General features: G+C 35.3%; 6 protein-coding genes and 2 long non-coding RNA genes across 18 annotated transcripts; 4 read left to right on the forward strand and 4 right to left on the reverse strand.

Moving 5' to 3' along the window:
• Positions 1 to 38,188: 38,188 nt before the first annotated feature.
• LOC127958768 (uncharacterized) lies at positions 38,189 to 40,784 on the reverse strand. The gene is made up of 4 exons (XR_008154151.1): positions 40,624 to 40,784; positions 40,227 to 40,294; positions 40,076 to 40,119; positions 38,189 to 38,612 (listed from the first exon to the last, which is right to left on the reverse strand). It is a non-coding gene; the product is annotated as an uncharacterized LOC127958768 (long non-coding RNA).
• A 22,482-nt stretch (positions 40,785 to 63,266) lies between these two features.
• Positions 63,267 to 120,375, forward strand: tnca (tenascin Ca). 3 transcript variants are annotated; one of them, XM_052556376.1, is made up of 29 exons: positions 63,304 to 63,608; positions 74,505 to 75,051; positions 76,023 to 77,336; positions 78,972 to 79,235; positions 81,000 to 81,115; positions 83,524 to 83,677; positions 85,566 to 85,835; positions 85,921 to 86,106; positions 86,470 to 86,559; positions 87,593 to 87,859; positions 89,581 to 89,973; positions 92,102 to 92,533; positions 93,584 to 93,859; positions 101,400 to 101,672; positions 102,726 to 102,998; positions 103,590 to 103,862; positions 104,717 to 104,995; positions 106,848 to 107,120; positions 107,923 to 108,045; positions 108,155 to 108,298; positions 109,591 to 109,710; positions 109,959 to 110,102; positions 111,537 to 111,667; positions 111,917 to 112,049; positions 114,014 to 114,165; positions 115,053 to 115,149; positions 115,238 to 115,399; positions 115,825 to 115,988; positions 119,623 to 120,375. In XM_052556376.1, the coding sequence occupies exons 2-29, from the start codon at positions 74,577 to 74,579 to the stop codon at positions 119,731 to 119,733; spliced, it is 7,089 nt and encodes a 2,362-aa protein (XP_052412336.1). In that variant the 5' UTR covers positions 63,304 to 63,608; positions 74,505 to 74,576; the 3' UTR covers positions 119,734 to 120,375. The 3 variants fall into 3 exon arrangements, with proteins under 3 accessions (XP_052412338.1, XP_052412336.1, XP_052412337.1); XM_052556377.1 differs by lacking the exons at positions 101,400 to 101,672; positions 102,726 to 102,998; positions 103,590 to 103,862; positions 104,717 to 104,995 and having other exon boundaries at positions 63,305 to 63,608; XM_052556378.1 differs by lacking the exons at positions 89,581 to 89,973; positions 92,102 to 92,533; positions 93,584 to 93,859; ... (3 more) ...; positions 104,717 to 104,995; positions 106,848 to 107,120 and having other exon boundaries at positions 63,267 to 63,608.
• An 813-nt stretch (positions 120,376 to 121,188) lies between these two features.
• LOC127957102 (TNF receptor-associated factor 2-like) lies at positions 121,189 to 133,233 on the reverse strand. Its single transcript, XM_052555484.1, has 11 exons — positions 133,118 to 133,233; positions 128,706 to 128,916; positions 128,044 to 128,122; positions 127,853 to 127,951; positions 127,593 to 127,754; positions 127,442 to 127,516; positions 127,276 to 127,350; positions 125,925 to 126,452; positions 124,590 to 124,767; positions 124,347 to 124,495; positions 121,189 to 123,302 (listed from the first exon to the last, which is right to left on the reverse strand). The coding sequence occupies exons 2-11, from the start codon at positions 128,891 to 128,893 to the stop codon at positions 123,084 to 123,086; spliced, it is 1,752 nt and encodes a 583-aa protein (XP_052411444.1). The 5' UTR covers positions 128,894 to 128,916; positions 133,118 to 133,233; the 3' UTR covers positions 121,189 to 123,083.
• A 1,033-nt stretch (positions 133,234 to 134,266) lies between these two features.
• Positions 134,267 to 175,733, forward strand: LOC127958805 (rab-like protein 6). 3 transcript variants are annotated; one of them, XM_052557789.1, is made up of 17 exons: positions 134,267 to 134,618; positions 135,920 to 136,299; positions 137,394 to 137,528; positions 139,452 to 139,498; positions 142,269 to 142,325; positions 143,323 to 143,414; positions 144,363 to 144,503; positions 145,317 to 145,422; positions 147,971 to 148,074; positions 149,165 to 149,478; positions 151,365 to 151,512; positions 151,733 to 151,936; positions 152,347 to 152,548; positions 152,986 to 153,172; positions 154,265 to 154,323; positions 157,315 to 157,555; positions 173,334 to 175,733. In XM_052557789.1, the coding sequence occupies exons 2-16, from the start codon at positions 136,170 to 136,172 to the stop codon at positions 157,513 to 157,515; spliced, it is 2,127 nt and encodes a 708-aa protein (XP_052413749.1). In that variant the 5' UTR covers positions 134,267 to 134,618; positions 135,920 to 136,169; the 3' UTR covers positions 157,516 to 157,555; positions 173,334 to 175,733. The 3 variants fall into 3 exon arrangements, with proteins under 3 accessions (XP_052413749.1, XP_052413750.1, XP_052413748.1); XM_052557790.1 differs by lacking the exon at positions 173,334 to 175,733 and having other exon boundaries at positions 134,268 to 134,618; positions 139,452 to 139,499; positions 142,273 to 142,325; positions 157,315 to 161,514; XM_052557788.1 differs by lacking the exon at positions 173,334 to 175,733 and having other exon boundaries at positions 134,268 to 134,618; positions 157,315 to 161,514.
• Positions 165,434 to 168,511, reverse strand: LOC127958806 (uncharacterized). 5 transcript variants are annotated; one of them, XR_008154156.1, is made up of 5 exons: positions 168,213 to 168,511; positions 166,787 to 166,847; positions 166,384 to 166,571; positions 166,200 to 166,292; positions 165,434 to 165,646 (listed from the first exon to the last, which is right to left on the reverse strand). It is a non-coding gene; the product is annotated as an uncharacterized LOC127958806 (long non-coding RNA). The 5 variants fall into 5 exon arrangements; XR_008154154.1 differs by having other exon boundaries at positions 166,384 to 166,541; positions 168,213 to 168,503; XR_008154155.1 differs by lacking the exon at positions 168,213 to 168,511 and adding an exon at positions 167,444 to 167,524 and having other exon boundaries at positions 166,384 to 166,541.
• Positions 175,734 to 184,662: 8,929 nt separating the features above from the next.
• Positions 184,663 to 200,294, forward strand: ajm1 (apical junction component 1 homolog). The gene is made up of 2 exons (XM_052555573.1): positions 184,663 to 184,832; positions 194,815 to 200,294. The coding sequence occupies exon 2, from the start codon at positions 194,868 to 194,870 to the stop codon at positions 198,162 to 198,164; it is 3,297 nt and encodes a 1,098-aa protein (XP_052411533.1). The 5' UTR covers positions 184,663 to 184,832; positions 194,815 to 194,867; the 3' UTR covers positions 198,165 to 200,294.
• A 4,580-nt stretch (positions 200,295 to 204,874) lies between these two features.
• On the reverse strand, positions 204,875 to 238,539 carry LOC127958052 (target of rapamycin complex 2 subunit MAPKAP1). 2 transcript variants are annotated; one of them, XM_052556833.1, is made up of 13 exons: positions 238,346 to 238,539; positions 236,682 to 237,127; positions 233,991 to 234,026; positions 231,989 to 232,078; positions 231,743 to 231,891; positions 230,136 to 230,308; positions 225,104 to 225,280; positions 221,588 to 221,697; positions 210,075 to 210,182; positions 209,811 to 209,951; positions 208,294 to 208,431; positions 206,433 to 206,530; positions 204,875 to 206,347 (listed from the first exon to the last, which is right to left on the reverse strand). In XM_052556833.1, exons 2-13 carry the CDS (start codon positions 236,953 to 236,955, stop codon positions 206,225 to 206,227), a joined length of 1,617 nt encoding a protein of 538 aa, XP_052412793.1. In that variant the 5' UTR covers positions 236,956 to 237,127; positions 238,346 to 238,539; the 3' UTR covers positions 204,875 to 206,224. The 2 variants fall into 2 exon arrangements, with proteins under 2 accessions (XP_052412793.1, XP_052412794.1); XM_052556834.1 differs by lacking the exon at positions 233,991 to 234,026 and having other exon boundaries at positions 238,346 to 238,538.
• A 2,214-nt stretch (positions 238,540 to 240,753) lies between these two features.
• On the forward strand, positions 240,754 to 284,546 carry pbx3a (pre-B-cell leukemia homeobox 3a). Of its 2 annotated transcripts, XM_052555532.1 has the most exons (11): positions 241,096 to 241,386; positions 242,613 to 242,686; positions 273,109 to 273,350; positions 274,096 to 274,286; positions 278,082 to 278,217; positions 279,652 to 279,681; positions 280,633 to 280,798; positions 281,171 to 281,248; positions 281,721 to 281,830; positions 281,958 to 282,047; positions 283,544 to 284,546. In XM_052555532.1, exons 1-11 carry the CDS (start codon positions 241,211 to 241,213, stop codon positions 283,634 to 283,636), a joined length of 1,386 nt encoding a protein of 461 aa, XP_052411492.1. In that variant the 5' UTR covers positions 241,096 to 241,210; the 3' UTR covers positions 283,637 to 284,546. The 2 variants fall into 2 exon arrangements, with proteins under 2 accessions (XP_052411491.1, XP_052411492.1); XM_052555531.1 differs by lacking the exon at positions 279,652 to 279,681 and having other exon boundaries at positions 240,754 to 241,386.
• Positions 284,547 to 288,358: the final 3,812 nt, after the last annotated feature.

A 288,358-nucleotide genomic window follows, 5' to 3' on the forward strand; every position in this document is an offset into this window, starting at 1 on the left:
TTTTGTATTGCATATCATAGGCTCCGCCCAACAGGAAGTTGGCTATTTAGGGTTTAGTATTCAAATTTTTCGTCAAAGTTGTGGGGGCTTTTGGGGTCCTTAACATACTCAAAAACTCTTGAAAATTTGCGCACACTTTGGAATCTGTGGCCTTTAGGAGCCTGCAGAGGCTGGGACCCGGGCGTGGCACAGGGGCTCTACGGCGCCCCCTGGAACACAGTCAGAAATGTTGATGTATAGCTCACACATACTTGCACATATTCATATGAAACTCAGTACACATATAGATCTCATCGTGCCGAACAACTTTCGTATTGCATGTCATAGGCTCCACCCAACAGGAAGTCAGCTATTTAGAGTTATGTAAAAAGCGCATGCTCTGGAATTTGAAATACTTGTCATAGGTTTTTTTCTCGATTGCCGCCAAACTTGGTCAACATGATCTCAAGACACTGGGGATGAAAAATTGCCAGGGGATTTTTGATATCTCGAACGGTTTGCTCGTGGCGAGGCGTTGAAATTATGGCGAGAAATGAGAAACAGGAAGTGTCTAATACCGTCCACATACATTTCCTGATTTTAATCAAACTTCATCAGATTATTCGTTGTATGATGTCGATCGCATATATGTGACTATTAGGAGTCAAAGTTATAGCGCCACCAACTGGCAGAAGGAAGTGTGTCATTTTCAAAATGATTTGAATTCAGCATCTTATTATTACTCGATTTGCTTCAAACTTCATCAGAATAATGTTAAAACACAGCTGATATAAATCTGCAAGGGGGATATTGATATCTAAAAAATTGTTGCCGTGGCAACATGTCAAACTGGAATACTTCTCAGGTGATTTTGAGGCAAATAACATACTTAGAATTTCACAAAACTCTGAACACACATCAGTATTTCTGATAGGAACTTAAATTGTGAATGGATTTTGGATAGCTTGAATGGTTTTGCCGTGGTGATTTTTTTAAATGACCTTACAAAGGGAATCATTATTGTATTTTTAAATTGCAGCTTCCAAACACGTCAAAGAATTTTTTCATACAGATGAAAAAGTCATTCTGAGGAAATATGCATAGTTTCACGACTTTACAACACTGTATGGATAACAGAAAATTAAAAAAACTGTCAGACATCTCATCTCACTCTGTCCCTCTGTTTGAGTATATGTGCTTCAGACTTCCATTGTCTGAGAGAAATAGCGCCCCTACAGGTGCAATTCCCGGACTTTTACTTTCACTTTTAAATCGGTTAAAAATACAAACAAATACTTAGATTTAATTCACACTGACAAGCTAAACCAACATATCTGATTATTACCGGTTCAGGGCTCATGGATAAATTATTTCTGGCCAGAGATACGTGAGAAATAGGAGAGATGAATCACCGCTGTGATCACGAGCGTCTGGAGTAAAGAGCTCAGAGAAAACGAATTTATTCCTGTTTTAAAGCTTTTAAAAATAAATTATTACAGCGATATCACACAATCAACCAATTAGAACACACCAAGAGCTAAATTAAGATGTTTTTGAACTGTTTGTGTGAAAATGAAATATTTGCAGCTGCCTATCTGAAATCACCGCCTCCGATCAGCGCGTACAGTGTCCAGCTCAAAACAAACGAATTTATTCTTGTTTAAGAGCTTTTTTAAATAAAATATTACCACAAATGCACACAATAAACCCATTGTAACACAACAAGAGCTAAATGCAGGTGTTTGTGACCTGTTTAAGTGTGCAAGACTATTTGAAAGCGCGACTGGCAGAATAACATATCTCTCGAGCTGCAGGATTCTGGCTTTCGTCGTACGAACGAACACATAACGGACAAGATTATTTCAAAACACATAATAGCTTGGCGACTATAAACGAAAACAGCCACGTGAACATAAACTGGATCTACTGGATTTGAATATTAAAGTGACCACATTTACCACTTGCTTCTGTCTTCAATTTTAATCTATATAAAAAAGGAAACTCATTCGACTTGGCTGCTTTTTTAATGTGTGCGTATTTATTTATTTATCTTTTTATACATTTTGTATAATTTCATAGTTTGTGTATTACAATTATAAAAACAAAAATAAAATTAGCCACTCACATAGAAATAGCTTAGGCCTTAACCTTTTTCTGACAGTTTTAGGGATTTTTAAAAATCCTAAAAAAACCTTATTTGTGCTGCAAATGATAATTTCAAACTCATTTGATACTGACCTATGACATCCTGTGACATTATATTTATTTTAATTTACATAATCTCATGGATGTAACAGTAAATCTGTTCAGCTCACAGATCAATACTAAGCTGTAATACAAGCAGAACTTTCACAAATGCTTATGAGTCATTTAAGGATTTGATAACACTGTAAAATAATGTCTAATTTGTTAACATTAGCAAATTCATTGATAACACTTTATAATAACTGCACTCATTATTAAATAGTCAGTTCATGCTTTATAAAGCCTTGTCCCAATATTAATAGTCAGTAGTAAGCAGTTTATAAATACAGCTATAAATAGCTTGTCCTTGGTTTATAAGCACATTTATTAAAAATGAGAGTAAGTTATCTTCCTATGAAAAATAAAAGATAAAAATAAACAAACAACAACACAGATTGATACAGAACTCAGAAATTTTATTGTGGATTTATGATAAAATCAGCCTGCAAATGAATTCATACTCCTACTCATACTACTCCATACTCCTTTTTCAACATGATGCCAATATACTGAGATGTTAAATTGTGAATGGGTTTAGGATAGCTTAAATGGTGTTGCCATAGAGATTTATTAAAGTAACATAAAAAAATACAATAGTTATTTTACTATATCTTTACAATTTTTCATTCTAAATCTTCATAATTTTTTATATAAGTAGAAGTCCTCATTTGAAGGAAGCACAGTAAGTTTCATAGCTTTATCACTTTCAAGAGCCAGCATAAAATTTAAACTATCATAACTTATAAATCAAGCTTGCAATTCTTAGTACCTATAATGGCCACCAGAGGGAGCTATAGGATTACTTTTAAATAATTATTGTAGAAACGAGTATGATTTAAATCATTTATAGAAATCTTTCAAAAAAAAATGAATTGTATATATTTTACTGATAAAATGACCCTCACTTAATTAGAATAACAAGCTGAAGTATTTTGAACTGTATATTAAGAATAATTCTTTATAGGCTTTATGGACAGATACGTTTTGAGTGACTCTTGAAGGATCAGCACCACATCCTCTTTTACCACTGTTTAAAGAATTAATCTTACAGAATAGGTGTGAATGAATTTTGGATAGCTTGAATGGTTTTGCCGTGATGTTTTTTGAAATAATAGTAAAAAAGGAACCAGTAAATGACTTTTTATTTTTTTAAAGTGCAGCTTCTAAACACTTTAAAAAAAAAAAAAAATGTACACATAGAAGACCAGTCATTCTGAGGCATATTTCCTCAGAATGACTGGTCTCATGACCATAGTTTCATGACTATACAACACTATATGGATGATAGAAAATTAAAAAAAAACTATCATACATCTGATGTCACTCAGTCCCACTGTCACTGTGGGTAATGTGTGTGTGTGTGTGTGTTAAGTGAATTAGGTGTGAAACTATCAGGGTGCATTTAGTCTCCAGCGCCAACATTTTACAGAACTGCCACTTTCCTGGAGTCTCCAGAATTACTCGGTGTCGGACTCTGAGAGACTTAAGATTCCAAAAAATGATTTAATTAGAATACCATGAAGTATTGTGAAATACTATATATTAAGTCTTTATATATAGGCTTTATGCACAGATTAGAGTGACTCGTGAAGGACCAGCACCACCTCCTCTTGTTCGATGGTTTGAGGAATATATCTTCCAGAATCCAGGATTAAGATTTAGGAGCTCATTTTTATTCCACCTCCTTTCCTGAAAAGTCTGTCTTGCAGAATTGACTAAAAATTAATCTTCACATTAATTACTAATTATTTTGCAATTCTTTTTGTCAGTTCTTCTTGACCTGCTTTTTTCTTCTTCTTTTCTGACCTCATGACCCAGTCAGTATTTTTTGTACAATGGTCAAGTCTTAACTTATCCATTTCTGTATTGCATTTGTGTTTGATATTTCTCATGGGTATTTCATAATTTTCGACCTTACAGTTTGAGTTAAAAGTCTATTTTAGCGCATTTCATCTGTAAAAGAAAACATGCCTAATAATTCTGCACACATGAATATAAGGAGTTTTTCTCTTCCAGCTTTCCTGGACTATTGTATAGCACTCATAAATGATTAAATAAAAAATAATGGTAGTTATTAAGATTTATATGGTTTGGAATTGGTAAAATGTACTTGGAAAAAAATCACAATAAAACAATGTTTTCATGTTTAAGTTTGGAATATTAACTGACATGAATGAATGCTATATAAATATTGTTCATGTTAACATAATGTTTATAAATGAAATCTTATTGTACAGTGTTACTAATATATATATTGTTCTGTGAATGTGATTTTAAAGTCTAGATGATTCGGATTAACCCTTTAACTGCCGTATCCTTTAAAACCTCACTGCCAGAGGGATATTGTGAATGCATGTGCCCGCTGGGCACAGTTTACCTGATGCCACCGGGGGTGGCGATGGCATTGGTGGCTTGAGCCCGCCATCGCTGCTTGCAGCTATATTCTTGTTATTATTTTTATTTTTTATTAAACCTTCCGGGGGGTTTTGGGGGCCTTAACATGCTCAAAAACTCTTGAAAATTGGCACACACATTGGAATCTGCGGCCATCAGGACGCTGCAGAGGCTGGGACCCGGGCGTGGCACAGGGGCTCTACAGCGCCCCCTGGAACACAGTCAGAAATCTTGAACCATAGCTCACACACACTTGCATGTATTTATATGAAACTCGGTACACTTATAGATCTCATTGAGCCGAACAACTTTCCCACTTTATGTCATAGGCTCCGCCCAACAGGAAGTCAGCTATTCAGGGCTGTTTAAAAAAAGCATGCTCTGGAATTTGAAATACTCCTCTGAGGTTTTCAACCCGTTCACCACGAAACTCTGTGAACATGATCTCAAGACATTGGGGATGAAAAATTGCGAGGGGATTTTTGATATCTCGAACGGTTTGCCCGTGGCGAGGCGTGGAAATTATGGCTAGAAATGAGAAACAGGAAATGTCTAATAACATCCACATACATTTCCTGAATTTGATCAAACTTCATTGGTTTGTTCGTTGTATGATACCGATCGTATATATGTGACTATTAAGAGTCAACATTATAGCGCCACCAACTGGCAGCAGGAAGTGTGTCATTTTCCAAATGCTTTGAATTCAGCATCTTATTTTTACTCTATTTACTTAAAACTTCATCAGAATAATGACAAAACACGGCCGATGAAAATCTGTTGTGGGGATATTGATATCTGATATAGTGTTGCCATGGCAACGTGTCAAACTTGAATGTTCTGTTATGGTGAGTTTGAGGCAGACAACAACCTCAGATTTACATGAAACTCAAAACACTTATCAGTATTAGTGATAGCTAGACAATGGCAAAAGCTTTAAAAAGGGCGTGAAGGAGGCACTCTATAGCGCCACCTTTTGTCAAAAGTGGGGGGGTTAGTTTTAGCTACAGACACCAAACTTGGTACATAAATTGTTCTTTTCAAGACGGACAACTTTCTAACTCACAGTCATCAGCTACGACCAACAGGAAGTCGGCTATTTTGATTTGAATATTTCAATTGAGCTCTGATTTAATGCATACTCCTCACAGGAAATGTTCACTATACTCACCAAACTTTGTCTACATGTTGAAAAAACATTGAGGAACTTAAATTGCGAACAGATTTTGGTTAGGTTGAACGGTTTTGTTGTGGTGATTTTTTGAAATGACAGTAAAAAGGGAATCATTAATTGTCTTGTATTTTTAAATTGCAGCTTCCAAACACTTAAACAAAATTCATACAGAGAGCAAATCATTCTGAGGACATATGCATAGTTTCATGACTTTACAACACTGTATGATTAAAAGAAAATTAAAAAACTGTCAGACATCTCAACTCACTCTGTCCCTCTGTTTGAGGAATGTATGTGTGCTGACTGAGTGTGTGTGTGTGTGTGTGTCTGTGAGTGGGGGATGGGCATGAGCTGAGTGGCAGACACAATGAGAGAGAGAAAGAGAGAGAGAGAGAGAGAGAGAGAGAGAGAGAGAGAGAGAGAGAGAGACTTAATCATCTCTTTAATCACCAGAAAAAAAATGTATTTTAAATTGTTATTTTTTGTTGCTGTTGCTAACATTGCTGTTTTCATTACAGCTTAAGAAATCTCTTAGGCCTTATCCTTTTCTGACAGTTTCAGGAATTAAAAACAAAATTCTAAAAATACTTATTTGTGCCGCAAATAATAATTTCAAACTGATACTGACCTATTCCATCCTGTGACATGACATTTATCTTAATTTACATAATCTCATGGATGTAACAGTAAAACTGATCAGCTCACAGATGAAGACTAAGCTGTAATGCAAGCAGAACTTTCACAAATGCTTGTAAGTCATTAAAGGATTTTATAACACTGTAAAATAATGTCTAATTTGTTAACATTAGTAAATGCATTGGTAACACTTTATAATAACTGCACTCATTAGTAAATAGTCAGTTCATGCTTTATAAAGTCTTGTCCCAACTTAAATAGTCATTAATAAGCAGCTTATAAATACAGCTATAAATAGCTTGATCTTGGTTTATAAGCACATTTATTAAAAAGGAGAGTAAAGGGTCAGTTATCTTCCTATGAAAAATAAAAAAATGAAAATAAACAAACAACAACACAGATTGATACAGAACTCAGAAATTTTATTGTGGATTTATGACCAAATCAGCCTGTAAATGAATCATACTCTTCCAAGAAGACACAAGTAGTTCACACCAAACTTTTTCAACATGATGCCAATATACTGAAGATGTTAAATTGCAAATGGGTTTAAGATACCTTAAATGGTGTGGCCATACCAATTTATTAAAGTAACATAAAAAAATACAATAGTTATTTTACTATATCTTTAACATTCTTCATTCCAACTCTTCATAATTTTTTATATACGTAGAAGTCATCATTTGAAAGAACCACAGTAAGTTTCATGTCTTTATCATGTCCAGGAGCCACCATAAAATTAAAACTATCATAACATATAAATCAAGCTTGCAATTCTTAGTACCAATAATGGCCACCAGATGGAGCTATAGGATTACTTTTAAATAATTATTGTAGAAATGAATATGATTTAAATCATTTATAGAAATCTTTCAAAGAAAAATATGTATTTTACTGATAAAATGACCCTCACTTAATTAGAATAATATGCTGAAGTATTGTGAAATACTGTGTATTAAGAATAAATCTTTATAGGCTTTATGGACAGATAAGTTTGGACTGACTCTTGAAGGATCAGCACCACATCCTCTTTTACCACTGCTTAAAGAATTTATCTTACAGAACAGGTGCGAATGAATTTTGGATAGCTTGAATGGTTTTGTCGTGGTGATTTTTTGAAATAACAGTAAAAAAGGAACCAGTAAATGTCTTTTATTTTTTTAAGTGCAGCTTCTAAACACTTCAACAAAATGTACACATAGAAGACAAGTCATGCTGAGGAAATATGCATAGTTTCATGACTATACAACACTATATGGATGATAGAAAATTAAAAAACGACCATACATCTGATGTCACTCTGTCCCTCTGTCACTGTGGGTAATGTGTGTGTGTGTGTGTGTGTGTGTTTGTGTGTTAAGTGTGTGTGTGTTTAGTGTGTGTGCTGAGTTTGTGTGAATGTGTGGGAGAGGGGATGGACTTGGTGTCAGAGAGAGAGAGAGAGAGAGAGAGAGAGAGAGAGGGAGACTTAATCATCTCTTTAATCACCAGCAGAAAAAAATAAGCAATTTTGTGTTGTTGTTGTTGTTGTTTTTTCATCATTACAGCTTAAGAAATATCTTAGGCCTCAACATCAACTGTTGCTGCTTTATATAGCCTTCTCCCAAAATTAATAGTCATTAGTAAGCATTTTATAAATACAGCTATAATTAAATTGTTCATGGTTTATATGCACATTTATTTTGAGGAGATTAAAGGCCGTAATCTTCCTAAAAAAAAATAATAATAAAATAAAAAAATAAACAAACACAGAACTCAGAAACATTTATTTCAAGATGCAATAAAAGAAAATTGTACACTATATATATATATATATATATATATATATATATATATATATATATATATATATATATATACACAATTGCATAAGTTTATATTTAATTTTTTTTATCAAGTGTACAGCTAATAATAATAATAATAATAATAATGCATTTTATTTAAGGCGCCTTTCAAACCACTCAAGGTCACCGTACAACAAGTAACAACAGTAACAATATTAAAACAAAAAATAACAGCAAATAACAATGTCAATAAAAAAACGCAATAATATTAGAATAGCACAACATATTGTGGAATACTATATTAAGACTTTATATATAGGCTTTATGAACAGATAGGTTTTGAGAGATTCTTGAAGTACAAGCATCACCTCCTCTTGTACGACGGTTTGAGGAATATATCTTCCAGATAGCACCGCCGCTCCCTATATGCAGAATACGCAGTCTTCGTAGGGCACCAACTCCCAGAGGGGGCACCATCCCAGTAGCTCAAAAAAAATAAAACATGCACCATTTTCCCATCCGCGCTAGCGACCGCTCGGACATTTGATGAATGTTCGTAATTGATGGATGGACATCTATGCCTGGGTAAAAGACATCAGCAATCCGGCACAGAAAAAAGAAAAATAAAGTAAAAAACAAAACAAAAACAGGCATAAAGTTGGCTTGACATTGGACATTCGAGAGTCTCAAATTTAGGGACCGTCTCTAAAGTTACATGTGATACTGTTATACACTTTTCTAACGTCAGTAGCATTTGAAGAGAATGACTTACAGTCATAAAACAACTGTAATTGTTCATCTAGGCGACAGCTATAATGCACAATTAAATTGAATGTTTGATATTTATTAAAACAAACTGTAAGTCATATGTAAATTATGCCACTTTTTCACATGGGCTCAAACGCAAATTTGAAGCTCAATAGCATTTGAGGAAAAAGACTTGCAGTCATAAACCAATTGTAATGTGTTCATTTAGGTGTCAGCTACGATGCACACCTTATACATTTTTTATATATATTAAAATAAAGTGTTACTAAAGTTATATATATTGTTCTGTGTATGTGATTTCAAAGTCTAGATGGGTCGGATTAACCCTTTAACTGCCATATCCCTTAAAATTGGATTGCCAGAGGGTTACTGTAAATGCTTATGCCCGCTGGGCACAGTTTTCTCAATGCCACCGGGGTGGCGTTGCACTGATGGCTTGAGCCATTATTAGGGCTCAAGCCCGAAGGGGCGAAGAGCCCTATTGTTCTTCTAAGGATTATTAGGGCCCGAGCCAATGGGCGCAGGGCCCTATTGTTCCCCTAAGGATTATTCTTCTTATTATTATTTTTATTTTTTATGAACCTTCTGGGGGGTTTTGGGGGCCTTAACATACTCAAAAACTCTTGAAAATTGGCACACACATTGGAACCTGCGGCCATCAGGACGCCACAGAGGCTGGGACCCGGGCGTGGCACAGGGGCTCTACAGCGCCCCCTGGAACACAGTCAGAAACCTTGAACCATAGCTCACACACACTTGCATGTATTTATATGAAACTCAGTACACTTATAGATCTCATTGAGCTGAACAACTTTTGCGCTCTGTGTCATAGGCTCCGCCCAACAGGAAGTCAGCTATTCAGGGCTGTTTAAAAAAAGCATGCTCTGGAATTTGAAATACTCCTCTGAGGACTTTCAACCGTTTGCTTCAAAACTCGGTGAACATGATCTCAAGACATTGGGGATGAAAAATTGCGAGGGGATTTTTGATATCTCGAACGGTTTGCCCGTGGCGTGGCGTTGAATTTAGGGCAAAAAATTAGAAACAGGAAATGCCTAATAACATCCACATACATTACCTGAGTTTGATCAAACTTCATCGGTTTGTTTGAAGTATGATACCGATCGTATATATGTGACTATTAAGAGTCAACGTTATAGCGCCACCAACTGGCAGCAGGAAATTGAGTCATTTTCAAAATGCTTTGAATTCAGCATCTTATTTTTAATCGATTTGCTTCAAACTTCATCAGAATAATGACAAAACATGGCCGATGTAAACCTGTTGTGGGAATATTGATATCTTATATATTGTTGCCATGGCAACGTGTCAAACTTGAATATTCTGTTATGGTGATTTTGAGACAGATAACAACCTCAGATTTACATGAAACTCAAAACACATATCAGTATTATTGACAGCTAGACAATGGAAAAAGCTTTTACAAGGGCGTGGAAGAGGCACTCTATAGCGCCACCTTTTGTCAAAAGTGGGGGGAGTTAGTTTTAGCTACAGACACCAAACTCGGTACGTATATTGTTCTTATCAAGACGGACAACTTTCTAATTCACAGTTATCAGCTACGACCAACAGGAAGTCGGCTATTTTGATTTGAATATGGATTTTTGGAAAAAAAATTAGCTGTGATTTAATCCATACTCCTCAGAGGAAAAGTTCACTATACTCACCAAACTTTATCTACATATTGCAAAAACATTGAGGAACTTAAATTGCAAACGGATTTTGGTTAGCTTGAACGGTTTTGTCGTGGTGATTTTTTGAAATGACAGTCAAAAAAGGAATCATTAACTGTCTTGTATTTTTAAATTGCAGCTTCCAAACACTTAAAAGCATTTTCTCATACAGAGATCAAATCATTCTGAGGAAATATGCATAGTTTCATGACTTTACGACACTGTATGATTAAAAGAAAATTTAAAAACTGTCAGACATCTCATCTCACTCTGTCCCTCTGTTTGAGGAATGTATGTGTGCTGACTGAGTGTGAGTGTGAGTGTGAGTGGGGGATGGGCATGAGCTGAGTGGCAGACAGACAGGGAGAGAGAGAGGGACTTAAACATCTCTTTAATCACCAGAAAAAAATATATTATTTTAAATTGTTTTTTTGTTGTTGTTGTTGTTGCTAATTGTGCTGTTTTCATTACAGCTTAAGAAATCTCTTAGGCCTTATCCTTTTCTGACAGTTTCAGTGATTAAAAAAAAATTCTAAAAATACTTATTTGTGCTGCAAATAATAATTTCGGTCCCACTTTATATTAGGTGGCCTTAACTACTATGTACTTACATAAAAAAAAATAAGTACAATGTACTTATTGTGTTCATATTGTATTGTAAAAAACTTTTGCTGCTATTGAGGTGGGATAGGGGTAAGGTTAGGGAGAGGGTTGGAGGTATGGGTAAGTTTAAGGGTGGGTTAAGGTGTAAAGTATGGGTCAACAGTGTATTTATAAATGCAATTACAGAAATTAAATACAGATGTAATTACATGTAGTTTTTTAAAAAAATATATAAGTACAATGTAAAAACATGTATGTACACAATAAGTACATTGTACTAAATTATTAATTAAAATGTAAGTACATAGTAGTTAAGGCCACTTAATATAAAGTGGGTCCATAATTTCAAACTCATTTGATACTGACCTCTGACACCCTGTGATTGACATTAATCTGAATTTATATAATCTCATGGATGTAACAGTAAAACTGTTCAGCTCACAGATGACGACCAAGCTGTGATGCAAGCAGAACTATTTCACAAATGCTTATAGGTCAATCAATTTATAACAAAACACTTTTAATTACTTAACGATTTGGTAAAAAAATTAAAATAATGTCTCATTTTTAACATTAGTAAATGCATTGGTAGATACCTACAAAATACCTACCACAAAGTCTCTTGGTAGGAAATCCGAATCCCAACAGGAAGTCGGTTATTTAGAATTTTCTCTGCAAAATTGGCGTTGTTTTTGCCATTTTCTGGGGATGTACTTTAACAAACTCCTCCTGGAGATTTATTCAGATCACCACCAAACTTGGTCAGTTAAATCTAAAGGCCTTTGCGATGTTAAATTGCGAAGATCTTGAGGTTTCGTTAAAGGGCATGTCCATGGCGACCTGACAGATTTCGATGTTTCGCCATGAAAAAGGAAGTTGCTGTAACTCAGACATACAATGTCCAGTCTGCCCCAAACTTCACATGTTAGATAAGACTTCTGCCCTTAACAGAGCTACATGCCCATATTCAGTTATAGTCATAGCGCCACCTGCTGGCAACAGGAAGTGACATGTTTTACGCTGCGACAAACTACTCCTAGAAATCTTTTGACATTAATGTATTTTTTGTGGTCAGTCTAATCTTAAGGCCTGAGCAATGTTAAATTGTGGAGATCTTGAGTTTTTGTTAAAGGGCGTGTCCATGGCGCCATGACAAAATTTGATGTCTCGCCACAGCAAGAGAAGTTGTTGTAACTGAGGCATAAAATGTTCAATCTTCCCCAAACTTCACATGTTCGATAAGAGTCCTGCCCTGAACACATCTGAAGGCCAATATTCCATTATAATTATAGCGCCACCTGCTGGCAACAGGAAGATTGGCACATATATTGAATAAACATTGATATATTCTACTTATATTTATGAGTTTAAACGCATATTTCTCACCGTTCACCTATTTACTAAAGTCACTCGCTGCCGGTGAGCCCGGGTGCGAGGGCCCGTTCATCGCTGCTTGCAGCTTTAATTCTTCTTCTTATTATTATTTTTTTTATTTTTTATTAAACCTTCCGGGGGGTTTTGGAGGCCTTAACATGCTCAAAAACTCTTGAAAATTGGCACACACATTGGAATCTGCGGCCATCAGGACGCCACAGAGACTGGGACCCGGGCGTGGCACAGGGGCTCTACAGCGCCCCCTGGAACACAGTCAGAAATCTTGAACCATAGCTCACACACACTTTCATGTATTTATATGAAACTCAGTACACTTATAGATCTCATTGAGCCGAACAACTTTCGCACTCTATGTCATAGGCTCCGCCCAACAGGAAGTCAGCTATTTAGGGCTGTTTATAAAAAGCATGCTCTGGAATTTGATATACTTGTCATAGGTCTTTTACTTGATTGCCACCAAACTCGGTCAACATGATCTCAAGACATTGGGGATGGAAAATTGCGAGGGGATTTTTGATATCTCGAACGGTTTGCCCGTGGCGAGGCGTTGAAATTATGGCGAGAAATGAGAAACAGGAAATGTCTAATAACATCCACATACATTTCCTGAATTTGATCCAACTTCATTGGTTTGTTCGTTGTATGATACTGATCGTATATATGTGACTATTAAGAGTCAACATTATAGCGCCACCAACTGGCAGCAGGAAGTGTGTCATTTTCCAAATGCTTTGAATTCAGCATCTTATTTTTACTCTATTTACTTAAAACTTCATCAGAATAATGACAAAACACGGCCAATGTAAATCTGTTGTAGGGATATTGATATCTGATATAGTGTTGCCATGGCAACGTGTCAAACTTGAATGTTCTGTTATGGTGAGTTTGAGGCAGACAACAAGCTCAGATTTACATAAAACTCAAAACACATATCAGTATTAGTGATAACTAGACAATGGCAAAAGCTTTTAAAAGGGCGTGAAGGAGGCACTCTATAGCGCCACCTTTTGTCAAAAGTGGGGGGGTTAGTTTTAGCTACAGACACCAAACTTGGTACATAAATTGTTCTTTTCAAGACGGACAACTTTCTAATTCACAGTCATCAGCTACGACCAACAGGAAGTCGGCTATTTTGATTTGAATATTTAAATTGAGCTCTGATTTAATGCATACTCCTCACAGGGGAAGTACACTATACACACCAAACTTTGTCTACATGAAGAAAAACCATTGAGGAACTTAAATTGCGAACGGATTTTGGTTAGCTTGAACGGTTTTGTCGTGGTGAATTTTTGAAATGACAGTAAAAAGGGAAACATTAATTGTCTTGTATTTTTAAATTGCAGCTTCCAAACACTTCAAAGCATTTTTTTATACAAAGATCAAATCATTCTGAGGAAATATGCATAGTTTCACGACTTTACAACACTGTATGGATAAAAGAAAATTAAAAAACTGTCAGACTTCTCAACTGACATGATCTCACTCTGGCCACCCTGTCTGTGTGAGGGAAGGGAGGGGGAGAGGGAGGGGGAGTGTGAGGGGGTTGGTGACTGTGACAGTGTGTGTGGACTGTAGGGAGGGGCTGTCTGGCAGAGAGAGAGAGAGAGAGACCTAATCATCCCTTTAATAATCAGGAAAAAAAAAATCTGTATTTTAAATTGTTTTTGTTTTTGTTGTTGCTAATGGTGGTGTTTTTTCCTTTCATTACAGGTTAAGAAATCTCTTAGGCCTTATCCTTTTCTGACAGTTTTAGGGATTTAAAAACTCTTTTTTTTAAAAATCCTAAGAACCCTAATTTGTGCTGCAAATAATAATTTCAAACTCATTTGATACTGACCTATGACAACCTGTGACGTGACATGACATTTATTAATCTCATGTATGTAACAGTAAAACTCTTCAACTGACAGATAAAGCTGCAATGCAAGCAAAACTATTTCACAAATGCTTATAGGTCATTAAAATAATTACAAAACACTAATACATTATTTAAGGATTTGGTAACACTGTAAAATAATGTCTAATTTGTTAACATTATGCAGTATAACATAGAATGCAGTCTTCGTAGGGCACCAACTCCCAGAGGGGGCACCATCCCAGTTGCTCAAAAAAAAAAAAAACATGCGCCATTCTCCCATCCGCGCTCGCGACCGCTCACACCTCATGTTTGCGGCTGAATGTTCGTAATTGATGGATGGACATCTATGCCTGGGTATAGGACATCAGCAATCCGGCACAGAGAAAAGAAAACTAAAGAAAATAAAACAGGCATAAAGTTGTCTTGACATTGGACTTTCTAGAGTCTCAAATTTAGGGCCGGTCTCTAAAGTTACATGTGATATTGTTATACACTTTTCTAACGTCAGTAGCATTTGAAGAGAATGACTTACAGTCATAAAAACAACTGTAATTGTTCATCTAGGTGACAGCTATAATGCACAATTAAATTTAAATGTTTGATATTTATTACAACAAACTGTAAGTCATATGTAAATTATGCAACTTTTTCACATGGGCTCAAATGCAAATTTGAAGCTCAATAGCATTTGAGAAGAAAGACTTGCAGTCACAAAGCAATTGTAATGTGTTCATATAGGTGTAAGCTACAATGCACACCTTATACATTTTTTATAAATATTAAAATAAAGTGTTACTAAAGTTATATATATTGTTCTGTGTATGTGATTTCAAAGTCTAGATTGGTCGGATTAACCCTTTAACTGCCGCATCCCTTAAAACTGATTGTCAGAGGGTTACTGTAAATGCTGTAAATTTTATTGTGGATTTATGATCAAATCAGCCTGTAAATGAATCATACTCCTCCAAGAAGACACAAGTAGTTCACACCAAACTTTTTCAACATGATGCCAATATACTGAAGATGTTAAATTGCGAATGGGTTTAGGATACCTTAAATGGTGTGGCCATACCGATTTATTAAAGTAACATAAAAAAATACAATAGTTATTTTACTATATCTTTAACATTCTTTATTCCAACTCTTCATAATTTTTTATATACGTAGAAGTCATCATTTGAAAGAAGCACAGTAAGTTTCATAGCTTTATCATTTTCAAGAGCCAGCTTAAAATTAAAACTATCATAACATATAAATCAAGCTTGCAATTCTTAGTACCAATAATGGCCACCAGATGGCGCTATATGATTACTTTTAAATAATTATTGTAGAAACAAGTATGATTTAAATCATTTATAGAAATCTTTCAAAGAAAAATAATATGTATTTTACTGATAAAATGACCCTCACTTAATTAGAATAATATGCTGAAGTATTGTGAAATACTGTATATTAAGAATAATTCTTTATAGGCTTTATGGACAGATAAGTTTGGAGTGACTCTTGAAGGATCAGCACCACATCCTCTTTTACCAGTTTAAAGAATGTATCTTACAGAACAGGTGTGAATGAATTTTGGATAGCTTGAATGGTTTTGTCGTGGTGATTTTTTGAAATAACAGTAAAAAAGTAACCAGTAAATGTCTTTTATTTTTTTAAGTGCAGCTTCTAAACACTTCAACAAAATGTACACATAGAAGTCATGCTGAGGAAATATGCATAGTTTCATGACTATACAACACTATATGGATGATAGAAAATTAAAAAACTACCATACATCTGATGTCACTCTGTCCCTCTGTCACTGTGGGTAATGTGTGTGTGTGTGTGTGTGTGTGTTTGTGTGTTAAGTGTGTGTGTGTTAAGTGTGTGTGTGTTAAGTGTGTGTGCTGAGTTTGTGTGAATGTGTGGGAGAGGGGATGGGCTTGGTGTCAGAGAGAGAGAGAGAGAGAGAGAGAGAGGGAGGGAGACTTAATCATCTCTTTAATCACCAGCAGAAAAAAAAGCAATTTTGTGTTGTTGTTGTTTTTTCATCATTACAGCTTAAGAAATATCTTAGGCCTCAACATCAACTGTTGCTGCTTTATATAGCCTTCTCCCAAAATTTAAAGTCATTAGTAAGCATTTTATAAATACAGCTATAATTAAATTGTTCATGGTTTATATGCACATTTATTTTGAGGAGATTAAAGGCTGTAATCTTCCTAAAAAAAATAAAAAAATAAAAATAATAAAAATAAACAAACACAGAACTCAGAAACATTTATTTCAAGATGCAATAAAAGAAAACTGTACACTATATATACATATATATACAATTGCATAAATTTATATTTATTTTTTTTTATCAAGTGTACAGCTAATAATAATAATAATAATAATAATAATAATAATAATAATAATAATAATAATAATGCATTTAATTTAAGGCGCCTTTCAAACCACTCAAGGTCACCGTACAACAAGTAACAACAGTAACAATATTAAAACAAAAAATAACAGCAAATAACAATGTCAATAAAAAACCACAATAATATTAGAATAGCACAACATATTGTGGAATACTATATTAAGACTTTATATATAGGCTTTATGAACAGATAGGTTTTGAGAGATGCTTGAAGTACTAGCATCACCTCCTCTTGTACGACGGTTTGAGGAATATATCTTCCAGATAGTACCGCCGCTCCCTATATGCAGAATACGCAGTCTTCGTAGGGCACCAACTCCCAGAGGGGGCACCATCCCAGTAGCTCAAAAAAAATAAAACATGCGCCATTCTCCCATCCGCGCTCGCGACCGCTCGGACATTTGCGGATGAATGTTCGTAATTGATGGATGGACATCTATGCCCGGGTAAAAGACATCAGCAATCCGGCACAGAGAAAAGAAAAATAAAGTAAAAAACAAAACAAAAACAGGCATAAAGTTGGCTTGACATTGGACATTCGAGAGTCTCAAATTTAGGGACCGTCTCTAAAGTTACATGTGATATTGTTATACACTTTTCTAACGTCAGTAGCATTTGAAGAGAATGACTTACAGTCATAAAAACAACTGTAATTGTTCATCTAGGTGACAGCTATAATGCACCATTAAATTGAATGTTTGATATTTATTAAAACAAACTGTAAGTCATATGTAAATTATGCTACTTTTTCACATGGGCTCAAAAGCAAATTTGAAGCTCAATAGCATTTGAGGAGAAAGACTTGCAGTCATAAACCAATTGTAATGTGTTCATTTAGGTGTCAGCTACGATGCACAACTTATACATTTTTTATATATATTAAAATAAAGTGTTACTAAAGTTATATATATTGTTCTGTGTATGTGATTTCAAAGTGTAGATGGGTCGGATTAACCCTTTAACTGCCATATCCCTTAAAATTTGATTGCCAGAGGGTTACTGTAAATGCTTATGCCCGCTGGACACAGTTTTCCCGATGCCACCGGGGTGGCGTTGCACTGACGGCTTGAGCCCGCCATCGCTGCTTGCAGCTATATTTATTATTATTATTATTATTTTTTTCAACCTTCCGGGCATTTTTGGGGGCCTTAACATGCTCAAAAACTCTTGAAAATTGGCACACTCATTGGAAACTGCGGCCATCAGGAAGCCACAGAGACTGGGACCCGGGCGTGGCACAGGGGCTCTACAGCGCCCCCTGGAACACCGTCAGAAATCTTGAACCATAGCTCACACACGCTTGCATGTATTTATATGAAACTCACTACACTTATAGATCTCATTGAGCTGAACAACTTTCGCGCTCTATGTCATAGGCTCCGCCCAACAGGAAGTCAGCTATTCAGGGCTGTTTCAAAAAAGCATGCTCTGGAATTTGATATACTTGTCATAGGTTTTTTAATTGATTGCCACGAAACTCGGTCAACATGATCTCAAGACATTGGGGATGAAAAATTGCGAGAGGATTTTTGATATCTCGAACGGTTTGCTCGTGGCGAGGCGTTGAAATTATGGCGAGAAATGAGAAACAGGAAATGTCTAATAACATCCACATACATTTCCTGAATTTGATCAAACTTCATTGGTTTGTTCGTTGTATGATACTGATCGTATATATGTGACTATTAAGAGTCAACATTATAGCACCACCAACTGGCAGCAGGAAGTGTGTCATTTTCCAAATGCTTTGAATTCAGCATCTTATTTTTACTCTATTTACTTAAAACTTCATCAGAATAATGACAAAACACGGCCGATGTAAATCTGTTGTGGGGATATTGATATATGATATAGTGTTGCCATGGCAACGTGTCAAACTTGAATGTTCTGTTATGGTGAGTTTGAGGTAGACAACAAGCTCAGATTTACATGAAACTCAAAACACATATCAGTATTAGTGATAGCTAGACAATGGCAAAAGCTTTTAAAAGGGCGTGAAGGAGGCACTCTATAGCGCCACCTTTTGTCAAAAGTGGGGGGTTAGTTTTAGCTACAGACACCAAACTTGGTACATAAATTGTTCTTTTCAAGACGGACAACTTTCTAATTCACAGTCATCAGCTACGACCAACAGGAAGTCGGCTATTTTGATTTGAATATTTAAATTGAGCTCTGATTTAATGCATACTCCTCACAGGAAATGTTCACTATACTCACCAAACTTTGTCTACATGTTGAAAAAACATTGAGGAACTTAAATTGCGAGCGGATTTTGGTTAGCTTGAACGGTTTTGTCGTGGTGATTTTTTGAAATGACAGTAAAATGGGAATCATTAATTGTCTTGTATTTTTAAATTGCAGCTTCCAAACACTTAAAAAAAAAAATTCATACAGAGATCAAATCATTCTGAGGACATATGCATAGTTTCATGACTTTACAACACTGTATGATTAAAAGAATTAAAAAACTGTCAGACATCTCAACTCACTCTGTCCCTCTGTTTGAGGAATGTATGTGTGCTGACTGAGAGTGTGTGTGTGTGTGTGTGTGTGTGTGTGTGTCTGTGAGTGGGGGATGGGCATGAGCTGAGTGGCAGACAAAATGAGAGAGAGAAAGAGACTTAATCATCTCTTTAATCACCAGAAAAAAAAATGTATTTTAAATTGTTATTTTTTGTTGCTTTTGCTAACATTGCTGTTTTCATTACAGCTTAAGAAATCTCTTAGGCCTTATCCTTTTCTGACAGTTTCAGGAATTAAAAACAAAATTCTAAAAATACTTATTTGTGCTGCAAATAATAATTTCAATCTCATTTGATACTGACCTATTCCATCCTGTGACATGACATTTATCTTAATTTACATAATCTCATGGATGTAACAGTAAAACTGTTCAGCTCACAGATGAAGACTAAGCTGTAATGAAAGCAGAACTTTCACAAATGCTTATAAGTCATTAAAGGATTTTATAACACTGTAAAATAATGTCTAATTTGTTAACATTAGTAAATGCATTGGTAACACTTTATAATAACTGCACTCATTAGTAAATAGTCAGTTCATGCTTTATAAAGTCTTGTCCCAACTTAAATAGTCATTAATAAGCAGCTTATAAATACAGCTATAAATAGCTTGATCTTGGTTTATAAGCACATTTATTAAAAAGGAGAGTAAAGGGTCAGTTATCTTCCTATGAAAAATAAAAAAATGAAAATAAACAAACAACAACACAGATTGATACAGAACTCAGAAATGTTATTGTGGATTTATGATCAAATCAGCCTGTAAATGAATCATACTCCTCCAAGAAGACACAAGTAGTTCACACCAAACTTTTTCAACATGATGCCAATATACTGAAGATGTTAAATTGCGAATGGGTTTAGGATACCTTAAATGGTGTGGCCATACCGATTTATTAAAGTAACATAAAAAAATACAATCGTTATTTTACTATATCTTTAACATTCTTCATTCCAACTCTTCATAATTTTTTATATACGTAGAAGTCATCATTTGAAAGAAGCACAGTAAGTTTCATAGCTTTATCATTTTCAAGAGCCAGCTTAAAATTAAAACTATCATAACTTATAAATCAAGCTTGCAATTCTTAGTACCAATAATGGCCACCAGATGGAGCTATATGATTACTTTTAAATAATTATTGTAGAAACAAGTATGATTTAAATCATTTATAGAAATCTTTCAAAGAAAAATAATATGTATTTTACTGATAAAATGACCCTCACTTAACTAGAATAATATGCTGAAGTATTGTGAAATACTGTGTATTAAGAATAATTCTTTATAGGCTTTATGGACAGATAAGTTTGGAGTGACTCTTGAAGGATCAGCACCACATCCTCTTTTACCACTGTTTAAAGAATTTATCTTACAGAACAGGTGCAAATTAGTTTTGGATAGCTTGAATGGTTTGGTCATGGTGATTTTTTGAAATAACAGTAAAAAAGGAACCAGTAAATGTCTTTTATTTTTTTAAGTGCAGCTTCTAAACACTTCAACAAAATGTACACATAGAAGACAAGTCATGCTGAGGAAATATGCATAGTTTCATGACTATACAACACTATATGGATGATAGAAAATTAAAAAACTACCATACATCTGATGTCACTCTGTCCCTCTGGGTAATGTGTGTGTGTGTGTGTGTGTGTGTGTGTGTGTGTTTGTGTGTTAAGTGTGTGTGTGTTAAGTGTGTGTGCTGAGTTTGTGTGAATGTGTGGGAGAGGGGATGGGCTTGGTGTCAGAGAGAGAGAGAGAGAGAGAGAGAGAGAGGGAGGGAGACTTAATCATCTCTTTAATCACCAGCAGAAAAAAAAGCAATTTTGTGTTGTTGTTGTTTTTTCATCATTACAGCTTAAGAAATATCTTAGGACTCAACATCAACTTTTGCTAGCCTACTCCCAAAATTAATAGTCATTAGTAAGCATTTTATAAATACAGCTATAATTAAATTGTTCATGGTTTATATGCACATTTATTTTGAGGAGATTAAAGGCTGTAATCTTCCTAAAAAATAAAAAATAAAAATAAAAAATAAAACAAATAAACAAACACAGAACTCAGAAACATTTATTTCAAGATGCAATAAAAGAAAACTGTACACTATATATATATATATATATATATATATATATATATATATATATATATATATATATATATATATATATATATATATATACAATTGCATAAGTTTGTATTAATTTTTTTTATCAAGTGTACAGCTAATAATAATAATAATAATAATAATAATAATAATAATGCATTTTATTTAAGGCGCCTTTCAAACCACTCAAGGTCACCGTACAACAAGTAACAACAGTAACAATATTAAAACAAAAAATAACAGCAAATAACAATGTTAATAAAAAAAAACAATAATATTAGAATAGCACAACATATTGTGGAATACTATATTAAGACTTAATATATAGGCTTTATGAACAGATAGGTTCGTAGGGCACCAACTCCCAGAGGGGGCACCATCCCAGTAGTTCAAAAAAAATAAAACATGCGCCATTCTCCCATCCACGCTCGCGACCGCTCGGACATTTGCGGATGAATGTTCGTAATTGATGGATGGACATCTATGCCCAGGTAAAAGACATCAGCAATCCGGCACAGAGAAAAGAAAAATAAAGTAAAAAACAAAACAAAAACAGGCATAAAGTTGGCTTGACATTGGACATTCGAGAGTCTCAAATTTAGTCTAAAAAATTTGTCTCTAAAGTTACATGTGATATTGTTATACACTTTTCTAACGTCAGTAGCATTTGAAGAGAATGACTTACAGTCATAAAAACAACTGTAATTGTTCATCTAGGTGACAGCTATAATGCACCATTAAATTGAATGTTTGATATTTATTAAAACAAACTGTAAGTCATATGTAAATTATGCTACTTTTTCACATGGGCTCAAAAGCAAATTTGAAGCTCAATAGCATTTGAGGAGAAAGACTTGCAGTCATAAACCAATTGTAATGTGTTCATTTAGGTGTCAGCTACGATGCACAACTTATACATTTTTTATATATATTAAAATAAAGTGTTACTAAAGTTATATATATTGTTCTGTGTATGTGATTTCAAAGTCTAGACGGGTCGGATTAACCCTTTAACTGCCATATCCCTTAAAATTTGATTGCCAGAGGGTTACTGTAAATGCTTATGCCCGCTGGGCACAGTTTTCCCGATGCCACCGGGGTGGTGTTGCACTGACGGCTTGAGCCCGCCATCGCTGCTTGCAGCTATATTTTATTTTATTTTTATTTCCTTTGCATTTTAACACATTGGTTTTTTTTTTGTTTTGTTTTTTAAGAAGTGAGTGAAATCTCTTTAACAGACTAAAGACAGACTAAACATGTGTTTTCACAGCATACATGCAACCATAAAGGCCCTGATCCAACCATAAATCTTCCTTGATGCATGTCATAAATATTTACTTTAGCCAGCATTTGTATTTGGCATAATGACTTCAATTAAATTAAAACAGAATGTTAGTTAATTGCAGTATATTGCTATGTGATTTTACTGTGGAGGCTACGTCACATGAAAAAAAAAGAAAAAAGTTATTACTTGAAAAATGTGTGTGTGTTTGTGTGTACGAGTCAAGTCAAGTCAAGTTTCCTTTATTTATATAGTGCTTTAAACAAAAAAAGATTGCGTCAAAGCAACTGAATAACATTAGGAAAACAGTGTGTCAATATTGCAAAATGACAGTTACAGGCAGTTCATCATTGAATTCAGTGACGTCAACATCTCAGTTCAGGTTAAATAGTATCTGTGCAATCATTTGCAATCAAGTCAATGATATCGCTGTAAATGAAGTGACCCCAACTAAGCAAGCCAGAGGTGACAGCGGCAAGGAACCAAAACTCCATCGGTGAGAGAATGGAGAAAAAAACCTTGGGAGAAACCAGGCTCAGTTGGTTATCAATACATATATATAACATATCAGAATTACTAGAATTGTAGAATTATCAGAGAATTTATGCACTCTCTCTCTCTCTCTCTCTCTCTCTCTCTCTCTCTCTCTCTCTCTCTCTCTATATATATATATATATATATATAGATAGATAGATAGATAGATAGATAGATAGATAGATAGATAGACAGATAGATAGATAGATAGATAATGTCAAATAAATGGCGATTCTTAAAAAAAAAAGAATTTATCCCATGTTAAAACTAATTGGAACATGATTTTACATAGAAAAAAATCCCAAGTGCATACAGTACTTTGCTACAGTCATCTCAGAAGTCCTCCGCATTGCATTCAAACTGTTTGTTTGCAGATGTTTCTGTAGTGATTGAAACGTGGTGAGAATAACGCACTCACTGAAGTCTAATTCTGTTAGTGCATCTTGTTCCAGACTTTTGGTCGTTCCCAGGAAATCCCTGACTTCATTTGAGCTGCATTTCTTTCCAGACCATCGACTGACTTCACCTCACTGCCAGCACAATGTCGTCACTCAGCGGCATGCTTTAGTCATCAGATGGACCAATGTGAGCTGTGGCCTGGAGGCTAAACACAGACCATATGAATCTCCCGCTGCACTTACTGAGGCTGAAGTCACATTAGTTGCTGATAAATGTGAAATGCTAATCACTCTTCGGAACGCTGGTATAAAGATTTGTCTTGAGCAATCTCCATTAGTAGCACTAAAAGCAAACAGCCTATTCTGAAGGATTTTAAAACTCATTCTCAGACACAAGTGAATGTAAATGATTGTGTGTAGTCTGAAAATGCTGGTCATGTCAACTATTGGAAATGAAGCAGAACACTCCAGACTACTTACGTTTTCTAAATAAAATGTAATAGATGCATGATCATGAACTGCCATGATGGTAAACTGTTTTGCATGCTTTGTGACAATATATATATATATATATTTTTTTTTTGCATATATATAAATATATATTTCTGTTATATATCTGATATATATTTGGCTGAATGTTCATAAATGATGGATGGACATCTATGCCCGGGTAAGGAACATCAGCAATCCGGCGCAGAGAAAAGAAAACTAAAGAAAAAAATAATAATAATAAAATAAAACAGCCATAATGTTGGACGCTCGAGAGTCTCAAATTTAGGGACCGTCTATAAAGTTACATGCAATATTAGTATACACTTTTCTAAACTAAGCAGCATTTGAGGAGAATGACTTACAGTCATAAAAACAACTGTAATTGTTCATCTAGATGTCAGCTATAATGCACAATTGAATTGAATGTTTGATATTTATTAAAAGAAACTGTAAATCATATGTAAATTATGCTACTTTTACACATGGGCTCAAACGCAAATTTGAAGCTCAATAGCATTTGAGAGAGAGACTTGCAGGCATAAAACAGTTTTAATGTGTTCATTAAAGTGTCAGCTACAATACACACCTTATACATATTTTATATATAATAAAATAAATAAACATATCATTTAGGTAAAAACGAGGCTCATTTATCACTTTCAGGAACATTCCTGTGAACATTTTTTTTTTTATGTTCCCTTACGAAAATTACCCATGGTTTTTTAACAATAATATATATATACTGAATATACTGTACATATATGCACACACAAAGTTCTGTCAAGAAATTCTAGGTAGCACAGGTTGATAGGGTCTAACTCAGTTTGATATAATGATATAACAACATCAATATCCACATGGCTGTGCTGATTGGTTTCTTTCACATCAATGGCCAATGGGTTTCCTGCTCATTATTCAAATACTTGCCTAGAGCTTCCTGTAGCAGTTGCAGCGTGTCTTAGAACCCCTTCCCCTTCCCCAACTCCACACTAAAAGGGGAATGTCACGTAGGTTATATATAGGGTTAAATCAATTGATTTTAGCCCATGATTTTATGTGTGTATTAGGATCATATGACCATTAGGAATATGTGTTCTTTTACACTGTAGTCAGAGGGCCTTATGAACCCTGACAATTACAAGCCTGTTATTACCCGAAGACTCCATATGGAAGACATCGAGAAGAAGCAGTCATCACTTTCCCCAAGGTACTTTACACATCTGAACCATTACCAGCTTCATGCTGGGATCTTTAAAGACATACCTGTGAGTGGTAATAGACTCCATTTATCTTCCAAGAGCCCTGAGAACGTACAACCTAACAATACTACATAGCCACACGATTGCCTCTTGACCTGCATGTGTGGCCGCAGTAGCTTTAACTTTCTGTAACTGTTCTTTGACCTTGCACTGACTAATGAATTATTATCCATGGATTCATAGAGTTTGTTTTGGTCAGGCCGAAATTATTTTATGCTTTCTGTTTTCCCTCAGTTTGGGGGCTTCAAAATCAGGGGCTCCTTCACCGTGACTTTCTCAAGGACTGAATCCAGGGAGTGTTTTGTAAATCAAAAAGTAGAGTAATTCAGAATCCATAAGGAGCAAATCTCAGTTTGTTTGCATGTACCTTACATCATTTCCTGACCTCATTTGTTCAGGCCATTTCACTCCAGCAGTATATGGAAATGCAATTTGAATCAATTTGTTCTAAGAAAGCTGTGAGGGGTAACTGAAATTATTACTCGGCTCTCTGAAATATTTAATTATTCCAGTATCCTTCGTTTAAATGTATTTGTTTTATGATCAGTTGTTTTAGGATTTCCACTGAATCCAAAATACAAGAAAAAGGTCTAGAAACAGTTGCTAGTATAGTATAGCTAGTAGTAAACTGCCAGTAAATTTCACATACAGTGATAGGGAAAAAGCAAGCAACACATTGTATTAAACATGAAATCTTTAAAAACATCAATTTTGAAAACACTTGTGTTGTTTCAGATTTTTGTGGAAACAGTGATACTTTTTTCAGGTTTCTTTAATAAATAGAAAGTTAATAAAAATGGCATTAATTAAAAAATAATGAATTTCTGAAAAAACGGACCCCAAGCATTTAGACAATAGCTTATCTTTTCATTACATTTTCGGGCTCATGTTGTGTTTTATTTAAGATTTTTCATTTCTCTCTCAAGAACAGAGAGTCTCCTATAGCACATGTAAACATGCAGTGTTTATGTGCATAAGTTCAAACAGTAACTCTGCCACACTTTAAATGTTTATTGAGAAAATACATTGAACTGTTGAAATCATGTTTCTCTTTCAACCTTAATTTGAAAAAGCCTTTTAATGGAAGCCTCAGGCACTCTTGCGGCCTCCATATGTCAACGAATACTGAGCTAGTTTGCACATTTAAGTAAGATGTGAATTAGTAGGAAATGTATGTAAAGCAAAATGTGGTTGAAGGAAGCATTCGATGGGAAATTACAAAAAAAGGAAAGTCTGACATCACTTATTAACCAATTAAGATGCCAGGGAGGAACTTAATGAACATAAGGAGACGGGAAATATGAGTCAAGTTCTAAATGGAGATTTCCAAACATGTTTTCAATTAACTAGTCATCTAGTGCAGTGCGATTCCTGCTCAATAGTAGAAGCTCCATCATGCAAACGCACAAACACCCGCTTAGATGCAGCGGACTGCCAGGTTTTGGATTAGCGGGAGCTCTGGATTCATTAAAATGATTTTTCCAGATGTCTCTCACCCTTCCTCTGTGATCCGACCCAGGTGCGGTGCTAGTACTTTTTGCAGCACAAATTCTGCTGTTTGTATTGACATCAAACAGCCAAACTCGGTCAGATTTGACCCCCTGGGGTGTGGTCAATAAACAATTAAAAATACGGGACAGGAAATCAGGTCTGCCTTCCTTTGTGTGCTTTGCAGGGGATTTTTTGAGGCACACATTGATGATAATTAGGGGGAAGTTGATGTAGATCCCTGTGTTGGAGTGCTCGTTAATTTACAAGTGTAATTTTACACAATGTTCTGTAATGACTAGATGCTACTAACAGAGAAGAATCCTGTAAATGGTTTTAATATGTGAAAGCGAGCATGTGGACAGCAGCTGGATACATGTGGGAAAAGGAAATGCCTCTCTGTTGCCTCAGCATTTATAAATCACACACCTTTAACAGCTTTATTGCCAATAAAATAGATAATAAATCATATTAAACACATTTTCAGGAGTTTATTTCTTATCATTTATTAGTCCATTTGGGGTCACCAAGAATATATATATATATATATATATATATATATATATATATATATATATATATATATATATATATATATATATATATATATATATATATATATATATACTAAACATTGAAAAGTCACATTAAAGTTATTTAGAATATATATATAGCCAGTACAACTAATTATTTTCTTCATTAAAAATAATTTAAAAATATATTTCTTGAAGAGCATATTCATATAATTTCTGAAGGATCATGTGACTCTGCAGACAGGAGTAATGATGCTGAAAATTCAGTTTGCGACACCAGAATAAATTATATGTTAAACTGAAAACAGTTATTTCACAGTTGTATTTGCTGTTTTTTTTTTTGCATAAACACATCTGTTACTTGCCCAAAACGTAATATATTAGTATTAGTATTAGCATACCGTATATGCAGTGGTGGCCAAAATTATTAAAACACTAGTATTTTCACCAGTAAAGAAAAAAAAAAAAAGGTATTAAGTCAGTTATTTCTATCTTTTGCTGTAGAGTGTCAGTATAATTCCAGACAACAATTTTGTCATTAATTGTAATAATCCAGTGAGATTTTTGAAATGTAAATCGTTTGCCTGTTACAGTATCTAGCAGGTAGAGATGAACATTTCTTAAGGATGACGAAATGGAATCCTGGAATATCAGGGAAAAAACGTGTAAAGAACTTGTCAGACTGGGAATTTATCCAGCCAAAGGAAGTCTTACCTAAGGGACTGAGCTTTACGGTAACACCGCAGTGTGTCCCAGCAGTGGAATTAATAACAGCAACTGAAACAACAACACTACGCCAGATGATGAGGTGGAAGAAATCTGTTTGAAAACCTCAGCTGAATGTACAAAAACAGCTTTTGCTAACCACACAGAAAAAAGGCCCTCAAATCGTTAGGCAGGAACAGCAACACTACAATTCAGCTTATAGATGCAGATAGTGCTTTTTGGTTAATGCCCTAGTTTATCATGGTTAAATACAGCTGCAAATTAATATAGGCTGTTCAACCTGTTAGAAGAGATGGCATTTTTATATTTTCATATTTATATTTATAATTTATTTTTATAAAATAATACTTTTTGCAAACACGTATTTTACTGATCAAAAGAGACGGTAAAGACTTTTGTAATGTTTTGTAATGTCTCACGGTTTTTACAAAAATATGATGCAGGAGCAACTTCATATTTGAACAACACTGATAATAATCATAAAGGTTCTTTGAGCAGTAAATCAGAATGATTCTGAAGGATCACATGACATTAAAGACTTTGATCAAGGTTTGAACAGAGGAATAATATATATATATTTTTTTTTTTTGTGCAATATTACATATCTTGAATTTTTCACAATATTAATGTTTTATGATAAAAAGTAAATAAATAAAATAAGAACAATAATAATAAAAAATCCAGCCTCAATGTGAGCATAAATGTCTCTGGAATCCACACTACATTGTTGGTATTTTTTGCAGTCAAAAATACTGTTTTTCCATTGACAACCATTTGATTGTTATTGAAAACTTCTCATTTTGCATTGTGTACATTTTGACAAGAACAGTGATAAAAGCTTAACAGAAAATGAGATGTATGTCCAACAAAATTACATTTCCCATAATTCTCTGTGCAGCACAAACATGAGTAGGAGCTTGTCAGTAGGAAATGCCCAGGAGGCAGAATCTGACAGCAGCATCCAGGCCTCAGACTTCCAAGGCCTACAGTATGTGCCGGATGAGCTGCATATGAATGCATGGATAACTCCAGTTTGTACAGGGATTGTGATTGACATTATGATGTCACATGTGACATAATTTAAAAACAGACCAGACTGTTAAAAACTATTTCCATTGTCATGCAACTGAGCTGTCTTTGTAAATAGCAAAATCATAAACTTCTCTTGACACTACTTGAATGTGAACAACACGGTCTCACTCCCAACTCGTCACATATGGACGCTTGGTCAGGACCCCTTGGCGTCACATTTTAACGCACTGGGTATCCCTTTGGCGTTATTTTTCAACGAGCAGGGCAGTCCAATTGACTTCTATGGAACCCTGAACCCGAGCCTGAGGCGCCGAAATTTGACGTTTTGGGTAAGCACGCGCAGCCCTTTGTTTGCTGTGGATGAAAAAAAAAAAAAAGTTTGCTGTGGATGGATCTAGACTACAATAAATACGAATAGATAGGAATAGGCTACAATAAATGATCTATGCTGAGGCTGGTTAAATGGTGTCCCCCATATCATCTTTATCAGGCCACACAACTAGGTTTTAATGTTAAGAAATCCCTCGCAGTCTGATATCAAAGCGCCCTCTGAGAAATAGGGGGAGCGTTCGTCGTGCTGTTTAACAGCATTCAGCGGTGAGTTTAACAACGCTCTACTGCAGGTAGAACAGCATCCAGATGTGAGTTTAACCAAAACAACGATCAACTGCAGGTAAAACACTATTCAGAGGTGAGTTTAACAACGCTCTACTGCAGGTAGAATAGCCTCCAGATGTGAGTTTACCAAAACAACGCTCAACTGCAGGTAAAACACTATTCAGAGATGAGTTTAACAACGCTCCGCGGTGGGTGCAGGAAGCAGTTTAAGCGTTTTCTGCCAGGTCACAGGGTAAGTGACTAATTATAGGTGATGCATGCTGGATAATGTTTATTTTTATTTTTATAGGAGTCTGGTATTGATAAATAAATGCACATATGCTTGTGTTCGATTAATCAATGTCTTGTTGGTTTATTTATTTATTAAATATCCTCTAAATTAATAACTCTGACGTCATTGTATGGCGCGATCGTGATCCCGAGGTTCATTGCGTTTTTCCCTTTCCACTCGGTAAGTAGAAATTAGTTAATAGAGATCGAGACTATTCTTAAATTTACACAATAAAACTGTAGAATCAGGACAAGTTGTGTTTAGAACTTTTAGACGTGTAAGGCAGCAATTTATTAGGACGGTTAATGATAGAAAACGTATATATATATATATATATATATATATATATATATTTAAATTACTTGCTGCACCACATGTGCAGTAGGCTAGCAAAGTTAGCTAATTAAATTCAAAGTTAATTTTTTTTCGCATATAATCATGAAGGTGCAATCATGGGGAATACAAGATTTTCAGTACTGATGTGTTTCCAGTTACCTATTTTATATAGCTCAAACTATTAAGCCATTTTAGCTAACATTATAAATGGTCAGGCCAGTAATTGTTTAAAATCCACGGATAATTTGATAATAAATGCCTAAATATTATCTATAATAAACAGTAGAAACAAATTCATAACAACAACAGTATTGTGTCTCAGCACAATTTCTCACTATAGAATAAACCATGTGTATAATTAATGTAATAATAAATGATGTTGTCATAAGTTATTGATTGATTCATGTACTTTTTTACAGTGAGTTCTGCTGTGGTTTTGTTTGGAACTATTTTTGTTGGCGAAATAGAGCAAAACTTACATTATTAACAATCACAATCAATTAACAATTAATAAAATCAATTTTACATACATTCAAGCCCAATCTGACAACACAGGTGAAGAGAATACTGGTGTAAAATGTTAAATTCTGTTTTTTTTTTTTGTTTTGTTTGTCTGTTTGTATGTTTTTTCTTTATCTTTAGGTCCCTCAAATTTGCCAGCAAAAATTATTTTAATTCTAACACTCCACCACATACACACACACACACACACACACACACACAAATAAATAACAAAGGCACTTTTAAGAGCCACGTTCGTCTTGTTCACCTTTACCCATCACCTGTAGTCTCTTCAGCTCTCTTTCTCGCTCCCCTCTCCTCTCTTTGTCTCTCTTTGTCCCCCCTCCCTGTATATTTATTTATTTGTCCATCTCTTTGTTGCGAGTCTTTCTGTCTGTTTGTTTTTCTGTCCATCACTATGTCCATGAGTGATTCAGAAATCCAAGAAAATCTAATGGTCTTGGATAACTTGGTTGATCATCAAGAACTGAAGGATGAGCTCCAAAGTCTTGATGACTTTCTTGGTGAGCTGCAAGAAGAGGAGGCGGCAGCAGCACCATCAAAGACACCTGAGCCAAGGCAACCAAAGGTGCACTGGAGAAAAAGAGACGTGCATGGAAATATTGTCTATGCAAGAGATCAAGCAGGGATCAGTCAAAAAAGGGTCAGTATTGTTTTTCATTAAAGATGTTTTGAGAAATCACATTGTTTAGGACCTTAATTTTGTAATAAAGCAATTAAGAAAATGAAGGAATACATGTTTAGCTTGATATTTCAGGGAAACAATCAAACCAGAACTAGTGATTTGATTTCTGACATAAAAAGTAGATTTATTAAAGATGTCACTAGTCTTAAAGGGACAATAAGTAACTTTTTTTTAATTTAATTCAGAAAATATAACGAATAAATTAGACATAACTACTAATTACAATATTTCATGTTTTCCACAGTCAGTAATTCTTACTGTAACATTCGTTTGTTAGTTGTCATGTTGCAGTTTGTTTGAAATAACACACCTGTTCACCTGAAGGAAAACTCGACGAAGTGCTATTAGAAGACATCCTGTCAAAGCTTTTTGGTACATATCGCCTACCGTAGATGCAACGCGCATTTGAAAAAGCGAGGCGCTGGAGAGCAAAATTAGTTTGAATGCAAAATACAATTTCACCACTAGATGGGAGTAATTCCTACTTAGTGTCCCTTTAAGTGAAAGTGAAAAATTAAGTGAAAGTGGGGCATTAATGTTAATATTAAATATTTTTGTAAAGCAGTATGAACTACAAAATTAGCACATAAAAAATTGTTTATTTGTGGGCTGTTATGACATTTTAGGAAATCTTGTCAATATTATGGTTATGCAGTAAAATGTGCCTGCCTGGTTACCATCATAATAAATCGCTTGCAAGTTATTGGTCTTGGGAAGGCTGTATTTGAAACGACTTGTTCTTCTGAGTGTGTTGTCAATGGCCAACCAGCTTGTTTTATTTTAATTTGCTTCTATATTAGCATTCCTAAGAGAGGTGTTTGTGGAGGGGAGTGGTCAGCAGCCAGAGAGACCTCACAAAGATCTGCCAGCAAGGTAGACGAAGAGGGATTGGAGGTTGCGGTTTGTCGGCACGGAGTGCTTCTCTGTGCTTTAAATATGTACAGGGGTGACATTTTTGCCTATCCCCTGTACCTTCAAGAAAAGTTGGCCAGTAGGCAAGTCCCTTTTTTTGTATGGATGTGACCTGCAAATATTGGCCCTACCTGCAAAGAGTTACAAAAAGCTGCCCAGAGCTCCAGCACCTCCTTAACATGAGACCATTCCTTTCGGTATTTCATGCCAAAGCCCATGATTTTAAATGTGAGGTAAGAAAATGTTGCTATGTGACAGAACCACATTATCTTAAACCAAACATCTGCAAACATCTTGTTCTTTGTTTATTTATGTTTTCTTACTCAGGTGAAATGGAGTGGGTCGTATCAGGATGGGGCTGGACTAACACTAGGGGAGGAGGTGGAACAGTGCAATGCCTTCCTCTCTAGGATTGCAGTGACAACAAAACATAGGTCAAAAGCAGGTAAGATGACCACATAGTGCTCTAGTTACATAATCACATAATAACATATTTTATGCATCATATCTTTTGTGTTTGCAGGACGCACAGACATGCTGACTCTCATGGCCATGCGATGGAATCAGCAAAAGTTCCGAAATTTGGCAGTTTCACTGACTCGCCGATATCAGAAGGTAATGACAACTGTAGAATTTGTTTTACATGGTCAGTATTGTGTGTTTGCAGTGTATGAAGCTGTGCATTGAACATTTGGTTCTTGTTTCTTGGTTCTGTGATTGCTTGTCATTGTAGACCAGAAAAGCTCTGCAAAGCCAGTTACAAAACCTAGAGTCCTTGAAAGCCCAAGTGACAGAGAGACAACTGGAAGACTGGGTCAGTGATGTAAAGGAGTGGGCAGGCGGTGAGGAAATGATTACTGTTAAACCTCAAGTTCAGAATACTTAAAACATTTAGGTAAACTAATTTTTCAAGTTCAGAATCACAGACACCCCATCACTCCCACAGTTATCAGCCTTACCCCACTCGTCATAGTGTTAATTACAAACAGCTAATTTACATAAACATCACATTCAGATCTTGTTTCAATGTTTGATGGCAAATAACACATGCTAATATAACTATCGAAGAGACTGTCATTATATGTATATAATCAAACAACATACAGTACATGTGGTTTAAAAAGTTTAGCAGCCCATCCTCAACCAAAACACATGCTCTGCTCTTCACCACAGCCGTTTAATCCATAATAGCTGTCCGTGACTGTCTGATTATTACCAAGACCTATGGCTATGTTTGGTTGTGTTGTTTGCAGGAAAAACAATTATTTGTCCAACTATGGTCATTCTGACTGACTAACAATTCGTTGACTTTTTGGGGCAGCCCTAATAAATATACACAACAATGATGTATGTTTATAAAGTTTCTAAAGCATGCTTAATGTTATTTTGTTCCTCTTTTAAGATTCACCATGTGGCTTAAGTGAAGAGGGTTTGAAAGGTCTGCAGAGCATCATCCTGAGAAAGCAACATAAAGTCAGAGAAATGAAGGTGCAAGCAAGAGACTGTTACCTGCAAGTTTTGTCTGGAGAAGGCAACATCAACTTTTTGTACAGTGCTTCAGCTGATGAGTATGACAGTGACTGTGAAATGTCTGATGACGGACTGTAATCCACAAGACTGTGACACCTTTCATCGTTCTGGACAATGACCTTAACTCTGTATATAAAGAATGTAATAAAATCTGCTTTTCATCACCTTTATAAATGGAACCAAAAGTGTTGCCTCTTCTTTCACATACATAGAAATGTGTGCATGCATGCCTCTAGAACCAGTATGTGGTGGAAATTAAGTGCATTAATTGAAGTATTGTATGGTACTTAGAGATTTGAGGTAAGAGTTTCTTCTCATCCAAACTTTACTTATACTCCACTGCAATTCAGAGAGAGAAAAAATGCACTTGACAGCACATGGAGAGCTTTTAAATGACATTTTGTTGCAAAAGAAACTTCTCAACAGTACAATTAGTTGATTGGCAGAAAATGAATTGCCAAATAATTTTCACGCAAAAACATTTAATGGTTCCAGCATGTATTTTTTTTTTATTTGAGGTTTGAACTGTTCACAGCTTTTATCAATGCATCTTTTTGGGGTTTTGTGTAATTGTGTCTGTTTTTCTCATTTTCATACTTGCTCACAAACCATACTCTTCATTTGTTGAGAAATAAATAGCAGATTAATTTGTTATGAAAATAATCATTAGTGTACGTTGTGTACAAAATAATGAATAATAATCTTGCATGAGTAATAATAATCTAAGGTTATATGATTCACGGGGGGAATGAAATATTAGAACACAGCTTGTGGCTGTGGAAGTGTAGAGTGTATTTCAAATATAACACCTGAAACCTTTTTAGAGACAGAAGAAGCTAATTATGAGGAAGAAAAGCATTATGATAAGGAGGAATCATTATTTCCCAGTTTAATATTACATCTGCTTATGTGTCATCTAGTAAAAGTATTGGTCAACTGATTTGATTTTGTGGTGCTCAAAACATTTCACCACTTGTGTAGCTTCATCAGCTGTGACCTGATAAACAGCATGATGATAGCACTTTTTAAGTCTCTTTTTATTTCTAATGAATCCAATTTGTCTTTATACTATTTTATAAAGTATCTTTATTCTATTTTGTAGTCTACAATAAAATGATTTACATGGTGTATTGTATAGTACATTTTGTTAATTGTTTTGGAAATAAAAAATGCACTATATCATCTTATGAGTTTGTTAAATTTCATGATTTTGTAAAAAAATAAAATAAAACAACTGTAATTACTTACCATGCTTCTTTTACATACACATTTTTAGTCATATTAATGGAATTTGAGACAATAATGAACTATTGTTGTCTTTTATACCCTGATTCTTTTTATTGTGCACCATCCTGTGCCTATGTTACTGTATTCAGAGTCTCACAATATCAGCAAAACATAACACAAGCATGATGTAAATATAGAAAATGGGGAAAAGAATACAATATTCAGATATAAATGTGAATCAACAGTTTGTTGTTCATAATGAAGAGAGCATATCTGTGTAATTTTTACTGTCTTACCTCCCCCAGGGACCCGGTAGCGCCCCCTGGAAGAGCCAAAAAATGCACATTTCAAATGGCTGTAACTCAAAAGCTGGTAAGCATATCGAAGAGAAAATTGGTAGAAAAACTATTTATGCTATGTTTACTAAATGATGTTGAACAGAGATTTCTGACATGCATGGAAAAGCGTTATAAAAGCATTTTAAAAAGTGCTCACAGTATAATACCAAATTTCATTCTGACTCTCAAATATGTCATAGAGGTTTATACACTTAACATATTTTGATGCCCCTTTGCTCATTAAAGATTGTATTTATTTAATTTAATTACTAAATGTTTTTAAACTGCATTACCCATACGCCTCTGTAATTCTATCAATGGAACGGAAAACAATGGCGCAGTAAATTGTAGTTCATTGAAATTACACTAGGGTTAGGTTTAGGATCTCTGTAAAAGGGTAATTTCTTTTAACATAGCAATACCTCATTGATAAATGACAGTATGACTTACGTAATAAAGATATCAAAACATAGTTTGCAATAGAGTTGTGACGTTCGCGAACGAACCGATTCTTTTGAACGGCTCATAAACATGAACGATGGGAGCCGAGTCGCGACTGGAGAGGAGCCGTTCTTTCTATCGTTCTTTTTTCCTATGCGTGTTCATACAAATGAGCTCCTCCAGGAGACAGAACAGTTATAGGGGGAGGGGCGCACCCAGCGCAGGCCAACCCTTTATAGCGTGATGATATTAGTTATTAGTTGTGCATGCATTTACATTGCATTTTGTGTTCATTTAAAACTTATTTTAAAATCATTAAAAATGTTCTTTTGTGATACTGTACTTGTATAGAAATGTTTCACTAAAAGCTGTTTTCCACAGACATTCATTGCAGCCCACTTTGTTATTGTTCATTGACTTGAAGGGGCTGATATCCTATTTGCAAAGTTTACAGTAGTAATAGTATGTAGTATGTAGACATTTCCATTTTATTTATTCTAATTTTATCTACTTAAAAAAAAAATTAGTTTTCTATCAAAATGTTCTTGTGTGATAACAATGTTCTTGTGTGGAAGTGTTTGTAGTAAAAGCTGTTTTGCACAGAAATTCATTGCAGCCGGCTTTGTTTTTTATGTTTATTTGTGAGTAGGTATTGTATGAATAACATAAGTCAACGTAGTTTTACACACACACACACACACACACACACACACACTTTGTACTAAAGTTAAATCAAAATAATGATGTCACTGTCTAAGCAGAGGGATTTGTGCAACCCTATGGAATATAGTCCACACATGAGAAATGAGGTAATAATCAATATTTCAGAATAATTCAAACTCAGATATTGGTGTGTTATATCTGAGCTTTAATTATTTGACTACAAATCTCACCTCATAATACCTCCCAGTGATTATTTCCAGGATAAACTGAGATGCCCCCAAGCTGGCTTCTTAAAACCGACTAAATATTTAAAAAGAGCCAAAAGAGCCATTCTTTTGAACGGCTCTTTGAAAGGAACGGATCGCGAAGATCCGGATCCCCTCAAAGAGCCATAAATCCCATCACTAGTTTGCAACATTAATCGCTTTTTATTTTGGCCTTAAAGTTACTCCAATCACAGCGTGTCCTGTTAGAGCTGTGTCACGTCATACTTGTCCATATATGGTAATTACAGTACAGCTACGGCCGGAAGTGATGCAACGTTTCAGGGTAAATAACGGTGAAATAAACTTGTTACTTATCAAATTGTGTTTTATTAACACCAACCCCTACCCCAACCCTAAACTTACCATTACAATACTGCAAATACAGTTATTAAATTAATTAAATAAATATTAAATGACGCAATATTGATGTGCGCATGTCCAGTTGCCGTAGCTATATCCCATTCCGTTCTAGTCTTTCTCGTCGAGTTGACTTGCGGGTATCATGGAATTACGTGTGATTGGCAGGTCTACAGGGCCCTTTTGTTTCTTTACTATGTAGTAGAATATTAAAAATAATTATTATATAATTTATATATAAATATAAAATTCACTGAAACATATTACAGTGAAACATTTTTTCCAAGTCCATTGGTTTCCATAGCATGAAGCAGAGGGTAACTAATATTAAATAATTTTTTGCAGCTGTGCACTGTATGTGAATTAAATAATTCAATATATCAAAATATTTCATTTTTTATTACAAAATGAAAATTACTGTCATAGTTATTCTAGCATGCAGTAATTTTTATAAGAGGTATGTTAATCTATTAAACATAAAATACTTATGTAACATTTGCAGGTATGTGACCCAACAGGCTTTAAATAAAAAACTTTTTAAAGCCTTCCTCTCTTTTTTTTACAAACCAGGAGATGCAAGTCTGCCATCAGGAAACATATTATTTTCTTCCCTTTAAAGAAGCCTCCCCTCCAAAAAAAAAAAAAAAAACTAGACTAAATGCAAGGAAACTTATAATAAATTGGCAATTACAATTATGACTATAAATAATAAAGTAATTCATATCTATTATTGTAATCAAACACTTCAAACATGAATACAAAACTTGAGTGACAATTTAGTAGCTTTTGGAGTATTATTTGGTATTCATGAGCTTATGCTCACGGACAAGAAACTTAAGATCTCGCAAGGTACACTGTTAAGCAGTTCAAGACCAATGCAAAAAGTTTTTAAAAAGACAACTGTAAGAGACTAAACACTAAAAGAGACTGGGTAATGTGCAAAAACTTTACTGAAGAACAAACAGCAAGAAAAAACACTCAAAAATAAACTGCATTGAAGGGTGCTTGATGAGTCCAGGTGTCTATGGTGACTATGTTGTCATGCTGAAAGCTGGTTGGGATGTGGGGACTTTGGCACAATGTGTTGGAATTCACTCGCAGGCTCCCATGTGTCATCCCAGGTTTTGCCACTGTAAAACATCATAAGTGCACATAATGTTATTAGAACACAGAGCAAAAATCAAGATCACTGTCAGGTTTATGATTAATGTCTGGCATATTTTCATTTTACACAGTTTTATACTTCTATAACGTTACATCTCTTTTTTCTCAAGTACAAGGTCTGGCAGCTTTATTTACTAGTGTTACTAGTTACTTTTAATATTACAATTTTCCATACAGTTCTTGTACACTGAAAGCAATGTACTTAAAAATTTAGTGATTTCAAATTGTTTCTGATAAACTGAGGGATTAAGTTATATTAGTGGGTTGAGGAAAATCTCCTATTTGTTAGGAGAAAAAACACTCTTGGATTAGTTGAAAAGTGGCTACTTCTGACGTGTAGAGGCAGAATAAGTTTAGAAATTTCAACATGTTATCATATTGTGTTCCAAGCAGATTTGGCAGTTCTACCAACTCTGGATAAGGGTAGTGGTTTGTTTTTGTGAATTGTGGGGACATTTTATAGGCGTAATGTTTTTACACTGTACAAACTGTATATTCTACATTAGCAAACTGTATATTCTGCCTCTATAGCCAGGGACACACTTAACAACTAGCTGAAACATTCTGAGTTCAACACACAAAGACAGTTTTCTTTGACTAAAGCACATTTAACAAGTAATTTAAATGCGACAGTAAACACTGACTAAACGCAACTGGCTATGACTTGACACACTAGGGCATGATCAGTCGTAAGTATTAAATTACAGTCATAACAAGCCTTACAATCCTTAAATGTGTGCCTGGCTTAAACCTACCCATCACAGGAAACTGTCAGCATTTTTTAATAAAAAAAAAAAAAAAAAAACACTGTTAAGTGTGTCCTCATAAACCATGTTTATATTGTAATACCCATGTCATTACACACATTTGTGTCTTTGTATACAACCATGTATACAAGAACGCACACACAAACACACTTTACATACTATAACTCTTTTTTTATGTGAATGGCACCCGCACCAATCCCTTTATTTGTTTTTTCTGTCTGATCCTCAGGATTGCAGATCTAGCTCTTCCCAATGCCTCTAGCTCATCGCTATTTAAATCAGAGTACTGACCATCGACCTCACACCAGTTTTTCTACAGGCTACCTCAGAGGATTATTTACTGCCAAGATCTGGGAGCTTATAACAAAAAAATCGAAGTTACTTTTTCACATTTATTGACTGACAGCTCTCCTGTCCTAATGTTGAGAGAAATAAAGTGCTAAAGAGGTGTTGTGTGCGCTGTGTTAACATGATGGTTGTTGTAGCTCTCAGTCCTGCAGAGTTTAGCTCCAACCCTCATAAAAACTCACCTGCCTGTAGCTTTCTAGCAACCTTTCAGACCTTGATGATCTTGTTCAGGTGTGTTTGATTGTATTGGGTCATGGAATGGACTAATCCATTGCATTGAAATGGAATTAACTAGGAAATAAAACATGACTTACCACACAGTGCAAGGCAACCAGTGAACTTTCAATTCAGCTTTCCCCTACACAAACACAAACAAACACAAGTAATAATTTAACTTTAACTGTTTAAGCAATCACTGGATATTACCTTTGAAAGGCCAGCACATGGCCTAATAAGACATTTTACCTCATTTATTCGTTCCCCATTTATTTTATCAAAAAGGAAAACCTTCTGCCTACTACATTTTTGACAACCTGAAATAATGAAAAGACAAGTTTTTTAAGCCACGAATGCCATCATGCTTTATAGCTGAATCACACAAGCCCATATTTATAAATTCACATGTGAGGAGATATGCAGTCTTTTCCATTCGTGTCAAAGTGAATTTGTTCCTGTTTTTGTCAATCAAGCAAAATGTACAGGATTGGTTTCCCAACGCCCTTGGACATTGGCCACTAACACAGAGCTAAATAAATATGTAAATAACAAAATACTGTGAACTGGCTATCAATGATGAAGTCAGCTTTGACTGGGAGCAATTTTATTAATAGTGTGGAGTAAGTTGTACCATGCAAAAAGTTACCTTTTCTTCTGTTCTTTACCAGTGGCACCTCCTGACTCAAAGGCTTGGAAATGGAAGAGGCAGATGGATATGGAGGAGAGACAGGGGTGGTAGAGTTTGACGCGGTAAAGGTGTTTAACCTTCTTTTCCTCTGCCGCAGTGGAGGTGGAAGAGGGGAAGAAAGTGAGGGAAGAACAGTTGTAGAAGTGGCAGAAGGAGGTTGGAGAGAGCGAGCAAGACACAGGAACAAGATTGAGAACAAATACAGTTTCAGGCTGCTTGGTGAGGCTCTCCGGCCGCTCCGCGGCGACGTTCTCCGGCCGCTCCGCGGGGACGCTCTCCGGCCGCTCCGCAGGGACACTCTCCGGCTGCTCCGCGGCGACGCTCTCCGGCTGCTGGGCTGTGGAGGTTGCTAAAATACAAATTTAATATGTACATAGTAACAAAGAAATATACATGTATTATAAACAAAAACATTACTCTTACCTTTTGTTAAGATAAACTCATAAGCCCTCCGCATCTTCTCCAAAAACACTTTGGTGACAGGAGTGGGGTGCAGATGCGTGATAATATCTGCCACCCACTTATTTGAAGCCCTTTTGTCCTGTTTCCCAATAAATAAAATTGGCTTGTATCTGACAGCCTCAAGTTTCAGCACCTGAAATGAACAAAAGCAGTTATTAAACTGCATTAGTTATTACACACATTAATTAGTTACAGTACACCCACTGATGTATTAGAAACATCAGTACTGTTAAATAAATTTCATTTAATGAAAAACAATGCAAGAAAATGAGCCATAACCCGTTTCATTAAGATTATTTTAGAAGACACATTACTCTTGAACTGTATACAATCGATCATCAATATAAGGTAAGGACAGAGGTACTGCTAGTTTCTGCCATTGCCATCATGACTTACTTAATACTTGACACAGAATACAATTTAGTAACTCTTTAACAAAATGTATAAGTAAAGATGGATTCTTCCATGTATGAAATAAGATGTATGTAAATATGTTTGTAAAGGCCAGATCATATTAGTATGATATTTAGTATGTCAAAAACATGGCCTTTTGGTTTCACTTCACAATAATGTATGAAATATGAACTTTTTAACTTACTGCAATACGGGCAGAATCAATTATACGCCCAGCATTTCTGCTTTTAAGGACAGATTTCCCCCACTGGCTATCCAGTGATGCCACTTTTTCTTTTATTTTGTTTTTGGTGGACAGGCTTCCAAAGCAGACATGACAAGTTTTCCTGCTTGCCTGATTGGGAGTCTGGCAAGAAGGGCAGGGCCTGAATTTGGGCCTTGTCATGACTAGACAAGAAATATACACAAAAACAAACAACAGATGGACAAACTGTTACGATAAAGAGGATTTTTAGGAACTATTAAGAGAACTGGAAGGATGGTCAAATAAAACAAATAAAAATGAAAATAGAGATAAAGATATAGAGAGAGATAAAAAGAGAGTGACAAGTAAACTACAGCACAGACAGGTAAACAGAACAGACGTGGCTCTTAAAAGTGCCTTTATTGTGTGTGTGTGTGTGAGTGAGTGAGTGAGTGAGTGAGTGAGTGAGTGAGTGAGTGAGTGAGTGAGTGAGTGAGTGAGTGAGTGAGTGAGTGAGTGAGTGAGTGAATGAGTGTGTTTGTCTGTATGTGTGGTCGAGGTTTGGAATAAAGAGCAGGCAAATTTGAAAGACCTGATGAGAGAGAAAAAAAATATATTAATAATTGAACACTTTACACCAGAGGTGTCAAACTCAGTTCCTGAAGGGGCTCAGCCCTGCTCCAGGAAACATACATTTAACTTTCAAATAAACCTTGAGGACTCGATTCGATTGTTATAAGGTGCATTTAATTAGGGTTGGAACTAAACTCTACAGGGCTGCAACCCTCCGGGAATTGAGTTTGACACCTATGCCTTACACTTTACACCAGTATTCTTCATTAATGTTACCAGATTTAACAGTTTTTCCACCCATTTGGTTGATTTTGGGTTGCACCATGTGTGAATAAATGGGCTTGGGAAGGTGGAATTTTGTTATTTTAATACAAAAGAAAGAAATAGAAAAATTGCAATGTTCAACATAGCCTCCTATATAACCTCTGAAAGAACATTTAAATTATTTATTTTATAGTGAGAAATTGTGCTGAGACACAATACTGTTGTTGTTATGAATTTGTTTCTACTGATTATTATAGATAATATTTAGGCATTTATTATCAAATTATCCGTGGATTTTAAACAATTACTGGCCTGACCATTTATAATGTTAGCTAAAATGGCTTAATAGTTTGAGCTATATAAAATACGTAACGTTAACTGGAAACACATCAGTACTGAAAATCTTGTATTCCCCATGATTGCACCTTCATGATTATATGCGAAAAAAAATTAACTTTGAATTTAATTAGCTAACTTTGCTAGCCTACTGCACATGTGGTGCAGCAAGTAATTTAAATATATATATATATATATATATATATATATACGTTTTCTATCATTAACCATCCTAATAAATTGCTGCCTTACACGTCTAAAAGTTCTAAACACAACTTGTCCTGATTATACAGTTTTATTGTGTAAATTTAAGAATAGTCTCGATCTCTATTAACTAATTTCTACTTACCGAGTGGAAAGGGAAAAACGCAATGAACCTCGGGATCACGATCGCGCCATACAATGACGTCAGAGTTATTAATTTAGAGGATATTTAATAAATAAATAAATAAACAAGACATTGATTAATCGAACACAAGCATATATGCATTTATTTATCAATACCAGACTCCTATAAAAATAAAAATAAACATTATCCAGCATGCATCACCTATAATTAGTCACTTACCCTGTGACCTGGTAGAAAACGCTTAAACTACTTACTGCACGCACCGCGGAGCGTTGTTAAACTCATCTCTGAATAGTGTTTTACCTGCAGTTGAGCGTTGTTTTGGTAAACTCACATCTGGAGGCTATTCTACCTGCAGTAGAGCGTTGTTAAACTCACCTCTGAATAGTGTTTTACTTGCAGTTGATCGTTGTTTTGGTTAAACTCACATCTGGATGCTGTTCTACCTGCAGTAGAGCGTTGTTAAACTCACCGCTGAATGCTGTTAAACAGCACGACGAACGCTCCCCCTATTTCTCAGAGGGCTCTTTAATATCAGACTGCGAGGGATTTCTTAACATTAAAACCTAGTTGTGTGGCCTGATAAAGATGATATGGGGGACACCATTTAACCAGCCTCAGCATAGATCATTTATTGTAGCCTATTCCTATCTATTCGTATTTATTGTAGTCTAGATCCATCCACAGCAAACTTTTTTTTTTTTTTTTTTTTTTTCATCCACAGCAAACAAAGGGCTGCGCGTGCTTACCCAAAACGTCAAATTTCGGCGCCTCAGGTTCAGGGTTCCATAGAAGTCAATTGGACTGCCCTGCTCGTTGAAAAATAACGCCAAAGGGATACCCAGTGCGTTAAAATGTGACGCCAAGGGGTCCTGACCAAGCGTCCATATGTGACGAGTTGGGAGTGAGACCGTGTTGATGTGAACCATCACCGATGAGAAGCATACAGTATATGCTGGAAGTGTAAGAATGAATTATATCCATGTTTTGATTGAGCTGACATATTAATGTTTGACAGTTAACAGTGTTTGCTTATCTGGAACAAGAAGGCATGTCCTCAGCTGGTGGAAATCTGCAAATGCAAATGTAGTCTTGGGAAGGGGATTGCAATTCTGTTTCTAAGATAAAAATAATTGCTTTCCTAACATGTAATTTCCACTGTGGACGTTTGAAACATTTTAATTGTGTATGTGTGAGTGTGTGCTTATGTGTGCCTTATTTTAGTATTATTTATGTTAAAATATGTTAGACATTAATATTTTTTAATTAGATTTTTTTTTTTTTGCATTTTTGCATTTTTTATTTGTAATTTATTTTTATTATTAATTAGTTTTCTCTCTAGCTTCAATTAGTTTTTCTTAATTTTTTGTTCTAGTAATTTTAATACTTAAAGTTATCCTCAATTAATTTTCTGCTTTTTAATGTTTCATCTCATATTTATATATTATTTCATTTCAGCTGTTTGTGCTGTATAATTTTGATTCACTAAAAAGAACTGGTTCATAAGAGACAATTGTTCTTGAATTAGACTACACTGCACTGTTTTTACCTAAAAATTGATCATGTTAGGAATCATCTGATCATGAATTGCATTAGGTGTACTGTGTTTGTGCTATAAATTTTTGATTTTCTAAAGAGAACCGGCATTCAAAGTAACTTAGGACATGGTAAAATATTTAGTCTATTATATTTTTGAGCAACATGCGAGTGGCATTTACCATGCAAAACTCAATGACAAAATGCTAGATTGTTATAGTTGCCAGGAAATTGCTATTCAGCTTAGGTGTTTGGAAAGATAGTGCTAGCCCATATTCTCTGATCTTTGAGAATTATTTCTGAAATAACTGTGAATTATTCAGAATGCAACAACATATAATCCAAACAAAACATACAGTATCTTGCATCTGATTCCAACCTCCTCATGCAGGAAAAGGCCATGCTTAGGTTAATATGGCTACCAAATATTTAAATAAGTTCCTTCATAAGAAAAATATTTTGTGCTTTTCATTGTGATGACAATCCATCACCAGCTTTGGATGGACAGAGGCAAACATCGTTTTGAGGGTTGCTTATCCGTATAAATCACTGGCTTTGTGTTTGCTTCGCTCACTCGATGGTCAGCTGTCCAACACAAGTGGCAGACGATGCAGTGGATCAGATCATTCAGCTTTAGATTTTCTCAAATCTTGGATCTTTATGTTGTTAAGCTGTAAATCACTGAGATAATTGTTTGTTTTCTGAAGGATCTGCTTTTGTTTTGCCAATAAAATGATCTAAATCACAAAGAATTACAGCATACAAGTGGATAAATTCACTTGCCAAGTGAAATTTACAGCCTTACACTTGTAGGATGCAGAGTGGAATGATACAGAATCAGCACAATATATGACCTGCAGTTAATCTTTGGCTTTACCATGAACTTTGCTGTTAATTTGATATATTTAACGATATATGTAGCTGCTTGTGATGCTTTCATTCATTGCTTTGGATAACCTAAAATATACAATATTTTTTTTTTTTTTTTTTAATGTAAAAGAACATTTGATGCTGAGCTTCTTTTGTGATTTACATAAGTGAGGAAGTCATGGACAGAATTTGGACAGAAATAAGGGGTTTCATTGTTTTAATTAACCATTTTTTTTAGAATACATAGAGTCTTGGAGAATTATTTCGAGAAGTGAAGGAAATAAGAATAGACAAATGAGACTCCAGGGCAACATTAAACATGTATAGACCAAGCCAGCATTACCCATAAGACCGTTCACCACACCACAAATACCTGGTGACTCAGCACAGATTTCCACCACAGTATGGCAGACGTCTTTCATCCATAGCCATGCTGCAGTTAAGCAGTCTGACTTGGTTTGGCATGGAAGCAATCTTCACTCACATCTTGGACTTTCACATTTTCAGTTGGCTGTAAATCAGCAAGTGAATTATTTGTTTCCTTGAGGCTCTTCTCTTCCACAATATATGACATGTTCGGTGCATCTCTATGAAGCATTATGTTCAGACAGACTTTTTTAGACAGACAAGTTTCTTATTTGGATTGTTGACATCTACAGAAAGTTTAACCAGGTGGACATGCTTATGCTCAACTGTCTGAGTGTCATTGCTCTCTTTACCATTATGATTGCATTTTTTTTTCCTGTTTGTATCATTCTGATGGTTAATTATGCATCGAATGCATGAACTTACAGTAAGTATTATTCTGGACCAATTGCCGAAATATTATTTTACTCTGACTGCCATTGCTCAAAAGTGCTGGAAAGGTGCTTGACTAATCCTGACATTACTTTGCTGTTAACTGCAAGCTAAATTATAATTAGTGGTATTTGTTAAAGCAGTGCATCTGGATTTGAACAAAACCCTATGTACTTAGATTCATAGAATTTTGTATTATGAATGTGAATTTTAACTCAAATTATTTGTCTTTTTGAGCTGAAGATTTGAAGAATATTTACATTTCACCTGTCAGACAATAAAATGGAAAATTCCCATAGACTTAAATTGAAGGATGGAACCAAGCCATAGATACCAGAATATAATTTATAAGTAATTATATTCTACTTTCTTACTCTTTTCTGTATTCCTGAGGAAGGATGTGACCATTTCACCTGTGGAGATGGAAAGGTATTTCATTAGTATATTGTGCTTGATGTAACTCTAATCATGATCAGTATTGTACATCCTGTCATTCAGCTCTCTGACCTCTTTCAATTGGCTGATTACTCTGTATTAATATTGATTGTAGGCCCATCCAATAACTGTATCAGGCTGACATTGAACCATTCACACTGAACACTAGTGCACGTTAAACTCAGGCTTCGGTCTCTTGAAGAATGGATGGTTGTCCTTTGAATCTGTTTGTGAACTGATCATCCGGACACACAAATCAGTAAGCGTTGTTTGTAAACTTTTCCATTACAGATGCTTTTACTGTATATATACAAATGTGAAGTAACCTGTTTGCAACAGTGATGCAGAGCATGCAAATATATCTCATCACGTAATGCTTTAGGAATTCACATTAGACAGCTGTGTTTGCATCTGTCCTGAATACTGAAATCAGACTATACATTTATCGTGTGATTATTGTGTAGATTTTAAAGTGACAAAATAGTTGTAATTTAGGTAAATGCTACCATGTTATCCTGGCCCTTGAAATTATGCTACTGCACCTTTAAGTAATTTATATGCAATCAATCTTTTTGCATGCAAAATGATTAACAGCACTAAATTTTGGGATAAAGTAGGCCCTAGTAGTGGCTGAAAGAAGTTTTTCATCACTAAACTGATGTTTGAATGGGACCAGTTTTACTTATCAGAAAGCAGAAGTTTAGAACAAGTTCTTTTTTGCATTTTAGATTAGATAAAAGGTGGTTTTGAAACTTTAGTTTGCTTTCATAGTATATCAAATTGTTTATTATTAAAAAAAAAACATATGATATCTTACAATATCAGCCTTTTTAAAGTAACAGGTTCTTTGATATTTCTTTGCAGCACTTCAACAAAGAGAATGGTATCCCATTTCTTATGTAAAAACATTTTTTTTTTGCATTCTTGGGTTGCTTTGGCTATTAAAATAAATAAATAAAAACTTAAAATAGCTATTAGAGCACATTCTATATAAAGTTCTCTTTAGGTTGTTACAAAAAAATAAATAAATAAATAAAATAAATAAATAAATAAATAAAAAAAAACCTACCTGCAACATTCTTGGAAGGTTAGTTTATTATAAAAAATAAAACCTGAAAATATCTATGAGAGCTCTTAGAGGTTAGGTTCTCTTTAGGTTCTCACAGAAACCTCTCTGCAATGTTCTTGAAAGGTTAGTTTCTTTCAAAATATGAAACCTAAAAATAATCATTAGATGATGTTTTGTATAGGTTCTTTTTAGGTTCTCACAAACCTCCCTTCTGTGATCAGGGATGGTTAGTTTATGGTTATAAAAATAAAACCTAAAAAATAACCATTAGATCTTTTAGAGAATGTTCTCTACCTATCTGTAATGGTTCATTTTTGGTTATCAAAACGTAGAGAACATTATTTGAGCATTTAAAAAAAAAGAGGCAGCAGCATACAGTATGCTAATGTTATAGAGGAATGTTCTGTGCTTGCTTGGATAGTCCCTTTGATTATTAAGGGCTTATGCTTAATGCTAAATATGTAGTTTGATATGCTTGCTTTAATTTTGATAATGCATGTTTTCATATATATATATATATATATATATATATATATATATATATATATATATATATATATATATATATATATATATATATATATATAGGCATGCTGCCTGACATGGTTGTAGGTTGTTGTGGATGGTTCCTAGATTCCTAAACCCTCAAGTCTCTGATATTGTGTTTTCTATATATGGCACACACTTAGAGGTATAATTTATAGCAAAAGCAAACCTTAATACGTACACAGTTGGCAAGCATTTGGCGAGGATATCATAAGCTTGAGTCTGGTTTGATAGGATGCTGGAGGCAGTGAGGAGACACCAGCTGCTTCTTGTGTTGGATCTGATCATCCAAATGGCTCTTGTCTTCCTGTTATCTGGTGTTGTTGTTGTTGTTGTTGTTGTTTCTGTTTGGGATAATTTATGTTCACTTGAGTTCAGGGGTGATGGAGCTAGAACTCTTAGGATATTAATATAGTCTTTCTGATGTTTCTAACATGTTATTGTAACTTGCCTGCATTTAACAGATGCTTAAACTATGCAACCTGAGAAGAAGAGTCAGTAATAACATTTCCACCCTGAGAAAGTAATCTTTTTCTCAAACCAAAGCTATTCTCAGAGGTTTATTTGAGTGGGCGATTTAGAAGACGACGATGACGATGATTTCTGCTCACAGGATGGTGATGCCCTTCCACTTCCATTGCAGTCATAATGTGCCCTAGACTTTTGGCATAGTCTGCAAAGGAAAATGACCACTGACTAATGTATTTGATTCTGTGCCATTCACCACAGTCACATGCATTAGGAAGTGATGGTGCAGTTGTCGTGGAGATATAGACATGTTTTGGTGTAGCGCTAGTATAGGGATGTTCCACACTGAAGTTAATGGAACTAGTAGTTAGTCAAATACAGTCATTGTAACCTTTCTGAGCTCATAAATGTCCGTGTTAAAATGGCCATTTAAGAGCAGATCATCATTAAAGCTGAACTACAGTGACCTTACTTTCTTTCTTTAATCCTATAAAACCTACTGTAGCTACCATATTTGATGCACAACTTTCTAAGGCATCTAAATTATCAACATGACCAAAACTTTACTTAAAAGGGGGGTGAAATGCTATACCATGCATACTGAGTTTTTTACACTGTTAAAGAGTTGGATTCCCATGCTAAACATGGACAAAGTTTCAAAAATTAAGTTGTACGTTTGAAGGAGTATTTTTGTTCCAAAAATACCTCTTCCAGTTTGTCACAAGTTTTGTAAAGTTTTTTTTTTTTTTTTTTTCGAGTATGGCTCTGTGTGACGTTAGATGGAGCGGAATTTCCTTAAATGGGTCCTAAGGACACTTCTGCCGGAAGAGCGCGCGCTCCCGTATAGCAGAGCAGAGACATTCACTGACCAGAGCGAGAGACCGAATTGTCACAAAAGAAGTGTGTTTTTGGTTGCCAGGGCAAGACAACCCTGCACAGATTACCAAAAAAAAAAAAAAAAACAGCATTAAGGGACCAGTGGATGGAGTTTATTTTTACAGAGCATCAACGGAGTTGTGCAAGTGTTTTTGATTGTTCCCTGCAGTTCGAAGATGCTTGTTTTACAAACAAGGCCCAGTTTGACGCCGGATTTGCATATCGTTTATTTCTTAAGGATGATGCAATCCCAACGAAAAAGGGTCACGATCGTGTGTTGGAACCGCAGACGGTGAGTAAAACTGCTTCAAATATCTCTGTGTTGCTAACTTAGCAATCGGCGCGTAAGCACATCAAGTAAACAACATGCGATGTTGTCATCAAACTGCACTTTCCACATGTACAGCTAAAAAAAAAAAAAGAAAAAAAAGAAAAAGACGACATAAAATGGAACTTGGTCATTTTCCAAAACCGCTAAGCAAATATATACAGTTTCAATACATACTAGGGCTGTGCAAAAAATCGAATGCGATTTTCATGCACCTCTCATCAGTAAAGACGCTCCTGTAATTAGAATTATATCACCAGCATGTGCGTTCAGATCAGGGTTGCCAGGTTTTCACAACAAATCCTGCCCAGTTGCTTCTTAAAACTAGTCCAAAACTAGCCCAATCGCGTTTCCGGGAGGTTCCCCGATAAAAAGTGATCCAATATCACGTTATTGGTATTGTGATTGCTTCAAACCGCGGACATGAAAAACAACCGCAGACTTGGCAACACTGGTTTAGGTGGAGCGGCAGTTACTACACAGAGCCGTAGTCTACCGACAACTAACACAAAATCGCTTTCAAAATTGACAAAGAATCGCCTGCGATTTTAACATCGATTTTGTGTAGATTGTCAATGAATTATGGCTCGGTGTACTAAATGCCAACCAGTGTTGCCAAGTCTGTGGTGGTTGTTTTTCATGTCCGCGGGTCACAGCGACCCCAATACAAATAACGTGATATTTAGCCTCTCAAATGCGAATTTTACCAAGGCAACCCTGCTAAAAAAACGTATATTTTAACCCCGGGAAGCAATGTTTTATCGGGGAACCTTCTGGAAGTGGGATTGGGCTAGTTTTGAGAAGCAACTGGGCAGGATTTGTTGTGAAAACCTGGCAACCCTGATCTGAACACACGTGCTGGAGATATACTTCTAATTACAGGAGCGTCTTTACTGATGAGATGTGCATGAAAATCGCATTCGATTTTTTGCACAGCCCTAACATAGAGACGTTGTTGCTGATGCTGTTCTTGTTAAATTTCGGCCTCTGGATCTGATTCTGGATCATAAATATACGGCTGAATCTGACTGTTAGCCATGGTTTGTTTTGGATGTTTTTTTCCTCACGGTAATGTCACAGCTTCCAAACGCTCTCAACGCAAAAGCCTACTCGGGCTCGTGATTCTTTAGCTCCACCCACACGTCACGCCTCCAGGCGCTCGTGTTTTTCCAGAAAAAATCGTCACAGACTATTTTTCTCTTATAAATATAATAAAACTAAATACTTTTTGTACCCATACCCATTCTACATAATCTACTACTGTTCAGTACATGCCTTCTGTTGTCTGATTGATAACATTTAGCAAGTAAAACACTTATTAACAGAAATCATATCAGATGACCAAACTGAACAAAGGATAGACCTTATTTTGTTGTCTTGATGAGGGTAGCACAGGTGAGGAGGGTTAAATAATAATGAAACAAATTAACTAAACAAAATGATAAACTAAACAAAACAGGAACTCAAATACCAAGTTTAATGCTGATTATAACATGCATTTATTCGGGTAGTTTAACATCCTGCCTAACAGATTAAATTCTGTCTCATTTGGAATGTTAATGAGGCATATTTATTACATTATTTTAGCAAGACAATATTTCTTTCAGCCATTAGGGACTAATTAAACGAAACAACTTTTTAATGCTAGAAAGTTAATTTAGGTTTCTTAATAGATATCCTGCAAATGTAAATGCATGTGGCCTGTAAATGCACAAATGTATGAGTGGAAAGTGAATATATTGACTTACGGTAGCAGAACAGATGTTGTTTAGACTGTGAAGCAGCTGCAGGCAGCGAGTGTTAACATACTTTAGCTTTACAAGCAACTCACATCTCTTTGGCGAACAAAGGCCTTCAGTGATCTTCCAAAGAAAAGCACTTGTTCAAATCACGATTACTATTGTTTATACTTGGGGGGGGGGGGGGGTTGTTTAATTCCCTCACACTAAGTATTAAACTTTGTTTAACTTTCCTACACCACTCCAGACATGATTGATGACTTAAATCACTTGTCTTATTGAGGAGAGTGTTCTGTTACTTTACTGAAAGTACAAGCAATTCACTTTACTTGAACAAATATTAATTAAAGGAGGGCCTTGAGGCATATACTGTAGAGGACAGAATATCACAAAGACTTTAGGGTGGACAAAAACAACAACAACAAAAAAAGATTTGTTCAAAATGATGTGGAATATGGGTTGAATTTAGATTTCTTGTTGACTATATAAGTGGCTGTGGACTTTTACCTATCAACTAAGCAGAAAAACAGTTCAAAACAAAATGCTTTGAACATGACGGGAGGGTTAGTGCTGTTTGGTTTCATTGCATTTCATACATCAGCGCATGGATCACTGTACTGTTTTCATAAATATTTATGCTGACATCAGTGCAGTGTTTTCTGTCAAGACTTTCCTCAGTGAAGAGGTATGCAAATGACAGTCTAAATACAAAGCCATGTCTTTTGTCTGATAAACAGCTCAAGTCCAGCCAAAGATGTTGCATTTTCAGAGTTGTTTGTCTTAAAGGGAGATGAATCAAACAGTGACACAACGCTTCAGAGTTTACTCATCCCATAATCAAATGGAAAGAGATTAAATGCATTTTACCCACAAAGAATTTCACTTCTACTGTGATATCTTTAGTATTTAAAACAAAGAGTGTTTCTAGCTCATATATGTTTATATATCATGTATATTGACAGCAAACATAAAGCCTTTTTTAGAGATCTCAATCAAATTAAGATTTATTATTATTATTATTATTAGTAGTAGTAGTAGTAGTAGTAGTAGTATTTACATTTGGAATAATACCAACTAAATAATATGCTTTAGAATTTATTTGTTGACAGTTAAACATATTTCTGGAACAGAATTAAAAATCAAATTTCATAATTAAAAAATAGTTTTCAAAGGAAGTGAACTCTCATTCTGACGGCACCCATTCACTGCAGAGGATCCATTGATGAGCAAATGAGGTAATGCTACATTTCTCCAAATCTGTTCTGATGAAGAAATAAACTCATCTACATCATAAATAGATATAAATAGACTGAGGTTGAGTAGATCAGTATTTCCAGCCATTTTTATTGGGAAAGTAAGTATTCCTTTAACCCTGGCCTAATAGCTGTATTTTTTTCCATGGTAATGAACTAATGTAATTTACATTGACAGAAGATGTAAATCTCTTTGAAGAAGCTTGATTTTAAAGTTAAGAGGCCATTTGAATCCTTATGAAATTGCAATGATGGAAACAACCACAGGACTTTTAGGATGCATATGCAAAATGATTCAAATGCGCAGGTGAATGTTTTCTCCAGGATGAGCTTGGCAAATTGGTAGGAATGAATCGTTTTTCTGCTCTATAAATCTCGATCTGTTTCTGGAAACGTACTGCTGGCAAGAGAAAGCTCTGTTTTGCTTTGCTTCTGGCTGAGCTACAATCAATCCCGGCGTTTTCCAGCATGTCCAAAAATAAGCAATAACATTAAAAAAATCACACATGTCAGAAATGCTGACATGTGAATGACTATGAATCTTTTTGAAAACACATAGACCCCAACTAGCCTACAGAGTCATATGAATACTGAAAGATATGGCTTATTTGATAAGTGTTTGTGATTTCTCAAAATGTATTTCAGAAAGAGTAAATGATGATATTTTGCCACCAGTGTTTCTATATTGAGAAACACCAGTGTTTCAACAGTTGTTCAATATTGGTGTTAAGATCTCATCCTTAATATGAATTTAAATATGAATGTTTGATTATTGTCAATGTTATTGATGTGAGTAGTGATTAGTTCTGCATACAAATGCTGCACATGTTATCTTCGTAATGCAAGATAGGAATATCGCTGTTGAGATACAGACACAATGCATGCTTTTTTGGTTAGTTGGTTAGACTGGATTAACAAAGAGGTAATGGAAAGACAAGACAAATGGTGCAGTAGGCATGGTACTGTATGAAAATAAAAATGTCATCATGGGTTATGCAGTAAACTGGCATGCCTTACATACATTGCTTATGAAAAGGGAGAGAGAGCTGACTTGAACTGTATATTTGATAATTTATTATTTATTAATAAATAAGTAATTAATAAGAAATAAATATTACCTATCTCTTCTATTACACGAGCGGAGGATACAAGTGTGTGTGTTCCTGAGGAAACGAGACGCTGTGTCTGTAAATTATTTGGGAACACCCCTGTGTGCCCACGCTCTGAATCACATGTGAAATCATACACCTGACTTGATTTTATTTTACTTATGTTTGCAGACACAGGTGTGATTTCTCATGATACATGTATATATATATTTTTCCTGCTTTATTGAGGCATATTTATGCCTACTGTTCCAAAGAAAACCCTTAAGTCATTTTTGTATGTATTAAATGTATTTTAAATGAGTGGATTGCTGGCTGCTTGTATTTGGAAGCACCAGTGTTCGCTTTAGTCCACGGGCCACTGCTAGTTCCATTTAGGGTAGCATGACAGACAAATCTCTAAACCTGCTGTCATGTGGGAATGACACAGAATGAATAGCCCTCTTACTGTTGCACGTAAACCAGATGCTTCAGATGACTGAGTATTATATCCTTGTATGACGAAAAGGAGCATTGGAAGCACAGCAGTTTCTATGACAATAATAATAGTGTACGCAGCTCTTCAGGGGCCTTTCGGGAACCGGGAATATTTAGGTGGAAAAAAGAAGTCGTTCTCAGTTATGCAATCTGAACTTAACGCCTTCAAGAAACTTCAAGGCTGTCTTTGGAGGAGATGTCCGAGAACTAGCTGTTCATTTCCATTGAATGCCAAGCATCCAAGTAATGACTCAGATCTGCAGCCAAAGGTTTTTTTTTTTTTTAAAAGCTGCCATTGAGTGTTTGGCTGTTTGGCTCAAGCCTTCCACAATCGGAAACCGCTCACATCTGTTTTTCCTGCTAGTATCATTAAATGACCCCAAAAAAGAAGTCAACGCAATATTTAAAAGGCTGGAAGAAGGTTTAGTATGGACATTACTGAAATGCATAACCATATATCAATCAGCAATGGATTCAGCTTTTCTTTGCGTTGTCCTCTCCATTTGGATAGGAGGTTAATGTGGATTAAAAGTGCTTTTGAAATACTTTATTTTATAAGTCACATACATTTTAGTGAGTAATTTAGATGCATATTGCACACAGAACCCAGGTAAAATAATTTCTCAGATTCAAGGGTAATCTGTTTACAGCTTGATTTGAGCATTTTGCACATATCCTTAAAAACTTAGTGACATATATACTGTACAATCACCACCTGAACATCATCTGTGGGAATTTGAACATTCTTTTTTATCTTATCATTGATGTAACTAACAGCTGTAGCATTATTTGTCTGTATTTTCACAATAAATTGTGTCTGTAATCACTGTCTTTCTTGTTTATTAAATTTTTTGTAACTTAAAGAAACTGTGAGTGAAATAAGTTAAAATATTTGAAAAAGCTAGTTTAACTTGACATACTAAACTAAAACTAAAATAAACATGAATAAAAAGAATGATTACGCTAATGAGGAAGAATACAGAACAAAATTACTTAAATTAATAAATTAATATTTCAAAATGAATAAAACTGAAATTAAAATAAAAATAAAAACAGTTTAAAATATCATTACAAAATAGTATCTCAATTATACCAAAATACACTGTCTATTTATCCACTTGCTATGCAAATATGCTATAAAATTGCATGCTACTGTTGAATGTGTTTCAGTATGTATGTGTGTTATATTCATAATCAAAATTACAATTTGACAATATATGCAAAACAAAACTAAAAAGGTCTGTATTTGTTCAGTAGTTTGGCAAGAATTGGCCAGCGTTACCTCACTTAAAGCGTTTCTAAAGCATTTGTAATCATAACAGAGTTACTGTTTATCTTGTTTATGTGGTTTTTGCCAGATCCAGTGCATTGAACCAGAAGTTATTCTCAGGAACGTCTTGGGTGGTGCTCCCGCTGATGTGATGGTGGTCCAGCACATGATGGCTGATTTAGGACCGCCACTTAGAAATACTGGACCACAGGGATGAGAGCAGTGACGTTATATACCATACAACGATAGGAATGTGTCAAACGGTAGAGATATTGCTGTTTTTAATAATTTGGTCAAGTTTGGGGTCAGTATATTTTTTTTTTAATAAGTCTCTTATGCTCATCAAGGATGCATTTATTTAATCAGGAAATACAGTAAAAATAGTAGAATTGTGAACTTTTATTGCAATTTAAATTAATATATATACACGTGTGTGTGTGTGTGTGTGTGTGTGTGTGTGTGTGTGTGTGTGTGTGTGTGTGTGTGTGTGTGTGTGTGTGTTTGTTAAATGTATCATATTCCTTACATGCATCATATTCATGCAAAGCTGAATTTTCAGTATTATTACTCCAGTCTCTGGTGTCACATCATCTTTTAGAAATCATTCTAATTTTTTCCTTATTCCTTATATGAATAGAAAGTTCAATAGATCGGCACCAAAATGTAAATGTTTTGTATCATTAGAAAGTTTTTATTGTCACATTAATTTAATACATTACTGCTGAATAAAAGTATTTATAAAGAAAAAAATTTATCTGACCCCAATATTACATTTGACAGGTGTTATAGTGCATGTATGACAAAAATAAAACTGACAAACTACTAAAATAAATAAATATTTCTAAATTAATTAAACTAAAATTAAATAACAACAGAAAATACAAAAAAATAATACTTAACTAAAAATAAAAAAATAAATAGTAATTATAAAATATTTTTTCCATATACAATTTAAATGTATACATTTATTTTAGTATTTTTGTTGTGTTTTTTTTTTTTTGTGTGTGTGAATTAAAACTAGAAAAAATAATATCTCGGTTATACAAATATATACTGTATATACATAGAGAAGGGGGGGGGGGCATAATTAATATAAAATGTAGCCTTTTTAACAGTGACAATGCCAGCAGAAATTGAATAGCATAAAATGACTCATAGTTTAATATTAGATCACAGTCTGCCCATCTCTACTCATCTCTGTTAGATCCAGTGTTTAAATTGAGTTTGGGAACCACATCTTTAACCACATATACGTATTTTTTCATAATTTTCTGAGTTATGAGTTTTCTAGGGAAGGATGGGTTATTTCGTTTGACTTCTGTCAAAGTGCATCCATGCTTCAACCGTCCAAAATCACATCTCTGTGAAATACATATAGCTTTCATGAATCTCTGCAGTCACACTCATGTTTTTGTAATGTGTGAAGAGCTCAGTGGACTCTTGGTCAATTGTCCTGTTTCAGTTTTTCAGCAGTCAAGGGCCTCAAGGCTGCGTAACCTTGCTTTGACCTTGTATAATTTATCACTGTCTGGTGCCTTCTTTCCATACGATCCGTTCAAACCAGTCTCTCCATGGAGAAAACACAAAAAACATCATAAATAAGTTATATTGCATATATTTCTGCATTTTTATGGTGTATCAACAAAGCAAGGCGTGCAATTCATATGATACATGACACACTTCATGTACTATGTATAGTTTTGGTTGTAATATTGCATGGAGGACCTTCATCCCAGTCATCCATTGAAAAAAAGTGGGCATTTATTTAATATCGCATTTGTTAGTTAGACTGCAATGAGGTCAGATTGACAGCAAATGACAAATGGACATTTTTTTTTTAAATGCCTCAAACTGTCCTCAGGTTTGATACCAGCCTAAAAAGTCTGTATTTATTTCTCATCATGAATGACCCCACCTTCACCTCAGCTTTATACTCTTACTGTGTCAACTTTTGACTCGTTTGTGTCTGTTTTTCAGTGAAACATCTGAGATGCAAGAGACTGAAGGCTCTTTATTTAATCTCATTGCTATCTAAGAGAATTAAAAATCTCAGTCATGATTTATATTATTTTATTTAATAATTTTGGCGTGTTGCTCAAGTGTTGTTCATCATTGCTCCAGAAGATGTGAAAAGTTTTCATTTAAAGTATCATCATATTCTCATTGTCTCACTGTCAATAATTGATGAATAACAGGAGGATAGATGAATAAAAATCAACGAAGAACAGCTCAGATTAATTGTTTTTCCTGAAAAAATTTGCCTGGAAATTGAGTTCATATTGTGATCAATGGTTTTGATTTCTGACTTTGTGTATTGGCAAACATGAGCACGGTTTGAGACATTATTGAGATATTTTCTGAAACTAGTTTTGTGAGATAACTGGGTATTTTTTTCTTTTAAGAAAGACAGATATTCAAAAGATTTTGTTGGTGAGTTATTCATGAGAACCGTAAACCGTAAAAACTTGAAAAAATTGTTTCTCGTGTTGAATCGAATGCAACAATTTACACATGAACAATTTTATGAGCAATTTACACAAATGAATCCTGCTCGTCTTTCATGAATGAAGCACTTTGCCATCTAGGAAGGAAAAACTCAATATATGTTAAGGAGATCTAATGGCCGATTTTCCTTTGCAATGGGCTTGAAACCATCTGCTCATGACAATCACACACACTCAGCTGTTTTAAATGTTCCTCAATTATGCAGACAACATTTGTGGATCTGGGTGTTTTCAAGCCTGGTTCACTAACTCAGACACCATCTCAGGCCAGCGAGCGTCACAGGGAGTGTTTAGATCCATCCCTCTCCATCGGAAGGGACCGTGGCTGAAATCCCATATTTGTTCATGTTTATGTTGAGCGTGACAGATCTGCTATATGTCTGAGGAGTGACGTTTGTTAAATCTCTAGCAGTTTCAGTGACTCTTTGTCTCGCTGAGGACTTTATTATAAGCAACATACACATTCTGTGTGTTTTAATGCCAAAATAAACTATTTCACACTGGATTCTTGATACTTGAATCATAATTTTGTACCTGGTGACTTGGTATACAAGCATGTGGTGACTTCATTCTCCATTATAAACTTTTTGGTTACGGTGTTGAAAGACATACAGACTTATATATCTGCCACGTATAAAGCCTTGTTTAAATTTGTTAAGTGATACACGTATTGCATTGTATTCATCTTGCAAAGAATCTACAATATGTCCTATTGTGAACTTCACCTGAGTGGTTGAGTTTAAAAAAAGAGTAACTTAAAGTCAACATGGAGTTTGAATCAACACTACTCTTAATACACGTTTCAGGTCTTATTGTGAATGATTCACGCATCGGTGCATTGATGCATATTTTTTAATAATCTTCCATTCAAATGTAATTGCTCAGCCTCTTAAATGACTTTAATTTTCGGCTGATGATTCCTTGGGAAATTAATGTTAACAAAGATCTGAATAAATGTTTAGTTGTCATTTTAAGCTGTTGTTGTAGGTCATGTAGCCTTCCTAAAATTTGGAAGCAGTGGTTTTACTGCTATTTAAATGATGGATGGATGGATGGATAAGTTTGTGGCCAAAATTATTTTTATTTAGCAAGAACAAATTAAATTGATTAAAAGTGACAATAAATACTTTTACAGATTTATCAAAAAAATAAAAAAAAATAATAATACATTTAATGCAACATTTCAACATTGTTAATAATCAGAAATGTTTATTGGGCAGCAAATCAAAATATTATAATTATTTCTGAAAGAGGATGTGGCACTGGTGTAATGATTTAAATTGTAACAAAATTTTGCTTTGATCAAAGGAATAAATGACATTTTACAATATATTCAGAAAGAAAACACTTTTTTTTAAATGAAAATGTTTTTTGTTTTTTTTTAAGCAAGCAAATAAAGCCTTGGTGACACATTTGATTTTCTCCTGTTACAGTTACATTACAAATATTGTGTGCCACAAGTTTGAACAGTCTGCTTTCTATCGTCGGGTTACAGGCTACATACGTGAAGCACATTTCCTTGAGCTTAGTTTCCGATCTCTCATCTAACCTATCAATGACCCACCATTTTCATCCGGAGCTCCTCGTGTCAGGGTGATTAATGGAAACCGTGTGTCATTTGTGTCCAGATGCGCTCAACAGGTGCTTACTGAACACACATCACTGTTCTGATGTTCTCACTCTAATAAATATTTAGACTGCACCTAACTAGGCATATCTTCTTGCATTTCAGATTAAGCTTTTGTGTTTTTATTTCTGTAATGTGATGTGTTTCCCTAATGAAAAAGGAGCAAGTTGTTCCGTTTGATGAAATGTTTTATAATAGCATGCACTGATTTGTGCTTTATTAAGACAAATGTTGTTGATTTCTTCGTCATGTTGACCTCAGCAGATATTTGTGGTTTTGTGTTCATAACACATGTTGTATTGGATTGGTTTGCCCATGACGGTCTCGTTGGAGAATTTCCATATTTAGTTTAGCTTCTTTAGCAACGATGATGTCACTTCCAGACGTTCAAGTGCTCCAGCTTTGAATGGTTATAGCAACTGATAAGTTGATTAAAGATGGGTTTATGAGTGAGAAACCCAAGTGAGTCTTAATTTTGATATTGATATTAATCAGGCGTGTCTGTAGAATCAACTTTGTTATGAAGTCTGTGATTATAGTCACTATGACATTATTCTGGATCTTGAGTTGTGTAGGATCTTGACTGTCTCCATCCTCATTCCCTTACTGTTGGAGTGCTTTTAATAACACTTTACAATAAGGTTCCATTCATTAACATGAACAAACAAACAAAAATCTTAGAACGTATTTAGTAATATTAGATAAAGTTAATATTATAATTTTCCACCCATTCCCAGTTAATGTTAGTTAGTAGTACATTAACTAATTTTAACTCATGCCACCTTATTGTGCTACTGTATATAGATTTTGATTTTAAATGTCATGCTTTTGTCATTTTTAAATGTTGCCATTTATTAATATGTAATGTATATTTAATACTTATATTTAGTTTTTATTTATTTAATTTAGTGTTATTACAATTTTTGTACTTCAACTTATTTCGCTACCAATTAAAACCAAAATAGTATAGAAACAATGAAAAATAAGTAAATTTCACAATTAATGACAAAAAACAGCAAGTAACACATTTTTTATTAAAAATACTGACTTAGTATTTTCTTGTAAAAATACTACAATAATATTTGTTTTATTTACAACATAATAATTAGCTTCTTTTATGTGTTTCTTCTAATATTAGTTTTATTTCAGCTTTACTTCAAAATTTTCTTTCTTTTTTTTTATTTTTTGTAACAACACCATTCCCCATCCTTTATGGAAAAGTAAGGTAATGCTGTTGTCATGCAGTTGTGGGCTTTTTTTGGGTTTTATTTGGTGAGACAATGTGATGTAATTGGCAAACAATGATAACAAGCTGAAACAGAACCAATCCAACTCAGCCTGTGCACGTTTCTACACAGGCCTTCGTGACTTATTATTATTGACTCATGCTCATATTAACTCATTGACACTTTTTTTTTTTTTTTTTTGTGAATAAATTATACACAATGGAAAGGTTTTATTGATGCTTTTGAATCATCGGATGATGTAGTATTATTTTTTTATTTTTTTATTTTTTTCAAATCATCAGATGTTTTAATTAATTTTATACCAGGCTGTGTTTAAAGTTGAGTTTCAAGTCCTATTTGTGGAAAGTAGAGTGCCATATTTTTTTTAGCAAAACTCTTCATGCACTGCGATGCCATATGGTTTTGACTAGGATTAACACATCAAAATATCATCTTGAATTTTATTGAGTCTTGAATGCAGTTAACATGCAAATGAACCATTTAGATAAAAAAAATATCAGTGGACGCTGAACCTTCTGGACGTCTGCGAATGAGGAAAGATTTCAAGCTACATGTGTGAGTTTGACACACTTTCTGAAGAAACAGCACAGTAGATTATCATACTTTGGCAGGGATTTCACCCTGATTGTCACTTAGGCAAAGTGTAAATGGTGAAATGGAGAGCTGTTGATGTGATAATTGCAAACAGGTGGCTGATTGAGCAGAAAGAAGTGCTTGTTGATGCTATATGTCAGTTACAAAGTCATGTGCAGTGGCATCTGTTCAGATAAATAGTAAACAAACTGAAAATGTGAGTAAATTATCTGTAAAATGTCTCTTTCTTTCATTTTCGTTTCAAACCGTTTTAAACACAACTTCTTAATGCTCTTTGTGTTTCTGTGTCTGTTAGCTGTAACTGAGCTCGGAAAATATTCCTGGCTTCTGGTGCCAAGATCTGGTTTGCATCTTCATGCATCTCAGTATCTGCTATGGTGGGAAGGAAATGTTTTGTCATACATGGGCATCAAATCAAACATATCTGGCCAAGTTGGTTTTCAAAGAGTTAAAAATATCCCATTCTATTATTTAATTTTAAAGTTTGCATGTCATTTGCAAAGGTTTTTACTTTTGTAATCTCTATGATGTTGAATGTCTATAAAAAAGAAGAAGAAGTTGAAAAATGCACCAAGGCTTTATTTTTCACCAAAAAATCTAGTAAAAACAGTAATGTTGGGAAATATTATTACAATTTAAATAAACAGTTTTCTAAATTGTATATATTTAAAAATATATTATTTTAAAAAATGTATTCCTGTGATTAAAGATGAATTTTCAGCATCACTTCTCCAGTCTTCGGTGTCACATGATCCTCTAAAGCTCTAAAACAGTTGTGCCGCATGTTACTCCCATATCCAGGTGTTCTTTCTTAAAAATAAAGGTGCTTCACAATGCCATAGAAAAACCATTCTGTTTCACAAAAGCTTCTCTGTGTTGCAAAAAAGGTTCTTTAGATTATAAAAAGGCAAGAAAGAGACTGCTCTTTAAGGACCTTTGACTGAATGGTTCTTTGAAGAACCAAAAATGGTAAAGTACCTTTATTTTTAAGAGTGCAGTTTCCGTTTTTAGTTAATCCTCTTTATGTTCCTGTGCATATCTTCATAGCACACTCATATTAAAATTGTAGGATTATTCAATATTCTGTTTGCTCTTATGTCTCTGTAGAAACTCTCTTGAACTTGTACGTATAGGCGTATGTTCTGGCTTCAGGGAGAAGAGAGCATGGGTAATATATGCTGAGTGTGTAGGCATCTCAACACCTCAAAGCAGTAGGAGGGATGAACAGGAGGAGAGAGAGAGAGAGAGAAAGAGAGAGAGAGAGAACGTGTATGAGTTCTTGGAAAGGCTATTTAAGGGCAGTCCTTGTAATTCACAGTGCTCTGACTGAAGTCTCTCATACTGAAGAGGTGTAGTGTTTTTATCCCCCCCTCTCTCTCTCTCTCTCTCTCCTTCTCGCACACTTCAGCCCAGAGGCTCGGCGGGCGGACGGGTGTGTGGAATACATCTCAGACGCTCTCAGATCTTCCAGCACGTGGAGAGACGGAGACAGACGGAAGCTGGAGGTCTGGAGTGCTGGTCATCCTCATCTCATCGCTCTTGTTTGATTCTTGTCTTGTTTCTGCACCTGATCTGCTCGGCTGCAGGGAGGCACTGGACGCTCCATTCATCATCACAGGTATCTTCATCCACTTTCTCTGATTTCTAATTTCACTCGTTTTTTATTTATTATGGCTGCAGTGCTGTTTTCTTCTTCTTCTTCTTCTTCTTCTTTGCATTCACTCTGCTGTTGGAGATTTTCTATTGCTTAGAGATTTCTCTTTCATAGCTCAGTAGGTTGAGTTCTTAATTATGCTACTTTTGGTATCAACTTGATCTCAGCTGTTTCTTCTACTAAGACTTTGATTTCTTGGCAGGTCTGAGCACAGTCTGAGACTTTAAGATCTCCTCTGAAACTACAGGAGATGCATGTAAAATGAAAAGGTTATATGTGACCCTGGAGCACAAAGGCAGTCTTAAGTAGCACAGGTATTTATAGCAATAGCCAAAAGTACATTGTATGGGTCAAAATTACACATTTTTATTTTAATGCCAAAAAATCATTTGGATATTAAGTAATGATCATGTTCCATTAAATATATGTTGTAAATATCAAAACTTCATTTTTGATTGGTAATATGCATTGCTATGAACTTAATCTGGACAACTTTAAAGGGGATTTTCTTAATATTGAAAAGAAATATATATATTTTTTGCCCACTCGGATTCTAAATTTTTAAATAGTTGTATCTCGGTCAAATATTGTCTATTCTAACATACCATACATCAATGGAAAGCTTATTTATGAGCTATTTATTCAGCTTCCAGATATTGTATAGTTCTCAAAAAAAAAAAAAAAAAAAATACACTTAGGTTTTGTGGTCCAGGGTCACATATTTCTCAGGAGACTCATTTTACTCTTCATGCAGAGAAACAGCTGAGTCACTCAAGAGATCTCATTTTTATTTTCTTCCTAATGTAGTGGAACCCAGAAGAAAAAGTTCTTTATCAGAGTTTCTGTTAAAAAGAGTTCTAAGTTGTTGGAAGGATCAACTTTGTCTCAAATGTTTCTCATAATCAGCTAGTCTGAGGGCTTAAGATCTCTTCTGATATTAAAGGAGAAGCAGCACACTCCATATGCTCTCCATTTAATCCCATTGCTCTGTTGGAGAAACAATTGAGACATTACAGAGATAAGATTCTTTATGGAACCCAGAGGAAAAAGGTATTTCTCAGAGTTCTCTGTTATTTGAGGTATCAACTTTGTTTCAGAAATTTCTTATTTTACTTGATAAATAGAAATTAAAATGAGACCCAAATGAGTTGACTGTTATATGAATGTGGATAGCATGCATCAATTGGTTTTTAGTTTTGGAAATGTAATGAGAACTTTGAGTTCATATCGAAACTTTATTTTGGCAAATCTGGTCTTGTTGAATATTTCAACAATGAATATGTGCTGTATATGTGTACAGTGCACATACAGAGATTAAATGGGTTGTGAAAGTGTCCATGTTCAAGTATATATGAGATATCAAGGCATTATCTTCATGCAGTGAGCATGTACATCTGTGTTCATGTGAGAGCAGAAAGACTGGTGAAAGGCTTTGATATCACCTGGCAAAAGGCACATATCCGTCTGTCAGTCTGTGCATGTCCATATGACATGAGTGAACATCATGAAATTGACATTGTCCTGTGGAAAGGAGAGAATGATCTGTGGGAAGCAGCTGCTCGGTGTGTATGTATTTAAGGGGAAGGCTCCAGGCATTGTGGTTTCTGAGGTTCAGGTGCATAAACAGACCATTACTATTTCATGTGTGGCTCTTGCTTTAGCAAATCATTATTATTATAGCTCGGCCCCATATTCACTGATTTTTTTTAAACTGTAGTGTAAACTCCTCCTGTGCTGTTTGTTACTGATATGCGTGATTCTTCAAATTGTGTGGTCTGTTGATGAGAGGTTTGCTTGGTGATTTCTGCCCAAAAGACAATAAAAATGGTTAAAAAAGAGTTTTAAAGAAATAGTTGGCCCAAAAATGAAAAATAGCTGAAAATGAACTCAGCCTCAGACCATTCAAGATTTAGATGAGTTTGTTTCATCATGGGACCAGATTCTGAGAAATTTAGCATTCCATCACTTGCTGACCAATGGATCCTCTGTAGTGAATGGGTGCCGTCAGAATGAGAGTCCAAACAGCTGATTAAAACAGCACAATAATCCACACCACACCATTCCAGTCCATCAATTAACATCTTGTGAAGCCAAAAGCATCAACTTCTGGCCAAAATATGAGTCCATAATCAATAATAACACTTCCTACAGTGAAAAGGCCTATTTCCTATTTCTATCACACCCAAATCCACCAACTGTTTTGACTTGTAAGCAGTGCTTGATCTGTGCATATTTCTCTCCTGATTCAGACTAGATGAATTTTCACTTGAGAAATCAATATTATAGACACAGGACGATCATTCTGGTTTGCATTGTTGAGTTTTATCTATGTAGATTAATTAGTTACTTATAAGGTTTTAGAAAGTATTTGCCTGATTTCAGAGAGAAGACTTTATCATTGATACAACACATGCTTTTATATGAGGAAAATGTGCAGTACTTTTGGAAAGCAGAAAGTGGAGAATGTTTTGATGACACTCAGTGGCCCCATAAACGACAGTACACAGTGTTTTGACTTCTACCACAATATTAAACACAAGTGTGGTCTTTTTGTGGTTTAGAAATCATCACTCTGTATGATAATGCAGAATGTATTGGGAAAGAATTACTGTAATTCATTTGAATGCTCTAAAGCTCTTGCTAAAAACCAGATGGTCTTTTTTTTCACCCTGGCAGTTTTATCTGCAGCTTTATGGGAGTGCATCAGGTGAGCACAGTGAGACATTTGAGGTTTAAGACCTGAGGAAAGAGTCAAGCCCCCTTCTCCATCCAGCTGAAATGAGAGGGCATAAATTGTCGGAGGTCAGCGGCTGACGGGGGTTTATGATGCCTCTGCTATGTGCGGCTCCTCCTGTGATGGTGTGAAAAGAATGATGGGAATGGAGAGAAAGTGTGGGTCTGTCAGGACAGCTGGAGTGAGACTGTCCCATGGCCTCAGGGCTTCGTTTAAGAACAACCAAAAAAACATTGTATGAGTGTGAAATCTGAGAATCTTTTTTATTTTTATTTTTTTATTTTTTTGGTAGACCAATCTGCCATTGATGTGACAATGCTCAATTCATTTATTCCAGATTGTGGAAAATAAAGAGAAATTATGAAGTAAAAAAAAGAAAAGAAAATGAATGCATCATGCAGTGCTATATTTTATTCCAGACATTTGGAGGACTACAATGTTGAGTAAGTTACTCTAAAAAGGTAAATAATTAGCTATTAATAATGTCTACAGTGTTATTATATTACCATATGATTTACTCTCTAAAAAGTATTACATTACTCATTAAGACTTTTTAAATCGAAAGAAAAAAAAAAAAAAAAAAAAACATTTTTACTTAAAATATGTTGACTGGAACAGTTAACTTGATGTATTAAACTAAAATCGAAATTCAAATTTATAGACTTATTAAACATTAAAAAACTAAAAAAAGCGAAAATGTATTAACTTCTGGCAGTTTTAGCAAGTAATGAGTCAAGATAGACGTTGTAACAATTGTGGTTGATGATCTGGTTCATCAGTTAAACATTGCATTTTGTCACACAGTATTCTGCAGTGTGCTCTGGGTGTATATATGGCATATTCTGCACTATATCATACATGCAAAATGTTGCATACCTTCCACAGTATATATGCTGCATACCGCTAAAACAATGTGAGACGTACACTGTTCTGAACATTTAAGATGTCAACAAATCTTTCCATTTTATTCTAGCATAAAAAACGACATCGAGTCAAGTACATTCAGGTGTTGCTGAAGAAAATGGATGTCAACAGCGATCTGGTCTGAACAGCTGCACTGCACACCAGTAATACGGTGTTCTGTGTTCCCATCAGTTAGCTTTGATACAAGCGCCCACTTCCCATAAATCTCAGAGAGTCTAGACAGACAGGTCTGAGTCGCATATGGACCATAGTGCAGATGGCCTGGTGCTGATGGATCACTTCCAGGCCCCATTTTTTTTTTTGTGAGAATCACTCATTCGCTTTGGTAAGCGTCCACTGAAGACGAGAGAATTCATGTCTGGTGTATCCGTTTCATCGTCAAACTTAAGGGAAAGTGTCATGTAGGGGCAGTGCTCTGATGGTATCCTCATCACTGAAAACGTTCTGGAAGTATTCAGCAGGTCATTGAAATTGGAGATTTCTCGAGGTTGCCTTAATGAGGAAAGCATTTATTCGCAGGAAAATAAAGTATATTTCCATCCAGAATTATTCAGATATAACTGCTTGCAAAAAACCACAGTATCAGTTCTATATCAAACAGTATTTTATTATTATTATTATTATATTGGTTTAGAATTAGGTGCTTTTTCATTGATGGAATGCAACTGGTGTTTGTCTTTCAGGATTATGACTTCGAACATCTTTTCTGTGTGCAAAATGCATTAAAGTGTGACTGCATTTTGTCATGCATTTCATGTCACATAATTCATTCAGTTCATGAAATTGGTTACACTTGGTGGCCCATACAGATCAGCTCTGCAGAAACCTCTCATTCCCATGAAGCAATGCAAATTCACTATTTTATATACAACATATATTTCTATGTCTAAACTTAAAATATTTTGCCTATACTTTCACTCAGTGTCTACATTTTTTTAATGTATTATTATTATTTGTTTGCTAATTATTAGATCATTTGCAATGCTTCATGGCATTAGTTGTTTATTCACTCTTAAATACAATGCAAAAATTAAGCACACGTCTAACTCTGCCTCTCTTTTCATTATATACATACATACACATGGTTTTAGAGCCATATATAATACAATTTAAAGTGATTAATAATTATACATTGTGGCTAGTGTGGTTCAAGACTTAACCAACAATAACTAACCATCCATTCATCCCTGAAGTCATTATTGAAAACTACTTGTGGAGCTAAGCCTAATGAATGAATTAATTAATAGCACACAATTTAGAAACTGATATTATCTCATAAATATTAAAAAGCCACCAGATGGATCTGGTTGAACAATCCCTTGCTCTAATGATTTAAATATCTTTAGACTAGCTATAAGATGTATTTATTGCAGTTAGAATAATTCCATGATATTAATCATAACAATACTTTTTCATGCTTTTTCTATAGAAGGCTTTTATTTAGGAAAACAGCATATGGCAGTGTGCTCGGTGTAGACATCGATCAAAGGCTTGTAATTGGCCACTGGCAGTGGACTAAACATGTGAGAGTGTTCACATATACAGCATACAGTCTGCTCTATACTTCATCTGGAGTGTGGACTGATACTTCCTGCCATAGAGTTACAGTGGATAGTTCATCTTTAAGCTATAGACTCTGTATACCACTGAACTGTATATTTGTTAGAGGTGGAATCTACTGAATGCATAAAACGTTGATGGCCGGAGCTCTTCTAGTCTAAACGCGTATGACACACACATGCACAGAGTCTTTACTGTGGACCAGGCAAAACAGATGGCGGGAAACAGAGGCCAACATTCCTAGTCCCTGTTTCCAGGTGGGAAAGTTTCCTTTCTGTTGCCAGTACAGGGGAAACTAATAAAGATAAAGTAATTCTGGATTATAACTTAAAGCAAGTGCAGATCTGTGTAGCAGGAGGAGGATTTCTCTTTATAATAATCTTAAATACATAGCCTATTTATTCCTCAATGTCTTTACAATTTTTTTTTTTTTTTGTGTGTGTGTGTGTGTGATTGTGACAAGCAGGAGGAGACAGTTTTTCTTATATGGACACTGTAATTAACATGACATAAATGTACTCATTTTATATGGAAGTTATTTCTGCCACAAAAGAAAAAAAATAATAATACTTTGGTAAATTATCATGACAGAAGACAAGATACTTTTTATATAATTATACATTTTGACATAAAAGCAGATATTGGCAAAATGTCAAAATTGTCAGAAAGTTGAGTTCACAATTATGAGATAAAAAGTCAAAGTTGAGACAGCTTCATCTCAAATTATGAAGCGAAAAGTCTAACAAATTTGATAAAAACTAAATATATTATGCCCCTTATTATGAGATAAAATGTCTAAATTATAAAATAAGTTCAATTCATGTTATAAAAAAAATCTAAATTATGACTGTCTAAATTGAGATGCTAAGTCATAATTATGAGATAAAAATCTAAATTATGATAGCAGCTCATAATTATGAGAGAAAATGTTATAATTATGAGATAAGTCAAAATTTTTATAAAATATAATCTGAATTGTTATAGTTTATGAGATAATTCTAAAAAATGCCAGTCATAATTTAGAGATACTAAATCATATTCATAAGATAAAATGTCTAAATTATGATAGAAACTCATAATTATTAGATAAAATGTGTAAATTATGACAACAATTATGAAAACTCATAATTATGAAGTGTAAATTATTTCAGTCAAAATTCTGAGATGCTAAATCATGATTATATGATAAAAAGTCAAAGTTCAGACACTGTAATATTATGAGAAAAAAGTCTAAATAATCTCACTTAAAATTCTGTCAAAATTCTGAGATATTGTCATAATTATAAGATTAAAAAAAATGAGATACTCAAAATTCTGAGATACTAAATCATTTAGTATAGTATTAAGGCTAAATTATGGAATACAGTCATTATGACAAAAAGCCTAATTATTTATCATATTTCTAATTATATTTATTATAAAAAATATATGTATTATTATTGCTCAAGTGTAAATTATAAGACGACAACTTCTAATTGTGACAAAATGTAAATTATGTCAGTCAAAATTATGAGATACTAAGTCAGAATTATGAGATAAGTCTAATTATGATATAGAAACTCAATTATGAGAAGTCTAAATAAGGATAGTCTAAGAAAAAAGAAAGAAGTTTGAGAAGTCAACATCGAGTAAGTCATAATTATGAGATATGTCATAATTATGGCATTGAGTTTGACTTCATTTATGGTATTGCAGATCATCTACAGCCTATTACAGATCATCTACAGATTTCTGTTATGTGGTGTATACACCACCCTACCAGTCCTAGTCACAAGTAGCAAAGCAAATATGCAGTGAACTGTAGCTGTATTAGCATTAGCCACACCAGGTATTTTCCAGAAACTTTCTCCAGATGTAGGAGGAAAGCCTGTGAAATTCAATCTCAGGTTTATAATGTTCACATCCTGATGTTTTAAAAGAAAGTGGGAGGAACTGTAATAGATCTACACTGAATTCATACCTTTGTTCCTGAACCTACCATAGCGACTCAAACACAGGCGGGTATTTCAACTTTATTGTGCACATGCTGAGAATGCGATCTCATAAACTGGGCCTTTTTGCATTAGTCTCGAGTGTCATTTTCAGCTGAACTTTAAGGGTTGTAGGGTCACAGGGTTAGGGTTTGAAGGAATGGGAGAAACGTGGAAGTGCTGCGTGGACACTTCAAAGTGTGAGGATGAGATGATGTGGCTAAAGGTCTTGACAGGGAACCTCAAGGTCACAGGTTAGAAGATCAATAAACTGGACGGTTTCCGTGTCAGCGTTGTAACCTTATTCAAAGCACTTAACACCAGGCTGCTTTGTTTTTTTAGTAATTTATATTTTGTAAAAATATTTATATGTATTTAGATGCATTCATTTGTATTCTAATATTTTATATTATATAGAAATATATATGAGATATAAACATATTTTGTACATGTACATGCATGTGTTTGTATCTATACATATAATAAATAAACACTATACATAAATATTATGTAAACAAAACTTTTATTTTATAAATTATTTTTTTATTTTATTTATATTTAGAACATCCTAAAAATTATTTCTTTCTTAATCTCACATTTTTGTCATTATATTTGCGTCAAACTCTAAATGCTTTTTATTGCATTTTTTGTGTCTGGTTATACTTTTCTGTCTGGGCATGAATACACTTTTAATGCATTTTAAAGGCTGTCATTGCACTGAGAATGTGAAGTCTATTGCATGCTTTTTATTCAAGCATTTTTATGAAGCTGGCAAAATGTAAAAAAAAAAAAAAAATGTCACATGAAAAGGATTCAGAAATGGATAGGTTGAATATTATCATGCTATCCACTTAAACTTCTGTTTTCAATTTACAGTACATAATGTAAAATGTTTGCATGCGTCATTTGACACTGAAGTTTGTAGAATTAATGACGCTGAAAGTTCAGCTTGGAATCACCTTAATGAATTACACAATTCCTGCCTTCAATAAAAAAGTTTTTCATGCTGAATTTCTAGACTGTTAGATGTTTAAGGTTATAAGTCCAGAGTCTTTCTGGCTGATGTTTAGAAAGGACAATTCCAGGCTTTTAATAATTACTTCCTATTGTAGATTCCAACCAGCAGTTTGTCTGTCTTTTATGAGAAGCGTTTATGTGGACATTTATAAACCAGGGATTTGACCATTAAAATGAACCAATGACCAGAGTCAAGAAATGCCAATATCCTGCACTTCAGATTCTCATTCAGTCTGCATTCAGTCTTTAAGACTTGACTTCTATCTACTTGACATCTATTGGCACAAATGTTTATTCACACTATGCACTGCAGTGATGAGTGATGGCATATCATTTGCTATTTGTTATAAAAAGTGTGCTACGATTGATTAAAGGGGTCATATGATGCTTTTTTTAAAGATCATTATTTTGTGTATTTATTTTTTTATTAAAAAAACATTCTTTTTCAAATACTCTACATTACTGTAGGTCCTCTATGCCCCGCCTCACTCAAATACGTTGTTTTCTACAGTTTCTCGTTCCAACAAGCACAGTCTGCTCTGATTGGCCAACTGACCCAATGCATTGTGATTGGACGAACACTGCAAGCATTTGTAGGAAATGTAATGCCCCTTTCCATAATTGTGAGCTTCATCTTTCAAAATAAATGTAAAGAAAGTTAATAATATCCTTAGTTTAAACATCAGTTCAAGCTCGAAAGAGGAACAGAGTCTCGTGACAGACACAGTGATGAAGCTCGTATGTGTTTGCAGTACACAAGCCACGGACGGTTAAGACTGCTGACTCCACTGTGTGATCAACATGTATAATAATCAGAAATGTTTTTTGAGCAGCAAATCAGCATATTAGCATGATTTCTGAGGGATCATACTGTTTGAAATGATTCTCAGAAATGGATAACTCCAGAGAAATGACTGACAGGCAGAGAACTGATTGGCTAGTTTCCTAACTGCTCCCTTGAGTCACAGTGTGTGTGTGTGTGTGTGTGTGTGTGTGTGTGTGTGTGTGTGTGTGTGTGTGTGTGTGTGTGTGTGTGTGTGCGTGTGTGTGTGTGTGTGTGTGGGTGTGTGTGTGTGTGTGTGTGTGTGTCACAGATGCAGGTGTGATTCCCTGACAGATGGTATGTGTGATATTCCAAAAAATGTGCCTATTCTATTCTATTCTATTCTATTCTATTCTATTCTATTCTATTCCGACATATTCAGTTTTCTAGTTACAGGAAAGTGTGGCCATCATTGAAGTGAGCAGGTCTTGTCTGGTTACTCTTATTAACATGATGAACATCCTTTGACTCCAAGCATCTCATTATAGGCTGCTAAAATTATGCAAATGCAAAAAATAAAAACCTGGAAAGTCATTCAAATGCTGATCACAGAGACGACCTGTTATTCTAGTTTTTAGCTAGTATTTCTCTTCTAGACAATGCAGTGCATGTTTTACACACCCCAACTTGTGGCATAAAGCTTATCACTGAACAGCTGGGAAAATAAATGGCTTTTGCAATCAGTTTCCTCCACGATTGGAAGTGCTGCTCACGCACGCGGCAGAGACAGGAAGTCCCTGTGGCCGCGGTCGAGTAGGTGGGGAAATCTCTTTTGAATCGCTCTGAGGTCCTGCAGTCGAGTTTTCCTCTCCAGAATCGCACACACTCAGACATCTGAGACATGTGGAGGCAGTGTGGACATCCAGAACCAGCTTCAGATGAGTGTTCCCACGCTGCGGAGGAGACTGAGACTCTGGAACCAATCCACCGTCCACAAATTACACAGCTCCATGTCCAGATATGAAGTCATCCCAGATCAAGTGCACAGACGGGAAAGGCAGATTTTATTAATATGCTCAAAGACATAAAGGGGTTATATTTTTAGCAATCTGGCAGAGTGTCTTAGAGGAATAAAAAAATAACTTTATAAAAATAAATAATATGATTCAACAATAATAATATTGATGTAGTGGCAATACAATCAGTATTTTTTTAACAGCTAAGTCACTCTGCCCCTTACATAATCCTTAATCAGTTTGCTAAAAAAAAAAAACATCCAATGGCTTTAAAGCCCTTTATTTTTTAGCTTGATAGCCAGGCTCAGTATAAATTGTAGTTAACAATGACATGGATTTTTATGGGGTTTTTTTTTTTTTGTCATTTTTGTGTCAGCTATCACTTTAAAGATTAAATGGCTGCAATTAAACACAGCATTAAAAAAGAATGATGTTCTTGTCATTTAATGCATTTTACTCTATTTAGAGTGTGTACGTAATTATTCTGTGCTTGTTTTAATTTCTGTGAAACTTTCTGTTTACAAGTTTAATGCAATTCATTCAAATCAAGGTTATAGTTAACTAAACCCATAAAAATACATACTTGAAATACAATGTACCTTAAATAAATTAAATAAAATAAACTTAAAGTGATGTACTAAAATGACTTAAATAAAAAAAAAAAATAACATTTTTCTTACTGAAATTAAAATAAAATAAGAAATCAAAAATAGAAGCTAATTCTAAATCCAAATAATTACCACAATTGTTTCTGAAACGATGGTGCTTTGAATGGGTTTCCCAAAATGATTCTGCATTTTTTATTTATTCTCGCAATTACAGTGACATATTTCTTTCTTTCTTTTTATTATATGCCTTGTGTGTTTGCTTTTTCAGAGGCAGCAGCACTTTGTCCAGACTCAGTAGGCAGGCCTTCTTGCCAAGACAAGCATCCATTAGTGCAGAAACATGGGTTCAGGAGGCCTGACACTCAGCTGTTTGGTTTTGGCAACCCTGATGACTCTAAATCATGCCGGCCTGGTAAAGAAGATGATCCGACACCGACGGGAAGCTCTGACGATTCCCGGCATACACAACGTAACCCTTCCGACCTCTTCCCAACCGGTCGTTTTCAACCATGTCTACAACATCAAAGTTCCCGGTAGCTCTTTATGCTCAGTGGATCTGGATTCTCCTGCCAGTTCAGATCTTGAACAGAAGGATGCGCCATCTGGCTCAGAAGTAACAGACCACACACTGGACAGCAGTAATCAGATCGTCTTCACCCACCGCATCAACATCCCCAAGCAGGCGTGTGGCTGTACAGAGGGACTGCCGGACCTGAAGGAGCTCTTGAATCGGCTGGAGATGTTGGAGGGCGAGTTGTCGACGCTCAGAGAGCAATGCGCCACAGAAACCACATGCTGCAGTGCTCAGGCCACAGGTACCAGCTCGCTTTCCACACACTTTTCACATCTTTATTGAGGGTGGAATGTTAAATAGTGATACAGACAGTCAAATTTGAAAGGTCTTTCAATTCTAAAATAATTCAAGTTTAATATGTAGAGATAAAGAAATGCATATGTTGATTTCTACAACAACATTAATCGCATCCAAAATAAAAGTGTTTGTTTACATAATATATGTGTGTGTGCTGTGTATATTTATTATGTATATATAAATACAAACACATACAGTATATATTTTGAAAATAATATTTGCATGTATATATTTATATTCATATAATTTATGTATAAATATTTAATATACTGTATGAACATAACATTTTTTTTTAAATATATACATGCATGTGCATGTATTTATATATACATAATAAATATTCACTGTAGATTCACTTGTGGATGCAATTAATCATGATTAATCGTTTGACCGGAAGAATTTCTTCACAAACTGTAAACACCATTAAAACATTGATCGTTTTGTGCATTACGATCGCAATAAAGCCCAATCAATGGCATTAGTTATGTAATGGCTTAAAATGCTAATGGTGCATAAACTACAATCTTCAGTCATTGACCTTTTGATGTTAACCTTATTTTTGGGCAAAGGTCGGAAAATTATCTACTCAAACTAAAATGACTGCTGTTCACAAACCTTTAGTAAGCTTCTACTGACATATAACTGGTCTCTTGTTTGTTTGTTTGCTTGCTTGCTTGTTTTCAATTTAACCTAGCCGAAAGAATTTGGTTCATAAAGAAAAATATTATTTTAACCAGATAAAATCTAAATTATAAAAGTGTTAAAAGCCACTTTGTACAGCTTGGAGGTCATGACCCTTTCCTTAGCAAATGCCATTCGACTGGTTTGGTAATTGAGATATTTCCATAATTGTAAATTCCACTTTTTTAGCAAATAGCATGTTTAATTTCTTACATGTATCTCCTGATTGTGTAGGTCCTATAGGAACGAAGCCTTACTGCAGCGGTCGTGGAAACTACAGCACGGACACCTGCGGCTGCATCTGCGAGCCCGGATGGAAGGGGCCCAACTGCACCGTACCCGAATGTCCCGGAGACTGCAGCGACCAGGGCCGATGTGTTAACGGAAAATGCGAGTGTTTTGATGGCTTCACGGGTGAGGACTGCAGCTTGGAGACCTGTCGGGTTGACTGCGGTGAGAATGGCCGTTGCATTAATGGAGTGTGCGTTTGCAATGAAGGCTTCTCCGGAGACGATTGTACAGAGACGGATTGCCTCAACAACTGTTTGGGACGCGGCCGCTGCATTGATAGCGAGTGTGTCTGTGATGAACCCTGGACTGGATTTGATTGCTCCGAGCTTATCTGTCCACATGACTGCTACGACCGAGGACGATGTGACAACGGGACTTGTTATTGCGATAAAGGCTTCACCGGAGAGGACTGCGGCACAATCGCTTGTCCGAATGACTGCTCGGGACAAGGTTTTTGCATTGACGGCCATTGTGTGTGCATTGCCGGCTACTCCGGCGAGGATTGTTCCACCTTGACCTGTCCGAACGACTGCAACCAAAGAGGGCGCTGTTTCAACGGCGTTTGCATTTGCGAAATGGGTTATATCGGAGAGGACTGCGGGAAGCTCTCCTGTCCAAGTAACTGCAATGGTAGAGGGCGCTGCATCGATGGGCACTGCGAATGTGACATCGGATTCCAAGGCCATGATTGTTCGGAGTTAAGCTGCCCCAATAATTGCAACAACCGTGGGCGCTGCATTAACGGGCAGTGCGTTTGCGAAGAGGGATTCGGCGGTGAGGACTGCAGCATCAAAACCTGCCCGTCGGACTGCTATGGCCGAGGCCAGTGCATGGACGGAAAGTGCATTTGCTTTGCTGACTTCACCGGCGAAGACTGCAGTGAATTGAGCTGCCCAAGCAACTGCCTGAACCGTGGACGCTGCATCGGGGGACAGTGCGTTTGTGAAGAAGGCTTTACCGGAGAGGACTGCAGTCAGAGGAAGTGTCCCAATGACTGTCTCGGCCACGGACGCTGCGTGGAGGGACAGTGCATTTGCCAGGAGGGTTTTGAGGGCCTGGATTGCTCCGTTCACACCTGTCCTGGGAACTGCAATAACCGTGGACGCTGCATCAATGGGAAATGTGTGTGCGATGAGGGATTTGCTGGAGACGCCTGTGGAGAAAGAAGCTGTCCAGATGACTGCAATGGTGCGGGGCAATGTGTGGACGGCTGCTGCGTGTGTGATGAAGGCCACATTGGCGAGGATTGCTCAGAAGGTAATTGTAATCATTATTATAGTATTTTTTATATACTACATATTAACATTTTGAATTTGTTTATATTATATTTTCATATTTGTTTATATTTTCATATTTACTATTTTTAATTTAGTTTTAGCAAAATTTTTTGTGATTTTGTTTCTTTTTTAGATAAAAAAAAACATGTTGCCATTTTTTTTCATTTTTATTCATTTTCATTTCAGTTTTACTTGTTATTTTCTGGTTTAGTTAACTAAAAGTTAAATAAAAATATAAAGTTTTCAAATATGTAAAAAGTTTTGAAATTTTATATTTAAACTGGAATAAAATAAGATACAAAAAAAACTTAAACATTATCATCAATACAGCATTTCTCATTGTAATTTAGTTTAAATTTGTGTATTATAATAACTAAAACGCAGATAAAAATTCATAAAACCTATATATATATATAACATTCTAATAAATATGGAAAATATGTATACATATATTAAAAACATTACAAATATCTCAGTGATACTAAAATAACATGAATGTTGGGGGTAATGCATTACAAGTTAATGAGTTACATAATCAGATTACAAGTAACTAGTAATGTGACAAATTACTTTAAATTTCAATTAAAAAATCTGAGTTACTTTTTCAAATAAGTAATGCAAGTTACTTTGTTTTATCAAGTACTGTTTATTTTATTTAATAAAACATAAAAAAAAATTTTTTTATGGTTTTAATTAACAAAAACAACCCTTCAAAGCATTAGGTCTTATTTAGTACTGGTGATGCGAACACTTTTCAAGTGCTAGCCAGATGATTTGCATTTCTTTGCTTTTATGGTTGCAAATTAGAGGGATAGTTCAACGAGAAATAAACTTCTTTTGGCCTCATGTTATTCCAAACATTTCTTCCAAAGAATTACTAAATGAAATGTTACGCAGAATGTTTATACACTTTTCCATACAACTCAGGGTTGTCAGACATCAAAAGACTCAGTAAAGCACTATAAACGCTGCCCATTCGAATCACAAATGACTTACTGTATGATGAAATACAGTACACTACTGTTCAAGTAGCTTGGTCAGTAAATTAAATTAAAGAAATGAATACAAATCAGGAAATTGACTGGAAATTGAAAATTCAGCTTTGCATCACAGGGATAATTACATTTTAAAATATATTCAAACACAAAAAAGTCCGTTTAAATTGTAATAATATTTCTATTTTTACTGTATTTTTAATTAAGTAAATGCATCCTCTGTGAGCATGAAAGACTTCTAAAAGTCTACTACATACTATACACACTATTTTATCATTTTGCACAGAAAAGTGCTGAACATGTTCAATTTTTGTTCTTTGACAGTAAACTCACACCATATGTGTGCCTGTGAAATCCATTAGTTTAATATAGAGGACCATTAGTGGTGAAGGTCAACGCAGACAACAATTAAACTCATGTCAAAAGGTCTAAAACCTGCCATTATTAAGAAACTAAAGTTAATTTAGTCATTGTAGCCTGCTTCTAACCTCTCATCAGTTTGACTGGCTCTTTCCCAGTCGCCACAGTGGAGACACAGACAATTTTCCTAGTACTTGGCACCAAAGACCATTCGCTCTCTCAACATCTGTGACGTAAATGACCCTTGATATCTTTCCCAGTCTCACCACCGGAAGACCTGACCGTCACGAATGTGACCACAGAGAAGGTGAACCTCACATGGAAGAACGAGATGCTGGTGACGGAGTATTTGATTACGTATGTCCCGACGTCACCAGGCGGCCTGCAGCTCGACTTCCGTGTGCCTGGAGATCGTACGTCTGCCACCGTCTCTGAGCTGGAGCCAGGAATTGAGTATCTCATCAATGTTTATGCCGTCCTCAACAACAAGAAGAGCGTTCCTGTCAGTGCCAGAGTGGCCACATGTATGTTCACATGTCCTGATCAACCTTAAACAAATACACACACAATTGCACTTCAGTTTCTGTCACTGGAGATCTGGTAATTATGTGACCATCATCTACCCAATAATACGGTAACACTTTAGAATAAGGTTCCATTAGTTAATGTTAGTTAATGTATTAATTAACATGAACAAACAATGAATAATACATTTATTACTGTATTTATTCATCTTTGTTAATGTTAGTTAATGAAAATACAGTTATTCATTGTTAGTTCATGGTAATTCAGAGTGCATTAACTAATGTTAACAAGCACAACTTTTGATTTAAATAATGCATTAGTAAATGTTGAAATTAACATGAACTAAGACTTATAAATGCTGTAGAAAGATTGTTCTTGCTTAGTTCATGTTAACGAAAGTAGTTAACTAACATTAACTAATGGAAACTTATTCTAAAGTGTTACCAATAATACTAATATCTGCATGGCATAAAATCATATTCTTAAGGAGTTTTGTTGTTGTTGTTGTTGTTGTTTTAAGTAAATGAATGAATGAATGAATGAAGGAACAAGCGAGCGAGCAAATGAGCGAACGGACAAAAGAATGAATATACGAACGAACAAACGAATGAATTAGTGAATTAATGAATGAATAGCAGGATAAATTCAAAATTGCATGAGACAAAAATCTGAATAGAAAAATGTATTTCAAGCTTTTCATTGTCATTTCTGTTTTTCATTTAAGGATAAATCTTCTGAATCCTGTCAAGAAAATAAAATTTAATTTAATTTAATTTAATTTAATTTAATTTAATTTAATATGAGATTAGCCATTTTTGGATCGTTAAGAATTATTATTATTATTATTATTATTATTATTATTATGATTTCTTTAATTTTATTTTTTTAAATTATTATTTATTCATGATTCATTCATTTTATTATTATGGAAATTATGACAAATAAGCTTTTCCTATAGTTCTTATTACTATAATATCAAAATAGTCTCATTCTTATATTGTCATTACTGTATAGTTCTAAATTACTAATTATTAAATGTTTTAACATCATGGTAGTATTTATAATCCTGTCAGGAAAATGCCCTGGTAATGGTTTACTCTATCATCAAAAATAATTATTGAAGTAATTGGGAGATTAGCCATGTTTTATTTAACCATTAAGATTTTTCACCATTATTATTATTTTTAAGGATTTTTTTTTTTTGTTAAATTTTTTTTTTTTTTTTTTTTTAGTTATTTTATTAGTTGTTTATTAGTCAAAGTTATAATTGTTAGTTCTCATCACTATAATATCAATATAGTCCTATTTTTATATTGTCATTACTGCACAATTATATATTTTTTATTTAAATTATGCAATATTTTTGCATCATAACAGTATTTATTCTACTGCCTTTAGTTTGTATTTTCAGTGTCGTTAGTGTCACCAGACAGGTTTCCCAATACTCCCTTGTCTTTTATTGTCATGTAGCAGAATCTTTTATTCAAAGCAATTTAAAAGTTCACATATTATAAGTGTCTCGAACCATCTAGCATGAACTACTAAGTTACACCACTCCATCCTAAGACCTTGTTAATAAACCTATTAAATTTATTATTTTAAGTAACACAGACAATGATTGCATTTTTTAATGTGCTACAGTATCTTACATTGCATATGCAAATCTTTCGAAAAAGCCTGAGAAACTAGTCCACCATGCCACTTCATATTCTCATATTCAGACTTCAGTGAATATAGTGCTACACTGTGCTCTTTCCCTGCAGATCTCCCGCAGCCCGAGGGCCTGAAGTTTAAGTCCATCAGTGATACATCTGTGGAGGTTTTGTGGGACCAGCTGGACTTTCCGTTCGACGCCTGGGAGCTCATCTTCCGTAACACAGTTAGTTTCACGGGAGACAATGCTGAAGGCTCTTATCTTGGCACAAAATTAGCGAATTCAGATGCATTTGTAGAAATCTCCTGCACATTGTCTATGAGATTTCATACACATCACGTCGCAAAAAAAATATGATTTTATATGGATTTCAAATAAAATGTGAATATGATTTTGTCAAAATCAGATTTTATCAGCCAATAATCTAGTTTATGATTAAATAATTCATTCATTCTTAGTCTTTTGTCTCTGATACGAGAGCAAGATAATTTCACCTAAAATGACAATGTGAGACACACATTTTTTTCATGGTTTTCAAATGTTTTATGTAAAAATTATCATTATTCTTTCTTCGTTTTTTGTCATTTTATTTGTTGTTATATTATTTATTATTAAATTAATAAATTTAATAATTATTACTTTATTGAAAAAAAAAAAAAAAATATATATATATATATATATATATATATATATATATATATATATATATATATATATATATAGCCCCTCAGACTCAAATAATTTGAGTCACAAAATAAACTATATTATATTAATAATATACAATATAAGTAGCAATAATATAATCAATTTATTTGTTTTACGTGTAAATATGAACCTATCAAGAAAATGGTAAACAAAATATTTTTGAAGAAATAAAAAGAAGAAAGTTTAGAAAATTATGTTTGCATAAAAAGCCTAATTGGATGGTTAATTTGTTTTTATTATTTTTAGTTTATTATTTTTTAAAGTGTTTTAATTTATTCGAGTTTTTTTTATTTTTTATATATTTGAATAATTATGACCTTATTAGTATTGAATTATTTTTCAAGCATTTGAGACAGAAAATACGACAAAAGATATTTTTAGTGCCTTACTAGGCATTGGAATTTAGGTCAGTTTCATTAACTTCATAAAATCCATCTTCCCTCGATGTGGAAGCAATCAGAGCCATATTCATGAAGTGCTATAAAGCAAAGTGTTGAAATACCCCAAATGCTAAATAGTTGAAATGCTTTCATCAGTTTAATTACTGGCAGTAAAACTAATAGTAAAAATTTATCTCTGTAGCAGCTGCTCAACCTATAGGTCAATAGATTTACTGCGGTAAGATGTTCACACGGAGGTTTATTCCTAAAGGCTGTAGGTGCCAGGGTTAGATGGTCACGCAGCTTGTTTCAGATCCTCTCTCTCATATTTAAAACAGAGTAATGGATAATTTAATCACCGTTCATTATAATGATGCGAAGGGGCATTTTCTTCATTTGAGTCAGAGCTGCAGGCAGCCATGAGCTCATACACTCATTTAAAAAACGATTCTTGAACCATAAAGTCTCCATTAAGACTCACTTTAATGGCGCACCAGCAATCCCAGATGTTTGAACTTATTGCTCACTTTCACTGCTGTTGTTTCATGCCACCAGCATTTAGGAAACTAATAAAAATTAAGATGCATAACACATTTTCTCTGTCATATCATGACTTTCAGTAATGGGGGTATAAATATAGACTCTATTATATTTATAGTATATATTGAGGTCATCTAGATCGGTGGTGCTCAACCTTTTTTGACTCCAAGGATTTTTATTTGTATTTTTTTTACTCAATTTCTTCTCAATAAAATTACATTATAAGTGTGTCCATGGAGTTTTAAGATTTTATTTATTTAAAAATAGGAGACTATTTTTGAACCGTTAAGATTTTTTATTAATATTTTTTAAAAGATTTTTATTGAATTCAATTGTTTATTGGTTTGTTTGTTTGTTTAACGATAATAATTTGGGTCAGAAATACAACAAACAAATATTTATTTATTTATTTGTATTAAAATGTCTCTGAGATGTTTTGTAAGTTAACTCCAAGGTATTTAAAAAATGATATTATTATATTTATTAAATTCTGTTTATTTACTCTATTTATTATTAATAAATATTTTTAAACAACAGTTTGATTATATTATAAATATATTAATTTATAAATATTTTATAACTTGGCATAATTACAAAAATGTATACTCGTTATAAAAGTTCATATGGGGCTATAGATTTTTATTAATTAAGATGCCTTTAAAGTCTAAAAATCACAAATTAGAATACCTTTTATTTTCTGGTTGTTGAGGGCAGTGAATTAAAAAGGAAATATCTAGATTTCTAAATCTTAACATCTAAATATCTAGAAATATCTAGATTGGTTGTTTTGGCCAATCATTTTAAGTTTCCAAAAATTAGTGAGGAATCAGGAATACATATTTACAAAATTATGTTTGCATTGAAGAAAAGAGGCCTTTTTTGGACAATAAATGTTTGCAAACTACTGATGTAATAATTTTCTTAGTTAAATGCATCACAAGTTTTGCAAAAAAAACTATCAATATTAAATGAAGCTAAATGCATGTTTTTCTATCTTCTCAATAACAGAAGGAAGAAAACGGGAAGATAGTGAACAATCTGACACCTTCCCAGACCAGCTTTGAGCAGCCGGGACTCGGGCCGGGACAAGAGTATGAAGTGACTTTGTCGGTCATAAAGAACAACACCAGAGGACCCGGAACAAACTCAACTGTAGTAACAAGTAATGCACCTTCTCTAAAGTAAACCTTTCCTCTTGTTTATAGTCTGTGTCATGATCCGAATTAAACTGAAGGCATTGCTTTTGATCCGTCCGGTTACTGACTGGAGCGTTTGGCTTAATCTACATCTGCTAAACGTCTCTAAAGTGTCGGAGGTTGAAGGTGAAAGTAGCTCCGCAGTAAAGAATGTGAAGGCCTGCTGTTAAGAAAGGCCAAGAAGAATAGTCGTCATCATTTAACCTTATGAAACATCCCACGTGGGCCGGCCAATAAAGCTTTAACAATCCAATTCAGACCTTAACCGTGAGAAAACTGGACAATCCATGTGTCTGGCTTGACATTTACAGCCTCTGCACACATGAGGTCCTTGATAACAACCAATAAGGCATTTTTATTTTCTAAAGGCCCTTGATTTCTCACAGTAGTTAGTTTACGTCCCCATTTTACTGCCTGTAAAAGCGCTCAGATTTCTAGATTTGGAGATCTCCATCACAAATTTGTGCTTCTCAGTGCATTAAATCTTATTTACCGCATGAAAGAATTCCCTAGACATCGACTGACTTGAAAAGACCTAATCACGTTTATAAGTGCTGTTTGCTAAGTCAATCATCACTGGGGTTTTTGCACAGACTTAGAGGGCAAAAACATTAAGCTAATATTAAGTTAAAAAGCTTGTGAAAAACAAATGCGACCAAATGATGTGCTCATGCAACCAACTGAGAAAGTTAGTCACAAAAGACTAGAGTCTAGAGCCCTGATTTATAAAAAATGAACATACAATCTTCATATTAGGCATTTTTAAGGATGATTATTGGTTCCGCTCATATTATTATCAATGCTGAAAACAGTTTTTAATCAGTGTTTAATATTAGTCTTATCAGTTCTTAATATTTTTGAAAAAACCGTGATGCATTTTTATTTCAAGATTCTTTGATTAATAGAAAATGACAGAAGAAACAGCATTTATTTGAAATAGAAATCTTTTCCTTCATGTCTTTACTGTCACTTTTAATCAGTTTAATGTCTCTTTGCTGAACAAAAGTGTGAATTATTTTACAGTACATAAGTACTGTGCATATGTGTGTATATATATATATATATATATATATATATATATATATATATGTGTGTGTGTGTGTGTGTGTGTGTGTGTGTGTGTGTGTGTGTGTGTGTGTGTGTGTGTGTGTGTGCGTGTGTGTGTGTGTGTGTGTGTGTGTATATATATTATAGGTTCAGTTTGCTCTTTTTCTTCCTTGCAATTTTGCATTAGGTTCAATTATCTGATTTTAGTCCTAGAAGCTTTCACAGCCAGTAAATATATTACAGTTGGCTTGTGTTCAGATGAAGTTTCAGTTTGCAACTTAACTTGCTTTGCTTAAGAAAAAGAAAGCAGTATTTGCAGTGTGGAAACTGATTTTTGCATCAGCCTGAGCTCATGTTGGCTGATGACATTAACACAGATGGATGATTAGATTGATTCCATACAGGATTTTTTGTTGTTGTTTGTCATTGCTTTTACATGCAGTTCTACTGCACCCACTCTATTTTACATGAAAAAAAAGGAAATAAAAAAGTTTTTTAATAATAGCTGAACATTTACAAACTGATGAGAAACATTTGATAAAAAAATAAGCTATTTTGACTATGCAGTCACAGCAGAATTAATTATACATCCTCATATGACCCAAACGTATACTGTGCCATGCATACACTTTATTTTAAGATGTCCTTGTCACAGTGTAATTATGCATTTAATTACTGAGTAATATTACTTGCATGTAATTATGCATACTTTATTGTTAAGTAAGTACATGTAACGTGTAACAAGGACACCTTAAAATAAATTGTTACCCTTTATTTTAACTGAATAGTATTATCCTCTTGCTGCAGGAATCGATTCTCCAGGGCGGATTGATGTTGGCGATGTGACAGACCGGTCTGCAGTGATCTCCTGGTCCAGGCCCGTGGCTGAGGTGGACGGGTTCAGGGTATCGTACGGACCGAGCACAGATCCGTTAATCCATCGAGATGTCGACCTCCCGGCCACAGACACGCAGTACAGCCTGGAAGACCTGAAACCAGACACTGAATACAGAGTGTCTCTCCATTCAAAGAGGGGAGACGTGACCAGCAAGCCCATCTTTGAGAGTTTCACCACGAGTATGAAAGCTTACAGACTACATATATAACGATGAACTCAAACAAATGTTTTAATGATGCTGTGGTGGTTTTCTGCGTGTCTCAGGTCTGGATGCCCCCTCTGACCTCAAAGCTGTTGATCAGACTGACAACAGCATCACACTGGAATGGAAAAACAGTCGCTCATCCATCGATGGATACCGTATCAAATACGGTCCGATCTCAGGAGGTGCTCATGGTGAAGACATGTTCCCCAGAAGAGCTGGAGACACGACACGGGCCACGATCACAGGTAAAACCATGCTGCTGTAATTGAGCAAAATGTTAAGAATTATACTTTATCTGCTAGTTGCAGATCAAAAATTACTTGAGATATTAAGTCATGTTTTCTAAAAATAAAAAATAAAAAAATCGAAATACATATTTATATCCAGGACATTTTTTTAAGAAAGTGACCTTTGTTTGCTGATGTGCTTTTGATGCATGCAACCACTTAAAAAAATCCTCTGATTTACATTCTATAAAAAGAAACTCACATAAGTAGTGAAAAGATTCAAATAGAGATATAAAACAGAAATGTTCCCCTCGTTCCCTGCTTGAAAATGCATCAGTTTAGTGTTTCATCTGCTGGATTAATGGATTTGGTGTGCCGTAGGCCTGAAGCCTGGAACGGAGTACGGTATTGGAGTCACAGCCGTTCAGAATGAAAGAGAGAGTGAGCCAGCGACCACCAACGCACTGACCGGTGAGACCCAGCTGCAGACGCTAACTGTGTCACAGTTTGAGATCACTTTTGTTGTTCTTGTTGTTGTTTTAAAGAAGTTAAGACATTTTATTCAGCAGGGATGCATTAAATTGATTAAAATATATATTTTTTTTTAAATGACAGTAGATACGTTTCTTTTATCATTACCAAATACTTATATTTAAAATAAATGTTGTTCCTTTTCTGTACATGGAATTATTTTTGGAATTGATAATAATCATAAATATTTATTGAGAAGCAATTCATCAGAATGGTTTCTGAAGGATCATGTGAAGACTGAAGGAATGATCACTGAAGACTGGAGGAATGATGCTGAAAATGTAGATTTGATCACAGAAGTTGCTTTAAAAATGTATTAAATTATTATTATTATTATGATTATTATTATTATTATTTAATAAAAATCAATATTTTATTTTATAAAATGATTACATAATTATTTACCTTATGAAAAACAACTGAGTGAATATATATATATATATATATACACCACCATTTTTGAAAGATGAAATGAAAATAAAGTAATAATATATATATATATATATATATATATATATATATATGTGTGTGTGTGTGTGTGTGTGTGTGTGTGTGTGTGTGTGTGTGTGTGTGTGTGTGCATTACTCTTCATATAAGTTCATACTGTTTTGTTTTTTTTCTTATAAAGATGCCTACTAAAATTGAAACTTAGAACAATAACGTGTTTTGAAGGAGATAATTTTCCCAGATGTCTTTCTAAACCAGTATGGCTTAAAACTTTTTTTCTTTCTTTTTCTTTTTTTTTTTTTTTTGGAGTTTGACAACATCTGACTCACATTCATCATATGAAGCACCACAAAAATTATCCTAAAACCTCAAAAAAGACACAGGTTTGGAGCGACATGAATAGAGAGTGAATAGATGATGACAGACTAGTCTTTATCACTTCAGTCTTTTTGAATGCCGACGCCATCACAGTTTCCTGGCATCAATGTTTCTTTTGTGCTGTCATTTTGAACCTCCACCCACACAGATCTGGATGCGCCACGAGACCTGGAAGTGCGAGACTCCACCGAAACCACCCTGGAACTGGTCTGGAAGAGACCCAGGGCCAAGTTCTCCACCTACAGGCTAGCATTCGTCTCTGCCGACGGTCGACGGGAAGAAGTGGAGCTGCCTGCTACCACAGCTACACCCTACACCCTGAGCGGCTTGAGCCCTGGCATGCGCTACACCGTCACCCTTGTGGCAGAACGTGGGCGGAGGAGAAGTGGTCCTGCCACTATCACCGCTTCCACAGGTGAGCAGTTCCTAGAGTCAAGTTGATTTTGTTTGTTTTTGTCCATCGTGATAATGTCAATGTTCTGTTTTCAGGTGTGGACAACAAAGATTGTGTTGTGAAATGTATCATAACTAACTTTTATATGCATTTTTCCCCAAATATCTATTTAAAATAATCAGTTTTAGGCCTGAAACATACTCTGTGCAAGAACATTTTCTATTTGCATTTAATTTTTATGACGTCTGTCAGAATGCAGTTTATTCTGCACTGCCATTCATGTGTGTGTTGCATTCTTAACATGAATGAATTTCACACTGCAAAAACAATTGTCTGAAATTGGCATGTTTTTACAGTACACCTTATTTTCAATGTACTTGAAGAATGCAAGGTTTTCGCTGTTTCAGCCACTTCCAGTTATTTTAACTGGACAAAAAACAGTGCATTCACAGGAAATTGCTTATATTATTTAAAAATAAGTTATAAAACATAAGGAAAAAACTGTATTTTCATCACCAGTGCAATGCATAAGATGAAAATGTCCTCACCCTCAGGCCATCTTATTCTAGCATTACATCACTTGCTCATCAGTGGATGCTCTGCAGTGAATGGGTGCCGTCAGAATGAGAGTCCAAACAGCTGATAAAAACATCCCAATAATCCACACCACTCCAGTCCATCAGTTAACATCTTGTGAAGTGAAAACCTGCAAATTAAAAAAAAATAGTGCAAACAAGTCTGTATTTAAATTTTTTAATAATATTGTTTTCTCCAGTGAAAAGGCATCTCAATTGAATCAGGAGAAAAATATGCACAGATCAAGCACTATTTGCAAGTAGAAACAGTCCAAAATATTTTTTAAACAAATAGGTTGGTGGATTTTGATGTGTGAGGAAAACAGGAGAAACACGTTTTCACTGGATGAAACGTCATTATGGATTATGGACATTTTGGTCAGAGGTGACATTTGAAGTAAAAAATGCTTCGATGGATATTTTCATACAAACATTAAGCTTTACACTTCACAAGATGTTAACTGATGGACTGGATTACTTACTTGAGTGGATTATTGTGATGTTTTTATCTGCTGTTTGGACTCTCATTCTGACGGCACCCATTCACTCCAGAGCATTGGTTAGGAAGTGATGCACTGATAAATTACTCCAGATCTGTTCCGATGTACAAACAAACTCATCTGCATCCTGCATGGCCTGATGTCGAGGACTTTTTTATTTAACATGCTTGAACATGTGCAGGCCTGATGGTGAGTACATTTTCAGCAAATGTTTCTCTTAAGGTGAACTATTAGTAGGTTCAAAAGATCTGCATACTTGTAGTGCATTGGCCAAGTATTCATGCCTGCGTTTGTGTACTTGAGTAAAGTATGTTTCTGGTCTTAATTTATGACACTGTGTCCAAACCAGCAGCAACACAATAAAGGACAGAAGCTCTTTTATGTAAATCTGAGTTTCTGGAAAGCCCCACCCACAATGCAATCTCATTGGTCAAAATTCTGTATGTTAAACATCAAGCATGTCGAAGTTAGCTGTTTTGTGTACTTGTACACTGTAATAACTTGGTCTGTTGCACCTGGTATGGGAACAGTGTGAGGCTTTTTGCTGATAAACCATGCAATCCATCTTGAGGACGATATTCGATCATAATCAGTTGTGAATTAAGGGATTTGCATGTGCTATCATATCGTTTCCCAAGTGTCATATGTTTTTGTCTTTTTCTTGTAGCATCTTTCACTTTTTATCTAGCGAACACATTTCCTGAGCTCGGTTCAGCCAAAGGCACCGATGACAATGTCATTAGCTTTGTGTCTCTCGACAACTCAGAGATCCCGTTCTCTGGGAGCGGACACGAGGATCCCACTGGCACCTTGACCGTGTCTAATGTCACATCTGAAGGATTTGATCTTGCGTGGGAGTCACATAAACACACTGGCTATGATAGTTACACTGTAGAACTTAAAGATTTCTCAGGGAAATGGAAGGAGGAGGTTCATCTCCACGGGGAGGTGAATGACACTAAAATCCGTGGCCTAAAGGCTTCCATGGAGTACCACGTAAGGCTTTATGGAATATCCAATAACCAAAGATCTTCACTGCTAGAAGCAGTTGCAGTTACAGGTATAAACTTTCTTTTGGGTTTCACGTCATCTGTTTGATTTAGTGCCATTACAACTTTAATGTACTGTAAAACTTTCTTTTGTGAAACTCATAGGTTTAAGAATGAAATCACAAGTTTTGCATGACGTACAATATGCAACTGCTCCCATCTGTCATATGGTCGAGCACAAAGACATGCATGATGATGCGTCAGGATATTGATGTGTATTTGGGCTGGGTGATACAAAAAAAAAAAAATTGGTATGCTTTTGCTTTTAGTCAAACAAAGTTTTTTATTTGTTTCGTTTTTCAATAAGAGGAGCCAACATTTTAACAATTATTGTATCCAATTCAAGTTGTTTGATGCAAGAAGTATTGTTTATTCTTTTTTTCTTTTTTTTAAATATATGAATACAAGAAAGAATGGCATTTAACATTTCCAAATGTACCAGTGCATAGAAGTAAACAGCAATATTTTAATTAATTCATATTTATTTTAAATATTTATTTATTAAAATATGTAATCGTGCATATATATATATATATATATATATATATATATATATACATGTCATGCAGGAACTTCCATGAGACAAATATTGCTTGATTGATTAATTTAATTTTTAATTTAATTTAATTTATATTTCTTTTAAGTAATATTTATTACAATATTTAAATAAATGTTACATTTCTAACCAAACATTTTAATGCCTAAAAATTACACACATATAGCCTATAAAAATGCCACCTAGAGGCTTCCTTGACTTCCATAAGTCATATTGGTTCAGGCATTGAACTTTAATGCTGTTTTAGCCAATGAGATATTTTCTATTTTGTGAGGATATAGCATATCACCCAGTCCAGTGCATATAGCAGCTCATTGGCTCAGACAAAGAGATCCACGATCAACAAGTTTTCGCAGTGGTTAAAATTATTAATCCTCATAACAAACTAAACTGTGTGGTAAAAATGCATGGAAGGCTGTTAAGCACAGAATATTGTCGGTGACTTGTTAAAACTCTCAGAATCGACTTCATGCATGTCCTTTCCTCAAAACATCTTGAAGTCTGCATGGATTATCCATCAGCCTGAAGCATCCCATGTACTTCCACTCTAGTGGACTACTTGGAAACTTCAGCAATTAATGGCTCATGGTCATTAATGTCGGATGTTTTCAGATACGTGCATGTTGCTTGAAACAAGCGGTAACATTATGTGCATGTGAATTGAGTTATACTGCATGAAGTGTAACTCAAACCTCAGCTTACATTGAGAAACTGAGGGGCGGATTCACAAAGAAATACTCACTTCACAGTGCTATTGCTATGCATTTCATATATACCTTAAAATCATACCACAATGCATACAATTTAATTGGTCCTGAAATTGGCTTAATTTTCTTTCTTTTTCTCTCTCTCTCTCTTTGAATTTTGGTGTACAATATGACAAATCAGTGAGATAATATTAGCCTATTTTTTTTTATAAATACGTTATATTTTACGTTAATTTTTATTTTTGTACATAACATTTTCATTTTCATTTTCGTCAAAGTTGTAATAACTTGTTGTGTGTTTGTCTTTTTTATTAGTTTTTTTTTGTCTATATAGGATCTTTTCATTTTTATTTATTATATATGTGTGTGTGTGTGTGTGTGTGTGTGTGTGTGTGTGTGTGTGTGCGTGCGTGTGTACAGTATACATTTTAGTTTATCATTTTATTATAATTTATTTATTTATTTTTGTTTTTATTTTAAGTAACAGATTTTTGTATTTTATGGTTTTAGTTTTGGTTTTTGCGTAATAACCCTGACAGACATGAGGAAATACTCATGTTAAAGTGGTCTTTGGTGAATTCGCCCCTCATGGCACTACAGTTAGAGTATGATTAACCATCATAATAATTAAAAACCATTCGAAACGTACTTTTGATGTTTCAAAATAAATTAATTTGCTATTATTTATCATGCAATCAGAAAACCACTTCCCAGGATATACAGGAGATAAACGGTAGATTAAAATATATATAGTCATATTTTATTTGTGCAGTTAGTTAATGATCAATAACCTCTTTTTTTTACAGGCAAATCTCTGCTAATTTTGTCTTGTCTTAAATCTCTGACCTTAAACACACTGAATACTTTCCTCTATAGCACCAAAGTCTACCTCTCCTGATGTCGTTGCTTTGACCTTCAAAAGCGTTTCAACAACACTACCAAGCCTCCATAAGGAGGTCCAGCCATCAGTCTCTACCTCCACTCTTTTAACAGAGGATTTTAAAGCTGAAGCCTCAGGTGATGAACTCGCGGGCCCGAATCAAGGGCCTCCGGGTGACCTAAACCTCACTGATGTGAGCAGGAATAGTTTGAGGCTGTCTTGGTCAGCTCCTGAAGGAGCCTTCGATAGCTTCATCATTGAGTTGAACTCAACATCAAATAAGTCCAAAGACAGTGTTATTGAAATGTCTGGAGAAGCCAGGCAGGTCCAAGTAGATGGACTGAACCCTAATACGCTTTATGAGATTACATTGTATGGGATGAAGGAGGGCGAGAAATCCCAACCAGTCAATGTTCACATCAAGACAGGTACATGGACATGAGCTTCAGAAACCACAGACATCCGTCATCCGCTTTAACTCCAGTATCCATGATAATACAAATGTTACTCATTTATTCATTCATTCAAAGTCATTCTTAAAAAGTAAAAGCTATCCCATCATCTTGGGGCAATTCTGCAGGCGTAGGACAGTTGGTGGAAAAATTGTGTTTCGATGCAAACCCAAGTCCTTTTGACGTCACAGTTCGGTTTATTTGGTTAGTTTATATGATTTTTTGGTCCATACCAAGAAACCACACCTAGTGCTTGAAAAATGGCTGTGGGCTTTGGTTTGTGTGGACTACCAGGACTAAAATGAAAACAGTCCAGGAGAACTGAAACGCTGTTGATAATTCTAGCTTGTCTGCTGTCATAGTTGCGAGTGTCATTTTGTGCATGTTATATATTTAGTATAATAATATTGGGGTCAGTAATATGTATATATATATATATATATATATACTGAAATAATGTTTTTTTTATGGTTTTAGTTTTTAACAACCCTAAAATGTGTATACAGAAATCAGTTATTTCAAATTATAATAGTACTGCTTTTAATGTATTTTTGATCAAATAAACACATCCTTGCTGAGCAGAAGTGACTCATTTTAAAACATTTTAAAAATCTTACCTACCCCAAACATTCGAACTGTAGTGTATATATATTTTTGTTAAAAGTTCACTTTCTCCAATCAAACCCATATTCACTTAACGTTTTTGTTATTCCCCGAGATGTGATCTCAGTACCTCACTTGCAGAATTGTTTCTGAACTTTTCATGAGAAGCCTCCCCTTGGGATTATAGCATGATACAATTAATATAATGTTTTATCTGATCATCATGAATGATTATTTCTCAACATGAATGAACACTGTCTCTCTGTGCCTCGTGTCTTTATCCATATCATTTCATTTCATCTATTAACTGTTTTATCTGTCATTACGTTAAGCCAGTGGCACTGCCAAGTTCAGCTCATTTCATTATGCAAATGTAATTAATTTCAGTGACAATAACTCATGTCTGATTTCTTTCTCCGTCAGAGGAGCAGAGGCCGCAGATTGGCAGTCTGAGTGTGTCTGATGTGTCTTGGGATAGCTTCAATGTGTCCTGGACCATTGATGATGGCTCTACCTTTGACAGTTTTGTGATTGAAGTGGCAAATTCAGCAGGTCCAGAAAGACAGAACCTTTCGGTATCTGGTGATGCACGTAGTTTATGGCTGTCTGGACTCAGTCCCGACACATCCTATATAATTACGTTATACGGAGTGCATCAGGGCTCGATCCTGGGGTCGATCTACACTCAAGCAGCTACAGGTACCCATGCTTACTTGGATATCCCTGCTGAAAAAGAGGTGCACTTTAGCAGACTTTTAAAACATAGATTATTACACAAAAATATATTTCAGGGCAAACTGAATGTGCATTTACATTTTGGAATCATAGTTAAAATTTATATTAAATGCAATTAGTTGAAGTTATATATACAGACTGTAAAAAATCAACACTTATTAATTATACTTAATTATCATAAATATTATACTAATATTTCATTTGATATATTAAATGAATATATTTCAGAATATATATGTTACAAATATTTGCATGGTATAAAATGTTACAAATATACATTATTAATTAATATAATGCTTCAATATGAATAATATATTTTATATTGTTTTACACATTAAATATACTCTTACACGTCATAATTATTATATTATATGGATATTTTATTACTATAATACTTCATAATCATAATCATTTTACATAATACAAATGTTTTGTTATATATTTTATTAGTTTATATACGTATGCTTTTAATTTGACACTTAGTAAAATAATGTATTATCCTAAATACATTAATATTCTATTAATATTAATAAAAGTACTTTTTTATTTTTTAAATATATAGTTTGAAACACTGACCCACACTACAAGTGCAAATTTAGTGCAATTAAGTGCACCTCTTTTTTTTTAAAAAAAAGCATGGGACATCCATTATCTATCATGCCTTTTTTCCCTTCATCTTTTCTCTCTTTCCAATCTTTCTTTTTTTCTAGTTGGGAGCTGTGGTGTCAAGCAGGTGCTTCTGTGCTTTAACGTTTCCTCTTAATTTTTCACAAAATCCAAACATCTTTGTTGCATGGGTCCGTTGAGAATGATGAACAAACACTTAATCATAATTTATTTATTTGAGAAATGACTTCTTTTAACAAAGCTAACTGATTGTCACCTCTACTGTTCCAGCCACTGTGTCGGTCTGTCCTCATAGTTGATTGCATTGGGGCACAGAATATGTTGTGTTACCATTCATTTCCTTCCACTGAAATCAAAACCATTAAACTTCCATCCATTTCATCCAGCTGCCCAAATGCATGGCACTAGTACCCATCTCACACATTGACCTCATTGTGGTGAGTTTTGATGAGCTGCAGTGATTGCAACATATTTCATACTATTACATAGAATTGAATTCACTTTATTGTGATCTCATCAACAACTTTTGGTTTAATATAGAAACAATGTGCATTGACTAAGTAAGGTCCATTTAGATTTTTGTTGATTTTGAGGATTTTTTGTCAGGGCTTCCAAATTTTTTTGTCAATCAAACCTTTGGTCTAAAATATTTAATATTTAATATTTCAATTATTTAGCAACATTTTTGCATTTTCACAGGTCTCTGATGCTGGTTAATCATCATATGATATGCAGGTAAACCACTGAAAATAAAATCATTTCAATAAAAATAAATATATTTATTTTTATTGTAAATATATTTTTTGAATATTTTCAATGCTTTAATTAGATTTTTATTTTTATTTTACAATTATTTATTTTAATTGTACATTTTCAATTCATTAAACAACTGAAAATATTTTAAGTAAAAGGGCTTTTTAAGAAACAAAATTGATTAAAATAAAAAAATCTAAAAACACTTATTAAAAATGATTCAGCCATCATTAAAAATCTTTTTTTAAGTAAAAAGTTTTTTTAAAGAAAAAATGTAATTAAAAGATAATTTAATAAAACACTTGTTAAAAATGATTCAGCAATTATTAACTTCTTTTAAACAAATTACTTTCAAAGAAATAAATGTAAAAATTAAATTAGTTATTTACTGGCTTTTAATATTCTGTTGATAGCTAATCTTTAACATTATAACACCTATAGTTCCCTTTCAGTCGGTCACTCTCGACGCCACGTCAGTGACCGACGAATATGGGATATCGCTTCGATAGACCAATCTACTTCGAGTGTAAGTATAAGAGGGCAGCAGTGAGTATAAGAGGGCAGCAGGTGCAATGCATACCAGCTTTTCGCTTTGGAGCCGAGCGTTAGTATCGCTCTGCTCAACTGTGTCTGCTGTGAACTACGAGTTCAGCACGCTCTCGGAAGCTCTCGGAAGCTTTGGGATATCGCTTCGATAGACCAATCTACTTCGAGTGTAAGTATAAGAGGGCAGCAGTGAGTATAAGAGGGCAGCAGGTGCAATGCATACCAGCTTTTCGCTTTGGAGCCGAGCGTTAGTATCGCTCTGCTCAACTGTGTCTGCTGTGAACTACGAGTTCAGCACGCTCTCGGAAGCTTTGTGTGTTGGCCAGACAGCGCTTCAGTGGCGGTCATTCCTGTGTCGAGTGGATTGCACTACCCCTGTCGTGTTGCAAACAGCCAAAAAAGAGCATTTCCTAAAGAGCAAATTTCTCTAAAAGAGCTTCACAGGTGCGTCTTTGTAAAGAAGACGGATCGTCCTTATAAGGATGCCGTTTCACCCGTGCGTTTCTGGGTGCAGTCGTTACCTGGCAACGGGTGATGGTCACGATCGCTGCCTCACGTGTCTGGGCGTCGAGCACGCTGAGGTGGCTTTCGTGGATGAGTCATGTTCTCACTGCGGGAATATGATCGTCTCAGAGCTGCGAACCAGGCTCCGCTACCTTCAGGGGGTATTCAGGAATCCCATCGGTGGAGCGGGCGGTTGCGATGCAATTGTGTCCTAAGTCCGCCACCTCCTGGTGCTGGGTAGTGCGATGTCCACATTAGTGGTCCAGGAGCGCCATCTCTGGCTGGGTCTGGCAGACATGAGGGACACCGACAAGGTCCGGTTTCTCAATGCCCCTGTGTCCCAGACCGGCCTCTTTGGTGACGCAGTCGAGAACTTGGCCCAGCAAGTCTCTGCCCAGAAACTAGACTGAGGCAATCCGACACATCCTGCCCCGGCTGTGGTTCCGCTGGTCCCGCTTGTACGGTTCTTAAGCGCCTGGTCAGCGCTACCCAGCCCGTCTCGCTGGCTTCTGTGAACCATCAGCCTCGGCTATGCGATTCAGATCACACAGCAACCCCCAAGCTCTGCGGTGTCCGCTTCACTACAGTGAAAGCATCCGATGTCCTTGTCTTGTGGGAAGAGATCGCAGTCCTACTGGTGAAGGACGCGATAGAGCTGGTCCCTCCAGCCGATATGAGGACGGAGTTTTACAGCCCGTACTTCATTGTACCCAAGAAAGGCGGTGGGTAATGGAGTTTTGAATCGGGCCCTCCATCAGCTACCGTTCAAAATGTTGACACAGAAACACAATTTCATGTGCGTCCGTCCCCAAGATTGGTTTGCAGCGATTGACCTGAAGGACGTGTACTTTCATGTGTCCATCCTCCGGCGCCACAGACCTTTTCTGCACCCAAAGGACTGGCATATCAGTACAAGGTCCCGCCCTACGGGCTATCCCGGCCTCCCCGTGTCTTCACGAAAGTCACGGAGGCAGCTCTCGTTCCTCTCAGAGAGCAGAGTGTTCACATTCTCAACTACTTAGACGATTGAGATCAGTTGTGCGAGCAAAGGGATGTGGTGCTCCGGCAACCTATTGGGGCTTCAGGACAGCTGGGAAAAGAGCAAACTTTCACCGTGGCAGAGGATCTCTTTTCTCGGTATGGAGTTGGATTTGGTCGAATAGACAGCAAGCCTCACAGAGGAACGTGTACGGTCGGTGCTAGCCTGCTTGAATACGTTCAAGAGCAGGACAGCGGTCTCACTGAAACTCTTTCAGAGGCTCCTGGGGCATATGGAGGCCGCGGCGGCACTTACACCGCTCGGCCTATTACATATGAGACCGCTCCAGCACTGGCTTTATGGCCGAGTCCTGAGGCGGGCGTGGAAGCGCGGCACTCGCCGGGTCCAAGTTACACCGGCCTGTCACCAAACCCTCACTCCATGGTCATATCTTGCATTTCTCTGGGCAGGGGTGCCCCTAAAGCAGATCTCCAGGCATGCTGTGGTTTACACGGATGCCTCCGACACCGGCTGGGGGGCCAGGTACAATGGGAATGCAGTCTCAGGGGTTTTGACGGGCCCGCAGCTGCAGTGGCACATCAATTGCCTAGAGTTGTTAGCACCTTGCCTTGAACCATCTCAAAGGTCTCTTACGAGGCAAGCATGTGCTGGTCCGAATGGACAACACTGTGACTGCTGCGTACATCAACCGACAAGGTGGTCTGCGCTCTCGTCGCACCTGGCAACTCGCCCGCCACCTCCTCCTTTGGAGTCAGAAGGTTTTGAGGTCACTTCGTGCCGTTCACATTCCAGGCCTGCTCAGTCATACAGCCCATGAGCTGGCTCGAGCAATGCTCCCAGGAGAATGGCGACTCCATCCCCTGACAGTCCAGCTGATTGGGAGGCGGTTCAGAGCCGCTCAGGTAGACCTGTTTGCTGCTCCAGAAACCTCTCACTGTCAGTTGTTCTACTCCCTGCCCGAGGGAACTCTCGGCACGGACGTACTGGCACATAGCTGGCCGCGGGACCTACGCAAGTATACATTTTCCCCAGTGAGCCTTCTCGCACTGACACTGTGCAGCGTCCGGGAGGATGAGGAGCAAGTCTTGCTAGTAGCACCATATTGGTCCACACGGACCTGGTTCCCTGAACTAGTGCTCCTTGCGACAGCCCCTCCTTGGCCAATTCCTCTGACGAAGGATCTACTGACTCAGAGATGGGGCACCATTTGGCACCCGCATCCAGACCTTTGGAAAATCCATGTCTGGGCCCTGGACAGGACGTGGAGGTTTAAGGTGACCTACCCCAAGAGGTAGCGAACACCAACACTTTGGCAAGAGCACCGTCTACGAGACACGGTTATGCCTTGAAGTGGAACCTGTTCATCGAGTGGTGTTCTTCTCGCCGAGAAGACCCCCGAAGATTCCAGATTGAGGTCGTGCTGTCCTTTCTGCAGCAAGGGCTGGAACGAAGGCTGTCTCCCTCCACCCTCAAAGTCCAGGTTGCTGCTATTGCTGCGTACCATGACCCCGTGAATGGGAAGTCTTTGGGTAAGCATGACCTCATCGTCAGGTTCCTTAGAGGGGCCAGGAGGTTAAATCCATCCAGGTTCCCACTACACCTTTCAAAGACCAAGTGGTGAACCTGCAAGCGCTGCCCCTGGAGGAGGCAGACCCAGCCCTGGCTTTGCTTTGTCCCGTCCGAGCATTAAGGTGCTACGTAGACTGCACGCAAAGCTTCAGGACCTCATACCAGCTCTTTGTCTGTTACGGAGGCCGGCAGAAGGGGAGTGCCGTCTCTAAGCAGAGGATGGCCCACTGGATTGTGGATGCCATAACCCTGGCTTATCAGGCTCAGGATGTGCCCTCCCCGTTTAGGTTGCGAGCTCACTCAACTAAAAGTGTTGCATCCTCCTGGGCGCTGGCTCATGGCCCCTCGCTGACAGATATTTGTAGAGCTGCGGGCTGGGCCACCCCTAACATGTTCGCTAGGTTCTATAGCCTTCGTGTAGAGCCGGTATCCTCCTGTGTTCTCACCTCAAACGGGTAGTGGCACTGAGAGGCCCCAGGTTAGTGTTGGCTTGCTTAAACTACTCCAGAGTGTCCGTACTGTAGACCCTGTTGAGATCCTCCATCACCCTAAGCAGCTGGACGCGGTGGAACGTCCGGCACCAGGCCTTCATGATGTATCCGTGAGAACCATTCTAGGGTAGGTTCCATATTGAGACCTAAGCAGTACTCGTATGTGTGTAGTCTACGGCAGTGGTTCCCAACCACGTTCCTGGAGGCCCCCCAACACTGCACATTTTGCATCTCTCCTTTGTCTGACAGGGTTAGGTCTCTAGTAATAAGATGATGATCTGAATCAGGTGTGTTTGACTAAGGTGACATGGAAAACATGAAGTGTTGGGGGGCCTCCAGGAACGTGGTTGGGAACCACTGGTCTACGGTATAGCCTTAGAGCTCGTGTTTCCCCGGCAGACTTCTGCCTTCCCAAGAGGGTTTTAATCACCTCAAATTTCTCCTTATACTCCTGAACGGATGCTATATGTGTATTTGCCTCCGAGACCTGCTTCAGGAAGGATGGGGCTTCCGCAGCGTCCTGGCTCCAAGCGGACCGGGTACGTTTTCCCAGTGTAATCCAATCTCATCCAGTGAGGTAGTGCTTTGACAACGTTGAGTGGAGCTACTTGTTCTGAGCCCCGGCCTACACCTAATAGGGGCGCAGGCGGCTCGCACAGGGCACTGGAAGGGGCAGCACCCATGGCGCTTTGATAGGGATCCCATATTCGTCGGTCACCGACGTGGCGTCGAGAGTGACCGACTGAAAGGTTCCCTGAAGGAGGGAACGGAGACGCCACTTCCCGTCGCCATGGTTGCTGTACCGCGGCTGAGCTGCCGGCTCCCCGGCTCGGCTCCTCAGCGAAAAACTGGTATGCATTGCACCTGCTGCCCTCTTATACTCACGCAGTGATCAGCGGCAGCTGGATGCAATAATTGGATGCCAATGTGCATTGGCTCGTTTAGTTTACACTCAAAGTAGATTGGTCTATCGAAGCGATATCCCATATTCGTCGGTCACCGACATGGCGTCTCCGTTCCCTCCTTCAGGGAACGAGGGTTACCATACCTAACCGAGACGATCTTTTTCATTTTTTGTTTTAATTATCAATGCTTGAATGTAATAAAAGTAACAATATGATTTAGCGAACAATAAAAATTTATCAAACAATATTTTAATGAATTATAATAATATTTGTGATAAAATATACCACTTTAAATAATTGTTAATTAAATATTAACTTATAATTACATGCAATAATTAAATAATCAAAAGATTTAAATAATTATTCAGACATACTGCTTTCTGGGCATCATCAAAGCATTAATTTATACTGTGCATAGGGCATTACTGTATGTTATTGTTTGGATTAGGAATAAATCAGAATAGAAACCAATCTTGATGCATCTTTTGTGTGAAATGCTTCATATGCACTAACCCAGTATTGTTTTTAACCTGTTTTGACACTACAGTGAACAAAAACAACAAAACAGCCTCAGAAATCATAACTAAAAAATACTTCTTTTGTTTTCCTATCCTTTTTTAAAATTTGTTCTGCTTTTGCTCTCTGCCCAGCTTTCGTGTTTTCTTTCGTGTTTTTCATCCTGCATCTGTAGTGTGTAAGCAAAGCATCTATACAGTATACAGAAATCTAAGTGGTTTCTGTTACTGTACCGGTTCTTTAATATCAAACAAATAAAAAAATTGTATTGCCTTATTTTTTTTTATGATATTACAAAAGTTATCATCATGAAACCTAATTTACATAAGAAAGCATGTTATACTTGCATGCAAAAATAAATATGCACTTTGCATGCTGCAGATGCAGGGTGTGGAAAACAGACTTAATCCGGTAAGCACACTTGAGGTGCATTATAAAACTTAATCCATAACACTAGTCAGTATTCATAGCATTTCTTACAGGACAAAAGCATATATTTCCTCGGTTAGAAATAACAGGAATAATACATGCAAATTATTCATATTGTAGAGGAAGTGCAACTGCGTTATTCCAATAACCGTTTCTCCCTTTAGATAGCTCTCCAGTGGTTGGCAATCTGTATGTTTCTAATATTACATCAGAGAGCTTCTCCATTTCATGGAATGGCACAAGAGGAGATATTGAGAGGTTTATCCTGGAGATTATAGACTCTAGCTGGCAGCGGGAGCCAGTCGAATATAATCTGTCACAAAGCACACAGTCGTATGAAATCACTGGGCTACGGCCGACTACTGACTATATAGCTTACCTCACTGGAGTCGTGAAGGGAAGGAGAACAGACTCCGTCAGTGCTGTCGCTTCCACAGGTAACTGCAATTCACTCGTTTCCTTGCTGTTTTCCCCCATTAGTTTATATTGGAAATTATAAATCAGGCCTTAAAGGAGTACAGTAGTTCAACCAAAAGATCGCATTTACTCATGCCATTTCAAACCTTCTACTTGTGTATACTAAAATCTGGTGCCTCAAGATGTCGCCTCAGGTTCGACTTGTACATGACAGTGAATTTGACATTTTGCAAACATTATGGGAATGTTACTGTTGAATGTATTCTGAAACAAGTTACATTTAAAGGGGTCATATGATGTGGTTTAAGTTTTTCCTTTCTCTTTGGAGTGTTACAAGCTCTTGGTACAATATGATACAGTATGATCTCGATTTGCAACGCAATGTGTAAAAATACAGTATAAGTCATTATAATCACTAATTATGTTTAGTTTATGTGCCACTGCCTTGTTTGTAATGGGTTTATTGGTTTTGACTGGTCGTGCCGGAAGACAGCATTACAGTATGTTAAGGGGCGCAACATTTCCGTCACGCGCTTGAGGTATTCGGCCAATCACAATGCCCTGGATAGCTGGCCAATCAGAGCACACCTCGCTTTTAAGACCAATGAGCTTTGTAAAAGAAAAATGCATTTCAGAAAGGCTGGGCAGAGAAGCAACAATAATGTACATTATTTGGAAAATGTCTTTCGAACCTTAAACTGCAAAAATACATTGCATTACACCAAATAATGTTCTTTTAAGCAGCATCACATGACCCCTTTAACAAACGTTGGATGACTGTCCAACTAAAATGTTTCCGGAAAAAAAAAATTCTAAAAAAAATTTAGATTTTATTTGAGTACATTATTAAAGACCAGATAAAACGTTCATTTGAAAGAATCTGAATTAGCCAAGCTTCTGAACGTTCCCTGTTTGTTGGGTGGCATGAGGGTGAGTGAAATATTTTTGGCTGAACTATCCCTTTAACCAAGGCTGTCTGTCAGTTAGGCACCAAGTTAGCATGGACAGATCTCTAAACGAAAGAGAAAGAGACACTAAACGAATCGCCATGGCTGGCTTTTTCCCCCCTGTAGCGGCCGAGCCTGACTTGTCTGGGCTAGTTGTTTCAAACATTACCTCAGACACAGTGTCGCTCTCCTGGCGGACGGGAGAGAAGGCGTTTGATAATTTTATAGTCGAGGTGAGAGAGTCTGCTTTGCCCACGCAGGCTACAGGGCGCACCTTGCCCGGAGGTGTTCGCTCCACGGTGCTGACCGGCCTCAGAGGAGACACACAATATCAGATCAAGCTTTACGCCACCTCTGGTGGCTCAAACACAGCTGCCCTGACCACTGTAGTGACCACAGGTACAGCAGCGCATGCTATCAGCTCTCATATCATCAATTCAGAATCAGCTTTTTGTCCAGAAAGCAGCATGCTATTTTTTGTTGTTTGCACAAGATTAGTCTGTTAGTCTTTTTAATAGTTTGTGTGTGTGTGTGTGTTCAAAATGTTATGTATAATGTTTTGTGTCTTCAATTAAGAAAAAAATCATTTAAATAGTTAGTTTTAGTTCACAACACTGATTTGGCTAAATCTGGTCCGTACTACAAATGTAGAAATAGCTATAAACTTAAAAGAAAAAAGGTTACTTTTATTTATTATGCCAATGTGGCTTAGAATTTTTTTTTTTTTTTTTTTACTGTATATGTATTGTACAGTATTGGTGTGTATGTGTATACATGCAAACACACACACACACACATACATACATGTAATTATAATACTGGGTCCCTAGTTAAAATTGTTTGCTGTAGCAATTGACTGCAGACCACAGATGCTTTTCATTAAAGCAAATAATCCAGAAAATACCTGCTGTATTAAACCTCACATTTTCACTTGTTTTAGCTGTCGTTAAGTTTCGTACCAATACCAAATACTCTTTTTCATTCATCCAGAGCCAAAGCCTAAATTGGGCCCCGTTGTGGTGTCTGAAACACGGCCGAATAGCTTGACGCTGTCCTGGAGCACACTGTCAGGCCACTTGGATGGCTTTGCTGCTCGTGTCACTGACCGTGAGCAGCTGTATGATGTTGTTGAGCTCAGGCTGTCAGGTGCAGAGACGAACGTTACCGTCACGGGTCTTATGGACTCTACGGTTTATGATATAGTGTTTTATGGTCTGTCTCGTGGCCGTCAAACTCCAGCAGTTTCCTTCAATACCAGTACAGGTACTGTGCAAATTTTTTACGCTTCTAACAAATCAGAAGTTCGACAGAACTAACAATGTTTGCATCCGGTTAGAACTAGTTGCAAGCAAATTTATGAAACTGCCTGTGACTATTTATTTATTTATTTATTTATTTATTTCGCATACTTGCATGCATGTAATAATTTACATGGTTACTTTAATAACTCTAAAGGCCTTCTAACACTAAGTGAGATTTCTTTTTTATTCTTTTTTATTTTTTTTGATTGGTAAAAATATAAAACTGGATCCTCTTGTCTGTGTGGTAAAAAACAAAAACAGATTTAATTTGTATATACAATATACTGTATATTTCAGTGTATATATATATACACTGATATATACACATTTTTTACTTATTTATTGGTTTGTGATAATTTGTCGCATTGGTCTTGGTGTAAATTGACCTTTAAAAGCTCTTTTTTTCCCTTGTGGTTTTGCGTTGTATTCAGTTACCTGAGATTTTAGTTTAAGTCTCTTTTGTAGACGATAGATATGTATTACATATTGCTTGTGTTCAGATGCAGTTTCAGTATGCAACTTAACTTGCCCTGCTCAAGGAAAAGAAAATAGTAATTGCAGTGTGGAAATACATTTTTTCATCAGCCTGAGCTAATGACATTAACATTGCACCCACTGAATGCTCTTATTATTTTACACTGAGAAATATCATACAATCATAGCTTAATACTGACTGATGAGCAACATTTGACAAATTACTAGTTATTTTGAATTTGCAATCACTGCAGAATCAATTATACATCCTCACCCTGTATTGTCCCCTCCTATAACACTTCAACCACGGGACCCAAATGAATGCTGTACCACGTAACCCAGCGTCATTACCTAGAGTGGAAAATCTCACCGTTTCGGATATTACCCCGTACGGATTTCGGGTGTCCTGGGTGGCAGATTCCTCCGAGGGCTTCAGGCATTTTCAGGTAAAGGTGTCAGACTCTGGTCAGCTGCTGGAGCCGCAAGAGTTCATAGTGCCGGGGAACCAGACCGTACTGGATGTTTTGGGCCTGATCACTGGCATTGGCTATGAGGTCAGTGTGACCGGGGTGTCAGGGGATGGGTTACAGTCTCGACCAATCACCACAGTGGCTGTTACAGGTACCGCTCTCTGCTTTTTTGTTTTATTAAACTGCACGTCATTCTTTCACATTTAATGTTTCACTTCCCAAAGCTTCATAGTTTTTACTTTTTGTTGAATAGCAAAATGTTTTAATGTGTAACAAAAAATGTTTCAGGGGTTGTATGCACAAGACATGTTGCAAGAGTGTGATGGTTGTAATGTTGCACATACACTCATGCCATAACAAAAACGTAGTTTCTACAGTAACAAAACAAAATAGTTTCTACAGTAAACCCTCAATATGCTCAAGATACTTTTCTTGCTCCAGATGCTGCTTCAGATTGGTCACCCATTTTAAAACCACTATTATATTCGCTGCAAATGAAATCTTTTAAATGTTGTTTAAAAAGTACTGATGGCAACGGTGACATTTAGTTGTCCACTGATGCTTCCTTTAGCCATTTTTCAGAAGTTTAACTTTGGAAAAATTTTGCTGTTGTGAGTGTCTTTTCTGAACAACAATCAACATTCACTGCACAAAAGATACTACTTAATGCATTTTGTCTTTTTTGTTCAAATGGTATTACGAAAAATCAGTGTGAAAAATCAGGAATCAATATGCATTTACAAAAAAGAGAGAGAAATGTCAGTTAATGCATTTTTTTTTTTAACTTTTTTTTTTATAGTGAATATTAATTATTGTGTAGAGAAGACATTGCGGAAAACCATTAAACCATTAAAACAAATATTTTGTGCAGTGAATGCTGATACTTACAAACTATATATATATATATATCAAAGTGTAATAGATTTTTTCCCAAACTTTGATTACAGCATAAATACATTTGCATGTGTTGCTTCAGCTGCAGATTCCTTTGCAGTTTGCAAACGGATCTAGAAAGGCACAAAATTAAATACTAACCAGAAGTCAGTCATAGGACACGTGCAGATAAAAAAAAAAAAAGCATAGATGAATATGTCCTGTGTTTACAAGTTCTTTTAGATGTCTTGTGTTTGATATAAGCTTTGGTTGGGAAACTCCTACACAACTCAACTACCTCCTCAACACTGTCCTTTGTTGATGTGCCAGGTCTCCTCCATCAGTAAAGCATTTTACTTTGTTTCTAGAGCTGCTCGTAAGATCAGTACATGCTTCACTGGTCCCATTGTCTCAAAAATATGAGCATACACATCTGTGATGCCATATTTGAACTGTGTTTTCTTCTGAATGGCTGGACAAACTGTATATTACAAAACGTTCTAAGAAGATCGTTCTAATGTTCCCATTAAGTAAGGAAAACTTATAATTTTTTTTTAAATTAGTATTAATATTTATTCATTTATAAAAAAAAATTAATTGGTTACTTTTATTTTAGAGCAAACATTTAGGTAATGTTACATTTATATATATAAAACAAACTAAATAGTTTAGAATTTTCTCTGAACCAACTGAAACGAGTCGAAAGTTAAATATGTAAATAACATTTAGGTGCCAACATTTCAATAACAGATAGCTTCAAACAAACGTTCTTTGAATGTTATTGGAGGAACATTAGCTGGGAACATTTTTCACCAGCAGCTCATATGGAAACACAATCTTATATGAGGCCATAAACCACAGCCATGCATGACATCACTGTAAAGTGGGAAAGACAGTCTTATGTAAGTGGCATGCATGATTTGCAATGCCATTTACAATATTAACAGGCATCAAAAGTCATAAAGGGACGTGTTTATGTTGCTGCTATGTGTCCGGAGTTTAACTAACAAGGGTAGTTATACTCATGCTTGATGCATGTGGAATGCGTGGAGACTGGAAGGCACACTCAAGTCTGTCTCAAACTCTTGTTAAAACGAGAAAAAGACACATGTCCCTTACTTGTCAATCAGAGGCAGAACCAGAGATCGAGCACCTTTTCGTGTCAGACGTCACCCCTGAGAGTTTCCGGCTGGCCTGGACGGCAGAAGACGACGTCTTTGATCGATTCGTTCTCAAAGTTAGAGATTCGAGAAAGCTCTCCCACCCTCGAGAGTTCGTTGTGCCGGGCGAAGAAAGAACCAAAGTTTTAACGCAGCTTTTGGGGGGAACTGAGTATGAAATTGAGCTTTACGGTGTCACGCTGGAACATCGCTCCCAACCCGTTACTGCTGTTGCCAGAACAGGTATTGTATTTGTCAAACTCGCTCATTTCTGGACTCGATGGGCTTTCTTGGCTGCAATGTGATGGAAGTGCGATCTTTAACAACCGAGTAACACTCTTCATCCTTAACAGGTATTGATCTGTGATGCACTGTGATTTGAAATGTATCTGTCATGATATATTTCAATCCAGGGTTAAAGTCAACAGCAAATACTGTTTGCAAGTCATTATACATGATGCATTTCAAATCAGCAAGAATAAGATTGCTTGGTGCTTTAGACACTAAAAACAGCCATTTTGACAAATGTCAGAAAGTAAGGTCAGTTCATGTTGACTTTAACCTTGCATGCTCTCATGAAGGAACGTTGTGTGTGTTTATGCATCAAGAGGAAAGCGTCCCGATGTTCATTTCACTACTAAACCATCATCATTGTTGGGAAACCTGATGTTAATGTGTCCGCATGCACCGAGAACTAATGACTATGTTGTCGGGTCAAAATAACATGCCTTCTTTTTGTCATCGTCTCGCTCCAGGTTAAATCTGTGGAATGCAACTGAATGATTTTGGCATGATTGATCATGTTAAAAACGGTTTCTTGCACTATTATGACTAATGGATCTTTCTTTTAGGCCTTTTTTCATTGCACCAGGTAAAGGCCCGCTTCTCCTGCAGATCAGTGCTCTTTCTTTGTCCATTTTCCGGTGGCTGTTTGAATTAACTTCGTAACCTTATGGCCATAAGGACCCCGGGCGGATCATTTTCCCAGTTTTTTCAATGATTTTCTTTCTGTTGCTAAATATGCATGTGCATTGCTGTCTGGCAGGCCTTGGAGCTCTACGGGACCTTCGTTTCTCTGATATCACGGACACAACCGCTGTGGTTTCCTGGACTGTACCGCGATCCCAGCCGGACTCCTACAGAATCACTCACATCCCAGTCCAAGGAGGCGAGTACCCGTTCTCTTAAACCCTGAAGAATGCTTCAATGCATTGCAAACAACAGAACCAGTGTTGAAAATAAAGACTAAAAATTGCTTCTCTTCTGTGTTTTAACAGGTACTCCCATGATCCTGACAGTGGACGGGTCACAGTCTCAGGTTTCCCTGACAAATCTGATCCCCGGAGAGGCATATCAGGTGTCGGTTGTTGCAGTGAAAGGCCTTGAGGAGAGCCAACCAGTGTCCGACACTTTTACAACAGGTTGGTTCAGTAACTTACCCACTGTTTTCTAAGATAAGCATCACAATTTCTCGAACTCAGTGTTAATGATCTGAAAACAAAATCCTTAAAGGGGGGGTGAAATGCTCGTTTTCACTCAATATCCTGTAAATCAAAAAGTCTTTAGTTTTATTATATTTCTAAGAGAAAGTTAGTCTGTACCGTTTTTTCCCGGAAAAACCAGAGCGGCTGGGGGCATGGTGTGTGGGCGGAGCTAAAGAATCACGAGCGCGAGTAGGCTTTTGCGTTTAGAGCGTTTGGAAGCTGTGACACCGTGAGGAAAAAACCAACCAAAACAAACCATGGCTAACAGTCAGATTCAGCCGTTTATTTATGATCCAGAATCAGATCCAGAGGCTGAAATTTAACAAGAGCAGCATCAGCAACAACGTCTCTATGTGGTATGTACTGAAACTGTATATATTTGCTTAGCGGTTTTGGAAAATGACTAAGTTCCACTTTGTCGTCTTTTTTTTTTTTTTTTTAGCTGTACATGTGGAAAGTGCAGTTTGATGACAACATCGCATGTTGTTTACTTGATGTGCTTAAGCGCCGATAGCTAAGTTAATAACACAGAGATATTTGAAGCAGTTTTACTCACCGCATGTGGTTCCAACACACGATCGTGACCCTTTTTCGTTGGGACTGCATTATCCTTAAGAAATAAACGATGTGCAAATCTTGCATCAAACTGGGCCTTGTTTGTAAAACAAGCATCTTCGAAATGCAGGGAACAAATACAAACACTTGCACAACTCCGTTGATGCTCTGTAAAAATATACTCCATCAACTGGTCCCTTAATGCTGTTTCTCTTTTGGTAATCTGTGCAGGGTTGTCTTGCCCTGGCAACCAAAAACACACTTCTTTTGTGACATTCCGTTCTCTCGCTCTGATCAGTGAAGTCTGTTGAGAGCACTGAGAGCACAAAAAGGAAATTCCGCTCCATCTAACGTCACACAGAGCCATACTCGAAAAAAAAACTTTCCGAAACTTGTGACAAACCGGAAGGAGTATTTAATACTCCTTCAAACGTACAACTTAATTTTTGAAACTTTGTCCATGTTTAGCATGGGAATCCAACTCTTTAACAGTGTAAAAAACTCAGTATGCATGAAATAGCATTTCACCCCCCCTTTAACCTAAATATGTATTAGAAAGGTATTAAGTTACATACAATTATATATACAGTATAATTTAGTTTATACAAATAATACTGTAACAAAGTCACTGTTAATACTGTTTTTTAATGTATTATTTGATTATTTGCCTCCAGCCCTGGATATGCCACGCAGTCTGATTGCTGTCAATGTCACTGACACAAAGGCGCTGTTGCTGTGGCAACCTGCCGTGGCGACCGTGGATGGATATGTGATCACATACAGCGCAGACACTGGTGAGGAAACTCCTCTGTTGCTCTATTTCGGGTTTCTTTATTCATGTTTGACTCTGCTGCTGTTCACCCCGAGTAGAGCAGAGACAGTTTTAGATATCTCAGTATCGTGTGTCACACTGAAGGACACTGCTGTCACCGCCTGACACGTCAACAGCCTGAAATAAACCCACACAACATCGTTCGGTTGTTATTTTTCATCTATTTTAGTTTTATAGAATCATTTCTGATTCTTGTGTTTTTCTGCACAGTGCCACCCATATCAGAGCAGGTTTCTGGAAACACGGTGGACTTTGAGATGAGCTCACTGGCTCCAGGAACTCAATACACTGTCAATGTTTACGCCATTAGAAACCGAGAGAAAAGTGCTCCAGCGACCACAGACTTCACCACAGGTGAGAGGAGCTTCAGCCATTACTGCTGCTCCAGCGCCCCCTACAGGCCGCACACCTTTACTGAACACTTATCTGGAGATGGGGCACTCGCATGAAACAGAGAGCATTTGGATATAAAATGTGACCCTGGACCACAAAACCAGTCTGAAGTGTAAATTTTTCTAAATTGAGATTAATGCATCACTTGAAAGCTGAATAAATAAGCTTTCCACTGATGTATGGTTTGTTAGGATCGGACATTATTTGACCGAGATACAACTATTTGAACATTTGGAATCTCAAGGTTGCAAAAATAAATCTAAATATTAAGAAAATTGAGTTTAGATTTGTCCAAATGAAGTTCTTAGCAATGCATGTTATTAATCAAAAATTAAGTTTTGACATATTTATGGTAGGAAATTTACAAAATATCTTGATGGAACATGATCTTGACTGAATGTCCTAACGATTTTTGGCATAAAACAAAATCGATCATTTTGACCCATACAATGTATTTTTTGGCTATTGCTACAAATATACCTTTGCTACTTAAGACTGGTTTTGTGCTCCAGGGTCACAAATAATAGTGAAATTCTCTTCATTTTTATTTTTATTTTTTGCATGTATTTTATTATGCAAAACACACCTTTATCTTTAATATATCAACATTAATATTAACATAAAATATTTCAAGATTTTTAAGAGATGTCGTCTTTTTTGTTGTGTCCTAATTGAAAATGACAACCATTTAATGTATCACATTTTTTTATATATAAATAATAGTAGTAGCAATAATTATATTTTATTAAAACCAGCTTTAATAAAGCTCTTAATGTTTTTTTTAAGTTATGTCCTATTATTATTTTATTATTACCGTTATTATAAAAATTTCTAACATTAATAATAATAATAATAATAATAACAAAAGTAATAATAATGCTATGTTTTATTTTATTTTTTTAATTCTGTTATTTTATCATATGTACTGACTGAAAATGAAATACATTTAATCTTTCAGAAAAATACAAAATAATAATAATAATAATAATAATAATAATAATAATAATAATAATAATAATAATAATAATAATAATAATAAATGTTTCGTTTAAAGAAATATACTATTCATTTCTCATGTGTCCAGACTGAAGATGAAAATAATTTAGTGCATCACAAATTATTATTACTATTATTATTAATACTATTAAAAATATTATATATATATATATATATATATATATATATATATATATATATATAGATAGATAGATAGATAGATAGATAGATAGATAGATAGATTATAATGTACTCTGATAATGTAATGCTGAATTTATTAAACTTTAATGTTTGATTCTGATGAATAAATGCAGTTTTAATTGATTTCCTGCTCAGTTATAAGTCATCTTACTGTCTGAATAACCGTGGCTGTGATCTGATTTCTGTGCTGGTATGTAGATGTGGATGCTCCGCGTGATCTGGCTGCCAGTAATATTCAGACAGACAGTGCCGTTCTCACCTGGACGCCGCCGCGGGCCGCCATCACCGGATATATCCTGACCTTTCAAGCGTCTGACGGCGATGTCAGGGTCAGACATTTCTCACATACTACTAACCTTCAGATGTTTCTAGTTACCCACTTCTGCTACTGGCTGTTGTGCAGCTAGAAGAATACAGGCCGTATAAAAGGATTGTTCACCCAAAAATCAACTCATGTTTGTTTGTTTTTCTAACTATACTGTATACAATTCATGCAAACATTTTTTTAAAATATATATTTAAAAGATGAGTTTTTTTTTTCCTGCTATTCAGATCGTAAGTGCTGTCTGTTCCCACAGGAGCTGAATCTGGATCCGTCTGTGACCTCACACAGTCTGTCTGGTCTGAGCAGCAGCACTGAACACACAGTCAGACTGCAGGCCGTCGCTGAGCACAAGAGGAGCACACAGATCAGCACCGTCTTCACCACAGGTCACATACTACGCAACCTCTACTCTAGCGCTGCTGAGAAAACTGTGTTCAAATCACCCGGAAAGTCACCATGAAATCAAAATCGACAATTCTTACGCCAATAATCCATTAAAAATAATAATAATAAGTTTCCAAGGCAACGTTTCTCGTTTTTGCTCAGTTTAAGTTGAAGTATTAAAATAAAAAAATAAAAAATAAAATAAACTGAAATGAAAACTAGAGTTTAAAGGGGGGTGAAATGCTCGTTTTCACTCAATATCCTGTTAATCTTGAGTACCTATAGAGTAGTACTGCATCCTTCATATCTCCAAAAAGTCTTTAGTTTTATTATATTCATAAGAGAAAGATAGTCTGTACCGATTTTTTTCGGAAAAACAAGAGCCACTGGAGGCGTTACGTGTGGGCGGAGCTAAAGAATCATGAGCGCCAGTAGTCTTTTGTGCTGAGAGCGTTTGGAAGTTGTGACATTACCGTGAAAAAAAAAAAAAAAAACATCATCCAAAACAAACCATGGCTTACAGTCAGATTCAGCGTATATTTATGATCCAGAATCAGATCCCGAGGCTGAAACTGAACGAGAGCAGCAGCAGCAATGAGTCACTCTGAGCGGGGCTCGAACCCGGGTCTCGGCATGGGAGGGGGACGCACTAACAAGGTCCCTTAATGCTGTTTTTTTTTTTTGCTAATCTGTGCAGGGTTGTCTTGCCCTGGCAACCAAAAACACACTTCTTTTGTGACTTTTCGCGACGCTCTCGCTCTGATCAGTGAAGTCTGTTGTGCTCTCAGTGCTCTGCTATACGGGAGCGCGTGCTCTTCCGGCAGAAGTGCCTCAGGACCCATATAAGGAAATTCCGCTCCATCTAACGTCACACAGAGCCATACTCGAAAAAAACTTTCCGAAACTTGTGACAAACCGGAAGGAGTATTTTTGGAACAGAAATACTCCTTCAAACGTACAACTTAATTTTTGAAACTTTGTCCATGTTTAGCATGGGAATCCAACTCTTTAACAGTGTAAAAAACTCAGTATGCATGATATAGCATTTTACCCCCCCTTTAATAAAAACTACTTAGACATATAAAAAAATTATAAAAATTACAGAAACTCTTAAAATTGTAAAGACTAATATTTAAATGAAAAAAGAAAGTGTAATGAATCTAAATCAAAACTAAATCATAACATAAACTAACAAAATCTATAATAGTATTTTCATTGTTCTAAAATAGCATTCTTTGTACATCATTGTTTTTGTTCTTGTAATATTTAATCAATAACATTAATGCTACAAAATAGGGAAAGAAGAGTAACACAGTTATGGTTTCATATATAATTATTGTTTCAAACTTTGACAATTAATTTTAGTTTTCGATAAAAACAATATTTTCTTGCAAAATTAACGATGCAGCGCATCTGATATAAATACAAAGCCTTTTTGCCTGGCAGCGCACGAGATCTCGTGATATTTACTCCTTGCATTGAAAAGCCATCTCGCAATATCAGTAAAAAGTTGATTTTGTGGTAAATTTCTAAATAAAAATCTCAACCATCGCTCTGAGTTTGGTTGTATCCAAATATTACAATTAAATAGATTTAAACGTTGTTGAATCACTCTGTAAAGTCAAACATCACCAGGCCGTTATCGCCCTCTGCAGGTATTTCTTATAATACTGAATGTACTTAAATTGGTTATGTTGATATTAATTATAGGCATATTACATTATGTATTCTAACAGTGTTGTTCAATAAAACCATGTGATTATTTGATTTTGATACTTTATTTGAACCAATACATTTTTTACTTTTAATTTAGCAGTTTCTGTACGAACCCTGAATTAAGGTTATTAACTGTTTTATTGTGCAGTAAAATGTCATTTTTTTATGCATAAAGTTATATTAAAATACATCCACTTTTTGACTGGGAGAGAATGCACTCACTGTTCTTGTGATCTATGTTTGTGTACAGTTGGCATGCGGTACAGGAACGCCAAGGATTGCTCAGAAGCTCTGCTGAACGGAGAGACGTCCTCCGGGCCGTACACCATATACATCAGCGGAGACGAGAAGCAGCCCATCCAGGTTTACTGTGACATGAGCACTGACGGCGGGGGCTGGATGGTGAGTCCAGATGAGCGCTTTACTCTGGCTACTTCTGACATAAAGGCACACTGAGTTCCAGCTTACACACTACTAAATATGTTGGAACATACCTCTGTGAATAAACTGAATGTTTATGGAAGCATCCAACCAGGAATAACAGCAGGAATAAAACAACAGACTGGCTGATTTGAATCAGTTATCTGATTTTACCTGGAAGACTTCAGTCCATAAGACTTCTCCCTCTTTAACATTTTGAGAAAAAGAACATTACTGGGATATTTTATTTTTTATTTTATTTTTTTTTGGGTGGGGGGGGGATTCCTGGGGGTTCCTGTACCGCATATATATATATATATATATATATATATATATATATATATATATATATATATATATATATATATATACTTAATGTACATTTAAGATTTTTATATTTTGTTTTATTTCAGTTAATATTTATTATAAGCAAAGTCAGAATTGAGAGATATAAACTCATAACTCCAAGAAAAAAGTCAGAAATGTGAACTAAAAGTTTTTTTTTATTATTGTTATTATGTGGCAGAAACAAGCATCCGTAGGTAAAAGATCATAGAATCAAGGGTAACCTGAAATGCACAGCATTTTAACACAACTTGTGCTATGTAAAGGCTACTTGCTATTGGATCATTGAGGGTAAATGTCATATTATGTGACTACGCATTACGTCATGGACAGCTTACAACCTACAAGCTATGTTCTGGCTTACGAATATGCCAAGAACTAACAAAAAACTGGTGCAACAGTGCAAACAGCTCAAACAAGATCTCAATATGCAGAAAACAAAGTTATCAGAAGACAAACGTGAAACTAAAGTTACATTTGGGTGAAAAACTGGCCCGATCCAGCGATTGTGTTCATCTCCACAGGTGTTCCTGCGGCGTCAGAGCGGCAAGGTGGATTTCTACAGGAACTGGAGGAACTACTCTGCAGGATTCGGTGACACGAATGATGAGTTCTGGATCGGTGCGACTCAATTTTAACAGGCCAAAGTCATTATAACACTAAAATCTACTGGGTTTACTGACAGAGATGTCACGTCTTTGTCTTTCAGGACTTTCAAATCTTCACAAAATCACCTCAGCCGGTCAGTACGAGCTGCGCGTGGACCTGCATGACGGACAGGAGAGTGTGTTTGCTACCTACGATAAATTTTACATCGCAGATCCTCGTTCCCGCTACAAGATCCAGATTGGTGCATACAGTGGTACCGCAGGTGAATTGCATATACAGTACATTATGCATTTGGAATACACTTTTATCTCTTGCCTTGCATATTACATAAAAAAAAAAAAAAAAGAGGTTTTTGCAGTGATGTCACAGAAAACCATTTTTGGCACCAAAACTGTTATGAACATTTTAGCAATATAAAGATTTTGTTTTTTCACTACAAAGAACAAATGGAAAAGTTCAATGGATGTTAATGGTTATTCATGGAACCATCAATGCCAATCAAAAACAAACAAAGAAAAAAAAAACTTTCTTTTTAGGAGTATCTCATGCAAATATGAGGATCGAAAGATAATTTATACATGCATACTTCATGATGCATAATTCCTAAATGATTTCTAATATTTCATGCACAATGATGGCAAAAGTGTTTGTTTTTTATATTTAGCTTGTAATATTGTCTCTTTTTAGGTGATTCCTTGTCGTATCACCAGAACAGGCCTTTCTCCACATATGACAATGACAATGACATTGCGGTCACCAACTGTGCCCTGTCCTACAAGGGAGCGTTCTGGTATAAAAACTGCCATCGAGTGAACCTGATGGGGAAATATGGAGACAGCAGTCACAGCAAAGTAAGTCATATTCTCCACTTGCAGAACAAAGTAAAGAGCTATTTTAACCAGTTACATTTTACATCAAAATTAAATTAAATATTTCCATATTAAGTAAAATTAAACACTGGAAACATGATCTCAGTAAAGATGACTTACCTCAGTAAAAGCCAAACACAGACCATACAGAGGCACACAACTCTGTAAAGTTGGATCCATTTTCTTATTCAACCAGATGTACCAATAAGCTCTTTGCGTTCAGGCAAATTTTCTGCTTGAGTTGAATTTTTTTAACTTTACGTAGAAGACGCGATTGAGGCGAGTATCTCGCGTTCACGGCAAAAGCGTCATGCATTTCGCTTCATTCACGTGCGAATTCGCCTCTGTTCATGTCATTCCATTGACTTTGTATGCAAACTGCTCGCGCAAATAATTAAATTAGCGTTTGGTGTGAATACACCATAAGATTGACAAAAGGTATTTTTCATTGTTAGTTCTGGGGTTAAGTCCTTCTGAATGTAAAACTGTTCAACATTTTTGTTAATTGAGATATGTTAATATTAAAAGAAAAATTTACTTATTTCAGTTTGTAATTTTTATTTAGCTTAAGTTTTTAAACTAAAATTACTGAACATAAATAAATGGAAAGATAACAAAACCTAAAACTGGGAAAATAAATGTAATATTTAACATAAAGAAAAAATAATGAAAAATTAAAGCTGCAAGCAGCGATGATCGGGCCCTCGCACCCGTGCTCACCGCCAGCAAGCGGCTTTAGTAAAAAAAGGCGAACAGCGAGAAATATGCATTTAAAGTCGTAAATATAAGCGGAATATATCAAAGTCATTTATATGTGCCAATCTTCCTTTTTCCAGCAGGTGGCGCTGGTGAGAAAAGAATGAATATCTATCGCATGAGCATAGAGAGAGTTGTGAGTGCACAGGACACCGTTTGAGCAGAGGACGTGTTTTGTGACAAAGTAAAGGAAATGTGCATGCAAGCTGAGAGATTCATGCTCGCGCATTATTTTAATGTGTTTTTGCGTTACAATAACATGCTCTCGCTGCTTCATCTGCACGACATACACATACTGGATACACTGTGCAAACAGTGAACCTGTATAATGTATAACAAATCTATTTCAACACCTGAAACATTGCTACAATGAGCTCTATGACCAATGCATGACAAGAAGACATGCCTAAAAATTCAGCACTCCTGAATATGAGCTTTTCACTTCCAGCAATTATACAATTATATATATCACTCATAAATCATGTAATACCAAATATATAGTATTTATTAATATTGATGTGATTTGAAATTGGTAAAATGTGCTTGGAAAAAAATGTCATCAGAATATCAACGTGCCTTATTATTATGCACTTTGTGAAAAAGCATTTTTAACAATTTTATTGATCTATAAGCATTTGTAAAATATTTTTGCCTGCATTACAGCTTAGTCATTATGTGTGAGCTGAATTGTTTTACTGTTAAATCAGCAAGATTGTGTAAATTCAGGTCATGCCATGTCATGTCACAGAATGTCTGTCATAGATCAGTATCAAGTAAGTTTAAAATTATTATCAGAATAAAAAAATATATACAAGTCAAAGTGTATGTATTTTAAAATCTTTTTTTTATTTTGTAATTAACATAATTCTTAACCTACTTATATAAAATCATTTTGTTTGAATCCTACAAATTGTACTAGGTTTTTTTCGTCCCTAAAACTGACAGAAAATGATAGAGAGATTTCTTAAGCTGTAATGATGAAAAAAATCAACAACACACAATTACTGTTTTTTTTCCTGGTGATTAAAGAGTTGTTAACTCTCTCTCTCTTTCTCTCTCTGTCAGGCAGGCCCTCAAGCACCCCTCCCCCTCCTTTCCCTCACACAGAGAGAATGCCTCAGAGTGAGATCAGATGTCTGGCAGTTTTATAATTTTCTTTTAATCATACAGTGTTGTAAAGTCGTGCAACTATGCATATTTCTTCAGAATCGCATGTTCTCTAAATGAAAAATGGTTTTGAAATGTTTGGAAGCTGCAATTTAAAAATACAAGACACATAATGTTTCCCTTTTTAATATTATTTCAAAAAATCCCCACGGCAAAACCATTCAAGCTATCCAAAATCCATCTGCAATTTAAGTTCCTCAATGTTTTTTCAACATGCAGACAAAGTTTGGTGTGTATAGTGCATGTCCCCTGTGAGGAGTATGCATTAATTCACAGCCGAATTTGCCCAAAAATAAAAATACAAATCAAAATAGCTGACTTCCTGTTTGACGTAGCTTATGACTGTGAATTAGAAAATTGTCCGTCTTAATAAGAACAATTTATGTACCAAGTTTGGTGTCTGTAGCTAAAACGAACCCCCCCATTTTTGACAAAAGGTGGCGCTGTAGAGTGCCTCCATCACGTCCTTTTAAAAGCTTTTGCCATTGTCTAGATATCATTAATACTGATATGTGTTCTGAGTTTCATGTAAATCTGAGCTTGTTGTCTGCCTCAAAATCACCATAACAGAATATTCAAGTTTGACACGTTGCCATGGCAACACTATATTAGATATCAATATCCCCAACAACAGATTTTCATCTGCCGTGTTTTGTCATTATTCTGATGAAGCTTGAAGCAAATAGAGTAAAAAGAAGATGCTGAATTCAAAGCATTTGGAAAATGACACACTTCCTGCTGCCAGTTGGTGGCGCTATAATGTTGACTCTGAATAGTCACATATATAAGATTTGTATCATACAACGAACAAACAAATGAAGTTTGATGAAACTCAGGAAATGCATGTGGATGTTATTAGACATTTCCTGTTTCTCATTTCTCGCCATAATTTCCACGCCTCGCCACGGGCAAACCGTTCGAGATATCAAAAATCCCCTCGCAATTTTTCATCCTCAGTGTCTTGAGATCATGTTCACCAAGTTTTGTGGTGAACATGTGGAAATCCTCAGAGGAGTATTTCAAATTCCAGAGCATGCTTTTTTTAAACAGCCCTGAATAGCTGACTTCCTGTTGGGCGGAGCCTATGACATAGAGCGTGAAAGTTGTTCGGCTCAATGAGATCTATAAGTGTACTGAGTTTCATATAAATACATGCAAGTATGTGTGAGCTATGGTTCAAGGTTTCTGACTGTGTTCCAGGGGGCGCTGTAGAGCCCCTGTGCCACGCCCGGGTCCCAGCCTCTGTGACGTCCTGATGGCCGCAGGTTCCAATGTGTGTGCCAATTTTCAAGAGTTTTTGAGTATGTTAAGGCCCCCAAAAACCCCCGGAAGGTTCATAAAAAATAAAAATAATAATAAGAAGAATAATCCTTAGGGGAACAATAGGGCCCTGCGCCCATTGGCTCGGGCCCTAATGATAGGCGCACATAACATTCCTAAAAATGTAACAAATGAAATGTGTACTAGTAAATTTTGAAAGGACCATGAACTAAGATTAATAAACACGGTAGAAACATACAGTAGTATTGTTACCTTGGAAATATAATCCAAAAAATAGTCCAAGTCTTTAGGTTCAGTAATGATACAGATTCCCTCAAATAATATTTGAGCAAAGTACTTTACACCCCTTCATATACGACAGTGAAATGCTTTGTACCATATTTAAATTAAATGAAACTATTTCAATTCACAGGGCATCAACTGGTTCCACTGGAAAGGCCACGAGCATTCGATTCCTTTCGCGGAGATGAAGATCCGGCCAGTCAATTTCAGAAACTTTGAAGGCAGACGGAAAAGATCATAGACTTTAAATGTCCCTCTTTCTCTTTTCTCCAAAATCCCACACATCTCTCGTCACAGACAGATACAATTAGATCTCCTGAGTGAAACACTTCTAGCCATTTGAACTCTGCCTTCCATGTTCTAACGTTACTGGACTAGAGAATGCCACCGAATAGAGACAGAATATGTTATAAACAGTTGTGATTGGTGGAGGGTTTTCTATAAACTTTTTAAAAACAGGCACGTGAAATGTGATATTTGAATCATGGTACAACATCTTCCTATAACAAACCTCCATTTTCAGAATGATTAAAGGAAATATTCAGTGATCTTATACAGTTCTTGTTCAGAAGTGATGTCATTTCCTCAACTGATTCACTGCCACTCAGGTCTGACATACAGTAGCCAGGATGGTGTTCATTTAGTCAGTTTTCAAAACTAAAGAAGCAAATTTCAATGTGATTGTTTTCTGAAAGGATTGTATTGTGTATTATTGATCATTTGTTTTAAAATTTATTTTTACAATGTTTTCTTTTCCCTCATAGAGTTCTCAATAACTATAATCCCTAAAAGTGTTGATTTAACTCAATCTCTTCTCCTGGAATGTGTCTAAAATTGATCTTCAACAAAATAGGAAATAAAAATGTCATTTTTAGTGATGGGATTTTTATGTGTTGTCAATTTCTCTTTACCTATCCAGAAAAAAAAAACAAATAATAAATAGTAATCTTCACATAGAGATGTGTTTTTTAACAATTATATACATATTTTTATAATATTTGTAATGAATAACATAAATAAATATTATGAATAATATAATGAATATTATAAAATAACAATAGAAAATAATAGTATAATATTATATTCATTGTTAAAAAGCACACACACACACACACACACACAAACAAAGACTTAAATATTATATAATAGATAATACAAAAATATAGTTATATTATTATTAGTTGTTATATATATATATATATATATATGCTTATTTGTTCTAATACAGCCAGCAATGTTAATTATGCATAATGTCATAATGCATTTGTTTGTGACAGTGTAATTGTAGTCTTTATAAAACCAAGCGACTGAGCAGACCATGACCATGAGATTGTAAAACATCAACAGTAGCCAAGATCAAGGTATGTGAAATGTGTTTTTTTTTTATGTTTTATGACAATTTTTTTGCATATTACATAGAAACATAGTTTGATCAAATTAAAATAGATAAAGGTACAGGAAAAAATGTACACGAAATGAAGGTTTGGCATTAATTACTGTAGCTTATTGTTTGGTACATACAACATTTAGTAACGTTTGTTAGCCAGAATAACTATTCATTAAAAGTAATAAAATGCTTTGAATGAGCAGTCCATTGTTATGAATTTTACAAATCTGTAAGTTTATAATTTGCACTGTAATGTGCTTGAAAAATTAGCTGGAAATTTCACCTGGCACAAAGAAAAAAATAATAAAGTGAAATTAAATTTGAGTTTTTATAAAATTGCACATGTTAAGTTTGACATACATTCAATCAGTTTTCATTAAAGGACAGATCATCATCTAATAACTCTAACAGCACTTCACTATGCATATTTGGCACAAATAATGTCACAGAAACACAGTATAACATCTCTTTTTAACGTCTGGAATCATTAACTTCGTCCCTTTTAATAAACGCCTCATTAGTATTGCAGTTTATAGATTCTCAGCTTTAAGATGAACTATTTCTCCTATCAAGTGATCGGATTTAGGTTATCGCAAGGCATCTCATGTACAAATTAATCTGCATTTCTGACAATTTACTAAGAAGAAGTTAAAATTAGTTTTAAACCACCATGACTGCACATGTACAGCTATATAAATAATATGCATTAAATATAATAAAATAGATGTAAACTGTATATACATTTAACTGTATAAAGAGTTTATGGTTATATATAAAGATACATATCGATCGCTTATACAGTATATTGATATCTGCTTTCAGTTTTTAAGAATAGAAGCAGTGTATCATATTAAATAATAATCATTATGTTTAATATTTATTTTATCCATCTCTAAAGTATGTCAGCAGTGGTGTCGTCACTCACTGGATGAGTAAGCTGTGTGTGATAATAAATATCATGTGCATTTGCAGATTGAGGCTCCCCATGCACAGAGAAGTTTCAATAGTTGTCATAACTGGTTTAAAATCTGTTACACACCCAATGCCAAATATAAAAGAGAATTGTATAGCAAACGTTTCAAATGCTTGGTCCTGTGTAAACATCTCAATTTAGACTAGAAAATACACAAAAACCGCCTCGTACCTCGTTTGGCAGTGAGAAGAATCGAAAAGGAATAAAATACAAACTCGCACTCTATGAAGCCGGCAAGCACTACAAACTCAAGCTCGTAAACTGTAGAAATATTCTTATTTGCAAAAGTAATAAGACTCGTCTTGTTTCTTATAAATATACAAAATGCAATGTAATAACTTGAATATTCATATGCACAAGACTCAAGTTCCAGACACCTACGGTAAGATTTATACCATTTTTACCCTTAAACTTCAAACTATCTTCCACAGATGTATCCAAACACCGATTAAAGGAAATCCACCATCATGACCCTCACTATACTCACTGTGGGACAAAAAAAAAAAAACTTGAAGAACACTACAGGAGCACAATTTATCCACTTCGACATGCAAATTGCAATTTCTAAAAATGCTAAGCAGCGTGTTTGTTTATTAAATTGTCTAATTAGAGGATGCATTGAGCTGCTGATAATATTAACACATTTTACTGTGATTAAATCCCGTTTTCCACCTACAGTAATTAGTACAGTAAATGCAAAACAGCTCTGCTGAAGAGTTTAAAAGAATAGTTCAAACTAAAATATTTTGCTGAAAATGTACTCCCTCTTAGGGCATCCAAGATGTAGATGAGTTTGTTTTCGTCATTGCAACAGATTTGGAGAAGTTTATCAGATTATTGTGATGTTTTTATCAGCTGCTTGAACTCTCATTCTGACGGCACCCATTCACTGCAGAGCATCCATTGGTGAGCAAGTGATGCAATTCTACATTTCTCTAAATCTGTCCTAATAAAGAAACAAACTCATCTACAATTTTTGGCTGAACTATTCCTTTCGATTTTGCATTGTAATCTATGTAACTGGACCGGACTTCACGTTCAATTCCAGTGTTTCAAGACAGGTTTTTCCTATTGCAGAGCTCAACCAACCATTTCTGGAACTATGCATCAGTGCAACATTTGTGACGGATTAGCACATGCAGGGAAACGTGTCAAAACAGACGCTGTGGAACAAATCTCCTGCTGTGGTGAAGCAGATCCTGCGTCACCATGCCGTACGAAAGTAGACCACCTAAAGGCCAGTGAGGTCCACGATGGCTTTGATGAAGATGGTGTCGTCGCGTATGTATGAGTTCTTGCCCTCCAGCTTGGACAGCGGGCAGAAGAGCGGACAGCCGCTGGCAATGTTCATATCGCTTACAGGCCTCTGGAACGAGGAGGAAGTGATGTCGGGACGGAACGCGTCGATGATGTGCTCTCTGTTACTCTGATCCAGCAGCATCAGCGTCACCTGGAAGAAACGAACTAACTTCAGCTCACAAACACATAGCAATGCATGCATTTTGAATGCATTTAGGATAGGTTAGGGTTTGATAATTGGTTCATTTCATTTTCCTCACCTGCATTGCCTTGGTTAAAACACGGAACGTTAATACTATTCTTAATATTAAAATAGATAATCCAATATATAATTTGATAACTTAAAATATGTTCACTTAAAATTTTATATATATATATATATATATATATATATATATATATATATATATATATATATATATATATATATATATATATATATATATACACACACACACACACACACACACACACAAATTATTTAATCACTTAAAGTTTGTCCTATTTGAATTTTATGGAAGCCTGTGTCCAAAGTAATAGTGACTTTTTATCTCACAATTCGGACTTTTAGTTCATATTTTTTAATTCTGACTTTATAACACGCAATTGCGAGTTATAAAGTCAAAATTGCGAGTTATAAAGTCAAAATTCTGAGTTATAAAGTCAAAATTGCGAGATATAAACTCGCAATTGCAAGAAAAAAACTCCAAATTGCAACTTCATATCTCACAGTTCTTCCTTTTTCTTGGAATTGCGAGTTTATATCTCGCAATTCTGACTTCATAACTCACAATTCTGACTTCATAACTCACAATTCTGACTTCATAACTCACAATTTTGACTTTATAACTCGCAATTGCCAAAAATATTGGTCAAAATTATTGTTTTTTCTTTTATGCCAAAAATCATTAGGATATTAAGTAAAGATCATGTTCCATGAAGATATTTTGTACATTTCCTTCCGTAAATGTATAAAGACATAATTTTTAATAAGTAACATGTATTGCTAAGAACTTCATTTGGACAACTTTTAAACAGATTTTCTCAATATTTAGATTTGGCACCTTCAGTAGTTGTATATCAGACAAATATTGTCCTATCCAAACAAACTATAAATAGAAAGCTTATTTATTGACTCTTATGACTGGTTTTGTGGTAACAATTAGCATTAGTCTGAAGACAAGCTGTGATGTACCTTCTGATTGAAGGGCCATTTGAGCAGTGCGTCACTCGTTCCTCTCATCACCACAAAAAACAGTGAGAGATGCGTCCCACGACCCGTCCCGTCCCCGTTCAGGTAAATCCGCAGGCACATCTTATATCCGTACTTGCTTGTGTAAAATGCTGAACAAAACCAAAGAGCATGTTGGTCCAAATATATAACTGACAAATCAAAAAGAATAACTGTGTCTATTCTGACTAATGTGGTTGTTTTTACCGGGTGAAAACATGGCAGGCGCCCGTCCAGCAATGGCATCTTGTCTCTTTTTAGTGAAATCTGATATCCGCCAGATGAAGACGCCATCAAACGTGGTGGCAGACATCTCCCGCAATCTGCCCTCCATTTCAGCCACAGTCAGGTCTTTAACGCCCACCTGCCGCTCCAGCTGACGCACCTACAGGAGACACAAGATGGACAAATACGGACGTGGTGAGGCCGTTTGATTAGATTTAGAGCATAATTGAGTCTCACATGGCAAAGAAAGATGTGATCATGGATCACAATGTGAACCCTTTAAATCCTACTGTATTATATTCATTAAGAACCACAATATCTACAACAACTGAACCTTTCTGAAAACCCTCTACTAAATGCCTTCTGTCGTTTCACTGATAGTTTATATTTTTAAGCAAGAAAAGAGCATTTTATGTAATTGTACAAATGTTCACTTTCAGCTTGTGCTTCACTTATCTTTTTTGCTGTGAGATACTATAAGAATAGCTCTTACATTGTTAGTAATAATTCCAGATGAACACTTGATTAGATATACATATCTTTTTTTTTTTTAAATAATGTTCAAATGTGAGTATCATATAAGACCATCTGCCTTTTCGATCTCTCAATCATCATTGTATTGGGTTGCATATATGACTTGAAACTACAGAGCTTTGATTATAAAACTAAGCAGTTTATAAATATAATGTTACTAAAGTCATATTAATTAGAGATTTACTGTAGTGGGAAAACTTCCCGAAAAAAAAAATATCATATATTATGCAAAATATTACCCTATTTGTATTTTTAAAAGCTTCCATTTTATTATTATTATTATTACTATTAATAAGTGTCCTCTTAGTTTCATTTATATATTTGCATACATGCATAGATGCATATAGATTTTTATATATATAGAAAATATGCAATATTAGCCTAAAAAAATGTCTTCACAAAAATACATTTCTATTTGAATCCATCATCTAAAAAAGCTTCTAAGTTATGTTATTATTTAGTTAATACTATTGTTATTTTTAGAAGTAGCAGTATACAAAATTGTTTACTGATTCACAATAATAAATAATCACTTCATGTTAAAATGTGAATATCAAATAAGGCCATCAGTCTTTTAAGGGATCATCGTTGTATTTGCACTGCATTATATGTTTTGAAATAATAGAGCTTTGATCATTAAACTACGCATTTAAATATCATCTTACTGAGACATATTATGGAAGTTAACTGATAGTATCTGCTATAGTGTTATACAAGTTTCATTGATTTACATTTAAAATAAATTTGGACTGTTATTTCAAATACCAGCCTTAACAGGGTTACCTTGTTGCTTAGGGCCTCGATTTTGTCCTGATCGAGTCTGTGTTGGCGGTTGCTGGCCTCCATGGTGGTTGCGAAGCGCTCCACTTCTCGGTTTAGCACGCAGACCACGTCTTCAAACGTCCCCGTCTTCACCTCCAGCTCCTGGCAGCGACGGCCCAGATCTGCCACCTTGGTCTTCTCGCTGTGCAGCTGGAGCTCCAGCGCTGCGCCCACCGAGCTGGGCAGAGGGGTGAAGGAGGTGGGCAGCGTGGTCGGAGGCGCAGAGGAGGACGAGGATGAGGATGAAGAGGAGGGGACCCCCTGCACGGGAGGTCCGGTCGGGCCGGGGATGGCGCTCAGCTGACTGACTCTGGTCTCCAGGTCTCGGAGCGCCTGGTGAAGCTCGTGTGCTTTGTGACCGGCCAGCTCCAGGCTTTGGGGCTGCAGACCCTCCAGACTGACCTTCATGCCCATGATGTAGTGCAACAGCAGGTTGAGATGTTCGTGAGCACAGGCACGCTCGTGATCATGGATCTTCTCCTTCTCCACCTCAAAGAGAAACCAGCTGTGTAACTCGTCCCATCTGATTTATTCTACAGATGTGAATGTAAACGTTTGCGTCCGTGCAACTGCATTGTGAGTTGAGTTCATCACAGGACATTTTTGTGATTTCACTTTATGTTTTTCTTTTTTTCTAGTTAGTTTTAATTTATTTTTGAATTATTATTATTATTACTAAATTAAGCATTTATCAATATTTTGAATCAGCATTTATTTTCAGTTTTATTATTTTTGCCTAGGTTTTTCGTGCTTTTTAATAATTATTATAAAATTTATTTTATTAAAATATTCATTAAATATGAATCAAATATTAATATTTTTATATATCTATTTAGTTTTAATTTCTATTTATTTTCGTTTTAGAGATTTGTAGTTTTTATATCACTTTTTTGCAGTCATTATGTTTTTTTTTGTTGGTTTTTCATCTACATTTTATTTTACTTTTTTCAGTTAAACATTTGTAAAATAAATGTAATTTGTTTGCTATGTCATTGCTATTTTCTTAGCATTGTATATTGCATTCTTTATTATTTCTTTTCACTTTAATTTTGTAATTTTGTTGCGTTTATCATTTTATCCATGTTTTTGAATGTCTACAAAATTTTTATCATTCATTTTGATTTATTAGTTTTAGTACTTCAAGTTAAACTAACATTTAGCATTTCATTTAACAGTAATAACCCTGTGCTGTACGTACATTATATTGTCCACTGAGTTTTGGGATGGAGAAGAAGAAAAGGGTATTTCATGACCATTTTTGGACTTCAACTGATTGTGGTTATTTTTGTAACTACATGAAAACTGTACTTACTGACAAGTCGCAGCCAACCACATGATATCTGCATGGAGTCCTGAACTTGCTGCAGAACTTGATGTGGTCAACATACTAAAAAGAGCAGAGCAATGAATCCATACCTGTTGCTTGTTCTGTTTTCTGAACTCAGTGTAACTGAGCGATATGTTTCTGATCAGCACACCTTTTCTCTGGGGATTTTCTTCTTCGCACATCCTTCACAAATCATAGGATATTTGGGACAGATCTCATCATGGGCCTGTGAAAACACAATGTTTTGTGCCATAAAGAGCTTTTTTGTGATCTTCCGATCTTTTCTCCGAGCACTCACTTACCTTGATGTTTTTGAAGTGAAATGGCTCTTTGCAGTACTTGCAGTTGAGCGTTCTCTCAGGACACTCGCGTTCATTATGACGCTCCTGTTCGTTCAGTCTAATCAGCTCTTTGCACAAAGGACACGGCAGAATCATGAACTCACACTTCCCCTCATGGCTCAACTACAAAAAAACAGTGATATGACACATGTAGCCCAACTGAATAATGACAAGCTGTCCATTTACACTAGATATTTTCAGTATGCGCATGTAGTTGTTACCTCATAATCTTTAATACTGCCTTTCCAGGAGCAGCCTTCGTTGAAGCACACAGCTGGAAGATTTTCAACTTCTCTTCTGGCAGCATTGTCGGGAAATGCCTGCAAGAAAACACAGAGAAAGTGCATGCTCTGCAATAAAAGCTTTGGCTTTAAAAACGCTCACAAGTCTGGATATTTGCATTTGCACTTACGCATCCTTGTATGAGGATCGACGTGGGCTCTTCGAAGATGTCCTCCTTGATACAGGCATTGCATTTCTGCGGTCCAGATCTAAAATGGCAATGCGACACACATGTACTATTTTGATATATACATATATTAGACACATGATGTATTAAATTGATACAAGTGACAGCAAAGTCATTGATAACTGATGCTTTGGATGATTCAAATAAATGCTGTTCTTTCGAATAATTTCTATTTTTATTCCTGAAAGAATCCTGAAGAAAGTGCATCTAGGTTTCCACAAAAAATATTAAGCAGCAAAACTGTTTTCAACATTGATAATAATCCGAAATGTTTCTTGAGCAGCAAATATATCAGTATATTAGAATGATTTCTGAAGGATCATGTGACACTGAAGACTGGAGGAATGATGCTGGAAATTCAGCTGCGCATCATTGGTATAAATTACATTTTAACATATATTCACATAGAAAATTGTTATTTTAAATTGTAATACTATTTCACTTTTTTTTTGTGATGTTCTCAAAAAGTATCATCATTCCAGTATTTTTGAGATTTATAAAATGTCATGTCATTTGCCTAAATGATCTTCGATTTAATGTTTTAAAGTCATCACATCAGAAGTGCATTTTATCGGCATCTGTTTTCGATCAGCAGACTGAATTACCCAACAGTCCGGTTGAAGCAGTAAAAACAAAAGCGATGACCGCACTGCGCTTGGAACGGTCTTCTCAAAATGTTCTGACAGCAGTTGCATAAATGTTTGTCTTCAAGTTTGTTGGCCAGAATCTTCTTTGGGAACCCAGGCTTATTGTTCTCCATGGAGGACGGGGGGGAGGGTTCTTGAGCCGCCATGTCCTCCTCTAAACCTTCCTGATCTAAACAAAAGAGAATCCACAGTGGCAGAAAACTCCTATTAAACAGATAACAACAGGGACTTTCAATTAAGAATAAAGATTATTACACAGCTCTCTGGAATTCTTGATTCTGATTGGTCAATCTGTGGTCTAATTTGTATAATCATAATGAACTGCCCAGTCTCATGAAAATGCAAGTAAATAGTACGCCAAATAAAAATGCAAACTTGTGGTATTGAGACGCAACAATGACCACTGGCGTGCATATGATACAAAATTTGTTAGCGTGCATATGTTATGCAGGTCTATGATCTACCCCACAATCCTAACCTACCCATCGCGTAGTATATGCATGCCAAAGTCCATTTTTGATATCAATACCACGAGTTTTCTTTTTTATTTGGCATACTATTTATACGCACTTTCATGAGATTGGGTTAGACTCTATCACTCTGCTATGGAAGCTTGTTTCTGCCAATGAATAAAGAAATTGTAAACATTTTTTTAATACCAGTTTATATATATATCGTGATTCTGACATTTTACCTCTAAAATCTGAGCTTCAATTAAAATTAAAATTAAATTAAATTTCTGCATTTAGCAGACGCTTTTATCCAAAGCGACTTACACTGCATTCAGGCTATCAATTTTTACCTATCATGTGTTCCCGGGGAATGAAACCCCCAACCTTGCGCTTGATAGCGCAATGCTCTACCAGTTGAGCTACAGGAACACTTACACAGTTCACGTCTCACAATAAAAACTTTTTTACTCATAATTGCAAGTTTGTAGCTCACAGTTCTGAGTTTACACAGTTCTCAATATTATGAGTTTATATTTTGCAATTCTGAGCTCATATCTTATAGTTCTCGCAATTCTGACTTAAGATATAAATATATATAAATTCAGAATTGTGAAAAATAAAAAGTTGCAATTACAATTATTCCATGGCCAAAATGTCATGTCAATGTATTTATTTATTTGGTGAATCAGTGAGATAATGTAAATTTAGGCAGACAATATTATAAAATAAACCCTTTTAAGGAGGATGCAAAACCCTCAAATATATTTAAACTGTATAACCTTTGGAAGGTTGTTTCGGCCACAAAAAAAAATAAAAAATGAATAATAATTGTGAATTTCATCTCAAAATTCTAACTTCAGAAAAAAAGTAAAAATTAAAAATATATAGAATTCAGAATTTTCCCCTGCAATTCCAATTTCAAATATCACAGTTCTAAGTTTTTCTCAATTAAAAATTGTATTTTTAAATAAAAAAGCTTTTCGCAATTCTTACTTTTTTTTTAATCACAATTGTAAGTTTACTCCTCTCAAATCTGAGTTTATACCTCACAGTCCTGACTTTTTTGAGAGATATTTCTTGCCAGCTATTTACTTTATATATTTTTTATCCTGTGGCAGAAACAGGCTTCCATACTCTGCAATCATAATGCAACATTTCAAATCAATATTTCATGTGAATGTATTTGTTTATTTGGTGAATCAGTGAGATAATGCAAAGTCGGACTGACATTATCATGAAACTCGTTCAGGGTGATGCAAAACCCTCAGTTTTAAAATAAAGGGTTAGTTCATCCAAAAATGAAAATTATGTCATTAATGACTTACCCTCATGTCGTTCCAAACCCAGTCGTTCCAAATCTTCGGAACACAGTTTAAGATATTTTAGATTTAGTTCGAGAGCTCTCAGTCCCTCCACTGAAGCTGTGTGTACGGTCTACTGTCCATTAGGGCTGTCAAAATTGCTCAAAAATAACGTTCGAATATTCCCTCTAAAAAATACACGAATATTCGAACTATTTGAACATCTGTTTGCGCATGTTGTCAGTGACGCGCATTACGTTAATAACAGGACAAAATAATACAAAGAGACATAACTACTTGTATAGATAGTCTATTTAAGTTTAAACATATATGACAACGTACTACCTACACAAAAACAAGGAAATCAACTAATGGCCAAGACTGCAGACCTCAAGCTCTCTCACACTCATGTTCTCTGCGCATAATGGTTTAAATGAAAAAACAAATTTTTAAGCAAGCAATTTAAGGTCGCGACTGTTGTCCCAAATATAGCAGGCTCCATTCAGTGATTGAAACAAATATTATTCATATTAATTGAAGTTTTACAGCATATAGAACTGACATTGAATGCGCCGAGCGAGCTGTGCTGTGGTAAACATGGAACTTTTCCTTGACATAAACGATAAATAATCAAACCTCGGATCCATTGCTTGAAAGAACTCCCCGAAGCGTGCCCCATTCGTGATACTGATCGGTCTCATGTCCTTACAAATGAACGAAATTATTTTATCCGTTATGGCCTCTAGTCGTGTTGCAGACAAAGAGCTTGTGGCGGGCAATGCAAAGTAACGTTAAGTGTCAAGACATGACTGTTTAGCTGGAGTTCCACACATTATGCCAAGCTCATTTGGGTGCACATTTTTGAGATGTGACCTCATGTTGCTAGTGGTCGAATGGTATGCTAACTGTATCTTAAATAGCTTGCATACAACTTTATCTCGCGGGTCAACAATTTTACCTCACTTTCTCTGCTGCGGTCGAGTTGGGCTCTGCACTTGCTGCCATCTTCCATGAAGACGTGTCACCTTTCAGCAGTGATGCTGTGCCAGACAGTGCGACTCCTGTGACCTGTCCCTGAACCCTCAGGCGCACTAGCGCACCCACTCGCAAAGCAGACAACCAAGCCTCTACTACCGCAGGCATTTTTTTCCACATTTTGTTTTTTTTTCCGAATATTGATTTTTTTACCTTCGAAATATTTTTTTTTTTTTTACTATTCGAATACATATTCTGCAGTTTAGAGATATCTGGAATCACTTGATGTAACCGGATCTTTTTGAACCAGTTCACCATATTAAACTGAATTGTTTGAAACGGTTCGTGTCTCCAATACGCATTAATCCACAAATTACTTAAGCTGTTAACTTTTTTTAATGTGGCCGACACTCCCTCAGAGTTAAAAAAAAAAAAATATCCCGGAGTAATTCATGCACTCAAACAGTACACTGACTGAACTGCTGTGAAGAGAGAACTGAAGATGAACACCGAGGCGAGCCAGATAACGAATAAAAGATTGACTCATTCGATTTAGTAACTAGTTCAAGAAGATCTGGTTACATCGAATGATTCGTTCGCGAACCAGATATCCAGCTGCTTTTTTTTAACGCTCTCTCACAACAGACACGGAAAAGAGACAGTGCTGAATAAAGTCATAGTTTTTGCTATTTTTGGACCAAAATGTATTTTCGATGCCAAAAATCAAATTTCAATTTCAATCCAGTTTCAATGGAGGGACTGAGAGCTCTCGGACTAAATCTAAAATATCTTAAACTCTGTTCCGAAGATGAACTGAGGTCTTACGGGTTTGGAACGACATGAGGGTGAGTCATTAATGACATAATTTTCATCTTTGGGTGAACTATCCCTTTAAGATCCTCCTGATGATCTGACTGTGGTTTGAATGTTATTGTTACCTAGCTATTTAGCAAACAATATACTTTAAAGAACTAAATTAAATAAACACTAACATACAAAATGTAGAATTGCACCTAACACATTTAGTGTGGTTTATTATACTTTTAAAAACATATTTCTTGCTATTTGTCAGCACATTATGAACAATAAATAGCATTATTATTTGTGCATTTGTACAATTTATTGCATTTGATAAGACTGACATTCTCTGCTAGCAATTGCACAGAGTGAAAAAAATGCTCTAATACACTTTTTTTTTTTTTTTTACGAAGCTTTCAAGTGTGACAGACTCACGCACAGCAGGCCACATAATATGAAACCGTCATCCCTTTGTTTCTGTTTCAGTTTTGCTTGTATGTGTGGTTTGCATACAGACATCCAGACAAACAATGTATATTATACTGTGCATTGGTGGAAACGTCCACATGAAACACGCACAAGAACCCTTTATGCATATCTCAAAGCACTTTTGTCGACCATGCTGCCCGTCGATATACATCATATAGTCAGCTGACAAATGCACATCTCATCTTTTCCTCTGTTGCTAAGCAAATGCATCATCTCTCGGACGGTTGTTGCGTGCGTTATGTACCGCCACGCCTCTTTTACATGCATTAAAGGGATATGGCGATCCTGACAATAAACATGAATGCGACAAAATAAGAATCACAGAGAGCATTATGAGACGAACGCAGTGACTTACCGCTCAACGAAGAGATTTGGCTTTCATTTGCTCGGTTGTGCTCGTGTTCTGCTGGACGGAGGCGCGCGGCGCGGCTGCTGTGTTTTGGTGGTCGACATTGTTGAGAAGAGCGCGTGCTCTTTCACTGGATTACGTCATAATGTGAGCGTGCGCTGGGCTTTTGAATCTGAGATTTTTTTTTTTTTTTTTTCTACAGGAGGACTATCTGTCTATCACGATAACCTCCACAAAAATTGTATTTGGTGCATAACGTAGAGTAATTTTTTTTAATGTATTATTACTGTCAGTATTATTTTGTTTTTGTGCATAATGTACATATAGTAAATCATATTCATACAAATGTGTCATATTCATATTGACTGACAGATCTACTGTACATGCACAGAATCGCGTGTAAAGCTAAATTAATGAATAAAGATGATAATAGTTCTGAAAATAATATCGAGGAATTTAGGAAAAAACTGAAATATTATAGAATAATATTCTAATATATATATAAGCAAATTATTTAAAAAAAATATGCATGTGCTCTATAGAGAGAGAGGGAGAGGGAGAGAGAGAGAGAGAGAGAGAGAGAAGACAGACAGACAGACAGACAGACAGATAGATAGATAGATAGATAGATAGATAGATAGATAGATAGATAGATAGATAGATAGATAGATAGATAGATAGATAGATAGATAGATAGATAGATAGATAGATAGATAGATAGATAGCACATGCATATGTTTGTATATTCATATTTGGTTTTCTAAATATTAGCCTTAAAATATAAAAGTATTATATTACATGCTGTTGGACATATGCATAATCACACGCACACACACACAAACAAATACACACACACACACACACACATATACCACACACACACACACACACACACACACACACAATTTATTATTGAATAATATATGGTATTATAGAATATTCCTAAATTATTATATGCACATTTAGATTTTTTTGTTTTATGCATTAATATTATATTATATTATATTATATTATATTATATTATATTATATTATATTATATTATATTATATTATATAAACTGTTAGTGTTGATATTTAGATTATTTCATCATCCCACCGCTAGAGGCGTTAAGCGCCATGACGCCGCTATTCATCATCCCACCGCTAGAGGCGCTGCAGCACAAGCGACGCGCGCCCCTCTGTTCTCACGGCATTCCAAAGCTGACGGACTCTGAGGGATGAGCTGGGATGAGAGAGGGATGCTAAGGATAATGTTTTCCTTCAGCACAGAAAACGGGCTGCCGTTCACCCCAGCAGACGAGCGCAATAATTCACCTCACTAAACACACAAAGGAGTCAAGCAGCGCCTTCACAGGGACAGACTTCGCTCTTTCTCGTCGGAGGTCAGCCGTTTTTAGCAGCTTACAAGGTGTAATGTCTCAGTGAATATAAACCTCTGCTGACTGGAGCTGCTAAAGAATATTTAACAGCCGGTTCATCCTCTGATTGTGGTCAAACAGTTGACAGGTGAGAGATATAAAGTGTAGTTAGAGCAGAACACTGTTGAATGTTACTTATTTAGGTTTAGAGTTAAACGATATTAAATGTTGTTATAATGTAACTTAGTTTATTGTGCTTGGCTATTATGCATGTTATGTTAACTATAGATGCATTTTGTTTATATAACTAATTTGATCTATGAATCTGCTGCTTCTGTCTTAATCTGAGGTTGTGATGATGTTTATTCTGCTTTCGAGATTATATGATGTAAATGTAAAATATGACGTCAGTAATGTAAAATTATGTATACAGTTTAGATCTCTTTCTGCTTGCAGTACTTAGTTATAATGCAAGGTTAAAATATCAAGCAATTTTAGTTCTGCTTCTTATGTGCATAGTTATCAATAATTTACCTCTATTCGATCTTTTCTAACTAATTCGTAATTGGATTGTAATCTTTGGTTGACAGACTAACTTTATGTAAACAACAATAAAAAATATTAGTATGCAAATTATTATAATGTTATAATAATAATATGCCAATGTATTATATACTTATTTTATGCTAATGTACTAAAAAATTTAGTTGATTAATCGCATGCAAAATAAAAGATTTTTTTTTACATAATACATGTGTGTGTTTATACTGATATTAGTTCATACATTTAAATATTTGTATATAATATCAATTATATATATATATATATAAATACATACATGGATATACATAGAAATGCATGGAAACATTTTCAAAATATATACTGTACATGCATGTGTGTTTATTTATATATATATATATATATATATATATATATATATATATATATATATATATACATAATAAATATATACAGTATACACACATATATTATGTAAACAAAAACTTTTAATTTGTGTGTGTATATAATATATATATATGTGTGTGTGTGTGTGTGTGTGTGTGTGTGTGTGTGTGTGTGTGTGTGTGGAATGATCATTTAGTTATCAAAAACACTTTTTAAAGTTAAAATTAAACTGCAGTTTAATTGTATTATCAGTTATTAGACCTAAAATGTGTTTATATAGTGTGGTTTCTGCTGGTGAATGCTTTTTCTGATTCTGACATTTTGGGGCTCATGTTTATTCAACCAAATGTGAAAAATCATTATTTACTCAATAACTGTCGGTCTGTTTTTTTTTTTTTTTTTTATACTTACTTTTTGGTCTATTCCTGACACAACTTGTACTGCTTTGGAAGAATATACACTGGTGGCATAAATGATCAGAAAATGAATACTTTCATCAGCTAAAAAAATGGTTTTAAGTTTCTATCTTTTGTTTTGTCGCAGGTGATGCCAGTAGAGCGGTATGGACAGTTATCAACGGTTACAGTGGCTAAATCTAGGATCGTAAACTGTTGAAACAGAAAATAAACATCTGCTAACTGCATCAATATATATATTGAAGACGGACTCCACTCTTGACCTTCAGACCACGTCACACTTGCCATCAATAATGTCAGGTTAAGAAAGTCTGAAGTCACCACAGTGAGTGTTTCCCCAGAAGAGCAGTCTTTAGTATTGCTGGACTTTCATCGAGATGTTCACCGCTCTGAAGAAGCTGGTGGGCTCTGAAGCAGGGCAGCTCAGGGATAGAAATATTCCTGCCGGCCTGCAGTCCATGAACCAGAGTCTACAGAGGCGTTTCGCCAAGGGCGTGCAGTATAACAGTAAGAGCTTCACGTTTGATCTAACTTTGAGCAGAGCCACTCACAAATAGATTTCAGTTTTGTCGAACAATTTTCTCCATTCTTTTCTTTAAGGCTTGTCCAGTGAGTTTTTCTGTGTGGTTTGTCTAAAGTATTATACTTCTTTAAGAGAACTCGGCAGTACTTGTTTTTCTAGGTTAAATTTTCTTTAACAACAAATTGAAACAAAAATCCTGAAATCTGTCAAGAACTTGCCTTAGTCATATTTCAGCCACAAATCATAAATAATTATAATAATAATAAATACATATATATACGATACCACACTAGTCATATACTAGTAGTTTTTAATAAACGCATTTTAATAAACTTTATTTATGCTGATGTTAGAAGAGGAAAAAAAAACATTATAGTATTGCAAATCCGAAGACAATCACCATTATAAATAGCAATGAAAATATTATTTATTTATTGCATTGCAGTAATATGAATTTGATTTCATTGTTATGAAAAAAAATGTAAATGCAAAACCCTAAAAAATATAGCTTTATTTTGTCTTTATTTGTCTTCGAAAAAATTCTGAAATGCAAGGTAAAAAATTACTTCACTGGAAATTTTGAGACATCATATAAATCGATATGAAATTCTGTGTCTCAAATGCACAATGAGACGTACAGTAACTGAATGTTTGTTGCTTTGTTTCAGAGTTTAGTTGAAGTAGTTTTGACATGTGATGCTGCATCAGTGAGCCAGTCGGTGTTTCTTCATTGATCGGACTCTGAATACTCATCGTGCTGTTTCCACGGCTCTGTGTTAATTAAAAATGCATGAATGATACATGATCACCCACCTACTGGCCTATTTTTCCAGTTGCTTCTTCTTGGTAGAGGTGTCTTTTTTAGACACGCAGATACCAAGCATTTCAGCTGTGAAAAACACGTTTTGGTAGATATAGCTGGCACTTTGTGCTGCATCAGTACAATACAAATATAGTCCACTGTGAAACTTTTGGTCTTTTGTTTAGATCTTTCCATTTCCAATCAGTGACTTTTGTTAATGCATTGAAATTTAAATTGAATCATATTAATGTTCTTGTGTCTTCTGGTTTCTCTCAGTGAAAATAGTCATCCGTGGGGACAGAAACACAGGTAAAAGTGCACTTTGGCACCGGCTTCAAGGGAAAAAGTTTCTGCAAGAGTACATCCCCACACAGGAGATCCAGGTCACCAGCATTCACTGGAACTACAAAAGTGAGTATCGCTGAGTGCCTCATGCGCTGTACCTCAATGCACCTCATAAGTTCATCTTAGAATTTAGGTTAGTGATGCACTCACATTTCAGCGGCTAAAATAACCATTTTCAGTTTCAGGCCGAAATAGTCTTGGAGGGCTGAAATAATTGGCCAAAATAGTATGTGTTGACTGTGTGGGTTTCTGTTTCATTCACACAATGTGGATAACCTCAATAAGTAAACATTTCAGCAGTGTGAATGCTAGGATTGGGTTAATAATATTGTTAACTGTCACTGTTGATTAGACTTGCCATTACATGCTTTAGTTGTGATATCTTAGTCTGAACCTAAAGTAATATATCACTGGAAAGCTTAAAGACTGTAGTTTTGATATTTGGTGACTTATTTTTTAAATATTTTACAGACTAACTGTAATTAATTAATATGCAAGAAGAGTACTCATCAGAGTCAGAGACTGTGTTCTGACCTTTACTTTGAAACAGTGATGCATAGATGAAATCAGGAAAAATCTGTAAAAATCTTTCTTAACTTTCATGGAGAGTGTTCAAAAGATAACATCCATTGTATTTTTTGAGACAAAAAGGTCTAAAAGTGTTTTGAATATGTAGAAAAATCCAGTCCAGGGTTCTCGTAGCATGTCTTTTGTGTGTTTTTTGAGGTTGAATTGAAATCAAATTCTGCCATACTGACCCTTAATACTTCTGATTGTGATGTCTACTTCATAAAGATTTAGAGAAGTATGGAAAAACATGTTTCAGGTCCCTCAAACCATTTATGGAAATGAAGGCGCCCTTAAATTGTTACTAAAGGGGTTTGATGGTCATCTAGTGGAAGAGCTTGGTACTACACCCAAACTAAATCTCACTGAATATATCAACCTCAAATTTGAAACATAACTTGTTCAGAATTTTGATTTTCTAGCAGTTTTAGAGTAAAACATGTTTTATAAATATATATATAATATAACATATAAATATGTAAATTATGATATTTTATATTTTCATAAACTTAAACTTCCATAACGTTTTTGTTACATGATTTTTATAACTTGTTTCACTTCTACAATAATCTGCCAAGTGTCTGCTTTAAAAAGAGAGCAACTTTATTTCTGTGGACCAAAGCATTCAAAATGTATAACAGTTTAAGTTGGAAATGTCATTTTCAGGCCTATGCTGAAAAAGTGGAACCTACAGTTAATAGGTTAAATAACGAAGACAAAAGGTTAATTAGAAATTTAATGTAGTGCATATATTTATCGCTTGTTTTTTGTGATTGACAGAATTTGAAATCTAAGATTTCTCGATTATTGGATGGCAGGTGTGCTACAATAATGTAATAAAGTTCATGTACAGTATTAACAGAAAACAGCATAGAATAAAATTATGATTTTGCTATTTAAGAATCCTGATTAACATATGTTTGATAAAAAAAATCTAGTTTTAACAGCCACTTTTTAAACATATATATTTCATCTACAAATAAAAAAATATATATATTAAATCAAATGTATTTTCGTCTTTAGTTTTCAGAAAAATTAAAACATTTTGATTTTGGTCAATTTTTTTTTATATATATATATATATATATATATATATATATATATATATATATATATATATATATACAACAGGTGCAATAATATTAATACACTTAAACAAAAATTTTATTATATTAAAAAAATATTTTTAAGTCTTTTAAATCATTTGTTTCTGGCCCAGAATTTTTATTTTTATTTTTGGGTTGGTTTTATGAAGGCAAGTGATTTATTAAGGCAAAGTTTTGCCAGTTATCTAAAATAATTTATACAAATAGACTACCCTATCAGAAAAGAGAAATACTAGGTCATCTTTTGTGAAGTATCAGAACCCGTTGACAATATTTGTGACTGTATTTTGTTCTTGTTTTTATTTTTGCCCCGCAGCAACAGATGATGTAGTGAAAGTTGAAGTCTGGGATGTTGTAGATAAAGGTGAGTCTTTAGGAAGCACTCTGGTACTAGTGACAAGGGGCTTTCCCCAGTGCTAGTTAGTACAAGTTAACCAGTGCAGCAATGCAGTGTGTGAACCCCAAACTAAATTCTTATTTGCTGAGAAATAAGCTCTTGAAAGACTTGCTCTTAAAAATGCTGACCTAATGAAATGTTAATTTCAGTATGTTTGCAGCTATCTGTAAAGGAAAAAAGATGTAATGTATTTGACTTCTTTTCTTATGGTCTGCAAATACTCAAAGGGCAAAAGCTTCCTCTTCCAGAAGGTGTAGGTGAGAACTAGTAATGTGCTAGTAAAACATTAAACAGTGTGTGTGTGTGTGTGTGTGTGTGTGTGTGTGTGTGTGTGTGTGTGTGTGTTGTGATCTTCATCTCTCTTCTTTTACTATGAAACCGTGCTCAGAATAGACCTTGCTTTCAGTAGCGTGTGCTATTATTAGAACCTAGTGTGGACTTGCATTAAAATCAGATGACCACATTTTTCCCACAGTAGCCTACATTTATTTTAATAGGGGGCATGTGATATGTTTTGTTTATAATGGATCACATTTTGTATTAATTTTAGAAATTGTTGCCAGAATCATCTTCTATAATGTAAACATTTTCAAACAGCCCCCTTTTAAAAGTTCGTAAATGATGCATGAGTTGAAAATTCAGTTTAAATTATGCTCGACAACAATAATACTCTTAAACATACATGCATTTTCTATTTACACTTTTTGCAAATTGGTAGTTGTTACCTGCAAACATTTACCATGGTAGCCATAGTTCTCATTAAAATACCAATTTCAATACCATATTCAAGGTGTTGTTAAAAGTTTATCTTTAACCACCACGTCAACAGTCGTGAGATAGATTGGACATACTGCACTGAAGGAGAACCCGTATGAGTTTATGATGCTTTTATAGTAGTAACAACACTATAGTAACTATAGGAGTAAACTGTGGTTACCATGAAAGTATTTGCACAGGGAGTTGCAGCTGTTGATACAGGTTTGCTCTAATTACTTGCTATCTGCTTGTGTCTTTTTTAATTTATACACATGTAAATATTTAAATAAGATATTGAACACTATTTTAAGGGAAAGTACATCCGTGAATAGGTGGAAGGACAGTCCATATTTCTCAAAGATGCGTAATGTAATGTGTAACCTAAATGTACAAACCAGATTCCAAAAAAGTTGGGACACTGTAGAAATTGTGAGTAAAAAAGGAGTGGAATTATTTACAAATCTCATAATCTTATATTTTATTCTCAATAGAATATAGATAAGATATCAAATGTTGAAAGTGATACATTTTGAAATGTCATGCCAAATATTAGCTCATTTTGGATTTCATGAGAGCTACACATTCCAAAAAAGTTGGGATAGGTAGCAATAAGAGGCCGGAAAAGTTATTTGTACATATTAGGAACAGCTGGAGGACCAATTTGCAACTTATTAGGTCAATTGGCAAAAACTGCAAAGAGTTAGAAGATATAATCATCTACAGTACATAATATCGTCCAAAGATTCAGAGAATCTGGAACAATCTCTGTGCGTAAGGGTCAAGGCTGGAAAACCATACTGGATGCCCGTGATCTTCGGGCCCTTAGATGACACTGCATCACATACAGGAGTGCTACTGTAATGGAAATCTCAGCATGGACTCATGCCATATCTAAACATGATCCAGAAGCACAGGATGGACTGTAGCAAAGAGGAAAACTGTTCTGTGGTCAGACGAATCAAAATTTGAAGTTATTTTTGGAAAACTGGACACCATGTCATCCGGACTGAAGAGGACAAGCACAACCCAAGTTGTTATCAGCGCTCAGTTCAGAAGCCTGCATCTCTGATGGTATGGGGTTACATGAGTCCGTACACATCTGGAAAGGCACCATCACTGCTGAAAGGTATATCCAAGTTCTAGAACAACATATGCTCCATCCAGACGTCGTCTCTTTCAGGGAAGACCTTGTATTTTCCAACATGACAATCCCAGACCACATACTGCATCAATTACAACATCATGACTGTGTAGAAGAAGGATTCGGATATTGAAATGACCAGCCTGCAGTCCAGATCTTTCACCCATAGAAAACATTTGACACAACATAAAGACGATGTGACAAAGATGACCTAAGACAGTTGAGCAACTAGAAGCCTGTATTAGACAAGAATGGGACAACATTCCTATTCCTAAACTTGATCAACTTGTCTCCTCAGTCCCCAGACGTTTGCAGACTGTTATAAAAAGAAGAGGGGATGACACACAGTGGTAAACATGGCCTTGTCCCAACTTTTTTGAGATGTGTTGATGCTGTGAAATTTTAAATTAACTTATTTTTCTCTTAAAATGATGCATTTTCTCAGTTTAAACATTTGATATGCCATCTATATTTTATTCTGAATAAAATATTGAAATTTGAAACTTCCACATCATTGCATTCAGTTTTTATTCACAATTTGTACAGTGTCCCAACTTTTTTCGAATAGGATTTGTAATTTATATTATAAAACTATTAGTACTAATGAGAGCAATGTTTCACTTATGGATTGCTGTAACTTTCAAGTTGTTTAGAACAGTTAAGGTTTCTAGCAGTCTTGTAAAAGTGTGTAAAGATTCAAGGCAAATTATGTAAGAGGACAGCTAAATTATAGTTTGTCTGCTTTGGTGGTACTGGATGGGGAAGCATATGAATATAACTCTACTCATATCTCAGACTTACAGTTACCTAATTGTAATATCCATGTTTCTCCAACTACTGCAGGGAAAGGGAAAAGACGCGGAGAGAATCTGAAAATGGAAAATGAACCTCAGGAGGTATTTGTTAAACAATAAATATTTGTAGGTACCGTATTTTTCGGACTATAAGTCGCATCAGTCCAAAAATACGTCATTATGAGGAAAAAAACATATATAAGTCGCACTGGACTATAAGTCGCATTTATTTAGAAGCAAGAACTAACAGAAAACATTACCGTCTCCAGCCGCGAGAGGGCGCTCTATGCTGCTCAGTGGTAGGCTACAGGAGCACGGAGCAGCATAGAGCGCCCTCTCGCGGCTGGAGACGGTAATGTTTTCTCTTGATTCATTTCTCTTGGTTCATGTCAAATTAATTTTGATAAATTAGTCGCACCTGACTATAAGTCGCAGGACCAGCCAAACTATGAAAAAAAGTGTGACTTATAGTCCGGAAAACACGGTAGTTGCACTACTGTTGAAAAGTTTGTAAATGTTTTTAAAAGTCTCTTATGTTTAACAAGGCTGTGTTTATTTATTAAATGTAGTAAAAACTGTGAAATATTGTTACATTTTGAAATAACTCTTTTCTATTTGAGTATATTTTAAAATGTGTTTTATTCCCATGATCAGAGCTGGATTTTCAGCATCATTACTCCATTCTTAAGTGTCATGTGGTCCTTCAGAAATCAGTTTAATATGCTGATTTGCTGCTCAAGACACATTTCTGATTTCATATTTATGTAGAAACCGTGCTACTTAATTTTTTTTTTTAAGCAGTCTATGATGAATAGAAATTTCAAATGAACAACATTTGTTATTTGAACATTATAAATATTTTTTACTGTCACTTTTGAACAATTTAAGTATTTCTTGAATAAAAGTATTAATTTCTTTAAAAAAAAAAAAAAAAATTTGTTTTGACTGAATCAAATATGCATTATGATTTGTTAATATCATAATATCATTTGACCTCTAGTTTCTCATTATTCAGTCTGTAAGCTGATTTTAATGTTCATTCAGCTGTAAACAAGTTGTCATTTTTAGTAATCTTGGTGTTGTTTTGATCTCTGTGCAGTCGGAAACTGAGATGGCTCTCGACGCAGAGTTCCTGGATGTTTATAAGAACTGTAACGGCGTGATCCTGATGTTCGACATCACCAAACAGTGGTGAGGAACCTGCCTTTCCTTCTGATTTTCCCCACGTTCACTCTCTCCAATCCCCTCATTCATTCTCCTTCTCCGTCTCCCTCTCCTGTTCTTCCATCACTCTTTCCCACCCCGTCGTCCATCTTTCTGATCACTGGTCAGGATCAGGTGCCAGAACTGGGCGTTGGGTTGCATTGGGTCATTGAGCGTCTCGTTTTCAGTAGAGTCGAGGAACAAAGAAAGCAATGAAACCAATACCTGCAGCCCAGAGTCTCTTAAAAGTTCTGACTCGGTTTATCTCTCTGCTCATTGGATCTGCCTTGCATTCTGCAAGTGGGTCTTTTTTTTTCCTTTTTGACCCAAGCACACCTTCGTTTGCAAACCTGGGCTCTGCTTTATTGATAGGGCTGTGTGTTTGCCTTAACTACTGCTTTTGTGCTCAACATACAGTTTCCTGTCTCTTAAACTTGGTTCCTTAAAAACATTTGCAAATTTGATTGGGATAGCTAGATTGAATTCACTATCTGTTCCAACTCGTTTATTAAAAGAACCCCCCCTCTCTCTCTTTGTCTCTCTCTCTCTCTCTCTCTCTCTCTCTCTCTTTCTCTCACACACACACACACACACACACACAAATATATATTATATAATTTTGTATCATACCTATACTTCTGCATTACATATTATTATATTTTATTTATATTATCTTATATACCAATTTTTGTTATTTGATTTTTCTTTATTTTTTTAATTCTTTATTATCAATTAGATTTTAATTCTGTTCATGTATAATTGAAAAGAAACCATTTCATAATACTAAATGTACCAAAAATTGGGGTTCAGTTCGCTAAATGAATTGGGTGTGCTCTTGGTCTACACTTCTTGATTTTTCTTGTTTGAATCATTTACCAGATAAAGGCAGAACAACACATTTACTGCTTTGCTTTTTAATTTTAATTTTTACTGTAGGACGTTTAACTACATCCTGAGGGAGTTGCCAAAAGTGCCAACACACGTCCCAGTGTGTGTGCTGGGTAACCAGCGGGATATGGGCGAGCACAGGGTCATCTTACCCGACGACATCAGAGACTTCATCAACAGTCTGAACAGGTGGAGAGTTCAAGATTAACCCTCAAAACATGGGACGTGTTGGGCCCTTTAAAATATTTGACATTATTTGTTCAATTTATTATTTTTTATTTTTTCCTAAGTTCCATTTTTCAATTTTTCTGGATTCTGTTGGAGCGGTTAAATGCTAGTAATCAAAAAGTATTTCTAATTACCGTATTTTCTGGACTATAAGTCACACTTTTTTTCATAGTTTGGCTGGTCCTGCGACTTATAGTCAGGTGGGACTTATTTTTCAACATTAATTTGACATGAACCAAGGGAAAAGAACCAAGAGAAAACATTATCGTCTCCAGCCGCCAGAGGGCGCTCTATGCTGCTCAGTTCTCCTGTAGTCTACACTGAAAACATAGAGCGCCCTCTCGCGGCGTAGACGGTAATGTTTTCTCTTGGTTCTTACTTCTTATATATGTTTTTTTCCTCATGACGTATTTCTGGACTGATGCAACTTATACTCAGGTGCGACTTCTAGTCCGAAAAATATGGTAATTGAAATCCTGAAACGTGTACAAGTTAACATTTTATTAAATGTTTCACAAAAAATTAAGTTTCCATAGCTCTATGGAATCCATATTTTATTTGTAATTTTTGTTTTTTAGAATTCTCTCCAAATTGTGTGGTTCCAGTTTTAATTTCTCTAGAATAACCTACATAAAAAAAACTGTTACTGATAATCTTTTTTTTTTTTTAAGTTAAAATGTCTCCAAATATTCCATGCAAAGCTCTTATGAATAATGTATGTCTGTCACGTATCAGCCAACTTTTCCCTAATCCCATAATCCTTTTTCATTTTAGACCGCCGGGCTCCTCCTACATCCACTATGCCGAGTCCTCCATGAAAAACGGCTTTGGTCTCAAATACCTCCATCGCTTCTTCAACATCCCATTCCTGCAGCTGCAGGTCAGAGGAAGCTCTCAAAGTCTGAGATGAACAATTGCTCTCGGGTCAGTGTTTGTCTAGTTTTAGGATCATCTCAAGTGGAATCCTCACAGACCTTACATGGGGATTTGATTTCATTCAGACAGTTTTTGGATCATGACAGGGGCTCTTTATGCTTCTCCTTGAGATCTGCTGTCCTGCTCTAACACATGTAGTGTAGATTTCAGGGCTGCGTTCCAATTCACAGAAATATATATATATATTTTTTTCAAAGAAATAGAATGAGTGTCACCCAAATTATAGAGCATTGAAAATAGCTTTCTAAAGATGTCTGGACAAGGCTCTATTGCAAAAAATATATAGAGAGAGACAGATATCCATGCATGGTTTAGGGATAAATGGTTTGCTTTTGGTTTTATTTTTATTTATTTATTTTTTGCAATAGTGCTGTAATGTTTCTGTCTGTGTCAGGAAGTGGAAATTACAGTAATATGAAATTTCCTGATGCATTATTATTATTATTATAATTTTGTTAATACTGAGTAAAATCCCTTGAATTCACATCATAACTACAATTTCTGAAATCACAGTAGCTCCTATGTTCATTGAAAATCTAGAAATATCAGACTATTTTAAATTGTGATTTCCTGACCTGGAAAAGTCACAGCAATGAATGAAATCTGTAGTCTGTAATGAAAATAAAATTCCATAAAATAAAATATTTTGAATATGTTGAGTGAAATCAGTTTAGATTTAAAAAGTTAAATCTCTATGCTTTTTAAAAATAATAATAATAATTAAAGGATTTTAATTAAACCAGTGATATTTTTTGTAGTATTTTAATATTATATTGTATTTACTAATATTTTGAATTAGCTTTGATATTCATATTGTCGTTTTTTATTATAATTAATATTTTTTATTGTAACATTTTAGTATTTTATAGTATTTTATAGTATTTAAGTATTTTATATATATATATATATATATATATATATATTTAGGCTTAGTACTTCAACTTATTTTATTTCATTTAAGTACAACTGTTTTCGTCTAATTTTTATATTTAATTTATTTCAGCTTAATTTCAGTTACATAAAGTGATGTTTACTCATTTTAGATTTAGTTTTAGTTTTCGTTAACAATAACAGCACTTATTAATCTTCTCGAGGGCACTCAGTAGGCAGCTGTGGACCCCCAGGAGCAGATTTGAGCAGCCCTGCTTTAGCAGTAGAGTTAAAGTCCTCTCCTTTATTTGTATTCTCGTTATGCATCTCGAGAGACCGACTGAATGTCATTAATTAATAAGGTAGGTTAAATTAGCCCGGGGATCAATGGCGACTGCTGTGTCTTGTGTGTCAGCGTCTCAGGCTCTTCCTGAGGTTAAAAGACTGATTTCAGTTTAATGTATTTTATTGATACAAATGAACCTCTATAGCTTTTAAAAGTATCAGATACCATATCAGGATGGTGTCGTGGGGTTCTGGTTCTGTTTTGGATATTTAATAAGTCTGTTTATGACTCTTTTGTCATTTAGATCTTCTCCTCTTATACAGGAGTGTTTAATATTTGTCAATGGTGTTGTCGGTAGAACAGCCTGACTAAGATCTTCAGACCTTGCAGCAGTAAACGTGATGTAAATCCCGCAGCTCAGAATCAGTCCGCCGAGCACAGCATGTCAGTCTCATGAAATTTTCAGTGCTGTGCCGAGATCTGTTTTCCTCTCCTTGCTATCTTTTTCTCTCAAAGTTTAAAGGCCACTTCTAACCTCCATGACTTTGAGAAACTTCTAACCCCAAGTATCAATTCTGTCTGATTAAGAACAGTTATTGGCAGCGAGAGATCACCTGGAGATTTGGTTTGATGTGTCCCATTAAATATAACTAGAATAAATAGTATTATTGCATTTTTTTAATGTAATAATAATAATAAACTTTGATAATATGATTATATTTTAAAATAAAAGTGAGTATTAAAGTATCGAGTATTAAATAAACTATATGAGTATTGAATGAAAAAATTTTTTACTGTACGTTTAAAAATACAATGCTAATATTAAAATTTTCTGTTTTCTTTTCCTTTACTTTTTTAATGTTTATTTAAAATGTTCAAACCTAAAATCAGCAAGCTTTTATTTTAGCGGGTGGCCGTCGGGTAAAGAAATGTCACAGGTTTGCATTTGCTTTGTATGCAAGTAGTCTAAATGTATGCGTTCGGTTCGAATGGAAATCATCTACAGTATTACAGCTAGCTGATCTAAAACACTGATTGTGCATTAACAGCTGTCGCAAATGAGAGGCCTGGACATATTTACCCAAGGTATTTTTGATTTTGGTTGTGTATACGCACCTGTGCACCACTTTTGTGCACCCCTGGTTATTGGTTAGTCTGGGTATTTCAGAACAAGTTGAGCTGACAGCTTGAAGGTTTGCATATTTCTCTACCCATTAATTTCCATTCCTCCTCCTTATTTAATAATAATAAGGCAAGGAAGTGCTTGCTTGAGTAAAATTGAGGTCAGTGTTGATGTGAGTTGACAGTATGTTTGATGTGGTGTTTGTGTGTGCAGAGGGAGACTCTGTTACGGCAACTGGAGACAAATCAGCTTGACATCGATGCCATGCTCGAAGAGCTCAGTGTCCAGCAGGAGACCGAGGACCAGAACTATGACATGTGAGTGTGTACCTTATCACACACACACACACACACACAAACACATATAGATATATATTAATTATAATTTACGACAGTAATATTTAGGGCCCTATAATACACCCGGTGCAATGCGACACAAGGCGCAGCTCAAGTGTGTTTGCTAGTTTCAGTCCGGCAACGTTTGCATTTTCCCGTCCAGTGCCACGACGTTTAATTAGCAAGTGCATTTGCACACATTTTTGTGTCCATGGGCGTGCTGGTCTAAAAAAGAGGTGTGTTCAGGCGCATTGCTGGTGCAATGATATTTTAAGGAGCTGAAAATAGACTGCACCATAAACCAACTCAAACCTGGTCTAAAGTCTGGCGCAATGTTTCTTCTTTGTCATTTAAAGAGCGTACACGCTGCTTAAACACAGGGACGCACAGCATCGCACAAACATGGCAAATAAAAAATTAAAGCATTGCAGTGCATAAAATGTTTTTTGTAGGCTAAATATATATATGTAAAAATATATATGCCTACATGTCATAATGGAGAGTCATCGCATGTTTCAGAATTAGGCTATCTATTTGCTCACACACGAGCAGCTCCGTTTCGTCTCGGAGATGCGTTCTGTCTTTGCACTTGCCGGATTCCACCGTGTAAATAGCAAATCTGTCATAGCATGAGCACAACTGGCTCTTAAAGGGAATGGAAGATGAGACTCTGATTGGTTTATTGCACGTTACGCCCATTGTTGTCACTACTGTTAATAATATATATTATTCTATTTTATAAAAGGATTAATAACAACAATAATAATAGCATTCTATAATATAGCAGAATCATATTTAATATTATAACATATTATAATATTATTAACAACAATTTTATATAGTGTATATATATGTTGATACAATACAATGACACAATTATTGTATTAATTGTGTTGTTATTATTAATAATAGTAATTATACACTAATATTGAAATATTGATATCGGGGTACTTCCCGTAAATATTTGACATATAAGGGATTTGGCTAAAAAATATTTTGAAAAAAGAGCCACCCATTAAGCCGAGAATGTCATCCAATCATAATTTTCCAAATTTCACTGCTGTTTTTCCAGTTTTCTTGAGATGATGGAGGCACGCAAAGCTTATGGCTCTCCGGCGCCATCTAATGGCCAGAGCCCATCCTCGGGCTCCCAGTCCCCTGTGGTGCTGCCCGGAGCCGCCTCTCCCAGTAACTCCAGCCCCAGTACCCCTCAGGCCCCTGTCCCGCTCCAGACCCAATCCACCCCTCCACCACCTCCATCTATACCTCAACCTCCCACCCATGTTCCCCAGACACCATCACAAACACCTCCTCCTGCTCAGAGACGAGGCTTCATCTCACGCCTGTTCGGATCGTCCGCTGCAGAGGCAGAGCCAGACAAACCAGGTCAGTACAGAACAGTCCTATTATTGTAGAGTTGATGTAATAGTTTTTAATCAATAAGAGGTTTTCAAACTTTGAAGTGTTGCCAATTTAAGGTTTGCATTTACATCTAGAACAGAGTTTTTCCAAAAACTGGACCAAAGTGAGTTTTTGCATTTTTGATCAGTTAATGTGATTTCTGAGGGATGTAAATGACTGTGATATGCACGTGTGAAAGCACGCATGTTAACTGAGGGAGAGAAAGAGCAGAGAGTGTCCACGTCTGCTAATGTCTGATTCGCGAGTCGCAACCTAACGACTCCTTTGAACCGATTCATTTGATTGAATGATCTGTTCCACACTGAACTCCTGATACATCACTGTCTGAATCAGTGTACAGTATAAATCATTTACTCAGAACACCTCAGAAATTAGATCAGAAGTGTTACCCCATTCAGCAAGAGTGGTTAGTAAGATTTAGCCTTAGTAATCCACAGCAATATAGTATGTTCTATATATTTACCTTTACATTTATTCATTTAGCAGACGCTTTTATCCAAAGCGGCTTACAAATGAGGACAATGGAAGCAATCAAAAACAACAAAAAGAGCAATGATATATAAGTGCTATAACAGTCTCAGTTAGCTTAACACAGTACACGTAGCGAAGACTTTTAAATAATATAATAAATAAAAAGAAAACAGATAGAATAGAAAAAGAATAGAGAAAACTAGTGTTTGAGGTCATATATATATATATATATATATATATATATATATATATATATATATATATATATATATACACACACACACACACACACACACACACACACACACACACACAATTGCATAATCAATGAAAATAAAAATCGAATACAAAAAGATTAGAAAGGTAGTTAGATTTGGCAATTTTCTTTTCTTTTTTTTGTTATTTTGCTTTATTTAAGTTTGTTTATTTTATTTCAAATAATGAGAAAGTTGCAGTTGCATGTACTATACAAAATATAATAGTACTGTACAATTACGATTAATAACGAGTATATAAAACAATTTGATTTACAGCATGTTGATAAATTGAATAAAATCATGAATAGGCAAAAACACCTCATGCACGTTCTTTATTTAGCATTTTGTATACCAACTTCCCAGGAGAACTTGTATGTACCATTCTGTACATTGAAGTGAGTCAAACTCAGCTGTAGGCCTTTACAACATTGCACAGTTGCCCTAGTGTGTTTTCAGTTGTGTGTGTTTGTGTGTGTGTGTAGGTGTGCTAATGTAACTATGAACTGTAATGAAAAGGAGCTGTCGTCCAGGGACTATGTTCATTGGCTTGTATACTGAATAGCAATGAGACATTATCAGGCAGCACTGATCTGCCGCTGCACAGTCATTACAGAGACACGCTCAGCTCTGCACCAGTGCATCTGCTGCTGCATTGCAGATCCTGGGGGAGGGGGCCAATCAGAAGGACGCTAATGCACTTCATGTTGTTACATTGAATATTCAAAAAATCATATGCAAATATTTGGATTTCTTAAATTAGTTTTTTGTTTGGTTTCATAAAATTTCCCTTTTTTTTCTGGGGAATGCTGGACATTCCGGCCTGGAATGCACATTTTCAAAGGACTATCAATGACTAGCAATGTTTTTTTTTTTTTTTTTTTTCAGATAAACATGTTAACTTAGCATGTTTCTTAAATATCTGCAAACATATTATGGTATGTTTATGCTTTAGTGGAGTCAAAAACTTACAAACGGCTCCTTTAACGCAAATAATTAGATTTCAATAAACATGCATTTTGTTAAAACGTGTAAACATGCAAATGTTGCCATAAAGCTAGAAGAGCAGTTTGCTTATTGCATGCATTCATTTTAAACCCTTCTCTGGTCTTTTATCTTCATCAGAATCTGTGGGCTCTGAAGAGACGAAGCCCTCTGGAAAGGTGCAGCGTGTGGAGGACTTTGTGCCGGAGGTGGGCATGAAACGGACCGTTCTGGAAGATGGTAGAACGGCAGTTAAATCAGCATCAGCTCCCATCCTGGACAGTGATAGGTGAGCTGTTATACGATGCAGTTTGTTTCTAAAAGCAAAAATCATCCCTCCAGCTTGTCTGAGTATTACTGTAGTAATTTCAGCAGTTCAGAATCAAACTGGACTGGATTACAGATGGGACTGTCATTTTCTGCCTCGGAATGAGAGATGAAGAAGCATTTATTGAGTTTAAATTTGATCTCCTGTTAAACTCCTGAGAGCCCTCCTGTCTTTTCCTCAGTGATGGTGAGGGACGGGGAAATCCTCTGGTGTCTGGCTTCCAGGATGATTTAGATCCAGATGACAGAGCGCTGTCCCACACTGCCGTTAAAGCGGCAGTCCCGAGCATGAGCGTCACACTCACGAGTGATGAAGAGGAGGAAGATTCATCAATGCCCTCTGCTGCCCAGCAAAAAGGCATCGGCTCGGGCCCAAACTCAAAGAGGTAAGAAACCACATGCAGATGTGTCAAATGCATCATACTTTTAATAGAAAGACTTCAGCCAGATGCAGATGTGTTGAGACCTGAACATAATTTCCTGAAGATTTGTTGCGTGTTTTTAATTAATTTCCCTCACTGTTGATGAGCTTCCGAAATATAAATAATTCCATCAGCTGAGACACTTTTCTAATTTACTTTAATGATATCACTCTTAATAAAGGCATAGCCCATTTTTATTTCTTGATATTATTTTTTCAATTAATGCTACCGTGGCACAAGTGATTTCCACAGATAGATACATAGATAGAGAGATGGATGAGTGGGAATATACGGATATATTGATAGACAGATGGATAGATCTCAGATTTAATGTATAATTAATAGGAGTCAAGATTGTTTCCTCATATTTTCAGTTCTAGATCTGCAGTGAATTCTGTCAAACAGCTGCAAACCAAGTCCAGACCAGCTGAGAGACCCCAAAGCCTGAAGACCCCAGCAGGAGCAGTGCAGCGACTGAAGACAGGAGGCGCTGTTGAGGCTCAGCAGATGCTGTCATTTGTCATGGACGACCCTGATTTTGAGAACGAAGAGTTTGATGGACCCAAGATCAAGAAGGTAGAAAACCATTTCTAGGTTCTTGATTATCATTGCTTACGACTAAATAATCAACTGATGAAATCTTAAACCACAGCCTAATATTCCACAATTAGTCTTATTTTAGTATGTTTTTGTTAATGTTGAATTTATATAATGAATTATATACATATAATGTTGAATTTATTTTTTTCTAAGAATTTAATTATTTATTTATTTATTTATTATTTGTTTCCTTGGCAAATAGCTGAATAAAGCTTTTCTGTTAGAATTGTGTTTTTCTATTATTTTACTTCAAGTAATAAAAATATTTTAAGTTCTTAAAGAAATAGAAGCCATCTAATAAATGCACTCTATATGAAAAGCCCACAAAAGACTATTTAGATATGAAATAAGTATTTTGCCACCAAGTAATTCCTGCTCCATCTCATATTTTATGATTCATCTGTTTTGCGTAGGGCACTTTTTCTTCACGAGATGACTTATCTGAGGGGTCGGAAGATGGCTTTGTGTTAGCTGGACTCCCAGAGCCCTCCAAACCTGCTGCCCCCTCATTTAAGACCCTCAGCAGTGACATTGACCTGTTCAGCCTGGGGTTTGAAGAGACGACACCTAAGAGTAAAGACAGCAGTGAAGACCAGGAGGGTGTGTTCAGTAATAATGTGTGTGTGTGTGTGTGTGTGTGTGTGTGTGTGTAGATGTGCAGGTGTGTGTGTGTGTGTGTGTGTGTGTATAGATGTGCAGGTGTGTGTGTGTGCATTTATGCATGTGTATATGTGTGTGTGTTTGTGTGTGTGTGTATATATATATATATATATGTATGTATATATATGTGTGTGTGTGTGTGTGTGTGTGTGTGTGTGTGTGTGTGTGTGTGTGTATAGATGTGCAGGTGTGTGTGTGTGCATTTATGCATGTGTATATGTGTGTGTGTTTGTGTGTGTGTGTATATATATATATATATATATATATATATGTATATATATGTGTGTGTGTGTGTGTGTGTGTGTGTGTGTATAGATGTGCAGGTGTGTGTGTGTGCATTTATGCATGTGTATATGTGTGTGTGTTTGTGTGTGTGTGTATATATATATATATATATGTATGTATATATATATATATATATATATATATGTATGTATATATATGTGTGTGTGTGTGTGTGTGTGTATGTAGTACAAGATTACATTATTTAATCAGTCACTGAAATACGTCCTACTTTTTTACAGTTAATTTAAGTGTCAATTTAATTAACACTTAAGATGAAAAAAGATTCCTTTGAATGGATCATTGAAAACATTGGTGCATATTTTTAAGATAGGATGAGGTGAGACTAACACTTAAATTCATTGTTTCAATATTTATAATATTCAAATAAATCTTTTTTTTTTTATGACAGCCATCATTTTATTGTTTTTATTTAAAAAAAAACTAATTGGAGTAAAAAATATTATTATGTAATTGTTAATATAATTGTATAAAATAACTTTATTATAAAAACTTCATTGAGTGTAATTCAGGCATATGTATACAATATTATTATTTTATTTTTCTTTAGAAAATTTGTCATGTCCTGTACCTGATATGTTTCCAAAATAATCAATATTGAATCAAATAGAATCGAAAGCCAAAATCCAATCATATTGTGAAATTTCACTTTAAAGACTGAAATAATATTTTCTTGTAAAATGTACTCCAATAATCCAGCATAACTTCCAAGTGTGTATTATCTTGCAGATAATGAAAGCAGACACTCCACAAAGGACAAGAAAAAGAAGAAAAAGAAAAGCAAAGAGGTAAGATACTAAAAACCTGACCAAATTTCTCATTGATTGTGACTGATATATAAAAAAACTGACTATTTTTGAGTTTTGCAGTATCGGACATGTGTATCACTTCCAAAAATCTACCAGCAAGCTTGTCAAATAGCTTATTTTTTCAAATGTTTTTGGCACATTTTGTCTTGTTTAGTTCTATAGTGCTTTATACAACTTGTTTCAAAGCTATTTAAAATAATAATTGAACCGAACTAATGTCAAATACAGCTAAATCTATACAATTAAAGAAAGTATTAAATTAATGGTGACAATTTTGTTTGCATATTTTTTGTTTTATATATATATATATATATATATATATATATATATATATATATATCAATTATATATATATATATATATATATATATCAATTATATATATATATATATATATATATATATATGTCAAAAATAGGGCGTTAACGACATTAATTAGTTGTTTGTCGTTAATTACGTCAAATTTTTTAACGCATTTCACGCATGCGCAGTGTGAGAAATTATTCAGGTCAGGAAAGTCTCGTCGATCTCTGAATTCTCAAGATAGTAAAAAACAGCGGCGAGCGCCGCGACGAAAACACCGACGAAGCTCAAGGTTTCACCCCAGTTACTCTCAAATACATTCATGCCAAGCTCGATAAACAGAGACGACTTTGGTAGTTGATACGCTGGAGCTTCTTCCTGCAGTGCAGCGAAAATTACAGCTGTTTGGGAAAGCATATGCATTTTTACTTGGTTTTACTGGCACTTGAAGCCTTCAGAACGTGAAAATATCGATCCTAAAGTATTGTTGCAGAGCAAATGAACACCTCCCAAAAACAAGAGTTCCCAGAGTGCAGAGGGCGCATGTTTGTGTTTCTGAGTTCATTCTTTCGAGTTTATCTATGCATAATTTCATAGATATGTGGCTATATTTAACCACTGGTTCACCTAAAACTCTTACACTATCTGTAGTTAAATGGCATGGTTTGATATAGTGCTCAGGTAAATTTGATTAAGAAAATGTTAAACTTTTGAAATTCAGAAAAAAAGAACCACATATTGATGAATCAATACATGAAAATTATGTATCTGTGTCCTGTTATTTATCTTTTGGTATGCATTTCAGAAAAAAAAATGGTTAGGATTCAGGTGTAATTGCAAATAGTGATTAATCCTGATTAATCCACTGAAAATTCTGATTAATTTGATTAACATTTTTAATCATTTGACAGCCCTAATATATATATATATATATATAGAATTACACTTGGATATCAGTCAACCTTCTCAATATCGGCATCAGCAATCAAAAAGCATATACTGGTTGATAATTTATTCTTATTGCAGTTGTTAAGGCCCTCCTGAAAAAGAGCAATCTTGATAACACCTTTTTGAGCAATTTTAGACCAATATCTAATCTTCCTTTTATAGGCAAAATTATAGAAAAGGTAGTTTTTAATCAGCTGAACAAATACTTAAACTCAAATGGATACCTGGATAATTTTCAATCTGGTTTTCGACCGCATCACAGCACAGAGACAGCACTCATAAAGATAATAAATGATATTCGCTTAAATTGTGACTCTGGCAAAATATCGGTGCTGGTATTGCTAGATCTCAGTGCTGCGTTTGACACTGTCAATCATAACTTACTACTAGAGAGACTGGAAAACTGGGTCGGGATGGTACTCAAATGGTTCAGGTCATACTTTGAAGGGAGAGGCTATTATGTGAGTCTAGGAGAGTATAAGTCTAAGTGGACGTCCATGACATGTGGAGTCCCACAAGGCTCAATTCTTGCACCGCTCTTGTTTAGCCTGTATATGCTATATCAAATAATATATGCTATATGCTGTATATGCTAAGTCAAATAATGAAAAAAAAAACAAATTGCCTACCACAGCTATGCTGATGATACCCAGATTTACCTAGCCTTATCTCCAAATGACTACAGCCCCATTGACTCCCTCTGCCAATGCATTGATGAAATTAATAGTTGGATGTGCCAGAACTATCTTCAGTTAAAGAAGGAAAAAACTGAAGTCATTGCATTTGGAAACAAAGATGAAGTGTTCAAGGTGAATGCATACCTTGACTCTAGGGGTCAAACAACTAAAAATCAAGTCAGGAATCTTGGTGTGATTCTTGAGACAGACCTCAGTTTCAGTAGTCATGTCAAAGCAGTAACTAAATCAGCATACTATCATTTAAAAAACATTGCAGGAATTAGATGTTTTGTTTCCAGTCAAGACTTGGAGAAACTTGTTCATGCCTTTATCACCAGCAGGGTGGACTATTGTAATGGGCTCCAAGACCATTAGACAGCTCTCATCCAGAACGCTGCTGCCAGGATTCTGACTAGAACCAGAAAATCTGAGCATATCACACCAGTCCTCAGGTCCTTACACTGGCTTCCAGTTACATTTAGGATTGATTTTAAAGTACTTTTACACGTATATAAGTCACTAAATGACCTAGGACCAAAATATATTGCAGATATTCACTGAATATAAACCTAACAGACCACTCAGATCACTAGGATAGAGTCACTTAGAAATACCAAGGGATCACACAAAACAAGGGGAGTCCTCCTTTAGTTACTATGCTGCCCACAGTTGGAATCAGCTTCCAGAAGAGATCAGATGTGCTAAAACACACATTTAAATCTAGACTCAAAACCCATCTGTTTAATTGTGCATTTATTGAATGAGCACTGTGCAATGTCCGAATTGATTGCACTATATTTTCACTGTTTTTATTTTTTTTATTTTTTTTATCATTTTCTAACTGTTTTTAAATTTTTAAAGTTTTAAAATTGATTGTTTTAATTTTGTTATTATTTTTCTTCATGATTATTTTACTTTTTTTTATGTAAAGCACTTTGCATTACCTTTGTGTACGAAATGTGTTATATAAATAAACTTGCCTTGCCTAGATTCGGTTGCTTTTCTAGTGAAATAAAAATTGAAAAATCTTGTTTTTGGTTTAGGAGGATGAGAAAAGCAGCAAGAAACGACACAAACACAAGAAAAAGGTAAAGGATGAGGTGGGAACAGGAGACGAGAAAGAAAAGAAGAAGAAGAAATCTTCAAGGACCAAGAAACCAGGAGCTGTGGACGATCTTGAGGCCTTCCTGGCAGGTGGAGACGGACCAGGAAACAGTGAGGGCGGAGACTATGAAGAGCTCTAACCAATCAGGGTTTGACATCCACGCCGTGTGACATCGCCAGGTCATTCTCCAATCCATTCCACCTGTTTCTCAGTGCCTAACCTTTTGAGTTTTCACAGTGTTTTTGTTCTTCCAGCATTGCAGCTTTATAAATTGGTACGTGGCACCGTTGTTCACGCCATGCTGTTTCAGTACTGTCAGATATATAACTTTTAGATGCATTTTCAAATGATCCAGCATTTATTCAGTTATTAGCTGATTAGAACTCAAAGTCCTTCCACAAATATTCGAAGTCATTTTAGCTTTGTTGGTTTTGTTTGTGTCTTTGTCAGTGTGTGTGTGTGTGTGTGTGTGTGTGGAAATATGTGTCCCTTAACATTATGGCAACTCTGTGTGTGCTTGCATTTTATTTAGCAAGTATATAGATGGATTAATCAGACGTACATTCAAATCTACGTAACATACATGAGAAGAGCCCATTTCTGTCAAATTGTCAAATAGCTATTCACATTTAATTGAACATTTAATACTAGATTTAATACCATAAGCCTCTTTCCCCATCAGTTTCTTTCCATTAATGCCTTAACTTGTTTTACACCTAACAAAATGAAAGCCTTTATAGAGCAATCCTATAAAGTTAATTAATGACTGAGGCTCTGACAGACTGCTAACACTGACAGAATTACTTTGAGCTAAAGAGACACACTCATGCAGCAATCACAGTCAGGTTTGCAACTAGATATATCATTATAATTACAACAAAGTTAGTCAGATTGTCTTTTTGGCAATTATTTATGCAGTTATTAAACCAGTATTATTATTTATGATCTTAAAATGTGTTAAAAGTTGATCACGGTCAAAATTCTTCCTCTCATGGTATGTTTGTGATGTCCTGTCTGCTAAAGGTATTCATTTCCTTTGCTGTATATCTTTATTTTTGTTATGGCTTGTGTAAATGTTAGTAGTTGTGTATAGGTCTTGTGTTTTATTTGGTTCAGAAATAGACAACCAAGAACATTTGTATCTGGGATGTTGAGGCACCTTGAACATCCTTTATGTATAACAGCAGCCTAAATTACTAAATGCAACTAAACAGATCTAAAAATCTTTTCCCTCATAGTTACGCTTGTTTTGGTGACCTAAAGCAAAGAAGGTTGAGTTTTAGAAAAATAAAAAAAATCACATTGAAGACATACAAATGTAAGACATGATGTAAATGTATTAATTCTTGAGCATAGGATAGTGAAAGTAAAATCATATTTTGAATGCACACATTTATACTTTATAATATCAGCCTAAAATGTAATAATATTTTGGCTTTCGATGATCCATTAATATTTGATGAATGAAAGTTATATAGACAAATGATTGTTTACTCACCATTCCTGAATCTGGTTTACTGTACACAAACGATTCAGGCTACATTTACACGACAACATTGTAGTCAAAAAAGGAAACATTTTTCTCTTACGTTTTGAAAAATTTTCACGTATATACAACAACGTTTTTTTAAAAAGATTTGCGTTTACACATATTTGTGAAAACGCTGTATTATGTATGCTAGGCCAGTAGTTAGCGCTGTCACCTTGTTAGTAAACAGTATCTGTAGGAAAGTGACGATTATTTATTGTATATGATGCGTCTCCGCTGTTGGTTGTACTCAGGCGGCAAGGAAGTCGACCGGAAGTTGAAGTCGGCCGGGTGCCCCATCTTGTAGCAGAACTTCACTTGCGTTAGCATTCCCATTGACTCCCATTCATTTTGGCGTCACTTTAACAGCGAATAACTTTACATCTGAGGCATTTAAAGACTCCGTTTGTCCATTATTTATTTCTAAAGATACACGACAAAGTATAAAGGGCTCCATTACCTTCTATGTTTTTGTAAAAATAGGCTAACGATTGCGTCATAACCACTCTTCTCTCTGTCGCATTACCGTACAGACAGGAGGAGAAGCTCGCAGGCAATTAACTTAATATGGCGTACTGGCGTTACATTTTAAAATACTATACAAAATAATTAATCAGAATACTTACTCCTGCTCACTCACGCCAAAGAACTTCCCGCTCAAGCTCGCCGTCTCTGCAAGATTAACGATGGCAGTTTGCACGCACAGCCACTTAGAAGATTTACATCTGCCAGACAGGTTGCTGACGACATCAAGCTTAGTTTGAGTCTGCGCGTCAGAAACGGAAGTACTAAAAAACGCTAAAGATGGGCTTCACTTGTCTCAGTTGAGTTCCAATGGGGTCGCTGTGTCCATTTCTTTTACTGTCTATGAGTAAATCCACACTTTGCTGATGAAGCGTTAGCAAACTCTTGAGCAGCAACAACAGTACCATGTACTCTGCCATTGTTGTGTATGTTTGTTCGCACTTGCCTTTAAAATTGACATGTACTGTGCTTGTTGACATACCTAACACATACTATGCACGCACATGATGTTATCATTTTCAAAGATTCCCGTTTTGGGTACGCTGTTGTCGTGTAAAAAGTTTCCAGTTTTGGCCTGAAAACGTTTTGTAAACGGCCGCTCATTCTCATCATGTTTACTTCTCATATGCTTTTGTTTTCATCAAGTAATGATAAATGATTACCAAATAATTCTGAGTTCTTACTTCAACGGTTGCATCAAATTGAATGTGTAATGACTATTTACGTACAGTTTTACCAGTGATTCATTTGATTTGTATTTCATTAACGAATCCTAGTGTTTACTTGCAATGCCTCCTTTATGCTTTTTCATTAGCATTTATCAGATATTGATAAATGATTAGTAAATAATTTCCAGTGTTTGTATTTCAATTGTAGCATCGAATTGAATGTGAAATGAGCTTTTATGCAAGAACGGATTTACCAATGATTCAATTCTCTTGTGTGTCATAATTGAATCCCATTGTTTACTTGCAATGCCCCCACCCCCTTTGTTTTTTTTTTTGTTTGTTTTTTTGCTTATGTTGTCATCATAGATTGATAAATAACAAAATAATTTCAGGCTGGAATATGTTATTCTAATGAACTATAATGTCATGGAATCTGATTGGCTCCGGCTTTAGTGGAAGAATGACATCATCCATAGTGTTGTGCACTTCAGACCCTCATCATTTCAAATGGATTTTCTATTTTTAAATTTTTATTATTGGGACAAAATGACAAGGTACTTTCTGGCGAACATCAGAAGGACTTGTTTTTGGTTTGATGGTACTATAAGCATTCCCCTTGGCATCCACCTTTGAACTTTTGGTTGTTTCGGTCAAAGATGTCAATCTGTCCGTTTGTACACTGTCCCGCTACGGCTTTCTCTCAGGATACACATTCACCCTGTTGACAACTGAATGTTGATTCCTGCTCGTAAAGATGTTTTCCCAGAATCCCCCAAGGAATTGAAGGACATCGCTGGGGCGAATAGCCGGTAACTAACGGTACATTTAAAGAAGTGCAGATTCCCGTGTGGCTCTTGTGGCAGTCGTCTGCGTCTCTTAGGTGGCTGCAGATGGATCCACGCGCGCCGCTGAGAGCATGTGATGCATCACGCTGTCACCATGGAAGCACACGCCTGGGAAAACCATCTCATGCTCACTGTGATAAATAGTCTCGCGCTCCACTGTTAATACTTTCACCCCAAACCAGCAGAAGTGTGCAGCTCGTACACATGTCAGCTTCCTCTTTACTCTGGGCCCTTGATTTATTTATTTATTTATCTGTTTGTTTGGCATGCATATTTTTCCCACCGTATGAGAAAAGGAGACAGGAAATGAATGCATTGGTGCTGCACTATAGCACTTCCTGTACAGCGTTTCACAATGACTGCTTGCATGGACCGGAAATGTTTGGGAACGCTGTTTTTATTTTATTCATACAGCATATTTGCATTCCAGAGCATTGGTTTGGGACCATAAATGATTGTGTTTGCCTATTTATTGTTTTTGTTACCCTGTTTCACTACCCTAGTATTCATATTGGATTTATGTGTTTCAGTTGTGTAATAAATGCAAGAGAAATTTGACCATGTTTGTAGGAGTTGAGCTGCTCAGTGTGATTTATTTATCTCTTAATGATGAAAAATAAATAATATATATGAATATATTTATATATATTTTAATATAATGCCATTCAGATGTTTGGGTTCAGTAATATTTTCAGTGTTTTTTAAAGAAGTTTATTTTTTCTCAATAAGTGTGTGTGTGTGTGTGTGTATGTGTGTGTATTTTTAATTATTACAATTTAAAATAACTTTTCTATTTTAATATTTTTTATATGATCCTTCAGGAATCAAACTTAAATGCTAATTTATAATCCGTTTTGGAAACAGTTGTGCTGCGTAATATTTTGGGGGACTGGTAATGTTTTTTCAGGATTCTTTGATAAATAAAAAGTAAAAAACTAAACAAAACAGTGTTTATTCAAAATATACATTTTGTGTTGCAATATATGCTACTATCCAAAAGTTTGGGGTAAGCATATTTTTTCTTTCTTTTATCTTTTTAAAGAAATTTACATTTTTAATCAGCAAGGATGCATTTAAATGGATAAAAGGTGATAGTTATATTAAACAAATGCTGTTCTTTTTTTTTTACTTTTTACCAGTGGTGTCAAAAGTATTGGCATTCATTACTCAAGTAGAAGTATAGATACTAGGGTTTAAAAAGACTTTTGTAGAAGTTGAAGTATCAACTCAAGCTTTTTACTCAAGTAAAAGTGTAAAAGTACTGGTTTAAAAAACTACTTAAAGTATAAAAGTAAAAGTAATGTAAGGGAAAAAATGCCATTAAGAACAAAAGCTTGGGCCGTGCCACAGGGGCCTATTGTGCACTACCCCACCTCCTAAAAAAAAAAACATTTTTCTAAAGGCCATAATGACTATAATGTTATATTAAAATGTTCATGTTGAAAAATTTGGGATGCACTATAGGCTACCTTTTTCAGCCGCATATATGCCCATTGAAAATGAACGCATTTTAGTACAATGCAAATACATTAAAGTACTAGAGATATGATGACTAGTTGCCAGTAAGTATTGTTATGGTGCAAAAAGTCAAACTTCAGAGGCATGTCATCAATAACCTTTAATGGAATGTAAATGTACATCCAAGCTTAGCTGCAGGAATCTGCGAGGGGAATGGACAAGAACAGTGGTGCAGGCTTAGTAACAATTACACTTGTATGGTTGTCTATTTACAATAAACATTATAGTGCTGTCAAAATGAATGATCAATCCAAGTGAGTAATCAAAACTAAAAACTAAAAATAACTCATAATCCTGATACCTTCTTGATTGATAGCTTCTTGTATTCGGTACATACGTCTGCTATGTCCAGTGTGGGAGGGGCAACGAGTTACAAAGTCGGTATAGCCTACTTATCACAACATTGTCAATCGCGTCATCAATCGCAAACCATAATTTATTAAAACGTCTCGCTACCGAACTACCTACAATAGCTTAATTTGCGGAGGAAGAAGAGAAAGTACTCATTTGGTAAATGAGCCAGTGAGAAATAATAACTTTTAAGTAAGGTCCAGTGCCTTTTCGATACTTTTATAATGGTACCGGTGCCTAAACGGTGCCTAAACCAATACTTTAAAAAAAGAACCACAAAAAAAAACTATGGATAACATTACAGAACATTACAAATATTTAAAATAAATCCATAACTTTCACCTTGGATGCTCTCATTTTCCAAGATGTGCCTCCCTTAATCTAAGGCTAAAAAATGTCATTTACAATCTGGGTCATTATTTAATACAAAAGTACACATAATGTTTCTACTGTATCTCTGTCACTCACTCTGATATTTAGTTAAGATGAGTGCTGTCTGTCACTGTCTTTTATCAGTTCTGTGAGTTACTGTATGGTCGTTCTTTATAAAGTAGCAACAATGTCGTTTTTAAAATACAGTACTGTGCAAAAGTCTTATGGAAAAGAAAAAAATAGTATTTTCACCCCAAAAAAGGGTTTTAAGCCAGTTATTTATATCTTTTGCTGCAGTGTGTCAGTAGGAAATATCAGTTTGCCATTAATTTTAATAATAATCTAGTGCGATTTTGAATGCACAAGCAGTTTGACAACTGATATTTTCTACTGACACACTACAGCAAAATATATAAATAGCCGAACACCATTCTTTTAAGTGAAAATACTAACGTGCCTGACGTTTGCACAGTAGTGTATGTATAAAGTTCGTATGATTAAATTAAGTATATTTAATTAAGTGTAATTAAAGTATGTGTTCATTGTGTTAAGGGCTAGATTGTCGCTGGAGGAAACGGCTGTGGTGTGATGAGCTGTGACAAGCGAAAACTTTACAGTAGATGAGAAAGCGACTGCTTCTTCGTGACCTTTTGTAAACCGTATTTATGACAAAAAACTGCACAGATACGGACATTCTAACAATCTATCGATAAACACACACACCATGTGTCCTCTGTCTCTGTTTGAGCTCACTCTGCTCCGCCGCGGTCTGCGGATTGAAGAGCGCGCTGAAAGACGGAGAGGAGACCGGTCTGACGCCGGTTTCATATGAAATTTAAGCGAACTGACTCTGAGGCGATCGGATACCGGTTCCATACCCAACCCTACTTTTAAGAAATATATTTTTTGATAAACAAACCCAAAACTGGCTATGTCCTTGCTGGAGTGTGATGTGATCTGTGTCATGTGCAGGTGCGATGGATCGCGTACAGACCAATAGGGTGTCGGGATGGTATCTGTTTATACTTCTCATCCAACCACAATCAAATTCACTCCATCCGGATGGCGCGATTTATCTGGATAGGTTTTTTTTTTTTATATATATATATAATGACAAGCCGGAAGGAAAACAAGCCGAAATGAAATAGCAGTAACGAAGCTATTTTTTTTTAAATGTAAGGAGTAGAAAGTACAGATATTTGAAAAAAAATAGATATATTAAAATAGGAAACAAATATTAGAAATCGCAATAATATTTCACAATTTACATGTTTTTTTCTTCTTCGTTTTCTAGATTTTTGATCAAATAAATACAGCCTTGAAGAGCATAAGATTTAAAAAATATATATATATTAAAATCTTACTGGTCCCAAACATTTGAACGGCAGTGTCTGTGTATTTAGTTGGATAATATTTTTACTTTATTATTTGTTATAATTATTTTACTTTAAATATAACCTTTAATGCCAGAACTTTGGTTTCAGTGCTTTCAATGTTTTTTTTGTTTTTTTTTCAACAACAAGTCTTTTTCTAGATCATTTTAGCAACCACTTCTATGCTAGTCTTGTTGCTGCCCTGTTGGAGCTGCTGTTTTTGTTCTGGAAATGTGAGTCTAGATTAGTTTTACAGCCCAATCCACAACGTGTTCACAACATGTTTTTGGTTGTGACGTTTTCTTGCCACTAGAAGGAGCAGTTTTGTCTTAACCTTAAAGTTAGCAGAAGGTTCAAGTGACCAACAAGGTTAAAGTGATAGTTCACCCAAAAATGAAAATGATGTAATCATTGACACACCCTCATGTCGTTCCAAACCCGTAAGACCTCCGTTCATCTTCAGAACACAGTTTAAGATATTTTAGATTTAGAGAGCTCTCAGTCCCTCCATTAAAACTGTGTGTACGGTACACTGAAAAAAGTGTTTCATTGGATCAAAGTAAAAAAATTGCGTCAACTTGTTACATCTAATTACTTTACTTTTTATCAACTTAAAATTTTTACTTTGAAAAGAAAAAAAATCTATTACTTAGCCAAAGCAAAAAGTATCTTTGAATCAAATAATATTTTTAAGTTTAATGAGATCTCAAATTATACTTTGTCTTAATGTTTTTTCTTTGTATTAACTTAATTATTTTACTTTCTATCTAACCAAATATCCAAACAAATACAATTTAAAACATTGATGTAATATGAAAACAAAAATTACTTTCAGAATGTGTAATTTTATCAACTAAGATGAATGACTTCAAGCATCAAACATTTGACAATTTATTTTGTCATAATAACATCCTGATACAAATACACATGCACAGGCACATGCAACAGAGGGCAATTAATTGAGTACTTCCACACAGTCAATGACAATGGAAATGTCCAGTGCAAGACTAAGAGCATCAGTTTCATGGATCACAAAAAACGCCATGGTGGTCTTTTCAAATTCTCTCTCTGCTTCCTCCCTCTGGTCAGCCTAAAAACATAGGAGAGAGTAAATTGAGGGAATGTGAAAAAAAAATAATAATAACAAAAAATATCCCTTCATCTGAAAATTCCAAAATTTATTTAGCTTTCCTACTATGGAGGTCAATGTAGAGCCCAAACGTCTGTTGCTAACTTTCATTCAAATACCTTCATTTGTGTCCAGCATAAAAATAAAATGTAAACGGCTTATTACAAAAGTAGAGTAAGTGATGAAAATATTTGGGTGAAGATGTACTTTTACACTTTCTTTAGCTTTGAAAATGCTTTTAAACACTTTGTACAAGCAAACGCTCGTACAATGTGTTGACCATTGTAGATAATCACAGACATATTCGTGGAAGAAAGTCACACAGGCTGATGTGTAAATGATAACACAATTTAGTAATTTAACTATAAAGTGATATGTCACTACCAAATCGAAATTTAGTTAGGATGCTTTGAGGGCGAGTAAAACATAGGGAAATGTTGATTTGGTAGTGAAATATAACTTTAAGGCAAACATGGTTGTAGAATATTTCAGTAGTTTACATTGTCTACATTACCTGGTATTCTTTGATCAGACAGCTTGCATCTTCACCAAGGTATGTGATCAGGCACTTCAGCAGGCACTCTCTTCTGATGTCTATGTCCAAACTCTACAAAATGTTCAAGATGTATTGTTTTTATTAGACCAATACACTACTAAATTGATCGCCACAAGCAAATTTGTTTGCATGTAACCAATACCTGATCCATAACTTTAATAGTGTCCTTAGTTTTCTCACGGAGGGCTCCACCTTTGCTCCTAATAACCTGGAGAAGCTGAGAGCTGTCTGTCTGTCCAAAGAGGCCATAAATCTTGATTGTAGAGGTAAGGTCGTGATGCGAAAAAATTCTGCATTAATCTGTAAGAAAGAGAAACAGAAAATAGACTTCTGAAAAAAAAAAAAAAAAATTACTTTGAGGACTAGTTGTAAAAGACATATGCACACAATGCATTAAACAACAAAACATATAATTAGGGCATCCAAGACATTTTCACATTAAGTTACTTGCCAATGAGAATGGTGAGGTAGAGCATAGGAGAGAAGAAAGATAAATAACAAAACTTATCCTCCAAAGCAAAAATTAAATGGTGCAAATTACTTACGTTTTTCATGTGACTGGATTATTCAAAACCTGTCCTAATTGTTGTTCAGCAGTACCCCGTCCTACAAAAGACAAAATGAATTAACCACCTGGCTCACATAAACAGATCACTTATTTGCGAGTATGCTGGTCGACACAATAAGTTAAAATAAGTGTTTAGGCATGTCACTAAAGACATGTGTTTGGGCCTTCATGTAAAGCTAATGTTAATCATGAATGAGAGACCATACAAGTAGGCAGAGCGAATAACTTGCGAACATGAGTTTCATGAATCAATAAAAATCATCATAATATATACCTTCATAAAAACGTTGTCTATACAAGTGTCTGAAGCGTGCATGTACTTTATACATGTAACGTTAGCAGTACAGTATCGCACTCCAGCATACCCGAAACAGTCTTTATACTACGTTTCAATATCAATCCATCTCACCTGAAGCAGTTTTCTTGTATTATTTTATTTCCACTCGGTTTAACATTGTAATGAGGGAAACGTGTAAACCTTCTAAACGATTTAGAGCAGTCAAACTAGTAACGTTACGTTAATACTAACCGTATGTAAAACACCAGTAAAACACCAGTAAAACATAACATTTTATGAAATCATACACGTATAATTTTAATAATACGGCCCAGATGTACGTTTAAAATTACTTACCAATTTTCTTTATTCACGTTTTACCACGCCGAGTTCTTCCATGCGGTTTAACAAGAATGCTGAACGTCCTCACGCATGACCCCGGATTACGTTATAAATCACGTGACAATGGGAACCAATATTTTAAATTTCAATTTACAGAAATGTATATTTTACACTAACAATACATTCTTTTAATTTTAAATTGACCAAATATTTACATAACACTGATGGCTAGACAGAAAATGTAATGTTTTGAGTTAGATCAAGTAACGTTATAACGACTTCTTTAGAGTAATGACATGCCATGTGCACTTTTTTTCAGTGTATTGACTCAAATCTAATGTACTCCCAAAAGTTTACACTCTCTTAATTCATAAGTCACTGTGTTATATTTAAGCTAATTAAGACGGACATTTTCGACATATTTTGTGTATATATTTTAATATTCAAACGGCAGGAGACAGTGCTGACGCTGTGGGTCTCGTGCGCGTGCCTCCGGTGTACAAGCACAGAAAGCCGTTGTGGGATTAACGATTTCAGTTCTGTTTCGCGGCTAATAGCGGTTTTAAAATAATCAAGCTCTTAATTTTTCATTGATCCATGATTCTTTGCTCACTCTAACGTGTCAGTAACTTCATGCAATCCGCCCAATTAAAGATGCGTGGGTGTATGTACATGTGACAAAACACACCCATAAAACAGTTAACTTATTCAAACGCATCATATAACGTTACATATTTATCAGATGCAGTTACAGTAAATTAAAGCATTTTGTATAGTTACTCACCGATATTGTGGAACTGCTGTCAGCCGCAGTCTGGATGTGAGGGGAAACAAGATGGCCGTCGATCGTAAAATTCTCAAACCCAACCTCGATTACGTCAGTGGTCACGTGGTTTACACAGAACGCAAAATTATTGATTTGATGGGTAGCAAATAGTTTAAATTAAACCAACAAAACTTAGATTTACTTTAAATTAAAGTAAATAATTTACTTAAGCTCAAGAACAAGACAGAAAATTAAATAATTTAAGTCAGATTAAGTATAAAATGTGCTTTAGAGTAATGACAGGGCTGTTGCACTTTTTTCAGTGTACACTGTCCATGTCCAGAAAGGTAAGAAAAACATCTTCAAAGTAGTCTATGTGACATAAGAGGGTCAGTTCGACCCGGAAGAGAAAACAATGCTGAATAAAGTTGTAGTTTTTGCTATTTTTGGACCAAAATGTATTTTCGATTCTTCAACAAATTCTAACTGACCCTTGAGCCATAGGATGTGTTTGGAGCAGTAGTTGTGTTCAGTGATTTTTCTTTTCTTTTCTTTTCTTGCTTGCTTGCAGGATTTGATTATCAGCAGTGAACTACGATTTCCAGTGCAGTTTGTTTTCTACTTAATTTAATCATTTACAGAATGGTGTTTCAATATTAAGTGCTGATGAAAGCAGTCATTAATGCCAACTTCTGTCATTTCAGGAAGTAGTAACTCTCATGTTTACTACCATAGTCTCTTTCCATGTCCTTCTCTGTCTTATAGCTCACATTAACTACATGGCCTCAGTCCAGGAGAGCGCTAAAGGAATATCTGGGTTAGTTTACCTTGATGTTTTTGGACCGCATCTGTGCTGCCTTGCAGTCGAGTGCATGGACTGTCATTTATAAATTTGGCAGACGCCTAATGCATAAAAATCAAATCCAAAGTGCTTACGTTGCATTCAACCTATACATTTTATCAGTACATGCATTCTGGGAATCGATCCCATGACCTTGGTGTTGCTAGCATTAAGGTGAATTACATTTACACAAATCCATAAATGTCCATCTATCTAGAATAACCTTAAAAGACCAATTTTTACACAACATTTAATGAGTAATTTTGAATAATTTGGATCTTGTTGGTTATTCTCAGGCACAGATGTGTGTGTATTAAATACAATACAGTCAGCTTTATAAGATTAAGAAACTTTCTTCTGTGTAGTTTTCCTTTAAAAACCAAATGGAAATAAGTCATTCATAATTAAATGAGAAATGCTGATTATAAATATATTTAGATTCTTTTCAACACTATAAGTGACTAATTGCAAACGTTAAATTCTTATCAAATTATTAGCTTATCAAACTCCATAATAATGCAGGTGGAGTCTCTTATGCGCATCACCTGAAGATAAATTATTTGTATGATGCATAGAGTTGCTGTCTGTGACTCTTTGTCCTAAATCACTTATTAGGTTACATCAGGATGCCTAAGTAGGCAGCAGACCGTGAGGCCATCCACGAGGTGTCGGAACGGAGCCTTGCGATCAGTTTAATGAGCGTTTTAATGGGCTGCACACATGTGCAAGTGCTAAAAATGTGATTCACCAGAAGTCTCCCACTTTCCCAGAGAAGCACTAATGAGGATTTATTCTACAGGAATGTCATGGTTCAATCTCTCGGCTTCTCTGTTGTAGCTCTGAGTTTTCTGTGCAACAATTTCTTATTCATCCCGGGCCATAGAGAGTCTCTGGAGTGATGCCGATCACATAACTGCTGAACAGCATGGCGTGTGTGTGTGTGTGTGTGTGTGTGTACTCTCCAGAGTTAATGATGCATCACGTCTGCAGGCAACACAGGCTGATGTAGAAACAAATGCCTACTGATTAGAGCAATAAGCCAACAGAGGCTGTTTTTTTTTTTTTGTATTTATTTATTTATTTATTACCAGTTTTAAAGGATGTTACAATGCCAGCAATGATGATATGAATTCTATTTATTGTTATAGTCCATGTTCGGTATGCATAATTCACATTATGTTCGATAAAGTGGTTTATTTCACAGTAAAACATGATATCCATTGAGACAAATAATTAGGACAGAAGTTGTCCTTATTTTAGCCTGAATTATTAGCAGTTATTTTATTTTATTTTATTATTACTATTACTATATACTATTTTTTCTGATATAATTTTATATCATATTTACATTTAATATTAATTATTTATAAATTTTGTGTGTGTGTGTGTGTGTGTATATATATTATTAATATTATTTATTTTTGTCTACTTTTAGAATTTTTTTAACATTTGTGTTTTTCTATTTTATATACCATTTTTATATATTATTAAAATTGTTATATATAATTTTTATCTTTATTTTTAAATATTTGTAACATTTTGTGTGTGTGGTTGTGTTTTCCTCTTTTTATATATATATATATATATATATATATATATATATATATATATATATATATATATATATATATATATATATATATTTTTTTTTTTTTTTTATTATTAATCCATATCCAAAGAGAGAGAGATTTGATTTTCAGGTCAGTGTAACTGGCTGGGTTTCGACATTGCAGGATTTCCAACAAACCCAAACTGAAACATGTTTGGCATACTTGGTGTTGTTCTTTTTCCCCTGATATGGCATTAGATTTAGCGGGACAGCAGTCGACACAGATTTGTGTAACGGATGTGTCATGACTTCACATGTGTTCATGAGAAACAGCAGATGGTTTGAACCACAAATCTGCTTGTTCAGTATGTGAACTAGAAGGATCCAGAGCACGAGAGCCAGTGTGATCAATGAGAGACGTTACTGATCTTCCCCGGCTCTTGATACCTATCAGGAATCATTCAACAACTTCATTTTCTAATGTGCTTTGTTAAAATGTCAAAATTCTGAAGAGATCTAATTTTGCAACGAGAGACAAAGGCCATGTTTACATGCATAAGCATATTTCCGTTTTTATCTGTTTTAATATGGTTATTATGAGCATTATTTCAATACATTAACCTGATTGCAATAATCCATTATAGGCCAAACTAAAGTATATTGTAATGAAAATGCATAAAGGAATAATCAGATTTTTTTCTGAATGTTTTTTTTTTTCTTCTTAAAATGTGTATGTTGTGCATGTAAACGTGGTCATGAAAATGTCTAACATCAGCTTCCACCGCACATTCAGAGAAGTAGTGGTGAGATGCTGCTTTGGCGTTCTTGCAGCCTCTGGAGGCTTTTATATTGAAGGCTTTTAGAGCCGTGCAGTAATTCTTCAGCTCACTGGGCATGATGATGAAGACACATGCAGTGCTCCCAGTCTTAGACAGAGTCCAAGTCATTCACTTCAGAAGTGTGTGTACATCCTGGAGATACTGAATACTATATACAGCAGCATGTATGGACTTAACATCTGTATTTAAACTTTATTGTCAACTTAAAATGGCATTTGCAACTCAATTTACTTCCGTCATGTGATTTATTTTGTGGTGATGACAGGATATACAATAAGAAAAAAAATGTTTTTTGTATAAGTGTATGGTAAACCAGAGAGTATATAGCAGTGTCATATTAATATTATTTTATACTGTTATTCATATTTTAAATTATTAGCTTTTATTAATTTAAGTTTGAGTTATTTTATTTTACTTTCGTTTTTAAACATTTCAATGAAGCTAGATAAAAGAAAAACTTTTATTTTTAGTATTTTTGCAAATAAATAAATTTTAACTGCTATAGTATTTATTCATATTTTGAATTAGTTTTTGTGATTTTTAATGTTTCTGTTAGTTTTCATTTTTAAAGTTTAGATTTAGCTTTATTTTGTTTTTATTTCATTTTTAATTTTGGTACTTCAGAATTAAGTTATTTCAGTTTTTAAGATTTTAACTGTTACGGTATTTATTAACATTTTAAATGAGCTTTTGTTAGATTTTAATTAATTAATTTAAAGTTCCTATTCATTTTACTTTTAGTAATTTGATATTTTAGTTCATTTTAAAATATTTCTATTCATAGCTACTTTTTTTCATATGTAGTGTATTTCAGGGCATAATTCTCACTTTCAAAACATTTTCCTAACATATGTTTTTTTTTTTTTTTTTTTATCTTCGTTTCAGTTAACAGTTTTTTTTTTTTTTTTTTTTTAGATTTTAGAAAGGCCGCATTATTATCTGCAACAGTAGCTCAAAACAGAGTCTCTATTTTGGATTTGACATTAACCATTAGCCTTTAATGTTTATAAGAGCAGGAATGTGTAAAAATGCAGGCATTAGCCAGTCGTAAGGGAGATCATTTACATAGATTGTTTTTGCTTCTGAACTTCTACTGTATGTTGTTTTAAGAGTCAAATGGAGAGTTAAAGTGGTTATGCAGAATTAAATGACCTGATTTTTTTAAGTTCATGAAACCTTGACTTGTATTTGAAGTAGGGGTGTACAGGGTAGCCCCTTTAATGAAGTGAGTGTGTGTGTGTGTCTCCAGACGGGTCGGCTGGTGCAGTGTGGGCTGTGGACTGAAGGCAGATGGCCGTGTCACTTCTTTCACTTTACTCTGTAATGACCGGCTGGAGAAGCCAGAGCTGCCATATGCAACGCACACTTACCTGACCACACACACACACACACACATGTCTGATGAGTCGCTGCCACACCAGCAGCTGACAAGCGCTTGCATCACACAGTCTGATCTGCAGCACAGTGCAAGTCTCCTTCACACACTTCACTCAGAGAATGTGCCAGTGGTCCAATTTCATTTTATGAAATTTCTTAGAATATATTTTTTACAGTGTAGAAATCTCTCACAGAATGTCTGATATGGTGTTTAAAGCATCGGAGTGAAATGTTACATGTATAAACACAGGCACAAAGACAGTGAAATGGGTGAAAAATCAGGCACCCCATTCAGTTTAATGATTCATTCGTTAACAACGTTTATAGCATTTATCAAAGTACATTAATAATGATTCATTAATATGCTATTGTTCATTGCTAATGATTATTTATAATGTTTAAATTGTACTTTAATATTAAATATACAAATGTACTTATTTATTTTTCCATTTATGTGTTTATTAATATAAAACCTATCAGTATCTGTAGAAATTAACATTAACCTCTATCAGGTTTTTTTTTTTTTTTTTCAGAACAGAGCTGAGAGCCGCTGGTTTGGAAGCAGTACTTCAGTGTTTCTTCACAGAGAGTAAAGTGATATCGAGTGGATTCTGTGAAGGGTACGAGTGAGTGAGCTGGAGAGACAGGGGACGTGGAGCCTGTGGGCCGCTGCTTCTCTCTGGAAGTCTATTTAAAGTCACATGGCTGTCTATACTGACATGATCTCCAGCACTGCACTCATCTCTCTCACTCTGTTTATTTCTATTTCCATTTCTCTCCTTCCAAATACCTGGCTTATCTCTCCTAATACAAAATGTAGGCCTTGCAGGGTGAAGGGAAAGGAAATTAAATTCAGGAGAGATAGCGAACTGTGCAAAATACCCAGTGGCATTTAAAGAGAAAACAGAGTCTTATGCGACAAAAGATGGATGGTTTTGAACTTTGCTGATGTTGCAGTCCAGACTTAATACAAACGGCTTTAAAATTAAGAAAAAAATGCTATTAATATTGCTATTAATATACACATTAAAACATTTAAAAGATAGCATACTATAGAATGTTTATATAATATGTTGTATATAAATGAAAATTTGAATATTGTGAAAAGGTTCAATATTGAAGACACCTGGTTCCACACACTAATCAGCTAATTAACTCAAAACACCTGCAAAGGCCTTTAAATAGTTAGTTCTGTAGGATACACAATCATGGGGAAGACTGCTGACTTGAAAGTTCTCCAAAAGACGATGATTGACACCTTACACAAGGAGGCCAAGACTCAAAAGGTCATTGCAAAAGAGGCTGGCTGTTCACAGAGCTCTGTGTCCAAGCACATTAATAGAGAGGCAAGGGAAAGGAAAGATGTGGTAGAAAAAATGTACAAGCAATAGGGATAACCGCAACCTGGAGAGGATTGTGAAACAAAACCCATAAAAAATGTGGGGGAGTTTCACAAAGAGTGGACTGCAGCTGGAGTCAGTGCTTCAAGAACCACTACACACAGACGTATGCAAGACATGGGTTTCAGCTGTCGGATTCCTTTTGTCAAGTCACTCTTGGACAACAGACCGCGTCAGAAGCTTCTTGCTTCAAAAAGGACTGGACTGCTGCTGAGTGGTCCAAAGTGATATTCTCTGATGAACGTAAATTTTGCATTTCCTTTGGATATCAGGGTCCCAGAGTCTGGAGGAAGAGAGGAGAGGCACACAATCCATGTTGCTTGAGGTCCAGTGTAAAGTTTCCAGAGTCAGTGATGGTTTGGGGTGCCATGTCATCTGCTGGTGTTGGTCCACTGTGTTTTCTGAGGTCCAAGGTCAACGCAGCCATATATCAGGAAGTTTTAGAGCACTTCATGCTTCCTGCTGCTGACCAACTTTATGGAGATGCAGATTTAATTTTCCAACAGGACTTGGCACCTGCACACAGTGCCAAAGCTTCCAGTACCTGGTTTAAGGACCATGGTATCTCTGTTCTTAATTGACCAGCAAACTCTCCTGACCTTAACCCCATAGAAAATCTATGTGGTATTGTGAAGAGGAAGATGTGATATGTCAGACTCAACAATGCAGAAGAGCTGAAGGCCACTATCAGAGCAACCTGGTCTCTCAATACAATTACAAAAACATCTAACATCTGTTAATAGATATTCAAGTCAATGTGAAACCCATTTTAGCCATTTTGAAAAATGTTCAATTTTAACCCATTTTGACTGTGCATTATTTGCATTGGGAATTAATTAGATGAAAAAAAAAAAAACTAGTTTAACATATGCTCTACCAAAAAGGAATCAGGAGTTTTTGATGTCAGGTGAGAGGGAAAGTCATTTCATTTTGATAAATCACTAGTAAAATTTGTTTTAAACTGTCGACATTAAAGTTGAGGTTTTATGATTTATGATTTCTGCTTGCTGTCCAGTTATGAGAGTGGGCAGATCAAACCTCATCCGTTTATCTGGCAGCCATTCGGCTTTCGGATGACCTAATAAAATAGTCAGTCATTGTAATATTTAGTCTTTTCTCTATATAATGCCTTCATTAGTGATTAGGAAAGATGACATATGGCATGCATTTGAATAATGATTTTCTAGCTATTGTGATAAAACTTGTTGATATTCTGTTTCTAAGGTTTTTAAGGAGTTGCTACAAGAAGTAATCAGAGTTTTATTTTCTAGTTCCTAAGGTGATCTGGGTGTTTTCTAGTCTCTGTTCTTCTTGTCTCAGTAGATGACTCGAGTCTCATACGTATATGTGCACTCAGTACCTGTCAATGAACGTCCTTCCCTGTGACTGTAATTACCTGCTGCTGCTGCAGAGCGTCTGCATTGCAGTGCTCCGTCTGTGGCTTTATCAGATCAATGATTGCCCTACAGGTCAAAACACATTAAACACATAAGCAATTTCCAGAGACATCGCCAGAGGAAATGTGTGTGAACGCTTGTTTCATGACTGTTGAATATGACTGCGCTCTGATCTGTGTCATGGACTGTCGTTTCTAGTGTGGAATTCATTAGCGTCTTTACCTGACATTAATAAAACCACATCTAGTGTGCAATTAACTACTTAATATTTGCATTTTTTTTTTTTTATAAATTACTTTTTTTTCTTACTTTTTTTCAAGGACACGTTAAATTAGAAGGTGTTACATTCAGTGACTTTCAGTTCCCTTATTTGGTCATCTTCCTTTTCTTGTTTGGTCACCTGTCTCCATTCACCTGATTTCTCCCTCGTGTTTAAATACCCTGTCTTTTGAGTTCCTCCTGGTCCGTGATTAATGTAGTAATGTTGTATGTAGTCTGTTATCTCTATCGATGTTCATTAAACTCCTCTTTTGATTTATACCTTCCTTGAGCGCTTGATCTATACGCTAGAGCCCACCGCAGCCGCAGAGCCCGAGCCAAACACCGACAGGGAGTAGGACCTTGAGAGAGCCCGACTGACCAGGTGTGTGAGCCGGCAACACTGTGCATCGTGGGACGATTAGTGGAGATCGTAATGGAAAGCCCTGCCCACACTTCTGCGACTGAGGGTGAGCTGTATTCGGTTTCTGGAAGTTATATGGAGCAATTTATGGACCTTATGAACTGGTTTATGGAGGTAATTCCTGATACCCCTGTTTCTCAGCTGGTTCTGTCCAGCCCTGATCCTCCTGTATACCCTCTCAGTCTCCCACTCCCACCTCCTCCAGTCAGTTCCTCTGCTCCATTTCCACTGGTTCCGCCCAGCCCTGAATTTTCTGTATTCCCTCCCAGCCTCCTCCTAGACCTGCCAGTTCCTCTGCTCCACTTCTGTTGGTTCAGTCCAGCCCCGTATCTCCTGTTTCTCTCCTGGCTCTGTCCAGCCCTGATCCTCCTGTGTTTCCTCCCATTCTCCCTCTCTCATCTCCTCCTAGACCAGCCAGTTCCTCGTCGTCCCTGCTGGTGCCAGTCAGTCCCGCAGCTCACCCTCAGTCCGCGCCATCTGGGTGCGATGGTTCGCCGCAGGACTTCCAGTCTCCAGCTCCGCCTTGGCGTGTGGATTCCCTTTCTCCGCCTCCAGCCTCCAAGCCCTGGACTCCTCCTCGGTCCTTCGACCCAGCGGCTCCGCCTTGGCTCTTAGCTCCCTCGTCTCTGCCGGAGCCCGGCATCCCACCTACTCCACCGGACTCCCTCATCCCTCCGGCTCCATGTTGGTCAATCATTGACCCACTGGCGCAGTCTCCGTCTGTAGGCCCCCTGGTGTCGTTGACTCCTCCTCCACCATGGCTCCTCCCGCCGTCGACTCCACCGTGGATCTCCATCCTGGCTGGTCTCTGGAGCACCATCTGGCTCCGGGCTCCTCCCTTCATCCACTCCGCCCTGGTTCCTAGCTCCTTGCTCCCTCTTCGCCTGACCCTTGCCTGGCCCACGCCCGTTTCCAGAACCCCCACCCTCCCTCCGCTGGTATTCCTCTTGCGGTGCGAGGATGCACCATTTCCCGGAGGGGGTGAACTGTTACATTCAGTGACTTTCAGTTCCCTTATTTGGTCATCTTCCCTTTCTTGTTTGGTTAATTAATTATTCCCCACCTGTTTCCATTCACCTGATTTCTCCCTCGTGTTTAAATACCCTGTCTTTTGAGTTCTTCCTGGTCCGTGATTAATGTAGTAATGTTGTATGTAGTCTTTGTTGTCTCTATTGATGTTCATTAAACTCCTCTTTTGATTTATACCCTCCTCGAGCGCTTGATTTCTACGCTAGCATACACACGACTGTAACAGAAGGGACAATAAATTCATTTATTATGTTGCATAAAATTTCTATTTCAAATAAATACTGTTCTTTTCAACTTACTATTCATCAAGTAATCCATGGGGGAATATGAATATGATTTCCACAAATATTTCGCAGCACAACAGTTTTCAACTTACCTCCATTGATGATAATGTTTCATGAGCAGCAAGGGATGTAAAGAAAGAATGCCAGTGTAATGTAAAAATAATGATATAGAAAATTATATATTTAGTAATAATATGTGCTAAACAGCTTAAACATTAGAAAATAAATGCAAATAATATTCATATAATTGTAATATAAGATACTATATATATATAATAGGAAAATATTAAATAATATATTCAAGAATTTGATTCTAAACAGCTTAACGTAAAGAAAAAAGAAAAAGAAAAAACTAAACTAAGACAAATGTGATCTAAATATTTTAGGCCAATGTTTAACTACATTTCAATTTTGTGATATATTTAGTGATCCATTTCTAAATGAAACAAGTGTTTTGGTGCAAAAAAAAAAAAAGAAATTGTGAGTTTATTTTATGCATTGGGAATTATTTGGATGGACAAAAACATACAAAAAAATCAGGTTCATGGAGAGAAGTTGAAAAATGTTTAAATAAAACTCTTCAGCATTGATTATATGAAACATTTTTAAGCAGCAAATCAGTATATTAGAATGATTTCTGAAGGGTCACTGAAGACTGCAGTAATGGTGCTGAAAATACAGCTTTACATCACAATATATATACATTTTTTTACAGTATATTTAAATATAAAATAGCTATTTTAAATTGCAGTAATATTTCACAATATTGTTGTTTTTACAGGATTATTAATCAAATAAATGCAGCCTTGGTTTGCAGAAGAGTCTTTCAGAAACATTACAAAAACACTGATTCTGTGGGAAGTGCTGAAGCTGTCTATACTTTTGCCATAGTTACATCCTCAGGCAAATGTGACTTCACTTAAACATCTAGATGGAAATAAATTCACTGAAGTTACTTATTTTTATTTTTATTTCATTTAGTTTTTTAAACAGATGTTTGCGTATCATTTTGCATGTTTGTCACGTTGATGTTAAAATAATAGTATGTAATTCAGTGGTTAATTGCAATCTGTAGTGCTTTTCCTTTGTAAGGTTCAAACCCTCGCCTCCTCATTTCACATCCTCACATTTTAGCACCTCAAAGAAGAGTTATTCATTCATTTCATTCCAGTGGTCTCTCGAGTGTCTGAATTCATAACTTAACAGACACAAGGGTGTCTTGGCCAGCGTCTCATCTTTCTTTGGTTGATGAGTCTGAAATCTCTTCAGTTCAGACAGCAGAAGACTCTCAAACGGAGCAACCACTTGATGTTATATAATATGTGTTTATGCTTAGTCCTCTGCACTTCTTAATATTTTTGAAAAACTGTCTTTATAATGTCTTCTGACAATTATTTATGAATATATACTGTTCAGAAGTTTAGGGACAGTAGGATTTTTTAACTGTTTTAAAGCCTCTTCTGCTCACCAAGGCTGCATTCAATTGATAAAAATACAGTAAAATCAGTAATATTGTGAAATATTATTACAATTTCAAATAACTCATTTCTATGAGTATATAAGTTACAATGTAATTTATTCCTGTAATAACAGCTGTATTTTCAGCATCATTACACCAGTTTTCAGTGTCATGATCCTTCAGAAATTATTCTAATATGCTGATTTCCTGCTTAGGAAACATTATTATTATTATTATTATTATTATTATTATTATTATTATTATTATTATTACTATCAATATTGCTTCTTATTTTTGTGGAAACAGTGATTGGTTATATTTTTCATGATTCTTAGAGTAAACAGTTAAAAAGAGCAACAGTCAATATTTTGTAACATTATAAATGTCACTTTTGCTGAGTAAAAGTATTAATTTATTTTAAACAGACACACACACACATTTATATAGACACCATTTTCTGTTATTATTATTATTAGCTGATTCTAATTATAGAATCCACTCAAGGTAAAAACCCTTTTAACCATGTTAAAATTATTGTAATGCTTTGACCTATTGCTTTTATGAAAATATTCAAAGTACAACAAGAATTCAGAGCTAGAACAAAAAAAAAAAAAACTTATAAAGCACATATCAATGCCTTATTCTGCATGACCATGTTATACATCCCTTGATCTTAAACTCAACTACTACTTTACTAAAAGCAACAAATTAAGAGTTTAAGGGAAAAGTTGTATTTAAAAGTTAAGTTATACTTGGTCCCTAGACTAAAGTGTGAGCAAAAAAATAGATGATCGTTGCACTATATAGAAGATGCATAAGATGCATAGTTCATAATTCTATTTTTAAAGAGAATAATATAGTGAATATCTGAATTCTGGGGTCCATGGACTCTTTACTGCAGTAGCTCAGAGATATGAATTTATTTTTTCCATTCTCTTTCTATTCCAGCATGCCTAAAAATCCCGTTCATAAGAGTCTTACTGCTCCAAGCTGATCTGAGACTCTAGCGCTTTGATGTGAGCTTCAGACCGGCTCATCAGATGCTGACGCCAGTTTGAAGCTCTGACTCACAAAACCAGCTTCTGAAGCAAGAGCAAACCAGCCAACAATCAGAGAGAGAAACATCAGTGCACAGTGAGAATGGAGTAAAATGTGTCCAAACTCGGTCAGTCACTGCAGAGTTGAGCTCCTGCCCTAATTAAACACACCTGAGCAGCTCATCAAGGTCTTAGACATGCTAGAAACTTCCAGACAGGTGTTCTGAGGCAAGCTGACATCATAGTGAAGGATGGAAACGGGGCTGTGAGGGACAGACTTACAGACTTTATACTGTATTAAGGTCCTAATTAACAATTTTGGCTTCTGGGGTTTTCTGGGTGGTTGCTTATTGAATGAAATATGACATTTGGTACAATTTCTGATATTTATATGGCCAAAGACGGAATTCTGATAGTTTGTAATGTAATATAAAATGCATATAAATACCAGTTGTCACTCTATATTTATTATTAATGACTTAAATTTAAATGTATGCATTCAGCAGATGCTTTTATCCAAAGCAACTTACAGTGCATTCAGGCTATCAATTTTTACATATCATGTGTTCCCGGGGAATCGAACCCCCAAACTTGCGCTTGTTAATGCAATGCTCTACCACTTGAGCTACAGGAACACTGTAAACTTAAATAGTTGTCCGATCAAAACTGTAGTCTCTAAACATATAATGCAATACAATGATGATTAAGAGATGAACAAATTAATGTTTGCTTAAATATGTTTTAAAACATATTTATATTTTGACCATTTACACAGTGCCTTGTTACTATTAAATCATTATTAATCTATTTTTGATCTTTAATTGGCTGTATTTGCATTTTGCAAAAAAGGTAGGCTGCTGTAAGACTGTAAGTAAGACTTATTTTATTTTATTTTGCATATCAAATATGAGACGGCAGGCTTTTAAGGGTTAATTAAAATCATGTGCATTGAAATGGCTCTGTAAATCTGTTTAAGAACAGTTCATTTAGGCTTATACATGGATTTGATGTAGTTTAAGGGAAAAACAATTCCGTAAGCTATAATAAATGTTCATTCTAGATCCAGAGTATAAAAAGCATCACCGACAGCTTCAGAATGATCACGCATTGGACAAAAACATTGTATCATCCTGCATCAGTATCATGAGATTTGTTGTATGAGCTCATACAATGAGTCTGTTCTTATTCACAGGCTCATGTGCTGAGAAAGCACTTGATTAACAGGCAGACATTCCCACGAACAGGGCAGCAGCAGATCTGAAGAACAGGAGCTGTAAATAATGCATGAGCAGCATGTGTGCCTGGCGTCAGGGAAGCTTGTCACGTAATGAGAGAGGAAACACTTTAAACGGAGTGCAGTGTGGAGAACCATAAGTGGACGTTCTCAGTAAGCATTGGGGAATTTTGACCTGAATTTTGAAGATTTATAATAAAGGAGTACTAGTGGGTCATGACCCAGAAATGTCACTGACATGCAGAATTAATAACTGTTAAATTCAGGATAGCAATATAAATGCAAGTAGAAAACAGTATCCAAATCTGCTGTTCATATAATGCCAAATTCATTTGATCAGTCAACTAAATGAAATTAAATTTTGATTTATGTAACAATAATTGATCAAATTAATGACAAATATACCGTATTTAATTAATTTGTACATTTGATAAAATTAGTTAATGGCATTAAATAATATTAATTTTGCACCTTTCCTCAGCAAATATTGCAGTGTATATAAAATAAAAAGTAATTTATTTAATTAGTATAAGTGTGGGTAGTGTCAGTGTAATTTATGCATTTAATACAGTCATTTTAATGTAATTGAATAATATTAATTGTGCAATTTTCTTCAGCAAATATTAAATTATACTGTATATAAAAATATATATTTTTATTTACGTAGTTGATTCATTAGTATAACTTAGACATTTGACAATTTAATGCAATGGAATATTTATTTTGCAGCTGTCTTCACTAAATATTAAAGTGTATATATTTAGTTTGTTGTTAGCATAAGCATTTGACACAATAATTTAATATAATTGAATATATTTTTTACAGCTTTCAACAGAAAATAATACAGTATATGCATATAAAATAAAATCTATATTGATTTATTCAGTCATTTATGCATTTGACACAATATTATTATGTCACTGAAAATAAAATGAAACATTATTATTTATTTATTAAATTATTTGTTTGATATACAATACTGTTATATTTGCATGAAGATAATTCAGTGGCTTTAAATTATTATGCCAAATGTGTAAGTTATTAAATAGGAAAAAAAAAAAAAAAAATGTCTTTGCAAGTACTGTATAATAATGGTTTTATTTGCAAATCATTGATTATACATTCCAAGTTACTTGTTTCACAGTCGACTATGACAATTGTTCAAAGGTAAGGTTTTAAGGGGTCATTAACAGATCATACAGTATATTCATGTATTCTACGTATCTGCATTATTTTCTGGTCTGTTTGCATGCATAAGCATGTATGATAAACAGTTTTGTTAGTGTGTAGCCACTTGATGAGCAGTTGAGAAGCATTGTGCTGAAGTTGCTCAGGACATGTGTGTGTGTTTTTGTGTGCATATGTGTGTGTGCTGCGTGCGTGCGTGCATGCGTGTGTGTGTGTGTGTGTGTGTGCATTGTGCTGACTGCGGCTGGGTTTCATATGTGGAGGATCAGTCTATGAAGCTCGTCTGTCAGTGTCCAGTGATCGGCCAGCAGGTGTTTGTGTCCTGTTCAGCACATTTCTTCCCTTCCTGGAGTCAAATCAATACAGAGAGCTGGAAGCCAGACTCAGTCTGCTGAGGATTGAATGTCCTCGTGTGAGCTGCGTGATGCTAGAGGGGCTTCAGCAGCAAGGTCAAGAGTAAACCCCATCCATCCATCTTTCTGTCTATCGTTCTAACCATTGTTCTTTTTTTCTGTCAATTGTTCTGTCTGTTCTTTCATTATATCCATCCATCCATCCATTCATTGTTTTATATATCCATCTCTTCATCTGTCTGTTGTTCTGTCTCACATTCTATCTCTCTCTCTCTCTCTCTCTCTCTCTCTCTCTCTCTCTCTCTCTCTCTCTCACTCACTCCCTCTCATCTCAGTGTACAGTGTACAGCAGCAGCTCACAAGGTTTTGGAAACGAGCCATAAAGAGGATTTCTAATGAATAAAATGAAAGCGCTGATTCATCTTGAAGCCATCAGTCACAGAAGCCTGAATACATCATAATTACAGCGTTTTCCTCTAATGGATGCGAGTTGTTGTGTTTTTAATCGCTTTTTACAGCAGGCGGCGTGTTATCAACACACAATGCCGGCTCATTTGCATTCTTGTACTTTTCTCACCAGTGTAAGGTCGTTTGTAGTGAGATGACAAGCCGTCTTGAATAAATACTGTAGGACGAGGAGGATGGTGTGTTTATAAGCTGCTTTCACAGCTGTGTGTTTGATTACATGTGTTCTTCAGGTTCTTTGTTGATCTTATTAACCCACATTTTAATAATTGTATAAAGCTTGAATTATGTCTGGATATATATGTGACATATTTCACAAAGTCGTCGTGTGTTCCACTTTTACAAATAGTCATTTGCATGTTGAAAGGTAAGTTTGCCTAATAATAATAACAACAATAATTAGTAGTAGTAGTAGTAGTAGTGTTGACTCAATAAACCACTAATTTGCTGCTTATTAATAGTTAGTAAGGTAGTTATTTAGTTTAGGTATTGGCTAGGGTTCAGGGATGTAGATCATGCAAAATGCAATGCCTTATAACTTAAGTACTAATAAACAAACTAATAAATAAACTATTATCAATAGGCATTTAATAAGCAACTAGTGAGAAACAGTGCCTATACTAAAGTGTTACCTTATCAATAATACAATTGCATAATACAAATATATTATATATAATTCTACACTAATAATAATATACTTATTTATGGTTCATATATATCATATATATATATATAATTGTTATTGAATTTTGTTAAATGTTATTATATAATAATATTATAATATATAATAAGAATAATGATATTAAAAGTCACATTTTAGCGGAATGGGGCTGTAATTAATAATAATAATAACAATAATAATTGGTATTATTATTGTCATGTATTTTCCCCATTTATAGCTTATTGTAATGTCCAGATTGCAAAGTGGAGTTAGCTCACAAAACACTGTGGAGCGAAGTACTTTGATCTTAGTTCTTTGATAATACTTTGATCTTGTGTTATTTAGATGGTACACCAAGGCATTTCAAGGAATGGTAATACTGCAGTAGCTACAAATCTTGAAAAATAAAAAGTGGTTACACCATAGTATTGGCATTTGGTATCATTACTGTACCATGGCAGCCCCACAGTACTGTTTTGTCAGGACAGACAAGGAATATACAAACTTTCAGAGGTTTAATGTTCTTACATTTTACATTTTAGCCAGAGGCGTTCGCCCCGCCCCTTAAACGCGTACCAGTCGCGTTCGCTGCGCTCTTTTGACGCGTACTGGCCGCGTCCGCCCCGCCTCTTTTGAACGCATATTAGACGCATTAGACGCCGGTGCTGAGGAGACGCGCGCGGATAGTAACGCCACAGATGCGCTCATCAACTAAGGCGTGAGGACGACAGGAGTCTCCGATACTACAGCCTCTTTCACGCCAAAATGCAACTCTCAGCACATAATAAAGCGTAAGCGCTGCGTATGATGGATATTTATGCTATTGGCGGATGGATTAACACGGTAAGAGCTTCGCGCGATCTGTGTGTGCAGTGCGCGTGAGAGATGAGCGCAGCTTTTCTGACATTGAAATTGAAAACACGCGCATTGATATTTGACAGATGACACTATCGAATTGCAAGCGATCAGTGCGGATGCTTGCAACGATCTGTCGGTATGGAAACGGTTTTATGTTGTAGGGAATCAGAGTTGCGCATGATGCTGTAGGTAATGAAGGCATTGCTCATATACGTGAGGAATAACCTATGAAACCTCCAGCTGTATGCATCGCGTTTAAATGCGCATTTAGCGACAGTCTGCGACGTGCGTTCAAACAGCAGTTTACCCGCACTGAAAACTATGATCTTGCGCTTGCAACTTATATTTAGGCCTATTGCATGCAACAGACGTGTTTCCCTAGTGTTCATTTGTCATGTGTGCTGATGTCATTAGTATTATGAAGGTTATGTAATGCAGTCGTGGATTTTTCGAAGTCAGGAGATGCATGGCCATGGCTGGGGATCCTACTAGTGAAAGTGAACTAACCTCTAATGATGCCTGATGAAATGGTATACTTGTGTCACGTGATGTGGGATGCTTTGGGGCTATACGTCATCGTACGATGGTGCCTAGAGACTGTAATGTGCATCGTTCATGCTGAAGCTGCAGTGTGCACCAGAGGTTTGCATGACACAAAACCTTTTTAGACACATCTAAAGGAATAATTTGGCATGCAGTGGATATTCTGTCATTAATTACTCATTCCACTCATTGGGATTTTTTGTAGAAAAAAAAAACAAAAAAGATCATTTTTATTTTTTTAAAGGGCCTTCATGCATCTCTTATCCATTAAAAAGACAGTTCATATAGTGACCATGGTTGTCAATGTGCAAATTATGTTTGGCCATCTCTTAAATACTTTTAACTTTATTTATCCCATCCTTGCAAAAAACAAGTGCACTTTAGCATACTTTTTGAAAATAGCATTTGTTACAGACATACTGTAATAAATGCAAAGTCGTAATATTTTTGTAAACAAATTGATTGATTATGGTCATTTCTATTGATACTTGTATGTCATGTTTTTAAATATATTTGTAAATTCAATTATGATTTTGAAATGTAGTACTTTTAAGTATTTTAGTCAGTACATCAGAATAAGTGTAAACAATGATTTAAAATGCACTCTAAAGTAAACATGTAATAGTTTTATTTTTATACATTTTTATTAAAGGTCCCATTTTTCCGCTTTTTTGTATCTTTGATTATGTTTACAGTGTGCAATATAACATGTGTTCATGTTTCGCATTTAAAAAACACAGTATTTTTCACACAATTCACCTATCTGTATACCTCTGTTTTCACTGTCATAAAAACGGGCTGATGACATCCTTGTTCTATAAAGTCCCTCCTTCAGAAATACGTAACGAGTTCTGATTGGGCCAGCGGTTCCTGTGTTGCGATTCGACACCAGCTGAGCGCGCACTGCCCTCCTGCTAACGTGATTGGGCTAGAACGCACGTGCTGGAGATGTATTTATAGTCACAGGAGCGTTTTTACTGACAAAATGTGCATGAAAATCGCATTCGTTTTTTTTGCACAGCCCTAACATCTAGTTAACAAAGCTAAACAGCGTTGCCCTTTGTGTAATAAGTTACAGAAACTGTTAAACGCACCAACTTAAATAATAAAATACACTTACTGGTTGTGGTCCATAAACAACGCCTTCTCCAGACAAAGAGGGAACTGCTCCATCTTTCAAGAATAATCTTTGTGCGAATCTGACATTAAACTGATTGAGATTGAGGAAGCTGTCCTCAGCAAAATGTGCTGCACATAGTTTTACATGTGCATTATAATTTTCCGGAACTTGAGTTAAACATAAATTGTAACCATTAATCTCCAAGTACAGCGTCCCTGGGAAGCCCAAACAAAGATGATTGGACTCCGAAATGAAAATAACAGCGTTTCAACGACATGGCAAACAAAAACGCAGCTCTTCCTTCTTCTCCATCGGAGCACAACAAGACCACGCCCCCTTTTTGTGAATTCATGTGGGCGGAGGTTAATCAAAAAACTGTTTTAGTGATGTCATTACTGCAGGGCTGTAGTCCAAACGGGTCGTTTTTTGTAGGCAAATTCTGTTAAATAAAATATCTTGCTTGGCATTGAACTTTGAGCTTTAGCATTTTACAGATATTATTTATACTCTAACAACAACATTACAAACTAACTAAAGTTTAAAACATGGGATCACGAAGAAGGGGACCTTTAAAAGTGTATCTAAGAGTGTTAAGAAACATAGTCATGAAAGTGGACTTTCTTTAATACATTTTAATTCAGTAGAATAATTATCTTGAATTGAATTGAATGATTTACATTTTAACCAGACTAACCACTGTGGCATAAAAATATCTATGTAAAGCCTTTTATTTGCTGCTTCTTCCATCCAGAGTAAAATTATTTTAGATCACAATTAATGATAATGTAATCACATTAAGTGTTTTGAAGTCAAATGAAAGCTTTGCGTGGGAACAGATGAAAAATAATTCACTCATAATGTGAAGTTGTGAAATGTTATTCACACTCACAGATTCAAATAGCACGTTGATGTTTCTGATACCAAGCATCATTGCTTCTCATGACAAAAGTGCAGGAGGATGAGATTTCAGAGCTGCAGCTTAGGGGACGGTTTTCAGTGAATAATAACTGAAATGTCACACAAAGCTGTCATGCTTCAAAAGACTTTGAATATACTGTAGTGCACAAGTCACATGGACTATATGCTTTTATAATTCTTTTGCTTGACAGTTGTGGCTACTGTGAAGTGTCATTATTTTATAAAATGCATAAATGTAAATATAGAAAAAAATGAATTCACCTATTGTTTTCCACAGAAACAAATAAATAAATTTGACAGAATATTCATTTGGATAAAGTATTTCCTAGTCAGTGTTGCATTGATAATAGTAACTGTTCACAGGAAGCACTGTTTCCTTCGCTCTCACTGGAACCTCATTAAGCTCAGTCAGAATTGCATTATGTATATCAATCCCTCTCTCTCTGTCTTTCATGCATGTGCACGCGTCGTCTCTTATAAATTACATGCACGCTCAACTGACTCATATGTTTCTATTTTTACACCCCGTCCAAAAGCATCCATTGCATTATTTGTGCAGCTTGCAAAAAGCAGAGAAAGGACAGAGTTTCAAGAGGACAGGTCATCAGAAATCACGTTCTGTGTAACTCAAAAGATAATATGAAGTAGTATAGAATATTATTATTCCAGTTTTAGGCACTTGTGTAAAAATGCTGTAAAATGACGAAGCTATCAAAAATATTTGCATAAATAGATTTTCTGTATCAATCAACTTCTATTAACTAAATAAAAATCAACATTTGGTGTGAGCATCCTTGGCGTTTTTTGTAGTTTTTCTGGTAGATTTGCAGGAAGGTTTCTTCATGGCATCTTGGAGACGTTGGTGGAGTTCTTCTGGATTGAGTCTGTCTCAGTTTGTTCTGTTTTTTTTTCATGTAATCTCAGACTGATTGCATGTTGATCAGATCAGATCTCTGTGTGGAGAAAACAAAAATCGCTCTCGATTATTACAATTAATGACAAAATGCATGTTTGGAAATGTAAACCTATATTTCCTACTGACACACTAAAGCAAATTATAGAAATAATTGACCTAAAACCATTTTTGCTGCTGAAAATAGTGTTTGGCCACCACTGTATCTTGCCAAGTAAAATATGATGCAACTCTGAGAGGACCTTAGTGAAAAATAAATGAAATTATAAAAACGGTTTGCTGTGACCCTGTAATTAGTGCATGATCTTATAGTGTTATCTCTGAACTTCTCTTGCACTGAAGTCCTAATGTTGTGTTATTTTTAGCTTGTTTTATAAATGCCCTGGCATACTGCGATGTGAAAAGCGGTGTTATCTCCGCTCTGCCGATCGCATCTTTCTGGTTGCTCATATGGGTCAAGGAGCTTCAACAATGCGTGATTCAGTCAAAAGCGTTTAATTGAAGGGGTCTTTCTCACACACCAGCAGCGAGGTCAGCGGCTGCTTTCCCTGTGGTTATGAGTGCTTTGTGGTTACATGTTACAGTAGATGATGCAGATGAAGTTAGCATTTCCCGCTTTTAGTGTGTCTACATATTGTCCTACAGATAGATTACTTGTGGATGAACGCCTGGGTCATATTTCACCTCAAAAAGTGCTTTTTAAACCACTGTCATGAACATTTCTTTTTTTTAGTTAGTTTTTTTGGCAAAAATGTCAAATTTTTTGAGATGCACAGGTCTCATGTCTCAAAATTCTTGTGGATCAGAAATCATGTTCTGGCTTGCAAACTGCTTTTTATGTTAATTGCACACTAAAAATAACAAAGGAGCATTTATAAACGATTATCATCACAGTTTCTCTTTTGGGGTTAAATATGCCATTTTTTGTGAGATGCACAAGAGCGGGAGATTCTCATCGTGGATGTGCAGCCGACTGAGTGATGCTGTCATGTCAATATGGACCAAAGTCTCTGAGGAATGTTTCCAACTCCTTGTTGAATCTGTGCCATGATTAAGGCAGTTCTGAAGACCAAAGGGGAATCAACCCGGTGCTAGCAAGGTGTACCTAATAAAGTGACCAGTGAGTGTGTATATATATATATATTTATTTTATTTTATCTATTTATTTAGGCAAAACTTGATATTCTATTAAGATGTGCAAGACTGCATTTGAAAGCAGAACCGCTTGTGGATCAAAAATCAGGTTCAGGCTTGCAGGATATCTTCAGATGAATGATTGTGTGGAGCGTGTAGATTGAAGCTTTCATGACCTGCCTGTAGTGTGTCCCCAGGCGCTTGGTGGTCTGTGCTTGACTTGGCCTGATTCCGATTTTATGAGACACACTCCTGTCATGTTCACGAGTGAAAGTGGATTACAGAGATTAGAGATTGACTGACAGCACAGACGCTGCACAAAGACAAGGTCAGAAACTGGGAAGCTTTTTGCCTGGGAATATGATGGGAAAGTCAAAGCAGCCGAGAGGAACGGGGAAGGAGAAAAAGTCTTTCTGAAAATCACTTCTTCATGAATGTTAATGAATATATAGTTCAACCAAAAATTTATATTCTGTCATAATTTATTCACACTTGTATTGTTCCATACGTTTGGACTGTGTCACATTTTCACATTAAATAAATTCATTATTAATTTATGATTGATCATGAATTTAAATAACTGTAATTATCTCTATGTCAATCCAATTATTATTATTATTATTTTTTATGGTTTACAAAACTGCATGCTTCATTAATTCTTGATGGAAAATCAGTTTTAAATCCCTTATGTAAAAGTTGGATAAAACTAAGAAAAAATTTAATTATATTATGGCAATAATTATCCAGAATATATATTTTGTCAAGAGATCAATATGATATTTTAATACTTAGGATTTTATACTTAGATTTAATGTTAAGATTAATAATTTTATTAATCAAGGACATATTAAATTGATCAAAAGTCATAGTAAAGACATTTATGATATTAAAATAAAAATAAAATGTTTCTTGAGAAGCAAATCAAAATATTAGAATGATTTCTAAAGGACCATGTGACACTAAATAATGCAGTAATATTGCTGAAAATTCTGATTTAAAATCACAAGAATAAATTATTTTTTTAAATATATCATTATTAATATTTAAAAATTCATATTATTAATATTTCTAAATTTTACTGTATTTTATATCAAATAAATGCATCCTTATAAGACAAATAAAATAGCCTTCTTTCAAAAAAATAAAAAAATAAATAAAATCCTTCTGTCCCCAAATTTTGACTCATACCGAATAAATGTGACTCAGTTCTGCTGCAGGTATTTTCTATGTTAGATTGTTCATCAGGTAGGTCATGTGTGTGTGGAGACCAGGGTGTTGCCCGATCAGCCTGAACAGATGGTCGTACGGTAGAGAGCAGGTCAGGAGACACTGTCATCAATGATTGTTCACAGATCATGACTCTGATCAGCACATTTATGCAGTAGCCTTTCTACAATACATCCCATAATCGCTGTTTTTTCCCACATCGGCACTGATGCTTTTCTGTCACAGATCTATGTTTCTGCAGCATTCGTTTAGCAGCTCAGGCAGCAGGATTGGGAGGTTTTTTTGGGTTTCCAAGCCTTTCACAAGCCTCCCATTGTCCCCCGCATCAAATGGGCTCATTATGCAAAATTAGCTGAGGGCCTTCGGCGAGGAATGGACAGCATTGGCATGGAAAGGCTCTATTCAAGTCTGCAGTCTTTAATGGGTTGCATTATGAGACTCGACTGCCATTGATAAGACTGAAGGGGTCTGATAAGAAGGGTCTGAGGAATTCACATCCAGAAATAATCACATGGTGTGTTAAAAGGCTTGAGAAGTCTGAGCAAGAAAGCACATGAAATGCATCTGTCTCATGCAAAGTGATCCATTTGTGATTTCAAAGAACTTGACACTGAACCTAATTGGACTGCTTTGTGATTTTGCATGTCTAAGTGTTATTTTAGTATTATTTCTTTACTATTATAGTATATATTAATATTTTGTGCATATATATATATATATATATATATATATATATATATATATATATATATATATACACATATATATACACACATATATATATATATATATATATATATATATATATATATATATATATATATATATATATATATATATATATATATATATACACACACAAACAATTATTTGTCATTTTGTTATATGCATTTGTCTTTTTTTATTATTATTTTATATTCAGCTTTATTTTTAAGTTTTAGTAATTTTAGCACTCCAACTTAAACTTGTTTTATTTCAGTTGCGAAGGCAACATTTTGTAATATTTCATTATTAGTTCATTATTTTACTGGTTTTGTTTTGTGCTTCTGTCATTTTATGTTAGTTTTTTTTTTTATTATTAATTTTTTTTTTTACATTAAAACGGATGTCTAATAGCATTTTAAGAATGTAGCACGAGAAAGATTTTTTTTAACTAAATTTCTTTTCCAAAGTGTAACTCTTTATTTTTTTTATTTTTTTAGTGTACATAATATTAATAATAAATAATTATGAATTTGACTTACAGTGTATATTACTGTATTGCAGATTTATAGGTTCCTAATCAAATGCAAGTAAATGTATGTTACTGTTCATGTGAACTGCTTCATACAAAAGCTCAGATTTTCTGGAAAAATCATGCTGATAGCATAAATCAACTCTTGTACATATAAGCTCATAGGCAGGTTTAAATAGGCTGTTGTATGCATGCATTTCATACATGAAAATGTCTTTAGTCATGGAAATGAACATTTTAGGTTGCATTTTAGGGAGCGGTATTGGTTTGTCAGAATATTTGTTCTGGCTGTCACTCCATGGATAAACCACAGATTTCTATGCATTTCATGGATGCTTAATGGATGGATCTTTCTAATGTAGGACATTGTGTCTACAGGGAAGAGAAAAGCACCTATAGAGGAAACGTGTGGTGGTAAAGAGGCTCATATGTTCAATAATTCACATGCATCTGTAGCTCTGCACTGGGTTAAAAGGGTCAGCTGGCATCAGCAGGAGTGAGACGGCACACTACAGACACATTCACACACTTTACAGATCACAAGGTCAAAGGCCACGAATGAGCTTTACCAAGTCTTGACTCTTGTGAGGGCCCTTATTGCTGGAGATTCTCCTGTTTACCCTCATACCAACACTATATCAATTAAAACTGCATTATACATTATTCAGAGTGATCTTTCATACTTACAACAAGTAAAATATTTGGCAGTGGGGTCTGAATGGCCCGATGGTCAATAAGTTAACAGCAAATTTTAATTTTTGGGTAAACCATTGCTTTAATATATAATTTTGCTTCTATACGGAGTAAGAAAATGCTTGCAGTTTATTGCAGTTATAGTACGTTCATATTAGCCCAGTATATATTTACTGTAAGGCTCTTCTGCCATCCAGATCAATTTAATATTCTCATATTATACTGAATAAGTCATTGAAACAAAACTGCATTAAATTTTCAATTAGCCAGATCCATGAATAATACATTAATTGATTCATTCATTTAAAAAATTGCATTTTATGCAGATTAGATTCATCATTGTGTTGTGTGATTTCATTTGATATTAACTATTTCTGAATGTCATGATTTGATGGCTTTCCTTCATATATTACATTTAAAATAATAAATAATATGCAATAAGCTTTATTTAAAAAAATAAAATAAAAATAAAAACGTGACTTGCATTAACCAAAGAGGAAATACTGCTGTATAGAGCTGCATTCATCTGTGCTTCCTTGTGTAATTGTGTGAAGCTATATAGTGCTATCAGCTCTGTTAAGAGATTGAGGTCATCGCTGATAATAATGACAGCTTTTATGCTCTGCAAACAGTTTTTTCTTTGTTGTTCATTATTTTTAGCGCAATACATTTTTCCACAGATTTATGAAACTATAAAAAAAAGATTTAAATACAGTTCATACATCTCTTCTATGATGAATATATATATATATATATATATATATATATATATATATATATATATATATATATATATATATATATATATATTTTTTTTTTTTTTTTTTTTTTTTTTCAATTTAAGTGAATGTGGTTTCATAACCCTGAGACTGAAAAATTCGGAAATTTTGGGGTACATCATCTCTGATAAATAAAAAAAAATCATTTATATATATAAAATCAACATATAATAATGCCTTCAAATTGGGTTTTCAAAAGCACTTTCCTTATCACCATCTCAGACAATCTTATGCCGTTGTCCCTGCAGTTTTACCTGTTCTGGACTTGACAATTTTTTAAACAAATGATGCATTTTAAAACTAGTTAGGGAGAAGAAAATATCTTGCATTGAACAAGTCTGGTGACTGTGCATGTGTTGGTAGACGGTGGGTGTCCCATCACACAGTTACTCGATTGTGTGAGGCAGTGTGAAAAGCTGCCAGACTAATGCTCTGCGAGTAAACAGCATCTGGAGATAGTAATGTTTGTAGAAGTGTCAGTTCCTTCTTTACATAATGTCTGTTGGAGAAACAAGATGTGATTTCCTCAGTCTGATAAACTTAGCTGTAGGGAATGTGTAGGAGGTCTTGAAAACCATTTAATCTTCTTTTTATAAGAAAAAACTTTCATGAGCTGGAACTAAATGTGAATTAAAAAAAGCTAGTAGTGCATATAATTCCATTAAACACATTGCTTTGTATCTTAAATGACTACATGCATTATTTCAGTTGTGTTTTCTTTGTACAATATGCTTCTTCATGACAAATGATTGCACCTGTTTTGCATTAAGCTTATGAGAATGACAAGATGTCGAAAAACCTTCAGAGAGCCTAATTTAGATTCAAGACACTATTTCTGTCCTGCCTTCATCCTGCAGATTTGAACTGATGAAAGTTTAATTTGAAACCAAGCATAAGAAATAAAAATGTTTAGAATTACATAATCGTTCTTAAGCGATTTACCGTTCCAAGACTTTTTAAAGGTGAAAAGAAAGATTTTTGTATTAGAGATTCAGTGCAATTCTGTTGAGCCCTCACACTGCATGATGGTTATGAGATGATGTTGTTGCCAGGGGAAACATCATCCTCTGGCAGCCACCTCCAAATTACTTGCATACATCCTACCAACATATTTGCTGAACAACACAATGCAGTTGAAGCATTACAGAATCAGAATTGGGTTTATATGCTGCCTACATTTGTACTGAATCTTGGATTGATGATTTACTACCCAAGGTAACCTTATACATGCAATGCTTATCACATAATGATAAACAATGTGGGGCTGTAGAATACTGAATATTGTGCAGTAATTGTTTACAATATTAAATTCAGGCTTAATATTATACATCCTATACTTAATGTGTTTTGAATGCAACTTGTACAATGCAATACTAATCTTGTGTTGTTTTCTTCATCTCTTGCAGGGAACCTTAACCTAAATGAATTTAATGGGGAAAATAAGAAGAGTTTCATTAAGATGACACGCACACATCCACCTGATATACTAGTATCAACGGTGTATCGAGATGTTAAAGTGAATTCCCTCTTGAACCACTCCAAAGCCTGTCATCCCTCAAAACAATGTGATTCCCCATCCATCAGCAAACTGGAGAACACTCGAAAAAGCAAAAGCAAAAAGAGGCACTGCCGTAGCTTTGACACTGAGTCTATGGACAAACCCCAATATCATACAATAGCAATGGAGTACCCATACCGAAGGGCTGAAAGGTATGCGGCCAATCCAGAGGTTGCCTGGAACGCCTTAGGTCGCCAACAAGGGCATGGACTCCATCGTTTTTCTTCCCCAGACATATTTAGCTACCGTCTCACTTCCCAGCCAATGACTGCTGAGATGTCTGGTGAAATTGCTGTGAAAGAACAAAAGAAGAGGACTAGATCTAGAAGTGCCTCACGGGTTCAGACCAGCCTAACTCCTGTATCTTTTGATGCTTCTCCTCCAGTGGCAAGGAGGGGTCGGGAAGCTCAAAGGGCACATCGAAACACTCAACCAAGGCCAGAAGTTTCCCCAAGAAGAGAGTCTTCCTACGCTGCCGTGCGGTCACATGTGAATGAAGTACATCCCATCAAATTGCAGCCGCAAAGGAGTGATACAAGCAGGTATTCCCCTGTATATGTGCCTGAAGGCTTTGACGAAGGAAGGCCAGAGAAACCTGCCACTAGTCCTCATGTTCGGTGCCGGGTGGACATCAAACCAGACGAGTCGGCCATGCAGCAAGGAGGCCGAAAGGCAGCTACACCCCATGTGGACATAACTTGGCAGAAGTATCCTAGCAGTGGCAGTCGGAGTATGACAGTGCCTCGCCATTTCTCAGCTTCGAGGACACCGACTCCCACTGACTCCTTCACTGGAGAGTACAGGAAGGCGGCGTACCAGTATTCCCAAAGTATGCCAGATAGCTACATGCAACCTATGGAGATCCCTTTGCAAAAGGTGGTCTCGCCACGGGAGCCAAGGGAACACTATGGACGGGAACGAAGGGCTCATTCAAGCCCCAATGTGCCAACCAAATTTTTCTATGCAGAGGATTTGGGGAAGTATGGGTCTTCAGCTCCATCAAGGACTTATTATCAAGATGACCGATACAGCATTCCTAGCCAGCCCTACTCACCTAAAGTACAATATGTGCAAGATCCAAGGACTCACATTGTTCATACTGTACCTTCCCGGCAATACTATACAGAAGTCGACCCCTACCATTACCCTGGACAGCCTGTTTACCCTAAACCCTATGCTGCAAGTGAGCCAGGGGCGTATATAATTCAGACACCTCCAGCAAGAACTTTTTATGGCGATGACCCAAGGACATATCAGATTCAAACAGCCCCTCCTCGGATCTTTTACATGGCTGACACCTACACGCCACCAATGGAGCATCATATTCCTGCAAGGGCGTATTACACAGAGGGAAGAAGACATGCCCGTGTGGTGCAGCCACAATCAGAGGACTGGTATGGCTCAGAGGTTTCTGGCTACTCTAGCCATTACCCTTCCTTGTATGTCTCACAAGTTACTCCCACGAGAGTTAGACAAGATCCAAAGCTCACAACTTGGTATGCAAACCCATGCATGGAGCCTGCAAGAACCGTAACAGACCCAAGACCATACTCAAGATCTTGGGATAACATCCTTGATACCCATGTCGAGCGGGAACAGCCCGTACCCCGGGGGAAAAGCGATGAGAATCTTCTTTGTCAGGGGATACAAACTTCAAGTGAACGACCAAAACCTGTGGTTGTCAACCTTTCCAGCTCACCAAGGCGTTATGCTGCACTGTCCTTATCTGAAAACTCTTTGATTGACAAAAGTCCAACTGAGGCCAGGAGCTCTTCGAGTAAACTGTGGTTTGTCACACCTGAGATTACCATCACAGACAATGATATCAGACCAAGTAATCTTAGTAAATCAGAAGCACGCTCTGCAAGTTGGGATGTGCTGGATTCAAAAAGTGCCCCAAAACAAGAAGCCCCTCAACGTGAAGTGAAACCCCGCTCTGGAGAATCCACCAAAGAGAAAATGCACAGCAGCACATCTTTACAGCAAAGTTTAGAGCAGCTTGATGAGCTTCTAGCAGACCTGGTTATCGATTACAAACCTCCAGCCAGGACAAGTGAAGACTTGCTTGATCAACTCAAAAAGCTCATTGACGAAGAAGAAGCAGTATCTTCAGCGAGAAAGGACTCGATGGCAGGATCTGAAAGTGGCATTCCCCTTGACAAACAACCCACTTCAATAAAAATAGATCCTGACACACTAAGAGACACTGACGGGAGTTGTGACGGCCTGAGAAGTACAGAAGAGTGCTCCCCTGACCAGAGTCCCGACGAGGACGACACTATGATGTGTTCAAACAATAAATGCCGTCGGACTGAGACCTTGTTTAACGCCTGCCTCTACTTTAAGTCCTGCCACAGCTGCTATACCTACTACTGCTCTCGCAACTGTCGCCGTGAAGACTGGGACATCCATAAGGAGAGCTGCCTCTATGGGCGAATCAGTAGTGTGTGTCGCCACGTTATTAAACACTGTCGAGAAACCGCAGAGGTCCATAAAGCTTTCTCCCGTATAGCCAAAGTAGGATACCTGTCTCGGGGCAGAGGAGTCTTGTTCTTGGGTTTTCCAAATCCAGGTTCGTCCACAAATTTCCTTCAGTTTGGACTTGAAAGTCTACTCATGTCGCCAACATACTTATCTCTCCGTGAGCTGGAGAGCTTCAAGGATAACCTTGGGGAATATTGCAAGGAGCTCCAAGAGGCGGGAAAGGAATATGACCCTAATGAATGTTTTCTCTTGAATGTATCCATCGCTGTTGGTGATCAAGTGCCTGACGGACCGTCGCCAAGGGTCCAAGCCCCAACCGTCAGGAAATTTGCCAAGATTGCGCTTGCCTCCTACAGCCCAGAAAAAAAAGTCCATCGGAAGGAAAGTGACATGGAGACGTTGATCCTGACCCCACCGCCAGGTATGGCTGACATTGACAAGGAAGGTGAGGAGGGAAGGAAAGCCCGGGAAATCTGCTTCATCAACATTCAGCGGGAGTTGAGGATACGTGGGGTGTTTCTTCGCCACGAGTACCCCAATGTCTACCAAAAGCTCTGTGAGTTTGTTGAGAACAACAGGAGGTTCACGCCAACTACTATTTACCCTATTGATAAAAGGACGGGCAAGCAGTTCATGTGTATGATAATGGCAGCTTCTGAGCCACGGACACTGGACTGGGTAGCCAACCCACATCTCCTAGATGACATTATATAAACAAGTGCACCTTTTATATATGAAAGCATAGATCTCACTATAGTACATATCTAAATATACCAGGCTTATTTCTTATACATGTTTGTAGATATGTATTTTGTTAATGAAAAAAAAAATGTATTCATGTCTGCAAGGTCAGTATTATTCAATGTTGGAATATTGCCCATCAGATGATGAATAATATGAATAATTCACACAGTTTATCCATCGACTTGATATCTAGTCCTAGGATTTGTTCATTTATGCTTCACTGGCAATTACTGCCATTGTTTTTCTTTGTAGCAAATCTCTTTTGATATTCTTTTATTGTTCATGAATAGAAAGAGAGAGAAAAAACAACCTTGATTTATTTTGGCAAACTAAAGAATTATGTACTTATTTACGTCAGAGCTGAATATTTTTTACTATGCAAAAAAAATTAAAAAAAAAGACCAACATTGTCCCGCAAAAATGTTGAAAAAGTTTTGGCTAAAGAAATATAATACTATATTTCTTTTTATCACAAAAAAAGTGTATTTTTATGGATATGTTAATAAAGGCATTATATTATATTATATTATATTATATTATATTATATTATATTATATTATATTATATTATATTATATTATATTATATTATAAAAAGAAGAAGAAGAACTTAATGCAGAGTAGAAACACAGTGCAAATAAAGGGCCATGGATTATCCACGGTCTATTAAATGTACTTTGAAGAACGGCTTTAATTAAAAAGAAAGCTGCTTAGAATTAAGCAACACCTAGAATTTTGTGCTTCAACCTGGTAAACTCATTTTCGTTAATGATTTACTTAATTTAGGTTTCAATTTAATGAAGTAATTGGTGCTTTTGTATATGTTTAGTAGAATTACTTCAGCAATAATGAACCTGAAGAAAAAATCTGGAAAATATTGGTATCAGTGATGCGATGCACATTAGGTGTTGGCCGATACTGTTCCATCAGAAACACTGTGAAATGAGATGTCTATTATATACGTCATTGATAGAGTTTCCTTGTGATCACCTATTAGACTTGGAAATATTTTAGTAGGGATATGATATCAGATGGGGCTGTAGTTTTGTCTGTAGGAAAATGGAAACAGAATTGCTGTATGCTATATAAGCTTGACTTTTTGTGTGTGTGTGGTTTTGTTTTCACTTACTGGTCACTTACATTTCAGACGTTCAACAATTTGACAGATGCTACAATACAAATGCAACATGTAATAGCAAAGCGCAGCACTGATTCTTGAGATACTGCACAAAATGGTCCACAATTAGATCTGCCATTAGTATAAGTGGGTCCGTAATTGCGAGCAACACCAGAAAAAAAATTAATTAATACATGCAAAAAAAAAAAAAAAAAATGGTTGTCTCAACACGCAGATGTCTAATTTCTGTCAACAGATGCACTCACAATCTGGTTAAAACCATCCTGTATTATCAATTAAGTGTAATGCTGGATTTGTTGATTACAAGTATTTGACCTAACAGTACATGTTTTTATCTGTCAGTGTTGACATGAAAAAAAAAATCCATTGTTACAGTTGGGAAAAAAAAGTTGTGACCTGTTTTGTCCCAGCTACTCAAGAATCACTGAGCCAATAACTGTACATTGTTGTCAAGTACTGCAGTTTGCTCCTGTTTCATGTCCAAAGTGGGTTTTTCCTTGAATGTCCCAGACAGTTATTCTTTGCTCGTCAAATCTGTTCACTGCTTTACTTGCTGAATTCATGTCACAGCACAACCCTGCACATCCTTCTGTCTGAACTCAGAGCAGAACCGCTATATAGCACACGTTCAGGTGTTTTTGCCAGGCATAGTGTACATATACAGTGGTTAACAGAAAGAAATGATTGCATGTGATTCTATTTTTTCTATCTCATTACATTAATATAATTAACTTGCCTGAATATTTGATATTTGAAAATATGCTGTATATGAGGGATAAAGTATATAGTAAAATATATGAATATAGATATAGTAGGAGTGATATTTTTCAAGATCAATGTGTCGACCATTGCTGTTATGCTGAAAACAAATGAGACAAAGACACGGTCTCACAGAGAAAGAAAAAAAACTAAAGCATAAATAATAATAATAATAATAATAATAAAGTGTGTCTTTGAAAGATTGTTTCTGTTGTCATGTAATTACTAAGAAACGACGAAATGTGGACATCTTGTGTAAATCTTCTAATGTTGTGGCTCCACCACGCGGTGTGTTAGAAGATTTGACATTTTCTGTTCCTTTCAGCACGTGACACCAATCTTAAAGTCCTTACAGGTCGATTTTTGACAGGAATGAGACTGTGAGAGACTGAAGTGTGTACTGTTGTCTAACAACATATATGATTGCTCAGCTGACAAAAACAAAACGACATGAAACAGTTTTTAAAGTTAATAAAATTACATGATCTGGTATATATCCGTCAGTATTTTTTTACATTATCTTTGCAGCTTTAACAGGAAACTAGTAATAATAATAAAAAAAAAATCCCCTTTTGTTTTTAGTAAGAAACAACGGTCAACAATTGGAACGATGACGTCACGTGTTGTTGTCTCAATGTTTGACCTCCAGGGGGCAGCAAAGCCCAAGCTAAAATTGTTATTTGTTTGCATTAGCATTTAATCATGGCTTGTTATGGAGCACTAAATAATAAGGTCTATGTTTGGAATACCATACTATTTTAATATTGCTGCAGCATGTATTCATTTTATGTATGCAATACCCATGACTTGATTTTACATTTAATACACCACAGAATGCGCATGCGTGGAGTACTTCACGCGTGAAGTCTCTCTTTTATAATTTACTGTTTATTTGATTAATTGATTTAAGCAGAGAGTAGACCGAAATACTGTTGAACAATGAATATCTGAGGTGGTTTAATTATATTCATGCAAATTTTAACATTCAGGATTTCGGCGGTTAATGCACTTAAATAAAGTGCATAATGCACGACACCTATAAGATGTGAGTGCATTCAGACCCGTCAAGCGTGCGTGTTTGCAGAAGTAAATATAAAACACCTGCTCGGTTTGCATTTGTCGCCTCTAGACGGCAGTCAGCTTCCGTCTGAAGATCTGCTGCTGCTGCTGGAAAACACAGACAGGAGGAGGATATACATGAAGAAAAATTAATATGAGAAAAAAATGCTCCAGGCAGTCTGATATAAATCAAACAAACACGCGGCGTTATGAATGTGGCTCTTGGTCTATTGCTTCATGTTTTGCTGAATGGGCATGGTGCTGTATTATTAAAATATATAAATAAATAAAATAAAAAATCACAAATCAAATTTTGAGTTTACATGATGTGTGTGGTGTGTATATTTTAATGTATATATACACACATACATATGACATGTTCCTAGATCAACATTATTGCCCAAAACAATAGACCTAACCATAAACCAACCCTACCCATAATTTATCCATAAAATCAGAGGGAAAGGAACAACAATGAATTACAGTAGTATAGAAACACCTAAATCTGTTTGAAAGGCTAAAACTCACATTTCCTTAAACCTATCCCTCAATTCTGATTGGTTGCCTGGAATATTGTTCCAGGATCAACAAGAATCAACAGAAATTCTTAAATATAAATATTTATACATAAATAAACACAGTACACACACATATATTATATAAACGCAAACTTTGATTTTGAATGGCATTAATTGATTTGACAGTTTGACAGCCGTAATACACACACACATACTTTTCTTCCCGAATGTCTGCATTTTTTTAAAAAAATCTATTAGGAAAAGAAGTAAATGTTAAAATCTTCTGTAACCAAGGCCTGTATATCTTGTAAAACAAAACCAGATTTCAACCTTCAAAAATTCCCAGGCAGCTCTGAAAACATGAAACTAACACCGAGTGCATCCACATTCACAGCTAGTGGACTGAAAGACAGACTACCATCAAAACAATTGCACCCGGCAGAAACAAAATGTACTATGCTCAAAAGCCAAACTGACACAGTCTGGAAAGAGTCCAGTGAGGATGCAGAGAGACACTGGAGTGCTGCAGAGCCAAAACAAGCATCGTGACAGAGCCGAGGAGAAACAAGCCTCTTTCTCCTGCAACAAGAACTGAGAAAATCCGGCTCAGGCTCCATGACTGTCACTCTGAATTAAGTTTATTGTCTCAGTTGTGGCGAGGTCTTAGGATATTTTTAACCAGTGTCTATCTCCGGTTCTCGTGGAGGGCAGAAAAAGATCTCTCAGGGACCACAGCTGCAGAAGAACCTCAAGACAGAGGCCTCTGTAAGGATGAGTCCTCTGCCAGCTGGGCTCTGATTCCCAGCGTTTAACCCCACAGGCGAGATGTTACCTTTTGCTGAAATGCTGCTGCTGCTTGCATCCTTTATGAATCAAGTCGATTGGTTGTTGGTCTTTTTCGTTACACTGCAAAGTGAAATACAATCAGTGGTTTCCTAAACAGCATTCATGCATCTGATCTTGCGGCAAAAAAGTTCAAGGTTTCCATATTCTGACACAATTCACGAAGCCTGTTGAAAATGGAAACACTGAGGGAAAGATAAGTGCATTAATCATTCAGGTCAAGAAATCCATACAAATGCAACTGAAAAAAATGAAAAGGTTGAATCTGCAGCATTCATATAAAACTGAACTAACATTTGCAAACCAAACATACAAGTGCCACATAGAAAATAACAAAGCTAGGATTATTTCATTACAAAATTAACATTAACACAAAAACTTGGGACTAAAATGTTGTTAACTCTAACACTAAGGTAATCAAAAACAAGACACAGGCTCTTACATGCTTTTTATTGGCCTACCAAAACATTTTATAATTTAAATATATAGCCTAATTTTCTTCTATAAATAAATATATAGTATATCATTTACATACTTTAATTTAAATAAATAAATATACAAATATAATTTCAATTACAACAAAACTTTTACACTTTAATATAAACAATTTACATACTACAAATAGTACTACAATTGTAATGTCAAAAAATAACATTTTAATTACTGCAAAAAATAAAATAACAAATGATATGTATAATATATATTAGTAATTTGTTTAAACAAAAAAATATCAATCGATATATATAGATCAAGGCTGCATCTCATTGCTAGTTTTACCTGATCTTAGTGCTATGTTCGACACCATAGATCATGACATACTCATAGATCGATTACAAAACTATACAGGTATTTAAGGGCAGGCTCTAAGATGGTTTAGATCCTACCTTTCTGATTGCTATCACTTTGTCTATTTAAACGGGGAATCATCTCAATAAAATGCAGTAAAGTATGGAGTGCCACAAGGATCTGTCCTATGTTCTCTGCTATTTCCAATATACATGTTGCCACTTGGTAATATTATTAGAAATTATGAGATTAGTTTCCATTATAGTAATGATACTCAACTATACATCTTAAGATGAAACTTCTAAATTATCGAAGCTAACAGAGTGTATTAAAAAAGTAAAAGACTGGATGACCAATAATATTATCCTATTAAATTCTGATAAGACTGAGATATTACTTATTGGACCAAAACTTTCTATACAGTTAAATGTGTGTGTTATAGTAGACAGCCACTTGTCTTTTAAAGTCATTTTCCATGTTACAAAATCAGAATTGTTCCATCTTAGAAACTGTATATAAACATAAGATGAAGTAGCGAGCGCTGACTACTCCTCGTTCAGTTGGATGTCTGGCTCTCTTGAGGCCTGTAGGGTTGGTGGAGAAAAGCAAACAAAATGTGACAGAAGAAACCTGCACTAGCTGGAGGCTAACAAACGTTCTTGGCTTTGTATTAATGTTGCAACAAAGAGATTTCTCTACATTATACAGAGACCAAACTCATTCAGTGACTGTAAGAAGGCAGGGGACACCTCACTGCATTTGACAACACACAATATTTTAAATTTAGTGATTTGAATTAAAGGCCTGGTGTTAAAGTCAGCATGAAATCAACAGATCATATTTACTTTATGCATAAAGTTTGGTGGCCTTATAGTTACAGAGATGCATGCTCCACATGTAATAAAAAAAATTAGATTTTATATATATATATATATATATATTTGTTTTGCTGCTTTGTAGTTATTTTTTTTATTATTATTATTACCTTATATGTTCAAAACTGTAATTTTCCCACAAAATGAAAAAATAAAATATTACCCTTTTTAGACAGTTTAGTGAAGAGCAAAGAAAATATGATTCAGAACTTACTAGCCTAAGATAAAATATGTCAAATATAAGGTGCCTTTGATAACATTTTATCTTCCTGACATAGTTTAAACCGTACAATGACCTTTCGACAAAGGCAGCTACCTTTTATTTTGTAGCTGTGATAAAAACGTATGTATTTGATTGAGAGTGCTCTACACAGACACTCAAAAGTGCTTCTTCAAGCAAAACAAGTGAAAATCAACTGACTCCAAAAATAAATTCTAAAATAAACCAAGCAATTTTAATCAATAATTTACGTTTATTAAATGAAATATCTGATTACTCATTTGCTGGCTTGATGAGCTTCACGTCGCGATGCTTTCAGGGATTGCCTTATCTGTGAAAGATGCATGCAATGCTTCATTCGAATTTGTCCCTTATGAAGCCGACTTCAAATTAAACACAATTATGCTGCCTACCTTACGCGACAGTGTAAGCACAGAAGACAAAATTATTAAAACCCAACAAAAATGACACCAGGACAAATATATCATAGTTCATTCTTTAATTAAAAAATCTACTTATATACAGTATACATGTACTGTAGCAAATATTGATTCCATAGGGCGCATGATAACCCCCCCAGTTCATCGGAATATTATAAATAAAGTTTTATTTGAAATGTCTATTCAGCTGTTATCCCTGTCACAGGAAAACACACTCTCTTTGTCCATCCGTCAGAGCTGAGCTGACAATCAGTCATCGCTCTCCAGCTTTGTAAAATGAAAAAAATGAAAAATGATACAAGATCAGTCAAGACAACATGGCAGTCGGAAACCTGAGTCAGAACAGTTTTGGATAGAACGAACACCCTGAATCCAGTTTAACAACAGCAGCGTTTGAAGTGGAGTTATAGAGCGAGAGTTTCAGGTTGAGTCGGCAGACACGGATGAAATGAACCTAGCGTAATAATGTTATCTTTAACATCTAGAAACAAATGTCATACATTCCCACTGCAGCCCGAGAAGACAGTCAGAATAAACCAAAACATCCGGCGGAAATACACGGCGATTGGTTCCTTATAATATATATATATCCAATCCAAAGATACAATGCAGAGGGGCAAAAACACATCACAGTAAAAAGTAGTTATTAATTTCATATTTGATGATTAAAAATCTGTCATTCCTTAACCCATTAACCTCCTCTGGTGGTAAAAAGAGTTTCCCGACTTAACCAGCGGACGCGTAAAATCTCGAAGAACGCATTCGTCCTGTTGATCTGTAGCAGGCACTGAAGTACTATGGCCAGAGAGGGTTTGTCATCAGACCCTGAATGCGTTTGCTATTTACATTTTCATAAAAATAAAAAAAAAATACGGTGATTACGTGTCAGTGTCCGATGCAGTTTGAGTTAACATCTTTGATACATACGGGAACAGCTAATACGGTTCGCTTGCTCTTTCTGGCCTGTAAGTTTCCGACTGCGTTCGTTTGGTGCGTGTTTATGTACAGTTGGTTTGGAGGCAGTGGAAGGAAGTCTTTGACGCAAACAGCAGCAGGTTCTCGGTCAGTGGCATTCAGAGTCCAGACGGTGGTTCTGTCTGGTCTGGGCGATGGCTGTGGCTTCAAACGTTAATATAATTGTTCAATTAGATTGTTGGTTGGTTTTGCTAGTAAATTCGAGTGACAGCAGAGAGCATTAGTGCTCTGATATGATTAAGGACCGTCAGTCCAAAAAAGGTCGACCTTGAGAGGCTGATTTCTCCATCTGGATGTAAATGCATTTTCATCTAAAACTCTCGCCATCCTACTATTCTTTATGTTTCCCGTCTTTCTCTCTGCCTCTGTTCATGCAGGCCGTTTGGTTCAGAGTCTGCTGATCGGTTTGGCCACCAGCTCTACTGGCCCGACTTTTTGTCCTTCTGGAAACTGAAGCTTGTGCGACGGTTCAGTTTCCGTTGCTTCTGGGCGAAGTAATCCGCCCTCGACGTACTGGCACGAGACTCCAGAATGTAGTTCACCTGGCAGAGGAAGAGGAAATGACACACTTCCTGTGAATTTGATCGAATTAATACACAAAAAGCAGTAAAATACTATAAATCCTACCTTGAGCACAATCTCATTGACAGTAGCAGCATCACACTCGAAGTACAGGGCTCTGTAATCGTGGTTGCTTAGATATGTGAGCTTAAATATTGCATGACCTAATAAAAGAAACCATAAAGATCTTAAAGTTACTTTCAGAAAAAATAAAAAAATAAATGTATAATATATATATATATATAAACTGATCATTGCATTAATAAATGAATAAAGAAAGAGAGATCTTATGTTTGCACCAAGAAAACGTAAAACACCCAGACAATAAAATAACCCAGGGCTATCAAAAATAAAATAAAAATATATGCACAATTCAAGCGTTTAAGGGTCAGTGACATGTTATAATGTTTTGAAAAAAAAAATCTTATGCTAATCAAGGCTGCATTTATTTGACCATAAATACAATCAAAACTTGTGAAATATTACAATTTACAAAAATTGAATATTAATATTTAAAATGATATTCATTCCTGTGATGTGCAGCTGTATTTTCAGCATCATTCCTCCAGTCTTCAGTGTCACGAGATCTTCAGAAATCATTCTAATATACTGATTTTATGCTCAAGGCATATTTTCATTTGTGTTGCTTCTTATTTTTGTGGAAACCAGGATTCTTTTATAATATTACATATCACACAATTAACCTCAAATATGAACTCTGGCATCTTTGAATTTGAACACACAGAACCAAACGCTCAGTGACTGAGAGACTGGAGCACTTCCAGGCGAAGCCGGAGCATCGGTGTGAGCAGACTTCAGCAATCTGTCTGCACTTCATCAATCACCGTTAGCAGCACGCGTCTGGAGAGATGCGCTCGTGGCCCTGTCATATCCGCTAAGAAGAGATGTCTGCATCACTTACCAATGCAAACCTTACAGAAAGGCTGCGTAAATAGATTTTGTTTTTGGAAACGGGGGTTTCCTGTAAGTGTAATGTAATATAAATCCCTTGGTGAGTTTGCAGTGCTACGCTATATCTGTCAGTCTTCAGTGATGTGAGACATCAAAAGAGTTTCTATATAAACCAGAGACGTTTTATCAGAGGAGGCTAGAGAGGCAGTTCCTATTACTCTACTGGAAGTATACAACAGGTAGAAAAATCTTTGTTATTCAGTTTTTAATAATAAATAAATACATTTTAAAGGATGCATTAAATTGATTAAAAGGGACATATTTCTATTTCAAATAAATGTTGTTCAGTTGAACAATGTCCATCAATGTATCCTGAAAAAAGCATCACTGTTTACATGTATGAACTGTTTTCAACACTAATCATCACAAGAATTTGTTTTAAACCGCAAAACAGCATATTAGATTGATTTCTGAAGGATCATGTGACACTGGAGCAGAGTTATTATAGCTAACTAATACTTCGATGTTAACTGGAATATAATATAATATATAAAAACCTTGGTTGCCAACATTTTAATTAAATTTTGTTTGATTAAATTAACTAAAAAAGAAAAAGAAAAAAAGAAACTATAAAAAATACCCCCCCCCCCCAAAAAAAAAAATGTTTTAACCGAAATCAAAAAAGAAAACAGAAAACTGGAAAATAAAAACCAACTCAAAATATATAGAAAAAATATAATAGCAAATGAAAACTGGCATAAAGCCTGCAGGGAATTCAGCTTTGCCAACACAGGAATAAATTACATTTTAAAATATATTTTAAAAGAAAATGGTTATTTTGACTTGCAATAATATTTCACAATATTAATGTTTTCATTGTATTTTTCATCAAATTAATACAGCCTTGGTGAACAGAACGGAAATTTTTAAAAAACATTTTGATTTCCAAACTTTGAATGTATATAAATGAATAAGGATTTCATGCATATTTGACAAACGTTGGAGCAGAACTGACTTGGACTCTTTTCCTCCACCAGGTCACAGGCACACAGCAGATCCGAGTCGATGGAGATCGGCTTCTGTCGGATCCAGAACTTTGTGCTCGTCTTCTGATTGGTGACAGGATCGATCTCCACCTTTTCACCAGAAATTCCTGGAAAAGTTTTATTTTAGAAATCACTCAACTGTCAGTTTCTATCAAAAGAGTTGTCGTCCAGGTTCTAAAGATGAACAGGTGTGTGGGTTTATTTTCCCTGTTATTTAAATATGAAAGGAGAAGCGACCCAGACTGTGAGAGAGAGGGGTCTGGAATATTATTACAGGTCTATCTCAGAAGCACACACACACAGTCTATCCATAATGGATGTGACAGCTGTCCATCATTCACACGATTTAAAGAAATAGCATGCAAACATCAGTGTGCCAGAAAAACATTCCAGCCTGTCAATCGCAGTGAAATTCCTAAAGAGATTCCCTGGCTCACACAGGCTTCCTGCGCCTGGAGCGCTGCTGTAATTGGGATGGAGCTGTGACTGGAGCAACTGTCAAGTGTGCTTTCACAAAACCGTTCTGTGTTTGATCTGAGGACCATCTGCCAAACCTTTGTTCAAGAGTTGGATCGTGCACTTTGAGAAGTGGAGAAACCGAGAAGTCAGGAGAAGCAACCAAAACTGGAGACACTTTCTATTATTTCTAGTGTTTTGTGCCAAACTAAACTATACCATATAATACAATAACATATATAAAATTGTACATATACATGCATATTACAAAAATACATAAATATATATCATATATAAATACAAATAATATCCTTTTCTGTATGACAATAGCATAATAGAAATTATTACTATTTATATAACAATTAAACACACATACGTGTGTGTGTGTGTGTGTGTGTGTGTGTGTATATATACAAATAAAATTAAAAAATAACTTAATATAAAAGCTCTTTAACAATTATAAAATTTACATAAATACATAATTTATAATACTAAAAGAAGATAGTATTTTGTTAATACTATACTATACTATATTAAAATTATACTACATTTATGTGCGATTAAAATATATATATTTTTTTTCCGTTTTCGTAATTTTGTTAGAATTTTTAGTAAATGCATATTTATTTATATAATATATAATTGATTTAACTATTACTATATAATACTAGTTATTACTACACAATAATAATATTTATTATACCATAATGAGACTGAAAGAAAATATTAATGGCACGTTATTTATTCTATTTTATTGTTTTACTACAGTGGCATGCTTTCCTAAACCATACTTTTAAGAACAATAATACTACACAATTACATACTTTTATTATATGCTTCTACACTATACAGTATTATACCATGTCTTAATATCAACACTACAGTAAAGTACTCTATTCTGTTCTGCGCCTGAGAGGTTCACTGAATCTGAAGAGACAACTCTTGTTTTGAATCTGAACGTTGATCTGTTTTTCCAGAAGTAGTGCCAGATATTTCATCAATGTAACGTACAGAGATGTGGAAACCGTACCTAGCTGCACATCTGTGGTGAAGCGGAGCTTGTGGATCATGCTGATCTTGAAGGACTTGTAGTGGTGGCTGCTCAACATGTCCTGTACCGTAGTGATGTCTATAGGCGGGTCCTCCTCTGAGCTCTCCTCGCCTCGAGAACCTGCGGATGAAGACGGGACGGGACGGGGTGGAGAAGATGATGTGTGCATTAGGTGTGCACTTTACATTTATGTTTATGAATGAGAGATGTTCAAAGATCATCAGAAATGTCATCAAAACTGACTGTTTTCTCGAACCAAGCAGAACTCCATGGTTCCCTGGCTCTCCAGTGTACTGTCCAAATCCACCGCCACATTCGGTTCGGTTTGCTTCTCCAGACGATACATGGGGCCTGAAACAAATCACACAAGGGTTTGATTTGAGTCTGGTTTATTTGACTGCATTTGCACTCGGCTCACATGAGCTACAAAATGCATTTCACTGCACTTCTAGAGCTCAAAGACCATTAATAGCACAATAATATTCAAAGATCATGTGCTCATGCCATTAAGCATTAGCATTTACTTGTTGCATATACATAACATAATTCAACTTTATTGTTAATGCATTTTATCAAACCATGCAAATTCTCTTAATTCATGCCTATAGGACCCCAAGACTTTGTCATTCTGATGAGAAATGATTGCAGGAATCATTATTTTGATTCTAAAAACAATCTTAATGTTACATGCAAAAATATAAATAACACCGATAAAATTACAATAAACTGAAAACATATCTTTCTATTGCACAGATAATTATTTTGAACCAACAATATTTGAAGAGTTCAGATGCAAAAGCCTAGAAGTGCCATCTGATATTTGAACATTGAAAAAACCCATTAATTGCCATTAAAGTGTATATATTTTATAATAATAAATCTCATTTTAGAAGAAAATTTCAAACAGCACTTCATTTCAAAATATTACAGTTTTATCCCTATATTTTTTTTATCAAATACAGTATTGTTCAAAATAATAGCAGTACAATGTGACTAACCAGAATAATCAAGGTTTTTAGTATATTTTTTATTGCTACATGGCAAACAAGTTACCAGTAGGTTCAGTAGATTGTCAGAAAACAAACAAGACCCAGCATTCATGATATGCACGCTCTTAAGGCTGTGCAATTGGGCAATTAGTTGAAAGGGGTGTGTTCAAAAAAATAGCAGTGTCTACCTTTGACTGTACAAACTCAAAACTATTTTGTACAAACATTTTTTTTTTCTGGGATTTAGCAATCCTGTGAATCACTAAACTAATATTTAGTTGTACGACCACAGTTTTTTAAAACTGCTTGACATCTGTGTGGCATGGAGTCAACCAACTTGTGGCACCTCTCAGCTGTTATTCCACTCCATGATTCTTTAACAACATTCCACAATTCATTCACATTTCTTGGTTTTGCTTCAGAAACAGCATTTTTGATATCACCCCACAAGTTCTCAATTGGATTAAGGTCTGGAGATTGGGCTGGCCACTCCATAACATTAATTTTGTTGGTTTGGAACCAAGACTTTGCCCGTTTACTAGTGTGTTTTGGGTCATTGTCTTGTTGAAACAACCATTTCAAGGGCATGTCCTCTTCAGCATAGGGCAACATGACCTCTTCAAGTATTTTAACATATGCAAACTGATCCATGATCCCTGGTATGCGATAAATAGGCCCAACACCATAGTAGGAGAAACATGCCCATATCATGATGCTTGCACCTCCATGCTTCACTGTCTTCACTGTGTACTGTGGCTTGAATTCAGAGTTTGGGGGTCGTCTCACAAACTGCCTGTGGCCCTTGGACCCAAAAAGAACAATTTTACTCTCATCAGTCCACAAAATGTTCCTCCATTTCTCTTTAGGCCAGTTGATGTGTTCTTTGGCAAATTGTAACCTCTTCTGCACATGCCTTTTTTTTAACAGAGGGACTTTGCGGGGGATTCTTGAAAATAGATTAGCTTCACACAGACGTCTTCTAACTGTCACAGTACTTACAGGTAACTCCAGACTGTCTTTGATCATCCTGGAGGTGATCATTGGCTGAGCCTTTGCCATTCTGGTTATTCTTCTATCCATTTTGATGGTTGTCTTCCGTTTTCTTCCACGTCTCTCTGGTTTTGCTCTCCATTTTAAGGCATTGGAGATCATTTTAGCTGAACAGCCTATCATTTTTTGCACCTCTTTATAGGTTTTCCCCTCTCTAATCAACTTTTTAATCAAAGTACGCTGTTCTTCTGAACAATGTCTTGAACGACCCATTTTCCTCAGCTTTCAAATGCATGTTCAACAAGTGTTGGCTTCATCCTTAAATAGGGGCCACCTGATTCACACCTGTTTCTTCACAAAATTGATGACCTCAGTGATTGAATGCCACACTGCTATTTTTTTGAACACATCCCTTTCAACTAATTCAACTAATTGCCCAATTGCACAGCCTTAAGAGCGTGCATATCATGAATGCTGGGTCTCATTTGTTTTCTGAGAATCTACTGAACCTACTGGTAACTTGTTTGCCACGTAGCAATAAAAAAATATACGAAAAACCTTGATTATTCTGGTTAGTCACATTGTACTGCTATTATTTTGAACAATACTGTAAATGCAGCCTTCTCAACAGTAGTATTGTTTTTTTCTCTCTTTCTCATAACATGAATCATCTCTGCTATACTGACCTCGTATGCACTCTGAACCTCTGAACAGTTTAATACGCTCATATAGAGCCCTTGCCTTGCGAGAAGGCAGCCGTCATAAAGGACTTCAGGATGAACAACAATCTGTTAGAGATAATGTGCTGGGATTTACAGCTTTAGGCTTCTCTTTATAACGTTAATATTGCTCAGTTCAAACAGTCTAATTTGACTTTTTATTGTCCAATCAGATGTTATCAACCCATCTAAGACCTAAAGACTGGTCTTCACAGACCTTTCTCTCTCATTTGGAGAGTTTTGTAAAGATAAGTCAATAACTATTGCCTTGCGGGAACAACTGATGGCTATAAAACCAAAGGAATGGCTGTTTATTTCTTGTCAGAAGCAGGGAAAAATGCCCAGAGGCAGGATTAAGTCTTCCCTTGTTTTTTATTTCTCCAGAAAAGAAGGGGAAAAAACAATAGAGAGAAGCTGCCAATCTAAATAGGGCAAACACTCAGGGCAATATTTACCCTTTTGCAAATACCGTGGTTTTCCAAAATGTCACCAGAGCCTCCGAAAGCTTACGACCTCTATGGAGAAAGAAATACGTTCATGACAGCCTCCAGCAGCACAAAATGAGATGCATCAGAACCCAAACGAAGCCAAAGAGTGAATCAATTCTATACAACACTTCAGTTCAGAGCCTGACGTGCAGGAATCAGACCAGTCGAGTGTATGGAAGAAGGAGAGAGCACCGCTCTGAAATATGTATACTGAAGAGCAGGAGACTGAGACTAATTCAAAAACACACCATCTGACCTTTTACAAGCTTTCCTGCATCCCTGCGCTGATCTCAGTGAGCTGAGAGGTTGTTTTCCCTCTATTTTATCATCCGTCTGATCACTCAGTAAAGTAACAGCACACCTCTTACCCAACAAGACACATGATATCAAATGATATTTAATATTAAGAGTTTAACCAGAGACCAGACGTACCATGTGGGGCTACAAATCCACTCAGAGTGTCATTAAAATATCGAGCCATGTACTAAATAAAACAGCTGATACTAAATTCCCACAAATCCAGCAACTGCTGAAAATGTTCATCTTTGTATAATGTCTCAATGCATTCGCCCTAAGCACATAAAGCACAACAGTCACGGTCTGAGCTCATCTGTAGTTCACACACAAGCACACCGACCCCAAACCGCAGCCATCGCCGCCTCCCAAATGTCACCAACATTTACCCTGATAAGACCCACAGGATGCATTCAATCGTGCTTATCTCCCCCAACAGACCCACAGAGCTTAACAAACCCTGAGCCGCTCATAAAACAGTCATATTTAACAGTGTGCACGCTTTTAGTGTCCACACGCCTTACCGAAAATCAAAGCAATAGCATTTTTCTCAATTATTAGACTAATTTTTAAAATATCCATACATGGATTTAAATGTTTTTTTTTTTTTTTTATCTAAGTGATTAAACATTAAATAAACAAATTTAAATAACATTAAATAAATATTCATATTTCATATAAATATAAATTTCTGTATATCACTAATATGCTTAATTAGATATTATTTTATTGAAAATAAATATACATAATTTATATATGTGTGTATATGTATGTGTGTTTTATCAATGTTTAGAAGGGTTTATTCGATTTCAATTTAAATTTAGATTAACTATTTACTTTAATTTGAATCATACTTTATATACGGGGTGCAAATAATTTTTTTAAGAACCTGGAGATTTGGTTTGTTCCTCACACTGCATATAGCGTGACCCATTAAATATAACTATTAAAAAATGAATTAATAATAGTTACAATATTATTGCACTTTATTTATTTAGGTTTTTTTAATATAAAATAATAGTAAATAAACTAAATAATAGTGTGTGATAATATTATAAAAAATAAAAGGCAGTCCTAGTATTAAATACAAATACATTTATTTTATTAAAAATAAAACGCTAACGCTAATATTTACTAGTACGTTGTTTGCCTCTTTAAGAAGAATCACTTTATGCATTCCCCAATTTTAAGTCGCTTTGGATAAAAGAGTCTAAAAATAAATGAATAAAAGTGTTTTCATCATATTTCATCATATAGCAGGCTTTTATTTTGGCAGGTTGCCGACAAGTAAGTATACAATCCACGCTTCCGGATTTAGCGTTGCTTATTAAAGAGCGTCAGTGGATGGATGTCAAAGTTTTGCATTGTGCTTTGAAAACGGCATGGCATTGCCTAGATTTATGCTTTCAGGTTGAAAATAAAACTTATATAGTACAGTTTGTGATCTAAAATGGTAATTGTGTATTAACAGCTGTCAACCATGTTGGTACGCAAATGCGCTGTCAGAACATATTTATATAACACATTTTTTATTTTGCCCCCGAATGCAGACCACTTATGTGCACCCCTGTATATATATATATATATATATATATATATATATATATATATATATATATATATATATATATATATATATATATATATATATATATATATGTACATTTATTTACTTTTTTCCCACTATTAGTATAATAATTATAAACTCTATAAAACTAATACAATAAACAAACATGTAATTTATATGGCAATATTACACACACATATGAAATATATACATCAAATATTTAAGTATATATATATATATATTAGATTTACATTAGTTTTTTGTTCCTTGTTCAGATCAGAAAGGACTAAACTAATACATAATGGAAAAACAACTGCTTAAAATAAGAGCGGAAAAAAATGGCCAAACAGTGAACGGCTGGTGCAGAAGAGAGTGGACAGAAGATTACATCGGTCTCTTGTCTCCAGAGGGTGAATAAACAATCAATACTCATCTAAATGCAGATGAGAGCGCGGCCTGCGCCGTCTAACGCTTCTCTTCTGGACCAACTACCCCATCACATCCACTCAAGACGTCTTCTGAGACACCATCTCAGACTAAAAGAGAAACAATCACCTGCAAGATGGGATGCTGGACGGGGACGGGGCAATGGCTCACTGCCCGCGGGGCAATTCTGTAGGTTTATTTCCAATTAAATTCCCTCTGAGGGCTCTCTTGGGTTGCTGTCAAATCAATCCGTCTCTGATGAGGCTGTGCATCAAACACAAGTACTCTCAAACCACTGGAACTAAAGATGCTATTATAACTGAGGGTGCTCGTACTTTTAAGAGCAAGCTGACATTTCTCTTTTTTTGGAGACATGTCTAAGATGTCACAAATCTGAAAAGAAAAACACTGGGTTTGTTTGTTTGCCCCAGAGACTGAGACGCTTGAGAGGACTGAGCCGGCTATTCCTCTGATAGCTTTAAAAAGACAAAGAAACACGGATCTCACAGAGTCGGAGCATTTCTTTTTCTCTTAAACTCCCCATCTTTGTTGATTCTGAAAAAGCTGTCAAATACTTGCATGGTTTCTGCAGAAAGAGATGCCAATAGATTGTGTTTTAACAACCCAAAATAGCTTCCGAAACAAGTTCACGTTAGACTATTTGTGAATTTCAAAGTGCTGAATGGTTTGAAGTGAAAGCAAATGTCACTGTGATGGATTATCTTTGAAATTACTAAAAATTACTTTTTAAAGTAACTGAAATATTGAGACTTGACAATTAAAAAAGCATATTTAAAAATCAAAAATAAGAACTTTACAAGACGGCTTAAATCATTTAAAATATGTTAAAATAGTTCAAAATATGACAAAACCTGCATAAATGAGAGAATTTTAGACTTCTAGACATGGAAGTCATGGAAAATATTGACATAACATAACATATAATATAATCTAATATAAATCAATTCATCATCAAATATTTTAATTAAAAATATTGAATTAAATATATAATATACTAATTATAATACAAATTATTTTTATTATAAATTATACTATTTACTACAAATTAATTTTTTTTTAAATAAAAAAAATAAAATGTATTAAATAATTTAAAACAATTTATACAATATAATAGAACATCAAAATTTTAATACTTTTGAACAAATAATATACAGTATAACAAAATTAAACGTAGATTTATATATATATATATATATATATATACAAACACACATGCATATCTAAAAATTTTGTTTATATATTAAATAGATTTTATATATAAATGTTGGGCGATATGGCCATTTTTCAAATCATCAAATCATCAGCCCATGAGATCGACGATACACGTTATTATCGTGCACGGGTGGAGCAAGAGAGAGAATCTTTGTTCTTGTCATAGCAGAACTATTTGGTGTTTTAAACCGCGCAGGTGCCCGAGAGAGAGCCTATGGAATCACCAATAATCCTTCAAACATACTGATAAACTAACGTTAAATTTAAAAATACTGTATTTAAAACAGCTAGTTAATATATAGTCGGACGCAACGGTCACATCGTGCGTCCTGTGACGCCGCATCTGCGCACAGAAGTTATCAGATTAAATGTTCTGCAAAATCAGTCAACGGTGAAAACCAGTAGATTTCATTTAAAGTCTAACAGTTTAACACTTATATTGGACATTAACGAAGACGTTAAATATAAAGTATCTAAAACAGTTAAGTTGATATATTTGGAGTAAAGTTGAATTAAACTGCTGCATCAGTCATACATCGCTCCGGACCACGCGCCTCATGACGAGACCAAAGCACGCCACAGAAACAAGAATGAGATGCACTCTAACATAACTGTGGCATTAAACTCAGTTAGTGAGGGCTCGTTTAAAATATTACACATATATAGTCCGTTCAGATTACATTTTAAAGTGCAATGAAATACCTTATATCTGCAGACGTTTTTAAATGGAGACTTTGTAACGCCCAAAACTGTATTTATAGTGTGCATGAACATAAGGCGGCGGCAGAGCGAACTTATCCATAGTGGTTCTCAAATAGTCCTTCTACGTCATCACCACATAGTGCATTTTATAAGTTAAGTGATCAATCTTTAAGAGAAGGACTGCGTGAGCACTACTATGGATAAGTTCACTCTGCCACCGCCTTATTATTTTGTCTTTACTTTATTTGTAACACCAAGAAAGAGTTAATCTCTCATGAATGAAAAAAGTGCGCTGCCGTATAACAGCCATTAAATTTGTGGGACACCAACTCCTCATTCTCCATCTCTTTCATTTCATGGATTTAACGAGTTATCCGAGTCAAAGCGGTACAACTTCTTCAGCGACAACAGGCTCTAATCCTCTTTTGCGCACTGCACGCTGTGTGGTTGGGTGTGTGTGTGTGTGTGTGTGAGAAATACGGTGCTAAAGTGAAATAGTTGGGCAGTTTGATAGCCGAATTATAATAGGCCGCCTAATAAAAATTATAATATTATTATTATTGTAATTTAACACATTAATAGGAGAATGAGCATAATATCATCTTGACTATCGACAGAGACATCTGCTTATGTCGATATCTCTGACTATCGTCGATACACGATACTATCATCTATCGGCACAACCCTAAAATACACGTTAATGTTTTCAAAATATATACTGTGTGTATTTATATATACATAATAAATAAACACAGTACACATACATATATTAAGAAAAAACTTTTATTTTGGATGCGATTAATCGCAATTAATCTTTTGACAGTGCTATTAAATATAAATAGATTTTTTTTTAAACTTTTTAAATCTCTTTATTTACAAATGCTAAGAACCGCTGCTACAGAGAGTCAGTTTGGTGTTGATGAAAGAGTATGTGATCCATACTGATGAGACAAAAGCGAAGACAACAGCCTCTTTAAACTGACAGCGCTAGCCTCTAGCATCCTTACTGAAGTGATCTCCTCTGTCTGCAGGCTCTGACCTCAGTGTGTGGTAAATTCAGCAGAGATGAGGCTCCAGTGGCTCTCCACATGCCATCATTTTAACTGTGTTTCATCCATTTCCTCTCTAATATACTTTTGTTCCCGCACCATTGCTTTCCATTCTTTGTGTGCACTTCTCCATCTCAGAGTCAGTCTGCGGCTCAATCTCCTCTCCTCACCTCTCTTATCTCACGCTGCCCCGGCTCATCACGGCCGTCAAAGGGGCGATCTGTTACCTTTGACTTTTTGTATTAAAGTCTCTGGTCTTATCAGATTCCGCCCCATTCAGCGATGACAAATTAGGACGGCACATTGCAGCGGTTATCCAGCCAAATCGCAGCAGACGGCTTCACTTACTTTATAAGATTAAAACTGCACACACAAACAACAGTTCGACCGACAATTCAAAGGTACCATTTACTACACAGCCAACAATACACTGTATGGATCAAAGTTATTAATTTTTCTTTTATGCCAAAAATCATTGGGATTTTAAGTCAAGATCATGTTCCATGAAGATATTTTGTAAATTTCCTACCATAAATATATCAAAATTTAATTTCCGATTAGTAACATGCATTGCTAAGAACTTCATTTGGACAACTTTAAAGGTGATTTTCTCAATAATTAAGATTTTTTCACATACTCGGATTCCAGATTTTCTAATAGTTCTATCTCTGCCAAATATTGTCAGATCCTAACAAAACATGCATCAATGGAAAGATGATTTATTCAGATTTCAGAAGATGTATAAATCTCCTTTATCAGGATTGAAAATTAGTCACAGACATAAAGCGTTATGAACATAGCCTGCTTATTCCGTCAAGCATACCTTCATACCTTCACTTAGCATACCTTCATACCTTCACTTACTCACATTATCAACTCCTCTCTTCAATCTGGAACATTTCCCTTAGCATTCAAGCAGGCTCGGGTAAGCCCACTGCTCAAGAAACCATCTCTAAATCCAGCGCTTCTTGAAAACTACAGACCGGTATCCCTGCTTCCATTCATTGCAAAGACACTTGAGCGGGCTGTGTTCAACCAGCTTTCTATGTTCCTTGGACAGAACAACCTCCTGGACAGCAACCAATCTGGCTTCAAAAGTGGCCACTCAACTGAGACTGCTCTGCTCTCGGTTACTGAAGCCCTGCGTCTAGCAAGAGCAGCTTTAAAATCCTCTGTACTCATCTTACTGGACCCGTCTGCTGCTTTTGACACTGTTAATCACCAGATTCTCCTGTCCACCCTCAGAAAGATGGGAATCTCTGGAACTGGTCTCCTGTGGGTTAAGTCCTACCTCTCTGACAGATCCTTCAGTGTGTCTTGGAGGGGTGATGTTTCAAAGTCACAACACCTTGCTACTGGGGTTCCTCAAGGCTCAGTACTTGGACCACTTCTCTTCTCCATCTACATGACATCTTTAGGATCTGTCATTCAGAAGCATGGCTTTTCCTATCACTGCTATGCTGATGACACCCAACTCTACTTCTCATTCCAGCCTGATGACCCGACGGTAGCTGCTCGCATTTCAGCCTGTCTGAGTGACATTTCTAGCTGGATGAATGACCATCACCTTCAGCTTAACCTTACAAAGACTGAACTACTGGTGATTCCAGCTAACCCATTGATTCATCACAACTTCTCTATACAGCTGGGCTCGTCAACCATAACTCCTTCGAGGACAGCCAGAAACCTAGGAGTTGTGATGGATCATCAATTAAGCTTCACTGACCACATTGCTACAACGACCCGGTCCTGCAGGTTTGCCTTATACAACATTAGGAAGATTAGACCCTTCCTGTCAGAGCAAGCAACCCAACTTCTTGTCCAAGCTCTTGTTCTCTCCAGACTGGACTATTGTAACGCTCTCCTGGCGGGCCTTCCTGCATGTACTGTCAAGCCTCTGCAAATGATCCAGAATGCAGCAGCGAGGGTTGTCTTCAATGAGCCAAAAAAAGCTCATGTTACTCCTCTCCTCATCAGGTTACACTGGCTACCAGTAGCTGCTCGCATCAAATTCAAGGTACTGATGCTTGCCTACAAGACGACCACTGGCACGGCACCAACTTACCTAAACTCACTGGTTAAATCCTATGTGCCCTCCAGAAGTTTGCGCTCTGCAAGTGAACAACGCCTTGTGGTACCATCCCAAAGAAATTCAAAATCACTCTCACGGACCTTTTCCTGGACTGTGCCCAGCTGGTGGAATGACCTCCCAATCTCAATTCTTTACTCATTTTCAAGAAACATCTAAAGACTCATCTTTTTCGCCTGCACTTAACCTACTAACACCAGTACTTTTTCCTTTTCCTGTCTTTTTCATTTAATAAAAAAAAATATATATATATATATACATTTGTATATTTATATATACCTGGCTATGCGTTCTATACTAGACTAACTGAGACTTGTCATGGCACTTGTATTCTGTTGTTGTTCTCTTGTTGACCTGACTGCTTCTATTGTTCTCATTTGTAAGTCGCTTTGGATAAAAGCATCTGCTAAATGATTAAATGTAAATGTAAGTTTGTTTCTGTTTATTTGTAGTCACAGTATCCTATATACATCACATTTATAAAGAATGATCATTTCTACATTGTTATAAAAGTTCCCGAACAAAAACCATTAGGCCTATTATATTATTACGACACAGGCTACGCGGAGCTAAATTCTCGAGACGAGACTTATGACAGATTAAATGTGTTGCTAATAAAATACACGTTTGTGATAGAGAATAAGAAGCTGATTTCTTCAAGTGGTCACATTTACCATGTTTACTATGGTATGTTAATGCCTAGCATGCATAGTCTTTTGCACCACTTCTAAATATTTTTGCCTTGTATGGTGATCAAGTTATTTCAAACACTCACTGCTGACTGAAAGTGAGTTTTGAGCTCAACTTATTGTGAAAACGCGACTAATGGGGTAAGCGGGTAACAACAGTCAGCGGAAGTGAGAAAAAAGTGTTTATTACATTTGAAATATGGATATTTATCTTACAAAAATGCACGGATTCGCTACAGGAGGCCTTATGCATGCATTTTATTTCACGTTTTCTGAACTGTTGACAACAAACACCTGCTTAACCCCATTGAAAGGCTTGGAGGTGCCAGGACAATTTTTTATATTTCTCAGATTGGATTTGTCTGAAAGAAGAAAGTCATATACACCTAGGATGCTTTGAGGGTAAAACACAGGCTAATTTTCATTTTTGGGTGAACTAACCCTTTAAGAATATAAGCTTGAATATAAAACGCATCCTCTTTTTCACATTAAGTGAGACATAAATCTTTGAGATATCTCACCTGCTCCTTTCTGGGAGCCCTTACGCTTTTTTAGGGCCTTCTGCAGAATATCCTTCATGGTGACTTTCTGGCTGTCCACCGGGATCAGGGAGAAACCATGAGCCGCGTTTCTGTGGATGAGGAAGGCATATCATCAGTCATATTGAATACATCTTTAACGTTTGCATTAGATGCAAACTTCCTGTCTAACAGAGGATCAACACTGAAATCACACCTTCATTCATGTTTTTCACAGATAAACCTGAGGAAGCTGAAACACTAAAATTGTGAAGAATCATTACAATTTAAAATAACTGTTTTCTATTTGAATTTGTTCCTGAGATGCAGCGTTGAATTTTCCAGTTTTTACTCCAGACCTATGATCCATCAGAAATCATTCTAATATTTACAGTTCTCAACTCTTTAAGAGACCTAACTTGTGGTTCAGTAAGTGTGGAAATGAGTCATCTGACTGATTCACTCCATGATCCAGACCAATGACAGATTCTTGACTGCTTCAGACTGATTCACCAAACAGATTTGTACCACTGAAGTATACACATTTTTTTGCAAATGTAGTTTGAGATTCAAGAGAAAAGCTTGCAAATAGATTTACTGTATAGTACTTCAGAAGTTGGTGGCTTGCTTTAACAGAGTGAATCCTAAACACAAGGCTGAGGGCCAGTACACGAGTCAAACTTTGAGCACATGGATGCATCACTGCGATAGACTTTATCAACAGAACAACAACCCGAGGCCAGAGACCTCACACTTTCTGGACAGAAGACTTGCTTGTCCACTTCCATTTAGCAGTCCTGACCCGTCTGCCTCGGGGCCAGGGCTTCTGACAGGCTTCACATCAGGCCGGGGATCTAGCAGAAGAGGTCGCCGGCCCCGATGGCCCACTGAGGGCCGAGCTTCGGCTCAGTTTTCGCCGAGGGTCCTGCAGTGCCATGTCATGAAGGGAGCATGCAGCTGACACAGAGAGCTCTAAAAACCAGCCCACAGCTTGAAGCTATTGAATAAAGGACAAAAAACAACTGACAAAGACGTGCAATACCATGAAAAGTGCAAAGCAGCTGGGCCACAAAAACAACTTTTCATAAAACTTTAATGGTTTTTGCATTGGGCAAATGGCTACTTAAGGTTTGGGGTCTGTAAGATTTTTTTTTTTTTTGTATCCGAAAAAAGTATTTTCAGCTAACCAAGGATGCAATTATATGATCAAATTACCAAATATTAATTAATGCCATAAATAAATATTTATATACTTGTGTTATTAACTAAAAATAAATATTAAGGAACATTTACGTTAATTAAAACAAAAGAAATGATTGCTAAGATTAAATAAAATGGTTAAGTTAAAGCTGAAGTACTAAAATTACTAGTACTAAAACTGAAATTAAAAAATACATTTCTAAAATTAAAATGTAAAAATAAATACAAAATTGAAAAAAATAAAAGACTGCTTCTAGGACTTGTTTCTTTAAGATACAGATTAAAATACAGTAAATTTGTAAAATATTATTACAATTCAAAATAACTTATGTATTAAAGTGTAATTTATTCCTGCGATTCAAAGCTGAATTTTCAGCATCATTACTCCAGTCTTAAAGCCCTTTCACACATACAGACTTTTCCGGAAAATTAACAGTAAATTGCTGTAAAGAGATCATGTGCGAAAAGGATCTTTTAAAAAAATACCGGTAAATTCGTTCCCGCAATTTACCAGTATGAGAAGTTGTAACATTACCAGTAAATTGCTGGAACGCAGAAGGAAAATAACCGGTATAAGCACGTACCAGTTCAGAACACGGTGACGTAAGACGTCTACTCCGGGCCAATTATAAAATGTGATGCATTCAAGCACTGATTACGAAAATAAAAGAAATCTCATCCAATTGGAGCGACAGTGAAATTAAAGTGCTTCTCCTTATCCGGGCGGATGAAAAAATGTGTCGTCATCTGAGAGGAACTGTTAGTGAGGCAGTAACATACGTTATGATAAAACACGTACGTAACGTACGTATGATAAAATAAGTTAACCGTCTCAGAGAGAAATGCATTCACAGGAGTCAGATCATCAATAAACTGAAAACATTGCATCTTAAATATCTAAAAAATAAATGACCATCACAAAAATTGTTTTTAAATTAACTACCAAGCGGCCAGCACAGAGAGTGAGCTGATCATAGCCTACATAAATAGGAAATTCTTAATATTACTGTTAAAACCTTATCAGTTGTCTTTTCTCTTTTTTTGGAAACCATAATATATTTTTTCAGAACAGAAACTGCAAAATAACTATTTTAAAAGTAGATTAATTATATATATATATATATATATATATATATATATATATATATATATATATATATATATATATATATATATATATATATATATATATAAATTTGAAATATAAATATTTTGTGTTAATTTTGATCATATTAATGCATCCTTGTTGAATGCAAGTCTTAATTTTTATAAGTAAAAAATAAAATAAAAAGGGTACTGTAATGTGTTGCTTTCACAGTTGACAAAATGATAAAGGAATAGTTCACCCAACTGTGGAAAAAAATTATTTTCTCTAATCTGCAAAACATTTATTTCCTAATAAAAACCATCCATGATATGTTAATCAGTGCAAATGTCACACAACCTGAGCGAGTACAAGAAAACATTGCATACAAACATTTGTCACGTACACAAACAAACTGAACTTCATTGCACAATGTTAAATTCAGAATTACAGCCCAAACTACAGTTCCCTATCAAAGGCAGGATAATCTGGCAGGATGCCACTCAAATCCAATTAGCGACATCCAATTAATAGTGGCCTCCTAACACTTTGTCAGCCACATTAACCAAACAGCTGATTAGATATCGGCCCAAATGCACAGAAGACCAACTATCGAACTGAGAGCTCACAAAACAAAAGATAACAGCTTCATGCAGACGCCTGTGGGGAAAAAACTCCAACAAACTTAAGGGCTGAGTGCCAGGCCTTTAAACCTCATTAGTTTAAGAACTAAGTCTCATAAGAGCCTTATCAGAGGCTGTGCACTAACTAGGCAAACTTCTAGATACAGGTGAAGAATAAACTTTGTATTGATTTTACTTTGGAATTGTGTATTAATGCAACTATATGCACCATCATTCAACAGTCAGGGGTCAGTAAGATTTTTAATGTTTCTGAAAGAAGTGTCTTCTTATAACCAAGGCTGCAAAAAATAATAACATTTGATGAACAGAAAGTAAAAAAACAGCATTTATTCTGTATTTTGAAATGCAAATCTTGTAACAATATAAATGTCTATACTGTGTATTAATTAAAATAAAATAAATAAATACTGACCCCAAACTCTGGAATATGGCATAAATGTATTGTTCGTCAACAACAGAAAAAAAAAAAAGTGTTACCAACCCATTTTACTTGAATTATGTATAAAGCGTATAATGATATTTAGATTTCCTTTTGATTTGACATAAGTAGTAATTAGTAGCGATAAAATCTGAGTTAAGTGGCATTCTTACATTCGAACAAAGAGTGACTGTTTGGGCCCCAGTCCAGGAGATGAATACTTCTCGACCAGAGCCAGCGTGCTGAAGCCAAACTTGTGTATGGGCTCGTTGGAGTCCAGCGGAGGGAAATCAGTGTCCACCTCGCCGTCATCCTCAGCGATGTGGAGGCAGTAAGTGTTGACGTTTTCACTGTGGAGTACGAAAGGAGAAATATTAAAGAGATAGAGCTCAAACTCAAAGAGTGGTATTTCAATAAGATAAAATCCTGTTTTCTTTTTAGCTTGTTCTATTTTTAAGCAACTAAGCATTTTAAAGGCTCGCCCGCACGAGCGCTTCTCTTGCATTCACGACAAAAACAAACGTGCACAAACTGTAAACATATTTATGAGAGCACTTGCAAATAATAAAGTCCCGATAGTCCTTACAAAAATCAGTTATGAAATTCTAGGCAATCATAAATATCTTGAAATAACAAACATCTTGATTATCATTTAAAAAAAGTTTTATATTTGTGTATGAAAAAACAGGAATCGCATTACTGCTTACTGTTATTATTATGTGATTATTAAACTTCAAACGGCTATGCTTTCATAAAATAAAATAGAGCTGCATGTTTTGAAAGTACAATTGTTCTTCAGGCTCAGACTTTCTGAGAATTTTTTGCAGTTAATGAATACCAAGCATTTATGCAAATGATTGCTTGCAACAACTACTGTTTTACTGTCATATATATAAATAATATGATGTAGATGGTTTAAAAGAGCAGAGTCCATGTGTACCTCAGGATTGTGTACAGTGTTTGGTAAGTTACTTTCAAAAAGTAATTAATTACTTTTACTAATTACATCATCAATATTGTATTTAAATGACTAATTACCGAAAAGTAACTTAAAAACTCAAAAAGTAACTTAATTTTTTAAATCACTAATTAGGCTACATCTTAAAATCCCTATAAACCTTAATAGAAATTAAACTCTATTCTTTCAATTTGAGTCAAACACAGAATAGTTTAATACATAAACGTTTTTATAAAAAATATATATATACATTTCTTTGCATCGCACCTGTTGCATTGCATTAACCCCCACAACTATTTAAGTAACAACTATAATGCCTTACATTTCATTGTAATGAATTTTCTTCTTTTCTCAAATAACTTCAACATCTACATTAATCCGGATACATTTGAAAATGGCGTTTTCATTTTTTTCCGTCCACACTAGCATTTTCAAGCGTTTTCCAAAAGTGTCTCATCCACACTGAAACATCAGAAAACTTTACATTTGCTTTCTGCGCAATGTATGCAATTGTATGTCTGATCTAAAACGCAAATGCTCTCATGTTTTGCCACAAATAGCGACCGCAAGTAAAAAAAAAAAAACATTTTATCATCATAGAACTGTGATATGAAAAGTGTACAAAGTAACACATCTATAGCAATAATGTGAACACATAACGTGCACAATACCCGTATAAACATGGATATCTATTGGTACTATATGCGTCACTTGACTAAACTTGCATCATCGTTTTCAAAAGCCTGCGTCTTCACAGTCCAGACGACAACGTGAAAACAGCATTTTAAAATGTATCCACTTTGGAAAGCGTTTTCCAAAAGCGACGCTTTCCTTGATTAAAAACGCCATCTCAAATGATGGAAGGCCAAAACGGAGAGAAAAAGATACGTTTTCAATCAAAAACGTATTAGTGTGGACTAGGCCTAAGTTAAGAAGAAACATCTTTTGTTTGCGTTTATGCAGAAGTGGTTCTGAAGACCTTTTTCTAAAAGCTGGTTTGGTGATAAAGGCCAACATTGTTCTCCTTATCCTTAGAAGAGAACAACAGAAGCATCAAACAAAAAAACCCAGACACAATTTATGAGTCAGGGCATTTAAATGGGGCTATTCATCGAGGGGCAAAATCATTGAGGGCTTGTTGGGATGTAGCCTGGCACAGAATGAGTATGCATCAAAAGAGAAGCAATGAGAAGAGTTAACTTCATTGGTTTCATGGTAAAACCTTTTGTTGTATGATTATATATAGTGTAAGCTGGCTGTATTCCAGATTACTTTTGCCCAGGGCTTTGTTTTATATCATAATGGATCCAGACTGATCCATCATAAACACAAAACTAACAGCAGCCTCTTCTACAATTATTTTAGTGCAAACATGATAAGCTTTTGTCTTTATGATATAGTTTTCATCCCTCGGGGGCAATGCCTGCTTTGGTGTTTTTGTGCTGGGACGATGGCGTTTTAATTTGCTCTGACACTCTGTCGAAATCCAGGCCTGAGCTGTAAAGACTAACTGTCATAGTGTTAATCAGACCCATGATCCTGCTCGGGCAGCCTGAGGAGATAACAGCAGACTCAGAGAAAATCCTGGTCTTCAAGCACCACAAGTTATCTTTTTTTGTAGTTTCAGTAATATGTACTCCTTCTCAACATCACCTTCAAATTCTGGGCCATCCAAGACAACAAGTGACTCTTGAATATCTACAATCATTGAATATCTGTCTCTAAAGATTTTCTTTCTGGTTCGCAAATTTCTAAGGCCTCACAATCTATTTAAATGCATTCAATAGAAGTAGTTTGCTATACTGATACAAAGAACTAACTGATTTACATTACAAGTACAAGTTGAATTTCAACATATATTTTGGAAAATAAATATTAGGTTAATGATGCTTTAAGCAACCAAACCACTCCTAACTCAATAGTCATTACAATATTAATTTCATAAAATTAATAAAGAATGCATTACACATTTTTGTTTACAAAAAAAGGCTTTTAATTGAAGGCTTTTTTTATTCTGTGTTGTATGATTTGAAACAAATTTAGCCAAAATTGCATTTGATGAAATGAATTTATAAAACAATTCACAACAAAATACTGCATGTTTTATTTTATTTTTTTTTATTTTTTTATTTGCTGTCATAATTTCTTCAAGTTAAACCAAACTTTTATTTTGCCAAGAAGACTATGGAGTTGCAATGGATTCTGACATTTTTATGACTTAACGCAAATGTATCACCAAAAAAGTTGCATTTATGAAACTAATTCATAAAAATAAAAAATACTTTACCAAAGGAAAAAAATAAAAAAATAAAAATTATATATATATATTATATATATAGTGGTCAAATAAAGCAACTATAATATATTACTCATAATTTCTTCATGTTAAACCAAACTTCTATTTTGACAATTTGTCATGAGATCCTTTGATTTGCAATATGTATTAGAGGACAGTTTATATATACAAATTTATCATCAAAACTGTGTCTAATGAAATTCATTCATAAACTTTAACAACTTAATAATTCTTTTAAAATTTAAAATTTTAAAATTTTTAAATTAAAATAAAACACAATATTACAGTATACTATCTTACAAATAAAAACACTGATGAAAAAAGTACTGGCCAGAACAGTACGGAGTTAGCAGACCCATTTAAACCCCACACAAGTCCCGCATCTCTTCCTTACTACAGCCTGACCCTCCTCCAGGGGAAAAAATCATTGCTATGCCAATCAGGTCTCACATCAACCACCAAGACTGTCTGTGTGAGGCACCACGCTGCCCAAGAGGGAATCTTACTTTTTTTCTGGTCTCCTCACCCTCTCCTCAATCTGACCGAAGTATAAATCTTCATATTGTACCACGTACCAGGGAGAAAATTCCTGAACTATTCGGTCAGCAAACCTTGGAGACGTACTGAATGAGGAGATGAGAAAGAAGCCCAGGGGAATCCCTGCCTTCACTGGGAAAGGTCAAGACTGGCATTAACAGCAGAGGTAGATGGGAAAGGAATATAAATGCCTCTGGGAAGGATCATTACTTGGAGGACAGCACTTTCCAAGCGGGTTGATAACAAACATGTTTTATTTATGGCACCCTAAACAAGTATCCGCTAAGCAGGGATCAACAGTTCAAGCATTTCGCACACATTTGCAACTAAAAATAGATGTATGCAAACTATAAAATGTATTTAGGATACATGTGTGAATAAAAAGTAGGCTTTTTCCAAAATTGAGATATTGCATAATAGAGTGCTATTTTTATATTTATATTTTAAATTAGGTTTATTTTCATATTTTCTGTTTTAATTTTAATTTTAAAGTATTCTGCTTTTTCTTTTTAATACGACTGTATATTTGTGCCGTTGCAACTATCTGAAATAAATTAAGTTTACATTTTTATATTTTTAGTTAACATTTATTTTAGTTCAAGTAACACATTTTTTTTTAATTGGTATTAATTTTAGCTAAACATCATAACCAAATGATTATTAAACTTCAAATGGCAATGCCTTAATAAAATAAATGTGAACGGCATACATTGCAAAGTAAAAATGCAGCACTGTTGGACGTTATGGTCGCAGATTCACATCAGTTGGCAATTAATGAATAACATGCATTTATGCCAGGCAATTGCTTATATACTACTGTTAATGCATTATGTCCGTTTACTTTGTGGTGGAAAACCAGGGGATTGCCTGCCTTCGCTGGGAAAGGTCAAGACTGGCATTAGAAGCAGAGGTAGATGGGAAAGGAAAGTGTTTATTTCGTAATATGTTTTAGAAGGCTGTAAGAATGTATATTTTCCTCCTCATCTGTTGGAAGGAGCAGGTGAATGTAGCAAAGACATTTCAAAATAAGAGTCTGAGTATTTCAGGCTTGTCTATAATTAAAAGTCCTGCATTATGCATTAAAAAAAAATCAGTTTACACAATAAACCCCATCTGGCACTTAATTCAACATTTAAAATATAAACAGTTCCATAATGATTAAATAAATAAAGTATGATGTATAAATATCCAGAAACTTAAATGTTTCCTAGTTACCATGTATTATTGTAAAATAATACACTTTTCCTAAAGTTCCCTAAATTGTCCCTAAAGTTCTTTATAAGCTCTTAAATTTTTCAAATTAGAAGTGTCAAGCCATGCACTGTGCTTAACTTTAACACTTCATGCACTGGATCATGTGGGGATATCAAATTCTTTTATAGGATGCATGTGTAAAAAGCTTTTTTCCACTAACGTGAGTTTGGGTTCGCGGCCCTCACAGGTGTACTGCCAACAGATGAGCCCAATAAGATCGTGGACCCGAGCGTTGGCCATCGTGACCACCATCATGGGGTGAAGCTTTTCTTGGGTCGACTGCATTGAGAGGTAGACGTCAATTTTTTTGGTTGCCGTTGTACCAACATGGCCCTGAAACAGAAAAGTTAAGGAAACATTTCTACAAGCAATTAAATTAAGCCTTGATGCTTACGCAGTAGAAATGGGTTTGAATCTGGTTTGTGTCAGGTACTAACTTCATTAATGATCTTGATCAGATATATGTTTATTCAGATAAATAAAAAAATAAAAAAGTGGACTTTTTGCATTTCAGACAATTTTACATCACAGAAAAACATGTGAGTGTAAAAACATGAATCTAAAGAGCCAAAGGGGGGATACAGAAAGTGATAAAGACAGCTGTAAGTGATGCACAATGACAAACTACACTTAAATCTCGAAGATTGTCAAAAATGAAAACGTCAAGTCTTTCTCTTTTCTGTGAAGGTGTTATAGCCTGGAGCTGATCCACATGCAAGGAGACAGGAGGGAAACCTGCATGACACCAGGCGTTTCTGTTCTGCGTTTAAGAAAGAGCTTCCTTAAAGGGTGATGAAAACACTCTGTAAGCCATTTCACAAATGCTTTCAGATTGTTTTGAATAAATTCGGCCATTCACTTAAAGCTTCACATATTTTTCAACAATGTCTGTTAACGGTGAGGTCTGAAAATTCAGTATGGATGTGATTCCTTAACCATGTTAATTGTTTTAATCATGCAAGAGAAGAAGCGTTCAGCACTGCATGACCACCAGTTAATAATAATCAGGGTTATTATAGTTAATTAAAATGGAAACAATAACCATATTAAAAAAAAAAGTAATAATATATAAATCGTAAAAATACAAAAAAAAAGTATATATATTTTAAAAAAAAATACTTGCACAAAAAAAAATCTAAAAATGAAATACAAATAAATAAAAACTGTACAGACATAAACAAAAACATACAACAAAATGACTATAAACTAACTAAAAATGGAATATATACACTGTATATATTTATTTTTATATATATATATAATATGTATGTGTATATATATATATATATATATATATATATATATATATATATATATATATATATATATATATATACACACACACACACATACATATATATATATATATATATATATATATATATAGATATATATATATATATATATATATATATATATATATATATATATATATATATATATACACATATATATATACACATATATATATATATATATACACATACATATTATATATATGTATATATATATATATATATATATATATATATATATATATATATATATATATACAGTATAAAATATTATTTTAGCTAACTAGCCAAATTATGTAGCACAAATGAAGGCAGATGGATGCTTGTATTTTATTTCTTTACAATAAGGGACGGGGACACTTATTAAGAAAGCCAAAGATCTCATGTTGACTTTGATAAACCTCAGTATTTAAAGAAATCCAGCATGTAATTTCAGAGGAAAAGTGCTTAGTGTAGACACAAAAGCACTCACCTTGCCATCAAATTTGGAGTACTCATTGAAGGGGTTGTTGAGCTGCTGAGGACACTGTTCTAGCCGCAGCGAGAGTGTGGATTTACTGCCTGTGCTCCTGGGCCTGTCCTTAAAGTCCTTCTTTTCAAAAAGCGAGCTCAAGTCGTCTGCTACAAAAATCCAGAGAGGGGAACAACATACTCAGAGGAGAAGAAATAAAGAGCCGAAAATGAAAGCAAACTTCTCTTTTGAGCACGGCTACTTTACCTGATTGTGACGAGCTTCTCTCTTTCCACTGGATGTTTTTGCACTTGATCTGGTTCTGTCTTTCTTTCCTCAATCGCTCCAATCTTTGAGCTTTAAATGAAAAGACTTTCATCTGTTAACATTGTCAGTGGTGTGACCCCATTACACTTCAAAGTGGTCAATGAAAAAGATTTCATGCATATTATAACTGCGATTAACCAATATAAAGGGCTGAATTCACCTGATGAACAAATTATGTGAAGATACATTTTTATTAAAAATACAGGTTATTATTAGACTGATTATTTAAATATTTAATCACCTGTCATCTAACAAATCAATGTCAAACTTGATCCACTATTAAACTAATCTTGTTTTTTTTCGCCAATATACAGCCCCCCCCCCCCCCCCCCCCCCAAAAAAAAAAGAAGTGTTTTGATGAATCTCACAAACAAATGATCAGGTATATTTTACTTGAAGAAAATTGTGACATTATTTTCAAGACAATAAAACATTTCCCACTCAAAACAAACTCATTCTCATTACTGCAATTAAGAAAAGCTGCTAAACTTTTTTTTTTTATATTATTATTATTAAAATCAGCATGAATTCAATGTAAATAGAAGCAAATACCACATTGATGTATACTCAAACTATTTCCCCGTTACAGTAATGAGAATTTTTTAATGTCATGAAAATGTCACAAAGGAAAAAATGAAAATGAATGGAATTTAAAACACTCTATATTGCGACTTTTACGAACATTCCAGAATGTCTACACCGAAGGACAAGACGTTTTCCATTTACTTCATGAGGTCTACAGCTGATATACATAGTACTTTATTTTCCAAACACTAAAAAATGCATTTTAAACTATATGCATGTATGCAGTACGTAGACTATAAAAGATTGGTGTCAAGTTGCATATATGCATATAGTTCAGTATGCATTTTATGTGTCTGGAACATATTTAAACTAGTCCAATTTGTACACTTAAAACAATCGTCCAGAGAGCACTTGGCTGGTATTTTGGGGTGTACAAATATGCAGCACTTGAAGTGTGTATGCAAATGAAAGCCCCTTTAATTGCAGGGCAATTGTTTCTCTTAAAGGGTTTTTCTCTTATGCTCAATTCAAAAGTGTTTTTTGTTGTTTTTGGAACTTTAACCCCAGGGACCTTACACATGAAATTTTTTTTTTTTTTTTTTTTTTTTTTTGTGCATGATATGGTAACCACAAAGCATATTTTTTTTTACTCGATTTGCAAATACGCGAAGGCAAATACTTCGCCATGCTGCAATTCAATAATGCAACATTTGACATCTGAAGTACCTCATACATAGATCTTTTCTATTTCACAATGTATATGTTAGAATATTGCTTGCCTGACAGGAGTTTTGAAGTTTTACAATATTGAACACTTAAATTTTTTTTTTTTTTTAATTAATATTATCTGTGTTTAACTTTTGTTGCATCAAAAGTGATTTTATATACATAAAAATTATATCAAATAAAACTAAAGTGTTTATTGTTTTCAAATACCTTTGGTGAAAATGAAAGGTCAAAACGTGGATGAAATGTTCCATTAAACAACATACTTATTCTGACAAAAAGTGATCGGTCTTAATGTATTTCAATTTATATTTTAAATTATACTGTGTTTTCTAAATTGTATTATATTTTTTTACCTCTAAAGATGCAAATTAGTACCTTAAAGATACCTGTTACTACCCAAAATGTACATATTATCCACATATACCCAGAGACAGCTTTTGTATAATTCTAAGGGTCTGTGGGACCTAGTTGGATTTCAACCCCATTAAAAAAAAACAGCAACAACTATTTCAACCAATTAAAGTCATGACATGATTATAAAAAAAAATTGTATATCCAATTAAAGAATGTCTTTTTGAGATTACAGAATGAATAGCTGAAATTCAAACTGAATTTGATTCACAGATAAGATTCATCAGATTCATATTGATATTTTCAGCACTGTTTCCTGTCCTGAACACTTGCTTACCAGCAGGCTCAGGTCTCACGAAACTGTCTTGTCGTCCTGGGCACAAGTTGTTCAGATGGTACATAATAGAGAAATATTTCAAAGATCCCCCTCCCCAACAAAAGCATCCCAAAAAGCGCTAAGCCACATCCACTTCATCAAAGTTACACAGCTAGAGTGCTAGTGATTATCAATCCCTAGCCCAGGATTAATGTGCATTTATTTCAACAGCTGCCATGACAAAACACACTGACTGAAACTGAACGACTCCAGGAACAAACCTCAGTCTTTTTTACACAGACTAAAAACGGTTTGAACAAGCATAATATAATTAGAGCCTCACATAATTATGGCTAATTCTGCATTCATAATTGTGAAATTGTTCCCTTAACAAAACAGAGCAAGTATAACTCAACTGTAATGTGAGAAACTGACGAAAAAGGTTTGCTTTGACTTATTCTTTAATTAAATTCAAAGAGTAATTTGACAAAGATATTTCAATATAAAACATTGGGTGTTTGCTGCTTTCTACTGTAAAAAAAATATTCTCTGATATTCTCTGTAATAATAGTGCAATATCAAGACACTAAAACTAACTTTTTGAACAGGATTAATACTGAAAAACAAGGAAGATTTAGATTTGTTTAAATAAAGCATCAGATAAGCTTAAGACAAAAGATCAAATTTTAGCACTGGAAAGAGGTTTGCAAAGGCAAGATCATCTAGAGTACAAATCAATTTCAGTCAGTTTCCATTCCCAGCCAACAAGCAGAATCAGATTAACCCTTGATCAAAGAAAAGGAAAATCAGATAATAAAATAACAAATTCCCCCAAAGAAACATTTCATTTAAAATGGTACCACTTGAGATTTTTAGCAATTTCCTTTTCATTTGAGTAAACATTTATTGAGCCCCAATAAAATCATTCTTCCTGCTCAGTTCTGAGTGGCTGGTACAGTAAAGACTACAGGAAAGCTTTAAGGGAAAGACGAAGCAGCAAAAATATAGAGTGTTTAAGTCCAGCCTAACTTTCTGCTTTGTTTTGCTCCAAGGTTTCAGCCTATTGATAATCAGTAAGTAAGAAACAGTAAAGAAACAAACGATTCTGGCTCCGATTCAGATTCCACTTAAAGATTCTGGTTCCTAGAGGATTGCTTTAACGGTTTTCTGAATAATCACTATTTAAGAAGCAATTCTTTCAATTGCAATCAGAGAGAAAGAGAAGAATTCATGGGCCGACATCACAGAGCAAACTAAAGCAGAAGCGTGCAAGGTTAAGTTTAGGCCGACATCCCTTTAGCACACTTTTCAACACTGTGCATGTTTGATATTATCGATTAGTAAACTCGTAGTGACCAATAAGCATTTTTTCACACTGAAAAACTGACAAGCCATTGTCTTGCTCATATCCGATCCTTCTGCAAAATGCAAAGCCACATACTGATAATGCTGAGAGCGCAGGATAAGCATGAGCACTCTTGAAGAAATAGTTCATCCAAAACTGCAGTGAATTGGTGCCGTCAGAATGAGAGCCCAAATAGCTATAATTCACAAGTAATCCACAACTCTGTCTCCAGTCCATCAGTTAACATCTTGTGAAGCCAAATGCTGTGTATTTGTAAAAAGTAAATACATTAAGGCATTTTAACTATCTGACAAACTGTTGCTTCTGGCCAAATATTTAGTCCATAGTCCATAATACATAATAATAACTGCTCTAGTGAAAAAGTCCACTAATTTCAAAATACACCAACATATTTGTTTAGTGTGTTCCTTAACTATTTTTTGCTTGAAAATGATGCTTCATCTTTACACATATTTCTTTTGTTTCATATATGATTACTTTTTTACTGGAGGAAGCTAATAATAGATGTTTTTTTTTTTTTTTTTTTTTTTAGCCATATTTTTATTTGATCCTATTATAACTGGAAGCAATGGTTTGAAGTTAAAGATGTCTTTATGATGGATTTGTATCTTACACACACAGTTTGTCACTTCCAAAGACCTATACTGATGGACTAGAGTAGTGTGGATTACTTGTGAATTATTGTGATGTTTTTATCAGCAGTTTGGACTCTCATTCTGACGGCACCCATTCACTGCAGAGCATCCATTGATGAGCAAGTGATATAATGCTACATTTCTCCAAAATCTGATGAAGAATCAAACTCGTATAAGCCTACATTTTGGGTGGCTTGAGGTTGAGAAAGTTTCCATTTTTGGGTGAACTATTCCTTTAAGTTGTTCTGAGAGACACAATACTGGAATCTCTAACTTCAATACAATGCCTTGAATAAAATAAATAGTCGATACCATTTTTGATAATAAACGGACAAATTGCCACAAAAATAAGGGAATAAAATTGGGCAGTGATTTATCAATACTTGAAAGAGTTAAATCTTAAAGAGTTAAACTGTTGATTTGGTGAAAAGCTACAGGGAAGCTTTTCAAGTTTCTGTGACAGCAGGTTAACAAACGGTTCTCATTCCAAATCTAGCTGAAAGCTGTAATAAAACAAAATTTTCGGAATTTACACAAACGTAAAAATAAAGCCTAACTGGGCCATATTTGCGTTTCTAATCCCATTTAACAATCTTAAATTCTAGTGTGAGAAGGTTTAGGGCGTTTCGTCTTTACCTGTACCAACCACATCGGTAAGCTGGATTCAGGGCCCCAAAAGCAGCCAATTCTGAGATTCAGACAGCTACTTGCCTGTGTTGGAGCGCCGTCGGATGCCAAAGTCCCAGCTGGAGGTGATGTCGACAGACTGAGAGAGATCGCAGGTCTGGCCGTCTCCTCCACTGCTGCCGTCCCCAAACGAACCCCCGGACGAGCCTCCACCAGCGGACGCCACAGACAAATGGCACTTCTCCAGATCCACGTCGTGGTCGATCAGGACCATCTCGCACATCCCGGTGTCATCGCTGGTCACATGCGACTGCCGGATGTGGGCCAGGATGATGGCAGGGTTATCGAGGAAAGCCATTCTGAGCACCAGCCCCTCGCCCCTCACCCCTCGGTCGCTCTCCGGTTCTCCGTCCGGATGTGCCGACCCTCAGTCGGAGTTAGAGGCTGAAGATTCCTCAGCGATGCAGCGTCTTCTTTTCTTTCTTTTTGGGGTTATTTTCTCCTCTCCATGGTTGGACATGGATGCCTGCCTGAAGGGTAACACAGACTAGATGTTTATCCATTAAGCCACAATATATTGCGCAATATATATTCACCCTATTAAAGCCTACTGTATTATATGCTTGTTATGCAAGTTTCTACATGATCAAATCTTTGCATTGTATGACATTTTTAGTAATTAAATGTATTTTAGTCTAATTGTAAAAACATCTACCTGCATCCTGTGGTTCAAGTCTTTTTGTTGTGAAATCTTTACTGACTTTTATAAAGGAAATGCAAATATAACATTTATTACATTTATTTACTGAAGTAACTGAAGTTTACTTGATTACCCATACATTGATTTTTAGAAAACACATGATCATCAGGCTTTTTTAATCGTTGGTCTCTCAATCATTACTGTATTGCATTGCACGTTTTGAAACTACAGACCTTTGATCATAAAATTAAGTATTTAAATAGCACATATTCAGTTATATTGTTAAACAGTTCTGTCTGATTTACAAGCTATCAGAATTACTTTTTTTTTTTGGCCACATAAATGACAACGTCTGCAACAAATTGCACAATTCTGCTCAATACACTGTGCAAAACAAAAAGGTTTTCACTAGACTGTTCCATTTTAAAGCATATTATTTCACGTGTCAGGCTTTACATGAGTGAATAGAAATATGAATTTAAAAAAAAAAAAGTAAGCTAACATCTAACATCAAATGAAATCATTCACTAAACAAGTCTAATGATGAAAACCACGCGGGACACACAGGTGTAATGGATAAACCAGTCTTCCAGGCTCTATTATATTGCTCTTATGAGGATGTTGGTGGTGTAAACACACAGTAAAGAAACACACAACTGGTAAGTTACTAAACCATACACTAGCTTTCATGAAACCCAAACAACAACCTTCTTAACTCGATTAGGACATAAGCACGTACACCCACACCACACGTTAAAACGTTTCAAAAAATATTGATTTGTAAACAAAATGACAAGTGGTGATGCTAAAATGCTAGTTAGCCAGCAAGCTAAAAGTTTCTGATCAATAAACACATTAAGCGAGTCCGTTTCGAGGGCGAGCTGGTCACAAATGTACTCTGGTTGCTGTCTGAAATGAATAAGATTACATTTGAATAATTATTTGGATGAAACACATGTAAGTAAGAGCTGAGTGCACGCGCTGGCCAGGCCCTGCTAAAGCTCGTGCTAATCTGCTCGATGAGCTTCAAACATCAGCGCATCATTACCTTCATTCATGCCTATAACAGCGGCTCAGACCATCACAGACGCGCCACACCGTCCGAGCGAGGGACTGACTGTACTGTCTCATCTCATAATTATGGAGATATAGTCCCAAAAACAGATTAAACGTGTCTGTTTACTCTGTTGTTCCTGTATTGGTGGTCCAGTGAGCTACTTCCTGCGGGTTTACCCCTCGTACCGGAAGTACTGCTCTGGGAAACGCCCTCTAGAACGAGCGATGGACAAGACATGCGGCCAATCAAGACTCAGAGAATGTTATCAACAAGTAAAGCAGATAGACAGACCGCGAGATGATTTAATTTAATTTAATTTAATTTAATTTAATTTAATTTAATTTAATTTAATTTAATTTAATTTAATTAAAAAAAAATTACCTTGTTCCTTTAAAATTTCTCTTTACTTCTTTATTTATATAATTTATTTCATCAAGTAGCATGTACAAACTTCACATTATACAATATCTACAATTAATAACTTTGCTTTGTAAGTATAACAAAGACTATCAATAAGAAATAATGGACAGAGCTAACATTCAAGACTAAACCATGCATCAGGTTTGTAACAGTTCACAAAAATCCTACACAACTTGATCTTATAATTCAAACATTTTGCATAGCTTGTTAAACAAACAGAAAGAGAGAAATACTGTTTGTTATGAAGTTTTTTTAATAATAGGCTATGACATTTCTCAACATCCAAGATACTCTATTTACACCAGACCTTGTAAAATCACAGTGTATAGGAAAAATTGAATAATGTTTACTAAATTAAAGAAATCTCCCACCATTGTAAATGCAATGATTTTTATTTTATTTTATTTTATTTTATTTTATTTTATTTTATTTTATTTTATTTTATTTTATTATTATTTTTAATGTGCCATTTTAATTAGATTTTAATCAGACTGATTCAGTTGTACATATCTTTGACTGGAATCAAATCTGATACCTTAGATGTTACCAAATCAACTATGCTTTTTAATTACATAACTAACATTTATTTGTTTGTTTGTTTATTTATTTATTTGTTTGTTTTGTTTGTTTGTTTTAGAGCATACAAATTTATATATAATTGTATACAAAATGAAAGTTATTTTGTAGCTGTGTATAATATTATGTTTTTATGATGATGATGAAATCTAATTTAATGCACCATGGATGCAACTGTAAAAAAAATTAAATAAATGTAGTTACTGTAATGATCAGAAAATTAGTTTAACCTGTTAGATTGATTAGACCGCATTTTTACAATATTACTGTTTACATTTGTTTGTTTGTTTTTATTTGTTTGTTTATATATTTACACCTATTTGTTTATTAAATTATTTTGTAGTTATTTATAATTTTGTGTTTGACCTGAACAGATCTATAGATATATTAGTTTCAACTGTTGCAGTTCGATTGATTTAGATCATTTAGATGTTTTCACATGAAGCATATTTTTGAGGTTACCTGTAAAAAAAATATTTATGAATTTATATGCTTGTTTACCTATTTATTTCTTGTCAATGACATTATTTTTTATTTATTTTCTTGATTGATTGCTTGTTTTTTTTTTTTTTTTTTTTTTTAAGTGGTTGCAAATGGCTATAATATTTTCTGCATTGTTAAAATAATCAAAAACACCAACTTTGTTTGTTTTAAATAAACACTGTCCATATTTTAGGTCGGGGTAAGTTGTGTTTAATAGTTCTAAATTTCTGTAGACCATATTTTATCTAAAAATATATATTTTAAATATAATTTGTTTCTATCTCTTTAAAAAATATGTAACTTTTTTATAATTATTATAATATAACTAAATATTTTTGCATACAGTCTTTTAGATGCTTGCCATTTAGGTATTGTTTTAATTTTTTATATTATTCATTATTATATTGATTTTATATTTTTGCATACTGTCTTTGTAAAATTTTTCTGATTGTTTTTTCATTATTGTGTTACTGTTCACATTTCGCTGAATGGAACCGTGTGACCCTGTGTGTAAGTTGTGTGGATGTGTGGCGTGTTCATTCATTCATTCATTTTTCTAGACAGCAACAGTGCAATGTCCAGATGCTAAATAATTTTTGTTGCTATGCAAGACCGTGTAAAGATGGACTTTTAAAACCACACTGATTAATATTCGCCTGAGTTTAAAAATGTGTAATGAAAAGATGCGTATTAATAAATCATTATTAAGTTGCATTAACATGGACAGCAATGTAAAGTATAATTTTAAATCTAACTTTGCCCGAGCCTCATCCAGACTTTGGACATAAATATGTATGTAATGGTGAGCACGGGTGCACACTTGCAGACCCCGGGTGGGCGGAGCCGCCTGTCTGCAGGCTCTTGTGCAACACTGGGAACATCATCAGGAGGAGCTGCTGCGCACGAGACGCACACAGGAATCTCACAACACATTACATCTGCTGTAGATCATCCAGAAGAGCGCGAGGCGCGTTTAACAACCTGTCTGCGTTATTCCACAGCTCATCAACAGAAGGAAGAACACTGGAAGGCCAATGGTTTACTGCAGCTTTTATGCATCCCATTTCTGTCACTAATTTATTTTCTACTCGAGGATGAAAATCAAAACATAGGGGGGGTTTCTGAAGTTTTGCAGAAGCTGCCTCTGGACTGCATGGAATAATAGTGTGGACAAACTAAATGACGAACAGTAAAAGCATCAAAGTGCAAGCCACAAGACGGTTTTTGATTCTGGACATCAGCGGATCGTTTTATTAAAACACTTTTTGTTTTCGCGCACTTTTGCGCATCCTTAATTTCCATTGCATTGATTCAGGACGGCATCAGCATCTCTCTTGTGTGGATTTTAAAAGAAACCAGAGCTCTTTGAGTCAGAGGATGGAGGAGCAGAGTCATCTGATGCAGACCCTGGGCGGCGTGACCCTCGCCGGACACCCGGTGGCTTTACCGGTGTCTCATGACGGAACCGACCCGAGAAACAAGCAGGACATCGGAGACATTCTGCATCAGATCATGACCATCACCGACCAGAGCCTGGACGAGGCTCAGGCAAAGTTAGTTTTACATCGACACTTTACAATGCTGTCTATGGTAGCGCAATTTATAAATAACAATAAGGTGCATTTACAACGACACACTTTTTGTGTGGTTTTAAAGGTCTATTTCTACAGTATTGATTACAAAAAGTGCACTGCTGTTGTCCAGAAAAAAAAAATAATAATAATTATTATTATTATTATTTTAACACGCCACGCTTCAAATAGCGGGGCATGTTGTCACACGATATGGGGTAAGTTATCACAGTGTGACATTAAACAGCCAATTGTAGGCTTTTCAGGGAAATGTAAACAGTAACATAATTACGAACAACAAAACAACTCGGTAAACAGGAAAGAATGTAGAAAGTAACATGCAAAATCTTTAATAAATTAATTATAATTATTTAATAAAATAAAATAAATGTTTAAAAATAAATAGATAAAACAACAAAATAATACATGAGACAGGGAAATTTTTAAATGTAACATGTAACTAAAAACGTTATAATAATATAATATAAAAAATACAAATTAAATTGTATTTTAAATATATATTTTTAAAACGAACAAAAAAACTAAGTAAAGCAATATATATATATATATATATATATATATATAACATGCAGAAATATATTTGGAAAAAAATTATAATGTTAGATAATATTACACAAAAATAAATTAATTACATAAAAAATATTTTTTTAATATTTTTTAAAGTATATAAAAATATGGCCTAAAGAAATTAAAATGATAAAACACAACTTTTGTGCATACAAAAAATAGTCTGTGTTTATTTAGAAGAAACAAAAACACTATTTGCTGCTAAAATATAAAAACCTTAATTCATTTATCTGTTGTATGTCTCAGTAAGTTTGTGTAGAAAATATTCTATAGCTTATATACAGTGTCATTTGTTGCAGACCTCTTTTGCAGAGACCAGTGCAACATGATACATTTACCACATTGATGTTGGTTTAAACATAACAATATGGTTTTATAAAAAATGTCTTTAAAACAATTAAAGAATAGTACTCCATAAATGCATGTGAAACATAATGACGTTCCTAAATGTTAATGTGAAACCTTGGTTGAACTCACATGGTGCTGTGAGGTGCAATCAAGTGGAATCAAGACGATACATATAGTAGCACAGCAGAGGAACTATTAATGTAAAACACTGTGTTAATATGGCATGTATGAATGATCAGTTATTCTGTATCCTTCCTGTTTTTCCTTGAAAGAAAGCATGGGCTGAACTGTCACAGAATGAAACCGGCTCTGTTCACCGTGCTCTGTGAAATCAAAGAGAAAACAGGTAAGTGCTCCTTTATGCCCCACACAATACGCTGCCATAATACACCTGCACGGATGATGCTCTTCAATACAGACTGCTGTTACATTCACAATAGCCACCAGCAGTCCTGCAGAAGCTCGTGTTTATTACAGACAATAGTGTGTTTGACACTGACAGATGCTTCCTTACCAAAGTGTGAATGAGCTGTTTGTACTGTTTTCTGATGACGCATTTTAGAAAGTTGTGGTTGACACCTGCATTTTGATTGCAAGTGGGCTGGACATTTTTTTAATGGCATAGCAGAAACACAGAAGTTTGGAAAAGTGCATTTTAGTAGATGCAGTAAGTTTTGAATGCATTTCAGAAATTTTAGTGCACAATGTTATTATGAGAAGGAAAGTTCACCTGATTTTTTTGGAGACATGTCAGATACATGGCCCAAATCCTATTTATTTATTTATTTATTTTGGTATAGTTTGGATTTTTTGAAGTTGAAATCTTTTGATGGGCCTCACTGACTTGATTTTGGAAAAGAAAGATAGTTTTTCATATGTCAACATGCTTTGTTGTGTTTCTAAAAGAAGAAGATTCAATTCAATCACAGCATGTATTTTCAATGTATTTTCATGCCTGGAAAGAGAAAAACACACACATTTGCATCCATCGTATTGTAATCATTTCTGCAGATTTGTGCAACTTAGGTGCAATCTCAATTCACACCCTTTCCTATTTATAAATGACAATGATTTAGTTATAATATTAACTAAGTAACATCATCATCTACATAAATGAATTAATAAATATCTGTATGTTAAAACTTTAAAATAAAAATCTTTCAGTCATTTTTCCTTCAGTGAAGAGTGATGTTTTTTTCTTTATATAGGTCTGTCATACTACCTTACAATGATTTAAGCTAAATATTTTATTCACAATTTTAATTATTTAATACATTTTACAATTATATATATATATATATATATATATATATATATATATATATATATATATATATATGTATATATATATATACTGTATATATATATATATATATATATATATATATATATATTATTAAATAATTCAAATTCTGAATAAAATATTTAGCTTAAATCATTGTAAGGTAGTATGATTAATTACATATAATTTTGTTTATTAGCCTATAATGATCATGTTTGTAAATCTGAAATAAATTGTTTGGTCCAGAAACTTAATCTCGATTTAAAATCATCGATTTATGCAGAAGTGTGCACTTAATGTCAGAAAATGTCAGGCCTGGAAAGGTCAAATAGGTCAAATCAGTCATTTCTGTGTAGGCTCAGCTTAATAATATTTTATTGACTTAATATTGCTTTCTAATTAAACTGCTTTGTAAGTAATCAAATGCTTTGGAAAGTCATGGAAATTCATTGGCTCTATGGGGCAATTGGTTGTGTAAATTGAGTATAAATCATTATTTAGTCATGACAGTGCACTCTAGCGCCAGTGCAGTAAACATTCAGACATTACCATGGGAGAGAGTAACTCAGCAAGCTGTATACACTCACAAAACTATTTTTGCAGTGCATGCATATTTGTAAATATGCATCTCTCATTCTGTAAAATCAATTGTCAGATTGAAGTACAGCAAAGCAGTTGCTTTGGATTCATTATGTTGATTAGAGTCGTGCTTTATATTAAGTAAGCACTTCTGAAGTCTGCTTGGGGCATTTTAGTATTGACACAATCTGACAGAGCTAATGAGTCAAATCAATCACGCTGAATATTATATATTTATTTGGGCAATACAATTTAATTAGAAGAGACTATAAAGCATAACAAATAAATAAATATCAACATAAACATTGATGCTGGCTGTTTTGTTATCAATTTATATAATATTCATGCATAAAGTGATTCACTAGTCAAGCAGTAGTTGCATTTTTGCATTGAATAGTTCACCCAAAATAAAAATTTGCTAAATAATAATAATAATAATTTATTCACTTTCAGGTCATCCAAGATGTATATGAGTTTGTTTCTTCATGGAAACAAATTTGAAGAAATATAGTATTTCATCACTTGCAGTGAATGGATGCCATCAGAATGAGAGTCCAAACAGCTGATAAAAACATCACAATAATCAAAAAAAAAAACATTACATGAAACATATCCATCAGTAATGCATTTTCAACTGCAAACCATTGCTTTCAGCTAACATACAAGTTCTCTGTCCGTAATAGGGCTCTCTCCATCACCACTACATATGATATTACCATGATCACAATTTTAATATTTCTAGCATAGTGGCATTACAAAACCATGAACATGACTAAAATGTGACCTAAGTATGATTGCAGACATGCATCTGAAATATCAGTATATGTATGCATATAGTACACATTCCCTGTTGGTTTTGACTATAGCAGTGAGTTGTGCAATTAACTGGGCTGCTCAGTGGTTAAGATGCACTTGACTGTGGTGGGTGGATCATTACACTCTCTCGGCCCAGGCGGCTTGTGTTCAGCTGTGGAGGACTGTCAGAGACGGGCAGCATGGATCAGTGGCCTGGAAAATGGACACGAGAATGGAGAATAATTGATTTAAATCCCTGGCGTTCCTTCCCTGTTTATGTACTTCTATGTCGGTGTAGAGCTAAAAGCACAATGTACATTTCTTGAGCAAATGTTTACTGTGCTCGCTGAGTAGTAGAACCAAAAGAATTCAACTGATGTCAATGCATTTTGAGTGCTTTATAAAGAAAAATAGCTGAAAACTTTACAAGCAAAACAAAAGGAAAATGGATTAGATCTAGTAAAAAAAAGTGATCTAGTGTTGAAAATAAAGATAAATAAGATTATGCAACTTTGTTTCTGAAGCATTAAAGCCAAGCTAACAATAATAAGAATGTTATGCTGATGTTCTTGTTAAGTTATGGAAACATAACCTCCAAATGTTCTCTGAATGTTCTGAAACACGCCCAGTTTCCTTGAACGTTCCCTTAATGTTACTCTAAAATTCCAATAACCAAGAAAGTTTATGATAAGGTTGCTCTTGAATATTCTCAGAACCATCTGAAAGTAATAAGTACTAACATTTTCTAAATGTTCTCTGAATGTTCAAAACATCCAGTCTTTTTAATGTTTAAAAAAACATTTTTTTTTCTCGGTAATTTGAACATTACAAAAAACATTAAAGGGATATCTCACAAAAAAAGGACAATTCTGTCATCATTTACTCACCCTCAAGTTGTTTCTTTTTTCTTGCTGAACACAAAAGAAGATATTCTGAAGACTGTGCAAGCAATTGCCGGTAGCCATTGACTTCCATAGAAGTATTATGAAAGCCAACGGCTACCACCAAATGTCTGTTTACCAACATTATTCAGAATATCTTATTCTTGTGTGTGTTCAACAGATGAAAAAATTTAATGTGTGGAACAACTTGAGGGTGAGTAAATAATGACAGAATATTAATTTTTGGATCAACTATTCCTTTAGGGGAATTAATGTTCCATTTTATCATTTACCAAACATTATGAGAAAGTTACTTTTAAAAGTTCCCTGAACCATCTGAAACTGACGCTTAATGGTGTTTTTTTCTATGAGTAATTTTACGATTGTTCGTTATTGTTTCACGTGCGTTACCCAAAAATGCACTTAAAGCAATCACACGTAGCTGTGCTTTAAGTGCTACTTTAGAAATGTTAACCTAATGCTGCGTTCCAGACTCAGATATTATATTATATTATATTATAGCCTACTTAAATCATTGAAGATTTTTTCCCGCAGTCTTTGACGCATATTTCTTACAATCATTTTTTTTTGTTCAGTCATTTAATTTAGATTTGTATAGTATTTATATTTTCTAGTATTTATATTTTTTTCTGCCTTTTTTATTATTTCATTTATAAATTCATTTTTAAAACGAGTAATAAAGTGTACAATCAAATCCTTAGCCTTTATTATAATCACATTGCACTTGAATAAAATTAAAGGTGCAATCTTCTGATTGTACTGCAGGTGCCCGAAGAAATCTGTCTTTCTCGATGCACTTATGTCTTTACATTACTCGAGAGCACTCGTAGATCTACAATGATTTTCTAGTGCTATTTAAGTTACAATGCTTTTTGGAAACAGACTGTAATATTAAGATCAGTCCTACGAGCATTTTTATGAATTAGGCTTAAGCTTTTGGGAAACACAGCTTATTCTGTCAATGTTACTGGAAGAATGTTCTAAAAACTCTGAGAGAACCTTGCCAGAACATTCTGAGAACATTCCCTGTAAGCTGAGTAATGGAACATTTTCATAGTTAATGCGATGAACTTGAGGAGAACTGTTTTCATACGTTCACTTACAATCACTAAAGCATCATTTAAAAGACATAAAAAATGATGAAGTCTGCTGTCAAGACGACCTGAAAGACACTGATTGTTCTGTCAGCACAACCTCACACTCTCGACAGGTTGAGCTAAAGTATCACTTCATTCATTTTTCATTTCCCTAAAGTAAACGCTACACACCTCACCTCGTGTATTTGAATATTTTACATTTCCCCTGTGACGTGCATGCGATATGAGTGCCATTTGTGATCTGCAGCCATCCATAATTTTTCCACATGGGATAAAAGCCTGAGAGGGAAGGGTCATATATTTTATAGAGCGTAAATATAACAAGAGTCTGGCTGCTCGAGACATCACACGTGTGTGACTTTCAAACAAGGCTGTTTCCTCTTTTTGTCATGCATCACCAGGTTGTGTGTTTTTTGCATTCATAGCAACGCAGGTGTGCTTTTAATTAATTAATTAATTAATTTTAGGTGCAAAACAGAAATTATGTTCAATCAATAAAGAATATCTTTCATTTCGCTTTAATTAAATCTCGGGCCATTATTTATGACTTATTAATAATGGAACTTATTGAAAATGGAAGTGTTACATTTGCCGAATTTTCCATTTTTAAGAGAAAATGTTCATATTTGTGAAGTTGGATATTGGTAATTCTTCAATTAGATCAACTTTTGACAACTTGAAATATGAAACTTCAGATTTTTCATCTCAATAATTATTTTGCATCACATGACCTTGAAAAGTGGACTTTTAGATAGATAGATAGATAGATAGATAGATAGATAGATAGATAGATAGATAGATAGATAGATAGATAGATAGATAGATAGATAGATAGATAGATCGTCAACGTCCAGCAGATATTTCAGAGCAGAAAGTCTGGTGCAAAAAGACTGCAGTGAAATGAAAATTAAACAGGATTTTCTTTGCTTTAACAAGGCAAGTAACCCTCATTTGCTGCTGAGGAGAAGAAACTGATATTTTATTCATATCCATAAACTAAAAAAAATTCTGAGGTGAAAAAATAAGGCAACAAATGGAAGCTTGAAACTTTGCTGCAAAGCACAACAGCCTAAAACCTCATATGTTCTGCAATTTACAAATTCTTCAAGATTTACTGAATAATATTATATTGCAATGCATATGCAATATGATACATCAGGTAAGTGCATTAACCATGTAATGTAATGGAGAAAACACATTTATTATAGATGCAATAACACAAACCTTTGTATTCAAAGAATTTAGTATATAGCCTATTTCACTGTCATGTCAAAATTTCACTTATATTTGGTACTTGTTTGGTTTTATGCACAATTTAGAAGAAGTAGTTTGCAATAAAAATGTATTTGAGAGTTTCTTCATTTACCGAGAAACGGTGTTTGAATCTGAGTTGAAGTTGGTCACCTGTGTTGGTTTGCAGGTCCAGTTCAGGCCAATGTATCGATATTGTTTATGAATATGATTGAGATCACAGTGGTTTGTTAAAAGGAGGAGCTAATAAAATCTTTGCACTGTGCTTGATTTTCCCACAGTGCACTCCTTCTTTTCCCTTCTTTTTTATCATTGCAGCTCGTTTATTTTGCTGTTCAGCAGGTTGGGTTTATGACTGTCTATCAGTCGTGTCAATAGAGTCTCATGGGAATCTCATAGTTTGAGTTGATTAGATAAAGTTTAAGGGCTTTTAACTGATATGCATGGTGCTACAACATGATAGCATACACTACAACCTGTGCTTATGCAGATTAATAGACTATTCAGATGATTATGCAACTATTTGAGCGTTTTTTTATTTGTTAGTTTTTGCAATGATCAATCATTATTGCTCATATCCAACATGTTAGTCTAACGGCTTTTTTAAATTACTAGTCTTTTAAAATATTTCTTTAAAATTGTTTGATGTTGTTGTCGTCAAGAACAGCTTTAATGTCAAAATGAAATCAGAATTGCTCACATTTACTTTGAATACTTTTTTTTGTCTCTGTTAGATAAAAAAAAATCTGTCTTCATAATCTTCATAATCTATATATATATATATATATATATATATATATATATAATTTTTTTTTCAATAGCAACTTCTCTGGAAATTTGCATGCATTAACAAGATAAAGCCATGTTTTAAAATTCTTGTATTAATTTGGTTGACATAATAGAGTTAATTAAATCATTTTCACCTTTATGGGAATACAATTACATTGTAAAAAATAAAACAATATACCACCACCCCACCCCCTGGGAATAAAACTGTTACATTTGGTGTTTGTAGGCTAAATGCTATACTGAACTGGAGATAAAAAACCAAAAACAAATGCAAAATAGATAAAAAAAAATAAGAACCTAAATGTGTATTATAGATGTTTTCTAAAAACAAGAAAAATAGCTGAAAAAAACAATGGTTTTGCCTCTAGTGCCTTGCCTTAACACAGTAATTTAACATCCTTTTTTACCCCAAACGCATAACTGCAACAAGTGAGATTTGAAGCAGACAAGGACACAGACAGCATGCTGTTACACGGCTGTGGTGTCATCACAGCGGCCTGGGAAGGAGTCTCGCATTCTCCTGTCACAGGGAAAAAAATCAATAGTGCAATCCTCCCTGTTCCCGTCTCACTGGCGGTAATTGAAATAGAAAATCAAATGAGCGGCGAGCAGATAATTGTTTTATCAATATCCTCCTGCCCGCCCTCCACGGGTCAGTGGCGCATGATCACCGAGCGCTGGATATGACGAGGACGAATTTGAAATTGAACAGCGCGGCTCTCGTTTATCAGACCTGACAACTCAGAGTGACCGACTCGTGGTACGGCTGGACGGTGCAGCTGCTCCCATCTGCTCAGACTCCCATTTGAACATCTTAACATGATAAAGTGGCTGCTGTCGTCAGACCAACACGATTTGAATGTTTCCTTGCTCAAATATGTCCTATAGTTGTACTGTAATGTGATAGATTACAGTAATCAATGGACACGCGCTTGTGCCCACATATATAAAGGGCGATTGTATTGTAGGGTACTGCACATTAAATATGGTTAAAGACAATTGGATCACACAACTATGACCTCTACTCGTCTCGGCTAACAACACCACCATTAAGATATGCATGAGTTGTTTGTTTTCAGAATGTTCAAAAGTCATATTTTTAAAATGGTTATATGAACGTTCCATTTATGGTTCCATTTCAGTATTTTGAAAATTATTTTTATAGGAATGTTACTTCAATGGTTTGTGAACCAACTGACAAAAAATATATTCCAATAATGTTTTCCCAATGTTCCTGTTATGAAAATGTTGGTAACACTTTATTTTAAGATGTCCTTCTTAAACATGTAAAAAAAAAAATCTGAATGTTCGTTCTCTAAACGTTCAAAACATCTAGTTTTTTTAAATGTGTAAAAAAAAAACTTGTTTCCTTGGTTATGAGAATGTTTAAGAAACAGCAAGGGGACGTTCCATTTGTAAACATTATGGGAAAGTTACTTTTGAATGTTCTCTACGTCCAACTAAAATGTTTCAGAAAAAAAAATGTTCAGGGAATGATATGTAAATAAAAAAAAATGTTGCTAATGTTTTGAGAACATTATTGACTTTGAAGAAATGTTCTGTTAACATTACTGAAGAACTGAAAAAAAGAAAGGTTTCCTTTTGCAAGTTTTGACATGCAAGATTTAGTAATTTCTTTGGTATAATATTAAATAAAATCTACACGACTTCGCAACATGATATTGAAAATGAGTGAGTAATTTAAATTTGTTTTCAGATTATTAATTAAAGTAACATTGAAAAGCCAATTTTGTTTAATTTGAAAATAAGAATGTAGCCATTTTTTGGCAGAAATGGCAGAATATTTTGAACAAACCCATGATATTCCACATGACATTCCAGTAATTTCTTATTTACCACTTAAGAAAGAAGGAGGAAACTGAATGATTTTAACAAATGCACAATCTTCTTCATGATTTTCCAAAAATTTCTTATATGTCACTTAAGAAAGACTGATGTAATTCAATATTTTAAACATGAAATGATATTCTGTATGATAGTTCAGGAATTTCTTGTATATTCTTAAGAAAGAATGATGAAATTAATGAATATGAAAATAAACTGTTACTTTAATATTCATTAACAGAAAACACTGGCACTTGGAAAATGCAAGGTTCATGTAAAATGATACAGGTTTAATTACATTTAAACAGTGATGGTAAAAATGCCATTCTCACTCTATGATGTTCATGGGAATGTGTAATATGATTGATACTATGCTTATGGAAGAGTCACATGCATGACTTACAGCAGTTCGTGTCCGGTTTTGATTTGCGTAATGAAGAGTAGCAGTAAATCTTTGGCTCATACTAGTGTTTGTTTTAAGATGCTGATGTCTGCTCTACTGCTTTAATTGCTCTTCTGTACTCTTGACCCTCTTGAGGGGCTGTTATATATCACACACAGTCATAATTAATTAGTCCACTTCACACACAGCATATTTCTATATGATAGATAATGCTCTGGAGAAACGACCTGTCTTAATTAATGACACCTCATAGACGGGAGGCGAGAAAGACCAGACGAGGATGTATGGATGTATGCAGGGAAAATAAATGTTATCCAAAATCCGACTGAAGCTTTAGGCTACGGCTGTAGGTAATGCAACTTTTGCAAAAATCTTTTCAAACTTGCCAAACTATTAATTCTGGCTGAGCTGCATTCAATGGAAAACCTGTGCATACACATTCTCTAGTCATAAGCCAAGTGCAATCTGGAAGTTTTAAACTTATTTTATTGGAGTTATTTAACCTGATTATGTTTATTAATAAAGCAAAATGTTTATTGAATGTAATATCAAGTGCTTGAAGGCATCTTGCTTTATTAATGCAATAATACAGTCCCTGATTAAAAACCCCTCTTTGGAAACTGGATTCATATGAAATGCCTACACTGTATAAAAAAAGAAAAAGAAAAAAAAGAAAAACCTTCACTTCACAAACAATATGGCAGCAATATTTTAGGTTATACAGACTTAAGTTAAATTCACAATAAAATACTGTATTTCATTAACGGATGTAATGTTAATAAACCAGCATATTGTAGTATTAGTATCTGTTTTGAACAATTGTAATGCACTGATAACCACCAAAAACTGATGGAGATAAAAAATAGTCACATGATGAACCAAAGTTCATCACAAACAACTTCAACGAGCTGAGGAGGGCAATACTTATACAGGTCCTTCTCAAAAAATTAGCATATTGTGATAAAGTTCATTATTTTCCATAATGTAATGATAAAAATTAAACGTTCATATATTTTAGATTCATTGCACACCTACTGAAATATTTCAGGTCTTTTATTGTTTAAATACTGATGATTTTGGCATACAGCTCATGAAAACCCAATATTCATATCTCAAAAAATTTGCATATCATGAAAAGGTTCTCTAAACGATCAATTAACCTAATCATCTGAATCAACTAATGAACTCTAAACACCTGCAAAAGATTCCTGAGGCTTTTAAAAACTCCCAGCCTGGTTCATTACTCAAAACCGCAATCATGGGTAAGACTGCCAACCTGACTGCTGTCCAGAAGGCCATCATTGACACCCTCAAGCGAGAGGGTAAGACACAGAAAGAAATTTCTGAACGAATAGGCTGTTCCCAGAGTGCTGTATCAATGCACCTCAGTGGGAAGGAAAAAGTGTGGCAAAAAACGCTGCACAACGAGAAAAGGTGACCGGACCCTGAGGAAGATTGTAGGTTGGAGTAGAAACATCCAGAGGCACCGTGCACAGGCGTGTGCAGGAAATGGGCTACAGGTGCCGCATTCCCCAGGTTAAACCACTTTTGAACCAGAAACAGCGGCAGAAGCGCCTGACCTGGGCTACAGAGAAGGAGCACTGGACTGTTGCTCAGTGGTCCAAAGTACTTTTTTCGGATGAAAGCTAATTTTGCATGTCATTCGTAAATCAAGGTGCCAGAGTCTGGAGGAAGACTGGGGAGAAGGAAATGCCAAAATACCTGAATTCCAGTGTCAAGTACCCACAGTCAGTGATGGTCTGGGGTGCCATGTCAGCTGCTGGTGTTGGTCCACTGTGTTTTATCAAGGGCAGGGTCAATGCAGCTAGCTATCATGAGATTTTGGAGCACTTCATGCTTCCATCTGCTGAAAAGCTTTATGGAGATGAAGATTTCGTTTTTCAGCACCTGCTCCCAGTGCCAAAACCACTGGTAAATGGTTTCATGACCATGGTATTACTGTGCTCAATTGGCCTGCCAACTCTCCTGACCTGAACCCCATAGAGAATCTGTGGGATATTGTGAAGAGAAAGTTGAGAGACGCAAGAGCCAACACTCTGGAGGAGCTTAAGGCCGCTATCGAAGCATCCTGGGCCTCCATAACACCTCAGCAGAGCCACAGACTGATTGCCTCCATGCCACGCCGCATTGAAGCAGTCATTTCTGCAAAAGGATTCCCGACCAAGTATTGTGTGCATAACTGAACATAATTATTTGAAGGTTGACTTTTTTTGTATTAAAAACACTTTTCTTTTATTGGTCGGATGAAATATGCTAATTTCTTTTTATATAGGAATTTTGGGTTTTCATGAGCTGTATGCCAAAATCATCAGTATTAAAAAAATAAAAGACCTGAAATATTTCAGTTGGTGTGCAATGAATCTAAAATATATGAAAGTTTAATTTTTATTATTACATTATGGAAAATAATGAACTTTATCACAATATGATACTTTTTTGAGAAGGACCTGTATATAGAAGGTACACACTTTCATTCACAAACACTAAACCCCATCATGGTGACATACATGAAACTTAAATAATTCAATAAACATTCATTTAACAACATTAGATGTAAGAGTGAACCCTAATATACACAAATGATAAGACAAAAACTAAGAAGAAACGTTTTATAAAAAAAAAAACCTTCAAATATGAAGTGACATGAAGGGAATTCTGGGAGTGTCAATTTACTGTTTGTCACTGTAAATTATACAATTACTTTTTCTTTTCTAGTTCCATTGTGTTCAAAAACCTGCAAAATAAATAAATTAATATCTTCTTAAAGGTAAAATAGCAGATCATTGAAAATGCTAACGTTAGCCTGATAGCACTGAAAGCAAATGTCCCACCCTCCTTGCAATCGCCGTCCAAATCCATGCCCCTGAACACATTTAAGCTCACAGACCAGAATACCAGAGACAACATTACTACAATAGGCTTCATCAGTGGTTCCCATTTCCAGTCCATGTTCTGAAGTGAAGTAAACCCCTGCTCAGGGAGTAGGGAGCAATGAACACGGTGTAGGGGTCATATTGATTGGAACACAGTTCATTCACGTAGCTCGAGTTGGTCATCTGAATCGCGTGTGTTAATTAAGCAGGACATGTAAAATATGTGCGTGAGCACTGGAATTGGGAACCGTTGGGCTACATCATGTGTTTTTAACCAGCAAGAAAACTTTTTCATAACTTCAAACTTCAATACCAGGAAGGAAGACCATGTTGATGTTTGTCTGCCATTCTAGCTCTGTCTGCACAGCATGCATGAATGCGCTAATGACGTATTCTGTCTGCACGAACAGGATGAGCAGGTAGGTAGGAAAGCTATTTAAAATGTTCAGACCAATCGTTTTGATTGGACGTACATTTCTGTGCCTTCCACAGAATATATAAAAACAGATAAAAACATTTAAACCACTTAACTTAATGATTACTATCAGGATGTGATAGGAGGAGACTTTTAACCAGTATAACAAAAAAAGTCACAATCACCTATTGCACCTTTAATCTTGCAGCGTAATATAGAATAAATGAAGTACATTTAACCTAATGGAATAGTTCACCAGATTTGGCCATCATTTACTCACCGTCATGTCGTTCCAATGTATAAATTTCTTTCTTATGTTAAACACAAAATAATTTTGAAGAACCAAACAGTTGTTGGTCCCCATTGACTTGTAGCACAAGAAATACTGTGGAAGTCAATGGGGACCATCAAATGTTAGATTACTAACATTCTTCAAAATCTTTCATTTTCAGATTTGGTGAAATGATATTTAACATAACCTAAAAAAATTTTTAATTAATTTTATTGAAAAGGGGAAAATAATGAAGTCTGAAATAATAGACCAAAAATTGGACCAAAAAAAAAAACTTTCTCTAAAATACAGAACAAGAAAATCTAACTTAAATCCAAATTTTTAATTGATTGATTTTGATGTGGTTAAACTATCCCTTTAAAAAGGTGCAAATGCACAATTCAGTGTTTTCATGAGGATGTTTTAAGAGCACATTGTTATTCAAACACATGCGGTTCATTCAGATGAGGGCAGAGGAGTCAGGTGTGGTTCAAGCACACACATACCCATTATATGGTGTGTTTGGGCTTTTCAAGCTCTTGTGTGCCAAAACCGTTGTGTACGTCTGATCAAAGCCTTATGCTCCACTGGAGACAAGGCACGCAATACTTCACCTTGGCTCTGGTGCATTTCTTGGCATCACCTAAAAGCAGTCTTTGTTCCTTGTTCTAGATGAAAGAATCAATCCCTGACAGCTACCATACAGGTGAGACAACAACAAGAGAAACCAAGACAGTTCGCTTCAGGGACGACACTGTTTTTATTTGTGTTTGCTGCAGAAGTCGAACGCAGCGGGAGTTTTTGCAGCTGAATTTTACCGATAAAAGACACAATTTTTAAGAAGCTAAAGTGAAGTGAAGTGACATTCAGCCAAGTATGGTGACCCATACTCAGAATTTGTGCTCTGCATTTAACCCATCCGAAAAATGCACACACACAGAGCAGTGAACACAAACACACACCCGGAGCAGTGGGCAGCCATTTATGCTGCAGCGCCCGGGGAGCAGTTGGGGGTTCGATGCCTTGCTCAAGGGCACCTAAGTCGTGGTATTGAAGGTGGAGAGAGAACTGTACATGCACTCCCCCAATTCCGTCCGGCCCGAGACTAGAACTCACAACCCTTCGATTGGGAGTCCAACCCTCTAACCATTAGGCCACGACTTCCCCAAAAAAGCATTCATATGGGTGCTTACATAAGATATCAAAAAGTCTCAATGAAAATGTTATCTTTACAACCTGCTGATTTACAAATAATAGTGTTTTTATGTGTCTTCATCTCTTCCCTTAATTGGGTTGTTGGAGATGTTAAAATTAAGTCTACCTAGTACAATAGTTTAACATTTGTTTAATTAAGTTTTTAGGTTTTTTAAATGTTACAGCATCAGATGTGCAAATAAAAGTTATCTATTAACAGTGCATTTGACCAGGTTTAATGTCAAAGCCATTTCTTTACATCACCAAACATGATAGTTTTAATATGCACAGGAATAATCTCCATTGATCTAATACATTATTCTCTAAAATTTGGGGCTGATTTACCCTTTCCACCCCAGACACAGAATATTTTACTTCTACATTACCAAATGAATGCTTCATATACAGTGATATTGAAATGCACATCATGTTTTCACTGTATGGAAAAGACCAGTTCAGAGATTGCCTTCGATATTGAAGAAATTCATTCAGGTTTGGAATGACCTCTTTGTAAATATATCTACATTGTAGATTCTACAACAGACTGTGTTAGAGTTCGCATTTACACAGTGGAAAGCTATAGTATTCAGAGGGTCCTTGAGAGAACATAAATAAACCTTCATTCCCCTCCTACGTGCAACTCAGAGGAGTCTTGGGAAATCATATCGATCGATAGTCCCTGTTCCAGAAAGATTGCTGCACACACACTAACGGGCAATGGACGTTCTCAGTGGCCTTCATTTACAGTTTCCATCAATAAATCTTCATGACTAAGCATGAGTGTCAGAGGTGAATTACAGTTCACACTGGCTTCCACCAAGCTTCATGGCTCGGCCTTTCTTCGGGAATGACCACTCCACATTTACCAGTTAATCTGGTTATGATTAAGGAAATGTTTTGAAATGTGATCATGCAATGTTCTTAGAAAAATGCTGGCTAAAAACTGGCCACATGACGGCAACAGGGTTGTGCAGAATTCAGAATTGAAGATCCCATTGGTGCAATTTGCATCAAATTGGCTAAAACATATAAGAAAATGCACTAGAATGACAGGAAGAAGAAGTCCAAAATAGTTTTTTAAAGGGGTCATATAATGCTGCTAAAAATAACATTATTTTGTGTATTTGGTTTAATGTGTTTATGTTTATGTGGTTTAAGATTCAAAAAACACATTATTTTGTATTATGTCCATAATGCACGTTATTGTTTCCCCTCTATGCCCTGCCTTCTGAAATGCGTCGATTTTTACAAGGCTCATTGTTCTGAAAAAGCAAGGTATGCTCTGATTGGCCAGCTATCCAGTGTGTTGTGATTGGCCGAATGCCTCAAGCTTGTGTTGGAAAGGTTACGTCCATTAACATATGATGTCTCCCGGGCCAGCAACACGAGACTCAGTCCAGCTACTCTGCTCGTGCAGATCCCATCATCGGTTCTCTTTTAGCAGTTCAATTAATGTATTGTTAGGAGTAATGAATAACTCTGGATGTTGGTTTATTTAGCGTCAGAGGGAGTGTAAGGCACGTTTATAAACCAAATAACTTAAGTAATTTGTGAATTAGTGTGTACTGGAGACGCAAACCATTTCAAACGATTCAGATCGATTTGGTGAACTGGTTCGACCGGTTCACTAAGAAGATCCAGTTCAAAGATTACTTCACGATCCGGACATAACTAAACGAGACAAAACCAATAAAACCCATTACAAACGAGGCATTTGTTGCTGATTATAATGACTTATATGTTCTTTTTACACATTGCGTTGCTACTCTATACTGCTCAAAACTCGTGTTTAAATCATCATTGACAAATTATTTATATTTATAGAGAATAAGTTATGCCTTCTTTCTTTGCGTGAACATTTGGGCGGTGTAATACAAATCTTCCCACACAGTGATGTAGACATGTGGGGGCATGTTAGAACGAGCCGTTTTATGGGGGTGTGGTTGACTGTTAACCTTTATATAGAATATCTCTTTGGATTTGAGACTTTAGTCTTTACAACTTTAGAGATCCTCTTTATACACCAAGAGGTTGTAACACTCCAAAGAGAAAGGAAAAATTTAAATCCCATCATATGACCCCTTCAGAGGTGTATTATGGTAGTTTGATCATTGCATCAGGAAAAAACATTTCTCTTTCTGTTCAGTAAGAACATGTCCAGTACGAACAGCTTCTAACATGCAGCAAACCAACACGTCACGATTAGCGCCTCCTCATTACCCTGACACTGGTGACTCTTTTTCTTGGATTTATGCTTCCTAAACGGGACATTAACACAATACTTTAAGCGGTGCTCTCCTGATTAGCATAATTAACGTGCATTCCACTGAGAGTCTGCTGTTGTTAACGAGGTATAGCTGGCTAATGAGGCTGAATGAATGAGCTTATATCAGGGATCTGATTGGCTGGTGTGTGTGCACAGGTTAGTCATAATGATTCATGCACTGTATGAAGATCCATCTTCGGCAGCCTCCTCATTTTCCCACCCATTTCGGTGTTTCTTTATGGAGTGTAAATCAATACATAAATTGGATTTTACTGAAGCAATATATATTTTTTTTTTTTGGAAGCAAATTTCTGTGAATAGTTCCCATGTGTTTTTAAAACAGAAAGAGAGTAGTGATGGGAAGATCTGATCATTTTACTGACTCGTTTATTCTATCTCATCTATCAAAGTGAACTAATGTTTACATCACAATCTTGATCATATTCTGAATTATGATTCTGAATGAATCATAATAATAAAGATAAATAATACTAATAATTATGAGGTCTTTGTTTATTTAGATGTAAAGTCAGAATTCTGAGAAGTAACATCAGAAATGCAAGAAGTCAAAAATGTGAGATGTAAAGTTACAATTGTGTGATATAAAGTCTGAATTACAAGATATAAAGTCAGAATTGCAAAATGTAAAGTAAAAATTGTGAGACAAAGTCAGAATTGCAAGATGTAAAGTCAAAATGTCAAGATGTGAAATCAGAACTGCGAGATGCAAAGGTAAAATAGTGTTATATAAACTAAATTACAAGGTATAAAGTCTTCATATAATTGCGAGATGTAACATCAGAATTGCAAAATGTATAGTATAAATTGTGAGATGTAAAGTCAGAATTGTGAGATTTAAAATTAAAATTGTGTGATTTAAAGTCAGAATTACGAGATTTAAAGTCAGAATTAAGATATGTAAAGTTAGATTTGTGAAATGTATCGTTAGAATTTTGACATCTGAAGTTAGAATTGCCAAATCTAAAGTCAGAATTGCGAGATCAGGCTTCAATAATCATGGCATATGTGTTCCAGTGAAGCGTGCTTTCAGTGACACAAAATCATTGCAGTGCTAAACCTGCTGTTTCTCTCACCAGGCTGTGTTTTGACAACATATAATATCTCTGCAAACCCCTTTGGAAAGGTTTCTGTGGGTCGTTTGCCTGCAGTGATAACAAGCGGTCACATGCTTTAGCCATGAAATGACTCCTCAAAGACAAAATGACTTTCGAGGCGAAAACGACTTTCGAATTGATCTGTCGCTATCGACAAAATGCCCTGCTGCCTGTGAGCTGGTCATTATTCACGTTGTTTTGCACAGCATGTCCAAACGTCTGAGACGGCATTGAGAAGCTGGGATTTTTTCATTTAACACCTGGAAAGAAACAAAGGTTTAAGATTTACAAACACACAAATCTAATTAAACTTATGCAACTTTTGCCCAATGAAAAACAAAGTTTCTTTGTTATCTCTAGGTCACTTAAATATAGATATTGATTTGTTGCCTTTGCCCAGACTTACATTAATGTACATTTTATTAAGATTTATTCACATTGTTGCTGATAACATATTTTTTTGTTTATGAAAAACTGTAGTGCATTTGATTGGTAGGTAAAGTTAAAAGGAAAAAGTTTTAGTTCAAATGTTTTAAATCAAATCTTAGGATCATGTAAGGTTTATAAACATTTCACAGCAATATTTCTACGAAATAGCCTGTTTGGGATATTTCAGAAGTAATTACTGAATTATTAATAAAGAATGAACTATTATTAAAATAATTTTCTCTATTCAAGCTTAACATGTAAAGACTATACAAGCCTTTTTCTGCCGCCACTGAATAAAAAATACAAATGTATTGTGAAGTATTTTCTACTCTAAATTGGAGTTGCAATTAGCAATTTTTTAGTGGTGAAAATGGGCTTCCATAAAAGACTTTAAAATAAAATTAAAAATATTAAAGTGAAGTATTAATTTAAAAATCATCCAAATTCACTGTTTAATTTCACAGATAATTGGCAAGTAAAGCACTGAAATAAAGTGAAAATTTGAAAGTGTAGAACTGAATTAGACTGAATCAGTTTTCTAGTTAAGTGTACTTTGGTCATCTCTTTTTAATTTTTTTATTACTGTGTACCATTTATTGGTCGATTCTGAAAATTGTAAACTCTGGGACTTTCCTGCGTTTGTCCAACTTTTCATTGGAAGATCTGAAGCACCAGCCTGCTGTTAAAAACATGCGTCTCTTCCCAGGATGCTGTTCTTGTCCTGCTGTTAATCAGCTGTGACACATTGACTGCTCTACAGTCTCTCCATGCACTCCAATTAACACACAAACCATCATTAGCCCTGTTATCTGAGCTGCTGCTGCATTGAGTCCCTGCGTGAGGCTGGTGTGATGCTGACAGTGTTGCTTCGTCACCCAAAATTATGACTAAATATCATCGTCAACGAACCTTTATCATGTGACGAAAACATGATGACATGCAACGTAAATGCTGGTCATGTGACTATGGCTTTAATTAAATGTATAATGCAATATTGTTGATGAATAAAAATTAGCCTAAATGTGGTTTACAATATAAAAACTATGCTAAAATGTCTCTTCACTTTCGTTGGCCAAAAGGAGTCGAAACGAAATGTTATAATGTTATTTCATCTCGTTAGTCGCATTATTATTTTGCAGTATTTTTGTTTCTCGTGTCTCACTTCAGCAGACGCAGGCGACATCACTTCCTCAAACCCCACTCGTGGCATTATTTAGAAGACGACAACGAACAAAGTTAAGTCTGACACAGAGAAAGGGACGGATGTGTGTACTTCTAACATGATTGGTTGGTAAAATAAATGTTGAAAATTCAAATCAGAGAGTCTTCCGTGTCTGGAATGGATGTATTATTGAGTCTATAATGCAACAATAATATAATAAAATAACCTTTTTTAAAATGGGTTTGGCTAAAAGAAAATTTTGGTTTTGTCTATACTACTAGGTACTTATAGTTTACTGACTGGGTTAAATGAATTTGCATTACTAAAGAGAGGCTAAAATACAATTTTAATTGAATAAAACTAGATTAAATGTTATCTGTCTTCGTTGATTAAAACTAGACGAAATAGTTTATTTCTAGGGTGTTGCTATGGTGTTCCCGGTTGTTGCTAGGGTATTATGGGTTGTTTAAACAGTATTTCTTTGTGGTTGCTATGGTGTTCTGATTTGTTTATAGGGTGTTGCTATGTGGTTGCTGTGGTGTTCTGGGTTGCTACAGAGCTTCCAGATTGATAAGGTTTTGTAGGGTGTTGCTATGTCCTGCATTCTTAAGTCTCTGTAACCAAGGATTTGTGTAAAATGACTACCCTTCAGTTTGAGCAATAGTAATGTTGATGCTTGACTAACAGTCAAAAATAAATGCATAAAATTGATTGATTCAAGCAGCTCAAATTTCATCCAAGTGTGCCAATATTAAACCAGTTTGAAGTGAATATAAACGATCACTCTTGCATTTGATTGACAGATGATTTACACTTCAGTAAGAAGACATGCATTGTGATGTAAATTCACACGCTTCGAAGCATCTTTGAGAGTTTAACCACGGTGTGTCGCGTGTGGAAACCAGCAGTAGCCATTTTCCTGTTGATTTGTGATGAGCTTATGTGAGAATAATTAATGCCAATTATCTCTTAATTACAGTGATTAGAGCTGCAGCTGTAGGATCCTCATCCTGTAGTGAAGAGAGAAACTGATGCGCTTTAAATGGTTAAAGTCGCCACAGTGTTTGTGTCTATGTCTGTGTGTGTGTGTGTGTGTGTGTGTGCGCATGTGTCTGTGTGCTTTTGTTTTTGTGACATATCAGGACACATCTCTGTATAATGACATGGGTATGACACAGGTATTACAAGGAGAGGGTGACTTATGAGGACATAACCCATGTCCCCATTTTTCAAAACGCTTATAAATCATACAGAATGAGTTTTTTTTGAGAAAGTAAAAATGCACAAAGTTTCCTGTGAGGGTTAGGGTTAGGTGTAAGGTTGGTGTAGGGCCATAGAATATACAGTTTCTACAGTATAAAAACCATTACACCTATGGGATGTCCCCACTTTTCACAAAAACAAACATGTGTGTGTGTGTGTGTGTGTGTGTGTGTGTGCATGTGTGTGTATAATAAACTGACCCATAAATGTGGGTAAAATGGTTAAAATGAGAAATATAGATTATTATTAATTCAGCTCTGGTCATAATTTTTTTTTTAAATCCAGTCTAATGAATGGAGAACTTGACAAGCGCTTATTTAATTTAATTTACATTATTTTGTATAAAATTTACATTAAATATAAAAAGATAAAGAATGTTGTTTAATATAATAGTTAAAAAATTGATTAATTATTTGATTAATTACTTGAATAAATCGCGGTACACACACACACACACACACACACACACATATATATATATATATATATATATACTTTTTGTCCTTTTATTCTGTAATCTTTTTCAACATTATGAAAGCTATTAAGACGTGATGGAATATATTTTTCTTACCCATAAATAGTTACAAAATTTAATTTAACAAACATATATAAAACTAAAATAATGATAATAATAATAATAAATATTGATGAACAATGAACAATGATGAATGAACAAAGAAGAAAATGTTCAAGTGCAATTTAAGACAATTTTCTGTCTTTCCTAGTTGGCAAATAGTTTTTCAAACTAACTAAATAAAAAATAAAAAAGTAAGATTTTGTTGTAACACTGTGTCACATAACACATCTGAATGTGTGTTTATGATAGTAGATATTAAGTTTTTCTTCTGTTAAGAGCCTTAAAGAAAACTGTTAATATTATTAAAAGATTTGATTCGACTGCCCTGGCAAACTTTCAGCGATTGGTTTTCTCAGAAAAGCTGTAAACACAAACTTGTTTCCTGGCAGAGCCTGTGATTTGGTCAAGTGTTCAGCTTCTTACTCTCAGTTTGCCGCAGGATTTGTTAATATAGCTGGTGTTTGGCAGCAGCAATTAAAGCTTTAATCTGAGTGTATTTTCGAGCTATATTCATCCAAATGAACCAGTATGACTGAAAGACTAATTAGAATACAAATTCTAATTAGCAAATTATGAAGCTTAAACCCACACAAGCATGTTTTAGTAACAAAGTGTGAATAAATCAGGACAAGACATCCATACTGCTCTCTAGAAAACCACATTAAATGCTTGAAACTACCCAGCGGGCGTCTATTTTCTGACATAAGGAGGTTTAATGTGAAAAAACTCTCATTTTCTTCTGTTGCCGTTGGTATAAGCCAACTTATTTTTGATCCCGGTGCTAATTAGGAACAGAAGAGCAGGCTGTGGCTTTGAGAAGATTTTCTGAGCGCGTTGTGGGAGAGGGAACGCCGTCTATTAGAGTCTTTATATATCAAAAATGCATTTCAGTGATTGGTTTTGCTCTCTGAAGAAATCCAAAACCACCCACCGCTCCCTCCAGCTGTACAGTAACTCGGGTTTAAAACTCTTATTTAAAACTGTCATTGCTCAGCGATGAGACCGGCTTTGAGCAGATTAAATTAGACTTGTAAATGTGGGGTTATGAAGATTTCAGAGCTCTGGATTATGTTTATTTTAGAGAGGGACCCCGCTAGTGAAGGCTTATCCAAGTTAGTGGTCTTATGATGTATTTCGAGGGTCTGTTAAAGAAATAATTCACCCCAAAATGAAAAATCTATCATTTACTCCCCCCCCATGTCATTCCAGCCCCTGTATGACTTACTTTCTTTGTTTAGCAGAAAATCCTGGCTTGTTTTTCCTACAGTGAAAGTCAATAAGAACGGAAGTCAATATCCAAAAATAACAAAAAAATAGTGTAGGATTAACTTCGCAAAATCGCAAAGAAACAAAGAAATGGCAAGTAACACATTGAATCAAACATAACATTTTGAAGTAGAAAGACTGAAATAATATTTTTCTAGTAAAACATACTCCAATAATCATAATTTACAACTTAGATTTTTTTTTTTTAAATTGCATAACAGTATTTATACACTTAATTTCAAGTCTTCTGTAGTTATACATTATGTAGAACTGATAAAAATTTTGGCTGAAAATCTGAAAATCCATATTTAAATATTATGAGATTTTAAAGCCTAAAGTACTTTTTTTTTTTTTTGCATTTGATGACTTGCACAAACCTATAGTATTTCTCCGGAAAATATTAAATAAAGCATGTGTAATAAGGACTACTTTTTATTGGTAGTCATTTTTTGAGCTCACCCCAGTGGAAGAATATAATGGGGTAACACTTTATTTTAAGGTGTCCTTGTTACACATTTACTTACGATTACAATAACAATAAATGATGCATTATTACTGTACATGCAAGTAACCCTGAGCCAAACCCTAACTCTAGTCATATAGTAAGTACATGTAGTTAGTTAATATTACTGATTACTTTAAATGTAGAATTACACTGTAACAAGAACACCTTAAAATAAAGTGTAACCTAAAATGGAATGGAGAGACATGAAGATGACAGAATTATTTTTTTTCTTTTTCTTTTTTTTTTTCAGAGTGAACTACACCTTCAACCTTTCATCTATACACACATTATTGAATTCTTATTGTTTTGAGCTTTAGTCTTTAAAATGACTAAATAAATAAATAAACAACAGACCACATAAAAATACAGGATACATGCATTTTCTTTTCTTTTCTTTTCTTTTACCGGGGTATAATGATTCACACGTTTTGTTGATGCATCGATGACAAATCATATACTTTAACATTTTAAAACAGTTATTTCCAGACCAAGAAAACTAATTTCTGAATATTTAATTTTAATGGCACATTGCATTCTTTGTTTAATTCCATGTGGCCAGTATGCACAGATTCAATTTGTTGCTTGCAATAAACAATCTTAAAGGGATAGTTCATTTTGAAACTAAATTTAGGTATGTTTTAGCTTACCTCAAGGGCATCTAAGATGTAGGTGTCTTTGTTTCCGCAGTAGTTTCAAATTATTATTTTTTTTTGGTCAAATTGTTCTTGTCTGTGACTTATATAATGCATAATGCAGGTCTATGGTCACCACCTCAAAGAGCATGCACAGAGAAGTCCAAATTAAACAATTCCCCATCGTAAGTACACATTGATGACCTCAGACACGAAACGAGCGGTTTGTGTGAGAAAACGGACAGTATTTATATTGTTTATACCTCTTATACACAACCACATCCATCTGATCTGAGGGCGCGCGTGTTCTGGCTTAGTCTGCGCAAGCGCTGAAAGTGATCTCTCGCGCGCCTACGTCACTCATTGTTTACACTTACTGTCTATGGTTTACACACAGATTTCGGAGGTGTTACCTTTCACTGTGAAGATCTAAACATATTTAGACGTACAGGAAATCACAATGGAAGACGATTTCGATATATCAACAGACAATGTTGGATATTTTTCACAACCATATCTATTTTAACCAGAATAACGTTACACAGATCAAGAACTCAGAGCGAGGGAGGAAGCATCCGCTGCAGCAGCACGTCTTCAAGCCTGAGAGACACAGAGATCTCTTCAAAATTGGTGGTGTTTTATCAGCAAATGTTGTGAGATGCCAACAGAAGTGGAGAGCATATGTTGTCACGAATGGAACATAGCAAAGACACAACTACAAGACATTGACAGTATCGCATCACACACCTGCCTGACTGAAGATCCAGAGTTTTCTCCGCTGTTGAGCCGCATCGTTTTGCACGTTGTGTTTAGTTTGCCACGTATTACCTGGAGGCAACGTCCAAAGTCAGAGGGACTCAATGGCATCTCGAGAGTTTAGCTCCACATAGCCTATCATAAAAATATAATAATGTTCATTCATTATAATGTTAGATTCATTCTAAATGTGATGTACGTGACTGTAGCTACAAATAAACAGAAACAGACTCGTTAAAGAGTCGTTAAAAATAAATAAATAAAATAGAAATCAATTTATTTCTATGTGATTAATTTTGAGTCCTGATAAATTAGTTCATTATGATCAATGTATCACTTATTCTATAATAAAACATTGATGCTTTTGAATTTAAATATTTACCAAATAATTATTTCTTAATTTTCTGATAACTTTTCTTTGTTTGTGAAATGATGAGGTTGCGTCAAGTTGATCCTGAGAGGCGTGTAAAGGGCGTGTTTTAGTGACGCGCAGCAGAGCTTCAGGCTCGACTGTGGAAACCCTGCGCTATTCTGGCCTCGGTGCTACTGGCCCGGGGCTATGAGCCCGGCCTGCTTTAAGCCCTGGCTCGACAGTAGAAATGCGGCTAATGTGTACTTACGATGGGGAATTGTTTGATTTGGACTCCTCTGTGCATGGTCTTTGAGGTGGTGACCATAGACCTGCATTATAAGAGTCACAGAAAAGAACAGTTTGACCTAAAAATATCAAAATTGAAACTGAATTTTGAAAAATTTCAGCAGACTGATCAAGCAGGATAAGTATTGAAGATTTGGATTCCACTCTTGCCAGTTTTAGAGCTTCAACAACTGAGAGCAAGGCAGTCTCAGTTGAATGTCCACTTCTGAAGCCAGATTGGTTACTGTCAAGGAGGTTGTTCTGTGTGAGAAATGCAGAGACTTGGTTGAACACAGCTCGTTCAAGTGTTTTAGCAATGAAAGGAAGAAGGGAAACTGGTCTGTAGTTCTCTAAGAGAGATGGGTAGAGGTTGGGTTACTTAAAGAGTGGGGTTATACGAGCCTGTCTAAATGATGAGGGGAAAACACCAGTGTGGAGCATGTGTTTATGATGTGAGTGAATGCAGGTACAACTGCAGGAGAAATGGCTTGAAGGAGATGAGATGGAATAGGATCAAGCGGGCAAGAAGTAAACACAAATTAGTAAAAAATGTATATAATCCTATGAATGCTTTTAAAAAAACTGCAGAATAACCATGAATCAAACTTAAATCATATTGGGAATCATATCAAACCGAATCATTCTGAATTAGCAAAAATTGTTCCTGATTTGAATCAAAAACCTATGAATCGTCAATCAAATCATTTTGCTGTCTACCCAAAGCACATTCCAAAACTAGTAAAACATAAACTGAAATCAAAACTGACAATGTAAAAATAAAAGGTAATTCAAAATAATTACTATAATATTATAAATAATACACAATAACTAATCATACTGAAGTCTTTGTTTTGGCCATGTGTGTCTCTAAAGCATAACACCGCAGGAATGTCTCTTCAGAACTCTCTGACTGAAAAACAGCTCAGAGAAATACCTCATATCCCCCGCAGCATCAAATCACAGACGCTGATGTATTCCTGACATGCCCAGGCAACTTCCAAGAGTGATTAAAGATGCCTATCGGAAGTCTTTGTTTGACTAATCCAGATTAATGCACTTGTGCTTGAACTCATGTGACCAGTCAGAGCTTCCCGCAGTCAGTAGATCCTGCAAAAGAACATAAACATCACAAAGGTAGTGTGAGGTCATGAAGGTCAGGGATTAATTCTGTAAAATCTCTCCCAGGGTAGCTGAGGTTTTAACAAGACCTGCCTAATCTACAGCAATCCTCTGATAAAAACACACCACAGGCCCAAAACCTGCCATTCATCTCCTCATTTACAGCATTTTAATATGGCATGATTCAAGAAAAAGTTTTCTTGTGCGGTTTTTCAGTACAAAAGCTTAAATGATTAAAATTTTTGAAAGAAAATGGAAAAATATGAAAAATATGCAACCACACAGATAAAAAAGACTTTAAAATGTAATACATGAACTTGGATTCAATATATACACTGTGTGTGTGTGTGTGTGTGTGTGTGTGTGTGTGTGTGTGTGTGTGTGTGTGTGTGTGTGTGTGTGTGACACACACACACACACACACACACACACACACACACACACACACACACACACAGTAGTGATGGTGATTAATATCATGCAACTAGTAAAAAATAAATAAAAAGAATAAAAATTGGGCATTTCCAAAATCCTGTAACACTGCTAATAGATTTCTAATTCAAATTAAACCTTAAACAACAATTAAAAGTGAACCATTAATAAAACCCTTAATTCTAAACAAATTGGATTTTCAGTTTATCTTGTAGGAGCTTATTTGTTGTTTACTTGGTTATTATTTGATCCTTTTAGGATTGGTACCAAATTGTAATAATATATAATAAAATATGGTTCTAGATTTGACAATCAAGTCAAATGAACCTAAATAAGACACTAAAATAAAGTATGCATTTTTTAAACAATCAAAAAGCATGCATACATGTATAATATGTGCATCACTGTACAGTCCTCGTGCACAGTAATCTGTGTTTTTTTCCAAACAAACAGTATTAGCCTGTGTGTCAGGTGGAGAAGTTAAATTGGCAGCCGCTTCAACAGCACACAGCTGTTTACTCACAATCAGACCTCAGTCTGTCATCAGCAGCTAATTACACAGGGAAACAGAGGATTAGCACCATAGCAACTTCTGTCGCTTTTATGATTGATAACACTGGGAATACTGTATTTAATGAAGACTTGAGTGTGCTTTTAAAATTGAAACTTAATTTCCAGTTTGTTTTATATATACAGTACAGAGCCAAAGTTTGGACACACCTCATTGAAAGAGTTTTCTTTATTTTCATGACTATGTAAATTGTAGAGTCACACTGAAGGCATCAAGGGCTATTTGAGCAAGAAGGAGAGTGATGGGGTGCTGCTCCAGATGACCTGGCCTCCACAGTCACCGGACCTGAACCCAATCCAGATGGTTTAGGGGTGAGCTGGACCGCAGACAGAAGGCAAAAGGGCCAACAAGTGCTAAGCATCTCTCGGGGAACTCCTTCAAGACTGTTGGAAGACCATTTCAGGTGACTACCTCTTGAAGCTCATCAAGAGAAAGCCAAGAGTGTGCAAAGCAGTAATCAAAGCAAAAGGTGGCTACTTTGAAGAACCTACAACATATTGACATATGACATATTTTCAGTTGTTTCACACTTTTTTGTTATGTATGTGTTAATTCATAGTTTTGATGCCTTCAGTGTGAATCTATAATTTTCATAGACATGAAAATAAAGAAAACTCTTTGAATGAGAAGGTGGGTCCAAACTTTTGGTCTGTACTGTACATCACACACACACACACACACACACACACACACACACACACACACACACACACACACACACACACACACACACACATATATTCATATTCATATTCAAATGTGATTTATATTATATAAATTTTTATATATATTACATATTTTTTTATATATATATGTGTGTAGGATTAAAAATATATTTATTTTTATTTTATTTTAATATTTTATGTATATATATATATATAAACTGTATTAAAAGTGTACATGTATAATTGGATTCAGTATATTGCCCAATTTAGCTTTGGAAAGGTGAAAATGTTTAATTCTGATTATTTGTAAAGTGACAGCACGTCTCTTCATCTGAAACAAGATATCGCCACAGTAGTTGTTTTCTATGGACATATATCTTCTGTCTTTTACAAAAGTAAAAACGCCTCTTACTCTAGCTTGCTCTATTCCTTTTCTATTCTATCTGTTTTCTTTTTATTTATTATATCATTTAAAAAAAAAACTTGCTACATGTACTGCATTAAACTAACTGAGACTTGCTCTTTTGTTGATTTTGATTGCTTCCATTGTTTTCATTTTTAAGTCGCTTTGAATAAAAGCGTCTGCTAAATGACTATCTGCAGATATATAGAATAATTCAAACATCACTACAGTCATGAACACTTTCGTCTGTCTATATACATGCACCCTTCTGTCGATCCTGTTCCTGTTCAGTCACTGTTAACTAATTAGACGTCTGCTTAAACTGAGAGCCGCTGTCTGAGAGATGCATTTCATGAGATGTGCTCTGTGCTGAATTAGCATTTCTGTGCCTGAGGTCTGAATTGGGAATGTGGCTACCTTTACTGTTTTGTTGCCATTAAAAATGAAAGCGGCACCAAAGAATGAGATGGAACGGAAATTAGATTAAGAGCAGAGCAAATGTTCAAGACTTCTCTCATATTCACTCCTTCACTCCTTGCGTTTGTTTGCCTTTGTCTGCTGTGCTTTAAATGTCATCTTGCATTGACCTCATGAATACTGTGTGTGTGTGTGTGTTTCTGGAGGGCAGTGTGTGTGTGTGTGTGTGGACCTTATTCTAGTCATTCTGAGCAGCTGTGGTGTATCTACAATCTTGTCCTCAGGTTTTCATCTTTAAAATCACAAAAACTGCACAATAATGGCATTGCACTTAATGTTTCCTTAGCAGATTGCTCTATCATAGCTTGTCTAAAGCATCACTATTGTTTCTTTAAGTATCAACATGGTCTAAAACTCCTTGTGAGAAAAACAGACACCAATGAATCAATAGCTAACATCTAGTAGAGCTGTAAAATTAATGTTGCAGCTCAGATTACCTACCCCTGAGTGAATTTATTGAGAAATGTTTGAGTTCATATTGAGATCTGTGACTTTTGATTGCATTGATTTAAATTGCTTGGAATCAGCACAAATCTGTCTGTGAAAACAGCTTAAATTATTCAGCTATAAAGTATGAACATGATTCAAATATGGCTAGCTGCCGAACAAGTAATAATCAATCATGTATGAGATTGAAAAAATTGGATTTATTGGTGCTAAATATATAAATCTGCTTATTGTGTGTTTAAAACATTCAGTATATTAATACCATTATTGAAATCTTGACTGTTTCTTTTATGGATGACTGACAAATATGCACCATGTTCAGTTTATGTGCAACGCAAATGATTAATTTTATGCCATTCAAATACATATATTTGAAATTTAGGCCAAAATGTTTTCTTTTCCATGGGTCTGTTTAAAAATATCTAGTGTTTTACTCGTAGAAAGCTCTTTGAGTGAACAGAGCAATAAGAAAATCAAACACCAGTGTTAATCCAAATTTAGTATTACTGTACAATTCACAACATGAATAATAAGAGAAGTGTGATGTTACTGTACTACTTTACTTTACTTAAACAAACATACATTTTCACCTGCTGGTCCAGAAAACAGGTAACAAAACAATCCCACAGATACCATAAAAAAATATATAGATACAAATAAGCTATACGAGTTATAAAGAAATTAAATAAAAATTAAAAGATTCCATAAAAATGTATGTTATATCTGGGGTCACACAAGCATTCACCCTGCTACCTGGAACAGTATTATTATTATTAGTATTATTATTTTTTTTTTTATTTAAAAATATATCAGTTATATCAGCAGAGTTAAAATGCAGAATGACAAAAACATGTGAAAAATAAAAAATCCATAAAAATTAAACACATTATATCAGCATAGTGCATTTTTTCTCCTGTGCTCATGTAAGCATCCACTCCACTTCCTGCAAAATGTCAATTAAAAACATCCATAAAAATTGTATAAATATCATATATATATATATATATATATATATATATATATATATATATATATACTGTAAATCCATAAACATGACATATGCAGTATATATTATATTTTTATCTCCTGTGCTGACATGACCATCCATTCTGAAATCAAAAATCAAATGTGAAGTGCCAAAAAAGTCTTTGGTGTGGAATTAAAGGAGGCTGCTGAAGCAGATCTTTACGGCTCGCGGTGCTTTTCTTCCACCCACCTCAGTGAAGAGACCTGCCACTGTCAATCATTCTCTCGCTGGCACAAACACACCTCGACCTCTGATAAACAGCGTGTCGTAGCAGACTAGTGCGGCGCCGTGTGTTAATGGTGGAGGACGTGAGGGGCTTGCAGTTCTGCCGTGGGCCTGTCTAGTCTCTTGTTCACTGTGGAGTGATAAGAAGAAATAACCATCTGAAACCTGCTCTGGGAGGTCCAGGTGTTCAAGAAATTGTCTTTTTCATGTCTGAAAGTGTTTTTACTCCAGCTCTGCCTCGCACCTTTTTTTCTTAGCGTAATACATTGTTTACATTGCTCATCTTATTTCTGCATTTTTATATGTAGTTAAACTGAATGTTGTTTTGTTTTGTTCGTTCGTTGTTGTTTTTTTCTGTAAAAATAGGATTCATCATAATTTGTTCACCTTGATTTTGTTCCAAACCAGTGCGCTGGAATTTTTTGGGTGAAACACAAAGAAGAAATAAAAACTTTACCCAGTTCATACTGACCTATATATATATATATATATATATATTATATATATATATATATATATATATATATATATATATATATATATATATATATATATATATAAAGTTTAGAAAATAATAATATGTGTGTGTGTTTTATATTATTGAATTTTTATACAATTATATATACAATTGTAATTTACATTTTATTGATATTATAATTCTAGAAATGTTCTAATTAAAATATACTTTTTATTCAGCAAGCATGCTTTGTCTTTTTCAGGATTTATTTATTTTGATGAAAAGTTTACTGTGAAAATGCTGAATTGCATTTTAATAATGCAATGTAAAAATGCAAATGTATGCAGCTTTGTTTGGTTTTATATATATATATATATATATATGTGTGTGTGTGTTATATAAACAAAACCTTTTCAAAGAAAGTTTCATCAAAGACAAGAACAGATATTGTTTTGGTTTTAGGACAACTTTGATTAAACGTTTTGATCCACTTCAAATGAATATATACTGTATATGAACCTTTTCAAGCACCTGAAAATAACTGAATATTAAGATGTAGTTCTTGTCTATTGCATATCTATATATTTAAATGGCCTGCTTTCCCGTTTGTGTTGTGTCAGGTCTCAGTATCCGAGGCAGTCAGGATGAAGATCCTCCGGATCCTCAGCTCATGCGTCTGGATAACATGCTGCTGGCAGAGGGCGTGTCCGGACCGGAGAAAGGGGGCGGGGCAGCGGCGGTTGCTACGGCAACAGCAGCAGTGGGAGTGGGATCTGATAACTCCATCGAGCACTCGGACTACAGAGCCAAACTCAGCCAGATCAGACAGATCTACCACACCGAGCTGGAGAAATACGAGCAGGTCTGTACACTGAGAAACAACCAAAATCCATCAGGAATATTCGGCTGTGTCAGAAAAATAAGTATCGCTAAAATAAATCGGACATCCTGGCACTGCTGCCTTGAAAAGTAGCTTGTTACTGAAAAAAAAAAAAAATCACTCTTCACATCTGAAGTACCTTGGAAAAACATAGCTAAGATTCTACTTTATTTCATCTTTATTTCAAATAAAAAATAAAGCTTTAGTTTTAGCAAATTTTAGTAATTTTGCTATTTATTATCTTGTTTTAAGTCTTTTTTTCACTAAGTTAGTAAGTTATTTTGTGTACTGAAAACACATACATTTTGTTATTTTAGTATAACTTATATTCTATTATAATTTTTATTTAACTTTGAATTAGCATTTAAGTTCGAGTTTTTGAAAATTTGTTATGTGCATTAGTTTTCTCTTTTTTAACATTAAATTTAGGTTTAATAATACTAATAAAAATAATAATTTTTATTTATATAGTAACTTTAAAGAACTTTACAAGGTTGATTTTATTTATTTATTTATTTATTTTATTTCAAGATAATATTTTATTGATTAAAATTAAACATTTCGGTTAGTTGCCAATGCAGCATTTCTAATTTTCATTCAAAGTTTTTCATTGAATATTTCTATTTTAATTTATTTCAGCTTAATTTCAGTTACCAAAAATGGTTTACTGTTAGTTTTAGTTCATGACTTTGCATGATCAGTTATGAGTAATTTGATTGGTCCACAGGCATGCAATGAGTTCACTACCCATGTGATGAACCTGTTGAGGGAACAGTCTCGCACGCGGCCCATCTCACCCAAAGAGATCGAGCGCATGGTCAACATCATCCACCGCAAGTTCAGCTCCATCCAGATGCAGCTCAAGCAGAGCACCTGCGAGGCCGTCATGATCCTCAGGTCCCGCTTCCTCGACGCCAGGTCAGAAACACATTCACACTCATGCATCTGGCAGACAATGTTATCCAAAACATCATGGATAATATGCATTACATGCATCTTGCCAGTATATGTTTAGAATTTTTATTATAACATATATAACATTACATGCTATTAATATTTAGCATGAGCTTTCATTTTAATATTTAATGTTTATTCATTTTGTTATATGCTTTTGTCAGTTTATTTTTTTCAGTTTTAGTTTTTTTTATCAAAACATTTAATGCATGCATTTTGCGAGTATACTGTATGTGCTTCTTTGAATGAGGTGTAATCTACAATACACCTCGTTTGAATAGAAATGGTATTTAGTATTAATATTTAGTATTTATTACTTATATATTATTAAAGTTTTTATTAATGTTCTGAATTGGTCTATTTTTATATTTACAACTTAGTTATTTTTTTGTACTTTTGTTATATGCTTTTGTCAGTATTCTAATTTTTATATTACTATTTAGGTAAAAAAATTCAATTTCATTTTTTTTGGATGTATTTATTTTTTTATTTTATTTTTTTTTGCAACTAGTTTTAGATAAAGCTGCTTTTTTTAATAAAGAATAATTGTTATTGATGACGAGTCTGTGTTTTTACACATGTAGGTGGTTTTGCGAGTGTGGGTTTGTTTCTGAGTGTATTGGATGTACTGAGAGCGAGGCGTGTGTGAACGAGTGGGTGATTTGGTAATATTTTAAGGTCTTGTGAGTGTTTTTCTTAAACTAGCAGAAGGAAATTTGCCAGTAAGTGCCAGTTTGCTAGCAAGGACACAAGTTACTTAAATCCAAGAGAAATTATGCATACTGTAGATCTGCTCATCAGAAAGTTATTCAGCTGATGGAATGCAAATGAAGCAGACAGCAATTGGGGAGCTCAGTGATGACATCATAAAGAGAGCGTGAGAGATTGGCTGCTAAACTCAGATTTAATCTAGTCCAAAAATAAGATTTTATGCCACATCAGGGACTGTTTATGGGATACATCCTAATAGTTATCTGACCTATAATATATACCCAATAATATATACATGCAATAATTTATACTTTATATATTGTGGCATAGTTACTGCATCTACCATGATGGGTTGGATCATGCTGATCAGATAAACCTTTTTTGCTGTAAAAACTATTTTCATACTTGACAATTTTGTTTTGTTTTCTAGTACAAATATCTAAACATTTTTAACCTTTATGTTGTGTTTCATAAAGTTTGAGCCAGAAAGGATTTTCTTTTTCCCGAAAATACAAGGTCATTTTTATCAATCTTTTTTTTTGGGGGGGGGGGGGGGCAATTACTCCTATTTTAAATAAGCATTCATTTTAGTATTTTCGGTTATGTTTTATTTAGTAAATTTATTATTTGGTTTTATCAGTTTATTTTTTTTATATTACTATTTATGTTTTAAGTTATTCATTTTTCTTTTTAATAAAAACAACAACAACAACAACAAAAACAACAACAAAAAACATTTTGCATAACATTTAATGCTTGCATTTTGCCTGTATAGGTTTCATTATGTGAATAAGGTGGAATCTTTAATAAACCTTATTTAAATAAAAAAGGTGTTCAGTATTATTTATAATATTTTAATGCATGAATTTTTATCTTATGTCTTTGTTACACCAGTGTTGTTGTCAGTAAGAAATGATGCTGTACTCATGCTCATTATGCTGTACTTTTACCAAATATTGGATTCAATATTTTCCCATTTCAACTCGTCTCTTTCAGTAGCACATGCAGGTTTTATAGTTGTTTTTGGATCTGATTGAGCATAGCCCTCATCGGTCTAATCTTATGCAACTCAGTTTTTGAGTGAACATTGCCAAAATTATCCGCAAAATCAAACCTAAGATTAAAATTAAATGAGTTTATGGATAAAACAGGAAAAATATCAACCAGTGGGGTCATAAAAATAAACTTAATTCAAAGAGAAAACAAGAATATTTTTCTGCCCTTGTTGACAGATATTTTTTCTTGCTTTAACCATAAACACACTTAATGTTGCTCTTTTTTTTAAGAAAGCTACACTCAATATGCTTCAGAAGTGGACATTCAACTGAGATTGCCTTGCTCTCAGTTGTTGAAGCCCTATGACTGGCAAGAGTGGAATCCAAATCTTCAATACTTATCCTGCTTGAACTGTCAGCTGCTTTTGACACGGTTAACCACCAGATCCTCCTATCAACCCTACTGGCAAATGGCATCTCAGGAACCGCACCCCAATGGTTTGAGTCTTACTTATCAGATAGGTCCTTCAAAGTATCTTGGAGAGGTGAGGTGTCCAAGTCACAACATCTAACTACTGGGGTGCCTCAGGGCTCAGTTCTTGGACCACTTCTCTTCTCTGTCTACATGGCATCATTAGGTTCTGTCATTCAGAAACATGGCTTTTCATAACACTGCTATGCTGATGACACTCAACTCTACCTCTCATTCCATCCTGATGATCCGACGGTAGCTATTCGCATCTCAGCTTGTCTAACAGACATTTCTTGCTGGATGATGGACCATCACCTTCAACTCAACCTTGCCATGACAGAACTGCTTGTGATTCCAGCAAACCCATCGTTTCATCACAATTTCACCATCAAGTTAGGCACATCAACCATAACTCCTTCAAAAACAGCTAGAAGCCTTGGAGTTATGATTGATGATCAGCTGACTTTCTCAGGCCACACTGCTAAAACTGTCCGATCCTGCAGATTTGCTTTATTCAACATCAAGAAGATCAAGCCCTTTCTTTGGGAACATGCTGCACAACTCCTTGTTCAAGCTCTTGTTCTGTCCAGGCTGGACTATTGCAATGCTCTCTTGGCAGGTCTTCCAGCCAATTCTATCAAACCTTTACAATTAATCCAGAACACAGCAGCAAGATTAATTTTTAATGAGCCAAAAAAACATGTCACACCTCTGTTTATCAATTTGCACTGGCTTCCAATAGCTGCTCACATTAAATTCAAGGCATTGATGTTTGCCTACAAACTACCACTGGCTCTGCACCCATTTGCCTAAATTTATTACTTCAGACTTATGTGCCTCTAGAAGCTTGTGTTCTGCAAGTGAACGTTGCTTGATTGTGCCATCCCAAAGAAGCACTAAGTCACTTTTACGGACTTTTAAATTAAATGTTCCCTTCTGGTGGAATGACCTCCACAACTCAATCCGAGCAGCTGAGTCCTTAGCCATCTTCAAGAATCGGCTTAAAACACATCTCTTCCATCTTTATTGGACCCTCTAACTTTAACACTCACTATTCTAATTCTAGTCTTAAAAAATCTAACTACCTTTCTAATCTTTTTGTATTCTATTTTCTTTTCATTTATTATCCAATTACAAAAAGACCTCTATCATTAGATTCCTCTATTCTTTTTCTATTCTATCTGTTTTCTTTTTTTATTATGTAATTTAAAAGCCCATGCTACATGTCCTGCTTTTAAGCTAACTGAGACTTGTTATATATCATTGCTCTTTTGTTGTTTTTGATTGCGTCCACTGTCCTCATTTGTAAGTCGCTTTGGATAAAAGCGTCTGTTAAATGACTAAATGTAAATGTAAATATAATATTATAAATGTAATATCTTTTGTCATTTTGCTCATCAAGTACTTGTATATTGATTTAAGATGGTTAGATATTTGTATTGGAAAATGAGACAAAAATCCAGAATAAGAGAGACATTTTTGCAGTGATGTTGCTGTGGAAATACACACTCCACCTGTAAGAACCTAAGAATATTGAAATGGCTGAGGATCTATCAGTGCTCATGCTTCCTCTTTCTCCAGGAGGAAAAGGCGCAACTTCAGCAAGCAGGCGACAGAGATTCTGAACGAGTATTTCTACTCTCACCTCAGTAACCCGTATCCCAGCGAGGAGGCCAAAGAGGAGCTGGCCAAGAAGTGTGCCATCACTGTGTCACAGGTCAGTCCAGATCTCGGACGATACTGCGCTCACCAGCCTACAGCTGTCAAACAAGGAGACTCTATTCACAATCTGAGCAAAATAACTAACACATTTGTTAAAAGTGGTCTGTGACACTGTGAAGGTGCAGGGAATCTGGCTCAGTAACAGTAGCATCTCAACATGAGTGTGAAGTGATCTGAAACACAACAGTGAGCGCCCAGTTTTCTGCTGCATGGATCCTGGAAGTATTTTTTCCATTGATTTTTTCCTTCAGAAAGTTTCTCAATAAAGTTCAAATCGAGTTCAGTAAAAGGCTCACACCATCGCAAGATATGTTTTGCAAAACCATGTGTGAAAATCGAAGGACAGAAGGTCTGTTTAGTATAAAAATGTGCAAAAATGTACTTTTGCAAGAATTAAAGAACAACCACAATAAAGAATTGCAAACAACTGAATCAGTTTAGTTGGTTGTTAACACAACTACAGTCTTTCATGCTCCAATGCTACAATTTCCCTTATTAACTAACATTAAGTACCTATTTAGTTAGTCTCTGCCTCTGTTTGCACACCTCTGAGCAATTTACATTAGTCACAAATAAACTGTTAGATAACAATGCGCGGAATTGTATATTCTCTGTTTACTGAACTAATTATTACTAGGTATATTACTAATAGTAGTCATATTTTTGGATAAAATCCACCCCTAAATGACATAAAATAACTGTACACTAGTTGCTAGAGACTTGTGGGTAGTTTTACTTCAACATTATTTATATACTATCATAGTATTTCCTTACTGTTTTGAATTAAATTTTATTTTATTTTTTTAATAGTTTAATGTTTAGTTATTTATGTGCTTTTGTCATTTTTCATTTTTTCATATTCATTTAAATATTTTACATTTTTAGTTTTCAGTTTGAATTAGTTTTTAGTTTTATACTTTCAGTTTTCATTTTAGTTAAAGTTTTAGTTTTTTGATATGTGCTTGACATTAAAAATATATATATATATTTCACTTATTTTTGCTTAAAGTAATTTTTTATTATGAATATTTATTATTATTTGATTTTATACTTTTAGTTTTTTAAGTAATTTTGTTATTGGCTTTTGTCTTTTTTTATTAGTTTGTTTAAAAAACATTCTATTCTATTTTTATTTCAGTAATTTAACTTAAACATATTAAAATTTTAAATTTATTTATGCAAAATATTTTATTTATATTTATTTATTTATGCAGAATCAATAACAACCTCAGAGCTCATGGAAGCTCATGAAAAGTAAAACTAAATAAATAAATAATAAAAAGGGAATTTTTACTTCCAGAACGGACTGTTGCGCTCGCCTGAGGTGGACACACATTATGAATAATCAGCCTGTTTTATGTTTGTGTAACGGGTGGGTGTGTACAGGAAGTCGTTACTGTAAAAAAGCCCCTTCTTTTTGTGCCCTCAGGGGAAGGGAAGCACCATCACTGTGTCACAGGTATGTCACTAAAACATCCGTCCGTCCACTCTGTTGTCTGTCGATGTTGGTTGCAGTGGCAGCCGTGTCTCTGTGTGCTGAACAACAATCGATGCATCATATAGTCATTTATCCAGCAGCTGGAATTATACTTTATGGCCATAAGACACACACACTCAGCCAACCATGCATACATTTCCTCACAGCTGCTGAGAGTTACAAGCTTTCCTGCACTTGATGGTGTCTTCCGGCTGTCTTTTTATTGGATCCTGAGATTATGACATCAGCGAGGTGTTTTTATAGCGCTTCTTGAACTATCCCGCCTCCCATTGGCAGTTTAAGGCCTGTTTGGAAATATTTTATGAAGGAGCCATTGCTCGGGGTGGATGTAATTTTAATATGTCTGGGTTTGTAGAAACGTTAATGTTCTTTTGCAAAAGGTTGGTCCATTTATAATGTCTTACAAATGTGAAACACATAAAACTGCATGCATGAATGTTTGGTTTGCAGCACATATTTCATTGGACTTTATGAATTATATAAAAGGTTGTTTTTTTTGTCCAGTGTGGGTGGGTTGTGTATGTTATAATATTTTCTCATGAGATTCATCCACTGTTGCCTCACACCTCTTCCTTTTTCATTATGGGGGAAAATTTGATTAATTAAAATTAATTGTATCTTTATGCAAATATATCATGTATTTATTTAGGCTTTTAGCTGAAAAAAATTTTTGTAAAATGTACATTATAATATTTGTGTAATATTTCCTAAAGAAATTCATCCACATTAACCTCTGTCTTTTTCTTTTTCAATGTGGGGGGGGGGGGTAATTAATTTAAATAATATAATGTTGCAATACAAGAGTATTATTGGTCCTTTGAGAGGTTTAAAAATATATATAATATATAATAATTTCATGAAGTATAATATCATATTTTTTATAATACTTCCTCATTTGCCTCTCTCTCTCAGGTTTCAAACTGGTTTGGTAATAAACGTATTCGCTATAAGAAGAACATCGGTAAATTCCAGGAAGAGGCGAACCTGTACGCAGCGAAGACAGCAGTGACGGCGACTCAAGCCGTGGCAGCCGCTGTACACAACAGCCAGACCAACTCGCCCGCAACACCCAGCTCTGGTACACACACTAGGGACCAGACCACCGGGGCTAGTTGTCACAAAGGTTATATCTCAACAACTATGATGTTTTCTTTACCACTGGTTTCAAATATCAACATTTGTCACCCAAAACAGTTATTATTATTAAATTAATAGCTAGTCATCATCAGAGAAATGACCTAAGTAACCGAGTTAAATTACCTGTATTGTGTTTACTAGGCAATAACAGTAGAAATGTAGACGTAAGAATAGAAAGTGTGACAACTTGCCCCGGTCTCCCTTTTAATGCACATAGAGTTGATCTAGTGTGATTGTTTGGTCATGAACATGCATTAATGGAAGAAGTCATTAAAGAGCTTAAAAGAGTTCAGTACTGTGGTTTTCTCTACAGGCTTTCAGATGAAAGATGAAGACTTTCAGCTGGATGCGGCAGAAGATAAAAATAATCTGTTAAACAATATGTTCACTGGTATGTTATGGTCTTTAGTGTTTTAGTGTCATTTGGGATACTATTATAGTTGTATTCGTATTTTGGATAATTATTATTTTTCAGTTTTCTATTTTCATTTTCATTTAGTAATATTGTTGTGTTTTTGTCAGTTTTATTAATTTTCTTTTTTTAAATATGTCTGTAAAATTAGTATTTTTTAATTCAATTTTATAAGTACAATTTAGAATTTAATTTAATTTAATTAAAAAAATTTATTTAATTTAAAAAGCACTGTTCAGCTTTGTGTGTTTATGTATGTACATATACAGTGGACCAAAAGAGCATTTGAAAAATAATTTTAACAGGCATGTCACATTTAAAATGTCTGAATTCCTTGACATCACAGATAAAGAATATCAAAGCAAGTGGCATCTGCATACAATTAATACAGCTTTTAATACAGCTCATCTTCACAGACTCACTGTCTCTGTTTCTCTCCGTGTCTCTTCAGGTTCTTCAGGTTCGTATAGTTTGCCGGGTTCAGGAGACATGTTTATGAGCATGTCTGGTCTGAACGGATCATACCAGTCGACCCAGGTCCCCAACGCAGGACAGACACAGGTATCACACGCTCCAGTTCAGTGTCACGTGATCCTTCAGAATTCATTCTAATATGCTGATTTGGTTTTAATGGAGTACAGCGGTTCATGACTCTCTTACGCTGAATCTCTTGTCTTTCTCTCTGCAGGGAGACTCCATACGTCACGCCATCGGTCAGTCGTTGGGTTACAGCGACGGTCTGCGGGGAAACCCGCTTTACAGCCCGCATGGCTTGAACGTGAGTTTGACGGAGAAAAATAAAATCATTTTAGCCAGAATCCCAGATGAGAATGCTTGGATGCTTTCAACTAAATTCTGACGTCAAACAGACTCAAAACCGCATGAAAAACTGGTGCAAAAATGCATAGTCTGAGTATGCACATACAGTATGTATGCCGTCGTCTCATGTGGCGGGAAGGAATAATCTCTTCGCAGCAGGTCTCCTGGAGTCATTCAGACAGACGTTGTATGATCAAACCGTCGCTCCATGAGCCGACAAAGACGACAGCTGAGATTAAGTCAGGGAGGGGTGATGCACTTCTGTGAAAAGGCAAAGATAAACGTATGGATTCAGATTAATATTCACACATGCACACAGGGCTGTTTGCTGGGATAGAAAGCAAATGCGTTCCATTTTCCATTTTCCAAAATGCATCTAATAACACAACGACATGCACGGCTCTTAGCAGTATATATCTGCCTTCTTATGAACCACGCTTTCTCTCTCTCGCTCTCTCTGAGAGAATTTGCAGTCCATTTCCTTATCACTATAATAAAATATGAAACTGGAATTGCCTGCAGCTTTGTACAGATGTGAATAGCGTCTTCCCAGATGAGGTCTGATAAGACACGCTTTATAATGGAGTCGATCTGGAGTCACAGCACTAAAGGTTCATTTATCTACTGAGGCAGCCATGTCGACTGTCTTATACTGAAAACAGTCATATCACAAAGAGAAGTAAAGGGCAGTGCGGATAGCTTCAGATGTCAGGGATACTTACTAACATTTCAACTTAACATTTTCACAACCATCACATAATGTTAGCCACACTTCAAAAGCAATGATTTCTGAACCAGTTTCTTTAAATAAGTGCTGTTTTCCAGTTAAAATATATCTAAAGATTAGATAAATGTACGTAATACTGTATGTTTTTAGACTTGTTTTTAAATTGTTAATTCGAGACTTTTTTTTTTTTTTACTTGTTTTAAGTGTAAACAAGTAAAGTGGGTGCAGTTCAATTAGTCCAGAAATAAATTACTAATAAAAAGAATAATAAAAATGTCTTTAAATAAGACCAAAATAATTGTCACTTTTTGCAGTGTATTCTATTTTCACACCATATTTTCAATGTAAAAATCTAGCGAGATGACTTTTTCAAGGGTATGTAAAATAATGCTAATTAATTTGTGGTTAGCCAGATAATTTTAAAATAAAATTAAATAACATTTTAGTTTTATATTAGTAAGATTAGATGACTTTTTGGCCTAACAAAACAAACAAAAACGAAAAGCTTAATCCAGCAAATGATTACTTGCTGGTCTTATAATGGTTTCTAATGATTTCCCTGCAAAAACAAGGGTGGTTTAAGCTGGATTTTGTTTCAGCAGTTTATATAAAAAGGATACAAACAGAGCGTCTTATCTGATCATGCGCTCAAAAATCAATAGCAGCTATTGTTTCCATTCTGACTTTAACTGAACATCTCAAATGGTGTTTTCTGTGTCTCTTTCCAGGGTAACGGTGGCTGGCATGATGCTGTCACTCCATCTTCTGTGACGTCTCCTATAGAGGGAGCAAACAGCGTTCACTCGGACACCTCTAACTGAACTTTAACTAACCCACAGGACAACCTACACCACCCAATAAAATCTGAGATGAGAACTCGGACAGATGAGCTGACGATGAAACAGACTCAAAACCGCTCACTTTGACCAAAACAGCACCATGTTGCAAAAATCAACTGAGAGGATTGACGCTACCAGCTTTCTTTCCAGAACTGGTGATACCTCAATAAACATGTACGATTGTTGAAACAATGGATGCTTTTGTCATAATCTCTGCGAAAATTTTGGAATAGGTTTTAAAATATATCAAGATTTAAATTTGTAACATTAACTGCACAGTACAGTTTGTTCATTCTTAAAGCTGATTTTTCTTGTACAGATCAACAACATTGATTTTTAAATTGTATTTTTAACAATTTAACTTGATCATTAATGTTATCCATCATAAATATCACTGGCATTATGGTTTTACCAAGACTTTAACAAATGATTACATATGAAATCAACACTGCAGTCGTGCATATTCAAATTCAGATGTGGATGTCATAAAGAAATAGATTTTTGGCAATAATGTTGAAAATGTGTACTGTATGAAGTGATTTTATATGCTTCTGTGACATAATCATCAAACATACTCGTTCTGTACATAAAAAGCATTTTTGAATGTTATTCTTTTCTTACTCAACACATTTGAATTATTCATCCATGCTCTGCATGACAGTCTACACTGATTACTTTGCTTCAATTTTATATTCACCAGTTAATTTGGGTAGTTTATAGTTTGCTGTTTTGAGAGGTTGTAATATTTAAAGTGTTCTTATGTATTAACATAATTTAAACTGAGCAGCTCTGTGAAGGATAATTCATGTAATGTTATTTGTTTTTGATAAAGGCAATACTTGTGTTTCTGGCCCCTCCTAAAAAGTGTTTCAATAAACATTTTGAAATGAAATTCTTACCGGCTCATGCACAATATTTAATTGGATGCAAATTTTTGAGTGTATTTCTCATTCTTATTTAATGGGTAAGTTGCACATACAGTTCACTGACTGTCCCAGAGGTTTTCGATCTTGTTAAAGCATTACAAATGGCACTGTCTTTGTTCGATATTCATATGTATTTGATTTTTTATTTTTATTTTTATGTTGTAGTGTATGTCAGCAGCTGTCATTTATCTCCTTGCCTTTTTACGTTTAGACTTAATGAGACTGAATCTTAAGGCAAGACACCAATGTTTTTTTTTTTTTTTTTTTTTTTTTTTTTTTTTTTTCATTCACTGGTCAATTTTGAAGTTTTAGGCTACTTCGTTTCAGTAACATGTCTTTATTAGACTATTGGAAAGAAACATCCAAAATGCACATTTAGGTGTTTATTTTATTACACAATCTATTTTAGTCTGTATATTCCAATTGCAATACATATCTTTAAAAGCTATTTTCTCAAAATTAGTTTTTCCTCCACTTCAACAGTACTTACATGAACCAAAACGTACAGTTTTATTCCTGTCTCTATACTGAAGATTTTAACTGAGGGGTTTGTTAATATGTCATTCATGCTGATTTATATAAAAATATTTCCCCCTAAAAACATAGTGAAAATGCATATCTTCAAAGCATGTGAGTTTCTTTCTCCACATCAGCAGCACTTATATGCACCTAAACTTACAGTTTGATTCCTGTCTATATTCTGGAGATATTTACTGAGGGTTTTGTGAATATGTCATTAACAATGATTTATAAAGCCTTTTATTCCTAAAAACCTGGTCAAATTGTATGTTTTCCGGCTGTAAAAAAAAAAGATGTCAAAAATCCCTTCTCTAAAATTCTTAAACTCTAATATGTTAACAAAATAAAATAATGCAAGAATTCTGAATCTGGCTTTATCCAATGTTCAGATGGAAATGGTACCAGACAAACTATCGAGTAATGTGTTTTCAACCTCACAGAAAACAGAAACCAAAATCCAATGTTTAGGACGATCAATTGGTTTGCTTTGAATGGCATAAATGGAGAAAGATGCATAAATGGCAGCAAGATAATAAAATCAGAAATAGAAGTTATGTTTGTGGAGGGTTTGTGCAAATCACTGGGATAAAATGTGACAAAACAATAAGAACAACAACAATAGGCCTAATGATGCTTGCAAAACCTTTAAAAGAATACAAATGTAGTACAAGTGATTAAACAAAGTCGAAAGTTTCTAAAAAGCTTGTGTTGAGTTCAATTTGATTAGTTAGCATCTCTATAAACCTCCACACACACACACACACAGACACAGACGGCATCGTCAGCTTTGGCAAACGGGGCTTCATTAATAATTCCACCTGAGTGGCAATAAATCTGCGGTGGTTCTCGATGAAGCGGCAACACACGCTCATAAATCAGTGAGATTACAGGACGATATTTCACGATCTCACGTCTATTTCTGTCAGTCGAACTAATAGCCTCTGCCGATCCCTCACAGTGATAGCTCATGAATCTGAGATTTGTTTTCAAAATGTCAACGGTGCAATATGCAATTTCACTGACAGCGGCAAAATGCCCTTTAATTATTTATTTACCCTCTGCTGTCAGTTAAAGGGCTGAGGGCTGAAGATGAGAGGTCAGGCAGAAACGCTGCGTTAATGAGAAGTTTCTATGAAAATTTCCCAAGCGCTCGCAGCTTATAGCGATCAAAACAGCAGAGGAGGCTGGAATTGCCTATTGATGAAACGTCAACCACATATGATCTTTTGCACAGCTTAATTGCAATTCAACGGCCTATTTAGGGTGAAAGATTTGTTTGTTTGTGACGTGAATTGAGCTCAAGTTGTTGCCTTCGCAGAATTATATACGTCAGTTTTGACAAGCAATAACCTTTTGCCAGTAGAGGACTACATTTGAGCTAAATTTATTCACAGCAGTGTTGGGGAAGATATAGCTGCAAGTGCAAAACCACACATAACAACAAAACTGACTCTATTTCCCTTGTTTTTTCCAACAACTCGTCCTATTGAGACACTTTTACCACACAATCAAACAAAACAAGACAAAAAATGATTGCTGAATATCACTGTTGATGCAGAAAAATTAAGGAATTAAGGGACTGAGTTATGAACATTATCTAACATTAAACTACGATGCTCTTTGGAAATGTAGTTGGCCACTGTAAGCTAACAAATTGAAACTAAATGAAAAAAAAACTGTTAAAATAAGGCACAAGGTGTTAATATTTTTGTTTAAACAGGTGTTTTAGTAATATAATATTGACACTTGAATATAATTAAAAAAAACTATACATTTTCAAAAATGACCAAAACTGAATTCCAATAAAAATGGTCACAAATTAATTTTAGTTTTAAATATTTAACCTATTTCAAAGGGTACAAGTGTTCAAATATTAAAATAATTAAAACTAAAACTGAAATAAAAATTAATAAGATCTTGAAACAAAATAAATGTTAACTGAAAAATAAAATAAAAATAAAATCAATGTTATTATCGTAAAAAAAACAACAACTATAAAACACCATAACTAAAAGGACAAACAAAAATCAAAAGTAAAAAACATTTTTAGAGGTTAACAATAAAATATAGGCTATATATCTTGTTTTAAGGTTTTTAATATTAATATTTGTAAATTATAAATACTGTTTGCAGTGTATCGGCCCTACTCACCAACACTGTCACTAGTGATCTGATCACCTTCTGTACAGTCAAAAAACTAGCGGACTATCTGAACAACCCTGTGGCTAAGGAAAGTCTCTGTGGAATAGATATGCTACATGCACACACACACACACACACACACACACATAAACCAGCCTGAGGACACAGACTCTGGGAGTAGCTGCTCATTAGTGCTCACCATGCTGCTTATGACACCATTAAAAGTAAACAAAAACCAGGCGTTTTTCACTTTCCCCAGGAGCTATAAAAATCTGCATCATACATTGAGGAAATGAAGGTGATCAGACACCAAAGGCTTTCGTAGCCATCAGAAGCATGCAACGTTTACATGATGATGTTCACTAACAACTCAGTCATGTCTGATAAGGCGAGCATTGCTACTAATATTACTGAACTTATATTCCCCATATTCCAAAGAAAAGATGTCCTGCTACATTTCTAAGATATTGGCAGACTATAAAAATGGAGAGTGGGAAATTGTAAGGGAAAGCAGCCCTGTAGCCAGCAGGCATCATAAAGGCTATGCAAATCACACTGCCTGTCTGCCTCGTTAATATTAAACATGGGTTATTAGACGGACCAAAAGCCTGACCCCTGGAGCAGCTCACCACACCTCCTGAATAATTAATGCTGTCTGATTATGCTAATCAGGAGCGTTCCAGGAGAGCGGTGGGGATTTGCTCGGGGTGTGGGATGACTCGAGCCGTGGGCTTTTCTTTTTATCTCCTGTCAACTCAATCTGTGTTATTTCACTACATGCATGCATATATATATATATAATATTAATATAATAATGTAGTCCTAAAGAAACGGTTATTAAAAATACAAGTTTTTATTGCCATTTGCAACAGAATTTTTGTTCCACATATCCTCCTTCTATCCTGATAATTAGTTACTGTAAGTAATGAGGTAAAACTGTGATCATAGCAAGCACTGCAATGTTTAGCTGTGGTTCTTTTCTTTTCTTTTTTACACCACACATCTTAGAATCAAAGTATATTTACTTTCATATTTTGAAATAGTCATTATTATTCTATTTTTTATTTCAGTTTACTTTGTCAAATTTTTGAGCAATTTTAGTTACATTTTTACATTT

This window comes from Carassius gibelio, chromosome B5 (genome assembly GCF_023724105.1).
Source record: "Carassius gibelio isolate Cgi1373 ecotype wild population from Czech Republic chromosome B5, carGib1.2-hapl.c, whole genome shotgun sequence".
NCBI lineage: Eukaryota > Metazoa > Chordata > Actinopteri > Cypriniformes > Cyprinidae > Carassius > Carassius gibelio.

Excerpts from the sequence above, each read along its gene's own strand:
- pbx3a (XM_052555532.1), top strand. The coding sequence starts at position 241,211 with ATGGAGGAGCAGAGTCATCTGATGCAGACCCTGGGCGGCGTGACCCTC. Across the intron at positions 280,799-281,170 it reads GCCCGCAACACCCAGCTCTG|GCTTTCAGATGAAAGATGAA; the intron begins GTACACACACTA and ends TTTTCTCTACAG. Across the intron at positions 282,048-283,543 it reads ACAGCCCGCATGGCTTGAAC|GGTAACGGTGGCTGGCATGA; the intron begins GTGAGTTTGACG and ends GTCTCTTTCCAG.
- tnca (XM_052556376.1), top strand. The coding sequence starts at position 74,577 with ATGGGTTCAGGAGGCCTGACACTCAGCTGTTTGGTTTTGGCAACCCTG. Across the intron at positions 86,560-87,592 it reads GACCACCAACGCACTGACCG|ATCTGGATGCGCCACGAGAC; the intron begins GTGAGACCCAGC and ends CCACCCACACAG. Across the intron at positions 93,860-101,399 it reads CTACACTCAAGCAGCTACAG|ATAGCTCTCCAGTGGTTGGC; the intron begins GTACCCATGCTT and ends TTCTCCCTTTAG.
- LOC127958052 (XM_052556833.1), bottom strand. The coding sequence starts at position 236,955 with ATGGCTTTCCTCGATAACCCTGCCATCATCCTGGCCCACATCCGGCAG. Across the intron at positions 208,432-209,810 it reads CACCACAGATGTGCAGCTAG|GAATTTCTGGTGAAAAGGTG; the intron begins GTACGGTTTCCA and ends AAACTTTTCCAG. Across the intron at positions 206,531-208,293 it reads GGTGGAGGAAAAGAGTCCAA|GTCATGCAATATTTAAGCTC; the intron begins GTCAGTTCTGCT and ends TTCTTTTATTAG.
- ajm1 (XM_052555573.1), top strand. The coding sequence starts at position 194,868 with ATGACACGCACACATCCACCTGATATACTAGTATCAACGGTGTATCGA.
- LOC127957102 (XM_052555484.1), bottom strand. The coding sequence starts at position 128,893 with ATGGCGGCTCAAGAACCCTCCCCCCCGTCCTCCATGGAGAACAATAAG. Across the intron at positions 128,123-128,705 it reads TGCTTCAACCGGACTGTTGG|ATCTGGACCGCAGAAATGCA; the intron begins GTAATTCAGTCT and ends TTGCCATTTTAG. Across the intron at positions 124,496-124,589 it reads GCCTGCCATGTTTTCACCCG|CATTTTACACAAGCAAGTAC; the intron begins GTAAAAACAACC and ends GGTTTTGTTCAG.
- LOC127958805 (XM_052557789.1), top strand. The coding sequence starts at position 136,170 with ATGTTCACCGCTCTGAAGAAGCTGGTGGGCTCTGAAGCAGGGCAGCTC. Across the intron at positions 148,075-149,164 it reads GAGGACCAGAACTATGACAT|TTTTCTTGAGATGATGGAGG; the intron begins GTGAGTGTGTAC and ends CTGTTTTTCCAG. Across the intron at positions 149,479-151,364 it reads GGCAGAGCCAGACAAACCAG|AATCTGTGGGCTCTGAAGAG; the intron begins GTCAGTACAGAA and ends TATCTTCATCAG.